Source organism: Acanthochromis polyacanthus, chromosome 5 (genome assembly GCF_021347895.1).
Source record: "Acanthochromis polyacanthus isolate Apoly-LR-REF ecotype Palm Island chromosome 5, KAUST_Apoly_ChrSc, whole genome shotgun sequence".
In the NCBI taxonomy this organism is placed as follows: domain Eukaryota; kingdom Metazoa; phylum Chordata; class Actinopteri; family Pomacentridae; genus Acanthochromis; species Acanthochromis polyacanthus.
In genome coordinates this window covers 37,740,103-38,028,460 of record NC_067117.1, presented here as the reverse complement: position 1 = coordinate 38,028,460, position 288,358 = coordinate 37,740,103, and the positions used below count along the sequence as shown (strand labels likewise).

The 288,358-nt window shown below is 40.9% G+C and overlaps 1 protein-coding gene and 2 long non-coding RNA genes across 7 annotated transcripts; 2 read left to right on the top strand and 1 right to left on the bottom strand.

The window, feature by feature from the left end:
* The first annotated feature begins 34,297 nt into the window (after positions 1–34,297).
* Positions 34,298–37,589, top strand: LOC127533965 (uncharacterized). Its single transcript, XR_007941863.1, has 3 exons — positions 34,298–35,645; positions 35,900–36,307; positions 36,481–37,589. It is a non-coding gene; the product is annotated as an uncharacterized LOC127533965 (long non-coding RNA).
* A 41,141-nt stretch (positions 37,590–78,730) lies between these two features.
* On the bottom strand, positions 78,731–264,926 carry mtss1 (MTSS I-BAR domain containing 1). 5 transcript variants are annotated; one of them, XM_051948023.1, is made up of 15 exons: positions 264,093–264,925; positions 226,228–226,289; positions 219,950–220,023; positions 181,775–181,859; positions 165,846–165,937; positions 165,687–165,761; positions 107,848–108,005; positions 107,632–107,739; positions 106,699–106,796; positions 93,971–94,049; positions 92,169–92,345; positions 89,858–89,989; positions 84,943–85,093; positions 84,650–84,676; positions 78,731–83,662 (listed from the first exon to the last, which is right to left on the bottom strand). In XM_051948023.1, exons 1-15 carry the CDS (start codon positions 264,162–264,164, stop codon positions 82,581–82,583), a joined length of 2,472 nt encoding a protein of 823 aa, XP_051803983.1. In that variant the 5' UTR covers positions 264,165–264,925; the 3' UTR covers positions 78,731–82,580. The 5 variants fall into 5 exon arrangements, with proteins under 5 accessions (XP_051803983.1, XP_051803984.1, XP_051803985.1 ...); XM_051948024.1 differs by lacking the exon at positions 84,650–84,676 and having other exon boundaries at positions 264,093–264,926; XM_051948025.1 differs by lacking the exon at positions 181,775–181,859.
* LOC127533948 (uncharacterized) lies at positions 241,756–243,147 on the top strand. The gene is made up of 2 exons (XR_007941843.1): positions 241,756–242,201; positions 242,554–243,147. It is a non-coding gene; the product is annotated as an uncharacterized LOC127533948 (long non-coding RNA).
* Positions 264,927–288,358: the final 23,432 nt, after the last annotated feature.

Here is a 288,358-nt window from a genome sequence, read left to right as displayed (position 1 = left end):
TTTAACATGTCCCTACATGTTAAAGCATGTCGGGACATGCTTTACCTCAGAGTTGATGTAAAGCATGTTGGGACATGCTTTATTCAACTCAACTCTGAGGTATTTGCTGTTCAGTAGTTGTAGCTGCTGTTCATTCATTTGTACATTTGGTCTCTCAGTGTCCAGACTGACTGACTGTCAGTTTCTTTGGAAAAGACAACCAGTGACAAGCACAGAACATTTGAAGCTAATTTACTATAGCAGCTCTTCACGTGCTTTGTCTCAAGATAAAGCTAAAAGTAGAAAGAGTAAGCATTTACAAGGATTTTTGTTTGCATCTACAATGTGAATGTATGAGCCCTAGTTGAGTGCAAAGACATCCTATGAAGTTTCTGACCACTCATATTACAGCAAAGCAATGCTTTTTATGAACACATCCCACTTTGTTTGTGTCTCATAGATTCCTGCAAAAACACAGTTGTTCAAAAGACAAAAGAGTAAAATAAGACTTCAGACTATTGGAAGAAAATGCACTGAACATGCTTTTCATGTTTCAAGAATGTACATGGAATGTTTTGAATGAGAAACATTTGAAATAATTTCATCTGACAAAACAATTGTGCAACAATTCAGTTGGCTCTCTTACTGTTTTGATCATTTTCATTCATTTCCTTTTTCCCTGAATATTTTTTTTTGACACTTTAAGTGTATGGTGGCTTAAAATAATTTTAGACCAGCTAACAAAATAAATAAATTTACTAATTTAGCAGGTATTCTGGAGCTTCCTAAGCCGTCACACAATCATCAGAAATCATACTCATTTTTAACCAGAAATTCTTGAATTTGCTACAGTATCTTTAGGTAATACAAAGACTTTGAAAGTAGGGGTTCTTCTCCCAAGCTCTATGACCTGAACCAGCCCTGAGTTCAGATCCAAGGGTTCCATTTGTCTGTGTCTGTTCAGTCCAATTCAGTTTTATTTACATGTATATAGCAGCAGTTCGCAACATATTTAATCTCATAGCACTTAACATAGTAAAGTGGAATATTTACAAATTTAGAACAGAATAACTAGCAAACTAAATTCACCTTGGATTTCCTATGAGCAAGAATCAGCTGCAGTGGGAAGGAACCCAAAAACCTCTGACAGAACCAGACTCAGGACAGGCAGCCATCTGCCTCTACTGGTTAGGGTGAGGATGAGGAGGGAGGGGGATAACAAGATATCAGATGGAGAATAGACAAACAACATATATAGTCATGAAAAAAATATTATTAGACTTCCACTGTTTTCTTTAATTTCTTGTTCATTTAATGCCTGGTGTCACTCAAGTTATATTACCTGAACAATATAATGAACAAGACAAAAAAAAAAAATGCAGCTGATTTCACAATACTTTATTTGACATGCTTAAGCTGAATTGTATTCCCAGGGTATATAACAGGACATTTCACGTCATGTGCAGCACTGCACATGTAAAGACCTAGAGTGGTTTCCTGCTGACATTCAAGCCGTAGCACAACTCAGAAGTTTTCAGCTCTCACATAATGCCTAAAACAAAAGAATTACCTGAAGCCACAAAGGCAGCCATCTTTCCACTGCTGGAAATTGGCATAAGTGAGAGACAGATAATTAAAAAAAACTGAAGATCTCCAAACAGCCATTGATTACACCAACAAAAACAAGCCAAACATGGTACTACCAGACTGCTAGCTGGTCACAGCAGGAAACGTCTTTCTACGCCACGAGATGACCGTCACTCATCCGTTCCTGTGTCAGGAATCGTCATCAGACACTCTAGGGACCTTAAAAATCAGTGGGCACTGTGGAGAGATGTGACTTGTTTGGTAAGGACAGTGGACAACCGACTTCTTGAAGCTGATCTGAAGTCACACAGGGCATGGAGAAAGCTCTTCATAAACGAAAAGCAGAGGAAAGTCCAGTTACTTTTTGCTGGGGATCACAAAGTTTGGACTGTTGATGATTGAGCTAAGGTTCTCTTCAATAAATCCAATTTACTGTTGATGCCCACTCCAATCAACTTACTGGTTAGGAGGAAGCCTGGAGAACCCTACAAAACCAGACTGCCTTGCCCCTCCAGTAAAACATGGGGGTGGATCAGTGACGATCTGGGATTGTTTCAGTTTGAGTGGAACAGGGAAAAGTGCTGCTGTGACAGCAGAACAATGTCAGAAGTTGGTGGAGAGCATGCCAAGATGCGTGGCTGCGGTCCTCAAAAACAATGGTGATGCAGTCAAGTACTGATTCCTGTGTGTATCGTGTGACTGAAACAGACAGAAATGAAAACATGGAATGCCTAAAAGCACTGTTTTTGGCTGTACAATGCCATAGCTACTGATGTAGGAACTTAAGTGATTTTGGTTATTATCAAGAAAATCATGGAAATTTAATTATGAATTCTTTCATGTTACACTGCCTGAATACAACTGTGTATTTTATAAATACATATTTTTAAAATTAAAGAAATGATATGTAATGTGTCACATCTAAGATGGGCTTGAGTGATTTCACCTACTCTGATGGTTTGTTAAGAGTGTTACATAATAAATGTGACCAACACTGAACAACAGAAATACGTAAAAATTAGCCAGTGTGCAGTAGTCAACATATGATGCTGTACTGATATTTCTTTGCTGATTTTGCTCAGTGACCTCTTACTGTCAGGAACAGATAGAGTTTATTATCTAACATAAACAGTGTCATTGAGATTGGGAATCTCTTTTACAAGAGCAATAGCACAATTTAACAGGTTATAGACATAGAACAATTTAAATAAGGTTTACATAAATTTAAATATTGCATTAGAACATAATAATATCACAAAAATCTATGTCACAGGTCTTTAAGGCCCATTAGCATATAGGGACAATGTAAATTAACTAAAACATGTAAAGTTGCTTTGAATCTATTTGGTGAGATTGGCAGTTTATTAGTTTATTTGAACAGGGACAGTGCACATTAACCCTTTACGCTTCAGTGCGTCGTAGGTGTACCGCCGGCGGTACACCTACTAATTTGCATAGGAATTTCAAGAATGTCCGACGGCTGCAAACCCGATTATACAAACACTATACGCCGATGGAAAGCTTAGATTCTCATGAATCCGCCGGTATAAACCACTTTCAGATGTGATTACCACAGCGGGTGAGAAAACACATTTGTCCGACAAAAACAAATATTCATCCATCCGTTCTCTATACACGGCTTCAATGCACACAGCGTGACTCACATTTCCGGGTTCATTATTACACACAGAAAAAAAGATTCCACAAAAAATGGCCATAATCCAACCTTTTACATCCAGAAAACACAAGCCAGTAAACTATTTTGTCCAAAACATGTCCTGAAGTCGGTATAAAATCCACGAATCGGTCGTTTTCAAGGAAATGTGCGTCCAATATTCCCTGTATTTTTCGTCATTTTTTTTATTTAAAAATAGAATATTAGCGATTTTTTGTACTGAAAACGGCTGGAATTGACTGAAGCTTAAAGGGTTAATCAACATTTCTGTAAATGTACCAGTTTTAGCTATAAAGCTAGTTTCCAACTGTAGTCCCTGGGCAGATGATTGCAACTGGCAACGATGCGACTGGATCTGGATCTACAGATTTGTCAAAGATCTCTGCATCATTGTGAGATGGTGGCATGACGTCATTGTAATTATGACAACAAGTAAACACTACATGAGCTGCCAGCTGATGATCACATGATTGTGATCCTACTACAAATCGACCGCTGTGGACTTATAGGGACTTATCTGTCGGAAATGATACAAGGAATGAGCAACCTTGGCGGAGTACTGCGCTCTCTGAGTGCTTTTCTTGTTTCCAGATGTTTTACATATTGATTCAAGGTTATTTAAAAAAATAACAAAAAATTGAAAAAATTCAGCTTTCATTGTTGTTTAATGATTTATGGCATTCTAACAGTGACATCTTAACAAAAGATATTTCTGAGTTCTCTTTCCTTTTTTATGATTGTGCTGTTTCCACAGAGGAGCAGGACTTTTAGATTGCAACAAAAAATGGGACCACAGGGAGTAAAGATGTGAAAGGTGTAAATAAAGAAATGCCCAGAAAATGCTAGGTCTTTTTTTTTACCTAGTTCAAAAGGCAGTCTGGGAAAAGATAGTGAGAGCAAAGCAAACGGTTTGCTTTTGTAGATTCTTTTTTGATCTTTAGATATGAATGAAGCAGACGAAGAATAGTTTTATAAATGAGAACATGACAATGTTTAGTCTATGGGTGGAAAAGGCAGACCTTATAACATGCAATGGTGAGTCAGAAATTTAAAATTTGTAATAAACTTCCGTTCTGTGTGCTGGACTGTATACAGTGCAAGCAATGTAATTATTGTGGGAGGGATGCAGGTATATCATATTCCTGCACAGATGTAAAAGTCGTGGCAACAAGCCAAATATTCTTCCCATTTAGTACCTCAGTGTCTATTTTATTGCCAATGACACAATTTTAAATGCCCCAGGCTCCACCCCAAGACATGCTTTGACTTGTCTTCAGCTGCTTTCCTTAATAACAGGTTTGTTTTAAACGCAGACATGTGGTATTGTCTACCTCGACCATTACTCTGATTTACAAAAAAAAACAAAAAAAAAACTTTCATGTCAAAGTATAACAAATTTTGACAAAGTAATGCCAATAATTTAAAACTTTAAAAAGTTTCATTTAAGCTTTATTTAAATCTTATGGAATCATCATTTACAAAGACGTTGAGATGTCGGTCAACAGGATATAAAGTCAGCAATCAACAGGACAACAATGAACGAAGCACAGTTAACAACAGTCACATTCCGAAGCAGTATAGTCTCTGATCATGAATTTAAACTGGTCAACAGATACAGTTACTGAACTTTAACTTATAGATTTTTGCTTTGTTGTGAATACTCAGTGTTCACTCAGTGTACTGTGAGAGTCCAAGAAACCCAGGAGAATGAACTATTTGAAATATATTTAGGTGAAGCTAGAGGTTTGCTCTGAGGCCCTCATCAGTATATGTGTGTATTTGTGAGAGTAGTTTTAGCTGCTATATGATGCCACCTTCCTCTCCTCAGCACACACATGCACATCTCATTAACTTCCATACAGTACCATTACACCCTGTGCAAAAACAGCAACAACAGCAGTCTTGGAAAGCAGAAAGAGCAAGAGGACTAATGACAATGAACAGCAGAGTGAGAGAGAGAGTGATCGAGCAAGTGAAACAACAGAGTGTGAGAGACCATGCTGTACAAACATTAGTCCCACAGATGAATGAGACTTCTACTGGTTTGTTATTTCAGCGTTTAGCCAACAGAGACAGAGGATGAATGTGTGAATGAGTGTGTGAGAAAAGCTAAGAGAGACAGTGAATGAGGTGGAGAGTGCAGTGGGAGGGACATTAAAAGAAATAAAGAAGGGCTGAATGTTTTTTTATGTACATAAATATAATTTTCTGTCTTTATAGTTGCATTAAAAGATTAGAACAAAGTAATAATCCAGCATTAAAATAGCAATAACACTAACACAATAACACAATCTTGACACAAAAATTTATTTCAAAAAAAGTATACCAAAACCACCCTGACCAAGGAACAAAAAGAACTTGTCACTTAATCTAAAAAAAATGAAAAGTTCAAGATTGTTTGAATTGTTCTTATGTGCTTTTTTAACAGTTTTCATAACTGACCATTTAGTTTTTATAGAGTACAAAGTTCTCAGCGACACATGCTGTATGTCTGGCTAGTGCAAGTGCAATATGGATCATGTAACAGTTATATTCTTTTCTTCTTGGACAACCCAAATATAAATTTAAGCATATCTGGAGCAGTTACATCACTAGAGTGGCAATCATTGAGGAAACCCATAAAGCAGATGTTCCAAATCTTCTATGCACACTACCTTTCTGTGTCTGTTTTTATTAACTTGGTGCAGGATGACACCTGTGTACACAGACACAGTATGTTTAGGGTGCAATGAACTGAATCTTTCCACTTTGTGTGACAGCATCTGGGAAAGGCTGCTAGAAAGTAAAGACTGAAAACAATGTTCAATTATCCACTTCATTCATGTAGCTCAGGTGTATTTGTGTGACTAGATTAAGCAACAGTTTGTCATTTATAGCATTGCTGTGTGCATACTGATGCATACTTAGAGAGCAGACAGTATGCGATCAAGAGGCTCTTTTCATACTACAAATGGAATGAATCTGCCTGCTACCCAGACATACTGCCCTTGTGTCAAACGGAGAGAAACACACAAAGTTCCCCTGGATGTTTCTGAAATGTTCACACCTCCCAAGTCCATCATCAACTTCTTCAATTAGAGCTGTTTCAATGATGAAAAATCTTCTTGTACACTCTCTGTTCATAACAAGCATTTCTTTTGTGCACAATTTGTTCTCCTGGCACATGCATAGTCACTTGCAATGTAGACAGTTTGTATAGTCACAAATTTTGGACTCCATATAGACATCCACAGAGAGGTCTGAGGGGACCGACATGAACTGGCAGATGATGAAATTTAAGCCACATTTACCCTGGAGGACCCTTGTGGATAAAGAAACTATGAATTTGCCTCAAGTGTTGACCAGCGGTTGAAATATCAATTTTTTACAAAAGCTTAGAAGCATGCCAGTGTGTGTGAGTGCAGAGTTTAAAAAGGAATTTAGGCAGTAAAAACACACATTGTATGAACATAAAAAAGCAGACTGGAGAACACTGGAATCCCCAATGTAAATAGATGTTTAGGGTCTGGATAGAAATGAGTGAATATGTAAGGAGAGTCTCATTTTTTAAAGTGTTTTTTATTGTAAAAATGTTTAAGAAAAGAAAAGAGAATGATACAGAAAATTAAAGGGTGAAGTACTACTTCTCACTTTATCTTTTACACTGTAATATTTTGTTTGAATGCAAAGTTTCTTCTTTGTATGGAGTATTCAAAGCTTTTCTTGTTTGCTTTCAAGATTTTTCCATCGTCTCCTCCATGGTCCTCCATAGTTGCTGTAATTAACTCTGTCTCTACAGTTACTCTGGAAAAAACAGATTGCTAAACTTCAGTACACTGTGAAATATGAAAAAAATTACCTGATAGGCTTTGTCAGCACTGTGTCAACTACTTCATTGTTCATTTATTTGAACAAGTCCTCATTGCTAGCTTTTATTTTGTTAGTACAGTTAGGGAACAAAAGTCATAGCTATGTTAGGCGCATATCTAAACAATTTCTCACTTTATTTAATTTGTATTGCATTTAATTCTGTATGTGTCTCCATTTTGTATGTTTGTACTCCTTTCTATATAGCCAATAAATAATGTAAATCTATTCATGGCTCTGCTGCCATATTGACTTATACATTGTGGCCATGTTGGTACAGGAAAATCTGTTCTCAGAGTACAGGCTCCAAAACAGGCACACACACACAGAAAGTGAAAGGTCAACAGAGAGTTAAAGATCTGCTCACACAAGCACCAGTGAACTCACAGTCGCTGCTTTAGAAGATGGACAAAGCAGAGCATCTCTCAGTGCTGTGTGTGAGTGAATGGAAAGTTTAGCCTTAATGGGACTCCCTGCTGCTGAAGATTAATCCTTTTTTTAAAATTTCCTTTCTTTATTTTCTTTTTAAAATTCACTGCTTGCAAACAAACATTACTGTTCTGGTTGTTATACTTTACCAACATAAGCAGCTGCTTCTTCACCAGATGTTGAAACTCACATAGAATGTTCCTTAAATGTTTCAGTCACTGATCCAAATGAGTTACTCATTATCCAATAAAAATAAGAAAAGTAAATAAAAATAAAAATGTGGTTATTTTACAACTAGTCTGAATATCTGACTGTTACTGTTTGACACTTCTAATTTTTAGTGATGTCTCTATCTCTATTGTTTTCCATAGCAATGCATTAAGAAATTTCATCCTTGTATTATTCCTGTATTCTTCCATACAACAATCATATACCATATGTTCATACACTGCTGTGTAGACCTGTTTTCACTGAACACCAAGACGAGTGACAAATAAAATGATAAATAAAATAAACAGAGTAGAAGAAGTCATTTGTTTGTAAACTTCCAAAATAATACAAAGAACATTAAGAGATAAATATGTGGCCTGCTCTGAAAGAAAAATGGAGAGAAGTATTCAGGAATTGATATAAATCATGCAAGTGTAGTTATTCTTTTATGGTGCTGGTCATGTTTCATGTTGTGAGAACTCATTTGAAAAAGTTGTTTCCCTCATCAATGAAGGGTTTAAACTCTTTCTTAGAGTCAAAAAGCACCTCATGTATGTAAGTAAGTAAGCAAAATTTCTTTATATAGAACCTTTCACCGATATAAAATCACAAGGTGCTTTACAACAAGAAGCTGAAGTGTGAAAACATAAAATTGAAGAAGATTCAGGTTTTTCATTAACTTTTTCTAATACAAAGCTTAAAAATACACATAAAAAGCTCTTTGTTGTGGTCTGTATCCAAAGCTCAGGACGCTAGAAAGCAAATCTCGTTCCGAATTCGCGCGAGAGCTCACGCCAAAACACCGATCGCCAGGTAATGTGGAGGTTTTCGTTCACTTCTCATCTCTCGTATGTTGTGGGACACTCATTGAGACTATCCGAGCCGGTCAGTGTGGGGAAAAAAGTACGTTAGGGCGGGCTTTGATGTGGGGGGGCAAGTTGCCCCATACTTTTTGCTAGCTGAGCTGCTAGCTGAGCTGCTAAGTTGCCTGCCTGGCTAAATACTGGAGCGATGTCGAAAATTCATTTCTCCATCACTCACATGTATGAAATGACATATGAAAACAGACCCCAGGTTGAAAAAAAACGAAGTTCCCCTTTAAGTCATTCAGACTCCATGGATTTGGTTTGAAAGCAGGGTGTTGGCCATAGCTGAGCATCATTATCTTCTGCTGTCAGGATGCAGAGGAAATGTGTTTAGTACTGTGACAAAAGCAGTGAAACTCAAAGGTAGTGTTAACAACAAAAGTGATAGAAGAAATTATGAAAAAATCTAGAGTTATTGTTGTTGATATGTTGATATGTTCTTTTCTATTTGCCTCACTTGATTTTCAGCCTATAATGTCAAGTATGGTGATATATATATAACAAAATGTTGCTTGTTCTTCATTACAAAGCTGCAAGATTATGCTTTGCTAAAGAACAAAAAAAGAAGCTTGTGTAGGAGACCTACGAAGCTTGCACTTGTTTATATAAAAGGGGCACCACCTGTTTAGAGGAATGAACTAATTAACATTACTTAAAAAATTTATTAATTTAAATTTTGATCAGTCTTATATCTTAAAGGCTTGAATTCTCGGTTAAAGGGACCCACAGTTCTCACAAGGAAACACACAAAACTGTAATTTGGTCTAAATGAAAGCATATATTTGCTATTCTATTGAATAAGCAAGGAAAATCCTATATACAGTGACCTGTGGTGTGTGTGTGTGTGTGTGTGTGTGTGTGTGTGTGTGTGTGTGTGTGTGTGTGTGTGTGTGTGTGTGCGTGTGTGCATGTGTGACTACGGGTGTGTGAGCGTTCGTGCGTGTGTATGAGAGATGTGGGTGTGTGTGGTGAGGTCCTATGTGTGTTCAAATTAGCATAGTATGGTGAGGAGGAGCCAGATCGCTACCCTGACTAGATAACGGTAATTTTGATTAAAATTAATGATTTATAAAATAATAAACGGTTGAATGAATTAATTAATCAAGCGGTTAGTACATCACCCAGATCAAATAGAGCAAACTCAGCTGGATTTACTGAAGTGAACCGTCTGGTGGCTGGGACACAGAGGGTGCCTGGATGGTCTCACAGCGATCCGGGACGGCCTTGCTTCCCAGACACTGTGTGTCACGATGGCAGCCGTGGGCGTCCTGCATAGGGCGGATCGGTTCGGTTGATAGGAGATCTGATCCAGCAGATCTCCAGTGTGCACAGCTGAATGGAGCCGAGTTTGATTGAATGCCGCTTGATTTAAAAATGATGGCTTCTCAGGCTAAGAAAAGTAAATGCTGGTTCTGATCGGTTCCCCGGATTAAAACGAATAAAAGTCGGTGTTGGAGTGAGCAAAAATGTCTAGATTAATGTTACAAAAATTAAGAGATAAATAGTTAACAAACTTTGATGATGAAGGAACCTTAAAAGATATATAAAAAAAACGCACTTTAGATAAGAAAATAATGGGAACCTCCATCATGGATTCCCAAGGGAGAGAAGAACAGGAAGAGGCCGGACAGTAGCCTAGCTGCGCTAGACAACCCATGGCAACGAATTTAATTCTCTGCCAGGGAGGGTCTAGTTACCCTCCATAAGGCTCGAGGCTGGATTCTCCTAAAACTGGCCGGACCAATCACCATGAAATGTAGAGTCAGAAGGCGGGCGTAACGAAGTGACGACAGAGGCGTGACGATTCTGACAGAAACAACCGACGCACAATAAACAGTTATCTTTCGACTCGGCTTTGGCCACAGCCCTTAAAGATTTGAAGCTAAAATTCAACTTGAAAGATAAACAAAGGACGGCATTTAAGTGTTTCATTGAGAAGAAAGACGTATTTGGACTTATGCCGACGGGATATGGCAAATCCTTAATATACCAGTTGGCTCCGCGACTCCGCTGGTTGGGAAGCTAATGGGACTTAGCCGCAATCCGCCGGTGCTCTCGGAACTACGGCAGCCTATTCGTTGCGTTGATTGGTTGTATACCTACCCAATTGCTGCAGAGGGATTTGATAGACAACCTTTTAGCCCGCCTCCCTCCCTGTCGAGCTTCCCTAGACCCTTGTGCCATCAGAAACATGGGTATAGCATGGCTAGGCTAGCCGGACAGTGCTCTGTGCGGCCTTTTAAAGGTCGGAGGTCTAGGGGCGTGGCGAGAGGTGGAGGAAGCGAAATCTGCCTAGCAACAGCACTTCCCTTTGTTCTCAAGAGAGGAAGGGCAGAGTAGTGGGAATGATCCAGAGTATATCAAAAATATGATATTAAATGAACAAAACGCAATCTGTCTATTCCTTCACCATAATCAATTTAAGTAGACATGACCACAATGTTCCTAAATGTGCAGGTTAATACATATGTTCATATATGTGAATTATTTCATTCATAACTATATGTTTATGTTTTGGACATTAAACTATATATGTCACAGTGAAAATATGATAAGTCATACATTTGGTGATGAATAACACAATTGTCATCCTTTCAACCTAAATAGGAAGAGAGAAAAGGGAGAAATCACATTAAACCTCCAAAATCAATAAATCCACTTCTGTGAAAGATAGAACTGTCAAATTTGGATATGCTACAATCAACAGATTTTCAGTAACTTTGGTAAACCTGAAAATTCAAAATACTAATTTATAATATATAATATATAATATTATAATAATATATAATATTAATTTGGCAAATGTTCTTTTTTTTTCTTAAGTTGGAGAGAGTCTGTCTCTCTCTTCCAGCCTTCAGCAGAGTAAAGCAACAAAGTTTTATGGCTTGTTATCTGATCCGGTGGAACGCCGAGATGGGACCAGAGCAAGCATTCCAGGAGAGTGGAGGAAGGGTTTGGTTAGAGCAGAAATAAGGTGTTTGTCCAACAAAACATTTAAACATAAAAGTGAAAGTCATTGTCTTTCAAAAAAAGTTCTTCCAGGTGCAGGTTCAGCAGGGAGATCCATCTTCCTGCGAATGAAAACACAAAGAAATACATATGTCCCAATCTTCCTGTAGGGAGAGAGTTGTCAGGATTCTGCCCTGTTGCTGCTTTTCTGTTCCCTTTCCACCTTTCCTCCCCTCGTTTGGATTTTACCCCTTTAGATTCTGTTGTTTTTTGCTTTGACCTAAGTCTGTTTGTTCCCTCAGTGTTTGTTGCCCTTTAGTGTGTGTTTTTGGCTTGTGTCTCTGTCTCCGTCTGGCTGTGTCTTTCCCTTCTGTCTCTCTTCCATTCGCTCATCCCCTGGCTCTTGTCTTCCCATTAGTTCATCACTCTCACCTGTTGCAATCAGCTCTATTCATCGCACCTGGTTCCCATCCCTGTTATTTAAGCTCTGCCATTCCCCTCAGTCTTCACTGGTGCATAGTCAGACCTACATGCAGTTTTGCCTTCACTCCCTACTTACCCTCCTCCGCTGGATTCTCAGTTGTTGGACTTCATCATTTTTCACCCTTTTCTGGATTTACCCCCATTGGACTTGATGCTTGTTTGGACCCAAGTTTTCTCTTGTGTTAGTAGTTTGTTCTCCTTCTATAATTACCTCTTTAGTCTTGCCGTTTGCTTCTGTCTTGTTTAGTTTTTTGTCGCCCTTTTAGTCTTGCCGTTTAGTCTCTGTCAAGTTTAGTTTTTGTCCACTCCAGTCTCATTTTCAGTTGTAAAAGGTTTCTTGATTTAGTTAATAAATTCTTTTAATTATGCCTAATGTTCTGTCTGTGATGTCTGCGCCTGGGTTCTCCACACCCCACATCCCTAACAAGAGTTCTGGCTTATGAGTTTGATCTGCTCAGGAATTTCAGAGGCCTTCACTAGGTTCCTACGCTTGATTAATATTGGGAGCACATTCTTTGGACAGATAAGGTCAAAGTAAATTTATCTGTCTCAGATCAGGTTCAACATGTTAGCTATAAACTTGGTGAAAAATACCAGAGTCCTGCCAGTGAAACACAAAGGTTCTCACCTTTGTGTATGCATGTGTGCAACAGAGGTTGGGGCGTGGACATTTCTAAATGGGACCATGGATATACCAAAATGCTATCTGACAAGATGACTCCAGTGTCTCTTAGCTTGGCAGAAGAGAAATATTTCTCTCCAAACAGTTCACCTTGGTCTCTACCGGAAAATTTTAAAATATTCTATACTACATAATGGCAAGTTGTATGGAAGCTGATTCTGAAGAATAATATTACAGAAAGATCCACAATGCAAACTGAAAAGATTAGTTTTTTTTTTAAAAGTTTGTTAGGTATGAAATTCTGAAGAGCCGAATCTGCTTTGCCATGGCAGTGATTGCTTATTTCACTCAAAACTTTTCTTCCAGGCTGAAAAAAAAAAACCTCAATATGGACATGTTAGCAGAGTGACATACGTGATAGCCATTCTAGAGTATCACTTAACAAGACTGCCTGCGGTGTTATTATTCAAAACACAAAATAGATTGTTTTAGTTGTTGAAAATGCTTTATTTCTTTACGAGATATTGGTGCAATCAGCAATGAAAACTACACGCACAGGATATTTTCAAATGATAACTGATCTGCTGTTGGGTCACTACAATCTAATATCCCAATTTGAATCATGATGCAAAGAGACATCAGTAAAACAGTTTCAATCAGCCTGTATGATATAGTTAGCCTGTAAAAAGTCGATGTGAATGTGACCTAAACTGAAGAACAAACAAACACAATGCAACTGCGTATTTTTTTCCTCAACAGACTGAAATATAGAATTGCAAACATCCTAAATCATTTTGCTGCCTCTGTTACCCTCAGCAACCTTTTTAAGACTTGGTAATGACCTATTGTGCTTTAGAGGCCAGTCACAGTTGAGATCCGAAGGCAGAGCAGCACTAATGCAGCTTATAAATTTGCATGTGCTAGACAGACTATCTAGACATCTGCATCATGGTTACACATGAAAAACACATCTGATAGTGAGGCTTCACAAAGACGGAAAAGGATACAGGAAGATTGATGACCAACTACAGATCAGTAAAAACACAGCAGTTGCAGCATTAATCAGGAGCTTTAGAATGAGATATTGTATCACTAACCAGAGGCACAGTGACTGTCCTCATAAAATGATGACATTTGTTTCCGTGATTGTTCAGACAGTGTGAAGGACATTGTACAATGTCAGCTTCTATGAAGGGTGTCCAAGAGAAACACCTTTGCCTGTTTTTTGACATAAAGCTGCAAGATTACACTTTACCAAAGAACGTGAACAGAACCCTGGTGAATACTGGGAACATATTTTTTGACCAAATCAGACCAAAGTAAGTTCATCTGGCTCAGATGGGGTCCAACAAATTTGCAAAGAACTTGGCTACTACCATAATAAATGCATAGTCCCAACAGTGAAGCATATAGGTGGGATTGTGTTAATACGAGGCTGTATGAGTGCAAAAGGTGTTCAGGAGATGACATTTATTGATGGAACCATGAACACCTGTGGATACATCAAAATACTGTTTGACAAGATGACTCCTAGTCTGCAGAAACTTGGCAGATGAGCAATATTCCAGATAATATACCATCCAAAGCACATTGCCAAAACCGCACGAGTTTCTAAAGAAGGAAAAAGTGGACCTGAACAAGTGTCCTAATTTCAATCCAATAGAAGACCTCTGAGGTGTAGTAAAGAGAAATTAAATCTGAATGTGAATCTCAGTAATGGAAGGTCATTGACTTTTGCTGCACCAGCACTGAATGTTTGTTTTTAACATAGTGAATCTAAACTGTCTAATACTCTACTCTTTAACTTTGATGGAATGCTATTATTAGAAAGTGCTACAATTTTACATCATTTAACTTTTAAATGATCTGTATTATTGTATCCTGTATTGTGTGCACTTGATTTAGTCATTTACACTTAAGTTCTTATAGATACACGCAAGATAGACATTCTAAGCATTATCAGTTGTCATCTTACAAGAAGAAAGAAGAAAGAATGTACTGTCTTTCACTCCACGTAGTCCTTTCAATTCAGCCTTCTTAAGCTGATTTAAATGTGTCTTGTCCTGTTTTCTACTTTGTAGTTATGTCCATTCTCAGCTCCTGGATCCTCTATTCCTCAGTTTTTTCTTTCCTCAACTTTGTCTTCTCTTTTTCCTTTGCTCTTTTCTTACAAGCTTCTTTTCTTCAGTCTCCTCCTTTTGATGTCTCTTTGACCTCTTTCCTGTTTCTTTGTTTCAAATTTTCCCTCTCGTTTTCAGTGGCGGCTCGTGAATTTTTCTCCTGGGGGGTCGCACTTAATTTACCAAACCAAATAGCAGAGTCGGCAACACCGGATTACAAGAATTGATGTAAATTATGTTCACAGCCATTTGATGCGCTACGAGGGTACACCTAAGCACTACTGCTGAGTCAAATAGACAATTAAATGCACGTAAATGTTACCAGCTAGTGAATTTGAATTTATCTCCCCAGTGTTTGATATGATTTGCTCCAGATAAGGTGTAATTGGTACACACAAACCCTTAAAATCTCCTTTTCTATAATTAAACAAATTAAGAATGTAAAAATATGCAAATCTATTTTTTACCTCAAAAGTAAAAAAAACAAACAAAACAATTCATTTTTCCAGCTTCAAAGAGTGCCAAGTGCTTCTTCTGTCCAGCAAAATCTTTGGAACAACATACTGATATTTACATACTCAAATAAACAAAAACAAATCCATACCAGTGAAACCAACAAACATTGGACATTTTGTTTTTAAAAAAAAAACTAACTATAAGGCTTAAAGCAGACAGTGCTTCTGTGAGCTAGCTTTTACATTAGCAACCTTACATGACAATGAGGAAAACAGCAAATCTGCATATTTAAGATCAAAGCAATAAAAATTTGTCAGTTTGCCAGAAAACAAAAAAAATACTGGAACCATTAGGCATTATACTATGTATAACTGTGCATGTGACAAATAAAACCTATCTTATCTTATCTTAGGCTTTGAGCCCAAAGTCAACTAACATTAAATATTTACAATGAAAATAAAGAAAAACAGTAATTCCTCAGATTTCAGAACATATGAAAATCAACAGGCTTTTAGTCTAAAGTGCCACTTGTGTCAACTAACATTTCTATTTACGTTATTAAATGACAAAAAAGTAAATCCTCACATTTTAGAGATTAAAGCCAGCAACTCTACATCTGTGTTATTTTTTGTATGCACGTTTTAATTAATGGCAAGCAGATGAACAAACCGCTCGCTTCTGCTGCCACCCCATGGTGTGTAAAGCGATCAGAGGGAGACAGGCTGTCTCCCTCTGATCGCTCTGGTCGCTCAGCGGTGCTGTCAGCCTGCGCCCCGTGGTCTCCTGTCTCTTGTATTGAAGAGGAATGAACTGCGCATGTCAAAGTTATAACGAGAGTCAATGGGGAAAGATGAGTGCGCCCCAGGCCAGATATGACGTTTCTAATCTGACTTTTTATTATAAATTATACATCTTAGTAACTCTCTACAGGCTCTATTATCCATTTTGCTTGTTAAAAACATAGGATATATATGTAAATGTAATTTTAAAAACGTTTTATAAAGGAAGGGCTGTGACTCTCTGCATGATGTGAGACAGAGGGGGCGGCGCCCTAGCGCCCTCTATTGACCAGCCGCCCCTGCTCGTTTTTATTTTACATCAAATTTGAATTTAACTTGAACACATGCATGATTGAGTATTGTATTGTGGTAAAAATACAAGGATCATCTTGCCAACATCCGTTGACTCAGTCAAAGTCCATTTTGCACTGAGTGAATGAATTAAAAAAAAAGAAAAAGCACTGAGAGGAAGGATCTGGTTTGTTGGCCTTCCCGTAAGTAAACACATTTTTTATCACTGAGGAAAGGAAGAAGCATGTTAGTCACTGTGATATTAAATTACGCAGCAGCTTGAACCTCTTCCAATTCAAACAGCTATGACATTGCTTTCTAGCCAATCACAACATTCCTCACCACCCATGGAATTCCCCTCAGCCAATGACGAGTGAGTGTTGAGTGACACAAAAGGTATTCCATTCATTCTTGAGTGCTGAGCATTAAATGGGTGGTTTGGTGTTTCTTTTTTTTTCATCTTCTATGGTCTTTCCGTTGTGTGTGTGTGGATCTGGAATGTGCGGTGGGATGTGACCAACTTCCTGTTTTTGGTTAAGTGCATCCATTTGGGGTTTTACAGTGTGTGTTGTGTAAGTGAGAGTGTGTAAAAAAGGGCAGAGGAACAAGAGACAGCATGATGTCAAAAGTAATTGGACACTAGAAGATTGCTGCCATGTGTGACAGTTGAACATGTGAGTCCATGTGACTAATAATCTGCTGTAGTAACAACATTCACCCATCTGGTTTGTTTCTTTACCAGAAGCAGAACTTAAAGTTCCTATTCAGCCATATGATGTTGGATGATGGACAGTGTTCTAGTCAATCCCAAAGGTGTTGGATGGAGATGATATCAAAGTGCTGTGCAAGCCAGTTGAATTTTTCCTCGAGCAAATCTGAGAAGATCTCTTGCTTTATGGTCACATATCAGGGAGATTAAAACAAGACAAGCCCTTGTCCAAAGCACCTTCACTAAAGTCCTCTTCAGACATCAGACACGTTTACATTACTGGTTTGATTAGCCTGGTAACATTACAGCAGTCTGTCATTGTGACAAAGGTCTCTTTAACATTACTGTTCTTCATGGCTCCCATGTGATGTATAATAATGCAAGAAAAAAGGCTAAATCTAAACTAACAGCAGCTTCTCAAACTGTGTAGCCTAATTTGTTTATGATTTCCCAAACACTGAAAATTCTGCCTAATTGCTCCTGGTGGGTCGTGGTTAGCACCTTGCATGGCAGCTTCCGCCATCAGTGTGTGAATGTGTGTGTGAATGGGTGAATGTGACATATCTTGTAAAGCGCTTTGGGTACCTTGCAGGTATAGTAAAGTGCTATATAAATACAGACCATTTACCAATCTAACTACTACTTTACCAACAATGAAATCAAAATATTGCAACAGTTATGATGGAACTCAAGACTGATGCTGAAGATGGCTGCTTTGTACCAAATTATTTAGCTGCAGCTATTAAACTGTGACTGTGTATGACAGCTTAGCTGTCTGATGTGAATTACATATATAGTGTGGCTTGCTGTCTGATCCCGATTAATTCTGTCTCCATGTTATACTTGATACATTTATACTTCTAAGTAGTGATTAAAGTTACTTTGGTTGTGTTACTTGCACAAATGCATGCATTTCTCTTTCTTTGGAGTTGCTTATATGGTAAACTTCAGCTTCAGTAAACTTTATATTGAACTTCGGCTGCTGTAAACATTTTGTTAAAACCGGAGTTACCTTTACTATTGGTCAATAGAGCCACTGCTATACGGGAGTCATGAATCTGACCTGTTCTGTCTTCATCGCTGTAAATTTTAGTAAGTCTGACCTAGTAAGATTGCCAGTGTGACCTTCACAAAAAAATGACTTGTGCACTCATTCAGTCATGAAGCCGAACATTCTGATGCTCAAGATTAATGGAAAGAAGTGCATGAAGCAAAGGGGCTTAAGCTGGAGGCATACGATTTTCTAAGATATATTTGAATGCTCTGACATTAAGATTGTTATTCAGTGAAACTAAGAAGCCCTAAAAGGAAAAACATCTTTTAAGAAAAAGTATACAAAAGAATGCACATTTCAATGCCCAATTTCTTGTGGCCATTTGTGTAATAAATACAAAAACACAGGCTATCTGTAAATGTAAATTGCACAGTTTTTAATGTATTTCCCATTTGCTGAATAAAGTTTTGAATTAGTGTAATAAAAAATTAAGAAAAGCAAAAAACATGAAAGGTTGATGCTACAGGTACGGACCCGTACCCGTAGCATCTGTACTAGAGGTACGGACCCGTTTAAGGTCACTGAAGAGCTGGCACCGGTTAACGACTATTTGCTGCACATTACAGGCAGTTTATATGAATGACTTTGACGGCGAACATTGTATAATTTAACCAAAAATACACCGTCTCCTCTCACACTTTAGACATTGCAGTTTTTACGCTTTTAGACGCCGTGTATAAATTGTTTGAAGTCCAGTTCCTATTACACACGTGGACAAAATTGTTGGTACCCCTCAGTTAAAGAAGGAAAAACCCACAATTCTCACTGAAATCACTTGAAACTCACAAAAGTAACAATAAATAAACATTTATTGAAAATTAAATAATCAAAAACAGCCATTACTTTTGAATTGTTGATTAACATAATTATTTAAAAAAACAAACTAATGAAACAGGCCTGGACAAAAATGATGGTACCTCTATAAAAGATTGAAAACTATTTGACCAGAGTGACATGATTAACTCAGGTGTGTCATTTAATTGACATCACAGGTGTTTCCAAACTCATAATCAGTCAGTCTGCCTATTTAAAGAGAGACAAGTAGTCACCCTGCTGTTTGGTGAAAAGGTGTGTACCACACTGAACATGGACAACAGAAAGCGAAGGAGAGAATTGTCCCAGGACATCCGAAAAAAAATGATAGACAAACATCTTAAAGGTAAAGGCTATAAGACCATCTCTAAACAGCTTGAAGTTCCTGTGACAACAGTGGCTCATATTATTCAGAAGTTCAAGACCCACGGGACAGTAGCCAACCTCCCTGGACGTGGCCGCAAGAGGAAAATTGATGACAAACTGAAGAGACGGATTGTTCGAATTGTATCCAAAGAGCCCAGAGCAACCTCCAAAGAAATTAAAGGTGAACTCCAAGGCCAAGGTACATCAGTGTCAGATCGCACCATTCGTCATTGTTTGAGCCAAAGTGGACTTCATGGGAGACGACCAAGGAGGACACCACTGCTGAAAAAAACTCATAAAAAAGCGAGACTGGAATTTGCAAAAATGCATGTTGACAAGCCGCAAAGCTTCTGGGAGAATGTCCTTTGGACAGATGAGACCAAACTGGAGCTTTTTGGTAAGGCACATCAACTCTATGTTCATAGACTCAAAAACCAAGCATACGAAGAAAAGAACACTGTCCCTACGGTGAAACATGGAGGAGGCTCAGTAATGTTTTGGGGCTGCTTTGCTGCATCTGGCACAGGGTGTCTTGAAAGTGTGCAAGGTACGATGAAATCTGAAGACTATCAAGGCATTCTGGAGAGAAATGTGCTGCCTAGTGTCAGAAAGCTCGGTCTCAGTCGCAGGTCATGGGTCTTCCAACAGGACAACGATCCAAAACACACAGCCAAAAACACCCAAGAATGGCTGAGAGAAAAGCGTTGGACTATTCTAAAGTGGCCTTCTATGAGCCCAGATCTGAATCCCATTGAACATATGTGGAAGGAGCTGAAACATGCCATTTGGAGAAGACACCCATCAAACCTGAGACAACTGGAGCTGTTTGCTCATGAGGAGTGGGCCAAAATACCTGTTGACAGCTGCAGAACGCTCATTGACAAATACAGAAATCGTTTAATTGCAGTGATTGTCTCAAAAGGTTGTGCAGCAAAATATTAAGTTATGGGTACCATCATTTTTGTCCAGCCCTATTTCATTAGTTTGTTTTTTTAAATAATTATGTTAATCAACAATTCAAAAGTGATGGCTGATTTTGATTACTTAATTTTCAATAAATTTTTATTTATTGTTACTTTTGTGAGTTTCAAGTGATTTCAGTGAGAATTGTGGGTTTTTCCTTCTTTAACTGAGGGGTACCAACAATTTTGTCCACGTGTGTAAGTAGTTTACCGCGTTCAGTGGTGGAAGCGGCTGACGAACTCCATTGCAAATGTTCCCATTTTATTTCGGACACTAATTTACAAGATAAAGTTAAGGATGTTGAATATGAATGGTGAGGAGCAGCTCTTTAATTCGGCATGAATTAAAAAAAAAACACAAACTCGATTTACTGTGATATTGTGAGATTTGTTTGTGGTGATGTAAATTAGCCATTCAACAGAGTCCGCTAACATTAAAGTGACTGACGTGCAGTGTCTGTGTTGACAGACGCAGAAAATACGTCAGGGTTTTGTTTAGGTTGTTAATATGTAATAGTCTGTCGCTACTTTTGAAGGTAAAAAAATACTTGTAGTTTGCTGGCTGTTAGTTCTGCCATTTGTTTTGTTTGCTGTTTGTGCTTTATTAGAACAGGGTCACGTGAATAAAAAGTTTTGCTATTTTTAATAGTAGTGCTGATTTCAACCCCCAAATCGCTGTCCGTGAAAAAGTCAGATAATGAAATTTATAAGACATTATACATGATAGAAAAGAGAACAGCAGATGACTGACATGACAGGCTCGGCACGCAGATTCACCTCGAATCACGGAAGCGCCTTCATCACTCGGATTACCAAGCCGGCTCATTAATATTTATGTCCGTCGGATTGCCAGCCAATCACAAAGCGCGTTCATCAGCTGGCTCATTAATATTCATGTACGTCTCATTAATATTTATGGTAAGGTAAAGTGCCGTATCTGTAGGCCACAGGCTACGGGTACGGGTCCGTATCTGTAGACACTACCAACATGAAAATCTTAGCGACTATACAACACAAACATTTTTTAAATATTTGCCTTCAAGTAATGTAAGTACCCTTTTAAACAGATTGATAATATATTTTCTCTTTCATATACCCAATAAAAACTTCCACATTAGAAAATTCCTTCGCTCAGATTCATTAGCACCAAGTTTTTCATTGTATCTATTCCATGACTTATTCTGTACAGTCAAATACAGTCAACACAGTCAGGTTCTGGTTGATTGAACAGTTTAAAATCACAGTGAAGAAAACTGTAGCTGTGATAAGGACAGATGAAAGTGTTTACAGCACAAGTTAAACAGCCAGGCCGTCTCTCTGAGCGTGTCATAGGTCAAGTTCACACTGTGCAAGTAAATTCTCTCTTTGTAATTTTGCCAAAGGCAGAGTGTGTAAGGCTATGCATGTGTGTGAATATAAACAAACAGCAGACTAAACACATAATTGTCATGTAAAGTATTTCAACACTACATCATCTGTGTCGACCTGTTAGCCATTAGCACTGTGTGTGAGACAGTGTGTGGTAATTTTATAGAGGCCATGTAGGTAAATACATCCATTCAGTGGAAATGGCCTGTTATATGGATGGTTGCACAGACACACATGCACCTATGTCTGGTTTTGCTATTCCGGTGGGGACTTACCATTGACTCCCATTCATATCTAACCCCTAACCCTAACCTTAACCCAGACTAAAACAATGTCTAACCCGAAAGAAACTTTTTTGCACTTTTACTTTTTTCAGTAACAACAACATGGCCAAGAAAACACTGTTTCCCCCAGTGGGGACCTCATTTTTGGTCCCCACCGTGACACGAGTCCCCACCGAGATAGCGTGGATTCAGGTCAAAGTCCCCACCGAGATAGCAGAAGCAAGTACACACATGCACACATGCAAGCACAAAACAGACTGCTGATCATGCTAAAATCCCTCTGGACTCAAAGGGAAAATCTTTGGATGTGTGAGGGAGAGTGTGTATCAGTGATACTGACTGACTAATGAGTGAAAAGATGCAGATTTAAACCAAGTGTGTGTGTGTGTGTGTGTGTGTGTGTGTGTGTGTGTGTGTGTGTGTGTGATGTGTCATGACACTATCAACTTGTACGTCTATCAAGCCTCCAATATAAACAACACAAAAATTCATCCAGCATATACCCAAATCCTTCAGGAACAGTGACTGGAACATTGCTGAAGAGAAATGCTTCACACTTTTAAAATAAGCTCTTTTCTGGGAAATGGAACCAGTCTCACCAACAATTCTCCAGCTTTCAATTATGCTAAAGGTCCCTTGTATCCTCTTTCTTAATGTCATGTGGAAATTATTCCTCTACCATCAGTTTGATTTGACAGGTGAAACAGCCCTGCAAGAAGTCATCAGTATAGCAATTAGGACTGTTTCAAATCCTCGCTGGGAGGAGCTAAAATGCAGAAAAACCCATAAGTGGGGGACATATTAGCAAAGAGGCAAATAAATTTATTTATGTTGTACCTTGTCATACACAGAGGTTATTCAAAGTGCTTCATAAGCAGATTTTTTAAAATAATTAAATAAAACATGTAAGGTAATAAATGAAATCAAACAAAAACAGTACAGACATGTTGGATCAAGTACACACAGATTTATAGAATAATTACAACTCACAAACAGCTAAAGGATCAGAGAAAAGTAAGAGGCATACAAAGTATACAATGAAAATGAAAATAAACTGATTAAATTAAGTGAATGAAAGTGCAGCAAGCATAATAAAAACAACAAAAAAACTGTTCTTCATCGGACATGACACTGTGAAAGATGTGAGTGAACCACAATAGTAGCCAGACTTCCATTACATCTTTACATGCATATTTTGAGGTATTTTGTCGGGAAAGGTTAATATAGAAACAACAAAATGAGAAGAAAAAAACCAATCACCAAATTTACAAAAAAACTTTTACTTATTTGCAAAGAAAATTGTGATTTTTTTGAACCACTTATTTAAAAAAAAAGTACAGATGGAAGCCCGTTAGAAAAGTAAAAATTGAAGGAAATTGTGAGATTAAAAATGTCATCATGTGTTGAAAAATAAAAGTTTGCATCAGACAGAGGACTCAGAAATGGGAGAGCAAAGGTCTCCCTTAAGTGTGTATGACAGCTACACATCTCATGCACACAAACTCACTGAAACATATACAAAGTAGCAGCGTTCAACCTTTAAACAGTTAAAGCTTTCAATGTGTGCTGTAGGCTATGCAGGAGGGGGTCAGGTTCCAGCCTGCTTCCAGCTGAGGTGTGACTTGGACTTGGACTTCACATGTCAGACAGAGTTTTCTTAGAAATGCTGCTGGTGAGATTTAACCCTCTCGCTGGTTCTGCACCAGAAGTACACACAATAAAAACAGCAACCAATAACTGAACCAGACTCAATAAGATCAATGCAAAATTACAAAACGCTATATTGCAGAAAAACTAATTTAAAAATAACTTTTTTCTGTCAAGCCACATCATCCAGTTCTATCTCGCTCTCTCTTTCTCTCTCCCTGTGGGTGTGTCTGGCTGAGAGGTGAAACTGAGTTAAGGCGTGTGAACAGGAACATGTGAGCAGAACAACATGTGTCCATCTGCCTTTGCGAACACGTCACAAGTATTTCTGTATGTGGTGTAACTTTACCAGTACAGACAACCACATACACATTACGCTGCTTCCATGTCACAATAGTTATGTTTCAAGTATTTTTCGGTGCATTTTGTAGTATCACAATAAACAACTACAAAAATCAAAACATAAAGAATTCTTGTGCTTCATTGGAGATGGAGAACATTAATTGATTAACTGATGTGCTCTTTCTGGTTTTACAGACACCAGTCAGCATGGAACATGACCAATACCAGCTGCCAAGCAAGAAAAATTTCAACTTTCTCCTTTGGAAATAATTCTTGAAGACATCTTTCTATTTTTCTCTAGTAGATGGTCAAATGCTACCGCACTGTATAGTGTGTAAGAAATAGATTTAGCATGTACCAGTACACCCACGGTCCAAAAATATGCTGAGGTTAATTCATTGTTCTAAACTGCTCGTAGGTGTAAGTGTGAGTGTGATTGTTTGTATATGTAGCCCTGCAACAGAATGGCGACCTGTCCAGGATGTCCCCTGTCTTTGCCCCAAGCCAGCTGGGATAAGCTCCAGCAACCTCTGTGACCCTAATGAGGACTGAGTGGTGTGTAGATAATGGATGGATGGATGTCCCAGTACATAGAGTGTCAAATGCACTATGCTAGAAAAACCCTTATATCTTACTGTAGCCTGTCAGATTTGCAGTATTCAGGCCAGCATGCTTCTTTGAACATTCTGACCCACAATCCTTTGCACTGGTAGAGTGCGACACAGTCAAAGCTTAAGAAACAATATTATGATGAAGTCGGATGTCCCAGTTGTATGCAGTGCGTTTTTTAATAGCCTTTTTCACAGTGTTTAATAGTTTTTTCTTTTTGATTAATGTATTGTACATATTTTCCTTGTCTTCTTAACAACAAAAAATATCTAGTAAATTACAAAAATATTGATTTACATGTAAACTGCAAACAGAAACATCCCAAAATTATAAAAATCTGTATATATGTATCTGTATATACCCTTTTAATTTGTTATTTTACAGCACATGATGGTAAAATTACACTATTCTCATGCTATGTTAATCAACCAAAAATATTATTATTTTTTGAGAATAAATGTATATTAAGGATTTTAAAGTGGTAAACATTTCTCAAATTTTCATTTCACAGAGTTTCCTTGAGTAAATTACAGATAACACCTCGTAAAAACTATATGAAAAAACAAAAGACATAAAGAAAATAACATCTACATCACAAATCTATATTTTTACAAATAGTAATATGTGTGACCTTAAAAATTGAACTATATTTGTTTGTGTTTTGCTAAAAAAAAAAAATCATCATCTCACAGATATTTGCTGTTATTTTCACTGTTGTTATAGTGTTATTTGGGCTGGTTTTGATTTCTGGCACCCTTGCTTCCAGATATATGTTGGCATTTTGGGTGCTACAATTCTACCGTAAAAGTCCAGCTTCTTCAAGTCTGTTCATTCACTTCCACCTACTTGACAACACAACACAGCTGAGTATATTTGTTCTAAAGCAGTTCAAGAAAACCAGCTTTCATTGTTTTCTTGTTAGATTTTTTTTTGACACATTTTAAAAGTTTGCTTCAAATTTGCTTGATGAAATCTCAGTAACGGCGCTTTTTGTCCTTTTATATCCAGCTTCAGTTCAGACCCTCTAAACCTCATTCTGACCTAAACTGACCGTGTGTATGTGTGCGTCAGTATTTGTAATAAAACTTATCAGTTAACATGTCCTGCTGCAGTTACACATTTGGTTTTCTGCTGTAAGGACACAGATTTACATTAAACATCTCCTGCTGTAACAATAGCATCACAACTAAACTCAAAATTTACCTCTGCCTAAGTCTTAACTTCAACCCATAGATCTGTCCCAAAATCTCATCACTTCTTTCCATAAACGATCTCACTTCCAACACTGAAATCAGACTTCATGACACAGCTTTCACACATGTAAAGCATTTCATTCCCTCACACTTTCACCTTCAGACAAAACTCAAGAAGCAGAATTTTTTTCCATAAGGCAAAGTGAACACACACATACACACAGACACACACACGGGGAAGCAGCTCCAGTTAATACTAGGAGCATGTTTATATTTGTGAATGAAAGACTGTCTCTGTGTTTTCTCTCTGTCAGAGGAATGTATACTTGGAAAAGCCCCACAAGCTGCTCAGTGGCGGGAAAACACACGCTCATACACACACACACACACACACACACACACACACACACACACACACACACACACACACACACACACACATGTTTGTTTTTCTATACCGGTGGGGACTTACCATTGACTCCCATTCATATCTAACTCCTAACCCTTACCCTAACCCTAACCTTAACCATCACCAAATCAATGCCTAACCCTAAACAAACGTTTTTGCACTTTTACATTTTTTATTGGTTGATGCTACAGGTACGGACCCGTACCTGTAGCATCTGTACTAGAGGTACGGACCCGTACCCGTAGCATCTGTACTAGAGGTACGGACCCGTTAAGGTCACTGAAGAGCTGGCGCCGGTTAACTACTATTTGCTGCACATTACAGGCAGTTTATATGAATGACTTTGACGGCGAACATTGTATAATTTAACCAAAAATACACCGTCTCCTCTCACACTTTAGACATTGCAGTTTTTACGCTTGTAGACGCCGTGTATAAATTGTTTGAAGTCCAGTTCCTATTAAGTAGTTTACCACGTTCAGTGGTGGAAGCGGCTGACGAACCTCCATTGCAAATGTTCCCATTTAATTTCGGACGCTAATTTACAAGATAAAGTTAAGGATGTCGAATATGAAACAAACACTCGTGAATAGTGAGGAGCAGCTCTTTAATTCGGCATGAATTAAAAAACCCCACAAACTCGATTTACTATGATATTGTGAGATTTGTTTGTGGTTATGTAACTTAGCCATTCAACAGAGTCCGCCAACATTAAAGTGACTGACGTGCAGTGTCTGTGTTGCCAGACGTAGAAAATACGTCAGGGTTTTGTTTAGGTTGTTAATATGTAATAGTCTGTCGCTACTTTTGAAGGTAAAAAAATACTTGTAGTTTGCTGGCTGTTAGTTCCGCCATTTGTTTTGTTTGCTGTTTGTGCTGTATTAGAACAGGGTCACATGAATAAAAATTTTTGCTATTTTTAATAGTAGTGCTGATTTCAACCCCCAAATCGCTGTCCGTGAAAAAGTCAGATAATGATATTTATAAGACATTATGCATGATAGAAAAGAGAACAGCAGATGACTGACATGACAGGCTCGGCACGCAGATTCACCTCGAATCACGGAAGCGCCTTCATCACTCGGATTACCAAGCCGGCTCATTAATATTTATGTACGTCGGATTACCAGCCAATCACAAAGCGCGTTCATCAGTCGGCTCATTAATATTCATGTACGCCTCATTAATATTTATGATAAGGGAAAGTGCCGTATCCGTAGGCCACAGGCTACGGGTACGGGTCCGTATCTGTAGACACTACCTTTTTTATTAACAACAATATGGCCAAGAAAACGGTGTTGCCACCCGTGGGGACCTCATTTTAGGTCAAGTCCCCACCTTTATAGCAAATAGTCAGGTCAAAGTCCCCACCGGTATAGCAGAAACAAGTACACACACACACACACACACACACACACACACACTGTTTTCCTATCCTTGTGGGGACATACCATTGACTCCCATTCATATCTAACCCCTAACCCTTACCCTAGCCCTAAACCTTTACCCAGACCAAAACAATGCCTAACCCTAAAGAAACGTTTTTGCACTTTTACTTTTTTCAGTAACAACAACATGGCCAAGAACACACTGTTTCCCCTCATGGGGACCCAAATGAGGTCCCCACAAATGACATTTCTTTTGGTTTTCCGATGGTTGTGAGGACATTAGGTCCCCACAACCCCTATAATTACCCGCCCCCCCCCCCCCCCCCACACACACACACACACACACACACACACTGCTTGCAGTGGCTTTGACAGGTGATGACAATAAGAAAGAATGTGAGCCATACACTAGTGGTGTCAAAGTTATGTGTGTGAAGTGAAACATCACTCAAACCATGTTCATCCTTCTCTCTAGGATCATGGCTATGCTTTGCCTGCTTCTCCTACTGCTCTTAACCCTTGGATGCATGGCCAACCAATACCTACACTCTTCCATGGGTGGGGTCAAAAATGACCCCAATTGAAATCAATGCATTTTTGCAATAAACTTGAGACATTTCTTTCATGTTGGTTAGACATTATATATTTTGCTCAACAAAAGAGTATTTCCAGTTTTGACATGTTCTTTCTTCACTTTTAATTCAAATTTTATCACATAACAATCACTGAAACGGTATCAAAACATGTTTAATCTTCCTCCGTATTTTAAAACAGACAGAGGGACACATAAATTAACATTCAGTAACAATTATCAATAACATTCATAACAATCATAACATTCGATAACATTCATTCAACATTCATGTTCAGACAAAAACATGTCTCTTGTCACTCTTCACAGCTTTCACAGGCTATTTTCTTGTGGCTGTGACCATTGCAGACAGGGCTTTTGCATTTCCAACAGAAGTTGGTGGCTTTGCGGTCTTCGCACACACACACACTAACCCATTAGGTAGCCTATTATATGATCATCGATTATTCAATGGTGTATGTGTGTGTGTGTGTTTGTGTTAGCTAACAATACTTTAGCTATCAATCCTGTTAGATAAGATACTGTGTAATAACAGTGCAACAACAGTGTATGAGTGTATGTGTATGCGTGCGTGCGTGCATGCGTGTGTGTGTGATTGTGTTAGCTAACAATACTGTTTGCTAATAATAATGTTAGCTAACAGTATTGCTAGCTAACCACAAACTAGGCAAATTTCACAGATATTCACATAAAATTCACATATTCTGTCAATGAAAAATAAGTTCATAAATGGAGATAATACTTACATGTATAATGCTGTGCAAAAATGACCTCCTCGGTGGTGGGACTGCTGACATCAGTTGTATGAGGGACAGTAAATGTTTATTTACACTCACAGTTGCCAAGAACCAATGTTAAGTTAAATATCCCATTGGAAATACTTGGGGTCATTTTTGACCCCGCCCATGGAAGAGTGGGGTACTGATACAAAAACTTAATTTTTTTTAAATTAATGAAAAAATGAATAAAAATGCAAATGGCATCATGTCACAAACATGTTTTATGAGGAATACCTGGAATATGAAAATATCAGAACTTTTAATCTTAAAGATATTAAGGAATAACAACCTCTGGGGTCAATTTTGACCCCACCTATGCATCCTAGGGTTAAGATCAGACATAGTGAAGCCCTAGCAAGAGTGGAAAGTCTGGAGCGAGAGAAGAAAAACACTATGGCCAGAGAAAAGAGGGCAAAGACCACAGTAGAGAGTCTTTTGGGGGATTTGAGGGAAAAGAATCTCATTAATGAAGAGCTCAAAGAGAGGCTTGAATTCTACTCAGGTAAAATGAAATTCGCACTTTGAAATTCATGTACATGTTATTCTTACACTCTTTATTAAACTCCTTAGTTATTATCTGAAGGGGACCTGATCATTTTTTCTCATAAAATTTCAGGTCTTCAGATAGACTTCATGGCAAAGCCATGAGTATACGAAAGAGTACAGGGAGTTTACACTCACGCTCCACCTCCATAGTCCGAAGGCATACAAGTACCTCAGAGAAACTCAACACTTTCCTCTCCCACATCCACATACATTACAAAGGTAGTCTTAATGTTGTCCAATTGAATTTTTGGCAGTTACTGATGCAAACACGTTAAATAGCTAGTTCTCAATTATTATTTTTTTACCGGTGGCTGTGCTCGGTGGATGACAAGCCTGGCCTGAATAAGATGATGCTGGAGAGAAGATGCCAAGAAAATCAGGACAAATATGGATGTGTTGCACTCATGTTGGATGCCATGGCCATCAGGAAACATATGCAATATAATCCAAACACTCAGTCAATGTCTGGATTTGTGGACATGGGTGATGGAAGCAGTCAGACTGATGTTGCTACTGAGGCTCTTGTGTTAGTGGTGGTTAGCCTACAAAGACATTGGAAGGCTCCCCATTGCATACTACCTGACTAAGTCTCTGTCTCCAGACACACAAAGGGTCCTTCTCAGTCATGCATTGGAGGAGCTGCATGCACGGGGCATTTGGGTGGTATGTGCAACTATGGATGGTCATGCCTCCAATGTCAGCATGTGCAACCAACTTGGGTGTGAGCTGAAGAGGGACCCACGAGAGTCTCTTCAAATCAGTTTCCCGCATCCGGTGACTGACGAGAAAGTATTTGTAATGATGGATGCTTGCCACATGCTCAAGTTGGAACGTAATATGTATATAAATGATGATGGTTGTAGACCTATTTGTATAAGTTATGATTCTTCTGCTACAACTTATATCTAGCTATTGTTTATTTGATCATTTGCAGTTATGGCTGGATGGGATGATCACAATATGCTGTTGCTGCACTTGTTTGAGCAGTGACTGATTCTTATTCTGCAGGCATACAGTCCAATTGCAACGACCACTGGACATATCAATTGGAGGTACATTAATCATATCAATGATGTGCAAATAAAGGATGGACTGCACGCTGCCAATAAAATTACAGACAAACATGTCTACTTTGAGAACCACAAGATGAGGGTGTCCCTGGCTGCACAGACACGGAGTCGCTCTGTGTCAGTGGCTCTCCGCACAATGAGGGATCTTGGGTACTCTCAGTTTAAAGACTGTGAGGCAATGGCAGAATTCATTGAGGTAATACTATTAATGATTATAGAACCCAGTACATGTTCTAAAAAAACAAAAAATTAAAATTTGATTTGAGTATCAGGAACAATTTGTTGAAAATTCTGAGTGACTCTAAATTCAACATGCAAATATTGTCATAAACCATGATATTGCATGTTCATCATAAATGAACAAAAGGTTGTACATAACCTTACATATACCTTCACAGATGTTTGAGTGGTAAAGCTCTGAAATTTACTGTAGTACAAAGCAGACCTATGGAAATAAGGAAGTCAAGCAAATACGAATACTTGCATATTAACTCATTGAACATCTTCTTCTTCTTTTTCTTTCGGCTTTTCCCTTCAGGGGCCGCCACAGCGAATCAATTGCCTCCATCTAACCCTGTCTTCTGCATCCTCTTCTCTCACATAAACCTCCTCTTTGGTTTTCCTCTAGGCCATCTGCCTGGCAGTGGGAAACTCCTTCCCACTGCCAGGCAGTGGGAATTACAACAGGGCTGTAATTTGAATTTTACACAACTGTATAGATTGGTAATTTACTTACAAAGGCTAAAGTTGCACAAAAATAAGAAAGTCTTGTCACTATTTATTGGCCAGTAAATTTAAAAAAAAATCTATTTTTGATACTTCTGGATCTGGTCCCGTAAAAACTGTAGACATGTCCGAACCATCTCAGTCTGGCCTCTCTGACTTTATCTCCAAAGCCTCTAACATGTGCTGTCCCTCTGATGTACTCATTCCTGATCCTATCCATCCTGGTCACTCCCAAAGAGAACCTCAGCATCTTCAGTTCTGCTACCTCCAGCTCTGCCTCCTGTCTTTTCCTCAGGGACACTGTCTCCAGACCAAACAACATGGCTGGTCTCACCACAGTTTTGTAAACCCTTCCTTTCATTTTAGCTGAAACTCTTCTATCACACATCACACCTGACACTTTTCTCCAGCCGTTCCAGCCTGCCTGTACACGCTTCTTCACCTCTTTTCCACACTTTCCATTGTTCTAGACTGTCGACCCTGAGTACTTAAAATCCTCTACCTTCTTGATCTCTTCTCCCTGTAACCTCACTCTTCCATTTGGGTCCCTCTCATTCACACACAGATAGTCCATCTTGCTGTGGCTAACCTTTATTCCTCTCCTTTCCAGGGCAAACCTCCACGCCTCTAGCTTCTCCTCCACCTGTTCCCTGCTCTCACTACAGATCACAATGGCATCTGCAAACATCATAGTCCATGGAGACTCCTGTCTAACCTCGGCTGCCATCCTGTCCATCGCCATAGCAAACAAGAAGGGGCTCAGAGGTGATCCCTGATGTAGTCCCACCTCCACCTTGAACTCCTCTGTCACACCTACAGCACACCTCACCACTGTCTTACAGTCCTCATACATGTCCTGCACCACTCTAACATACTTCTCTGCCACTCCAGACTTCCTCATACAAAACCACAGTTTCTCTCTGGGCACCCTGTCATAAGCTTTTTCCAGATCTACAAAGACACAATGCAGCTCCTTCTGACCTTCTCTGTACTTCTCTATCAACATCCTCAAAGCAAATATTGCGTCTGTTGTACTCTTTCTTGGCATGGAATCATACTGCTGCTCACAGATGTTCACCTCTGCCCTTAGTCTAGCTTCAACTACTCTTTCCCATAGCTTCATCGTGTGGCTCATCAGCTTTATTCCTCTGTAGTTGCCACAACTCTGCGCATCTCCCTTGTTCTTAAAGATGGACACCAGCACACTTCTCCTCCATTCCTCGAGCATCTTCTCACTATCTAAGATCCTGTTGAACAGCCCAGTCAAAAACTCTACTGCTACCTCTCCGAGACACCTCCATACCTCCACAGGTATATCATCAGGACCAAGTGCCTTTCCAGTCTTCATCCTCTTCAATGCCCTCCTCACTTCATCCTTACTAATCTTTGCTACTTCCTGGTCCACAACAGTCACCTCTTCTACTCTTCGTTCTCTCTCATTTTCCTCGTTCATCAACTCTTCAAAGTACTCTTTCCATCTTCCCATCACACTATTGGCACCTGTCAACACACTTCCATCCTTGTCCTTTATCACCCTAACCTGCTGCACGTCCTTCCCATCTCTGTCTCTCGGCCTTGCCAACCTAAACAGGTCAGTCTCTCCCTCCTTACTGTCCAACCGAGCATACAAGTCATCGTAAGCCCCTTGTTTGGCCTTTGCCACCTCTACTTTCACCTTACGCTGCATCTCCCTGTACTCCTGTCTACTCTCTTCAGTCCTCTCAGTGTCCCACTTCTTCTTAGCTAACCTCTTTCTCTGGATCCACTCCTGCACCTCCTCATTCCACCACCGAGTCTCCTTATCTCCTTTCCTTCCAGATGACACACCAAGTACTCTCCGACCTGTCTCTCTGATCACATTTGCTGTAGTTGTCCAGTCATCTGGAAGCACCTCCTGACCATCCAAAGCTTGTCTCAAATCTTCCCTGAAAGTCATACAACACTCTTCCTTTTTCAGCTTCCACCATTTGGTCCTCTGCTCTGCCTTTGTCCTCTTCATCTTCTTCACCACCAGGGTCATCCTACACACCACCATCCTATGCTGTCTGGCTACACTCTCACCTGCCACTACTTTGCAGTCACTGATCTCCTTCAGATTACATTGTCTACACAAGATGTAGTCTACCTGTGTGCTCCTACTTCCACTCTTGTAGGTCACCCTATGTTCCTGCCTCTTCTGGAAGAAAGTATTCACTACAGCCATTTCCATCCTTTTTGCAAAGTCAACCACCATCTGTCCTTCTGTGTTCCTCTCCTGGATACCAAACCTGCCCATGACCTCCTCATCATCTCTGTTTCCTGCACCAACATGTCCATTGAAGTCTGCAACAATGACAGCTCTCTCACTTCTAGGGATGCTCTGCATCGCTTCATCAAGGTCCAACCAGAATTTCTTCTTCTCCTCCAGCTCACATCCTACCTGTGGAGCATACCCACTAGCAACATTGAACATCACACCTTCGATTTCTAGCTTCAGACTCATCACTCGATCTGACACTCTTTTTACCTCCAAGACATTCCTAACAAACTCCTCCTTCAAGATAACTCCTACTCCATTTCTCTTCCTATCTACACCATGATAGAACAACTTGAACCCTGCTCCTAAACTTCTAGCTTTACTACCTTTCCACCTGGTCTCCTGGACACACAGTACGTTCACCTTCCTCCTCTGCATCATGTCAACCAGCTCTCTACCTTTTCCTGTCATAGTTCCAACATTCAAAGTCCCTACTCTCAGTCCTAGACTCTTGGTGTTCCTCTTCTCTCTCCTCCTACGAACACACCTTCCTCCCCTCCTTCTTCGACCAACAGTCGTCCATTTTCCACCGGCACTTTGTAGGTCGACAGTACCGATGGCGGTCGTTTTTAACCCGGGCCTCGACCGATCCGGTATGGAAGTCATACATTTGATTCGGCCAAAGTTTTTACGTCGGATGCCCTTCCTGACACAACCCTCTATTTATCCAGGCTTGGGACCGGCACAATAAGACACTGACTTGTGTCCCCTTGCAGCCGAGTACACTCAGGGGTGTACTCGGTGCCACATAGCTGTAGAAGAACAGATAAACGACTGGGGGGGTGGGGGGGTGGGGGTGGGTGGGGGGTGGGGTTGCTGACATGTTTTGAGTTCTCCGTCACATCAGAAGATATATTTATATATATGTTCAACTCATTGAACATATAGTTTAGAAATAAATACTCTGTTCTCTGTACATTTTGAATAGATGCGTGTTGATTTCAACTATCTGATACCTAATGAAATTCTGTAATGATAGTGATTTAGATGCCGATATTTCTTTATAGATGATTGACAGGCTGTTTGACATAATGAATGGATGCAATCCTTGTGCCAAAGGATTCAAAGCTCCCTTGGGTGCTTTGAATTGGATGGAGAGAAAAGCGTTTTTGTTGAGAGCCAGGGAGTACTTGCTCACTTTGGTGACAAAAGATGGAACATCCCTTCACCGATCGAAGAGGTCTATTAAAATAGTGCTTGTTATTCATGCATGAAAAGTTCATGACATGAGTTCAACGACACTTTGTTCCCTTATGCATCGAGTTTCTAAGATGCTCCGTTGTTCTGTTATGCATCGAGTTCCTAAGATGCTCCAATGTTCTGTTATGCATCGAGTTCCTAAGATGCTCCGCTCTCTACATCAGGTTCATATGATGCTACTGTTGCAATGTTTTTCTTTATTTTTTTCTCTTTTGAAATAGTTTTGTATTCAGTCCCACACAAGTGTCATAATGGTATGTATGCTAACATGATGCTCATTTATTTAAATGTTTTTCAGCGTTCAGTTTTGTTGATGTCGGAAATGTCTTGTATTCAGTGTGTTTCAGGTCCGAGATGATTCAAAATGGTATGTTTTACACAAGATCAATGTTATGCATGTGTCAGATGGATGGTATGTATGTTGATATGATGATCTCTTGTTAAAATGTTTTTCAATATGTAGTTTTGGTCCTGTTGGAATGATCCTGTTTCAGGTGTTTCAGGTCCGAGATGTTTCTAAATGGTATGTATTACATAACATCAAGTGCATGTCGATATCAAAATGGTAGGTATTGCATGTGTTCGTGTTCTCAAGTTCTTCCAGTTCTCCCAGTTCTGCAATTATATTGTTCCAAGTTAGTTAAGTGTCCTTAAAGTATACTGTATAAGTTAAAGAAGAAACTGATCACATTCCTAAAAACATGGATGCAAACTAATTATCGATCTGTAATGATCTGTTGACCATTTTCATTCTCTGTGAGTTTGCATCCCTGTGATAGGCACTCAAGAATTGGTGATTACACGTTACTGATGGATGTGATGGAAAATCACTTTACTGCTTTGAATGAACAAAATGACATGGTGCTTTCTTGGGGTGTCTTGTTTCGCCATGATCACAGTAATATATTTTTTTCTTTTGCAGGTGCTTGTCTGTCATTGGATTTGTCATCAATATTGACACATTGATGCTGATGATTCCTGAGCTGCTCCAAGTTCAGCGGTATGTGCTCACCTACAGGTTCAGCCAGGATCACATGGAGCTCCTATTTAATTCAATCAGAGCGTCATGTAGGATTGATGTTATTTTAATTACAATAAATTCTGAAAATACACTTAACCTTTTAGTCCCTGAGCCTGTTTTTGAGGCACCTACAGCCCCCGCCAGCGGGGGCTGTAGGGACTAAGGGGTTAATTAATATCTTTATGTTATGTCTTGGGAGTAATTATGTATTGTGTGCATGTTTTCCATTCAAGGCGGCTGGAATAACAATCCATCTGCAGGCCAGTTCCAGGCCATCTTCTGCCGTCTGATGGTTCGTTGTGGTGTCTCACCTAGTGAGACCGGCAATGTGGTAGCCCAAGATGACACTGTCCCTGTCGGCAGTAGAGATGTCCTCTGCTGAAACTGCTGAAGAGCACCCATCTTCATTTGCCAACATTTTGGCTGTTGTGTGTGACCACAGTTATCTTCCCACTCAGTTTAGTGATCTGGTGGAATGCTGTGGTCTACATAGCAGGATTTATAGTCCGGCAGACTCAACAAAAGCTGTCCTGTGATGTGTGCCGTTCAAGCTTGGTCAGAGATGCTGTGCCATCATCATTTGACGAGAGCTACCACCTTCTTGCTCTGAAAAACAATGTGATTCCATCACAAGGCACAGTGTAGGTTTGATTTTTATAATCTTGTTTATTTTTTTTTATCTTTGCATGTTAATGTTGCTTTGTTCTTTGTTATTTTCTCTGTACTGTAAAGTGTCTTTTAGCACTGTGTAAAGCGCAATGTAAATACAATGTATTATTATCATAATTAATATAATAATTATTATTATTTTAAGGTGCTGAGAGTTGCAGAGAGGGTGATTCGCCAGGCTTCAACAAAGCAAGCTCCAAAGGTGTCAACAGTCACACACATCGTCCGGGAGGAGATTGGAATGGAGAATATTTTTCTGCTTGTTGAACACATTGAAGATACACAGTTTGGTATCGACAACCATCATTCCAGCTTGTTATCATTGGTTGTGTCCGTGTTTCTCAAGATAAGGCTGCATCATATTGCCAAACTTACATCTCTTGACCTGCAGAAAGGGAGCACGAGAAAGAAGCTCTGCAAAACAGTCCTCTTTAAGGGGTTTTAGCTGTAAAACAATTGTACATGTGTAAATGTGGTTTGGGGCAGGGATATCATGTTCTTGTGTTAACTTGAGAATTTATATTTACATTACATTTTATACTCTCTGCTTTGTACATCTATATGATTTATATACACTGACAGTCAATAGAAACTTTGAGACCATATTTTTCAACATAATTTTTATTTTGAAGCCCGAAACTGGATCTTCTTCATATGAATAATTTGTTTAGCATATTGGTATACAGAAACAAACATCTAAAGTTTCAGGAATGATTTCAAAATAAAGAATTTCACAAAAGAAAACGGCACCTGCCAAACACAAAGTCACAACAGTCAATACTGAGTATGGCCTCCATTTGCTTCGATGCAGGCAGCAATCCGTCGGCGCATGCTTTGGACCAGGCTTCTGATTGTGGGTTGGGAACAGCCCATACGCCTGGCTACATCACTGTAGCTCAAACCGGCCTCCACCATACCCAGTGCCCGGAGACGTTGTTCATGTGATAGACACGGTATGATGCTGTTCACTGGACTAACAATGGTGGCCTTTTTTGGGCCTTTACATCGGCCTTCAAAACCCATTCTCAAATTGTGCGGATACTCAGTGAGTATTGCTTGGTGTGTATTTGGTTCACTTTTGCAAAGTGACCAACCCATGTGCAATGAATCATGAAAAAATGACAACTCATCATTATCTCAACTACCAGGGCACTAGATCATCAGTAAATCCACAATGAATAATTACAACCCCCCTACAAGTAGAATTCTGCATACATTTCTACCTCAAAGTTTCTATTGACTGTCAGTATATATATATATATATATATATATATATATATATAATCATTTTCTACTATATCTTTTTTAATATATATGTATGAGTTATATTGATAGTCTATACATGATTTATATAATAATTTTCTCTGATATATTGATTATATTAATACTCCAGATATGATTTATATATATGATGTTTTCAGATATATTGATTATATTGATACTCCATACATGATTTATATATGTAGTATGATTTTCTCTGATATCCCAGATAGCAAACTATGGGTGAATCAATGTTGAATCTATGTTGAGACCTAACGTTGAAATTATACAGAAAGTGCAAGGTTGATAAAATGTTGAGTCAACGTTTGCTTTTCAACCATAAATCACACTTTACCCAGATAGCAAAAGATGTTAAATCAATGTTGAATTAGGGTTAAGAAGGTTGAATTTTGGTTACGGTTGAAGACTGATGGTTGGATCAATGTTGATTCAACAACATTTTGTCAACATTGAAGTTTGTGTTTAAAAGATACCATTGAATCTACGTTGTATTTTGGTTTAATTAAAATGTTTGACAGGTCAATGTTTAATTAATGTTGAATCTATGTTTGCAAACATGTAATCTATGTAAGCAAACGTTGACTCAACATTTCATCAACCTTGCGCTTTCTGTATAATTTCTACGTTAAGTCTCAACATAGATTCAACATTGATTCACCCATAGTTTGCTATCTGGGATATATATCTGTGTGTGTGTGTGTGTGTGTGTGTGTGTGTGTGTGTGTGTGTGTGTGTGTGTGTGTGTGTGTGTGTGAATGATGTTGATACTCCATCTATGATTTATATATATATATATATATATATATATATTCCTTTTCTCTGATATGTAACTTCTATCTATTGTTTTACATAGAGATATGTGTTCATTAGTCAGTATTTTGTTTATATATGTAAATATGTATATATAGCGTAATCATATATTGTCTTTTCAAATTATTAAAATAATTGACTTTACTGCCATTATCTGCTTCTCTAACATATATTATAGACCCTCCAGAAAAACGCGATTATGCGATCGCATGAATTCCCGCATTAATCACCAAAATGCCGCTGATTATGCGAGGGTCAATTATTTCCCAAAAGGCCGCATATTCCCCACAAAACAGCCCATAATTCCCGCAAGAATCTCACATTTCCATGAAAAAAAAGACAAATATGCGGGTCCCGCTTGATTTCACAATTTCCGCATAAAATGAGAAAACTATAACCAATATAAATGGAGTTGTGAGTGAGATTTTATGTGACGCCTGGCCTGACGTCATCAGTTCGCGCATTCACACACACTAGAAGCACGAGCTGATGTGGAGTGCAGCACCAGTGTTGCCAACTTAGCAACTTTCCCGCGAAATCTAGCAACTTTCCAAAGCGTCCTAGCGACTTTTTTGTCAAAAGCGACAAGCCACAAATCTAGCGACTTTTTCTGTCGTTTTGGAGACTGACAGGAAAACTCGGATCACTCTGCAGTTACTGTCCTCAACAAGCAGAAGGCGCTGCTCTGAGCTTCTCCCCCTGCCAAAGCACAGGCTGTCAGTCCAGTAACCCCGCAGCAGTCCCAGTGTCTGATTAGAGGACACATCCCTCTGCGGCCAGACGGCAGGTGAATCACGCATATTTTTGCATATTTCACAACTATTCGCATACTTTGCAACTTTCCGCAATTTCCCCGCATAAAATGGCATAAAAACCCCACATATTTATTCGCAAAAATCAAGGATTTTAGCCCGCATAATCAAGGATTTTAGCTCGCATAATCAAGGATTTTTGCCCGGGTTTTTCTGGAGGGTCTAATATTAGTGTGTGTGTGTGTGTGTGTGTTTACAGTGTTTGCTAAATACCTGTCTACAGTTGAGCTTAATATCAGAATATTCTATTACTGTTAATCCCGCTATGAATATTAAAATACGCCGAACCATTTGTCCTGTATCATAGCTACATGTATGACGTTTGCAGCAAAAAAAAAAAAAAAAAAAACGCGTGAAAATCAGTTTGATATTCAGAGTTAAGATGGATTAAATGCGCCGTCAAACAGCGCTGAGTGGAGCGGGTGAATGGTCCAAGATGGCAGCCCCACGGCTCGTCAGCGCCAATAGGCAGTAGCGGTCGATGCGGCGTCTACTCTTTATATATGGATAATATATATCGTTCAGCAGGTCTCCAGCGTTGCCAGAGGAACTCTGAGCCTCCGGGGTGGATCAGGGCACTATCTGGTTTCCAGGCCGAAAACAGTCCAAACGAAGCCACGCGAGCAAGCTGGGTTAGCTAACTGTAGTGCAACGTCCGCGTCTGTTCCTTGCGACTCACTTGTCCAAAAAATCCAAACGATGCAGTTCCCTGCTTGAAGCTCTGTACTAAAGTTCCAGGTTTTACAGATTATTTTTTAAAAAAATTGTGAACTCGTGTTTTTGCACTACAGTGCAAAAACTCCTGAAAATATTCCGCTCTCACGTTCCATGCTGGCTCCTCTCCTCCTCTCTCATCTCTCCTCTCTCTCCTCATGCCTACACACACACTTCATATCCACACATGCCCTCACTGCATGCTCTTCACATGAATCAATTAATTTAAAGTGCCTTTGTGACCACATGCATTTAGCATTTCCTTTTCCAAAATAAATGAAATAAAATACATTTAACAATTTTAAACATTCTCATGAACTGTTGTAAACACATTTTTAACAAACACAAAATATGTATTTAGCCACTTTTAAATACACTTTTTAACTCTATTTATTTATTTACCTATTTTACATGAACAAATATTTATTGATATTTTTCACTGGACTACAATGACATGAGCTAAAAAGCATTGCACATACTTTAACCCTTTAGGCGCCAGAGTTTTTTCAATAAAATATTCAGTTTTGATATCATTTTTTCAAAAGGTTGGAACTTGAAAATGGTTAGAGATAAAGGTAAAGTGTAAATGAGAAAAATCATCAGTATGACCCAAAGTTTGTGATGGGAGTAAATTTACTAATCTAATTTGCATATTATGATGTCACCAGGCGGCGGACATATAGATTATATAACTTGATTGATGTTTATCAATCAAGATGGCATTGTTTGGCTCAGAATTTGTCAGATCACTGTCTCCATGATACCCAACAGGCTCATCAAAATGTCCGGACCCACTTGTGATACTCTTCCTCATCTGTCAAGCAAACCCAGCCATCATCGTCATTTACGACGGGGCCGTGAGCGCCACTGCAGCCTCCACCGTTATCAGTGCATTTTCTCCCGTGTCTGCTGCTATTTCTGCGGGGGGGTTTTGCATCCCCGCTATCCCCCTCACCATTAGCGGTGTTTTGACCACCCCTGCTACACTTACCACGTCCCCTCCTGCCACCCTTAACCCTGTGAAGCAAAGCATTGGCTCCAGTATGTGCTGCTTGTGGAATTGTAATGAAGAAGGTGAGAAACCTCATGAGATAATGTTGCTCTCAACAAGCAGGGGCTGACATCACATTCCTGAATCAAGAAGAGAGAAAATAGTTTGACAACGATGTGAAAAACAAAACAAAAACGTTTTAAATCTTAGTCAGCTGAATTTTAGATTATTTCCTACATACCCAAATATGATTTGCCACAAGTTTTATTGTGTCATTATTTTATTGTTTTTGAAAGCACTTGGTGCTTCAAATATTTGCAGAAGTTAAAACTAGTTGCTTGCACAGTCTTACAAACTTAATGTTGTAACTGGGGGACATTTTGTTACATAATTTAGACTTTAACTTACTTTTAGCTCACAATATTCTGTGCTATTATTTAAGTAGAATTTTGAGAATACAGTTTCTCTTAATAGAGTACATTTATTTACATCATTTATTAAATTTAAAGATATGAGCACCTATTTCACCACAGCTGATGATAAATATATATATATATCTAATAAAAGATTAGATGGGACAATATTTCAGGAACCAAAGAATCCATGTAGTCACTGGTGTAAAGTATTGAATTTTTTTTAAAGTAAGCACAAGTTTAAATTATTAGTTTTTAGTCAAACACAAATTGTAACTGAGTATTCCTAATTAGTGGTAATGTTACTTACACTTACACACGATACAGACACTGTGTATGACTCAGCGCTGCCCGTCGAGTCCAACATGCTGCAACATAACTGAAGGCGTTAACACTCTCTCACATAAGCACAGAGTAGAGAAATTAAATTCTTTACTTTGAAAGTAACATTATTGCAACATTGATATCCTCAATTTCAAGTAATTACAAGTAGTTTTAGTACAAGAGTACCAACTCCACCACTGACTGTGTGTTAATAAAAGCTTCAACTGTGGAACTGCACTGCTCTGGTCTGTTCTGGCATCTGCTGGTGGAGACAGGAACTGCAGCTGGCGAAACACCCTCTGGCTCCCTCTTTCTACATCTGTCTGTCTCTACATCTGTCTCCCTCTCTCCTCTCTCTTTCTCTCTCTCTCCTGTGTGTTTCTCTCTGCTTCCTGAACCTTCCACATGCCTGCAGTCTGACTGCAGCAATGTGAATCAGCTGCAGTAATTAGCTGAGCTCACTCAGTATAGTGCATACTGTAGTTATTTCTAGACAGCTCACACACTCATTCAAAATAATCAATGTGGCCCAGCAATATAATCATCAGACGATGCAAAACCATCAAAATAAAATCCATAATATACTAATTTAAGCTGAAAATCATTACATGGCAGTGTAACACATGAATCAAACCCCTAACTTGTGGACACACAAACACATACAGTTTGAATGATTTGTGCAGAGTCACTGTGATGTTAGTCACTGAGCAAGACAGTGGGTCTCCTTCAGTTTGTGGGTCAGTCTGAGTCATCGCATCAGTGTTTATATAACTATGACTAGGCGCCTCACTGGACTGACTTACCTGCTTCGCTATGATTGTGTTGAAAGTGAAGGTGACTCTGGCAGCCTGTAAACAGCCTGATCTCAACACAAACTCATCTGGATGAAACAGAGTGTGTATGTTTTTATGTGTCTGTGGTAAATGGCTGTTTGACGATTAAAACACGGTTTTAGGAATGGGGTTACTGAATGCACCATGTCAATAGAATAGAATAGAATAGAATAGAATTACTTTATTGATAATAAAATAGAATTAAATTAACTGCTCTCACAAAGATAAAAACAAACGTGCTTATAATTCAAACCCCTCAATTGCCACCTCTTGCCCTCAAGTACCAGAGGACTCTGAATAGCACAAATGACACGAAATGACACTAAAAGTCTGCGATAAATGGTGACGATCCTTCTGTTTTTGCTGTCATCGAATCTCCATGAAAGCCGAAGGAAATATTTGCCCAAAATATTTTCTTAAAAGATAACATAATGGAGTGACACAACTTCTTGTTCAAGAGTAAAGCTGTTTTGATCCCTGCCCCCCTTATCCACCTTCTTCCTGTCTCTGGCATCTCTCTCCCGCTTCTCTCTCTTGGCTCTCCCTCCTGTATCTCTGCCTCACTTATCCTTTCTCTGTCTTGTGTGTGTGTCTCTCTCCCTCCATGTCCCTCTGGCTCCCTCTTTCTACATCTGTCTGTCTCTACATTTGTCTCCCTCTCTCCTCTCTCTTTCTCTCTCTCTCCTGTGTGTTTCTCTCTGCTTCCTGAACCTTCCACCTGCCTGCAGTCTGACTGCAGCAATGTGAATCAGCTGCAGTAATTAGCTGAGCTCACTCAACTCACCTGCTCTCAATCCCACCTCATAGTATGTTCAGTCATTCATTTGACACTGGACCATAGACTGCTGAGCTACACATGGGCTCTGTTTCCTCTTTGGACTCCTTCAGATCTATGCTCCAAACTGTAATAGACTACGTTTATATGCAGTCAATAACCCTTTCATAACCAGAATATTAGCAATAACCCGGTTGCGTAAGGCCATGTAAACACCCGCAAAAACCCGAATATGCTCATATTCCGGTTTTTAAAAACCCGAATAAGACCCCTGGGTTACTCCTTTTCTAATCCGAATATCTCGTAATATAAATGTGCATCGGAATATCCCCATAGAAAGAAACATTAATTTGCGTTCTGCGCATGTTTCATCCGAAAGGAATCTTGGTCTTTTGAGTACGGCAACTACTTGTATGCCGCGTCTGGCGCGTGACCCACTGGAAATACACAAGGAGAGGTAAACAGACATGGCAAAACCCACACGCAGCAGCACAGCGCCACATTTTTGGAGCGAGGAGGAAACGGACTACTTTTTTTTTTTTTGTCTTTGGGTACAGGAAGAAGAAACGGAAATGACGTAATCGTTGTCTGTGCGTCCCGGTTTGGATGGGAATATTCCAATTGATTACGCTGATCATGTAAACAGGAGTAACTCTGTCTGTTTAGTCATGTAAACGGGTTATTCCAAATGTTTCAGAAACTGGAATATTGACCTTAGCCCGAATATTAATGGCATATAAACATAGTCAGTGTCTCTCATGGACCCTGTTCTGCCCCCGTACTCCCCCCAGTTCCTGTTCTGCTTTCCACCTGGACTCAGTTTTTGTCCTGGCTTCTCACTAGCCTTGCTTTTGTCTCCAATCTGTTGTTGCTGTCTTGTCTTTTGTCATTCTGGATTTCCCCTCTGTTTTCAGTTCCCCCAGTTCTTGTGAGTACACATTCTTAGCTGCACACGTGGACAAAATTGTTGGTACCCCTCAGTTAAAGAAGGAAAAACCCACAATTCTCACTGAAATCACTTGAAACTCACAAAAGTAACAATAAATAAAAATTTATTGAAAATTAAATAATCAAAAACAGCCATTACTTTTGAATTGTTGATTAACATAATTATTTAAAAAAAACAAACTAATGAAACAGGCCTGGACAAAAATGATGGTACCTCTATAAAAGATTGAAAACTATTTGACCAGAGTGACATGATTAACTCAGGTGTGTCATTTAATTGACATCACAGGTGTTTCCAAACTCATAATCAGTCAGTCTGCCTATTTAAAGGGAGACAAGTAGTCACCCTGCTGTTTGGTGAAAAGGTGTGTACCACACTGAACATGGACAACAGAAAGCGAAGGAGAGAATTGTCCCAGGACATCCGAGAAAAAATTATAGACAAACATCTTAAAGGTAAAGGCTATAAGACCATCTCTAAACAGCTTGAAGTTCCTGTGACAACAGTGGCTCATATTATTCAGAAGTTCAAGACCCACGGGACAGTAGCCAACCTCCCTGGACGTGGCCGCAAGAGGAAAATTGATGACAAATTGAAGAGACGGATCGTTCGAATTGTATCCAAAGAGCCCAGAGCAACCTCCAAAGAAATTAAAGGTGAACTCCAAGGCCAAGGTACATCAGTGTCAGATCGCACTATTCGTCGTTGTTTGAGCCAAAGTGGACTTCATGGGAGACGACCAAGGAGGACACCACTGCTGAAAAAAACTCATAAAAAAGCCAGACTGGAATTTGCAAAAATGCATGTTGACAAGCCACAAAGCTTCTGGGAGAATGTCCTTTGGACAGATGAGACCAAACTGGAGCTTTTTGGTAAGGCACATCAACTCTATGTTCATAGACTCAAAAACCAAGCATACGAAGAAAAGAACACTGTCCCTACGGTGAAACATGGAGGAGGCTCAGTAATGTTTTGGGGCTGCTTTGCTGCATCTGGCACAGGGTGTCTTGAAAGTGTGCAAGGTACGATGAAATCTGAAGACTATCAAGGCATTCTGGAGAGAAATGTGCTGCCTAGTGTCAGAAAGCTTGGTCTCAGTCGCAGGTCATGGGTCTTCCAACAGGACAACGATCCAAAACACACAGCCAAAAACACCCAAGAATGGCTGAGAGAAAAGCGTTGGACTATTCTAAAGTGGCCTTCTATGAGCCCAGATCTGAATCCCATTGAACATATGTGGAAGGAGCTGAAACATGCCATTTGGAGAAGACACCCATCAAACCTGAGACAACTGGAGCTGTTTGCTCATGAGGAGTGGGCCAAAATACCTGTTGACAGCTGCAGAACGCTCATTGACAAATACAGAAATCGTTTAATTGCAGTGATTGCCTCAAAAGGTTGTGCAACAAAATATTAAGTTATGGGTACCATCATTTTTGTCCAGCCCTATTTCATTAGTTTGTTTTTTTTAAATAATTATGTTAATCAACAATTCAAAAGTGATGGCTGATTTTGATTATTTGATTTTCAATAAATTTTTATTTATTGTTACTTTTGTGAGTTTCAAGTGATTTCAGTGAGAATTGTGGGTTTTTCCTTCTTTAACTGAGGGGTACCAACAATTTTGTCCACGTGTGTAGTTTTGTTATTTCAGTTTTAGTTTTGTAGACCTCCATTTTTGAGTTTGCAGTGTATGTTCATAGAGTTTTTAAGTAGTTTGATTTTAGCTTTTTCCCCTCAGTTCAGTTCCCACCTATGAATTGGTTCAGTTCTTTTGTTAAATAAAACCCTTTTCATTTATTTCCTTTCTGCTGTTTTCTATGTGGGCTGCACAGTGAAATAGTGGTTAGCACTTTTGCCTTGCAGCAAGAAGATCCCTGGTTCAAATCCCAGCCTGGGCCTAGGATCTTTCTGCATGGAGTTTGCATGTTCTCCCTGTGCATGCGTGGGTTTTCTCCGGGCACTCTGGCTTCCTCCCACAGTCCAAAAATATGCTGAGGTTAATTGATTATTCTAAATTGCCCGTAGGTGTGAATGTGAGTGTGATTGTTTGTCTGTATATGTAGCCCTGCGACAGACTGGCGACCTGTCCAGGGTGTCCCTTCCTTCGCCCGAGTCAGCTGGGATAGACTCCAGCACCCCCCGCGACCCTAGTGAGGATAAAGCGGTGTATAAAGAATGGATGGATGGATGTTTTCTATGTCTGCGCCTGGGTTCTCCAGCTCTCTCGGTAACAGAAGCTGATTCCTCCTTCTCTTTACATTTGCTAGTACTGACGCTATTTGTTAATCCGGGTTCATCAGTAAAAAGGACTTTTTTTCCCCCCACCATACACTGAAATGCTACTGAATTTATCCTTGTCTTCCTCCTGAGAAAAACCTCCTGTCCTGCGACTAGACAGCCTTCTTTTTACAAGACTTTAACTTATTCTTGTGTTCTTTATTTAGTAAATTATGTTATTGTGATGAGTCCCCCTCAAACCTTCAGTCTGGCTATGATTTGCTCAGAATAACAATCTGACTTTTGACACTTTCACTGGCTTTTGATGCCGTTTTTTTCCTGTGATCATAATGCTACTCGGTAAGCAATCACTGCATCTACTGAAAAGAAGCACATATACAGTATATTGAAAACAGGTGAACAGTGGCTGCAGGTTGGTTTACCACTTCACTATTCCCACTTCAGTGAAGTCTTTTTCAGAGGAACAACAGTGATGTGTGCAGTAAAGCTGCAGTCGTATTAATGAGATTATCCACCTGTGTGGGACTGAAGTTAGAGGAACTGCTGTCCATTGTAGTGGCATTGTAATGAACTGGAATAATTTCTTTAAATTTAATTACTGTGATCAGATAAACATCTGATGTGATGGAACTTCTTGGTGGATGCTCCATAGTCTGATATTTTAAATTCAAATGTCATGAAAACATGATCAGATAAAAGGGTTTTAGGGGAAATGATAAGATGTGTGAGTTGGTTTATTTACACTTTGTCAGGGCCTCCACTTCTGCATAGCTGGCAGTTTCCCTCCTCTCCTGATTGTGGTATGAGCTCAATCATCACCTCCAAAAAAAAGTGGTTCAGTTCCACATTTGATGGTAGATGTTGCACAGACTTCGGTCAGTGAACTCTGCTCTGCTTTGAATCTGTTCTAGTTTTACCTTTCTTTTCTCTCTCTGCCTGCTGCTCTGACCTGCTCAGCATCTGAGCCCTCCTTTTACGTTCTTTGTTAATTTTGTTCTTGGCATTTCCTGATTTTCTGGTCTGGCTATTTCCCTATTTATCTGCATAGAAAAATCAAATGTGTGTCACAATGAACTAAGTTGAGGCTTCATTGTCGTTGCCCACATGGATTTTGAAATCACCTACTAAATATTTTTTCAGTACTGAAAAGAACAAATTGCAGTGCACAAGCAAACAGACCATCTACAGCACATCTTGGTGTCAGAGGAGATCCATCAGTTTTGAGGGTCAGTAAGGTCATCTATTTTTCAGCATGTTTGTCATTATGGAAAACAACTCATTGCTATGATTGTTGAGGGGTAGAACATGATAACAGGAAACAGATCATAAGTCACTGCTGTTGGTGGATTTACACCACACAGGGGAGTTTGTGTGTTTGTCCTCTCTGGAGATAATGTGGTGTTTGCGCCCTGCATGGCTTAAATTACAGTCAGAAGACCTGCTGCCTCATCAGCCCTGAAAGTGATCTGAGGAGGAATTTCTGTTTTGTGGTTTTTGAAGGCAGATGTTGTGGATGGAGATGTCCAGCACTAGAACACAGGATTTTGAGGGGAAAACAACAGATTGTAAATGATAAACAATCAGTACTTTTATCACATCAAATAACAATGTGGAGGCGAAATCTCACCTCAACGTGTTCCTTTTCTCTGCTTCATTTGCTGTTACAAAGAATTTCAGGTCATTGTTTTAACCATCTAGATGCAACTTTAATGCTTTAGTTCAGTGTCATTGCTTATTGTCAGAGAAAATACACTAAACTGTACACAACCTATTTAACATCAGACATTACAGTTAATGTAATAATTATTTAAAAAACGTTTATCATAATTTTTTAAAAATTTCTTGTGATGTTGTGTTATTCATGTGCATGCCACATAGATTTACATTTGTCTTTTTAACTTTATTTCTATTTCTGTGTTGATGAATGTGAGCAACGGGCTATTGTACAATTTCCTTCGGGATTAATAAAGTATCTATCTATCTATCTATCTATCAACAGTGCCTTGTGAAAGTATTCGGCCCCCTTGAACTTTTCAACCTTTCGCCACATTTCAGGCTTCAAACTTAAAGATATAAAATTTTAATTTTTTGTCAAGAATCAACAACAATTGGGACACAATTGTGAAGTGGCATGAAATTTATTGGATATTTTAAACTTTTTTAACAAATAAAAACCTGAAAAGTGGGGCGTGCAATATTATTCGGCCCCCTTGCATTAATACTTTGTAGCGCCACCTTTTGCTGCAATTACAGCTGCAAGTCGCTTGGGATATATCTCTATCAGTTTTGCACATCGAGAGACTGAAATTCGTGCCCGTTCTTCCTTGCAAAACAGCTCGAGCTCAGTGAGGTTGGATGGAGAGCGTTTGTGAACAGCAGTCTTCAGCTCTGCCCACAGATTCTCCATTGGATTCAGGTCTGGACTTTGACTTGGCCATTCTAACACCTGGATATGTTTATTTGTGAACCATTCCATTGTAGATTTGGCTTTATGTTTTGGATCATTGTCCTGTTGGAAGATAAATCTCCGTCCCAGTCTCAGGTCTTTTGCAGACTCCAACAGGTTTTCTTCCAGAATGCTCCTGTATTTGGCTCCATTCATCTTCCCATCAATTTTAACCATCTTCCCTGTCCCTGCTGAAGAAAAGCAGGCCCAAACCATGAGGCTGCCACCACCATGTTTGACAGTGGGGATGGTGTGTTCAGGGTGATGAGCTGTGTTGCTTTTATGCCAAACATATCGTTTTGCATTGTGGCCAAAAAGTTGGATTTTGGTTTCATCTGACCAGAGCACCTTCTTCCACATGTTTGCTGTGTCTCCCAGGTGGCTTGTGGCAAACTTTAAACGAGACTTTTTATGGATATCTTTGAGAAATGGCTTTCTTCTTGCCACTCTTCCATAAAGGCCAGATTTGTGCAGTGTACGACTGATTGTTGTCCTATGGACAGACTCTCCCACCTCAGCTGTAGATCTCTGCAGTTCATCCAGAGTGATCATGGGCCTCTTGGCTGCATCTCTGATCAGTCTTTTCCTTGTTCGAGGTGAAAGTTTAGAGGGACGGCCGGGTCTTGGTAGATTTGCAGTGGTCTGATACTCCTTCCATTTCATAATGATTGCTTGCACAGTGCTCCTTGAGATGTTTAAAGCTTGGGAAATCTTTTTGTATCCAAATCCAGCTTTAAACTTCTCCACAACAGTATCTCGGACCTGCCTGGTGTGGTCCTTGGTCTTCATGATGCTCTCTGCACTTTAAACAGAACCCTGAGACTATCACAGAGCAGGTGCATTTATACGGAGACTTGATTACACACAGGTGGATTCTATTTATCATCATCAGTCATTTAGGACAACATTGGATCATTCAGAGATCCTCACTGAACTTCTGGAGTGAGTTTGCTGCACTGAAAGTAAAGGGGCCGAATAATATTGCACACCCCACTTTTCAGTTTTTTATTTGTTAAAAAAGTTTAAAATGTCCAATAAATTTCATTCCACTTCACGATTGTGTCCCAATTGTTGTTGATTCTTGACAAAAAATTAAAATTTTATATCTTTATGTTTGAAGCCTGAAATGTGGCAAAAGGTTGAAAAGTTCAAGGGGGCCGAATACTTTCGCAAGGCACTGTATCTATCTATCTATCTAATGATCTGTTTAACTGTCTGGACCACATAGTTTAACTCCAGATACAGGAAAATGGTATACACTCCCCTCGAAGTATTGGAACAGTGAGGCCAATTCCTTTATTTTTTTTTTCTGTAGACTGAAAACATTTCAATTTGCTTTCAAAAGATGAATGAGACAAGAGATCAACATTTCAGCTATTATTTCCATCTGGAATTTTTACAACTCAGATAACACTTATAACGGAATTTTAGGTGAGCAACAGCATTGGAACAGATTGACTTAAAATAGATCAAACTGAATTAGACTGAATATTTATTTGCAAATCCTGCATCAAGCCTGTGACCCACTGACATCCAAAACCTTTGCATTCTTCTTTTGTGATGCTTTTTCAGGCTTTCACTGCAGCCTCTTTCAGTTGCTTGTTTTTTTTTGGGGGGGGGGGTTACTTCTTTCAATCTCCTCTTTATCATTTAAAATGTATCGAGTTTAAGTCTTGAGATTGACTTGGCCAGTCTAAATCCTTCCACTTCTTGCCCCTGATGAACTCCTTTGTTGTTTTGGTAGTATGTTTGGATCATTATATTGCTGCATGATAAAGAATCTCCCAATCAGTTTGGTTGCAGCTTTCTTTAAATAACAGATTAAACATAACATTGTTTTTTCAAAAAAAAAAAAAAAAGCCAGGTTCAGGTAAGAGTGTAAGATCGAATGGTTTATCAAGAGTAATGCTGTAAGTGTATCAGTGCTGTTTGGTTATTTTCCTTGAGGTTGACAGTATAAAGAGAGAGAGAGAGAGAGAGAGAGAGAGAGAGAGAGAGAGAGAGAGAGGATGTTATTTATTCATATTCTTATTGGGATTTTTTCATATTTATGTAATTTTTCATCTAGTTGAATACAATCTATTTCTGTATGACTGTCAATCCAAAGAGGGAGAGATGAAAAAGGGGAAGGAGAGGAGAGTGCAAGTCAGGAAGAACCAGGTAAGAAAACAAATCGACAATAGTGGCACGCAAAACAGCAACTATTAAGCTGAAAAAAACATTCCATTCACAATATAATTTTACATATATGTCATGGAAGTTATGTGTTCTCTCCACATTAAACGCTTTCCAGAAGTACACTTAACAGATACATTAACAGACTTCATTCTAAACAGGACATCTTCATTACATTTTCCTAATAAGCTTTACTATTTGCTTAATTTCACTATAAGTGGGGTGCTTAATTTCACTATACAAGGAGGAGAAGAACAGGGGGAGACTCTGGGAGATGAGAGAGTGCAGACCAGGGAAAGAGATGCTGTGCATCGCATTTCAAATAAAAGTCAAAAAAACAGTCCAAGGTCCATTTTTGGCGTTTTTGGTACTCAGTATGAGGGGCTGGTTTACTCCAGAAACATACATGCTGTTTATGTGTATGTTGAGGAGCTGCTGTATCTAAATGAGTCGTCTTTTCCCAGAAATTAGGATTACAATATGTTTCTTTTAAGATTCTAGTGCATTCCTCCTTTGCTGTGACTCAGCATTTAAATAACCTTTATCAGATTGGATGGTTTAGTCACAAACTTTTTCAAATAGTGTTATGCTTTTCATTTACAAATGTGAGAATGAAATTGTGTTAAAATGTACAAAACAGTGAAATTTATCTTGCCTGTCTGGGCACCTCTGGGTGCTCAGCACCCCTAAACCTCTAATCCTAGTGTTCTGTTTATGTTGTAATTGCTAGAACAATTTGCTGTGAATTCATTTAAGTTTATTCATGGTCATTTGTCGCCATCTGCTGGCAGAAGTTAGCATAGCACTTTTGTCTATCGGCTCTTGTTGACAATTCATATGACACCATCATTCTGTGACATGGTTTGCCGTGAGCCAGGAGCATGAGGCTCAGCTCTGATAAGTCTTTTCCAGTTAAAGTAAAATGTTAAATACCTTCCAGTGTTTCAAGGTAGTTTTGAAGGCATCGTCGGTGAGTTTTAAGTTACAGATACAGCTATAAGCCGTGTTGTATTTGATTTGAGCTAAGCTAGCTAGTTCTAGCATACTTTTACGCTACATTCTGAATGTGCTGTATTTTATGTTGCAGTTTTACCCTACTTCATTGGACCATAAAGATTCGAACCAAGTCAAGTGTCTGTGTGGTTACTGAAGAGGAGTTATCTTGCTGTTTACTTTGGCAAGGCGTTAAGGGAGAACAGTACAGTAAAACGACGTCTTCTGGCCTGCTAATCTTCACACCTGGAAGAGGACAATGTTTGAGCTTCGTGCACAATAATATCACTACGACTTAATCATCTCAAGTAAGCACTACGTGATCAAGCAAAAATGCAGGCAGAAAAGACTTCTATCACAAGATCTATCACAAAAACCAGATCTTGTGTCTCCAGTTCATCCAAGAGCTCTAAAAACCTCCATACAAGCAAATTAGCTGCTGCTAATGCACGGGCTGAAGCAGAGATGGCAAGGACTGAAGCAGCATTCGCTGCACAGGAGAATGAACTGAAATTAAAACAAGCAGAATTAGATTTGGAGAAAAAACGCTTGGAAATGACTCTGGATGCAGTCCGTCTTGAAAAACGAGCTGCAGCTACAGCAGCCAAGGCAGACGTGTTGGAGGCAGCAGCACAACAGGAATTGGAACAGGACTTCAGTGAGATTGATGTTCCAACTGATGACTCAAAAACACGCACTAAAGAATATGTTGAAAGACTGCTCGAAAACGGTGCAGCAGAGCATACAGAGAGTGCTCCTGAACTCAAGCCAGATGTCCAGGCCCCTGAAGCTGTCCATACTGTTTCTTCATACCATTCTGTAAATCGTGGTAATTTTCCCCCTCAACAGAACCGTGCACCTATCCTCACACAGTCCATCCAAACCCCAAATCTGTAAAGAATGATGAACAGCATGTGCAACAACCACAGCGCATTAACCACGCGCCTTTCACCTCTCACTCGGAGAAGATGTTCAAACCTAAGGGCTACAGTGACGGTGCATATAACAAGCTAGTGCATAGTCCCGGTTTTGCTCCCAGTGCCAGTTACCCGTAGCAAAGCCCTATGTACACTCAGATTAATGAAAACAGAGCGATGTCAGACCTCGTCAGATTCATGGCCCGGCGCGAGCTCATCTCTACCGGACTCGTGCAGTTCAACGATTGTCCCGAATCCTTTAGAGCGTGGAGAGCTTCCTTTGTGAACTCCATCAGAGACCTTAACCTGTCTGCTAGTGAGGAGCTTGACCTTCTTGTGAAGTGGTTAGGCAAAGACTCAGCCGAACATGCTATACGCATAAGGACTGTCCACGTGAACTACCCAGAACAGGGACTCAGAGCTGTGTGGGATCGACTGTATGAGTGCTATGGCGCATCAGAGGTGATCGAAAGCTCTCTCTTTAAAAGACTAGAGAGCTTCCCCAAGGTCCAAAGCAGAGATGGACGCAAACTGCGAGAATTGGGAGACTTACTGATGGAAATACTGGCTGCAAAGGATGATGGAGATCTATTTGGACTAAACTACTTGGACACACCCCGAGGAATCAATCCTATTGTGCAGAAACTGCCATTTCACCTGCAGGAAAAGTGGCTCACTCAAGGCTTCAACTACAAGCAACAACATGGGGCTCCCTATCCGCCATTCAGCTTCTTTGTGGACTTTATGTATCAACAGGCAAGAATGCGTAATGATCCTGGATTCTCACTGGCACCTCCCAACAATGAACAGCCTGGTCCACGCAAACCTGCATTCAAGTTTGAGGGCCAGAGGGCGGTAGCTGTTCTCAAGACTGGAGTAACTTCTCATACACCTCCTGTGCCTTCCGAGTCTCCATCTGCTGTCAAAGAGGACCCGTCCAAACACTGTCTGCTACATAACAAGCCCCACCCCCTCTACAAGTGCCGTGGATTTAGAGACAAGCCAATAGAGGAAAGAAAGTCGCTCTTAAAGAAACACGGAGTGTGCTACAAGTGTTGCAAAGCTTTACATTTGGCAAGAAACTGTTCCGAAGAGATAACATGCGCTGAGTGTGGAAGCAATATGCACGTGGCAGCCCTGCACGCTGGTCCAGCTGTGAAACTCAACAGCTCAGTGGACCCTGCACAGGAGGATGGCGGGGAGGTTGCTATCTCAGCTTCCTGCACTGAGGTATGTGGGAAAGACCTCTCAGGGCGGTCCTGTTCAAAGATATGCCTCGTGAAAGTGTATCCAGCCACTAACTCTAATGGAGCAGTCCGTATGTACGCCATATTGGATGACCAAAGTAACCGATCTCTTGTGCGGTCTGAGTTCTTCAGCATTTTCAATGTCTCAGGTTGTTCTTCGCCCTACTACCTGAAAACATGTGCCGACACAATAGAGACAGAGGGCAGGCAAGCAAGCGGCTTTGTGGTGGAGGCCATTGATGGTACCGTTGCACTCATGCTGCCACCATTGATTGAATGCAATGAAATCCCAAACAATCGTTCAGAAACCCCCACACCTGAAGTTGCCTCCAGCCACGCCCATTTGAAACATCTTTCGAAGCACATTCCCGACCTTGATCCACAAGCTGCCATCTTGCTCTTGTTAGGTCGAGACATAATCAGAGCCCACAAAGTGCGGAAACAGCTTAACGGCCCGCACAGCGCCCCTTACGCTCAGAAGCTCGACCTGGGCTGGGTAATCGTGGGTGAAGTGTGCCTTGGGAGTACACACAAGCCTCCAGTTGTTCACTCCTATTACACCAACATACTCAAGAACGGACGCCCATCCCTTTTTCGGCCATGCTTGAACAGCTACATGGTGAAGGAGAAATACTGTGACACTGATTCACACTCCCTCTCACGCAGGCACAGTCACGCTAATATTTCAGAGAGTGATGTGTTCCAATCAACCAAGGATGATGATGCAGAAGCCCCCTCCATTGAGGATCTGCAGTTCCTGAACATCATGGACCACGGAGTCTACAAGGACAAGGAAAACAGCTGGGTCGCTCCTCTGCCCTTTCGAGTTCCCCGTCCCCAGCTGCCAGACAATTGAGCTCAAGCCCAAGAACGTCTCAATTCACTTCAACGCTCTTTCAAAAGAAAGCCGGAAATGAAAGGACAGTTTGTCGCATTCATGGATAAGATATTCCTTAATGGACATGCAGAGTTGGCTCCACCACTCAAACCTGAGGAGGAACACTGGTATCTGCCATGTTTTGGAGTTTACCATCCAAGGAAACCCTCTCAGATAAGGGTCGTTTTTGACTCCAGTGCACAACACAAAGGACTGTCACTCAATCAGGTGTTATTGACGGGACCGGACTTTAACAACAGCCTTATTGGTGTTCTCCTGCGTTTCCGGAAAGATCAAATAGCCTTCTCTGTGGACATACAGCAGATGTTCCACTGCTTCAAAGTCAAGCCTGAAGACCGCAACTTTCTCCAATTTCTTTGGTTCAGAGACAATGACCCAGACAAAGCCATTGTGGAACATCATATGAATGTCCATGTGTTCGGAAATAGCCCGTCTCCTGCCGTGGCTACCTATTGTCTCAGACGTGCGGCTCAAGAAGGTCAGAGCTAGTTTGGAGAAGACACAGAACGGTTTGTGAGCAGAGATTTTTACGTAGACGACGGGCTGAAATCTCTTCCTACAGCAGAACAAGCTATCAGCCTTCTGAAAAGAACTCAAAAAATGCTCGCTTGATAAAATCTACGACTGCACAAGCTGACTTCGAACAACAAAGAAGTCATGGAGGCCTTCCCTTGTGAGGATCGTGCTACAGAACTAAAAGATCTGGATCTGGCTTCTGATGATTTACCAGTGCAACGAAGTCTCGGCTTGCATTGGGACTTGGAGTCAGACTGTTTCACTTATCGTGTGGAGGATGAGAGAAAGCCATACACTCGACGAGGAGTCCTCTCTACAGTGAACAGCTTGTACGATCCTCTCGGATTCGTTTCTCCAGTGACAGTTGAAGGAAAAGCACTCCTTCGCGAACTCACCACTGTCTCTCCTGATTGGGATGCTCCACTGCCCACGGAAAAGGAGAAATTGTGGGAAAGTTGGAGAGATTCTCTTCGAGAACTGGAAAAATTGAAAATTCCCAGAGCCTACACTACAGTGTCCTTATCTACAGCCAAGCAAGTAGAGCTATGTGTCTTTTCAGATGCATCAGAAAGAGTAGTCGCAGCAGTGGCCTATTTAAGAACCGCAGGACCAGACGGACATTACCGCACGGGACTGGTTTCAAGCAAGGCCAGACTCGCACCTCGTCCAGGACACACCATACCTCGTTTAGAGCTATGTGGCGCAGTCATGGCAGTGAATCTGGCTGAAACTATCATCTCGGAAGTGGACACCAAGTTTGATGCAGTTACATTCTACACTGACAGCAGGATTGTACTTGGGTACATTTTTAACGAGAAAAGAAGATTCCATGTCTATGTAAGCAATCGCGTTCTACGGATCAGACGAAGTACTACACTGCAACAGTGGAGGTATGTGCACACACAGCACAATCCGGCCGATATCGCCACACGATCAGTTCAAGCAGACCACTTGAAAGACACTATGTGGTTTACTGGGCCAGAGTTCTTGTGTCAGCCTGACAGCATGCTGCCTGCTGAGCAGATATTCGACCTCCTACATCCAGAGCAGGATCCTGAAATCCGGCCACAAGTCACCACCTTGTCCACAGTGGTGCATGATCATCTCGGCTCACAATGCTTCAGCCGCTTCTCACGTTGGAGCTCACTCAAAAGGGCTATCGGTATGCTCATCCACATCGTTCAGTGTTTCAAAAGTGACAAGAGCAACGGCCAGTGTCAGAAATGGCATACTTGCCACTCAGTCACCGTGGACATTCTAAATCAAAGTGCAATGGTCATCGTAAAAACAGTCCGGTATGAAGCCTTTGAAAATGAACTTCAATGTCTCCCACTCAACACTAAGATTCCTAAGAGCAGTCCACTTTGGGCTTTGGATCCGTTTCTGGACTCGGCAAGCCTCCTGAGAGTCAGGGGACGTCTTGCAGCTGCCGACTTAGGACCTGATGAAAGGAGACCACTGATCTTACCTGGACGTCACCACGTAACTACCCTGATTGTGCATCACTTCCATGAACAGACACGGCACCAAGGGCGCCACTTCACCGAAGGCGCTGTCAGATCTGCGGGATACTGGATATTGGGCGGCAAGAGATGTATTAACAAGGTGATCTTCAAATGCATTGTCTGCCGTAAGCAGAGAGGAAAGTGTGAAGTCCAGAAAATGGCTGACCTACCGCTGGATAGACTCAGCACGGAACCACCCTTCACTAACGTTGGCATGGACGTGTTTGGGCCTTGGACTGTTGCTGCACGTCGTACAAGAGGAGGGTGCGCTGAAAGCAAGAGGTGGGCAGTTCTTTTCACCTGCTTATCTGTCAGGGCTATCCACATTGAAGTAATTGAGTCCATGAATTCTTCAAGCCTGATCAACGCGCTCCGAAGATTCCAAGCAATCCGGGGACCTGTGAAACACCTGCGCTCTGACAGAGGGACAAATTTCATTGGAGCTTCTAAAGAGCTTGGAATCCCCTCCAACGCTGATGAAAGGGCAATAGAGAGATTTCTCGTGGATCAAGGCACCACCTGGAGCTTTAATGCCCCGCATTCCTCACACACGGGAGGTGTCTGGGAGAGGATGATTGGTGTCACACGTCGTATCCTGGATTCAATGTTCATGCAGATGGGCTCTTCCAAACTTACACATGAAGTGCTCATTACCTTCTTAGCAGAGGTCACTGCTATCGTGAACAACCGTCCACTCGTGCCTGTGTCCACGGACCCATCCGACCCTTTCATCCTCACACCTGCATCACTGCTGACCCAGAAAGTAGGTCCCTGTCCACCTCCAGCTGGAGAATTCGACAACAAGGACTTGTACAAACAACAGTGGCACAGAGTTCAAAGTCTGTCTAATACATTCTGGGACAGATGGCGTAAGCAGTACCTGACTACACTACAGCCACGCAGGAAATGGTTGTCCGACCAACCAAATCTCACAGTGGGTAGTTTGGTACTTCTCAAAGACAGTCAAAGCAAAAGAAATGACTGGCCTCTTGGCATCATCACTCAAGTGTTCCCCAGCAAGATGAAAGAGTTCGCAAGGTCCAGCTGAGAGTCGCTGGAAAGGATCGAACCAAAGTGCTTCTCAGACCTGTGAACGAACTGATTTTGCTCATTCCCCATGATAAATAGGTGCTAAGCATTAGTGATGTGCATGTGTGTTGCTAAGGTTAAGTGAACATCAAAGTTTATAGATTGATTGCAATTTAGTTAGAAACAAACAATAGTGATACCCCCCTGGGTATCAGACGGGGAGTGTTCTGTTTATGTTGTAATTGCGAGAACAATTGGCTGTGAATTCATTTAAATTTATTCATGGTCATTTGTCGCCATCTACTGGCAGAAGTTAGCATAGCACTTTTGTCTATCGGCTCTTGTTGACAATTCATATGACACCATCATTCTGTGACATGGTTTGCCGTGAGCCAGGAGCATGAGGCTCAGCTCTGATAAGTCTTTTCCAGTTAAAGTAAAATGTTAAATACCTTCCAGTGTTTCAAGGTAGTTTTGAAGGCATCGTCGGTGAGTTTTAAGTTACAGATACAGCTATAAGCCGTGTTGTATTTGATTTGAGCTAAGCTAGCTAGTTCTAGCATACTTTTACGCTACATTCTGAATGTGCTGTATTTTATGTTGCAGTTTTACCCTACTTCATTGGACCATAAAGATTCGAACCAAGTCAAGCGTCTGTGTGGTTACTGAAGAGGAGTTATCTTGCTGTTTACTTTGGCAAAGCGTTAAGGGAGAACAGTACACCTAGAATTGCCTCTCGACCTCAGGTTTTCCTTAACTTGGGTGCAACAGTGCATAGAAAAATATGGATTTTTAATCTGAAATTTGCATTAATAGATTTGGGTAAATATGGGTACAATGGCTGCTGCAGTTTGTGTTTACCTCATGATTGTTGCAGCGTTAGATACAATATTGACCAATGTTAACTCAGAGTTGTAAACCACTGATCAATCTTTTGGCATCTTAAATCTGGAACATGTGAATTTGTTTGTCTTATATGATCATAAATCAAATACCTTTTGGATGGTGGACTGTTGGCTTAATAAAACAAGCAGTATTAATGTCTTGTTGGTAATTTCCCCCCTCTCAGCACTTTATAGACAGCTCTTTTGATCTCACTATGGTGTTCATTCTCACTTCAACAGTCAGGAGCACACCAAGCTAAATGTCAAAGATTTAAATAGGGCAAGCCTCCTTCAAAATCCTGACTATCAATGTCTTCGTGACAAGGAAGTGATGGGCAGGTTTGGTATCCAGGATGGGGTTGCATGAGGACAGATGGTGGTAGACTTTGCAAAAAGGATGGAAATGGCTGTAGTGAATACTTTTTTCCAGAAGAGGCAGGAACATAGAGTGACTTGTAAGAGCAGAGGTAGGCGCGCACAAGCAAATGACATCCTGTATAGATGGTGTAATCTGAAAGAAATCAGTGACTGCAAAGTAGTGGAGGGTGAAAGTGTAGCCAGACAGCATAGGATGATGGTGAGTAGGATAACTCTGGTGATGAAGAGGGCAAAGGCAGAGCAGAAGATGAAATGGTGGAAGCCGGAAAGGAAGAGTGTTGCATGGTTTTCAGGGAGGAGTTCAGATCAGCTCTGGGTGGTCAGGAGGTGCTTCCAGATGACTGAACAATTACAGCTAATGTGATCAGGGAGACAAGTAAGAGAGTACTTAGTTTGTCATCTGGAAGGAAAGTAGGTAAGGAGATGTGGTGGTGGAATGAGGAAGTGCAGGCGTGGATACAGACAAAGAGATTAGCTAAAAAGAAATGGGACACTGGGAGGACTGAGGAGAGTATAGACAGGATTACAGGGAGAGGCAGTGTAAGGTGAAAGTAGAGGTGACAAAGGCCAAACGGGGGGGGGGGGGTATCTGACCTGAGATGTGTTACTTATATTATCGATAGATTGGAATGTGTTTTTGTAAGTTCTGGATTGTTGCGGTAAAAGGGGTCACTATGCCAAGGGGGTTGATCGATTAGACTCTTTGTCTGGTCAGTGGGGCTCTGTTACCAACAGAAACCATATGTTGAGTTTTCACAAACAACCATGAACCTCTATGAGTGAGCTCAGGATATTGTTCGGGGAGGTTCATGTTGGCTAAGGATGACCCTAACCACTCTTGCACAACCTTGGCAGTGTAGGCTGGTGCACCATCTTGCTGGAAGACAGAGTCTCCCTTCTTTGTGATCTTTTTCACCCACGGCAGGACTTTTGTGGCCAAGATGTCCCTGTAGTCAGCTGCGTTGAGCCTGTAGCCAGTCTTGAGCCATACGGGTGGCATTTTCTCACCATTTGAAGCCACAACGCCGAGCATCATCACAGAGGCTGGGTGCTTGGTTGCAGACACGTATCGGACTGTGGAGACATCCTGGCCGAAGCTGACCACACAATCTTCTTTTTCTTTGCAAACTCAGTCATTTTGAGCGTCGGATTGCTTTGAAAGGCCTTTCTCACCACCGAACGCTCGACAACTCAAGGTCTGCCTGATCGTGGTCGATCTTTCAGGTCTTCACCATTCTTGAGCCTCTTCGCGACTCTGTGGACGGTCATCCGGCTGATGTTCAGCTGTTTGGCTATTTTTATTTTTTTTATTTTATTAGTGTATTTGAACAGGGACAGTGCACATTAATTAACATTTCGGTAAATGTACCAGTTTTAGCTATAAAGCTAATTTCCAACTTTAGTCCCTGGGCAGATGAAAATGCCAGCAACAACATAAAAAATAAGAGTAAATAATTCATTAAAATACAGTGATAACACCAATACCAGTCACAACATCCACACAGCACAGCATCATGCAACAGACATCACAATAACATTGATAGATACAGACATAGCAACATTGGCAGCAGGCAGGTAGCACAAAATAAGACAATTTAAAACAAATCATGTCTAGCTGTGAGTACAAACTTGATTCTCAAGCAACCATGATTTTAGCAATTTTTAAAAAATTTTTCAGTATATTGACATTGCGTATATGGCAAGGTATGGAGTTCCAAAACCTGACTACTCTCACTGAGAAGGCAGACCTGCCAAAAGCACTGCCTCTGTAGGGAACAATTAGTTTATGTGATGCGGCAGCTCTGGTTCGTCCTCTACTCAAATTTTAAAAATTGCTAAGTGGTGGCGAGGCCAAACCATGAAGGATTTTAAAAACCAGAAGAGCATCTTGAAATTTAACAAAATTTTCCCAATTCAGCAGACTATATTTATCTAGAATGCTGCAATGATGATATCGAAAAGGTTTCATATCTAAAACTTTTAGGGCCTGTTTATAGACAGAATAGATTGGCTGTAATGTTTTCTCACAGCCCTGAGATCAGCTGGTGACACAATATGACAAATGTGGCATTATCATTGCATGAAAGAAAAGTTTAGCAGCTTCTGTGTTCAAACTCTGTCTGATATATCTAAAATTTGACATGTTTAGTTTTACCACTTGGGTAACTTTCTTAGCATGATTTTTAAATAAAAAATGTGAATCTAAAATAATTCCCAAGTATTTATATTCTGTTACCACGTTGATCTTCTCTCCAGCAATAGTTATGTCTGGGTCTGGCGAGTTATTGGCTGTCTTTGTAAAAAAAACATACACTGCGGTTTTTTTATATTTAAGTGTAGACATGAATTATATAGACATTTGGAGACAAGTTCTATGGTTTTATAAAGTTTTCTAGCCACTTCGTCTTTTTCCTTCCCATGAACATAAATTACAGTATCGTCAGCGTACATTTGTATCTCACATTCAGAACATACTGCTGGTAGGTCGTTGATGTAAAGACTAAATAAGAGCGGCCCCAGTATAGAGCCCTGGGGCACACCTGCCACATTTACTAAATGACAGGACAGCTTATTGTCAACCTTAACTGCTTGTGTTCTTTTAAGTAAGTTCTTGTGTGATTTAAGTAAGATTTTACCCACAGTATAGCCTCAGGAGAAAAGTTAAACTTTGATAATTTCGAGATGAGAACATCATGACTGATGGTGTCAAATGCCTTTTTCAAGTCCAGGAAAACAGCACCAACTACACCCTCCTTGTCCATCTTTGATTTTACATTTTCAATGAAGAAACAAGTGGCAGTTTCGGTGGAATGGTTGGCTCTAAAGCCAAACTGCATGGGGTGTAGTCTGTATGGTGAGTTGTTGAGATGCGCCAGTACCTGGTCTGCTACACACCTCTCAGCAATCTTTGACACCGCAGAATGCTGGGAGAATGCTGATTGGCCTGTAGTTAGCGACATCATTGGCATTTCCAGACTTAAAGACTGGTGTAACAATGGCTGACTTCCAGTCCTTTGGAAACAGGGTTTGTCTGAAAGATGCATTTATCATTTTAGTGATTGGTCCAGACAGTGTCTCTTGGTGTGTCTTTAACAATATAGAGTCCATCCCGTATGCATCAGTTGATCGAGAGTTTTTAAGCATACCTATTATTTTGATCACCTTTGACTGTGTAACTTCACTTAAGTGAAACACTGGGTGAGATAGATTCGGTGACACAGTATGCAAAAAATCTACAGGTGGATCGTATGTTAACCGTTCAACAGACTCAACAAAATGCTTATTAAAAGCAATTGCAATTTGCAAAGGACATTCTATTAGGTAGCCATTTGTCTGTAATTGTAATTTATTATCTACAATTTTGCGATCTTTTCCTGTAAGTTTCTTCAACTCATCCCAAATCATTTTGCTGTTCCCCTTCCCTTCCTGAATTTTTGTTATGAAGAGGGGTGCTTTGGCATGTCTTAATTCTTTTATCACTTTATTTCTGAAGGTTGTATACTTTAGTCTGTCATACCTTTGTTTGGATTTTAAAGCTGCTTTTAGGGCCAAATCTCTTTCTTTCATTAATTTTAATATTTCACCATTTATCCACGGGAGAATTGTTTTTTTACGGCTTGGTTTTATTTCTTTTTGAAACTGATTTAATATAGATTTAATTTCAGAAATAAACACATGGCAATCAGCCTCCACATCAGTTCCTGACACTAATTCACACCAATTAATTTGATTCATTTTAATATTAAAATTTTGTATCTCATTTTTGGGAATTTTAAAGCATCCCTTTTTAGTTATTCTTTGACTATAGCCACTTTTTGGTAACTTTCTTGATACAAGTGTCAGGTTGTGGTCAGATAACCCAGTGACCATGTTAAAGGACTTTATAATCCTGTCAGATCTATTGCTAAGATTAGGTCAATTTGGGTCTGTGATGTAGACGATATCCTTGTTGGACCTTTTACAAGTTGTACAAAGTCGTATTTCGTTGCTATGGTCTTAAAAGATTTTCTCGCCTTCTTATCCTCATAATTGATGTTAAAATCTCCCATCAAAATGACTTCCTTATTGAGGTTGCATTGTTTAAGTGGGGCGGCATGGCTCAGTGGGTAGAGTGGCCGTCTTGTAACTGGAAGGTTGCTGGTTCGATCCTCGGCCCGTTGAGCTCATGTCAAGGTGTCCCTGAGCAAGACACCTAATTGCTCCTGATGGACTGTGGTTAGCACCTTGCATGGCAGCTCCCGCCATCAGTGTGTGAATGTGTGTGTGAATAGGTAAATGTAACATATCATCATGTAAAGCGCTATATAAATACTACCATTTTAAGTATCACAGGTAACTGTTCAAGAAAATTATCTTTGGAAGATTTTGGAGGTCGATACAATCCTAAAAGGGTGAAAGACATTTGAGGTGAGAGTTCAATGTTCAGGCCTATGTAATCCACTTCAGCATCAGAAGACCACTGAATCTGAATTTGATTACATTTTATAGTGTCATGTATGTAGATCATCACGCCTCCTCCTCATTTTTTTCCTTTTCCTGTTGGTCTGTCCTTTCTAAAATAACTATATCCAGGTACCGCCAGTGCTGCTGATGGAGAATATTTGTGGAGCCTGTGCCTGTCAACTGACAGGCACAAAAAGTCTAAGTTGGATTCTAGGAGCAGATGTTTAATCTGATCACTTTTAAGTCTAATACTGCATATGTTTAAATGGCCTCCCAGTAAACCCTTGGGTTTAGCCAAGGGATCCCAGAGGACTCGGGCATTATTAACTGTCATTAAAGTTGGCAACTTTTTGATTTTTTTTTAGTTGCAATTAGAGTAGACAGTTTTTTGAGTTTTATAATGGCAGGATTTAGTGCCGTTGTCTTTGTTTTCGGCCCAAGCACACTGCGCTCAGTTGTATCCATGGAACTACAATCGATGCTTGAAGTGCTAGTCGGATGCATTTGCTGTAACGTACCAGTGCACTCGGCATACTGTACTGTTTGTTGACAGTCAGCCACGCCAGCAGCTGCGACATGAATGGGCCGCCGCAACACCACGGATGCGCCCGGTACGGCGAGCTCCTCCCGCAGACCGGGACCGGCCACCACCCGCAACTCGATCTCCGCCGCCGGCACACCCAGCGCAGCGCGCCGCAAGGCACCGCCGCCACCGGTGAGAAATGCAGTGGGGTGTTCCGCGTTCACCTTAGCGTTGTTGATAGCTTTAGTAGCAATGGGTCCAGGACACTGGTGGACATCTCCGGCGAGTAGCAGACAAAGAATAATGATCAATTTGTCGCATTGTTGGACTTTAGATGTGATGACCGTCCGGCTTTTTACAGTTGTCCAGGACAGGTGAATGAAGTACTCCAACAGTGTGTAGCTCCCGAATCCAAAGTGCTTAGAAGGTTTCCCATAATCACCAGTACTTGCTCTCTGATCCAATGCGTAAAATGTCTTTAGCCCAGTTTGGTTAGCATATAAAAGTGGGCCTGTATCCAAAAACTTTAAAAACAAACTGAATAATAAAACTGCTGCCAGTGCGCCGTGCATGCCTGCCGCCATCTTGCCAATACTAGATGGCGGACTATGTCAGACTTGTTGTGGCCAGCATGAAGGAGAGCAGATATCTCAACTCTTTTGACTTCCATCTTGATACAACTTCACCGAAGAACAAATTTGTTTTAATGACACCTGCCTATAAGGTAGAACTTTCAGTTTGTTTAATGGAATTTTTCACTCCAACATGTAAATGTCTCTAACAGAACTTTTGCAAAGCCCGGTACCTATGAGGTATGGAAGAGTCTACAAGAGGTGACAGTAGAGTTTCTGATTAGGTTGTTCAACAAGATCTTAGAGAGTGAGAAGATGTCTGAGGAATGTAGGAGAAGAGTTATGGTGCTGCTTTGAAAGAACAAGGGAGATGTGCAGAGTTATGGCAACTACAGAGGAATAAAGTTGATGAGCCACATGATGAACCTATGGGAAATAGTAGTGGAAATTAGACTAAGGGCAGAGGTGAACATTTATGAGCAGCAATACAGTTCCATGCCAAGAAAGAGTACTACAGATGTAGTGTTTGCTTGAGGATGTCGATAGAGAAGTACAGAGAAGGTCGGAGGTATTTGCATTGTGTCTTTGTCGATCTAGAGAAAGCACATGACAGGGTGCCGAGAGAGGAACTGTGGAACTGACGAAGTCTGTATGTTAGAGTGGTGCGGTACATATATGAGGGTTGTAAGACAGTGGTGAGGTGTGCTGTAGGTGTGAAAGAGGAGTTCAAGGTGGAGGTGGGACTGTATCAAGGATCAGCTCTGAGCCTTCCTTGTTCACTATGGTGATGGACAGGCTGAGAGAGGAGGTTAGACAGGAATTTCCATGGATAGGCTGTATTGGGACCATGGAAAAAGTGCCTAGGAAGTGAATTTTGTTCCACTCACGTGGATCTACATGAACTCTGCTTTATAATATATATCTATTGCTAATTAGTACCCCAAAAAAGTTTCTACTCACCGTTTCCAGTCATTTTTTAATAATTAGCGTTTTTGTGTCGGTCTTTTTTTTACTGTGGCGTAGTGATATTTACATGGGCGGACTAAGATTTGCAGTGCATGCAGCGGTTTTTGGTCACGTGGACCAATAGGAGCCGAGTCCTGTTGCCGTGGTATCAGATAAACACACAACATGGCGTCCACTGTATCGAGCACAGATACCAGCGAAGATGACGAAAAGAAAAGAAAGAACTGATTTTGTCTATATATTTCATTAAAGGCCGGTTGCAGAAGGCTGCTGAGCTGAAGGAGGACGCTAGCGTGCTTTTGCACATTAAAGGGGAACTTCAGTTTTTTTCAACCTGGGGTCTGTTTGTTATGTGAGTGATGGAGAAATGAATTTTCGACATAGCTCCAGTATTTAGCCAGGCAGGCAGCTTAGCAGCTCAGCTAGCAGCTCGGCTAGCGAAAAGTATGGGGCAGCTGGCCCCCCCGCGTCAAAGTCCGCCCTAACGTGCTTTTGCCCCACACTGACCGGCTCAGATAGTCTCAATGAGTGTCTCACAACATACTAGAGATGAGAAGTGAACGAAAACCTCCACATTACCTGGCGATCGCTCTTTGTTGTGGTCTGTATCCAAATCTCAGGACGCTAGAACGCAAATCTCGTTCCAAAATCGCGTGAGAGCTTGACTTCCCGCAGCTCACTTTCCACTGCCCTGCCAAGAGAAACATCAGTGAACTTGTTTTTGTTGAGATACTGTCAGCTGATAGACTATTATAAAAGATACCGCCACAGTCAGGTACATCTACTGAGTACACTGAGGTAAGCTAAACTGAAAGCCAAACTGAAAGTGACAGGGAACACATGGCTAGCACAACATCTGGACAGAATACTACTGATGTCACAAGGACACTGTACAGTGCAGGCTTGATCTTAAAGAGGGTTCTCAGTGACTCTCCTGGTATGACATGCCCCTGGCCTCCCACCGCTGACAATTTAAATGTGTCTGATGCTCAATCTGTTGAGCCAGAAGAACTATATAATCTAATTGCATGGATTATAGGGGCATCAGAAGGGGCAACAGGAGTGGGTTATGTCGATATTCCCAATGATGTTAGGCTAAAAGTTCTATCTGTTTCTCAAGACATTGTTTACCTTGCATCTAAAGGTCGAAAGCAGACACCAAAGTCATTGTGCCTTGGGCTAACTGTACGCCATTTAACAGGATCATCTAATCTTTTGTCATTGCTGATCAGACTAGGACATTGTGCTTCATGGAACACAGTACTCAATCTAGACACTAGCCTAGCTGAACTACAACTGCTAGAGAATAGAGACAAAATCCCAATCACACAAAATCACAATACTGGTGTGGGACAACATTGATTTTGGGGAGGAGACACTGTCTGGTGGTGGAACCACTCACCATACAAATGGCATTATGCTCCAAAGTTCTGTCACTGAAACTGAGTCGGGATCAGACATACCGCCGCTACAGAAGGCAGTTTACATATTTAAAGCACCTCCTAGCATCCCTGTAGAACACTACCAACAGTCTAAAAGACAAGGGCCACAGAGCTTGTCTCACAAGGAAATTGTTCCATTGCAGGCAGAAACATACAGGTTGAATACTGTCTCGGCTGCCAAAACTGAACTGGCATATGTTTTATTGAAGTATGCAGATGCTGAAGCATGCACAGTGCCAAGCTGGACAGGTTTCCATACAATGCTTCAATGTAATGCGACTTTGCAAAAGTCAGCATTGTATTATCTTTCAGTCATTGAGGCTTCACCGACAGAGATGTGTTGTGAAGCATGGAGATATGAGATCCCAGAATCAGCCACGAAGGGGAGACTCTGACAGAACAACAGCTAAATAAGGGAACATTGTGATATTATAACCTGTGATTTAGGATCAGTAATATTTATCCACTATTTTGAATTTTGTTGTCACTAAGTGAACCTCTTGTGCAGTGTATGGTGCTGTGTTGTCACACATTGTAAGCAACCTCTGTGTGCATTACATCTAAAAAAAAGGTTCTCAAAGATTACTAGTCTTTGGCGCCACTCAGCCCAACTGCAGAGTAAGCAGCGACTGAGAAGCGGCAGAAGGGGGGGGGGGGTGTGAAGATGAGAGTGCAGCCGCATATTTCAGGTACTTATTCATGGGGATGGATGGAATTCTTGGGACCCGGTTGTGAGACAGTTTGTTGAGGTGGCGGTCCCCAAAAGAAGAGAGATTTGGGGTGAAGAAGGCTGTTACTGACAACTGTCAGCGAGAGGAGCAGATACCTGCATTCAAGGAGTGGATTAAAAGTGACTGCAGAAGTTGAAACCAGGTAGAGCTGGGGAGCTGTCTGAGTATCAGCGAGCTGTACCTGGGTAACCGCGATCAACTGGGAGACCTTTTTTGAAGGTTCCTACCTGAAGGATTTATTTGGACTGACCAAGAAGGATTTCGGATATCGGTACAACGCCTGTGGGTGCTGAACTCCCCGTAGCTGAATATGATGTGAGGGAGGTGCCCTAAAAGTAATACAAAGGCCTAAAATAACAGGCTGACCTGTATGCTTGCTCACTGCTGAACATGTAATTAAACTAATAATCAACCACTGTGTTATCCCGAAGTTTTCAAGAGAGTCTGGCTGCAGACCTCCCGCCTGAGGACACTAGACCTCCCGCCTGAGAACGCTATGCTGCAGGCTCCCACCTCATACAGACGTTTTACTGATATATATGTAATCACTTTAGATATTTTTAGGATTTTTATTGGGAGATTTTTTCTCATTTTTGAAAATATTTACAAAAATTTTTTTTTTGCCAAATTTTGGGACTTTTTGAAATAAAACTTTGAAGGAATTATTGGAATTTTCCTCTTGCAAAGTTTCGCAAATCTATAAGTTGCTTACAACTTCACTAAAAAGGGATTTTTCTCTGCAATCATTTCAAAGGTTTAATTTCAAGAAATGTTCAAATGCTCCTACAGATTTACCTGCTGTTTCTGGATTTTCAATAGTAGTCTATAGTGAAATATCGGTCCGAAGAATCAACCATCAAGCAGTACTTTTACATGCTTTAACTACATGATTGCTGCTAATAATTATGTGCATTTTCTTAACCCTTTGATGCACAACAGGGTCAAGAGAGAGCCATTTTGTATTGAAAGGTTACATTGGATTTTTAAGCATTTTTTTTTTTTTTTAGAAATCATACTGATTGAGGTGTTTTTACTTTACTGTATTGGTACTTTTGCTGAAGCAAAAGATCTGAATATTTTTCCACCAATGCATTTAAGTCATAATCATAAATGCTGATCATATATGTTGCTTGAAGGAAGTTGAGGATCTCCATAGTTTATTCATAGTCTTGGTGCCATGTATGTTGGTATTCATTTTTGTGCCAATCCATCTATTTGTAGATATATTTGAATGTATAACCAACAGGTTTGACTTCATCTTCTGGACACAATGAATATCTGTACCAAATTCCACAACTAAATCCAATATATTTTACCTGTTTTCACTGTTTCCATGCTTACATTAGCAATAAACAAAAGTAAAGGCGAGTATGTCAACCACAATTTCATTAGTTTGGTCACAAGACTCAAGTACTGGAGAAATAGGAATTTTTACCTGCTGGTGGTGCTAAATGAAAAGTTCATCATCTCTTTCGGTTGGTGAGTTGACATCTTAAACTCAACCGTAAGTGTCTAATGTTGAAGTTTGGAAGATGGAAACTCAGTGGGACTATCAACTAACTTCTTAGTTTATCCTCAATTCTGCAAGCTTGCCATCTTCAAATAGGTCTTTTTTCCTACATCATCAATGTGAAAACCAAAAACTTATTGATTTCCTGTCATATGTAGGGCTGCAACTAACAACTATTTTCATTGTTGCATAATTTGCTGATTGTTTTCACAATCAATCATTCATTGTTTGGACTATAATATGTCAGAAAATGGTGAAATATATCAATCAGTGTTTCCCAAAACCAAAATGTCATCCTTGAATAACTTTTGTCCACAACCAAAAGCTATTCACCTTACTCTCATAGAGAAGTAGAGAAACCGCAAAATATACCATTTTTAAATGAAAAAATACGGAAACCAGTTAATTGACCATTTATATAGTTGCAGATTCATTTAATAGTTGACAGGCAATTGATTATTTGTTGCTGTTTAGTTAGTTTTTGCCTTAAAACTCAGTAGAATTTGCTATCTGGAGACAGTTAATATCTGTACAATAAATTTTAAAAATCACGGCAGTCCATCCAGTGGTTGGAATCACGCCACCATTGTGGCTAATGACCAACACTGACCATAACCAGACAGAAAAACCTCTGTTCAATACCCACAGAGAGAAACCTGAACAAAAGTGGGTGACTCCAACCAACCAGGCAATAGTCTTAGTACTCTACTCAAATGATGTTGGACAATATGTTTTTACTGTTTATTATACTTTATTCATTCATTTAACTGAATTTTGCCTCTAGGCACTGGGTTGAAAAGTTGTTTTAAAAGCTTTTCTCCACTTATTTCAAAGTGAAATCCAGTAGAAAGTTCAACCCTCATTCTGTTTTTGGTCTGATTTGTATTTTCGTATATACAATAGTTCAAATAGTTTAAATAGTTTAAGTGTAGCATACAAGGGGTAAGTTGCAGCTGTCGTTAAAAAAATATATCAACTTTCAGCTCATTGTTTGGATTTTACTGTTTTGATTCAGTCTCACCAGCCTTATTTGCGGGACTAGCGAGAAGCTGTTTTGAGGGAAAAGTAGCAGTCAGACAAAGTTAGACATTTACCATTTACCAGCTTTAACACACTGCTTTTTTCCCCCTCAGAAAAAATGGAGTAAAAAGAAGGGTGAGTTTTGGGCTAGAATGAATTATTTGGACAGAAATTCCACTCCAAACTAATGCCAATGCTGCACAATCAGCTGGATTTTGAACAAAAAGCTTGTATCTGCTATCAAGTTGAGAACTAATGTTTCTACTGCACCCAAGTGGCAGAAAAACATGCAGGTTTTCAAAAACTAGGTGTTAAAGAAAACTTATTCAGGTCATTAAACTCCCCTAATCAAAATTCTTGTCGGATGACCAAGATACTGATGGCAAGTCGGTCCTCGAAATAAAAGTTATTAAAAATTGTGTAATTATGTAGCAAAATCTTAAAATAATGAAGATAACCGCAAACATGTAAAAATAATTGCTGATTTTAAATGCAGTAATTAGTTTTTTGGAAGGTTAACATGTAAATTCATATATTTTTTCTGTAACTGTATTTGTTATCTGTTATTTAACAACACTGAGAAAAAATGAGAAAAATCTCCAAAAAAAAAATCCTAAAAATATCTAAAGTGATTACATATATATCAGTAAAACGTCTGTTTTCTTTAAGCATAAAGCAGCAGAGATTTGGCTCCTATTGCTGGATACCTGCGGTCGATAATCTTTAGTTTTTATGCATTAGCTGATTCAACATTTAAAATTAAAATCATACAAAGTGGAGCAAAACATTGAATATCACTACATGTATATTTCAAGAATAAAATCTTACTCAAGTTTAAATTCTCATTTAAACAGCTGCTACTGCTAAATAATTGTCTTCAATGTATGTTTTAAAGGAGTTTAACGGGTCAAGATGGAGTTTTCTTGAGGTTTTTCAAACATTTACTCAACAAAACTGACAATTTACGCATAAAAACAGAAAGCAGCAGAGATTCCACTCCTATTATTGGACATTAGACGTCTACGGGAAGCGATAATCTTTAGTTTTTTTTAATTAATTCGTGTTTAAAGCAGAGAAGAATGGCACATCTGTCTTTATAAATGACAGATTATCTGTCTGTCAGCTGAAAATAAAAGATACATGTTTATAGAAAGTTAAGTCACATGTTTATGCTCTAAGACACACAAATGAAGTGTCATCTCTCAATTCTTATCTAAACAGCTGCTAATAGCAAAATGTTATTAAAATATTATTAGTTTTCTTGAGGTTTTTGTCACTTTTACTAAACAAAAAGTGAAATCTTGCGCACGACAACATAAAGCTATAGAGTTTTGGCTCCTGTAACTTCTTTCCTCCATTTCATAAAAGTCTGCAAATAATATAAAATAGAGAAAAACATTCAATGTTACTAGAATTTCCAAAAATAAAGTCTTTCTTAAGTGTAAATTGTCGTTGAAGCAGATGCTAATGCAAAAGAAATGTCTTAAATGTGTGTTTTAAAGATGGCGTTTTCTTGAAGTTCTTGCCCCTTTCACTAAATAAAACTCCTTGGTTCCTACTATTAGATATCAGATGTCGACTGCAAGTGATAATCTTGTGTATTTTTGGATTAACTGATTGAGCATTTCGAATTACAATCATATAAAATGGAGAAAAAAAACACTCAATATTACTGTAATTACACTGAATAAACTCTCTCTTACTGTTAAAGTTTCATTTGAACATCTGCTAATACTGAAGAAACGTCTTAAATGTGTGTTTTAAAGAAGTTTAATGCACCAAGATGAAGTTTTATTGAGTTTTTCCCACTTTTACTCAATGAAACTCACAATTTATGCATAAAAACATGAAGTTGCAGAGTTTTGCAGCTATAATTAGATATCAGACGTCACTTTGGACTCCGTTTCAATTAAAACCATATAAAGTGTAGAAAAACATCACATTTTCTCTTTATTTTTCATCATCTGTGATTCTATGTAACAATAATCACTATTTTCCAGCAGTTACGCTCTAAGACCAGCTAAATCCTGCTGAATGTGAGTGTGTGTTTGTGTTTTCTTGCTCAGCAGAGCTCCAGGTTCAGGGAAAAAGTCTCCGAATTGGTGGTTGAAGATGCGAGCGAGATCCTGAGCCAGCTCCAGATGCTGGACCTGGTCCTCTCCGACGGGGACGTGAGTCGAACTGAAGGAGAGAGAGAAAAAAAAAAACAATCCAGAAAGACGATGTGAAGCTTCCCCAACGGACGAACAAAGGAGTGAAGAAACAAATTGGAGCCACTCGGAGTCACAGCTGGAGGATTCGTTTCAAGTGTGACTCTGCAGGAAGAGATCGTTCCATTCCCTCTCCAATAAAGTCCGTTTCTCCCATACGTATGTTCACAGGAAATTAGACAGAGGTTTAATAATTACTCAAACAGACACATATGAAGATCTAAATGTGGATTCACCTCACATCAGCATCCACTGATGGAGGGAAGGCTGCACCTCCTCAGACCGACTCCATCACTAAAATCTGACATTTATACAAACATGTCGGCTCTAGAATGGAAAACAAGAAGTTCTGCATCACATAAATGATTTAAAACCGTATTTTCTGAGCATTTACATATGTGGTTTTGGTTTTATTTGGAGATATGTGTTACATTTCTGCCTCCACGGTGAATTTATTTTGTATTCAACAGCCATATTTATTTACAGACACACTGTCTGAATTACTGGAAATAAACACACAGATAAGTCAGATTTTGTTGTAGATTCCTAACAGTAATAGAAAACTACCTCTGGAAAAAAGCTGTGAGTAGCAGAAACTGAATTATTTCTCTTGGAATGCAGATAAAAACCTCAAAATAAACCCCAAAATGATCTGTTTAACTGAAAAAATGCACTTTTGTTTGCTTTTCTTGTCTAAAACGGGTGAATTCTTCCTCTAAGTCATTTTTAAATGGTTTTACTGCAATAAATATTTATTCAGTGACTTCAAACTAACTGAAAAACTGGATTTTAAACCCAGTAGATGTTTCAGATCTGATAAAATACAAAATAGCACTTAAATTTAATATAATTTACTCGCTTTTGAATTTACAGAATCTGGAAATATCTGCACCTACTTCCTCATGCACTTTGTATTTATCTACTGAAACTACATGTCTACATGCAAACTGCACCTTCTATGTAATTTCTGCACTATTTTACATTATTATGTTGTAATACATGAGCAGAAATGTGCAGCTAAACTGCTGTTTTTTTCTTTGTAATTCATCTGTGTATTTAAAAAAAAGGAATAGAAATAAAAGTAAATAAGAGAACCGCTTGTATCTGATACCACATAAGTTCCAGATACTCTCCGGGAATCCAGGTTGGTCTAGGTCAGAGCAGACTTCTCCCCAAAACAGATTCCAATCTCTATGCGACAAACTGACTGACCATGTTTCAATGCATGGAATCACACCGCGAGCGATGCCCCGCGTTGAGTGTAACAACAGAGTCATGATATTTAACATTGTAAACATACCCATTAACCCCCTCCAGCTCTAGCTCAAATTCACGATTCTCTGGTGTAACGAGGTCGCTTCCTACACATCTCCTTTTCTTGTAAGGGGCACGACCATCCACAACCGTCGCAGTGTCATCAGCCATACCTGGATAATCCGAGCCACCGCTGGTGCTGATGCAGGAAGACATGGTTGTAGAAGAGTCTTGTAGAATATGAGCGGTCATCGAAGTAAAAACAGAGTTCAGCTCAACGTAGCTTCGCTGTCAGAGAAGTTGAGGATGTCCTTGTGATAAAATCCCATGTATATATAAACCACCAATGCGTGCCTGCAAGGAGGGGTTTAGCAGGGATGAACCTGATTGGCTACTGTACTTTCTTCACAGGGCATGTTTCGACATGCCTGAGCTTGTGCGAGCGAACTCTAACTTTTTCTTTTGTTGAGCTCATTTAGAGCTGGGTTTATGGAGCCTAATTTAGCAAACTATATATATATATTTATGCAGCTGTAGAACAACTGATATCTAAATAATTGTGATTTCAATACAGAAATACCTTTTAACCCTGTAAAACCCACTGAATAGAATAGAATAGTCCTTTATTGTCATTGTAGCCAGTACAACGAAATTTAAAAGTGCATCATTAAAAAAGACAACACAAGTTAATAAATAGAAAAACAATAAATAAATAAATACTCAATCAGACATTCCTTAAGGCATTGAGGGTAGTTATTGCTGTGGGGTAGAAACTGTTACTGCTGCAAAAATACAGCCTCCGTACATTATTTATTTATAGAAACTTTTTGTTTTACTTCATTTTATTTTTTGCTCATTGTTCTGTATCATTTCTTTCTCACATGTGTATCTTTTTAAGTTTTCTTTATTTTTTGGTCTGAGAGGGTTAAAGAAGCAAAGACTGGCTTTTCTGATCTTAGAGGGTTAAAGAAGCAAAGACAAACTCTCAGCAGTCTTTCAGAGCCAGATGTTGGGATGTAACAGTAGCAAATGTGTTCTTAAAAACCAAAAGGTGAGATTCAAATTTAAGTTTTATGCCACAGGCGAACATGCCTTTGTGTGTGTGTGTGTGTGCAGACTGGTTACTGTGCTTTCTCCCCCATAGGCGAACATGCCTTTGTGTGTGTGTGTGTGTGTGTGTGTGTGTGTGTGTGTGTGTGTGTGTGTGTGTGTGTGTGTGTGTGTGTGTGTGTGTGTGTGAGTGTGTGGGTGTGTGACATGCAGCAGGGGGATGGGTTTTATTTTATTTATTTATTTAACATTTTATCATTATTATTATTATCATTATTATTATATTCATATTTCATATTCCATAATTCATATTCCATAATTCATAATTTATTTTATTTAGTCTTTATTTAAGGGACAATGTACAGAAACATTAAGCTCACATGAGTCAGAGATGTGCTGCACCATAGCTTATTAGCTTGTTTCCATCTACAGTCCCTATAAAGACTGTGAATACTTGTGAATGACTCTAAACTTTTGTGCATTTATTTTTTTTGTCTTATTCCATTTTTGCCATTATTCCGATTTAGGACAGCGTGGTAGCAATTCGGTTGATTTTCAGCCATTTATGGCCATGGTGTGCATTTTTTATTATATATCTTTTCATTACACAGTAGGTTGTAATATTTTTAATATATGACACATACGGTTTTAGCTAAATGTACTATATATTTCATTGTGCTGGGTGCAAATCACTTAAGTTGAAGCGTTTCCTTCAAGAAATTACCTATATTTCTCACTCTGAATTCACCTATGTGTACACTAAGGCACCAATACTTGTTTCAAATGTTTGGTAGATGTGTTTATGACATTTGATAAAGATTTTGTGTAGCCAGAATTAACACAGCACTTAAAACAAGCAAAAACAGCAGCACCAGATTTTCGTTTTTTGGGTATTCTCATAAAGATACATTTCTGGCTGGTGACAAAGTTTGGACAAATATTCTGAGTAGAACTTTTAACCCAGAGTCTAGAAGGGTATTGTCTATGAAAAAAATGCATTGAACACGTAGATACAGCATAGTGGAGCGAAATTCACTTTCTAGGCACTTTTTCCATGGTCCCAATACAGCCTAAATGCAGGTTGTGTAAGTTTCCCACCGTTTCCGTGTAAAGTCCTGCACGTCTTCGCCCTGGACATCTGTGAGATGCATATAGCATCGTTTCGATCCTTTTTTAGTAACTTTTGAAGGCGGTTTCCTTGTCTTTCTTTTCTTTTTGTCATCTTCGCTGGTATCTGTGCTAGATACAGTGGACGCCATGTTATGTGGTTTTCTGATACCACGACAACAGGACTCGGCTCCTATTGGTCCACGTGACCAAAAACCGCTGCAAGCACTGCAAATCCTAGTTCGCCCGTGTAAATATCACTATGCCACAGTAAAAAAAAAAGACTGACACAAAAACGCTAATTATTAAAAAATGACTGGAAACGGTGAGTAGAAACTTTTTTGGGTACTATTTAGCAATAGATATATCTTATAAAGCAGAGTTTATGTAGATCCACTTGAGTGGAATGAACCAACACAATCTCGTTCAGCCAATACAGCCTAGACTATGATGTTTGCAGATGGCATTGTGATCTGTAGTGATAGCAGGTGAAAGAAAGAAGAGGAAGTCGCAGGAAGGAGAGGTTAGTCGCAGCAAGACAGAATACATGCGTGAATGAGAGGGACCCAAGTGGAAGAGTGAGGTTACAGGGAGTAGAGATGAAGAAGGTGGAGGATTTTAAGTACTTAGGGTCAACAGTCCGGAGCAATGGAGAGTGTGGAAAAGATTTGAAGAAGAGTGTGCAAGCAGGTTGGAATGGGTGGAGAAAAGTGTCAGTTGTGATGTGTGATAGAAGAGTTTCAGCTAAAATGAAAGGAAAGGCTTACGAAACTGTGGTGAGACCAGCCATGTTGCATGGTTTAGAGACAGTGTCAGTGAGGAAAAGACAAGAGACAGAGCTGGAGGTAGCAGAGATTGAAATGTTGAAGTTCTCTTTGTGAGTGACCTGTGTAGATAAGATCATGAATGAATACATCAGAGGGACAGCGCCTGTTAGATATTTGGAGATAAAGCCAGATAGGACAGACTAAGATGATTTGGACTTGTAGAGAGGAGGGATGGTGACAGCCCGATCTCACGAGGATTCGTGAAACTGTCACGTAAGTTTTAGTTTCGGTTTCGTGCGCACCAACACGATTTCGTCATGTTTTTCGTGCCGCTCACCACGAAATGCGCACCAATGTATTTTAAACGGCGGACTTTTCGTGCCACCCAGAACGTATTTCAAACGAATGTGTGTATTATATTTTTAATGTAAAACCATGGCGAATCCAACGCTATATTTTGCATGACATCGTCCCTAACCATAACCCTAACCATAACCATAACCCGGTGGTACACTTACCTTTTTTTTTTTTTTTTTTTTTTTCCAATTTGCATAGGAATTTCAAGAATGTCCGGCGGCCGGCGGCCGCAAACGCGATCACACAAGCAGTATACGCCGATGGACAGCTTAGATCGTCATGAATCCGCTGGTATAAACCACTTTCAGCTGTGATTACCACAGCGGGTTTCGTTGTGAGCAACACGAAAAACATTTCGTGGTGAGCGGCACGAAAAACATGACGAAATCGTGTTGGTGCGCACGAAAAAGAAACAAAAAATTTACGTAACAGTTTCACGAATCCCCGTGAGACCGTGTTGATGGTGAACATATTGGAAGAAGAAGGCTAAGCAAAGAGAACATGAAGTTAGTTGGTGTGAGAGAAAAGGGTGGGGTTAGACGGAAGCAGATGATGCGCTGTGGTGACCCCTGAAGGGAAAAGCCCAAAGGAAACGAAGAAGAGCACAATCCTACATTGATAGAACTATACAAACCAGCTATATGATGGTGTAAGTTTGGTCAACAGGCTTCATGAAGATATGAAAGTAGTTTCATAGCTTCAAATGTGTAATTCTGGTTAAAAAATAAAATAGAAATAAGTAAATTAATAAAAACTAAAAATTTTAGGTTTCTATCTCAAAATAACAATTTCAAGATTTTGGGTTACGAAATGAGACTGCCTGATATACTGTAAAATAGTTTAAGTTAGTGAAATGTGCAGAATATGGCTATTCAACCAGTGTTTACCAAATTATTTCATCTTCTATGATGTCAAACATTTCTTTTTAAATTTTCATTACAGAAAAGAAGACATTTGTGTTTTCTCTGTTGTTGTTCTACATGCATAAGCACGCTTTGGAGACGTTCATTTGACTCCTACTTCTGTTTGTTGTTTAAAGCTGTTTGTAGGCCTCTTTCCTTTGAGTTTAATAAATACCTGCAGCATCAAAGTAAACTTTATCTCCTATTGACATTTCATAAAAACTTGGATTACATTCATTATTCATGAGTCGCATTAGTCTTACCTGCTCTGCTCTGTGTTCTGTCACAGAAAAGTTACATTTTGTGAGATGTGACACTGTAGAGCAAAGGGAGAAAAGTAAAAAAAAAAGATAGGTGTTCTATGATTTTGGCACATAAACTGTATAGATACGACACAAAAAGACACCAGAAACCATTTTTGTCATCATCAAATTTAATATCATTGATTTCACAGTGAACACAAAATGAAGAAGAACAAAACATTTCTACATTCTGCTGGTTCATATTGTCTGGTTAGTCTTTGCTCGATCTGATAATCAGACATTCAATCAGATTTTAGATCCTCAAACATCAGGAAATTCACTGCTGTGTGTGTGCTTGTCTATAAAAATATGATGACCGACAACAGCATTAGATTGGATCACATCGCTGGATCAAAACAAAAATACAATCAGGATATGTATACATACATCTGTATATGTAGATTGTGATTTCTCCCAGGAACAGAAACACCGATATATACATAAACAACTGCTGTGGCTCCAATCTGACAATCACTCAAACATTCTTAGATGAATCACAGTGCAGCTTTTCTGGAAAACAAAAGCACTTAAATCAGCTGAAGAAACATTCCAAAATACACAAATGTTTCTCTGAGAACAGATCAGGAGCAGCTAACTCAAGACTGGACTGCATTTCCCAGCATGCAGCTGTTCTCTGATGGGCAGCTTCTCAACAGGGCCGTAGCCAGAAACTTGAGCAATATTGATGTAGTGAGCTCAAAACAACACAGAAGTGCATTGAAACTTTGAGTATTTCAAAAATATATTCATGAATCTTATTGAATTATTCTTTCTGTAAAATTTATTTTCCTATATCATAGCCTCTTTTGCTGCTTCAGGTGCGTAATTTACTAGAAAATGCTAAATAAATTTTGGTTTTCCATCTAAAAGGTCTCATTTTTAGACATTTGGTAAGGAAATATATCAGAAACCATCTGAAATAACTAGATTAGACTGCAAAATGTAAATAATATTAATAAATGAAGGTAGTTTTAAAGCAAAAAATATGCTGGTTTGGGCTTTGTAACCAGTATTTACTGATGTTTTTCATCTTCTCTAATCTTTAACTCTGTTTTTGACTGCTGATGAGAACAAACAAGACATAAGAAGACAATCTTTAAGTATTTATATATATATATATATATATATATATATATATTATTGATGAAATGTTTAATGGATTCAATAACAGTCACACTGAATAATAATTTTAATAAAACTATTTAGCTGCAGCTTGTATAAACTCATCCTTGCCATTTTAACCCTGATATTACCTAAAAGTGTTAACTGGCACGAACATGACCCTTTTCCCCAGCATGCTCTGATAGCTCACTATGTGAATTAATTGGCAACTTTTAGAGGCAGCACATCTGTGTAGCAGCTGAAAACAGGCAACAGCAGAGGTGCAGATTAATGTGTTATTCATTTAATCTCATTGGGATTCATTTGTTTGATGATTTTGCCCACAGCTCATGAGTGACTCATTGAAACAGTGGCTGCAGTGAGGAAATATGCTAATTCAACATTTAATAACTGACACTTGCTGCTGTAGTATGTATAGTTTTGTTTTTTGTTTTTTGGGGGGCATTTTATCTTTTGTTACAAAGCCATTACTGAATTCTTTGTACTTCTAGTGATTGTTGTGCTCTTTCCATTGAGGTTCAGGGCTTTATATTACAATGAGTAATGCAAATGTAACAGGAGCAAATGCACACAGAAACTGCTTTGTGTTCAGAAGATTACATGCCTGGAAACAGATATTAGAAAGGAAATCTAGTATCAAGTATCAGAACATTTATGAGTATGACAGTGGCAAATTAACTGAGTAAAATATGTTATCAGCGTGAAACAGGCTCCAAAATAGAACCAGAAATTTAAGCCCAACAAAATTAAAAAATACATTTAAAGTTATGTCCTCACAGTTGTGGACTACAACTAGCTGTAAGCAGCATCTTATCCAATCCAATGACAGTAATATCATCAGTCCTGTAGCAAAAAACAGAAGCTACAGCAAAGCAGATGCCTACAATTAGAATAGATTTTATTTTCAAGTAAAAGGGATAAATATTCACTAGTTACAGCTTTTCATTTATGGTAGGAGTAAACTGAATGTTGTGTGACTTTAAAAACATTTGCTGAAAACTTTTATGATTGTGTTTTTATATACTAAAACAATGAATGAGAAAGCAACTGGCTTATGGTTTGAAAATGGAAATGACTGAATCAAATGTCCTATTTCATGTTCCTGTGCTCATAAAGGCAGTTGTAAATAATTGTCATGACTGTTCTGTGACTTTGTGATTTTGTTTGAGAGCTAAAATACATCCAATATTCATTTTTAACAAAAGTCCAAATTTTAATTTAGTTTGTATGAAATGAAATCATAACCAAGAAAAGTAAACATTGTATATATGAAAACATAAAAAGAATTTGTAAAACTGTACATTTTTATTTCAGTATTTTCCATTTTAAAAAAAATTAATGAATGACTTAACTTTGTTTTTCATTTCTTTTTTTAAATAATTTTTTCATTGTAACTTTGTTACATTTCGCAAAATACATTTCTGTGTTCTCTGTACTTCTAGTCATCATGGTTGTGCTGTTTCCATAGAGGTGCAGGACTTTATACTGGAGTGAAAAATGAGCCATAAACTGACAAATGGAAATATTTACACATTGAAATATGAGCAAAACCAAGTTGATGTAATTGGTATATTACTACTAATTACTACTGTGTATTTTGCATACACATGTTGACCATTAAGTAACAAAAGAGCCAAAAATGCATATTTGGTAACTAAAAGAAGTGTCTCTGTTATGTAGTTTGTCAAGTCAGTAAACATCTTGATCAGTTATTTTTAATAAGAAATTGTGTCCAAGTGTTATAAGCAGATGTCTGTTGGCACCAAATATCTTTAGTGGGTCCGGTTCTAGTTATTAAATAATTTACTGTTAAAAGTTTTGTTTGGTTCAGTATGCCTTCAAACATGGAGATGTGTCCCCTTGTAAATGCTAAAACTGCCTCCACATGTCAACAACTTCTGTGCAACAGTTCAGCTCATCATAGCCAGCTGTGTTTTTAGAGATAATGTAATCCATATTTCTGCTTGTGTAAAAATCAGTATTGCCTCTGAAAGTTGCCAACAAGTCGTAACTTTTAACAGCTAATTGTTTAAATGGTAAGCCAGACTTTTGCCCACAGTAACAGTTTTAATCTTTGCCAGTTGAAAGTAAAGGAATCAAAATTATGACGGTGACAATATGCCATTAAGGAAAACATCTATCCCCCTCAAAGCTCTTTTTCTTCCAATATATCTGCCATCTATAGACTCTTACGATGTTATATTCCAGAGTCTAGAGTGTCTGGTTCGACTCTTTGAGATGATCAGGACCCAACCAGCCACAAATTTAACACTGACCCACAGCCAGCAGATTACAAACTCCACACTCCATGGTTCAACCGTGGAACAACGTGGAGCAACTAGACTATTTAATAAAGCCCACCTTCCTGGGAGTTTAGGCAAAAAAAAAAACAAACAAAAAAAACACCAAAAAACAAAGAAGCAAATCAAACACGCCCAGGAGTCAAGAGGATCTGAAACACTAACAGCCTCCTAGTCTGGCTAATTAACATCATTCTGACGAGAAAATGGGAGCTAACTAAAAACGATCAGCAGTTCTATCAGTAAGACTGAGTCATACGAAAACCATATCCACAATCAAAATGCAAACATGAACCAAAAAAAAAGGCAAAAGACGGTTGTTGCAACAACAGGAGAGGACAACAAAGTTTCACAAACAGAAATCTAATTGGCCTAAAATAAAAGAAGACATATGCCGAGTTCCAGAAATCAAACAGTATGTTTGTAAGGTCCACACCCTGAAAACATGTTTGATTTTACCCTGTGCGGTTTGAGCTGACACATTCTGGTGCCTCTAAAGCGAAACAAAACAAGCAAAACAGTCTGTCTTTGTAGTCTCATTTGTGATTGGGTGGAGGGGGTAGGAAGGGGGCGGATCGGTCATTGGTCAGGGTCTTTTTGAGCTTTACCCCTCTAATGAGGGTCAGCATATCTCCTCCACCACCTCCTCCCTCTTGGGTCAGCTGCTCGGGTTTGTGGTCCAGGCTGGAGGGTGGAGGAGCCTGGGGCTGGTAGTTAGTGCTGTGGTCCAGACTGGAGGCATCTCCCTGGGCAGCAGCAGTGGTGTCAAGCTGGCCCTGGTGCTGCTGGTGGAACAGCTTTTGTTTCTGCTGCTGGTTCAGATGTTGCTGATGCTGGTTTTGCTGCTCATACTGATCTTGGTGATGTTGTGGCTGTTGGGGCTGCTGAAGCAGTAGTTGTTGTTGCTGCTGTTGAAGCTGCTGTTGTAGTTGCTGCTGATGCCATTGCTGCTGCTGAATCTGAAGCTGCTGATTGTGTTGGTGTAGCTGAGTGCGTCGCTGCTGATGGTTTAGTTGTTGGGCGATTTGTTGCTGCTGCTGTAGCTGGTACTGTCTCTGTTGCTGTTTAATGTTGCTAACCTCTGGCTGCAGGGAGGGTACAGTAGGTACAGGCACCGGAATGGGCATCTGACCTGGGACCAGCTGGTAGTACGGGGAAGAAGAGGAGGAAGGTAATGCACTGAGGCTCTGGGTGGAGGTGCAGAGTTTACTGTGACCAAATCCTCCTCCAGCCAAGGGTGCAGCGAAAACGTTCTCATCACTGGCGCCATTTCCTGTGAGGGTTTTGAGGGGAACTTGCGGGGTGCAGATGGGGATAGGAACCCCCCCACTGATTGTGCCTCTGCGATAAGCCGGCTTAGATGACGGTTTGCGCCTGATGGTTGCCGTGTGGGATGGCAGCTGGCGAATGGACCCGCTGCTCAACTCGGCCTCGGCCAATAGACTGACGGTGGAGGCGGGACGTTTATACTGAGCAAATTCCTTGTACTGGAATCTGAGGTTGGAGTTCCTTGGGATGGTTGAAGACTTGTCAAGGTCTGACTGGCTGTTGCCGTGGGAGAGGTGATGCAAGGAGATGGAGTCAACATCACCATGGAGAGAGATGGACTCATAGGTGACTGCAGAGAGAGGCAAAAAAAATGATTTGTTGGATGCTGGATCATCTCAATGACCTTTTGTGTTTTCATGTCACTTGACATAAGTGTCAGAAACACAGTCACATCAGTGACTCACTGCTTGTGTGAGTGTGAATTGACAAATAGGGGATGTGTCATTGTGGAAACTCTTATCTAACCCAAACAGGGAACATGCAAGCAAATTACTTTGAAGTCAAAATGCACAAACCCACTAAAATGTTCTGACTAATGAAGTTAAAACCAGACTCATACGTCACCTAATAGAAACTACGTAAAGCTGTACTTTCTAAAGGTCAAACACACACAGGAACATAGGGACTAAATTATACAAAGTACAGTTAATAATGGTGAACATTTACTTCATTTTCTTTAAAAAAAAAAAAAAAAGAAAATGAAGTAAATAAGTGAAAAAAATGTTTGGTTTTTTTTTGCTTTTCTTTTGTACTTCATGGAAGGAAATCACAAGGAAATCGTCAATTTGAGAGTATCTAGTAGCTTGTCCTTAAGCTGGAACTAAAAAGACAAACATAGCTGGCAGCACCTCATATCGACTATCAATTAAGTTATTGGTAATTCAGTTAATCTAATACCAGTTTGCATAGTTCTTGTGGGATTAATTCATTCTCTGTGGGTCTGTGCTTCAACAAAGTTTCACTCAGTTGTATCAAATCAAAGACCCTTGACAGAGGCCTTGCCCACATGTACATGGGAATTATGTAAGATGTGTGGTTTTTTTTTTTAAATGCATATTTGCGTTTTGTCCACATGCAAATGCTGTTTTAAGTCACTGAAAATTGAGCTTTTGGAAAGGTAGATTTCATAAATGAATGCAATTCGGGACAGCAGACAGATAAATTTAGTGAGCCAAATCATAGAAAATGAGTCAACAATTTTTAAAAGCCTCAGTAGGACATTAGAATGACAAAAATACAGACAGACAGACATGCAGGTAGGTAGTAAGAGACCTACCACAGAGGGGAGGATCTCTCTTTACAGCTGGAAGAGAAGGAATGAAGTTTAACCAAGAAAACAAATATCTACTCAAAGAAACACACCTCAGAATAGCTAGTACAGCAGAGAAGAAACTAGGGAATGTTTCAGGGAACAGGAAGTTCAACAGACTCAGTTTTATCCAAACAAAAAAAAAAGAAAAATGAATGAAGCACACCACAGGGTGTCAAGAAGTTTTGCAAAGTTAAACCTGCCTGAGTGACTTTGTGAAATATAATGCTGGTGATTTATTGCTACATCTCTGTACTTACCGTGGGTGTGGATGGTGTCCTCAGAGCAGGATGGGGTGGTGGTCTGGGTGCTGTAGCCACTCGAACAGTGCAGAGAGTCTCTGCTGCTTCTCGGGGCATCTGAATTCAACACACCCAACGTCAACGCCAGGTGATCCCGGGCCAAACAAGACTGAGATGCAGTAAAGAGGATGAGGTGAGATTAATTTATCATTTTCCAAATAATATATACAGAAGGGAGAGAAAACCAGGAGAGAAGAAGAGGAAAGAGAGAAGATGGATGTCATTGTCTTAAAAGAACATGCAACTTTAGAGAGAAAATTTGACTGAGAATCTTCACAGTTATAATCTTTATCTCCTCAGCCTCACTCCACTGCTGTCACTGACTTAGTCTTCACTTTTCCTTTCGTCAAGTCTTTTCCTGCTCTCACATGACTCCACTGGGATAGTTTAAGTTCTTTGGAAAGAGTGACTTTGCATTTCAACTGGTAAACAGTGTGACACAAGCTTGATTTAAACATCTAAGCTGAATTTGTGTTATATGTACGGTGTACCCTGATGTGCAAATGTAATTGCACGTTGTGTTTGGCAGAAAAACTGAATTCCCACCATATGAATCACTAGGGCCTCCCTAGTCAAGGTTTAAATGGCTGTTAAGCTCTCTTTGCTGGGATCTTAGGACTACATTGCAAGTGGCAGATAAGTGGTGTCATCAACAACCTCTTCTGTTTTAATGATTTAAAAAAATTGACATAAATGTAAAAATTGGAATAAACATCCCAGTCCTCTACAACTCACAACTACTAGTAATGTTACTGTGAGCCCAACAACATTATATAAACATAAGCTCCTAGCAGTCCTTCCAGACATGTCTGTAAATAACTGAAAAGATGATTGCTGATAATGTCTAAATATAATAAATAAATATAATGATACAACTTTCAGGAGCTATTTATACACTGCAGTCAATTTTCGCCTGAAATTTCTACTGAAGATGTACCCAAAGTAAATTGAATGCTGTTCTTGAACTGTTTGGAGTATATGCATGGTTCTGGTCTCATTTGAAAGCTGACAACCTGAATTTTCACCCAGTGCAGTCAGAATTACTCTAGGTGCTATTGGCACAGAGTATTTTATGTTGGAACACACCGAATTAGGATTAATTTTTTCCCCCTAAATTATTTCCCTAATAAAACACCTGAAAATAAGTGCGGCAGCACTGTGAGAGCTTGAAAACACAATAGTGCAACAGCCTGGGGTCTTACCTAGTTCAGGTCAAAATTTCATAGCAATACTACAAGAAATGAGTGTTTCAAACATGTTTTTGTACTGCTATGCCCAGGCGCTGTCCATTTGGCACACCCTCTGCACACCCTGGGCACAATGGTATATTTGTGTTTTTCACTCCGTTTTGACATTGTTTTCACTCCAAAAACTCATAAACAACTCCACTGTGGACCAGTATCACAGAGACAGAGGCACACAGAGCTGTGGACCAGAGGTGTGAAAATTCACACTCCACTCCACTCCACTCCACTCCACTCCACTCCACTCCACTCCACTCCACTCCACTCCACTCCACTCCACTCCACTCCACTCCACTCCACTCTGAAAGAGCCTATTTATAGCCTGCAGCTCAGCCTGCCATTCAGCAGCCATTGGCTACAAGACCTGTCAGTCAAAAGTTTCCTCAAACGTGATTTGCTCAGAAGTTGAACCAAGGAAATGGGTCGGTCCATATTTGTCACTCTCATCAGGGTTGGCTGTTTAGGCCTGGAAGGCCCCCCTAAGTCACTTGATTGGTTGAAATGAGATGTCAATCAAAAGGTTAGAGTTCAGCCGCCATTTTGAGCAGTAGTTTGCTAAAAAAAAAATTGCTGCATAAGCTTTCATAAAGATATGAAGAGAAATGCACGGAATATGGAATGCGCACGAAGCAGAGCTATTTGTGGATTATTTACCGATTTCAAGACATGTTTTGGACAAAATATAATACTGGCTTGTTTGTCTGGATGCCCAAGCTTGGATTATGGCCATCTTTTAGTGGAATATTTTCATCTGTGACCAGTTATGAGCCGTCAAAGGTGAGTTGTGCACATTTACGTGATTTGTTGTTTGTTGGACAAATGTGTTTATATTACCCACTGTGGTAATCACATCTGAAAGTGGTTTATACCGGCGGATTCATGAGAATCTAAGTTTTCCATGGGTGTATAATGTTTCCATCATTGCATTTGCAGCTTCGGTAAATTTTGAAAAACGCTTATGCAGATCTCAAAACATCCCGCCCACGGGACGCTGAAGCTAAGCGCTGGAGTTGGTATCATTCAAAATTTTGACGCCAATATTTTTATTTTTCCTGCAAATGAATACTGGCTCCAAGTATCGGTTATTGATCTCCTTGACTACTAATAATCATTCTCTGCCCTAAAAATAATATATTGGTCGATCTCTAGTTATTATAACTTTACCCCCACAGAAGTGGGGAAGAAGTTTGTAATGCTGTAGCCTCACTGTGCATGACACTGGATAGTGTTGCACCTTTGAAAAAGAAAGCTACGTCTCAGAGAGGACCTGCTCCTTGGTCGATTTCCTAGGTATGGACTTTAAAAGAGGCATTGTGAAAGCTAGAAAAGCAGTGGCATTCCACTAGTTTAGAGGAAGTTTACGTAGCTTGGAACAATAGTCCAGTAATTTATAAAAAGCGCTTCATAATGCCAGGACAACATATTATTCATCATTAATAGAGAAAAACAAGAACAACCCCAGGTTTCTCTTCTGCACTGCAGCCAGGCCGACAGAGTCAGAGCTCTGTTGAACCTTGTATTTCTTAAGCTCTGAGCAATAATGACTTCATGAGCTTCTTCACAGATAAAATTGATATGATCAGAGAAAAAATTAATCTCGCCCTTCAAATACAGTTGCTTTAGAATTAGCTGTAAGACCTGACGGCTATTTAGACTTCTTCGCTCCTATACATCTCTCTGAGCTAATTTCAATAGTTTCTTCATCTAAACCATCGGCATGTCTTTTAGATCCTATCCCATCTAGACTGTTCAAGGAGGCTTTACCGTTAATTAATTCTTCAATGTTAGATCAGATTAATCTCTCTCTAGTAACAGGCTACATACCACAGGCTTTTAAGGTTGCTGTAATCAAATCTTTACTTAAAAAAGCCCACTGTAGATCCAGATGTTTTAGCTAATCATAGACAAATATCAAACCTCCCATTTCTTTCTAAAATTCTGGAGAGAACAGTTGCAAATCAATTATGTGAACATTTACAAAGGAATAATTTGTTTGAAGAGTTTCAGTCAGGCTTCAGAGTGCATCATAGCACAGAAACAGCTCTGGTGAAAGCCACTAATAACCTTCTCATAGCTTCAGACTGGTCTCTACACTTATTTTGTTGGACCTTAGTGCGACATTTAACACTATCGACCATAAACTTTTATTACAGCGATTAGAACATTCTGTTGGCATTAAAGGTACAGGACTGGTATAAATCCTACTTATCCGACAGCTTCCAGTTTGTGCATGTCAACAATGACTCGTCTGAGCATACTAAGGTTAATCATGAAGTTCCTCGGGTTCTGTCTTAGGACTGATACTGTTCACATTATACATGCTTCCTTTAGGCAGTACTATTAGGAAGCACTGTATTAATTTCCATTGTCCAGTCCAGTAGTTTTACCAGTTTGCCAATTTAGGGAAACACTGTCTAGATACTACAGAGAGGAGAGATGTTGAAACACTATGCAATCCCTTTATTACTCATTTTTCACTTTAAAAGGTCAATCTCTAACAGTATCCAGCTGTAGCTGCTCTGCCTTAGGTGTGGCTGGATACAGTACATTCTCTCAAGTAAATTGTAATATTGTGGATCATTGTTGTTTGGACTGTTGGGCTAAAGCTAGCTAACACATAAACAGCCGTTGTCACCACACAGTAAATATTCATACATGGGTTTAAAGGATAAGAATAAAGTGTCAGCATAATGACATTTTTAATAAGACTGAAAATATGAGGAAATGACACATTTCTATTAATCACAGAATACATGTTTGTGGTAGTTATTAAACCTAGATAAAATATTTTTTCTTTCTTTTTTCTTCTTTTTTTAGATAAAATATTTAGTTCAATTAGTTTTAGATTTTTTTGTAATCCATGAGCTCCTTCACTTTCTCATGTGCTTTCAAAAAATATCTCAAGAACTGCAGAGCACAGAATGAGTTTAAATACCTTCTGACAGAGTTATTGGGTTTCCATAGTTTGTGTACATTTTATGTTTTTTTTTAATTATGTAGCTTTTTGATTGTAAATTAAATTATTTTGGGAACTCTTTGCTTTTTTGGGTTTATTTCTGTGTTTCCTATACCTGGATTGTTGTTATATATTATACTTTGATTTAAGCTATTTTAGTTGACAGACTGATGAGTGAAGTCACTGAAGACCAACCTGACTCTTGGGTAAAATACTATGAAAATATCCAGCTGTTTTCATATAAACTTGTGGTGCTTCTATGACGGATGTGTCAGTTTTTGTTGTTGTTTTACTTGGGTGTCCAGCAACACAGTAGCTTCGATACAACGTTCAACCAGTAAAACTATCACTGCACACACACCAACTCTGCAAGTAGTCAGTGCATAAGCTCCACAGGTTAAAATAGTAACTATTGGATGTATCCATAACTCCACAGTCTAAATCACAGCTTCAAGCACAAGCACAATATCATCATCCCAACCAGTAGCTCGTTACTGTTAGAGATAAGCCTAAGTTATGAGTGTTTCCCTGAAGTGGTGCAACACACCAACCATGGATCAAGAGGAATGCAAAAGCATTGCAAGGTAACACAAATTAAAAAAAAATCTCAATTCACAGAACACAAAGATTCTATTGTTTCTCTCGGAATAATAGCTCATCCACTTTGTATTACCTTCCCAGATGCTGACATGGCTCGAGCTCTCTCTCCATGGTGTGTGTAGGCTTTGTGTGGAGGGGCCAACAGGCCGTTCTCTGCTGTTCCACTCCCCCCAGATGCCAGCTGATTGGTGGATCCAACTGCATCCTGTCAAATATGAACCAGTCAATTAACGTGAACTGACAGTGTGAATAGCAGTACAATTAGCACAGTTCAAAGAGTATAATGTTATCATAGAACTCAGTCATTCAACACAACCATTGTAAGACTTGTTTTCTGTACAGCAACTGTGATGATAGCAGGTATACGGAGGCTGACAGGTGGAGTACACAGTGTAAATAAAAACCTCTGTTATGTGTCAGCAGCTCCCTCAAAGGGAAAAAATAACATTGGGGATATGATTTTTAGGATTACACTTGCCTGTAATCATTGTATTATGTAGGACTTCTACAATGGCTGCTGGTCAACACAAAATGTTCATCTCAATTCACTGGTTTTGTTTTCTTTCCAAGGGATTTGCTGACAGTACAAAACATGCAGATTATCACTCAAAATATCACATAAAATAATTCAAAACTCAAAATCAATGCAAGTGCCTTATTTCGTTACTAAATGAGGCACTTGCAAAGACTCTCCTGATTCGGTAAATATAATTGAAAAAAAAATTGTAATGAAGTGTGGTTTAGTGAACTCATCTTCCTAATAGAGCTTTGGAAATTGACTCTTCAACTTAATGCACACAAACCGTCTATATTGTCATTGTCACAAAACCACTGACAAGACACCACTGACATTCTAAAAAAAGGCATTACAGCAAATTTCAAAAATGGGGCACCTTGGTAACAGGGGAGATATGTCACAAGGTAGATGACTGGGACGAGGGATGGTTGAGGTGGATATACAGCAGGGAGGTGCCACATATTTTTATTATTATTGTATATCATATTATTATTGTAATACATAGGATCTGATAAGTTCCTTCAGTGACTGGAGTCACGAAAGCTGCCTGCTACTCAACATCTCAAAGACAAAGCAAATGATCATCGATTTCCGCGGATCCAAGCCCCCTTTTCAGCCAGTGAACACTTGTGGAGTGGACACTGAGGTGGTGATAAGTTAGACTGGTCTACAAACGTAGACTTCATCTGCAAAAAGTCCCAGAGCCGACTTTTTTCAGAAGACTTCGATCATTAGACATCTCCAGTAAGATGCCACAGATATTTTATCAGTCTGTGGTAGCAAGTGTCCTGTTTTATGCTGCAGTCTGCTGGGGAGGCAGTATAAAGAACAAGGATGCACGGCGTCTGAACAAACTGATTAAAAAAGCTGGCTCTGTGGTTGGAATCACATGAACACATTGGAGGATGAGGTGGAGAGACGGGCACTTCAGAGGTAATTTTGACAAACCAGGATCATCCAATTCACATCTGCCTCAGTAAACAACAAAACATCTGTGGACGGCTCCTATCCCTGCACTGCAGGACTGAAAGATTCAGAAAATCTTTCCTACCATCAGCAACCAGACTATTTAATTCAAAAGTAAACAAATGAGACCAGACAACTGAATTTCCCTTAAGAGATTAATAAAGTCATTGTATTGTATTGTGTTGTATTATTGATACTGCAGATCGAACAAGGTGTTAAATGACTGGAAACACCTCTGGTACTCTAATTGTTTGACAGATTGTATTGCATTTGAAAAAACTTTACTCACAAGAATAACACGTTCTAGTATGGATGATTGAATAATTGGTACTGTCAGTTTTCAAGCCAAACACTCTGACAATCTGTGGTTCCAGGATCCGTGTATACTTTGGTAATTGGATTTTCCGTTCTGAAGCGGGTATTGAAAAATAAAAAATGAGTGGTCATTTGATTTTCGTTTTTTATGGGATGAAATCAGCGCTGGATTAATGATATTTCAGCGCTCAATTTGGACGGTCGCCGGGTCGCCATTTGCGACATTTTTAGTTGCAAATGGCGACCCGGCGACCGTCCAAATCGAGCGCTCGATCGAGCTGAACTGCGCATCATGTTTTCTTCATAGAGGAAGCCACTTTGTATGATGTCATCAACCTCCTATCATTCCCGGCGCTCGCGGCGACCTAGCGACCATCTAAATCGAGCGCTGTATTTTAACTTTCACCCGAAACATTTACAGTGGATGAAATGGGTGACATTGAAAGTGGATTCAAATGCAAAGGGTTTCAACCCAGTGCTGGTGGAAACCAAGAAGAATATGTGAGATGGAATTGGAGACAAACGGAAAAAACACAGAACGGTACTCGGCGTTGGGGTAAACATAGTAGTTGGAGTTTTTTCTCACGGAGATAAAATCCCTGCGGCTAACATGGTGGCTCTGTGCAGGGTGATGGCTCTGGGCAGTTGCGTAACAGTGGTGACCATGGTGGCCCTGACGACTGAGGCGAGAAGGGGAGTTCCCTTCGCTGAGGGACCGCCCACTTTCATCACAGCCATTCAGCAAATAGAGGGAAGAGTAGTGCTACACAAAGGAAAGGGTTAGAGTCATGTATGTGTCCATGTGCTTCTGTTATCGTCAGGATTAAAGGCTGAAAGATGGTGTACATGTGTGGTGGCGTGAGAATGTTATATTTGAATGAAAAGAATCTTAACGATCCAAAAAATATTTAAACAGAATTTCTATTTTAGTGGAATTTAAGGACAACTTTACTATGTTGGGTTGAAATTAGACGTTGTGACTGATGGTCAGCGTATGGCCAAAAGTATGTGGACACTGAGGGTGATAGTTGAACACATGACTGAGTATTAATCTGATACTTTAACAGCTTCCAGTGTTGGAGGCTGCATCTGTGTTTCCATTCAACTATAAGAGCATTACTAAGGTTTAACACTGATGTTGGGCAAAATGGCTTAAGTTGTTGGATAGAGCTAAAGTCAAGGCAGGTCAGTTAAGTTGCACCATACAAAACCAGAAAGAATATCTTTTGGACCTGGATTTGTGCACACTGGGACTGTAATGTTTAAACACGAGAAGGTAAACTGCTGCAACTAAGTTGTAAATATGTGGTCTAAAGTATCTTTGTAGGATGGAACTTAAAGTTTCAGCTGGAGCCTGGACTGAAAGAAAACAACAGAATGTGGACAGCAGTGTCCATGCACTTTTGGTCATATGATGTAAGAAAGTTTAAAGCTAATCTCTGAGATAAAGGCAGATACAGTTTCAAGTGTTTGAAATGGTAAAAATTGATAATCTGCATCTGTGTGTGTCTGCTACTGTCTGTGTGTGTCTGCTACTATCTCTGTGTGTGTGTCTGCTACTATCTCTCTCTCTCTCTGTGTGTGTGTGTGTGTGTGTGTGTGTGTGTGTGTGTGTGTGTGTGTGTGTGTGTGTGTGTGTGTGTGTGTGTGTGTGTGCTTGTTTCTGCTATACCGGTGGGGACTTTGACCTGACTATTTGCTATAAAGGTGGGGACTTGTCTTACGGTGGGGACCTAAAATGAGGTCCCCACGGGTGGCAACACCGTTTTCTTGGCCATATAGTTGTTAATAAAAAATGTAAAAGTGCAAAAACGTTTGTTTAGGGTTAGGCATTGATTTGGTGATGGTTAAGGTTAGGGTAAGGGTTAGGAGTTAGATATGAATGGGAGTCAATGGTAAGTCCCCACCGGTATAGAAAAACAAACATGTGTGTGTGTGTGTGTGTGTGTGTGTGTGTGTGTGTGTGTGTGTGTGTGTGTGTGTGTGTGTGTGTGTGTGTGTGTGTGTGTGTACTTGTTTCTGCTATACCGGTGGGGACTTTGACCTGACTATTTGCTATAAAGGTGGGGACTTGTCTTACGGTGGGGACCTAAAATGAGGTCCCCACGGGTGGCAACACCGTTTTCTTGGCCATATAGTTGTTAATAAAAAATGTAAAAGTGCAAAAACGTTTGTTTAGGGTTAGGCATTGATTTGGTGATGGTTAAGGTTAGGGTAAGGGTTAGGAGTTAGATATGAATGGGAGTCAATGGTAAGTCCCCACCGGTATAGAAAAACAAACATGTGTGTGTGTGTGTGTGTGTGTGTGTGTGTGTGTGTGTGTGTGTGTGTGTGTGTGTGTGTGTGTGTGTGTGTGTGTGTGTGTGTGTGTGTCTGTTTGTCTGTTACCTGGATGTGTACTTCATCCACAGCGCAGGTAATGGAGTCCAGGGAGGGAACGTGTCTCACTGATCCATACTGGTAGTTGCTATGAAACCACAAACACTACAATTAAGAACCAACAACCCAAACACAGAGGCTATTAAACAGATGGGGAGGTAGAGTTTGAGTGGAATGTCAAAATCAAATATTAAAGAAAGAAATGCGACTGTAAAGCCTTGGCAAAACACTGAAGCTCTGGACCCACTGTAATCTTAAACTTATCTGATTCTGGCCATTTCACAATTACACTAAGAACACTAACAAGATGAACCAATACTTTTTTCAGAGCTTGTACATTTGAGAAATATGTTTGTTTTTTGTGAAACCGATCTAACAAAATATGAAAATTTCAGATGTTAAACTTTGACTAAATAAAATACAGTATAAACCTAATCAAGGACAATCAACACAAGATCCTGAAATAGACCAGACACTTGATGTCAGGTTTCAATTGTTGACAGTTTCCAATACTTGTTACATTAGCACATCAAGGTTGATACCAATAGAAGAGACACTGTGTGTGGCACACTGTGCAACAAAATTAAGCAGCAATGCTGTCAGTGCATTCACACAGACATTTTTAACCCTTTGATGCCTGAATTTATTTACAACTAAATAAAATACATACATTTGTTTTTTTTTATTTCCAGTTGATGCTAAATTAAGTGGAGATTGTTTATTTGTCTATTACACATAGAACATATATAAAACAATAATAACATATATATATATCATAATTCAGGTCCCACTCTGACTGGTCCTACGAGAAACCAGTGCTTGCAAAAGATTCTAAAGTACATATTGAATATGCACAAACCAGCATTGGGGGAATGCATACGGTATCTCGGCTGCAGTCTGAATGTCTGAATGAAAGTTGTGTGATGCGAATTTGCGACGATATGCTTCAAGGGGCTAAAAGTACGTTACGAATTGTGAAAATATAAAATATACCATGTAGTATAAGATGTAGTAGGAAAAATATGCACAAGTGTATCTATTAAAGCAGTGGCATAGCTTATTCTTCTAAACATAGCTCATTTGGCATATTAGGAATTACAAAACAGTAGTGTAACTGATGTTGCACTTCTGGATATTGTGCAATAATAAAGTGTGGCATAAGTAGTGTAAAAGTTACATACAAGTTGCAGTTGTATGTAAAAATATGCAAACATTTATCGTTTCAGTAAGCCAAAAAACATAAACAAAATAATAAATACAGGTGCATATGGGAGTAGTTAAGTTGCTAGTAGGCAATCAGGGCCAGGCTGTTAGAGTGGGTGTTTGGCAGAGGTTCACTTCTCTTACTTCACTTCCCATGACTGGTCATTAAGAATGTTTGCTGCTCTACTGAGGCAGAGAGAGCTGAACACGTCGTCTACAGAAGGCAGTGAGAAGCTGATGATCTTCTGAAGGACTCTCCTTTCCATTCAGCTGGTAAACCACACAATAATACAGTGAGTCAACACACTCTCGATAAGCAGTGGTAAAAGGACAATAGCAGCATCTTCTGCAGGTTGCTTTTTCTGACTGAAATGAATAATGATGTTAGAGTTATGGATGGGGACACAGTCACAGTGAGTAGAGAATGTGGCTCAGCATACGGCCCCGTGGGGAGCCCATGCAGAGTGTGATAATGGAGGAGTGGTAGTTACCTATTCTAATCGTCTGGGAGTGGTTGGTTAGAAAGTCCTTGATCCAGTGGCAGGTGGACTGTGAACATCTTAGTTCACTCAGTTTAGTGGCCAGTCTGCTGGGGATGACATTGCTGAAGGCAGAGCTAAAGTCTCTGAAAAGCATCCTCATAGAGCTCCCCTGGTGTTCGAGGAGGGTCAGTGCAGTGTAAAGATGGCGACCTCTGTACACCTGTTGGCTCTGTAAGCAAACCGGTATAGGTTGAAGGTAGGTGAGCGCTGGCTTTGATGTGCTGATGATAGTTGTTCAGCCTGCTGATGATGGTCTTTTTGGCAGTGAGATAATTGTTGAAGATTTCAGGCACGGTGGGATGATGGATGTGGACAGGAACAGACTAAAGATTTTTGTGAAGACCGCAGCGAGCTGATCTGCATGTTCCTTCAGTATCCTTCCTGTCACACTATCCAGAAAGCAGCATTCCTTGGATTTACTGCTCTGAGTGGTCCTTACCTCATGCTGCTGCACAGTGAGGCTGCTGAAGGTGTGGTGTCTGTGCTGCTGTTTTTACCTCAGTTTAGTTCCTGGGCCAGTGAGAAGTCACCATCAGCAGTAATGAGGTTGCTGTCTTGTAGTTGGTGATGTCCTGGATGTACTGCCACAACCTGCTGGAGGTCATTGTTACTGAAGTGGTCTTCAGTCTTCCTCCTGTAGGCAGCTTCAGCATTTGTGATGTCACTCTTCAGATAGGCTCTAGCAGCACTGTATAAAGCCCTGACACCAGACCTGAAGGCATGCTACGGTCCTGAAAAGAGGTTTGGTTTCTTTTATCATCCAGGGCTTCTGATTGGGGTGCACTTTGATGTGTTTGTTGACAGTGACATTATCACATAGTCAATTCTGTAATAGAGTATAGTTGATGCATACTCCTCCAACTCCAGATTCTCAAAGATGTCCCAGTTAGTTGGTTCAAAGGAATCCTGCAACTGCAATGAAGCTCCCTCAGATCATGTTTTTACAGTTCATATGGTGGGTTGAGCTTTTCTACTGAGAGGTGTGCTTACTTGGTCTAAGAATCTGGACACGTGATCTGACTGGCCTAAGTGTGGAAGTGATGTTGATCCTAGAATAAACTTTATTTAGCGTGTTTTACTGTCAAGTGGAACAAATGATGTGTTGCTCAAATTTGAGAATGATTTATCTCATATGATATAAACTGCCTCTGCATGGGTGCTTGTTTGTAAGGTTATGGTGCTGTGCAGGTAAACTAGGGCTATGCTAGCATTAGTATCTGGTGGAATATAAACAGATATGGCTATAACAACAGTAATCACACATGGAAGGTAAACGGGTTTGGATTTACCCGTCAGATACTCCAAATAATGAGAACAGTGCCTGTCTATGACTTTGGCATTAGTGCATCAGTTGTTGTGGACATACACTACCAGTCAAAATTTTTAGAATGTCCAATTTTTTCCAGTTTTTTATTGACATTCAAGTAGTTCAAGTTTAATGAAGAGCTTGAAATGGTACAAAGTTAAGCGGTGAACTGCCAGAGATTTAAAAAGAAAGGGAAGGTTACCCAAAAAGTATACAAAAAATCCTGTATCAGGGAACAAGCAATGGGTTAACAACTTAACGTTCTTCTGCAGCAATGGAGGTTGATCAAGCCTTGAAAGTTGGTGTTACCAAATCCTACAGGTGTCCCAATCTCTATTGATTACCTACAGCTAGGGATGGTATTATCCGATCCGCTGGATAGGCATCGAGTCCGATCCAGGCCAAAATGACTGGATCGGACATCGGAGATTTTTTATAGAACCCATCCAATCCGATCCACAAGCCCAATCTATCTCATATATCCTCAACTTCACTTGGGCGACATGCCATAACACAGACGAGCTGTTGACATGGTTGCCATGTGCCTGTGTTTTCGGCACGTGAGCAGAGCGTGAACAGAAGCCTGCAGAGCTGTAGTCATGTCTGCCGTGTGGAATTACTTTAGCTAATGGAGGAGAAAAGTAAAACAGCTGAGTGTAATGTTTGCAAAATGAATGTCTCAAGGCGTGGCAGCAAAATTGGACATTTTAACACAACAAACATAATAAAGCATCTGCAGAAGCATCATGGAAAGGAGTACGGAGACTTTTTACAGGTGAGTGCAAAGAAAAGCGAACCGCGGCAACCATCAGAAGAGTACAAAACTCGCTCCAGAGAGCACCAAGGCCAAAATGATAACAGAGAAAATTGTCGAGTTCATTTTGCTGGATGACCAACCAATTTGTGTGGTGGAAAATGCGGGTTTTTGAGGTTTGGTAAAACATTTGGAGCTGTGCTATCAGCTATCAAACAGGTGTTGTAGTATTTTCCCACTCCCCAGAAAAATCTGACCCCCCCTTCCCGTGAACACGCGCGACATACGTTTCACTCTGTGGCCACTTAATGGCTTTTCAGAATCAGAATCACTTTATTCATCCCCGGAGGGAAATTCAGTTGTCAGGGTTCTTATCTGTTTAATTTTGAATTGAATAGCCTGACTGCTGATGGCAAGAAAGAGTTCCTAAATCTTTCGGTCTTGCAGCGCAGGGATAGGGGCCGTCCACTGATGTTTCATTGTTCATTGAGGCAGATGTGAAGTGGATGATCCATGTTTGTCAGAATGGCCTCCATCTTGCTCAGTGCCCATCTCTCCACCTCATTCTCCAATGTGTTTAATCTGATTCCAACCACAGAGCCAGCTTTTTTAATCAGTTTGTTCAGACGCCTTGTATCCTTCTGTTTTATACTGCCTCCCCAGCAGACTGCAGCATAAAACAGGACACTTGCTACCACAGACTGATAAAACATCTGCAGCATCTTACTGCAGATGTCTAGTGATCGAAGTCTTCTGAGGCAATAAAGTCGGCTCTAGCCCTTTTTGTAGATGAAGTCTAAATTTGTAGACCAGTCCAACTTATTATCAAGGTGGACACTTAAATATTTATATGATGTCACCATCTCGATGCCCACGTCATAAGTGTTCACTGGCTGGAGAAGGGGTTTGGATCTGCAGAAATCTATGATCATTTGTCTTTGAGGCGTTGAGTAGCAGGCAGTTTCTGTGACTCCAGTCACTGAAGGCACTTATCAGATCTCTGTATTCAGCTTCATGTCCATTTCTGATACATGCCACGATAGCAGTGCCATCAGAGTATTTCAGAATGTGGCAGGACTCAGTGCTGTATTTGAAGTCAGATGTATACAGAGTGAACAGGAATGGAGCCAGGACTGTTCCTTGTGGAGCCCCAGTACTACTCATTAATGTCCCAGAAACACAGTTCCTCAGCCTGACAAACTGCGGCCTTCCTGTCAGGTAATCTGTAATCCATGAAACACAGGAAGGATCCACTCCCATCTCTGTGAGCTTGTCTTTGAGGATGGTGGGTTGGATGGAGTTGAATGCATTTGAAAAATCAAAGAACATGATTCTCACATAAACTCCAGGTTCCTCCAGATGAAGACGGTGAAGCATGAAGAGGATAGCATCATCCACTCCAATGTGTTCTTTGTATGCAAACTGCAAGGAATCGAGTTTGTCTTTGACCTCAAGCCTCAGGAGACGTAAAACCAGCCGTTCCAGAGTTTTCATGATGTGTGAGGTCAGAGCAATAGGTCTCTAGTCATTTAGTTCAACCGGACATTTGATTTTTGGTACTGGTACAATACAGGATGTTTTACATAGAGCAGGCACCCGCCCCAGCTGTTGACTCAGGTTGAAGATCCTGTGGAGAGGTTGACACAGTTGTGCAGCACAGTCTTTAAACAGTCTTGGACATACACCATGCACTTCTTTGAGTCGTTCTTTGTCACCATCTCTAAAAGCTTCTTTTATACTGGTTGAGGATTGCCTTTATGTTGCTTGTGGTCCATGGTTTGTTATTGGGAAAACAGCGAACAGTCTTTGCAGGTATGACTGTGTCTCTACAGAAGTTGATGTATTTAGTAAAACAATCAACCTGTCTGTCAATGTTCATACTGTCCTCATCTGTTTCCAGGAGCAGATTCCAGTCTGTTGATTCAAAGCAGTCCCTTAGAGCTTCACTAGCTTGAGGAGTCCATTTTCTGATTTGGACTTTAGTTACAGGCTGTCTCAGCACACAAGGTTTGTAACAGGTCTGCAGATAAACCAGGTTATGATCTGACCTGCCCAGTGGTGGTAAAGCAGTAGCTCTGTAAGCTTCTTTGACATTGGCATACAGCAGGTCTGGGGTTTTATTCTCTCTGGTAGGGCAGTTAACAAACTGTGTAAATCCAGTCAGGTGAGAGGAGAGGCTGACATGATTGAAATCTCCTGATATTATTACAAGTGCCTCAGGATGTTGAGTCTGTATCCTAGCAACAGTATCATGCAACACATCACATGGAACCAAGTCAGTTGCTTTGGGTGGAATGCATACAAGTATTGTTATGATGTGACTGAACTCCCTTGGGACATAATATGGCCGAAGTCCAAGTGCCAACAGTTCAATATCTGGACAACACAACTTCTCCTTAACCATTATGTGGAGACCATTTGCAGGCGACGTCTAACGTTACGGTGAGTGTATTGCGTCATTTCCTGTTTCAGCACTGTGTCGTGTTGTTAGCATGGCTTCTGCTTCTGCCTCTTCCTCTCCCTCTCTCTCCCTCTCCTGCTCAGTGTGCCACATGTTTAGTTATTCCTCTGCCTCCTTTAGTGATAACGATATGTGTAATAAGTGCAGCCTTTTTGTAGTTCTGGAGGCGAGGCTCTCCGAATTGGAATCGCGGCTCCGCATCATGGAAAATAACCCGCTAGCAGCTAGCCAGGCCCCCTTAGCCGGTGCGGACCGCAATAGCTTAGCTAGTGTAGCATCTGTTAGCAGTCCCTTAGCAGCGCCCGAACAGCCGGGTGGATGGGTGACAGTTCGTAGGAAAAACAGTCCTAAACTCAAGCCTGCTGTCCCGGCTCACCACAAACCGCTTCATGTTTCTAATCGTTTTTCCCCGCTCAGCGACACACCCGCTGAGAAACCAACTCTGATCATTGGTAGCTCCATAGTCAGAAACGTGAAGCTAGCAACAACAGCGACCATAGTTAAATGCCTCCCAGGGGCCAGAGCGGGCGACATAGAAGCAAATTTGAAACTGCTGGCTAAAGATAATCGTAAATATAGTAAGATTGTTATTCACGTCGGCGGTAACGACACCCGGTTACGCCAATCGGAGGTCACCAAAATTAGCGTGGCATCGGTGTGTACTTTCACCAAAACCATGTCGGACTCCGTAGTTTTCTCTGGACCCTTGCCTGATCTGACCAGCGATGACATGTTTAGCCGCATGTCGTCGTTTCGCCGCTGGTTGTCTATGTGGTGTCCATCAAACGACGTGGGCTTTATTGATAATTGGAGCTCTTTTTGGGGAAAACCTGGTCTGATTAGGAGAGACGGCATCCATCCCACTTTGGCTGGTGCAGCTCTCATTTCTAGGAATATGGCTGATTTCATTAGTACTCCTAAAGCATGACAACCCAGAGTTAAGACCAGGATGCAGAGTTGTAGTCTTACACACCTCTCTGCAGTTTCCTCACAGCTGTCACCCTCCAGTAATTCAGTTAACTTTATTGAGACTGTGTCTGTCCCCCGACCACCAAAATTCAATAAATTAAACAAATAAAAAATATACAAAAGAAATAGTAACCACAAAAATTTAATAAAAATTAATACCTCTATTTCAACAGAGCAAAGAGACAGGAAAATTAAATGTGGTCTGTTAAATATTAGATCTCTCTCGTCTAAATGTCTGCTAGTAAATGAGTTGATAACTGATCACCAGATTGATTTGTTCTGTTTGACTGAAACCTGGTTGCAGCAGGAAGAATTTGTTAGCCTAAACGAATCAACTCCCCCTAGTCATATTAACTGTCATATTCCTCGAATCACAGGCCGAGGAGGAGGAGTAGCAGCAATCTACCATTCTAGTTTAAGATTGAACCAGAGGCCTAAACCTGATTACAGCTCATTTGAAAATCTCACTCTTAGTCTCTCTCATCCAAATTTGAAAGCTCAGAAACCAGTTTTATTTGTTGTTATATATCGTCCTCCTGCTCCCTATTCTGAGTTTTTATCTCAATTCTCAGACTTTTTATCTGAATTAGTGCTCAGTTCAGACAAAGTTATTATTGTGGGTGACTTTAACATTCATGTTGACATAGACAGCGACAGCCTTACAAGAGCTTTTAATTCATTATTAGACTCAATTGGGTTTTCTCAACATGTAAATAAACCAACTCATAGTTTTAATCACACTCTTGACCTTGTCCTGACTTATGGCATAGAAATTGAAGAGTTAACAGTATTTCCCCAGAACCCTCTTCTTTCTGACCATTTTATGATAACATTTCAATTTAAAGGATTGTTTAGCAGCTGAGAACAAATATCATTACAGTAGGTGTTTGTCTGACAATTCAGTATCTAAATTTAAGGAAATAATACCATCACTGTTGACTTCAGCAACATTTACTGATAAATCAGAAGGCAAATATTATAATTTTACCCCCACAGAAGTGGATTATTATGTTAATAATGCTTCAGCCTCACTGCGTACAACTCTTGATAGTGTTGCACCTGTAAAAAAGAAAGTTATATCTCAGAGAAGACTTGCTCCTTGGTATAATTCCCAGCTGCGGACTTTAAAGCAGGCATCCCGAAAGCTGGAAAGAAAATGGTATTCCACTAATTCAGAGGAAGTGTATGTGGCTTGGAAAAATAGTCTAGTAATCTATAAAAAAGCTCTTCGTAATGCCAGGACAACTTATTATTCATCTTTAATAGAGGAGAACAAGAACAACCCTAGGTTTCTCTTTAGCACTGTAGCCAGGCTGACAAAGAGTCAGAGCTCTGTTGAACCTTGTATTCCTTTAGCTTTAACCAGTAATGACTTCATGAGCTTCTTTACACATAAAATAGTTCTGATTAGAGATAAAATTAATCTGGCCCTTCCTACAAATGTCACAGATGCTTTTGAATTGGCTGTTAGACCTGATGAATCTTTAGAATTCTTCACTCCTATATGTCTCTCTGAACTAATTTCAACAGTTTCTACATCCAAACCATCAACATGTCTTTTAGATCCTATCCCAACTAGACTCTTCAAGGAGATTTTACCTTTAATTAATTCTTCAATGTTAGATCTGATTAATCTCTCTCTAGTAACAGGCTATGTACCACAGGCTTTTAAGGTTGCTGTCATCAAACCTTTGCTTAAAAAGCCCACTTTAGATCCAGATGTGTTAGCTAACTATAGACCGATATCCAACCTACCATTTCTCTCTAAAATTCTGGAAAGAACAGTTGCAAATCAATTATGTGAACACTTACAAAGGAATAATTTGTTTGAAATGTTTCAGTCAGGCTTCAGAGTGCATCATAGCACAGAAACAGCTCTGGTGAAAGTTACTAATGAATACTTGTATCCCAATTTAAAGTACTGAAAAGCAAAAAACGATTTTGACATTACCCATGCCATTTTGAGTAAGAATATTTCAGTAACTACAAATATAACCCTGCTGATTTTTTGTATAGTGATAGAAGATAGATGGAACTATCTTGTAGAAAAATTTGGGGTCTCTGGTACCTGTCCCACACTGAGATTTTTGCCACCAAAAATAGCCAATTAAAAATCTCGTCCAACTTTGGGAGCTCTTATTTTCCAAACTGAGGTACCAAGAAAGCTCCAGTTTGCTAAGTTATCACACAAGTTTATAGCCCAAATTCTGAAAATTTCAGACCCCCACATCTCAGAAACTATTTGAGCTACAGGCCTACAATTTTACATAGAAAGTACTTTTGTGACTATCTAATGGCATACAAATTTAGGACTAATTTGAAAATGGTGCAGCAACACCCCCAAGGAATATCTGGTCATTTCACCTGGAATGACCCACATCAGTTTTTGACTTTGATTTTGGGGTTTCTTGAATTTAGCCCTCCTGGGGGTTGATAATTTTAATTTCTACCAAACGATGTGGCACTTTTCATTCCTAACACATTATCCAGTCCTTATCAATTTAAATAGTCTGTTTTTTCCCGCATTGAAATATGATATGTTTTCAAACTGGTCTTTTAACATTTTTGAGCAGTGTACAACAAGTGAGCGCTGTGTCAGTTGCCTGCTGACAATCACATGATTGCAATCTTACTACAAATTCACCGTTGCCGACTTATTGGAAATGATACAAAGAACAATTGATTAAATTGTGGGGGTGCTTCCAAGTCCCATCACTTCCCGCTACATATTTAGGTCAGGCGATTCGGTATCCGTGCATGACGTAGACATGCATAACACATGCCTATGTTTAGCGCAAGGTCAGGGAGTGAACAATCTTGGCGGAATACTGTGCTCTCTGAGTGCTTTTCTTGTTGCTATATATTTTAAGGCTTTATAAACCCTCCCCACACACCGCGCATCACAGCAGAGCAACACTATGCATAGCGATCAGACGTCTATGTGAATGAAATGGGCAAGGTGAGATGCTGAACATTGCTACATACAGGAGAAAGAACAGACTGATGCCAATAAGCAGCCAGCACTTTATGCTATGCATGGTATTTTGATTAAATACTTTTTAAATATGTTGCAATTATTATTTTTGATTTTGGGGTGTCTTGAATTTAGCCCTCCTGGGGGGTTGATAATTTTCATTCCCATCAAACAATGTGGCACTTTTCATTCCTAACACATTATCCAGTCCATATCAATGCTAATATCCAGTTTGTTTTTTCCCCGTATTGAAATATGATGCATTTTCAAAGTGTTCCTTTAATTTTTTTTGAGCAGTGTATAAAGTCATTTATTATTGTTATTTTACTGGAACAGTTAACGATACAAAAGAATAGAAATTCTTCATTTATCCCACACCTGGGAGACTGCCAGGTGTGGGATCAGCAATATACATTTTATATTGTTTTACATTTTTTAGACTACAAAATGCCTATTTTACCACAAAAATAGTTAAAATAATGTAGTGATTGCAGAACTGGTCACAATGACCATAGACTGTCTATGGCTGTGACTGAACTGTTGTGCTGCAATGCATCATGGGAGTTCGGGGTGTAGGGGGTTTACATGTTATTGTTGTGGTTTATGTAAGGGTTACAGTGCTACTAGTGTTTTTAGTGTTTGTGTTTTATTGTGTTTTGTGGTTCAGTCAGCCTAGGTAGTTTGGTTCAGTGTTATGTTGTCAGGACCATGAGTGTGAAGTGTACAGGTTGGGGAAAAGCAAAAATATCCTGTCAGGTTAAAAAAAAAAAAAAAATGCGTATAACTTTTTTATTCTTTGGAATTTTGAACTGATTTCTTGGAGAACACAAATTTAAAGCTTTCAGAACATGTTTATTCAATATGTCCTCCATCAGCTATGATGAAGGCTTCGATACAGCCTCTGAAAGAGGCACAGGCCCTCCTGATATCCTCCTTGGGGTAGGCCTCCCATTCCCTGGAGAATGCAGCCTTAAGTAAATCCATATTGGCATGAGGGGTGGCATTAGTCCTCAACTCAATGGCGCCTCATCAGAAAAAATCCAGAGGATTTAGATCAGGTGAGCTCGGGGGCGAAATGTCTTTGGGCCAGAAGTTCGCCATATTCTACTCACAGAACTTTTGGACCTTGGTTGATGTGTGAGCAGGAGCCCCATCTTGCTGCCACACATAGTTGTTGTCAGGGTAGGTGGCCTTCAGCCAGGGCAAAACGGTGTACCTCAGAACTATGTACACATCAGCCCCAATTTTCTGATCTGGCTTGAAGAAGTAGAGGGGCATCTTATTGCCATCTGAGCCCAAGACTCCCAGGACCATCTGGAGATCTCTTAGTGCCCAAACTGGATTGTCTGGCATGCTGGATGCGGCGAATGGTCCTCTCACTGATGCCAACAATCTTGGCAATGTCCTTCTGAGGGATTTGGGCATCCAGGAGATCACAAACCCTATTGCGTTTTGCTTGTTGCTTGCACACTTCACAATGCACCAAGGTCTGACAAATACTAAAAAGATTGGTTAAAGGTAAGGAACTTTGATTTTAATTATTGTTTTGATTACCCTCACCGTTTGGGCAGGACATTCAAATTTATCAATAGGACATTTTTGCTTCCCCACCCTGTAGCATGTTTGATGACTTCCTGACACATTTTTAATATTGTTGATGCCTCTGTGAAAATAAAAACAAAACCATTTGGCAGTTACATAGAGCACAATAGGCAGATATCTGTTCTCCAGAATCATTCTTCAATGCAGCTTGGCACAAAAATAAATCTAGAAAAACATTTATGCTGCAAAATTCTGTGATGTAGCGAAAAATCCGTAATACCTATATAAAATTTAACAATCCGCGATACAGTGAGACCGTGAAAAGTGAACCACGATATGGCAAGGGACCATTGTATACACAATCTTCCTCCCTTGCTTTTACCGGAGTCCTTGTTTCTATCCCAGTGAAATGATGTGCATCCTGTTATCTCCATGACAACATTGAGAATAAGTGAGTCAAGCCATGTTTCCATTTTGAGTAGAATGCAACAATCTTATACGAGCTTGTTCGCAGAGATTAGTAGTTTTAGCTCAGTTTGTCCATTTTGTTGGAGATGGATCTGGCATTTGTGAGAAACACGTTGGGTTGCAGCAGTTTGTGTGGTTGTTTCCTCAGTCTTGTTGTCTCGAAGAGGGCCCTTAGATGAGAGGTGAAAGATCACCAAGAACCCAAAAGAGAAGTTGCTTCTTACCGAAGCTCTTAGGACCAGCTTGCAATTGTTTTCCTGTTTCTATTTAAACTGTCACTTTGTAGTCACTTGTAAAACACTTTTAATTGCATTAACTTGTATAAAATATGCCATAAAAATAGAGTTTCAAGATTTAAATAGAAAGTATGTTGTAGTACATGCAGTGGAGTTGGTTAACATAGGAACACAGCAGAAAAAAATATAAGAAAGCAGCTATGCAGATTGACATTATTAGAGATGCTGTTAGCTGAAGGACAATATGTGAAAAACAGATATCAGCAGTGGTGTGTGTGTTACCTGTTGATGCTGCTCTTCCTAGACAATGTGGTACTTGGAGAAGCTGGAGGTGTCTGATAAGTGTAGGTGAAATCAGAACCTTTCAGATCCAAAATCACCTGAGAAACAAACAAGCATGCACAAAGATGACAACTTTGGTGGCTTTATGCTTCCGTGTGTTTCCTCTTTTTTCTCTCCAAACTACTTGGTGTTCCAAGGTCAGTTATCTCCTACTAAGACATTAGGCTATTTCAGACTGAAATGAAGAGCACTACTTTTGTTTCCATGTTATGCTACATTCTAGCTAACATAAAAGTCTTTGCATCAAGATAAGTCTTAAAATAAGATTCTTCTTCACTTGAATATAATGTAAATGCCACACTGGCTGAATATCTGCCTATATCAATAAGCAGTACAACTTGCCAGTCTTACTCAAAACCTCACATATAGGCTCCAGTACATGCAAGACTGCAGCTGATTTTATCTGCATCAGCTGGTTTCTTTGAGTGGAGCATTTTAAGTGTCAATATCACAGCCAATCATGTACATTTAATTATGCCAAATTGCTATCATGTTTGTGCAAGCCATTGAATAGGCTCAACAATTTCCTAAAACAACTGGGCATTCAAACAGGAGGAGAAAGTAGATTTAGTTGCACCAGACTCAGCAGCAGATTAATACACATTTGTTATTCTATTGAGTAATACATACACTATGTGAGATTGAATCAAAATGTGCATAGATTTTGGGCAAAAACAGACCTCTCCGGCACATAGTGATACGATAAGTCATGCTTTAGATAGAGACATAAGATCTTGTCTTGAGATTTTACTAACAGTAAAAGTATAAAAATTCTCCTGACTCAACATTGCTGTTATGAGGAGTACAGCTAAAATTTAACATGTGGATTGAGGGTGGCACTAGAGATAAAGATGAAGAAAAGGTGCTGGTTACCTGCTCGCTGGCTGATGGGAGTTTATTAGGTTCAGCTGTCAGGTTGGTCAGATCTTCCAGAATTGTCTGTAGGTGGGTCACTTCACCGAGCATGTTGATCTCGTGGTCCTATAAACACACAATGATGATTAGCATTGATATTCCAGTTTAGCAGGCCACAAGAGTTGTAATTGTCCTGTACTGGTGGATTTAACTCATCAAATGCTAATCACATACCAGCACAGGCTTCAGCATGCTGACAAAACTGCAGAAACGAGCTCTTTCCTCTATCAGCGCTCTGCACACGGCTCGTTTCTCAGTCTCTTCCAGGACAGTGTATCGCACATTGACGTCCTGCATTGCACAGTCTAGCTGGCCCCGAGCTGCATCCTTCCCTGTAGAAAAACACACACAGCTAATGTTAACACACAAGGAATACACATTGAGTTGGAGGAAATAAAGAAAAGTATCAGTGTAAAACAAGATCCAGGTAGCAATTTGTATTTAAGCCATTACTTCTGTGACAAAATGAACAGGTAGCAACATCTCCAACTTTCTCATATTTTAATTGCTTGAATGTTGATCATAGTTGATACAAAAGACTATTGGGTTTACATTTTTACCAGATTGTGTTTGTTGTTTCACAGATCAAAAATGTTAAAACAGTCTCTCGGCAAGTCATGTTGAACTATACTGTAAGGCTGGATTGTTTTAAGATGCGAAGTTTAGTCAAAACTACAAACAGCAAAGTAAATCTGTGACAAATATGAAACAAGAAAAGCACTCAGAGCGCAGTACTGCTCCAAGACTCTTCATTTCCTGACCTTGCGGTGAGCACAGGCGTGTGTTATGCATGTGTTCATTATATACAGATACAGACTGGCATGACCTAAATATGTAGCAGGCAGTGGGAATTGGGACTCTGAAACACCCCTACAATTTAATCAATTGTTCCTCGTATCATTTCCGATAAGTCGGCAGTGGTGGATTTGTAATAGGATTGCAATCGTGCTTGTCAGCAGGAAGCTGAGGTAGCGTTTACTTGCTGTCATGGTTACAGTGACGACAGTGATACCGTGTTGCTATCAGACACCGTCCCGCTGTGTCAATGGGAAATCTTTAACAAATCGATGGATCCAGACTATAAGCTGTATCACTGCCAAAAGCTAATGAGGTGGTCCTTGTGTCATTTCTGACCTTCCCTGAAAATTTCATCCAAATCCATTTTTGAGTAATGTTGTGGACAGACAGAAGGAATGATTCACGTACGGCAATCTTCACATAACTTGGCCACGTTCCTTGGCAGAGTAATAACACCTGTTTATTTTTCAGTATTTCCTGGGTAAAGAAACAAAAAGGGGTGCAACAATAGAGACAAAAACAATTTCTTAAACTGATTCCTGATTCATTAAGGTCCAAAAAGTATTATTTTGGCTCTGATGCAGTTGACACTTTATGGTCTCAAGCAATGTTCCACCCCATCTGACTGGCTGCACAACACAAGTAGCAGCCAATCAGCACTAAATGTTTAATAGTTTACTCTTAATTAAACATATGTAAAACTTAAAATAAGAGCATTTCCACAAGATTTATATTTGGGAACAATCAGCAGATGTGGAATAATCACTGTTACCCAGATGCTACCAGGAGGAGTCAGGACAACATGATTATGTAGTGTATGAATGTGCTGCAAATACATTTACATAGTATATACACAATGTGCAGAATTTATATTAACAATGCATGATTGTATGTAATGCTGTATACCAGGGCTACTCAATTAATTTGGAATTGGGGCCAGCTCATGAAACTCAGAAAAAATAAGGGGCCGGACAATATGAGTAATCACTGTAATAAAAATAGAAATTAAAACAACATACTGAAGAAATCAATATATTGTATTTTGTAACTGCTTAACAATGCAATTTTTTTTTAAAATTCATTCATTTCAGGCGATAATGCAAAAACAAACATTCCAATATGGTAACATATGCATAGAATGCCTGAAAAAGGGAGTAGGAGGAAGGCAAATTGTGATACCCTGATACACATAGGCATTGTTACATTTAAATTTTCAACAAAAATCTGACCAGGTGAGCAATATCCAAGCCATATTAACAGACAGTGCAGTTAACTAACAGAAAACATGCATACATAACTGTACCAACACAACTTTACAGGTTGCTATCTTTTATATCAGATTTATCTCCATCACCACCACCAACAACAAAAATAAAGTGCGTCTGACAACCTCCATGGCAGCAGCCTGTTAATGCAGCAGCGACCGACCTAAATCCTTTTCACATCCTCCCCCCAGTTAATAATAATAATATTTACAAAGCCAAAATGAGTAACACGAGCAGAGCTGCGAAAGAAAAAAAGTCCACCGACGGGAAGAACAACGCAAATAAGTTAAACTATTTCCTTCCCAAAGAAGCTAATCCTAACTTGGCTAGTCCGTACCAGGCAGAGAGCAAGGATGATAACGTGAGTGCAACAATATTATCCGAACTAAAATCATCAGACGGGAGAACAACAAAGCCAACACCTCCCTTGAACAATCAGTGGGAAATACAGGTGAACATTTGACTTGGGCAGAAGACCGGATTAATCAGGTAGAGGAAGGATCGGCATGCTATTCGCGGCTGCTAAGCTCCCTGCTGCGACAAGAGAGACAGCTTGAGGAAAGATATGAGGAGTTAGAAAACTTCACAATGAGAAACAGCATACGAATCTATGGGATTAGAGAAGATTCAGAGAAGGCTGAGTGGGTAGAGTGGCCGTCTTGTAACTGGAAGGTTGCCGGTTCGAACCTCGGCCCGTCGAGGTGTCCCTGAGCAAGACACTGAACCCCCAATTGCTCCTGGTGTGTCGTAGTTAGCGCCTTGCACGGCAGCTTCTGCCATCAGTGTGTGAATGTGTGTGTATGGGTGAATATCATGTAAAGCGCTTTGGATAAAAGCGCTATATAAATACAACCTCTTTTTTTTTTTTTAGAAGGGAGAGATGGTTAAATGGACTACGTCTTTCTTGAGGGAGCTGCTGGATTAACCGCTAGATGCTCCCATATCTCTTCAACAGAAACCTACAGGAGACGAAGCCCCGCCGCAGTCACTTATAGTGAGATTCGTCAATCACCGGGACAAACAGCAAGTTCTATCCAAGGCATGGAGCACCAAGAATCTACAATTCAACGGGAAAAAGATCTACATGGTTACTCACCAGCTCTACAGAAGAAAAGATGACCAGTGTTTGCATTGCAAATGGGTGTCAACATGTCATTAAACTTTTTGAAGGTAGTCACCTTTAACAACTAACATTTCAAAAACAACAAAACATACATAATACTACCATTGGAATGACTACTAATACTTGTATCCCAATTTAAAGTACTGAAAAGCAAAAAAGTGTAATGCCCTTTTTGTGTCACAAGGTCTGGTTTAGAGCCATACCTGTAGATATCATGACATGCTGACACCCATTTGCAATGCATACATGTAATTATAACATACACATACAAATTACATGTACTAACTTGAATTCAGGGAGCTCTGTAGTAGTTGGACCAGATCATCTGGTCCAGGAGCTGTGGATGCAGAGGTGCAATAACCGATAGAGTTGGCGACTTTTCCTCAGACATGACCAGTGTGGCTGCTTTCAGTGGCTGTAGAGTTTTCACCACATCTTCAGCAACTGTAACGTCAGACTCCGTCAGGGTACAGAGATCTTTTTCGTTCCTGCGTACTTCAGGTGACAGCAGAGCAGCTGAGACGGCTGGTTGCTGCTCCAGAAAACGGTCCAGCATTTCCAACGAGCTGTTCCAGCGAGTGACCACGTCGATCACCAGCTTATGTAGAGGCAGGCCCAGTAAGTTTTGCTGCTCTTTAAGCTTGTGGCTTTCTGTAGTGCTACGATGAAAAAAAGATGTGATGCACTGAACTCTACCGAGCAGGCGCGCCACAGCTGGGACTTTGAGCACTGCTTGTGAAGCTAAATTAAGTATGTGTGCAAAACAGCCAACGTGCAACAGGTCCATCATTTCCACCACACGGACAATATTCACAGCATTGTCCGTTACGATGGCTGGTTCTTTGTTTGTCAGCTCTCATTCTCTAATTGCTTCACACAAAATGTCACGTAAATTACTCGCTGTGTGGCTGGTTTCAACTGCTCTAGTCTGTAAGATGTGCCACATTAGAGTCCACTCATTGTCGATGTAGTGAGCAGTAATGGTTAAGTATGATTCTGTTGCTCTGGATGCTGATTTAAGGGTCGTTGCAATGTCATTTTTCACATCTGCGTACCAGTTTGGAATTGTAACTTCACTGAACTGTTTGCGTGGGGGTATGACATAGCGTGTCTTCATAAGGCAGCGGAAACCGTCGTTTTCGACTGCGCAGTATGGTGGAATGCTCTTGCAGATGTATGTAGCGACAGCCTTTGTTATTTTCTGGGCTCACGGAGAGTTTGCTGGTAACTTAACTTCAAATGCCTTGTCGAGCTGCATTTGTTTCGGGGCCGTTTGAGTTTCTGCGTTGTGCTGTGTTAAATGGTTTCTTAGATTCGTTGTGTTTCCGCAATACTTCACCTCCACGCTGCAAATCTTGCATACGGCTTTGCTCTTTTCCAGTTCATTGCTGTCTTTGTGGGTTTTAAATCCAAAATATTTCCAGACATCTGCCTTCAAGTTTTTTTTTGGTGCCTTCAGTGCCTCCGCCATGATGTTTTATACCACTACGGACTACTCGCGCGAAATCTCATGTCATGCAAGAAGTCACATGACACTATGGGGGAAAAAGACGTATTAAATAGATCGATGATCGGTTTTATGAATTGATATCGGGCTATTAAAAGGAGAATCGATTCAAAATTGATTAATTGATTTTTTTAAACCCAGCTCTACTTTGAACACCAGGACCTGGACACATTCACAGGGACAGTACTGGACTACATTAAGTTCTGTATGGGAACTGTGTCTGTGGACTAAGTCATCCGGGTTTTTCCAAACCAGAAACCCCATATGACCAGCCGGGTCTGCTCACTCCTCAAGGTCCACGATGCTGCTTTCAGGTCAGGTGACAGAGCTCTCTACAGTGCGGCTCGAGCTGACCTGAAAAAAGAAATAAAGGAGGTCAAAGCAGACTATAAGAGAAGGATAGAGTCCCACTTCACCAGCAACAGACCACAGGAGGTGTGGCAGGGTCTGCAGAGCATCACAAACTTCAGAGGCTGTGATGCAACACCAGGATCCTGAGTGAGTCACTGTCAGAGGAGCTCAACTGCTTCTTTGCTCGGTTTGACTCATCACAGTGACACTCATCTCCCCCAGCCCTGTCCCCATCCCCACCAGACTCCAGCACCCCCCCACTCACTGTGGAGGAGCACGATGTGAGGCGTGTGCTCTTGGCAGTGAACCCAAGGAAGGCTGCTGGTCCAGACGGAGTCTCTGGAAAGGTGCTCAGAGCATGTGCACACCAGCTGTCTCACATCTTCTGCAGGATTTTCAACCTCTCTCTGGCCCAAGCAGTCATCCCCACCTGCCTGAAATCCACTACAATCATCCCCGTACCAAAAAAGTCACCCACAACCAGCCTCAGTGACTACCGCCCTGTTGCCCTCACACCTGTTATAATGAAGTGCTTCAAGAGACTGGTTCTCAGGCACATCAAAGACTGTCTCCCACCCACACTCGACTCCCACCAGTTCACATACCGAGCGAACAGATCCACAGAGGACGCCATCGCCATAGCTCTGCACACTGTGCTGACCCACCTGGAACAACCGCAGAGCTATGCCAGGATTCCCTTTGTGGATTACAGCTCGGCTTTCAACACACTCATTCTGAACATCCTGATTAACAAACTGGAAACCCTGCAACCACGCAACTGGATTATGAACTTCTTAACCAACATACCCCAGTCTGTGAAACTTGGCCCCCACCTTTCCTCCACCCGCACACTGAGCACTGGTACACCACAGGGCTGTGTGCTGAGCCCCCTCCTGTACTGTTTTTTTTTTTTTCTACACCTATGACTGCAGACCGACCCACAGAAACAACATCACTGTCAAATTCGCTGACGACACAACAGCGGTCAGTCTGACCTCAGAGGGAGACGAGACAGCCTACAGAGAGGAGGTCCAGAAACTCGCAGTCTGATGTTCAGCAAACAACCTGACACTGAACACTGCAAAAACAAAGAAGATCATCCTGGACTTCAGGAGGAACAGAACAGAAATATCCCAAGTTATCCTTGTTTTAACTTGCTGTCCTTCATATACAGAATCAAAAGTAGGAAAAAGTGAGGGAGGACAAAAAATTAAATATGTGATAACTTGTGTATTTTCCTTCTTCATCAATTTGGCACTTTCCCCAACATTTGTAATGAGTAGTATAGTGTCACTTTTGATAAGGAGTTATGAAAAAACGTACAAGATTCTTCCAGCAGAATTCCCTCCAGCTCATAAAACTTGTGTTTTCCACTGTTGTTGGCAAATTGCATTCCAGTCATCCTGAGAGATAACCTCATTACTCTTACTAAACTATTTTTCTTTAATATACAGAGAGTCTTGAGATTTTCTCTGAGAGAAATGGTTGTAAATCTTGAAAATTATTTTAGTGTTGTCCTCAGAGTTATATGCAGATATGAATATTTTCATTATTAAATCACTATCAAAAGCACACCATTTCAGTAATTTGGCTATTTTTTGTATTTGGCACATATTCTTAATTTGCCTCCAAATTTTAAGAGATAGGCCAATGAATGGATTAGCTTTATCCAAGAAGTGTTTAGTTAGTGTCTCATCTGAAATGACTGCCTGAAGAGGCATCCTCGACATTGCCATTTCAAGGTTTTTCCATCTGGCAGTATATCCAGGATTACACCAACATATAAGAGGTCGAAGTTGGGCTGCAAAGTAGTATTCTAACAAGCATGGAAGCCCCATTCCCCCCATACTCCTTTTTCAACTGTAGAGTTTTGTATTTTATCCTGTTTTTTTTTTTTTACCATTCCATATGTACCTAGATATAAGTTTGTCCCATTCTGCAAACTGCTGAGTTGTCACCTCCACAGGCAGTGTTTGAAAGAGGTACAGTAGCCTTGGTAGGATATTCATTTTCACAGACTCAACTCCATCCATCCATCCATCCATCCATCCATCCTCTATACACCGCTTTATCCTCACTAGGGTCGCGGGGGGTGCTGGAGCCTATCCCAGCTGACTCAGGCGAAGGCAGGGGACACCCTGGACAGGTCACCAGTCTGTCGCAGGGCTCAGACTCAACTCTTGAATTTAAATTTAGGAATGGAATAGTTTGCCATCTTGTTATATCTGTCTTTATTTTGGAGTTCAGGGGTCCAAAATAAATTTTAGACAGTGTTGTTAGATCCTTTGGTAAATACACACCTAAATATTTGATTGAATCTGTATTCCATTTCAATTTGTATCTTTGAGTTTTAATCACTAGTGGGCTCGTAACTGAAGGCAAGTATCTGTGTTTTGGAAATGTTAAGCTTGTAGCCAGACATCTGGCCGTATTCCTCCATACAGTCAAATAGTTTAGGCAGAGATTGTGTTGGTTGTTCTAGGAAGATCAAAAGGTCATCGGCAAATAATGCCAACTTTTAGCCCTCTCCAAAGGTTAAAATCCCTTTAATATTTTGATTGTATCGAATCCATTGACTTAGGGGCTCAAAAAAAATAGCAAATAAGAGAGGGGAAACGGCACATCCCTGCCTGCATCCTCGCTGAAGGGAAAAGGAATCTGTGAGATCTCCATTCACTTTGATTCTGGCTGTTGGGCTACTATTAGTATTTGTTTGGGAAATATGCAAATTAGGCGATGCCGTCATTTAGCGACTTCTAGCGACTTCTGGGACAGCCAATAGCTACTTTCCTTAATGAGGACTTGGCAACACTGAGTCTGACTGGCCGGGGTGGGGGAGGGGTGGCGTTCTGTAGCCGTGCTTGATGTTAAAGTAAACATGATCTAGAATGTTTTCCCCTCTGGTAGGACATTTAACATGCTGGTGGAATTTTGGGAGTACAGTCTTTAAATTGGCTTTATTAAAGTCTCCAGCTATAATATGAACGCCATCTGGGTGGACCCACTGCTGTTCATTTACGGCATTCAGCAGGGGAGAGAGCGCTGTGCTAGTATTAGCATCCGGTGGAATGTAAACAGCAGTGATCACTACTGTTAGCTCTCTCGGGAGAAAATAAGGCAGGCATCTAACAGACATGTACTCAATGCCAGGGGAGCAGTGTCTCTCTATAATCATGCTGTTGTTGCTCCAATCATCATGCACGTAAATACAGAGTCCCCCACCTCTGGTTTTGCCGGAGTCCTGGGTCCGATCCCAGTGGTGCAGAGAGCGGCCGGCTAGCTGTACGCTAGCATCGGGGATCTTCGGGTGAAGCCAAATCTCCGTGACTACGAGAACACAGTAGGGATGGGTCGATACCACTTTTTTGAATTTGATACGATATTGATACTTTTTGGTCAAAAAGTTTGTTATTGATATCGATTTCGATATTTTTCTAATATTTCAGAGATATGCTGTACTGTTAAAAAATAATTTATGCAAATAAAACTTTAATGCACTGTTTTCAAATAAATTTTGCAGTCGTACACGTCACAACTGAACAGATTTTGTTTTCAAGTTTTTGTTTTTGTTTTGTTTTCATAACAAAAAGTGCAACCAAAGCAAATAAATTATGATAAGTGCAAAAAAATGCAAGAAAAATGTAAACAGAAAATGGGACCGTTGCATAATAACACTAAAAACTAGTGGTGTGTGATATCACAAGATTTAGTATCGATCCGATACCAAGTAAATACAGGGCCAGTATCACCGATATCGATAACGATACTCAAGACTAACTTTCCAGGCGTAGATTTTTAAGATATTTTCTTGCCACCCCCTGTTTTTGTCTTTGATAATAGAGTATGATACACATTGTAAGTTCATGGCACCCATTTGGTCTCACCTGGTTGCTTATTGAGGGATATTTACCAATGTTCCCTGAACGCCTGACAGCGCACACTATGGTAGCCTACATGCTACTCAGTGGCTGAGTGATCAGACAAGTGTGAGAGCAAAATTTACTTATTTAAAAGAGTAACATAAAGTGTCCTCATTTCAGATTAGTCCAACATGAAAGCGATTGATTTTGTCCATATGTTGTTTTCTGTGAGCGGAAAAAACAGCACACGTAAGTGCGCTACGTCTTTTAAGAGGGGAGCACATTTTTAAATTTTAAAGGCCGCGGTCAGTTGTTCTCTTATATTGGTTAGAAGCTAAAAAGGCATGATTTTGATGAATGATTATTTAATTTTTTACAGCATTAGTCTTTGTAATTGTCTCTGGTTCAGTATCTTCCTGCCTGCAGTCTGATCTGTCACGGCCGCTGCAGGTGATCTGCATGAATGAGATGAGTTGCAGGACGTGGCCGCGCTAAGTGTCGACGCATTTCCCCGTGTTCTACTGCTGCCTCTCTGGGCTTTTTTCAATTTTGAAGTCCGGAGAAACACCAGAATGTCCTCTTTAATTCAGAAAAATGCATCAATGCGTTTCCTTTGCTAAGTCATCTAATGTCATTGTGAACGAGCAAATCATTATATTCAGCAGACATGTCAGTCAACAGTTTGCGGAAAAGGCGGTGCTGTAAACTGGAGGTACAACAGATGAAGTTTATAATTGTCATGACAGAGTCCATGGTCTCTTTTAACTCACCACTGAGCTTAGCACACAAGAGGCCTTGGTGGATGAGGCAATGTAGAGTTCTCATCTGCGGAGCCACGGCTGCCATCCTCGCTGCCAGCCCCCAATCCCTGCCTGCCATCAAGGGTGCACCATCTGTCACCAGCATGTTGATGCGCGTCAAATCCAAGTTGTTCTCCTCAACGAACAAAATAATTTTGGTGAAAAGAATCTCACCAGTAGTGTGCCCCTCCATGGGAATTAGTCCAAGCAGATCCTCGTGAAAAAGTTCCCCATCAAAAACTCGCACAGAGAGGCTCAGCTGTGCAACATCACTGTTATCTATCAACTCATCCATGACAAAAGACATCACCTCGGCCTTCCTCAGCTTGTCCAAAAGCGTCTTGAAGACGTCCAATGCAAAGGACTCCACTCTCTTCATATTTGACATGTTGGATATTGAAATTTGCTTGATGGAATTAATAATGCTTTTTTGGGTTTTCTCATCTGCTACCACCACCTTAATGGATGCTAGCATACACTCCTTGACTGTCTCGGAGTCTGTAAGCGGCTTTTTATTTTTACCTAATATCCATGCGACTTGTAAATATGCCGCTGTTGCTCTTTCTTGATCTGTACAGGCGCGAAACAAAATGCAAAATCTTTTCTCATCTTTTAACAAGATGTAAAGCCTCATAATTTGTGTCTCTGAGCAGCAGAGCCCGGTGGGAAAGTAGCATCAAAGTTAGCATGCGTTGTGGTGAAATGCTGTCTCAAATTGTATCCTTTACACACAGCGACACACTCATTGCAGATTAAACATACCGGCTTCTTTCCCACAGCAATAAATGCGTATTTTTCTGTCCATTCATTGTTGAAATGCCAGTTCTCTGAGTCAACTTTTCTTTTTTTTAAGGTAGAGAGAGACATCTTGTCTTCTTAGCACGACTTCAAAGAAACGAGTCAGAAGGTCAGAGTGCAGCAACAGAGCACAGATGGGCAATTTTAATTGGTCATGTGCTGTCCCTCAAAATATAGATCCAGCCAAAACATGTAGTTGTTTTACCTGTTGTGGCACCATGGCTTAAAGGGGGTGCATACCACAAGAGAATGTACAATTAGCTGGTCACACCCTGTATGAGATTACTCTTATGTAATAATATTTACACTACATTCCGCCAATTGAATAGCCCTGCTGTATACAAAGTTGTGCATTTAAACTGTGAAAATATAATCTGTAATACAAAAAAGTGAAGGTTTCCGTGTGAAATATCTATTTTGTATTTGTAATTCCTTCATAATCTCATGCCAGTAAAGCATCTGAGAAACTGTAGAGAGGAAAAAAGATTCTTACTCTGTGATTTACTACATTGTTTTCTAGACTCCACCAGCAGCATGTGAATCAGACCAGTCTCAGTCCTGAAAACAGTCCATGACAAACCATAAAACAAAATTTACCACTTCGAAAACCTACACTCTGTCTTGGACAGAAACAGTCATTACAAAGCCTACCAGGGGACATTAGAATTGACTGAATTGGAGTGAACTGAATGAACTTCATTGTCTTTCTACAATAAAGTACAACAAAACTCTGTTAGGCTCATCTCTGGTAATTAAAGCCAACAATCAGTAACCAAAAAAATATACAGAAACAGAATATATAAAAATGGTGACAGAATAAATGAAATTTCCAATGCAGACTGATTCGTAGATGATATTGTGGGTCTTTCATCACCTGTCAACACAACCATCTACAATTAGGCAGATATTTACACTGTGTCCCTGCATTGCAAGATTCTCTTCTTACACCAGCAGGATGACTCTAAAGAGAAGGTCCTCCATCATTACCACCACTGAGATGTGACTGAGCAGGTCCCTTAATCTGCAGCTGCTTCGTTGAATAAAAACCAACTATATTTAGACCGGGGCTGTATCCTTGTAAGAATTTTGCTGGTCAAATCAGATTGGGCTGTCTACTTGAAAAGTCTGCCATTTGAATTCGTCAGAATAATGAGCTGGGTAGCACACATGTATCTGAAAGCCTAATTTTTTTCTTCTTAAATTTCATTCAGGATTAATAAAGTATCTATCTATCTATCTCATTTCTTATTTCACTTTAACCAAATTAATAAAAATTAACAAATGTTGCAAGAACAGGGCCTTCAATTCTTTCTCTAAGGACAGTGAACATGCTATTTAATATTTGGATAGCCTGAAACCTCAGCCTGTCGTAATCACCCCAGGCGGCATGGACTTCACAGTGACTGTGGCTACATGTTGAAAGCGTTACTTTCTATAACACCCTGGAGTTTTTCACTCCAGTACTGTCAGCACTGTAGCTAACGTCACACAGGTTACCCACAAGGCAACATTCCTTAAAGGTAAACACTTGATTGATGAGAGCCTAACTTCAGCTCAGGTTTCGCTTCTCTTATCAGAGTGTAGCACATGCCATCACATGGAGAAACAAATCAAAGAGTTTGAATCAAATCGGGGATCTCCAACTGATGCTTTCAAGCATCAGCTGAAGATCACCGACTTGCTCTACATTAGTACTGAATTCTGAAAGATTGTGGTACATTGTGAAAAGTATTTTGTAATGTTCAATTTTTTAAATGTTGCTTTCACTATATAGTGACCTCAAACCTACAGCTGGTTACATCTCCTCCGAGTCAAAGCAACTCCCACAAACTCAAAACTATCACACATTACACTGACAGGCTGTACGACAGTCAAAGCCTCATAAATAACACCAATTCCTACTTAAAAATCTCACTGGCACAGAAGGCCTTAGGTTTCCACGTTACACTTCTGTAAGCTGCAAACTGGACTGTGATTTGCTCCCAGTTCGCTGTGACTTGACTATATCCTGGGTGTACCTACACGTTACACATATACAAGGTGAACACAGGGAAACTTTTTCCAACTTCAGCAGAAGGATGTGAAAATAGCCTTTCTGGTGTCAAACACACATACGTCCTTTTGAAGCACAAACATCCAAGTGAAGTAGCAAAAAGCAAGCACATTTCTGCCTGAGGGCATACTTTAAGTTTCAAATCACTTTGAAACTATTTTGACATAAAATGCACCATCAGCATAAATAAAATTACATTCAGAATATTTTTAGGTTCTTGAATACTCCACGGTGAGTAAAAAATATGACAGGAGGAAAAAATGGTGTAAATGTCAGAATTGTGTTTTAAAACCATGTGGGGAGACACTGACAGAACTGAGTTTTCACTGTGAGCAAGAGAAGACAGATGGAGCTCTAACCTGAGACCACCCAGCTGGGGAAATACATTAATATAAAAATAAGTCTAAAGATGAAAAAGGGATCAGAGATCTTCGTCTGCACAAAGGAGTTTAAATACAACTTGCGAATCTGCAGCCTCTGCAATCATTGCAGTTTCAGTGTGTCGTGTACCTTTATTCTTTGTTACATTATACTTTCACTTTTTTTCTGACCCACTGAATGCTTTTTCTTTATTTCTATGACTATTTACATTGTAAATTCTCACCAAAGGCATTGAAACTATGACTGAACACATGGAATTATGTAGGAAACAAAGAAGTGTGAAACAAGTCAAAACATGTTTTATATTTCAGTTTCTTCAAAATAGTGACCCTTTGCTTTAATTATTGCTTTGCAAACTCTTGGCATTCTCTCCATGAGGTGACTACCTGAAATAGTTTTCCTACAGTCTTGCCGACAGTTCCCAGAGATTCTAAGCACTTGTTGGCCCCTTTGTCTTCATTCTGCCGTCCATCTTGTCCCAAACTATCTCGATTGGGTTTATGGAGTCGATTGTGCAGGCTCCGTCATGTGATGCAGCACTCATTCCCTTTCCTTCTTGGTCAAATCACCCTTACACAGTCTGGAGGTGTGTTTGGGGTCACTGTCCTGTTGAAAAATAAATGATGGTCCAACTAAATGCAAACCATATGGGATGGCATGTGGCTGCTGGATGCTGTGGTAGCCATGCTGGTTCAGTGTGCCTTCAATTTAGAATAAATCCCGAACAGTGTCACCAGCAAAGCACCCCTACACCATAACACCTCATCCTCCATGCTTCACGTTGGGAACACTGCAGGTAGAGACCATCCATTCACCCTTTCTGTGTCGCACAAAGACACAGCAGGTGGAACCAAAGATCTGAAATCTGGACTCATCAGACCAAAGTACAGATTTCCACTGGTCTAATGTCCCTTCCGGGTGTTTCTTGACCCAAAAAAAGCTCTTCTGCTTGTTGCTGTTCCTTAGTAGTGGTTTCTTAGCGGCTATTGACCATAAAGGCCTGATTCATGCAGTCTCCTCTGAACAAGTCGATGTAGAGATGTGTCTGCAACTAGAACTCTGTGTGGCATTTATCTGGGTTCTAATCTGAGGTGCTGTAAACTTGCGATTTCTGAGGCTGGTGACTAAGATGAACTTATCCTCAGCAGCAGAGGTGACTCTTGGTCTTCCTTTCCTGGGGCGGTCCTCATGTGAGCCAATTTTGTCATAGCATGAGATGGTTTTTGCGACTGCACTTGGGGATACATTTAAAGTTTTCGCAACTGACTGACTGACCTTCAGCTCTGAAAGTAATGACGGACCGCTGTTCTCTTTACTTAGCTGATTTGTTCTTGCCATAATATGGATTCTAACGGTTGTCAAATACGGCTGTACCAACCTGATTACAACACAAGTGATGGTCCTAATCCCATTAAGAAAGCAAGAAATTCCACAAATTAACCTTGACAAGGCACACTTTGTAGAAAATATAGATTTTTGATGTGGAAATTATATACACATTTTGTTGTCATTATTTGTCTGTACTTTCTTCTGTAATCTAACTAGATATCATCTCTAATATATTAAATGGAGGTGTTATCAAATTTGTGACACTTTCCAAATATCTAAGCATTATAGTTGATACAAACCTGTCTTTCAAAAACTAAGTCAGTAGAGTAATCAGCAGGGGGAACCAGAGCGTCAACTACAGGTGATTTGGTAATTGAGTTCAGATAGACAGCATTGGGTTAATCTGCTTTCTCAGTTAAAACTGTGAACAAAAATAAAAAATGTATTTCCATCCCCACAAACATTAGGATTCAGGAAGCTTTACAGTATTTATAATCAGCCTCAAGGTTTGGATAAAGTCAGCACAAAATAGTCACAACCAATGATTACCTTTTATTTATTGCATTTACTGGTGTTAATAATTAGCAAATTTGCCGCTACTAACTTTGGTGCAATTATTTCTAATTGTGCACTGTCCCCGTAAAAACAAACAAAAACAAAACCGGGAAAATCAGCAAAATATCAAAATATCAGTGAAAAACCAAACAGTTTTTCAAACCTCAATATACGTGGTATTTCTTTCAAATGAAAGCAAATATATGTGTAAAAAATATTTTGTTTGCTGATTTAAATACAGTGTAGGCAACATCCACATTAAAGAGGCCTGGAAATTCCTGGGATGATCTCACCTCAGATAAAGACGAGCTCTCTCCCCTCAGAGAAGCTTAAACAGACAGAGTGCTCCAAAGAGGATTTTTTATGACCCAGAAACATCTCCCAGAGACCTCATAAATTCGTTTATGATGACCTCTGACCCTGGTTAAGAGACTCCCTTTGCAGAGTAACATGTATTTTTGTAAGAAAAATTGGGACATGTAAATTTCCTTGTGTTTCTACTTTTGCAGAAGGACACACAGGTCTCCTGCAAAGAGAGCTGGAGGGGATACAAACGTTAACACCTTTCAAATTACCATTTAACCCTTTAAGCTTCAGTCAATTCCAGCCGTTTTCAGTACAAAAAAATCGCTAATATTCTATTTTTAAATTAAAAAAATTACGAAAAATACGGGGAATATTGGACGGGCATCGCGAGGTGCATTTCCTTGAAAATGACCGATTCGGGGATTTTATACCGACTTCAGGACATGTTTTGGACAAAATAGTTTACTGGCTTGTGTCATCTGGATGTAAAAGGTTGGATTATGGCCGTTCTTTGTGGAATCTTTTTTTTTGTGTGTAATAATGAACCCGGAAATGTGAGTCGCGCTGTGTGCGTTGAAGCCGTGTATAGAGAACGGATGGATGAATATTCGTTTTTGTCGGACAAATGTGTTTTTCTCACCCGCTGTAGTAATCACATCTGAAAGTGGTTTATACCGGCGGATTCATGAGAATCTAAGCTTTCCATCGGCGTATAGTGTTTGTATAATCGTGTTTGCAGCCGTCGGACATTCTTGAAATTCCTATGCAAATTAGCAGGTGTACCGCCGGCGGTACACTGAAGCTTAAGGGGTTAAAGGACTATTTTTGTTAACTCCGGAATGCTTTGATGAACTGAAATCCTCTTCCGTCTCCCAGATAAGGGTCATAAATATTTTAATGACCTCCTCATCACCTCTGCAGAGGCTGGCAGAGACTCTCCTGGTTCAACTCACAGAACTTCTTAAAACTCATATTTCGGAAATATATCTTGTGATTTTGGGATTGCCAATGTCATAATAAGAATTTGGGGTGGCTGTGGCTCAGGTGGTAGAGCGGGTCGTCCAATGATCGAAGGGTTGGCGGTTCGATTCCCGCTCTCGCCTAGTCATGTGCTGTTGTGTCCTTGGGCAAGACATTTAACCCACCTTGCCTCCAGTGTTCTCGCACTGGTGTGTGAATGTTGGTGGTGGTCGGAGGGGCCATAGGCGCGGATTGGCAGCCACGCTTCCGTCAGTCTGCCCCAGGGTAGCTGTGGCTACAAATGTAGCTTACCACCACCAGAGTGAGAATGTGTGAGCAAATGAATAATGAGGGATTCATTGTAAAGCGCTTTGGGTGTCTTGAAAAGCGCTATATAAATGTAACCATTATTAAGAATTTGTTACGCATTTTGAATCAACTCTCGTTTTTCTAGCTTCAATATTTGGAAAGATACATGAGTTGTGGTTAACTCACTTTTTCTTCCACAGCTCAACATTGCCCCCTCTTATTATCATGAATTTCTGTGTTTTAATCATTAATTCTGTTTTATCCAGGTTGCAAAGACAATGAAAACTGTTTGATTCACCATCTCATGTACAGTGCCTTGTGAAAGTATTCGGCCCCCTTGAACTTTTCAACCTTTCGCCATATTTCAGGCTTCAAACATAAAGATATAAAATTTTAATTTTTTGTCAAGAATCAACAACAAGTGGGACACAATCATGAAGTGGAATGAAATTTATTGGATATTTTAAACTTTTTAACAAATAAAAACCTGAAAAGTGGGGCGTGCAATATTATTCGGCCCCCTTGCATTAATACTTTGTAGCGCCACCTTTTGCTGCAATTACAGCTGCAAGTCGCTTGGGGTATGTCTCTATCAGTTTTGCACATCGAGAGACTGAAATTCTTGCCCATTCTTCCTTGCAAAACAGCTCAAGCTCAGTGAGGTTGGATGGAGAGCGTTTGTGAACAGCAGTCTTCAGCTCTGCCCACAGATTCTCCATTGGATTCAGGTCTGGACTTTGACTTGGCCATTCTAACACCTGGATAAGTTTATTTGTGGACCATTCCATTGTAGATTTGGCTTTATGTTTTGGATCATTGTCCTGTTGGAAGATAAATCTCCGTCCCAGTCTCAGGTCTTTTGCAGATTCCAACAGGTTTTCTTCCAGAATGGTCCTGTATTTGGCTCCATTCATCTTCCCATCAATTTTAACCATCTTTCCTGTCCCTGCTGAAGAAAAGCAGGCCCAAACCATGAGGCTGCCACCACCATGTTTGACAGTGGGGATGGTGTGTTCAGGGTGATGAGCTGTGTTGCTTTTACGCCGAACATATCGTTTTGCATTGTGGCCAAAAAGTTCAATTTTGGTTTCATCTGACCAGAGCACCTTCTTCCACATGTTTGGTGTGTCTCCCAGGTGGCTTGTGGCAAACTTTAAACGAGACTTTTTATGGATATCTTTGAGAAATGGCTTTCTTCTTGCCACTCTTCCATAAAGGCCAGATTTGTGCAGTGTACGACTGATTGTTGTCCTATGGACAGACTCTCCCACCTCAGCTGTAGATCTCTGCTGTTCATCCAGAGTGATCATGGGCCTCTTGGCTGCATCTCTGATCAGTCTTCTCCTTGTTCAAGGTGAAAGTTTAGAGGGACGGCCGGGTCTCGGTAGATTTGCAGTGGTCTGATACTCCTTCCATTTCAATATGATGGCTTGCACAGTGCTCCTTGAGATGTTTAAAGCTTGGGAAATCTTTTTGTATCCAAATCCGGCTTTAAACTTCTCCACAACAGTATCTCGGACCTGCCTGGTGTGTTCCTTGGTCTTCATGATGCTCTCTGCACTTTAAACAGAACCCTGAGGCTATCACAGAGCAGGTGCATTTATACGGAGACTTGATTACACACAGGTGGATTCTATTTATCATCATCAGTCATTTAGGACAACATTGGATCATTCAGAGATCCTCACTGAACTTCTGGAGTGAGTTTGCTGCACTGAAAGTAAAGGGGCCGAATAATATTGCACGCCCCACTTTTCAGTTTTTTATTTGTTAAAAAAGTTTAAAATATCCAATAAATTTCATTCCACTTCACGATTGTGTTCCAATTGTTGTTGATTCTTGACAAAAAATTTAAAATTTTATATCTTTATGTTTGAAGCCTGAAATGTGGCGAAAGGTTGAAAAGTTCAAGGGGGCCGAATACTTTCACAAGGCACTGTATGTTATCATATTTGCACTGTGACACATATAATAGTAGATCAAGCACACAAACATATAATTAGGAACTAATAACTCATATATTTTTAGATTAGCTTGTATACTCAGTAGTATGATATCTTTGACTGTTTAAAATATGTTTTAAGGATCATGGGAAAGTAAACAGACCGTTTTTTTGGCGCGTTTTAATATTTTTAATCCACTATTTGATCAGATCTCAGCTCTCCTCTCCCGGAGACACAGGGGACGGTCTCCAGATCCATAGAAAGTTGCGCCGAAACTTCCAGCTCTCCGCCCCTCTGGTCAGCAAAGGTTTAAATACCCTCAGGTCCCTTTGTTCTCTCTCTTCCCTTCTAACTCGCTACCACAGACTACGTCCGAGCGATTCCTTTTTTGGGGGCCTCTTCTACTCTTTTCCTTCCCTTTGAAACTCTACCTCTGTTAACGAGCAGGGCTCTGTTAACCGCGACTTTTTAATCATTTTCCTTTTTCAAGAATAGATATTTTTAGCTCACTACATCAACAAACAGTGCTCAGCTTTGTTTTACCGGCGATTTTTGATCAAGAACCAATACGATCCCGTTTCACGGTTCCAGCAGTTTGCAGCGGCTTCGTCACATGTCTGCTCTTTTCCTCGGCTGAACCGTAGACAGATAGAACGAGAGCCTGCAGTTTTATCAAGCTATTTTTGGTCAAGTCAACCCCGAGGAAAAAGAAGAGGCTCTCCTCTACCGTCAGCTGAGACCAGCCGAATTGGGTCGAACCAGACCCTGAGGCACCCGAAGTTTGAAGTGAGCAGGATGCAGCAACGTTGCCATAACAACCACAGCTCCCGTCTCCCTCCGGGAATCAGTTAAGCTCCGTGCAACCGCGTCCCAGCTCCTGAGCTTGTGGGTGACCCATCTCCAACACAGTAAGACCAGCTGACACTTTGTGTCACTTTGATCTGAACTTTCGGGTTGACGTCATTAATAACTCCTCAATAGCTTGATATTTCATTTTTAATAACTCCGTTTAGTCACTTACCATCCGGTCATATTCCAAATTATTAATCATCTTGTCATATCTTCAGCGGTCTGATTACTCAGTCCATAATCCTGATTAGAAATGCAAATTTAAATAACCTACACACACACACACACACACACACACACACACACACACACACACACACACACCTACACCTATTATCTCACACACAAACACCCACACATCACCTTTATTCAGTTATGCGTGTACACACTATATTTGTCACCGTATCAATCACTGTATTGTCATTAGTCAATAACTGTCTTGCATTTAGACCAAAATTAGTCTCTTTTGCGTTTATATGTGTCTGATCTGGGTCACTTTTTCGAAGAATTCTCGGCTTCAGATATTAGACTGATCAATGGACCAAAATTTTAACTTAATAAATTTTTAATTAATGTTAATTAATTTCTCTAACAAGGTGGTGCTCCATTAATAAACGAGTGCATAATTACCCTTAACAAGGAGATATTCCTACAACAGTATCAAAAAAGCGTAAATTTTACAGTGAATCACTGCAAAAGAACAAATTATCATTTCTAAAAATACAGATTTTTGATGTGAAATGTTTACAGTTTTGGCTTGTTTTTTGGGGTTGGTTGGTTGTTTGTTTTTACAATTTTTTACATTATTTTTGTAGCTATAAATGAATAAATTTATTCTTCTGTGATAACCATGTAATGAATACTTTTACTTTTAAGACTTGTTACATTTTATTTTGCACTTCTCATCTCATGAACTGATGGGCTCGTGGGCTTGTCTGTTCACCACATTTCTGTTCCACTGTTAACAAATTTTGAGATACTCTTCTAGTGAACATGGCACAAACAAAACCTCTGTCTGACTTCAACAGAGAAAAAAAGGCAGAGAAAACAGAGACACAGACAGCAAACATTGTGAAAAACATTGAGTAGCAGTTTCCACAGCCAAACACACACACTACAGACTTTGTGCTATTAAGCTCAATCTAAACGCAGCCTGTTCACTCAGGTATGTGTGGGGGAAGACACATGATAATTTCCACATTGCTAGAAGAAGCTCAGTGTCGGTGTGCTGTTAGTCTGATGTTGGGCCTCTGTGGAAAAACACACACAGACTGCGTGTTTTCAGATTCCTTCCACAAGACTCTGGCTCACCACTCACAAAAACACAAAGACCTGAACTCAGAAGCTCCATGCCACACAAAGTCAACTCATTCCCTCTGTTAAATTTGAAACACAGTTCTCATGGAGCTAATTCTCACCAGCTGGGATGTGAGCTAGAAGAGAAGGAGAAATTCTGGAGGGAGTTTGATGAAGTAATGCAGAGTATCCACAGAAGTGAGAGAATGGTGATTCGTGCAGACTTTAATGGTAATGTTGGTGCAGACAACAGAGGTGACAAGGAAGTGATGGGCAGGTTTGTAATCCAGGATAGGATCGCAGAAGGACAGATGGTGGTAGACTTTGCAAAAAGGATGGAAATGGCTGTAATGAATACTTTCTTCCAGAAGAAGAAGCTGGAAGATAGGGTGACTTATATGAGTGGAGGCAGGAGCACACAAGTAGACTACATCTTGTATAGACAGTGTAATCTGAAGGAGATCAGTGAGTACAAAGTAGTGATAGGTGAGAGTGTAGCCAGACAGCAAAGGATGGTGGTATGTAGGATGACTCTGGTAAGGGAGCTGAAAAAGGAAGAGTGTCGTGTGGATTTCAGGGAGGAGTTCAGACATGCTCTGAGTGGTCAAGAGGTGCTTCCAGATGATTGGACAACTACAGCTTATGTAATCAGGGAGACAAATAAGAGAGTACTTGGTTTGTCATCTGGAAGAGAAGTAGATATGGAGACTTAGTGGTGGAATGAGCTCAAGTTCACTTTTTTTGTGTCCCATGGGAGAAATTTGTTTTGGATCAAGGCAAAAAGCAAGCTGCACTGCAACACATAAGACAGAACACATACTACTAAAACACAAAATACATAACACATAGTCTTAGACATATAAGTAAATAAGCTACAATAATTTTAAAAAAAATACAATTTACTGAATGAGGAAGGACAGGTGTGCATACAGAAGAAGAGGTTAGCTAAGAAGAAGTGGGACTGAAGAGAGTAGACAGGAGTACAGGGAGATGCATCGTAAGGTGAAAACAGAGGTGGCAAAGGCCAAACAAAGAGTGTACAATGACTTTATTGCTAGGTTGGACAGTGAGGAGAGAGAGACTGATTTATACAAGTTGGTGAGATAAGAGATGGGAAGGACATGCAGCAGCTTAAGGTGATTAAGGATAGTGATGGAAATGTATTGACAGGTGCCAAAAATGTGGTGGGAAGAGTACTTTGCAGAGTTGATGAATGAGGAAAAAAAATGAGAGAATGACGAGTAGAAGAGGTGCCCAGGAAGCAGCAAAAATTAGCAAGGGTGAAGTGGGGAGGGCATCAAAAAGGATGAAGAGTGGAAAGGCAGTTGGTCCTGATAATATGCTTGCGGAAGTACGGAAGAGTCTACGAGAGGTGACAGTAGAGTTTCTGACTAGGCTGTTCAACGAGATTTTGAAGTGAGAAGATGCCTGAGGAATGGAGGTGAAGTGTGCTGGTGCTGCTTTGAAAGAACAAGGGAGATGTGCAGAGTTATGGCAACTACAGAGGAATAAAGTTGATGAGCCAGACAATGAAGTTATGGGAAAGAGTAGTGGAAGTTAGACTAAGGGCAGACATGAGCATTTGCGAGCAGCAATATAGTTTCATGCCAAGAAAGAGTACTACAGATGCAATTTGCTTGAGGATGTTGATCGAGAAGTACAGAGAAGGTCAGAGGGAGCTGCATTGTGTCTTTGTCAATCTAGAAAAAGCATATGACAGGGTGCCAAGAAAAGAGATTTGGTATTTCATGAGGAAGTCTGTATGTTAGAATGGTGTAGTACATGTATGAGGGCTGTAAGACGATGGTGAAGTGTGCTGTAGGTGTGACAGAGGAGTTCAAGGTGGAAGTGGGACTGTATCAAGGATCAGCTCTGACCCTTTCTTGTTCGCTATGGTGATGGACAGGCTGAGAGAGGAAGTTCGACAGGAATCTCCATGGACTATGATGTTTGCAGATGACATTGTGATCTGTAGTGATAGCAGGGAGCAGGTGGAGGAAAATCTAGAGAGGTGGAGGTTTGCCCTGGAAAGGAGAGGAATGAAGGTTAGTCGCAGCAAGACAGAATACATGTGTGAATGAGAGGGACCCAAGTGGAAGGGTGAGGTTACAGGGAGCAGAGATGAAGAAGGTGGAGGATTTTAAGTACTTAAGTTCAACAGTCCAGAGCGATGAACAGTGTGGAAAAGATTTGAAGAAGAGTGTGCAAGCAGGTTGGAATGGGTGGAGAAAAGTGTCAGACGTGATGTGTAATAAAAGAATATCTGCAAGAATCAAAGGAAAGGTGTACAAAATGGTGGTGAGGCCAGCGATGTTACATGGTTTAGAGACAGTGACACTGAGGAAAAGACAGGAGACAGAGCTGGAAGTAGCAGAGATTAAAATGTTGAGGTTGTCTTTGGGAACGACCAGGATGGATAAGATCAAGAATGAGTATGTTCGAGGGACAGTTGATGTTCGATGTTTTGGAGAGAAAGTCAGAGAGGACAGACTGAGATGGTCTGGATATGTCCAAAGGAGGGATGGTGAATCTATCAGAAGAAAAATGCAGAGCTTTGAACTGCCAGGCAGGAGGGCAGCGAAAAAGGACATGAAGTTAGTTGGAGCGAGAGAAGAGGATCCAGAGCATAACGTTAGATGGAAACATGTTTAGCTGTGAAAAACTCTTCAGACTTGGTCACTCTAGCTCTTGACTACAATTTCCAGTGATCACCTCACAGTCAAAAGGTGTGGTCACACTAGTTCTACATGAACTACAGTGGCCATATTCTATAACAAGAAGTAACGTTGTCAATCAGTGTCAGATGTGTCTCACTGATGTGTTATTATTTTTGGACAACAATGGAGCTCTATGAGACAGACGAATTAGCTAAATCAGGTTTTGGATATTATGACAATACTTCTTTGGGACCAGTTGTTTTGGTCTTTCAAAGGAATTTGCTGACTAACGGCCAGCCTTATTCTGAATACCTGATCTTGAACACAATTAGATTTTTACAATAGGTTCATTTTAGTCACAAATAAAGGTATTGTTGGTAAAAGTACTAATGGAGGTGATATTGACTTGTATTTCAGGTAGCACAGTTTGTCTCTGATAATCTAAATGCTGTTCAACATTTGGACAGGCATGTTATAATTTTAATTAGATTTTTACAATATGTTCATTATAGTCACAAATAAAGCTATTGTTGCAAAAATTACTAATGGAGGTGATACTGACTTGTATTTGAGGTAGCACTTTTTGTCTCTGATGATCTAAATGCTGCTTAACATTTGGACAGGCAAGTTATATTTTAAAATTTTATTACATCATTCATCAGAACTAGACACTGTACAGTGCCTATCATAAGTATTCATCCTCCTTTGATGTTTTACCCTTTTATTGCTTTCATAAATCAATCATGGTCAATAAAATTTAGCTTTAACAAAAAAAAAAATACTGGCAAAAACTCTTTAATGTCAAAGTGAAAATAGATTTCTATAAAGTAATGTTAATGAAAGAAAATTATATAAATAAAAATAATTGTTTGCATAATTATTCACCCCCTTTTTAATTTGATGGTCTAATTCAATAGAGGTCCATCAAATTGTTGCCAATAGTCTCACAATTAGTGAAATGAAGATCACCTGAGTGGTGTGGGTGTGTTTCAAGTGATTGAGTTGTAAAACACCTGTGTCTGAAGGGTCCAGAGAGTGGTTGATCAGTATTCCTGGCTACCATTACACCATGAAGACAGAAGAACACTCTAAGCAACTCAGGGAAAGGGTTATTGAGAAGTACAATTCAGGGGATGGTTACAAAAAAATTTCCAAGGCACTGAACATCCCCTGGAGTTCAGTGAAATCAATTATCAAGAAATGGAAGGAATATGGCACTTGTGTGAATCTGCCTAGATCAGGCCGCCCTCGTAAACTGAGTGACCGTGCAAGTAGGAGACTAGTGAGAGAAGCCACCAAGACCCCTACAACTACTCTGAAGGAGTTACAAGCTTCAGCTGCTGAGATGGGAGAGACTGTGCATCTAGCAACTGCTGCCCGGGTTCTTCACCGGTCAAAGCTTTATGGGAGAGTGGCAATGAGAAAGCCACTGTTGAAGAAAAGTCATATTAGATCTTGACTAGAGTTTGCCAAAAAGCATGTGGAAGACTCCATGGTCAAGTGGAAGAAGATTCTTTGGTCTGATGAGACCAAAATTGAGCTTTTTGGCCATCAGACAAGACGTCATGTTTGGCGGAAACCAAACACCATCACCAAAAACACTTAAAATTAAGACATTTTATCAAAACTACTTTATTACCTATATGTGTCTTTTAAAAACTAACCAAAAGTGAACCACTTGCATGAAACAGATTTTGTCAAAAACTAAAAAATTCTGTATTCATCGGTGCAACCAGGGTGCCATGAGTGACTCAACTGTGACCAGTAGGTATCTGGCAAAAATTCAGTGATTTTTGGACTAAACTGTAGGCTGTGTTTACACAGAGCAGGCATGTGGCAAACAAGGTTCAAGTAGCAAAGCCCATATAGTATATAGCATCACCCTTGTAAAGTTTGTAAAATTAATAATCAAAGGAATTCAGCATTTGCTTTTTCAGTTCTATCTATATACAGCACAAAAGATATGTTTGAGTTCTACAAATTATCAAACCTTTCTGAAAATCTTTTATGAATGATGACTAACTTAAAATTAATTTTAATGAAACTTAAAACACCATAAATGCGGCACAGTATATGTGTTTCTTAACCCCAGATTTAAAGTTTATCCTTTCCTTCATCTGAGACGGTACATAGTAAACCTGTATATTCACAAATTTCTATTGAAATATGACATTAATTAGCCTCACATTTTTCCTGGAACAAGATTTTGATCCAGGTCAAAAACAATTCAAACAACACCTATTAAAATCTTCTTAAATTGCCATTCAAATCCAGAGTTTGAATGCACTTTATTAGCTTTATTATTAATTCTCTCTTCAATTACAGATGATGACAAACAGTTTGTACATGATGCTGCATCAATAATAATAATAATAATAATAATGATAATAACGGATTAGATTTATGTAGCGCTTTTCTAGGCACTCAAAGCTCTTCACAATGGATCCATTATTTATTCAATCACACATTCTCACTCTGGTCAATCAATTTCAAGCTGCTGCTATCAACCTCTTAGTCATCTGACAGTCAAGACCAGCTATGTCAAACGCTGCTGATGTCATTAATGTGAGAGTGGTGGTCAGGTAGTTTTTCTCAAGTGATACATGTTTCTGTGACACTTTCTGAGGCAGGTCTAGACATGAAGTAGTTGTATTCACAAACTACATGAAAATTTGGTGAGAGTGAGAGTGGGTGTGCGTGTGCGCGCGTGTGTGTGTGTGTGTGTGTGTGTGTGTGTGTGTGTGTGTGTGCTTGTGCAGTTGTGTGCCTATATGGAGGGAGGGCGGGATGGTTCTTTTTGTTTTTAAATGTTGTACATCACCTTGCATTACATTCTTTGTATGAAAAGTGCTCTATAAATAAAGTTTGATTGATTGATTGATTGATTGATTGATTGATTGATTGATTGAAAATTTAAAGGAGAACAATTTACAAATTTCACCTCCCGAAACCTCCCTGCTCCTCACGGCTTCTCCACCCGTTTCTTCCTTCAATGTCTCTGCTTTCTATCCCCTTCTCCCTTCCAATACTTATGCTCCTCCTCTCAATACTACCCTTTAAACAAAGCAACCCAGGGCTTAAAGTGAAAAATAAGCCTGAACATTTTTGCTTTTGGGTGGGGGTCGGGGCACAATCTAGCTAACTAATAATAAATGAAGATATGTGCCCTCACAAACTCAGACGACAGATTATAGTAATATAATAAAGGTTAGTAGGTGGTGGTAGGTGCTCCATCTGACTACAACATGGTGCAAATATATTGTTTAACAACCAATCAGTAAAAGACATGGAAAAGGACATTGATTCACATTTAACAATATGCGCAACATCTGTACTATTTATTCTGAAATACAACTATGTAAACAATTACAGAGCAAAAAAAAAACTAAATAAAAATAAGAGCAAACTATAGTTCAGTTCAAATAATAACAAAAAAACATTAAAGTGCTCTAAGAACTGGTAACTTAAATAATCAGAAATAAATAAGAAAATTGAAAATAAACAAATACAGTTTACTACAGAAAACTACAGTTCAATTCAAAAACATTCACACTGCTACAAGAACTGGTAACATTAATCTTTTTTTCCCTCCCCTATCTATTTCTTCTTTCTTTTTGACATCTTTAACTTGTTCCATAGTGTTGAGGCAGTGTTTCTCAATTTTTTTCTGTCAGGCCTCACTTCAGAGGACAAAAAACTTCCGTGTCCTGCCGCCAATAACAACTGTGTGTGTGTGTGTGTGTGTGTGTGTGTGTGTGTGTGTGTGTGTGTGTGTGTGTGTGTGTGAGTGTGAGTGTGAGTGTGAGTGTGAGTGTGAGTGAGAGAGAGAGAGAGAGAGAGAGAGAGAGAGAGAGAGAGTGTCCAAAATGTGAATATACAATGGCGGTGTTATTTTTGTCTTGTTTTTCACAGTAAAGATCAGGAGAGTGAAACTCATCTTAATCGAGGTTCCACATTCAGCCCAATTTGATCTCCAGTGGGCTGCACCAGTGAAATCACAGCATAACAACCTATAATTAACCACAACTTTTTCCCCCTTTGTTTAAGTTAAAAAATTGCATTCTAAAAATTATCACATTTAATGAATTATCTTTTTACAAAATATCGTTAACACCCTGAAATTTCTTAGGAGAAGCAAGTTCAATTTCAATAGTATTATGCCTCAGTTAATCATTTACACAATACAACTGCCAGAGCAGAGTTTATCGACAAAGTCAAGTCAAGTCACATTTATTTATATAGCACATTTCATACGACAAGCGCAGACTCAATGTGCTTAAGAACAAATAATTAAATAACAATAAAGGGTAGCAATAAAACAAACAGTTTTACAAGGTATTAAGATATAATATTAAAAGAAAAATAAAAACAATAATAATAACATTAATTCCATAATAAAATGCTATCACCCAGCCAATCATTTTGAACCTAGTCAAAGGCTTGTGCAAAAAGATACGTTTTTAGTCTGCTTTTAAAAGAAGACACTGTTGTAGCAGACCTTAGTTCTTGAGGTAGAGAATTCCAGAGAGTGGGACCGTAGTGACTGAAAGCACCATGAGCAGATTTTGAATTAATTCTTGGTATGATAAGAAGACTTTTACTGGATGATCTAAGGGATCTGTCCGGTATGTATTCAGTGAGCATGTCAACAACGTAGGAAGGAGCTAAACCATTCATAGATTTATAAACAATAAGAAGTATTTTAAAATCGATTCTCTGTTTCACTGGAAGCCAGTGAAGAGAGGATAGAACAGGAGTGATGGGTTCATACCTCTTAGTTTTGGTTAAAATTCAGGCCGCAGCATTCTGAATAAGCTGAAGTTTATGTAGTACTTGCTTTGTCAGTCCAGCAAAAAGTGCATTGCAATAATCTAATCTACTGGAGATAAAAGCATGAACCAGTCTTTCAGAGTCTCCTTGCGACAGAAAGCATTTTACTTTAGATATATTTCTGAGATGATAAAAGGCAGTCTTGGAGATATTAGCTACACACGTGGACAAAATTGTTGGTACCCCTCAGTTAAAGAAGGAAAAACCCACAATTCTCACTGAAATCACTTGAAACTCACAAAAGTAACAATAAATAAAAATTTATTGAAAATTAAATAATCAAAAACAGCCATTACTTTTGAATTGTTGATTAACATAATTATTTAAAAAAACAAACTAATGAAACAGGCCTGGACAAAAATGATGGTACCTCTATAAAAGATTGAAAACTATTTGGCCAGAGTGACATGATTAACTCAGGTGTGTCATTTAATTGACATCACAGGTGTTTCCAAACTCATAATCAGTCAGTCTGCCTATTTAAAGGGAGACAAGTAGTCACCCTGCTGTTTGGTGAAAAGGTGTGTACCACACTGAACATGGACAACAGAAAGCGAAGGAGAGAATTGTCCCAGGACATCCAAAAAAAAATTATAGACAAACATCTTAAAGGTAAAGGCTATAAGACCATCTCTAAACAGCTTGAAGTTCCTGTGACAACAGTGGCTCATATTATTCAGAAGTTCAAGACCCACGGGACAGTAGCCAACCTCCCTGGACGTGGCCGCAAGAGGAAAATTGATGACAAATTGAAGAGACGGATCGTTCGAATTGTATCCAAAGAGCCCAGAGCAACCTCCAAAGAAATTAAAGGTGAACTCCAAGGCCAAGGTACATCAGTGTCAGATCGCACCATTCGTCGTTGTTTGAGCCAAAGTGGACTTCATGGGAGACGACCAAGGAGGACACCACTGCTGAAAAAAACTCATAAAAAAGCCAGACTGGAATTTGCAAAAATGCATGTTGACAAGCCACAAAGCTTCTGGGAGAATGTCCTTTGGACAGATGAGACCAAACTGGAGCTTTTTGGTAAGGCACATCAACTCTATGTTCATAGACTCAAAAACCAAGCATACGAAGAAAAGAACACTGTCCCTACGGTGAAACATGGAGGAGGCTCAGTAATGTTTTGGGGCTGCTTTGCTGCATCTGGCACAGGGTGTCTTGAAAGTGTGCAAGGTACGATGAAATCTGAAGACTATCAAGGCATTCTGGAGAGAAATGTGCTGCCTAGTATCAGAAAGCTTGGTCTCAGTCGCAGGTCATGGGTCTTCCAACAGGACAACGATCCAAAACACACAGCCAAAAACACCCAAGAATGGCTGAGAGAAAAGCGTTGGACTATTCTAAAGTGGCCTTCTATGAGCCCAGATCTGAATCCCATTGAACATATGTGGAAGGAGCTGAAACATGCCATTTGGAGAAGACACCCATCAAACCTGAGACAACTGGAGCTGTTTGCTCATGAGGAGTGGGCCAAAATACCTGTTGACAGCTGCAGAACGCTCATTGACAAATACAGAAATCGTTTAATTGCAGTGATTGCCTCAAAAGGTTGTGCAACAAAATATTAAGTTATGGGTACCATCATTTTTGTCCAGCCCTATTTCATTAGTTTGTTTTTTTAAATAATTATGTTAATCAACAATTCAAAAGTGATGGCTGATTTTGATTATTTAATTGTCAATAAATTTTTATTTATTGTTACTTTTGTGAGTTTCAAGTGATTTCAGTGAGAATTGTGGGTTTTTCCTTCTTTAACCCTTTAAGCTTCAGTGTACCGCCGGCGGTACACCTACTAATTTGCATAGGAATTTCAGGAATGTCCGACGGCTGCAAACGCGATTATACAAACACTATACACCGATGGAAAGCTTAGATTCTCATGAATCCGCCGGTATAAACCACTTTCAGATGCGATTACCACAGCGGGTGACAAAAACACATTTGTCCGACAAAAACAAATATTCATCCATCCGTTCTCTATACACGGCTTCAAAGCACACAGCGCGACTCACATTTCCGGGTTTATTATTACACACAAAAAAAGATTCCACAAAAAACGGCCATAATCCAACCTTTTACATCAGATGACACAAGCCAGTAAACTATTTTTTCCAAAACATGTCCTGAAGTCGGTATAAAATCCCCGAATCGGTCGTTTTCAAGGAAATGCACCTCCCGATGCGCGTCCAATATTCCCCGTATTTTTCGTAATTTTTTTAATTTAAAAATAGAATATTAGCGATTTTTTGTACTGAAAACGGCTGGAATTGACTGAAGCTTAAAGGGTTAACTGAGGGGTACCAACAATTTTGTCCACGTGTGTATATGTTTCTGAAAGTTAAGATCAGCATCTAAAATAACACCCAAGTTCTTGACAAGCTCACATGGTTTTACTGACAGAGGAGTTAACAAAGGGAGAATATGTTGCCTCAGAGCACTCGGACCAACTAAAAGAATCTCTGTTTTGTCTTCATTCAGCTGTAAAAAGTTAGTTGCCATCCAATACTTAATATCTGTAATGCACTGAAGGAGGTCATTGACTGGACCCAAATTATTAGCAGTAACAGATACGTATAATTGCGTGTCGTCAGCATAAGAATGATATTGAATATTATGGTGCTGGATAATGGACCCAAGTGGTAACATATACAAATTGAAAAGCAGAGGACCAAGAATTGAGCCTTGTGGGACTCCGTATTGAATGCTGACATGATCAGATTCATAGCTGCCGACCAAAACAGAGAAAGATCTACCACTTAGATATGATGAAAGCCAGTTAACCCTTTAAGCTTCAGTCAATTCCAGCCGTTTTCAGTACAAAAAAATCGCTAATATTCTATTTTTAAATAAAAAAAATTACGAAAAATACGGGGAATATTGGACGCGCATCGGGAGGTGCATTTCCTTGAAAACGACCGATTCGGGGATTTTATACCGACTTCAGGACATGTTTTGGACAAAATAGTTTACTGGCTTGTGTCATCTGATGTAAAAGGTTGGATTATGGCCGTTTTTTGTGGAATCTTTTTTTTGTGTGTAATAATAAACCCGGAAATGTGAGTCGCGCTGTGTGCTTTGAAGCCGTGTATAGAGAACGGATGGATGAATATTTGTTTTTGTCGGACAAATGTGTTTTTCTCACCCGCTGTGGTAATCGCATCTGAAAGTGGTTTATACCGGCGGATTCATGAGAATCTAAGCTTCCCATCGGTGTATAGTGTTTGTATAATCGCGTTTGCACCCGTCGGACATTCTTGAAATTCCTATGCAAATTAGTAGGTGTACCGCCGGCGGTACACTGAAGCTTAAAGGGGTTAAGGACTGTGCCTCTGAGGCCCAAACACTGTTCAAGGCGCTGGAGTAAAATTACATGATCCACAGTATCAAAAGCTGCACTAAGGTCAAGAAGTAACAGAATAGAAACTTTATGGTTGTCTGTATTAATTTTCAGATCATTGATAACTCTGACTAGGGCAGTTTCTGTACTATGATTATTTCTAAAACCAGACTGGTCAACATCAAACAGGCTATTATACGACAGATACCCAAGTAATTGTTGGTAAACAACCTTCTCAAGAATTTTCCCCAGGAATGGAAGGTTTGAAATTGGTCTGTAGTTCTCAACAGCAAATGGATCAAGGTTATTCTTTTTCAACAGAGGTGTTATAATAGCATGTTTGAGACATGAGGGGAAGATTCCAGACTCTAAGGAGGTATTTACAATTTTGAGTACATCATCGACAATACAGTTAAAAACATCTTTAACCCTTTAAGCTTCAGTGTACCGCCGGCGGTACACCTACTAATTTGCATAGGAATTTCAAGAATGTCCGACGGGTGCAAACGCGATTATACAAACACTATACACCGATGGAAAGCTTAGATTCTCATGAATCCGCCGGTATAAACCACTTTCAGATGCGATTACCACAGCGGGTGACAAAAACACATTTGTCCGACAAAAACAAATATTCATCCATCCGTTCTCTATACACGGCTTCAAAGCACACAGCGCGACTCACATTTCCGGGTTTATTATTACACACAAAAAAAGATTCCACAAAAAACGGCCATAATCCAACCTTTTACATCAGATGACACATGCCAGTAAACTATTTTGTCCAAAACATGTCCTGAAGTCGGTATAAAATCCCCGAATCGGTCGTTTTCAAGGAAATGCACCTCCCGATGCGCGTCCAATATTCCCCGTATTTTTCGTAATTTTTTTTATTTAAAAATAGAATATTAGCGATTTTTTTGTACTGAAAACGGCTGGAATTGACTGAAGCTTAAAGGGTTAAACAACCTAGTGGGCATGAGATCAAGAGAGCAAGTTGCAGAGCTTAGCTGTTGCACAACTTCCTGTAGTTCATTGCACTGAATAGGAGTGAAGTTGGAAAGAGTGCTGGCACCATGGTACTGAGCGGAGGGAGAGTGGTCAGGTCCACCAACAGAGGAAACTCCAATATTGTTCCTAATATTCAAGATTTTAGATTTGAAATGCAATGCAAATTCATTACATTTATCAGTACAGTGGAACTCAGTGGGTATTGATCTCGGAGGATTAATGAGTTTATCAATTGTGCTAAAAAGAAACTTAGAATTATTAGAGTTGTCAGTAATGATTTGAGAAAAATAATGCTGTCTAGATAGTTTTATTTCTTTATTATAAGTACTGAGCGTATCCTTATAGATCTTACAGTCAACCTGCAATTTGGTCTTGCACCACTTGCGCTCAGATTTGCGGCAGTCTCTTTTTAGAGCCCTCACTCTTTCCACATTCCTCCACGGTGCTTTGGTCTTGCCAGAAAATAATTTAGTTTTTATAGGTGCAATGTCATCCATAATTTCTGTTACTAATTGACTAAATTTATTGATCAAGTTGTCACATGAAGACAAGGAAGACAGAGTAAAATCCAGGTTAAAATCAGTATATGGCCCAGATAACCTAGCACAGTTGGTATATTTAGCAATAAAACTATCAGATGTGTCAGCAACAATGGTGCGTCTTTTGACTAGTTTTACACCAGGTATAATTTTGGTTTTCCAGACAACATTAAAAAAGATACAAAAGTGATCTGTGATCCCAATATCAAGGGCACACTCCAGGGCTATATCAAGACCTTTAGAAATAACCAGGTCAAGAGTGTGCCCCCGGTTATGAGTAGCCCCAGTGGTATGTTGTATGAGTTCAAATGAAGATAACAGCTCAATAAAATGGTTGGCAAAGCGATCAGTGTTACAATCAATATGAATGTTAAAATCCCCAAGAATAAGAATGAAGTCATATTCAACAGTAATTTGAGATAAAAGTTCACTAAATTCGGTTAGAAAGCCTTTTTTGAGCCTTGGAGGACGATAAACAATGAGAGGAAGACATGGGTAATCAGATCGAATTGCCAAGGCTAAATACTCAAAGGTAGAGTATGAACCCAATGGAATGCTTTTACATGATAACATATCTGAATAAATAGCAGCAACACCACCACCCTTCCCATTAGTCCTGGTACAACGTGAAAATGAAAAGTTTGGTGGTGATGCTTCAATCAGTTCCTTGCTACCAGTCTCATCAAGCCAAGTTTCAGTAAGGAGAATACAATCAAGTCTATGAGAGCTAACGATGTCACTGACAATGAAAGTTTTGTTACTAAGAGATCTAACATTGAGGAGTGCCATCTTTAAGGAACTCGCAGAATGAACAGAATAATCAGATGGTGCAAAGTCAGACCTATGATGGCAGGAGTTTTTTAAGGACTGAGTCTGAGAATCAGGAAATGCAATGGCAGGACTCACACCATTAGGACTGGACTCAATAGGAGACACAGAGGTCTGGATCGAGTCTTGCCATGTTGCATATCAGGATAAATTAAAAGCGATAAATCAAATAAAATTAGTAGTTAGTTGTTTTGTTCCTTTTCTATTAGGGTGTAGACCATCTGGTCTGTATAGGCTGCGATTAGTCCAGAAATAGTCAAAGTTTGAAATGAAATCAAATCCTACAGCAGAGCAAAAGTTGTTTAACCATTGGTGGAGGCTGTACAGTCGGCTGAAACGTTCAGAGTTATTGAAGAGAGTTGGAATGGGGCCAGAGATAAGACACCGCCTCCCCAAACTCTCAATTGTGTAACACAGCGATTCAAGGTCTGCATATAATTTGGACGAGTTTCTATCCATGACGTCATTAGCTCCCACGTGAGTTAAAACCATTTTAATAGTGGGATGCCGATCAATGAGCACCGGAATCAGTTCAGTTAAATCAACAACTTCACCACCGGAGAGACAGTATGTGATAGCACCAGGTAGTGTTAAATATCCGATTATAGAGTCACCTACTATCAAGATTTCTGGATTGCTGCTCACCCCACCGTTGTTGTAGACTGACAAGTTCGGTGGGAGCTGGAGCACGTTGCTAGCCAGGTTAGCAGGGTCAGCGTTCCCCGTGCACGGCGGGCCGTGATCGGTCAGAGAGTGGAGACATGCGGGGGTAGCTGTTGCTCTGGGTGATGCAGCAGGCGTTATATCGCTGCTCACCAGTGATAAGGTGCACCCACGGAGACGCTTGCCCGATGGAGAAGATGCTCTGAAGCTGGAGTTGCTGCAGGGAGATCTGCGCCGTTTGGAGACAGTGTTGGATGTAACTTTCCGGTTATGTTCAGTACAGCCTTCAGACACTAGCGGTGAGCGGGACGCTGGTAGAGTGTCCAGTGGAGAGAAGAAATTAGACAGCTCCAAACCAGTGGTGTCATCATGGGAATCAAAGAGCGGAAGGGAGCATCTCTTCTTGCCCTTAACCACCGAGGTCCAGGTGGAACAGCCCGGAGTTGGGTCGTCTGAAATGGGATATTCAGCCGTGGATGTTCGGCTGATAAACCCGGGACACTCAAGCAGGGCTAGCCGGGAGCCGAGTTCAGTCTGCCGCTGAAGAAGAGCTGAGATGAGTTGCTCAATGGAGGCTAACTCACCCCTGAGCTCGGAGATGAGCTCGGAGGTAACCATACCTGGATTTTGGTGTGTTTAAGAGGAGTACATCGCCAGAGGCGGCTGAGCTAGCTTAGCAGGTAAGTGTTTGCTTTCCCAGTAGGTCTGCAGGTCTGTTCGTACACAACTCTTACTACCGTGAGCTGTAAGAGTGTGCTGGTATGTTCCAGGCAGCACTAGTGTGGTGCCGAGTTACACTCACACCGTGCAAAGGAACAAAGGAACGCAATATTTAGTCACAGGTATCTGGAACTGAACAATATATAAATATTTTGCTTATTATCAAAACAGCCTGTCATGGTCTAGAAATTATTTAAAATTTACAGTTTTACAAATGTACAATTTATAGTTAATGTCTTCTCTATAGTTTTTTTTTTACACTCTGTAAAGTCATCCCGGGGTAGACAGACCCAGGTGGTGATGTGATCAAGTACACCGGTGTTCCAATTGCACATTAACGATGCGTCCTCCCGTTCTCGGGAGTCCGTATGTCAGAGCCCAAATGAACATGAACGTCCAGCACAGTTTGTGCACTGCAAAAAGCATGCCGATGTTAAAACAGTAGTTCAGCTAATTAGTTCCGCATAGACGGACCTTTTCCTCCCAGTCGCTCACGCCCCCCTTGTCATGCCCATAAACTGTAAATAAATATTTTTATATCTTTATATATAGTCTATGGTCATGTCTATTCATAGCTGACAGCAGCTCTAAGGTCGTGACCTGACAGCACTTTTTGCGCTAGTTGCGTGCATGAATTTTTTTGAGCACATAGTACAGAAGCAAGCACCGAGTTCCTTCATTTATTTGAACCAGCACCCAAAGGGCTTGCCATCTCTGTTTAACTCTTCCAACCACGGGAAGCACCATTTATTTTCACTCCGCCAAGGAATGCGGCACAGTTATGGGCCTGATCAGCGTACGTTTTTCCTTCCGTCTATTTGTCTGTGCGCTGCATTACTCAAAAGTGTCGACTAATGAATTTGGATGAAATTTTTATGAAGGTCAGAAATTACACAAGAACCATCTGATTAGATTTTGGCAGTGATGCGGCTTTTTGAGTCTGGATCCATGAATTTGTTAAGGATTTCTGTATCATTGCGAGATCGCACCACAACGTCACTGTAACCATGACAACAATGGACTCACATGCAGCTGGATCTCAACTTCTTTCTAAGACCCACCCCCACTGTACTTCCCATTGGCTGGTGTTATTACTTTGGTTGAGAGCAAAAGCTGCGTTCCCCTTATTCCATTGGTAGACGAACTAATATCTTTTTTTTCTCGAGCCAAACGTCGGCACCACACGCTGGAATTCCGTCACAGTGCCGGAATACTTTAAGCCATGGTAACCACAGTAGAGTCATGGGGAGAATGACTTCAACCCATCCCTCTTATCGTCGTCCTCTTCTCTGTACAGCCACAGTGAGATGTCTATTATCAATCTTGTCATCCCTCTATACATTTTATTTCTTCTTCATCCATGTTTATACTCAAGCCATCGTTCTGCACAGGCCTAAAATTAAGATATTACTACAACCAGCATCTCTAACATCTAACCCAACTGAACCTGACTGGTGCTGTTAAATTCCAAATGAGAACCCAATGCAGCACATCCTTCAAATACTTCCTTGACAGTCAAAGAGGTGTGAATAGAGCAACTGAAACAAGTTTCACAAAAATTAAAAAACTGCACAAATTCGCCACAAATTGCCATGCCAACACAGAAAGAATGCAACAGTTTTCTTGCTTTTTCATATGCCAGAGTTGTTGTGAAGCACGAAGATATGAGATCCCAGAATCAGCCATAAAGGGGAGACTCTGACAGAACAACAGCTAAATAAGGGAACATTGTGAAATTATAACCTGTGATTTAGGATCAAATTATGCCATAACCTAATGAATGTGTTTGAACTAGCCAAGTGTCTATTTCTTACATTCTTTAATGTTGAAACAGTGTAAAAATCAGAAGAATGTCTGACTGTAAAAAGTGATAGTTTGATTATTTTTGAAAGGTTGTCTTGAGAATCTTTGTTTTAAGAAGTAACCAAGTCAGAAGAGCAGCTCACTGTGAAAAGTGATGTTTTTGGTTACCATAGGAAACTGATGTTTGATAGATTTAACATAAAAGAGGAACTTATGCTTTGTGAAATGGGAATGCTTTAAAGAGTTTTGATTACTATGAAACTAAGATGTTTTAGAAAGAGTTTTGATAACTGTAAAATCAGAGGGTTTTAACTTTGTAATGAGGTGAGAAGTTACGAGTTAAGTGAACTAGGGTCAAATGTTCACTGTAAAGATTAAACTCAAAATAGATTGGGGATTTTTATAAATCTGGAAGATGGGTGATTGGCTGTCTGGACAGTCCAAAATATTTAATTCCAGTTCCTTAAAAGTGGAGGTGATCATGTGGTTGGCGCATGGTACACGTGTGCGAGTTGGGAGGGGGGAAGATGGAGTCATATGCATAAGGTTCAGTAAACTATAAATTACATCTGATGGAGACGCAAGTTAGGAGTCGTTGGGTGGTAGTCGCTCGATGCAAACCAGGGTAGCAAAGGGGATTTTATCACGCAACTCAGGACGGGGGATTCAACATGATCTGCAAAGGAATAACTGTTCTATTGGAATTATGGACGAAAGTACTTCTTTTTCTGCAAAAGAATACCTGTTCTATTGGAATTATGGACGAAAGTACTGCTTTTTCTGCAGTGTTTGAGGATTACAGAACTGTGATCTGGATATAACACTGACTGATGGAACATTACTGAACTTTATTATTTCCAAAGGAGTAAAACCAGAATGGATTACAAAGTTTTTACTGACCCAAACAACCAAATTCGATACATGCAGATCTAAATCTGGTCCGGACCCCTGTCCACTTTCCCCTGGGCCCCGGCAGGTCACAAAGCCTTGTCGGGTTTCAGGTGAGCAGCCCACTACGGCCATAGTCGACTGCTCTCTCCCTCCAAATTATGTAATATGGGTGATTATTACTTCTCTTTTATGAAAGCATAGTTCCACTTATGAGTCGTGTTAAGCCATTGAAAGAATAGTGATGTTTGATTAATTGTCTGATGATTAAGAGCTATTGCTACGCCCTTGCTAAATTTTATAATAAACATTTTTCCTGCAATTAAAGTCAACAGATTGGAAATTCACTTTATCCCTATCACAGTCACGAATTATGAATATTTTCCCTGGTGGTAGAAAGTCAGGTTATTGTGTGCATTACAGCTATAAAAGGTTCTGACAGGTTACCTAGTCATGGGGGCCAGGTTGGCCCTGTATAAACATATCCGAGAGGTTGTCTAAATGTCCATAACCTCTGAATGAAACCTAGCAACTTACCAAGTGCAAGATCCATGAGAGGAAAAGTTGCCATTAACAGGCATGACTGGTGATTAAGTTTAACTATACCGAAGTGGCTACGCAGTTAAATTAATTATCAGAGGAAGCAGGGACAGGCGTCTGGATGTAGGCAGTGAGAAAGCTAGGCGAATTTTCCTTGTTTACCAGCTTAACAGGTCTGCAGCATCCCTCTGAGGTAGATGTCAGGGGGCGGTAGAACCAGACCCGTGAGATGGAGAGCTGGTCCGGTGATTCCCTGCCAGCTGAATAAGTTAATTAGGGGGTCACTGGCCCTGAGGAACAATAGAGTATAATAGCATTTTCTGTAATTTACTAGATTGCTTTAAGTGGAACTTGACATAACAGCAATGTTTTCTAGAGTTTGTAGACAATATGAATTTTAACTTTAAACTTCCAGTCTACAGTGTTTATTATAGTTATGTGCATTAAGTCAAATCAAGTTTGCTGAAGTTCCAACCAAACATCATACAACCTTTACTGCTATTGTAATCACTACTAAGTAAGGTAGAGTTTGCCTGGTATATATGCTGTCAGACTAAATTCCCATTGTCAATTTAAACTATCTGAATTTATTCAACATTCACTGAACGTTTCCTACGAGTCAGCTCCAAACTGACTGACACCAAGTCGACGCTGTGGCTGCATTTTATTCAAATGGATGACAAAAAGTTGAGTGTAAACTTTATGAACAGCAGTCTGTCTCACAGTTCAACAACAAACATGGCAGATCATCAGCTAAATGTGCTTGAAATTCCTCATGCTGGAATTGTCATTTGATTTAGTTCTATTTTCAGAAATCATACAAATATAAAACACACTGGTCTGCTCTGAAGAGGTTCTTATTGTAGTAATGTGCTGCTAACTTGTCATGTTTACTTTTAGTTCATTGAGGCTAAAAATTCATTAAAACAAACTTTATTACGCAACATGTATTTTTTTCCCAACAAACAGAATGCACTGAAGTAATCTGAGAAGAGAGAGCTATAGAGAAACTATAAGAAAAAAAATAAGCTTGTGAGAATTTTAGGATTCAATGAGCAGAAAAAGCAGACGTGCAGACAGAAGAAAACTCTTAAAATTAGAGACCTCTACATAGTTTAATGTAGGTGTAACTATGATACAGCAATATAAGTGCCTAGGACTATGTGTGTGTTGAAGAGCAGTGCTCGTTGCAAAATGGTGTAATGCGGCGTACTATAAAGGCTTCAAACTGAAAGCAAAACAAATCTTGATCGACGGGACAAGAAAAAGTTTCAGGCTGAAAAAAATTTGACTTTTTGTTAAGACTAGTTTTCTTTAACCAGCAAAAGGTGCAGCAGTTAGTCCCTCAGTCTGTCCTGCATAATTATATGATGTCCTCCCACATAGAGTACTGTACACTAGAAATAATCATACTGTGAAGCTGTGATTGTTGAGTGTACAGACATAGTTTTGGTGTGTGTGTGTGTGTGCGTGCATGCTCTGTCATTACGTGGTGACAACATGTGAAGCTGTGGTTCTGTCTCCATCTTTGAATTTTTTACTTACTTGTTTACTCGCAGTATCATTTCTCTAAACAGACAGTTTACGGGTCTTTCATTCAGATAATTCTTTTGTATCACACCTTAATAGTGTTTGTAATTTTGTTTATGTATGATCCAAGTTCATGACTAAGATATAATTTATTTAATGAGAATTTTGACCTACTGTGCTCGCCATAAGTGTGTGTGGAGACAGTTTTCTTGTACAAAGAGGAATAATTACTATGGAAGCAAATCAGACTCATCAGATTCTGAATTTTAAAACTTGCTGAATTCCTTACTTTGAATTTTTTTGACATCAAAATTATGTATGCAAATTTTTTATACCTGAATTTAGCTCATCAAAATTCTAAAAACCAGTTAAAAAATCAATGCCTTCAAAATTCGCCGTCAAAAAATTGAGTGTTCAAAATTCGCCGTCACAAAATTCAGTATTCAAAATTTACCATCAAAAAATTTGCTGTTCACATCCAGGGGACTTTGACATAAATAATCGATCCTGGCCAAAATCGAACTAACGCCCAGCCAATCAAGTGATGCTCCTCTGGTCATGTGACATGGACAGTTGACCTCACAAGACCGGGGGTAACCAAGGCCACCAGCGTGAACGAGAGCGCTTCGGTGAGTGTATTAATCCTTTATGTGTCCTTTATGTGGTTTGTTTTTGTGAAAGTCAGTTACCTGTAATGCATGACATGTTTCCAAAGAACAAGATTTATAATATACACGAGGAGCTTTTAACAACGTGCTGCTCGCCACGCTAGTACACCACTAGCTGCGCTAGCCGTGTTAGTACAGCACTAGCACAGCGTTAGTACAGTGCTAGCCACGCTAGCCATGTTAGCACAACGCTAACCAAAGCAGCGTAAAGAAACTGGTAACCTAGCAAACTTAATTCGTCCACATAACACTTTGTTTATTATGTGTGTTCTCTGCTCAAGTTAATGTTTTGGTTTGTTTCATTTTAAGGTTTTAAACTGTGTAGTCAAAGTAATTCCAGCTGTGAATGAATAGCTTGAAATGAACTGCCCTACACTGCTGTTCGTAGCTGACCATTCTTTCACAGCGTGCCATATCAAGAGTTAGTGTGCAATGATAGTGATAAATGCAGCCCATTTTTGTCAACTGTTTCCTGTTTAGTATGTGTACCCTCCTTTAATCTGTTCTAAAAGAAGTGTCTAATGGGGCAGTCAAGTCTTTCAATGAGGTTGACTATTTTTTCCCACTGCTTGTTTGCATTTTATAACTTTGTTTTTCTCTGTTCTAGGAACTATTGTTAAATCATCTTTTTGTGAGACTTCGTTCTCGTTTGGAGCATATTGGACTGGATCTGGACTTCTTAGAGCTCACTTGCACAGAATAACTTGTGTTTTTAAATGCTTTGTCCAACCAAGTAAAAGTTTGCCCAGCTATTTTAAATGCACTGACACAGTTACACTGTCTTATCAGGTCAGGAAAAGAAAACAAATCAGTACATCAGAACTGTACACTCAGAGAGGACCAGCTGGGCAACAAAGAATGGTCACATCTCCAGACCACCTTTGCAACTTACTGGAACTTAATGTCTTTCCCATGTGTTGTCAATGGTATCTGTGAAATATTAGCTTAGTATGTCAAATACTTTCTTAGAATTTTTTAAGCGGACTCCAGACCCAGTTTCAGTAGTTTTTTTCTGACATTGAAATTTGAATCTATTCAAATATCAATATCTCAAAGACAATTCAAGATAAAAGCCTGAAATTTTTACTTATTTGTCTTGCTAGCATGTAATAGCAATTTCAGCCAACCCCTTTAGTTTGCTGCTTTACTATTAGTGATGACTGAGTTGGATTTGTGTCTTGACGTGTCAAAATAAAGATGCAGATAAAGATGAGTAGAAATGGATCCAGTTCTTCCCAATGACCATTTATTGCTTGAATGAATGTACAGATGAGTTGAAAAATAAAATGACAAAGCTTTAAACTAAAGAGTCTATTAAGAAGGCCTTGTTCCTTCTTGCAGCCGCATGCTCAAAAAACTTTTTCCTTTCTCAGTGCCACCCAGATGCTGTGGCAGCTGGTCTTGAAGCCTTCACCTTAGGCTCCACCTGAAGTTTCCTCAAGGGCACACACACTCTCTCCCATTCACATAAACATACAAATTAAAAAGAATGTCAAGACAAATTGCTATTTGGCTCCTACTTAGCTATTAAATAGAGCAGTGGAAAAAGGTTTTTGGACACCTCATACATTTGTGAAATATTGTGTGATGTGAAAATGATGAGAAAATTATTTTTCAAATAACTTACAACAGATTGTTTTAAGTTTAGGTGAAAACAAAGGCAGCAAAAGCACCAATCAGTCAAAAGAAAAAGCATAGAATATCTCTAAACGGGCTTATTTTTTACAACCCCAGCAGATACAGTCCGCTTTAATTCATTTCGTTCTTGTAAGTGATTGACAGGTGTCATGTCCCGCCCCCGTGATTTACTGATCATTTGGGCTAACTTCAGTCAGCCCACAGGCCTTTGACGCAGCGAGAAAAGGTTAAGCTATGGTTGGCGTTAGCATGAACGAGGTGGATTATTTGCCTTCATGTCCATTTTCCTCAATGTCTTTGGAGGAAAAGCTGGAAGTTAAGAGACTGGGATCCCATCAGCCGTCGATGTGAGCTTCTTTTCAAATAAGGTAGGCCCATGTGGACCTGTTAAAGGACCGTGACACCTTGTTTTTGCTGAGGTCATCTGTTGTACTGAAGGCGTGTTTGCACTACATGTCGCCAAACAGTTGTAATAAGACAGTTGCAGCAGGCTATCTGTGGGCAGTCGTTGCAGTTGGAACACGTTTTGTAGTGGTGTCTGTGTGTGTGTCTGTGTGTGTGAGTGAGAGAGTGAGTGAGAGAGAGTGTTGATGTAGAGCACTAAAAAAGTATAGTGTACCTGTAATTGATGTAACTGTGTGTATCATAGGTGATGTTGCTTTTGCAGCTGTGTTAACAATTTAATCGGTATTATGCATTTGTTAGCCTACCCAACAAATTTCAGGACCAGCCTCCACTGATAATGTTGGTTGTTGTTTTCTAATCTTTCATATTTATATTTCAATATTATAACTTGTCAGGTGAGTTGGGAGAACAGGTAGAGAAGGGAATCCAACAGTGCACTTGACAGTCAAGTAAAACTAACTAGAGAACTACATATAACAAGTGCAAATAGAGGACAGGATGTCAGTCTTAAAAGACAGGTAGTCCTTGTAATGTCCTGGGATGTGTAAGATCTCATAGCAGGTGGAGGCTGTGGGGTATCCGCCATTCACTACTTCTGTGGAGAGAGTTCTCGGTAGAGTCTCCCCAGTTGACAAAAATGGGCTGCATTTATCACTATCATTGCACACTAACTCTTGATATAGCACGCTGTGAAAGAATGGTCAGCTACGAACAGAGCAGTGTAGGGCATTTCATTTCAGGCTATTCATTCACAGATGGAATTACTTTGACTACACAGTTTAAAACCTTCTAAGATCAAGTTTAATTTAAAATGAAACAAACCAAAACATTAACTTGAGCAGAAAACACACATAATAAACAAAGTGTTATGTAGGCTAATTAAGTTTGCTAGGTTTCCAGTTTCTTTGCACTGCTCTGTGATTTAACTGCACTTTTGGGCGCATAAATCACAGTTCTGTCCATTTGTGCATTTACAAAATTGTCACTCAACTACCCAGCTGCAGAACGTGCTGTCAGTGAGACCTTATTACTGTACTCGTGCGGCTAGCGCTGTACTAACGCGGCTAGCGCTGTACTAACGTGGCTAGTGCTGTACTAACGCGGCTAGCACAGCTGACGCTGTACTAGCGCGGTGAGCAGAATGTCGTTAAAAGCTCCTCGCGTATATTATAAATCTTGTTCTTTGGATACATGTCATGCATTACAGGTTACGGACTTTCACAAAAACAAACCACATAGAGGACACACAAAGGATTAACACACTCACCGAAGTGCCGTCGTTCACACTGTAGCCATGGTTACCCTGGTTTTGTGAGGTCAACTGTCCGTGTCACATGACCACAGGAGTGTGACTTGATTGGCTGGGCATTTGTTCAATTTTGGCCAGGATAGATTACTTATGTCTAAGTCCCCCGAATGTGAACAGCAAATTTTTTGACGGTGAATTTTGAACACTGAATTTTTTGACGCCAAATTCTGAACACTCAATTTTTTGATGGCAAATTTTGTACACATTGAATTTTTTTGATGCCAACTTGAAGACACTGAATTTTTAACTGGTTTTTAGAATTTTGATGAGCTACATTCAGGCATAAAAAATTCACATACATAATTTGATGTCAAAAAAATTCAAAGTAAGAAATTCAGCAGGTTTTAAAACTCAGAATCTGATGAGTCTGATTTGCTTCCATAGATTACTGACATTTTAACCCTTTAAGCTTCAGTCAATTCCAGCCGTTTTCAGTACAAAAATATCGCTAATATTCTATTTTTAAATAAAAAAAATGACGAAAAATACAGGAAATATTGGACGCACATCGCGAGGTGCATTTCCTTGAAAACGACCGATTCGTGGATTTTATACCGACTTCAGGACATGTTTTGGACAAAATAGTTTACTGGCTTGTGTTGTCTGGATGTAAAAGGTTGGATTATGGCCGTTTTTTGTGGAATCTTTATTTCTGTGTGTAATAATGAACCCGGAAATGTGAGTCGCGCTGTGTGCATTGAAGCCGTGTATAGAGAACGGATGGATGAATATTTGTTTTTGTCGGACAAATGTGTTTTTGTCACCCGCTGTGGTAATCGCATCTGAAAGTGGTTTATACCGGCGGATTCATGAGAATCTAAGCTTTCCATCGGCGTATAGTGTTTGTATAATCACGTTTGCAGTCGTCGGACATTCTTGAAATTCCTATGCAAATTAGTAAGTGTACCACCGGCGGTACACCTACTACGCACTGAAGCGTAAAGGGTTAATTATTCTCACTTTCAGTTTGACCTTTCAATAAATGATTAGATGATGATATGATTTCCAGAGATCAAATAAGAATGAAACACAATTAGGGATAGAGCATTTTAGCTACAGTTATCATAGCAGCATTGCAGTGATCCGCTCCCATGGCTTCTCCTGCCACTGTTATGCTGACGACACTCAGCTTTTCCTCTCTTTTCCACCTGACGACACAACAGTTTCAGCTCGGATATCAGCATGTCTGGCTGATATCTCCACATGGATGAAGGAACGGCACCTTCAGCTGAATCTGTCTAAGACTGAACTCATGGTCTTTCCAGCTTGTCCATCTGTTCAGCCTCAGATCAGTGTCCAACTTCACTCGAGCCTACTTGTGCCCACAAACTCAGCCAGAAACCTGGGTGTCGATGACCAGCTGACTTTTAAGGTTCACGTGGCCTCAGTTTCTCGATCTTGTCGTTATGCCCTTTACAACATCAGGAAGATCAGCTCTTTCCTGACCCAACAGGCCACACAACTTCTGGTTCAGGCTCTTGTGATGTCACGCATTGACTACTGCAACTCTCTTCTTGCAGGTCTCCCTGCATGTACAGTCAAACCTCTACAGATGATCCAGAATGCAGCAGCACATCTGGTCTTCAACCAGCCCAAAAGAGCTCATGTCACTCCCCTGTTCATCTCCCTTCACTGGCTTCCAGTTGCAGCCAGAATCAAATTCAAAACTCTCCTCCTGGCTTGCAAAACCTTTACAAGAACGGCCCCAGCCTACCTGGATTCCCTGATCCAGGTCAACTCCCCTTCACGCCCACTTCGCTCTGCATGTGAGAGACGCCTGGTGCTTCCAGCCCAGCACGGCTCGATATCTCTAGCCAGACTCTTCTCCACTGTTGTTCCCAAATGGTGGAACAAACTACCAAACTCTGTGCATTCTGCTGAGTCCCTTTCTACTTTTAAGAGACAATTGAAGACTCAAATATTCAGAGAACACCTAGGCACTTAATCTGACTCCACCTTAAGAGTAGAATAGGTCAGGTGGTCCAAAACCCTCGATATCTCTAGCCAGACTCTTCTCCTCTGTTGTTTCCAAATGGTGGAACAAATTACCAAACTCTGTGCATTCTGCTGAGTCCCTTTCTACTTTTAAAAGACAATTGAAGACTCAATTGTTCAGAGAACACCTCAGCACTTAATCTGACTCCACCTTAGGGGTAGAATAAGTCAGGTGGTCCAAAACCCAGCATTTATTTAGCAATTTTTCTGCAACTTGATGACAACACCTTTGACCAATCGCACTTGAAGCACTTTTTGTACTTACTACAGGTTTTTCCTCTGAATTCTTGCTTGTGTTGTACGTCGCTTTGGACAAAAGCGTCTGCTAAATTAAACTGTAGAATTGTAGCAGCATAAACTGAGGGTAGAAACATTAGATGGGTCAATGCATATATGAAGTACAGTGTTATCATTGCCAGTGTAGCTAAAACTATAATGGTATGACGAAAGTTACAATAATCCCAAATTTCTTGACTTGATGGCCTAAAATCATGCTGGTGATTTAGTTTGACCACAGGAGTTATGATTGAGAAAGACAAGACAATTAAAGGAAAGGTGCAGAAAGAGACAGAAAGAGGAAAGAGAAAAGACACGCAGCAGAAAACATGTTCAGAGATGTCAAACCCACATCAGACATCATTTTGTTTACTCTGGGTGGGTCTCCAATGAGACCTGTGATGTGTGCACAGGCTATTTTTGTGACGATGCATTTGCGTATTGGATTCCTGAGCGAGAGGACAGGGAGGATATTTATATAAAGGTCTCGAGGTTTCATTTCAGTGTGTGCATGTTTGTGTGTGGTGTGTGTGTTGTGTGTGCTTTGGCGTTCACGTTGTATTTCTCTCATATTAGGCCATAGGGCAGTCTTTCCTGGCAAGCTTTTGGTCTCTTTGGTTATGGGATATCAAGGCCAGGTGCAACCATGACAACTGTGGGTGTGTAACTTTGATAGTGGGGACGGTGCAGCCCAGGTGTCTGCCTGGCAGTATGTTTGTGTATCTATGGCAATGATTAAACTGACTAGAATGGAGTCAGTAACAGGTCTCATTTCAATTCTAGAATTCAAATCATCACACACTGAGCACTGACCCCTAAATCTTGTGCACTGCAGACAATTTTATTCCGTCTTTTACAAAATAAAAAAATGACATACTTTGACAAAATAACTGCCTGGCAGTCTTCTTTAAATAGTCCAAATAATACAGAATAATCAGGGACAACACAGTCAAGGCAGGTATATCAAAAGTCTAAATGAAAGCCAAAAAATACTACTTATGATCATCAAGTCTTAGTTCTAGGACTGAAACTCCTAAGTACAAACAAATGAGCCTTGGTCAAGACCAAATATTTCCCGGTCAAGTCATCATCTATGCTTATGTCATAAAAATTTGTTGGCCTCCACTGCCAAAAGCAATTTTCACTCTTGAATGTGATTGGCAGCTGGGACATTAATTCTAAGCTTATTTGTTATCAGGAATATTGTTCTGCCCTCACTGTTCGACATTGGCACAGCTAGGCAGACAGATAACTCTTTGACACAATGACACGTGTATTGTCTTCTTTAATGAGACTTATCCTTCACAAGCCAACAGAGTAAAACTGTAAGAAAAACAAAATCACATTTTTCAGGCTCTGGGCCATAATATTTTAAGCATGAAATAACAATCGTGTGTTTTACCTCTTCACAAGCAAATATAAAGATGACATTAAACATATGCCTAAACAAAACATAATGCTTGCAATATCACAATAACCCCTGATATAAATGAAAATACTCACAGGCAATGCCTTCCTCAGTACAACAAAGAAGGATGGATGCAGATTGAACTGTGATAATTCTGACCTCTGTCATTGACAACCACAACCGAACACGTAAGCCACTCCCCTCTCTTACCTGACTGAGTCATTCCTATTGGGTGTAACAGTGAACAAAGAATGAATGTAAAAAAAAAATAACAGCACCCCCTGCTGGCAGGATCCATGTCTGCCAGCACACTCCCCGTCTGACATTGAAAAGATGTCATAATCACTCGTCCTTTGGGTTGACTTTATTAGTGTGTGACAGGAGGAGTACAATGTCTGTTACAGGTCTCAAGAAATTCTTGCATGTCCCTCCAGAAGAAACCTTGACTTCTACTTTCCTCACCTTTCCGTCGCGACTGGGGAAGGTTTTGACCACCACACCCATCGGCCAGTGGTTACGTTTAACCTGGGTGTCCTTCAGTAACACAAGGTCCCCTTCTTCCAGATTAAGGCTCTCTGACTGCCATTTTCTGCGGCCTTGTAGGGTTGCGAGGTATTGGGTCTTCCACCAATGCCAGAAGACATTTGAGAGACTCTGTACCTGCCTCCACTGGCATTTGTACATGTCGCTTTCATCAAAATCGCCAGGCGGAATGGATGGAACTCCAACCTTCTGGGTAAGAAGCGTAGCTGGCGTCAGAATAAGAGGAAAGCTCGGTTCAGTTGATACTGGGATGAGGGGTTGTGAGTTCACAATGGCTGTAACCTCTGCCAAGAAGGTGGTTAACACTTCATGGGTCGGTTGCCTAGGTGTAATGCCCATGAGCATCGAATCAAGTATCAATCTGGTTATGCCAATCATTCGCTCCCAGCTGCCTCCCATGTGTGAAGCATGAGGTGGGTTAAACACCCATGTGCATCCACTGTCGCTTAGGAACGTCTGTATGGTCGGATTGTTGCAGTGTTTTGCATCAATGCCAAGGTCTTTGCATGAACCTAAGAAATTGGTCCCGCAGTCAGATCTCAACTGCTTCACTGGGCCACAGATGGAAAGGAACCGCCGCAGTGCATTAATGAAACTTGAGGATTCCATTGACTCGATTACCTCGATGTGAATAGCTCTGGTACTCATACAGCTGAAAATGACTGCCCACCATTTACTGTTGGCGCAGCCTCCTTGTGTTCAGCGAGAAGCGATTGTCCAAGGTCCAAACATATCCACTCCAACATAAGAGACCGGGGGGCTGGTGTTCAGGTGGTCTGATGGTAGTTCAGCCATCTGTTGTGTCTCTGTTCTCCATCGGAGTTTCCGACAGGTCACACACATGTGAATGATGGAGCTGATGCACTGCTTTCCACTGATGATCCATAGACCTGCTGACCTCACTGCACCCTCTGTGAAGTGGCGACCTTGATGTTGGACTTGCTCGTGGTAGTGTCGTACGAGTAGGGTTGTTAGATGGTGATGACGAGGAATAATGAATGGGTTCCTTTCATCACTTTCAACATCAGCTTGTGACAAACGGCCCCCAACTCTGAGGCAACCTGTATCATCCAGGTATGGACACAACTTACTGAGCTGGCACTGTTTAGGGATCTCTTTCCCTGCCTGAATGGATGCAAAGACTTCAGGGAAGGCTTTGTATTGAAGGCAACGTATGATGACACTCTTGGCTCTGATGAGGTCTTCTGGAGAGACACATCTGCATATGTGCCAGCCTCGACAGTCATTCTTTTTGTTTGCTTGCTTGAAGGAGGTAGCTATATGGATCAGTCTCACTATCGTCCTTACAAGGGATCTCCAGGAGGAGAATGACTCAAAGCGTCTTGGATTCAAAGGAGTCTCTACAACCTGAGTGGCTGAAGTTACCACGGAAGGACGGACTTCAGGGTCAGACTCCGGGTCAACAAGATCAAAGGATGCTTTGTTTTCAGTCTCCTTTGTTTCTGGTCTCGACAGGAAGTTTGGCCCTTTAAGCCACGTGCTGGACAATAAGGTGTTTGCAGGGCTCAACCTTGAAGCTTGGTCAGCAGGATTTACATCTGTGGGAACATAAGACCACTGTTCCGGTAGGGATGACTTCCTGATCCTCTGCACACGGTTACTGACAGACATAGAACCTCTGGGATTCGTTGCGTATGTAAAAGAGGATGATTTTACTGTCAGTGAAGAATTTTATAGAATGACACTGGACATCCAGCTCCTCTGCAAGCATGTCTGCAATTTCCACAGCCAGAACGGCTGCGCAGAGTTCAAGCCGAGGTATGGTCATGGTTGCAGTGCAAACTTGGCCTTGCCAAACACGAATCCAATTTCGCTCTCGCCTTCCGCATCCAGAACTTTAATGCTATTGCCTGTGTTGATGCATCACAAAAAATGCAAAGTTTCCTGTTTGTGGAACTACTGAGGGAGATGGAAGTGAATGTCCTTGGAATTGTGACATGCTCAAGTGCTTTTAGGGAGTTTCTCCACTCACGCCATTCATCAAGCTTTTTCTCTGGAAGTGGGTCGTCCCACTCACAAGCCTCTGTAGTAAGCTCTCTTAACAAGGCCCTGCCTCCGATGATGACTGGAGCTGCGAAACCAAGTGGGTCATACAGACTGTTAACAGTCGACAGTACTCCTCTGCGAGTGTAAGGCTTCTGGGTGGCAGACACCCGAAAAGTGAACTCGTCTGTGGCAATGTCCCAGTGTATTCCCAGACTTCGTTGCATAGGTGGAAAGTCTGCTCCAAGGTCAAGGTCCTTTAGGCCCTTTGCCAGATCCTCCTTAGGAAAAGCCTTCATTACATTGACACTATTAGAAGCAAACTTGTGTAACACCAAATTGGATGCAGCCAGCGTTTCCTTGGCTTTCTTGACAACGGCAACAGCCTCATCATCGGATGGGAATGACATAAGACCATCGTCCACGCAGAAATGTCGTTCCACAAGGTGTCTTACCTTATGGTCATCATGTTCTTGATCTTGGGATGCCTTCCTGAGTCCATAGACTGCGACAGCAGGTGATGGGCTGTTCCCAAAAACATGTACTCTCATGTGGTACTCCACAATAGGTTCCTTCATGTCGTTGTTTCGATGCCAGAGGAAGCGCAAGAAGTTCCTGTGGTCCTCCCGTACCACGAAATAGTGGAACATCTGCTTGATATCAGCTGTCACTGTCACTTGCTCCTCACGGAACCTCATGAGTACGCCGAGCAAGCTATTGTTAAGGTTAGGGCCGGTTAGAAGGACATCATTTAGAGACACACCGTGATGTTGAGCACTAGAGTCAAAGACCATTCTTATCTGGTCTGGCTTGCGAGGGTGATAAACCCCAAAGAAAGGAAGGTACCAGCATTCCTCTTGTTCTTGTAGTGGTGGTGCTGGTTATGCATGTTCATTGTCAAATATGGCTTGCATAAAGTCAATGAAGTGTTGCCTCATTTCAGGTCATTTCTTCAGTGTTCGACAAACCGAGGAAAGGCTGACTTGCCATTTGTTGTTGGGGAGACGTGGTCTAGGAGAGCGGAAAGGCAGTGGAGCCACCCAGCTGTTTGTGCTATCCTGGTAGACTTCTTTCTCCATTATCTGGAGAAAGTCACGTTCTTCTATGGAGAGGGCGGGTCTCTCATCTGCACTCGTGCATTCCAAAATTGTTTCTCCCATGGACTCGGCCTTTACTATCCTGTTTCTTTGTCGGGGTATGAAAGAGTTGGTTTTGTGAGGAGCTCTGCAGCTGAAGCATTCCTTTACCTGGATGATGTTTTGACATGGGAGGAAGTAGCTTGGTCTACCATCATTCAAGATGTTTGTCTTGAGAACACTTGTATGCTTGGGTTTATGAGCCCCGGCGAGACAAATGTCACCAACAATTACCCACCCCAGAGCCAGCCTCTGTGCATAGGGAGCATTTGGAGGCCCGTTCTGCTGATCAAACACCTTGTGGGTCTGAATTACATCTTTCCAGTCTTTCCTTGCAAGGAAAGACTGGATCGCCTATCAGCTGATTCCACAATGAAATTACTCGCTCTTCTGCCTGTCACCTCAGTTACCCCTGCACGGGTTTTTAGAGTGTATGGGGAAGAGTCTTTTGCAATGCCAAAGATATCGAAAAAGGAAGACCTGGCCAGAGACCTGTTGCTTTGATCATCCAGAATTGCATAAGCTCTAAGTCTCTTGTCACGGTGATCCTTTGGGTAGACATAGATGAGACAGATCTTGGCACATGAGTGTCCACCAATCCTGTTTCCACACACCTGCGTGCATTTGGAGGCGACTCCTGCTCCCCGCCGTCATCGGTAACAGGCTTCGTGGCAGGGTGTATAGCCCATGGTGCAGGACCAGCATGGAGAGCAGCGATGTGTGAATCACTACCACATTCTGCACACTGGATTTCCACCTTACAGTTCTTCACTTGATGGTTTGAAGAAGCACAGCATCGAAAACATATCTGATTCTGCTTCAGATAACATTTACGTTCTTCCAGAGACTTCTCCCGGAATGCTCTGCATTTCTTGAGTGCATGAGGTTTTTGTGGATAGGACACTCTTTGTTAGGGTCCTCTGCTCTCTTCTCTATCCCTTTCCTATATTGAGGATTGAACACTTCCTGTTTGTTAACTGAGACAGACATTTTTCCTCTGTCATGTTTCCCGAAATACTTGTCAACTGTGGCACTTGTGACAGGTGGTAAAGCTGAAGACCTGAAACTTGGGTCATTTCTCATCCTGGCTTCATTTTTAATAAAGTTTGCAAAGACAGAAAATGGAGGAAATGACAGCTGATGTTCTTGTTTGAACTTTGTTCCATGCATCATTCATTTTTCCTGCAGGCTAAATGGGAGCTTGTCCACTATGGGATGGATTCCACGTGCTGTGTCGAGGTAAAGTAGTCCTGGTATATGGCCTTCACTCTTGGCAGAGTCTACTTCTAAAAGAAGGTCCCCAAGGTCACGCAGTAGATGAGGGTCCTTGTATGTAATTTTGGGAAAATGTTCCAACCTATCAAACAAAGCTTTTTCTAAGGCTTCAGGAGAGCCATACCACTCTTCTAATCTCTCCCATGCTTTAGCCAGTCCAAAGGAAGGGTTGCTAATGTGCACTGCTCTGAGACCTTTCACATGTTGGGAGGATGTAAAAAAATAATAATAATAACAGCACCCCCTGCTGGCAGCATCCATGTCTGCCAGCACAAATATAAAGACTTTCTTTCCTCTTTAGATCCATGTGGTAGATACCAAATCATTCCAAGTCGACTCTGAGCTCTTATTTATGTCCATGTATTGTTGATCATCATCATCAAGGTAAAACGGCAAACTGTTTACCTCTCTGGCATCGAAGTCATCTGAACTAAAGGTTGAAGTTTTCTGCTCACATTGTTTCTTGCAACATTCTGCAATATTTTACAAGAAAAAATCAAATATTTGAGAAATAACAATAATATTGACTAATATTTTACCTCCTTTCTGACACTATTATACTCCATTTCACCCCTCTTGCTTCTCATTCTTAGCCTCATGGTTACAAACTACTACTGTAGTGTATAATCTAATTCAAAATGTGTAATTGCTATTGAAAATAATCTTGCAATTCATCGTCGGTATTTATGTTATTGTAACCCTGAACTTGACAAATCCTTCCCACCAGCTCAGATGTTATAGAATATGTATCAGGACAAGAAAAGTAAACAAAATATTTACAACTTAATGGATAAAAAAATAATGAAAATTAGGTTTATATTATCAATCCTGACAGAACAAGGTTCGGTTCTCCTCTCTTTATCCGTTTCTCTCTGCAATCCTTTTAATTCTGTACCCTCACCCCAACCTGTTAAGGCTGGTTGTGCTGGAGTTTCTGATTGTTAAAATGGAGTGGTTATTCTTCCCAAATGCTTGGTTAAATCAAATTTTTTTGGATTAGCTTGTTTTTTATTTATAATAAAATACTGAATAGAGCAGTCCTTCCAGGACTTCGCAGGTGTTTTTTGAGATTGTTGTGGCCGAAAATGCCTGAATTCACGGCAGCTTTTCTAAAAACTAACGATGTAAGCTGCAATGTTTAAAGCTTATTTGTTGTGATGAAATTGCGGCAGACAGTGACAGTCAGGGGCGCCGAAAAGGGGGGAAAAAGGGGAAGGATTCTAGTGGCCCATCATTAACAGGGGCCCAGAAAGGCCCCTGATAAAATTATAATACTGAAAAAATGAATATGGCACTATCTTGTTAATTTATAATCACAAATAAATATTATTTACAATGCGCTGGTAACACTAAGTTTATTTGTTTTGGAAACATTTCTCAAGGGCCCCCCCTCTCTTTTTATGTAAAATGGTTCAGTCCTACTGAATCAACTGCTGCGCGCCAGCGGTGCTTCAGTCAGACTGAGTAGGGTGACGACAGTATGCCTCAGAAGTCAGGTAGTCAGAAACGAAAAGAAAAAAAGATAAGGCAGGAGAGAGAGGCCAAGGGCCGGCAATATGTTACCCAGTTTTTCAAAAAAACAAGGTGGGTTTGGTTCATGTGGTGGAAAGTTCTGGAACATTAGCCTGTTGTTTCTACTCTATCTTAACTTTGTGATTTTTAAGCTAGCTCACTTTACTCTCCATATTAGCTCATATTTTTGAAGAAAACTCTGGAATTTTATATTTCACTGTTCACATTTAGCAAGCTGCCCATATTTAATCACCCCCCCCCCTCCCCCTTGTCAAAATGATGCATGTTTGAACAGACACGTCAAGTGCAGCAGCAGCAGCAGCTGCTGTTTATGAGGCCTGTGAGCCCCCTACCCCTGAACAAGCCCCAGTACCCACAACTGAGGAAGGAGGTGAGCAACTGCAGCCGCCAGAAGAAAAGGCGAAGATTCCATGATGAGACCTCTGAAGAGGAGAGGTCTCAGGAGAGTGCAGAAACTGTGTTTCGGAACACTGTGTTTTTTACTGCTATGGACAGTATCATAAGTGACTTGGGAACTAGGTTCCAAACCACAGCAAATATTGTAAACAAATTTTCTGCTGTTCTGAAAGTTGGGCAGATTAGTGAGGACAAAATCTCTTCTCTGTGGCAACAATTGATCACAAAGTATTCTGGTGATCTTACACCTGATTTTGAAAATGAAGTAAGACACCTTAACAGTGTATACGCTTCCAATTTCCTCCCGAACTTGTCCCCTCTTGAACTCCTGAATGCTATTTGTAAGCTGCAGCTCAAAGCATCTTTGGAGAAGTGTGTATTGCTTTGTGTATATTTTGCACACTGCCAGTTAGTGTTGCAGGTGGTGAGAGAGCTTTCAGCAAGCTAAAAATGATAAAAAACTACTTTAGGTCCAAAATGTCACAGGAAAGGCTCTGCAGTCTTGCCATGCTGTCCATCGAAAGTCAGTTGGCTAGAAAGCTAGACTTCAAAGACCTGATCAATGATTTCGCTACTGAGAAGGCTCGGCATTGGGCTCTTGGTTAGAAAGGTTGAGCAAGGGCCAGTTGTAAATATGTATTGTAATTATGTGTGCAAGAGGAAGCTTGGCTGAGCAAGGTTGTATCTGGCCTGTTATGTTTTTTCTTTATGAATGGACCTCCTTTGTTTACTTAGTTTAACATCTCCAGCTGATCTTATTATTGTGCTTGTATGATTCTATAGATGGTGATGAGAAATCATAAAAGGCAGTTGGCTTTTTGTATTTTATTTATTTATTTATTTTTTATCTGTTTCTTCACAGATCATAATTGCAATTTATTTAATGGAAGAGGTTATTTTATGTTCAAGTTTTGTATTATTCAGGTATGTAATTTAATTTGGGGAAATTTTATGCTGAAGAATGAGAATCAATCTTGCAGTAAATAAATGAAACATTGTATTCAAAGTATTCAAAGTGTTCAATGCTTCCCCTACCAAGTAACTGTCACATTGTCCTTTTCACAAATATGGGAAATAATATTCAAAAATATAATTAAAATGCACAGTTTTATGTAAACAGCACAAAAATATTTTCGCCAGCCTTATGTCCGGCGCTACAGGGGCCCAGTAAAATTTCTTTTCATGGGGTCAAAACTCCCTGGTGGCTCCCCTGGTGACAGTTGCTAAAAAGCTGAATTTTTCCAGGTTGTAGAACATGTTTCAACACTGTAACTGACAATACTTATTCCAAAATTAATTATTTAACGTTCCAACCCATTTACACAAAAGCTGGTACACCACAATGGAAAATTAGCAGCAGCCAGATACTGGTTTAACATGACTTGGTTTCTAGATTTAAGGCACAAAATGGTAATTTACTATTTAATGAATCATATTTGGACATATCTGTCCGTGGCTTTAAAAGTTAATTTCACTTCCTGGGACACACGTATTCACACACACTTGCTCATGGCTTGTCAAGTCATTTAACAAGAATAACACTCAGAGAGCACAGTACTCCACCAAGACTGTTCATTACCTGGCCTTGCGCTGAACAAAGACATGTATGATGCATGTGTACATACCAAATCGCGAAACGTAAATATGTAGCGGGTGGTGGGAATTGATGGAATTCAGAAACACCCCCACAATTTAATCAGTTGTTCCTTGTATCATCTCCGATACGTCCTCAGCGGTGGATTTGTAGTAGGATCACAAATGTGATCGTGAGCAGGCCGCTGAGGTAGTGTTAACTTGTTGCCATGGTTACTGTGCCGCTGTCCGACACCGTGCCGCTCTCTCAATTGGAAATCCTTTACAAATCCGTGGATCCAAATTTTAAGCCGCATCACTGCCGAAGTCTAATCACCTGGTCCTTGTGTCATTTCTGACCTTCCCTTAAAATTTCATCCAAATTCCTGAGTCTGTTTCTGAGTAATGTTGCTAACAGAGGAATGATTCATATATGCCGAGCGACACACAACTCTACCATGTTCTTTGGTGGAATAATTATTCTAATTTACCTTCATTCTTTCAGTGTTCCAACACATCTGGATGCAATGGTTTCTATCACGGTGATTTGTTTGGTCTGTTGTCTGCTCATTTCAGCCGTTCTCCCAATATGTTTAGAGGTAAAAAAAAAAAAAGTGTTTATCAATCAATATTTTTTTTTCTTTTTTTGTATTCCACCACAATATTGCACAGCGTGTAAAACATTTTAGCTCCGCTTTGGTGAAGAACATCAGGTAATTAGTTGTTTTTCACGGTTTTCAGCAGTAATTTTTGTAGGTAAATGACAGCGGCTAGAGTGGGACATGTCTGCATCTTCAAACCAGAAACAAGGAAGTGAATTCGGTGACGTAAGTGTATTACATTTGCGCTGGGGACTGAGATGATTAGTGGAACTCACGGGAGTCAGGCCAAAATTGCGAGAAAGTTGTGGTGATTGGACAAAATTGCAAGGCTGTACTGAATTCGAGATTGGTTGATTTCGCGTGAATTCGCGTGATTGCTACATCACAAATTCCTAGAGGGACTTGTATAGACCTTGCTATGTGAAGCGCTCTGGTATGCACTGAATAAACAAGAAAAAGTAAGAAAAGCACTCAGAGAGCGCAGTACTCCACCAAGGCTGCTAAATCTTTGTATAATTTGTGACGGATGGAATCTTTAATAAAAAATAACTTGCGCTGAGTCCAGGCATGTTATGCATGTATACAATATGTATGGATACTGAATCGTGAGACCTAAGTATGTAGCAGGCAGTGAGAATTGATGGGACTCAGAAACACCCCCACAATTTAATCAATTGTTTCTTGCATCATTTCCAACGGATAAGTCCTCGTTGATTTGTAGTAGGATCGCAATCATGTGATAGTCAGCAGGAATCTGGTAGCGTTCACTTGTTATAGTTACAGTGATGCCGTGCCACTATCTCAATGGGAAATCTTTAAGAAATCCGTGGATCCAGACTATAAGCTGCATCACTGCCAAAATCTAATGAGGTGGTCCTTGTGTCATTTGTGACCTTCAGTGAAAATTTCCTCCAAACCAGTTAGTCCCTTTTTGAGTAATGTTACGAACAGACGGAAGGGTTCACGCTAATCATCACATAACTCCACCACATTCCTTGGCAGAGTAATTAATGTTTGCGAAAATCACCTAGGTTTTTCTGGGTTGAAGTAAATCTATATACACATATATATAACATCTATGGTAGCAGAGAAACATGTTGTAGAGGGATTATTTTTTCCTTCGAGGTGCCGGACAACTTACAGGAGGCAGGGCATAAAATAATGCAGCAGAGATCTGAAAACACTCATCTCAACATAATGAAGACAAGATCGAACAGACTCCATGTGTTTACTGTGGAGGACTACTTCACTCTGTGAAGGATGGTTTTCATTTTCAACAGGTTGCTGCTTCATCAGAAGCAAACAAGCTCTGGTATCTGTATCATTTCTACAAAAGTGCTTGTTTGATAATGTAACTGTACTGATAATTTCGTGTTCAAGTTAAACCTGTTGGATGAGCTGAAGACAATTTGTCTTACCTTTCTTCACCTTCTTCTGCAGTTTGATGGTGTCTGATGATTTCTTCTTGATGTCTGCTCTAGCCCTCTTGTATTCTGAACAAAAAGATAAAGCCAAGAGTGAGGCAGAGCTTGTCTGTGCAGGTGAAAGTGTGCACATATGTTAGCCTGCTGGCATACCTTTGGCATGGTCTTTGTCCAGCTGACTGGCCACTTTTTTCCACTCCTCCATTTTCAACTCCAGTGGAGTAATGAGACTTTCTGAGAGAGCCCTAAAAGAAATTTTAAAAAAAATCTCCGACAGGTTAGATCAGAATAATATCTTTTATTTTACTATCCATTCATGAAGTGCTGCGGTGAACACAGCTTACATACAGGATTAGTTATTTTCTCATTAGTTTTAGTATCTTCTAGAGACTGAGCTGAAATCTCTACTTGTGTTAATGACCAATACCAAAAATATTGTATCTACAATGCTACTGTCACTGCTTTAATGATTGAATTGAGTGAACAGGCAAATGATTGATGATGATGATTGTTGTCAGAGTTTGTGCTATACTAGACTGCAATATCTTTAGAGATGCTTCTATATCTTTATACTCTCCGATTACATAAACAATAAGGGGAGTATGACCTCAGTGATCAAACACCTAAGTAGATTTTATTTTCTGCATTAGACTTTGCCGACAGTAATGACAGACTACCTGCTGTGATGTTGCACTAGTGAAAGTAATAAGGGGTGAAATCAGGATGACATACAACTCTAGCACTCTGTTCCATATGTGCGCGCACACACAAACACACAACCGTTCAAATGTATTAGAACGTCTCAATTTTTCCATTCTTTAATTGAAATTCAAGAAGTTCAAGTCAAATGAAGTAGATAGTAATTTATCCCATTCTATAAACTGCTTTGGTGGAATTTCTATTTGCAAGGATTGAATAAATATAATAACCTTGGCAAGATGTTCATTTTCACTGTATTTATCTTACTACTTAAATTCATTGGGTATGTGGACAATTTTTCTATGTCCTTTCTTGTATTTTGATTGATACAGTTGTAATTGGCTTTATACAGATTTGAGATTGTGACAGGTGAACCTGTCTGTGGGTTTACTCAGCACAATAACTACGGCAGTTCGGCCAATGTAAACAGAAGTCTTTTATTCGACACACCGTCCAGCGTAAATAAAACAGTCTCTCTTCCTTGCCCGTCACTACACCGGACTTCGTCCAGTAACCACTCCCCACGTCAGCCCGGCTCTCCACCAGATCTCGTCCTGTCCACTGTCCTCCGCTCGTGCGTCCCCTTTGTCCTCTCTGTCCGTGTGTCTTTTGTCCTCTCTGTCCCAGCCTGCTACTGCTGAGAGAATCAGGTGAGTCTAATTGGTGCCAGCTGCGCTAATTAACCTGACGCTGCTTCCACACCTCTCCCCTCTGCAGCTGAGCTCTCCCACGCCAATCGCCACAGAGATATTCTTGGTTATATATACTCCTAAGTATTTTATTTGTTTCAAGTCCCATTTGACATCATATTTATGCTTGATTTCTACTGAGGGGATGTGATGAAATGAGAGAATCTGAGTTTCTGAAAGATTGAGTTTATATCCTGCATAGTAATTGAATTTTTCTATAATTTCCATCATTTGCACGAAGGAAGCTTCTACATCTGTTAAATATATTACGTCATCTGCAAAAAGGCCAATTTTGTGTTCCCTACTTCCAACAGTTATACCCTTTAATTTCATATCCTGACGGATCGCTTGTGCCAATGGTTCTATATAAATGGCAAACAATGTTGGGCTAAGACAACATGCCTGTCTTGTTCCTCTCCCTAATGCAAATCTTTCAGATAACGAACCATTCATTCATTCTAATGTCATCTTGTGTTTGTCGGCCTGATATAAATCCAGTTTGATCTTCATCAATTAAATCTGGCATGAACTTTTCGAATCGTTTACAGATAATTGAAGTGTATATTTTATAGTCCACATTTAGAATTGATATGGGTCTATAGTTATTACAATTTTCCTTATCTTTGTTTTCTTTAGGGATTAGTGTTATAATTGCTTTTTTCCATGATGGGGGTGTCTTTCCTTCTTTCATAATATAGTTCAAGGTCCAATACAGGAGTGGACTCAGCTCATTTTGAAATATTTTATACCACTCTATAGGAAAGCCATCACTACCTAGGGCCTTGTTTGCTTTCAACCTGCCTATTGCCTTCCCTATCTCTTCTAGTGATATTTCTGCTGTAACCATCTTATTTTGTTTCTCTCCAATACTAGATAGATCGAGTGTTTAAAAATTCTCCCATTAATTTACTGTCCACCGTTGATGTTTGTGTCTCTTTATAGTACTCCTTGAAGATATGTTCTATTTCTTTTGGTTCAGTCGTCAATTTTTTTGTAATAGGGTCTTATATTTTTTAAATTGTATTGTCAGCCTGCTGTTTTCGTAATCTCCAAGCTAGTAGTCTAGTGGATTTAGGGCCCAATTCATATTACGTCTGTTTTGTGAATCTTGCTTTTTTTCCTCTGCTTCTTGACCCAATATCTCATCCATATGTCTCTTCAAATCCTGTATTTGTTCATAGATCTTCTGTTCCTTATTATTTTTATAAATCTGTTGGGATTCTTTCCAATCAACTTGTTATATGTTTCCATTTTGATTTTCTTAAAAATGTGCCATCCTTGCAATTAAACTGCCTCTTATTACAGCCTTCAAGGAGTCCCATAATATAGATGGATCTACCTCTCCATTATCATTTTCTTCTAGAAATCTCTTAATTTGGGATTTAATGTCATTAACAGTTGTTTTATCATTCAGTAACCCCACGTTTAACTGCCACACTGTATCCTTTCTACTATCGATTTGGGTAGTTAAATATACTGCATTGTGATCTGATACATCTGCCACTCCAATTTTAGAATCTGTTACCCTAAAGTAATCTTCTTTCTGCGTCAAGAAGTAGTCTATCCTAGAGTGGACAGAATGCGGCACTGAGTAATGTGTATAATCTCTTTCGAGAGGGTGCAAGTTTCTCCAAATGTCTACCAATCCTAATTCTTCACAAAAAGTACTGAGTAGTTTTGTTAAATGGCTTTTAGTCTTCTTTTTACTTGTCCAGATTGTGATTTAGTACCACATTCAGATCCCCTCCACATATACATATTCCCTCACTTTCTATATATTATGATATCAAATAGGGACTTGAAAAAATGTTTACTACTATCAGAAGGGGCATAAATATTTACTAGTGTCATTGGATTATTTTCCACTTTCCCCTTTATTATGATATATCTCCCCTCTTTGTCTTGAATTTCTTTCAGATTTTCATATTTAACAGAGTTTGTTATCAAGATTGCTACTCCTCTTTTGCGATCGCCCTTGTATGAACTATAGTATGTATGTTTGTAACTAAATCCCTTTAATTTCTCATGTTTTTGTTTTGTTAGATGTGTTTCTTGTAAAAATGTAATATGCATCTTTTCTTTTTTCAATTTTGTAATTATTTTGGTCCTTTTAATTGGATTACCTAGACCATTCATATTCAAAGACATCAGCCTAAGTCCTTGACTTTGAGTCATTAAGTTTGATTAAAGTATTTTCACTGTATCCCCTCAGTTTACAAGCAGAACTGCCACACTTTCCCTGAAACCATACTGTACATATAACAACCAATAACCACTCTAGGAACATGAGCAAAACAACTTCACCTGAAGAACTGTTGGACTTCCAAAGGCAGGTGTTCACCTCCCACAGCACAGTTGTGGGTTGAGGGGACTGTACCGTAAAATTGGGCCCCTCTGTGGTAAGGTCTGGACAATGACACTTACAGATCAACATCTTAAGAGAACTTACGTATGTAGCTGCCGATCATGCATCACAAATAGGACCATCAAATATGAGCAATTTTGAGGAGTGCAATTAGTCTTAGGCTAGATTGTTCATTTTTAGAGTCTTGTCTTTTCATCTTAATGCACACCTAGCATGTCCTTTATCTCCTTTGAAATTCCTGTAGTCCTAGTTTGACTCCGCGGTGTCCTCAGAGTGTCGGCCCCGCTGCCAAGGCAACGCTGTCTGGAGCCGTTCTTTCATCCCGGTCCGGGCTGCGCCTCTCCCCGGTATCTCTACCTGTAGTCCTCTTCTGTTCAGTTCCTCTACTGCCTCCTGTGCACTGTCGTACCCTCTACCCCTTCTTTTAGGCCAAAGATCCGGATATTGTTCCGCCGGTTTCTCGCCTCTTGGTCTGTCAGTCTGTCCTGTAGTATCCTCTGTTTCAGTGCCTGAAGTAGGGCGTCTTTTACCTCCATGTTCCAGCTTTCCAAGGAGGCCACTCTGTTCGGCTCCATCCAGTCTGGTTGTTTGTTTTGCTAGCTCGTTTGCCGTTGCCATGAGCTTTTGGTTAACATTTTTCATAAAGTCCTCGTGTTCTTCCTTCATTTCTTTTTTATTTCTTCTTTGAATGTAGTTAACTCCATTTCTAGCTCACTTTTAAAGTCTTGAATTTCCCTGACAATGTCTTTCAGACCTGCTTATATCATATCTGTAGCTTCAGCTTCCACATGCTCCTGCTCACCCGCGTCTGTTTCAGACATGTCTCCTCTGTGTTTCTTCGTCAGTTCGAGTTGTTCTGCCAGGTTTTCAGTAGCTTTTGTCCTTCTTGTTCTCCCTCCCCTTTGCATCTCTAATTCAAATCCATTAATTGAATTTTAGCTTTGAATTTGGGGAATGTTATCGAGTGTTGATTGGGAGCTAATCATTTATGCTGCCATATTGGGCTGGCTCATTCCCAGAAGTCCACAGTAAAGGGCTTTGAGCAGGAATCACACCCAGGCCACTGCGTCAGGGACCAGCCCCAGTACATAGGTCGCCCGCTTAACCCATTGAGCTATCCTGGTGCCCTTAAAGCAATACAACTTTTTAAAGAAGTGTATCAGAAACATCACAATAGGCTGATTCCATCTGAATTCACAGATGGGGGTTGCAGCACCATTTTCAATTTGGCTTTGGAAGATAGTTGTGGGAGATCATGATAAAAAAAAAAAAAAAAAACTTTATGTGCAAAATTACAGGCATCTATTCCCAGTAATTTTTGAGTATGGCATTTTCAAATTTTAATAATTTAGGCCAAAATGCCCTCAACCCAATCCTCGCCTGGAATTTTTAGGTTTTAAAATGCTTATATCTCTGCTTCTGGGTATCACAAAGACCAAGTTCCCTACATGTTGGTGATGTCCTAGAAACAACACATAAACTCAGGAGAAGTCTCTACAGAGCAGGGGGGCTTGCCCAAAATGTATAAATTATTTGTAAAAATCACTCAAGAGTAGGGTTAAGGGTGTTAAAAATACTAGAAATCTTACGGATTACTGTCTTAGCACCATTTAGTATTGCTCTAGACCAGACTGACTTGTAACCTATACAGGGGGAGCCCTCTAAGCACATTGTTTAGAGAGATATGGACTGCTGAACATTGCTCCCCATGAAAAGTGCCTGATTTTCAAGGACCCTGAAGTCAATGTAGCACAGGTGGTAACGATCTGCAAATTTGCCCAGAAACTCATCTATCCTCTTATTATAGCCATGCAAAGTCCCAACTTCTAGCCATCACTGAATCATGCTCAATTTTACCCTCAAACTATGCCATTTTTGGTAGTCATGAATCTGAACATTACCTGTTATGCATATATAGTGTGCATATTTACGCTGGTGTGTACAACTGGAGTTGGAAAAATAACTTCCACATTTTTTAGATAACTTGCAAGGGCTGAATTGTGCCCACTGAACTTCTGAATTTAAGAGAATAAACATATCTACTTTCATTCAAGAAATTACAGAACAAATCATTTCACTTCGGAAATTTTCTGGACATACCTTATCTTGAAGAACAAAACTCTTTCAAGCCCTATGTCACTACATAGGCAAGTATAATTATTATATTTAAAATAGCTGCAATCAACTTTTTATAGAACACAGGATGAATTAAAGATATTATCATAAGGATAATATTACTACAAAGCTATATCATGTACATAAAAGGATGTATGTATACAAATGATACACTGAACTGAAGATCACTTTCAAGTAACTTATGTGTGGCTGGCAGTGTAGTCTGCAAATGCTTTGCTGATATTGGATTAAGATTCACCAGTAGCCAGTAATGGCCTAGTTTGGGGGTAAAATTGAGCATGATCCAGTGATGGCTAGAAGTTGGGACTTTGCATGGCTATAGTAAGAGGATAGATGAGTTTCTGGGCAAATCTGCAGATCTCTACCACCTGTGCTACATCAACTTCAGGGTCTTTGAAAATCAGGCACTTTTCATGGGGGGCAATGTTCAGCAGTCCATATCTCTCTAAATAAAGTGCCTAGAGGGCTCCCCTGTATAAGTTATAAGCCAGTCTGGCCTAGAGCAATACTAAATGGTGCTAAGACATTAATCTGTAAGATTTCTAGTATTTTTAACACCCTTAACCCTACTCGTGAGTGGTTTTTACAAATAATTTATACATTTTGGGCAAGCCCCTCTGCTCTGTAGAGACTTCTCCTGAGTGTGTGTGTTGTTTTGAGGACATCACCAACATGTAGGGAGCTTGGTCTGTGTGATACCCAGAAGCAGAGATATAAGCATTTTAAAACCTAAAAATTCTAGGTGAGGATTGGGGTGAGGGCATTTTGGCCTAAATTATTAAATTTTAAAAATGCCATAACTAAAAAATTATTGGGAGTATAAGCCTGTAATTTTGCACACAAAGCTTTTTTATCATGATCTTCCACCACCAGCACCCACAGTAAAATTGAAGATGGTGCTGCAACCACCTTCCTGAATATTTGGTGTTTTGGGATGGAATAAGCCAATACATAAAGGTATAATATGCATGAAATCTGTCTCAAAATAATACACTATATTTCCAAAAGTATTCGCTCACCTCCCTTGACTCGCATATGAACATAAGTGGCATCCCATTCCTAATCCATAGAGTTCAATATGATGTCGGTCCACCCTTCGCAGCTATAACAGCTTCAACTCTTTTGGGAATGCTGTCCATAAGGTTTAGGAGTGTGTTTATGGGAATTTTTGACACTTCTTCCAGAAGCGCAATTGTGAGGTCACACACTGATGTTGGACGAGAAGGCCTGGCTCTCAGTCTCCGCTCTAATTCATCCCAAAGGTGTTCTATCGGGTTGAGGTCAGGACTCTGTGCAGGCCAGTCAAGGTCATCCCCTCCAAACTCGGTCATCCATGTCTTTAAGGACCTTGCTTTATGCACTGGTGCACAGTCATGTTGGAAGAGGAAGGGGTCAGCTCCAAACTGTTCCCAAAAAGTTGGGAGCATGGAATTGTCCAAAATGTCTTGGTATGCTGAAGCATTCAGACTTCCTTTCACTGAATCTAAGGGGCCAAGCCCAGCTCCTGAAAAACAACCCCACACCATATTCCCCCTCCACCAAACTTTACACTTGGCACAATGCAGTCCGACAAGTATCGTTCTCCTGGCAACCGCCAAACCCAGACTCGTCCATCAAATTGCCAGATGGAGAATCGCGATTGGTCACTCCAGAGAAGGCGTCTCCACTGCTCTAGAGTCCAGTGGCGGCGTCTCTTACACCACTGCATCCAACGCTTTGCATTGCACTTGGCGTTGTATGGCTTGGATGCAGCTGCTCGGTCATGGAAACCCATTCCATGAATGTAAATTGTCGAAAGATGATGTTGCAGACCACCCCCCACCCCCCTGTCTGCGCTGTCTGCGCACTGTTCTTGAGCTACTCTGAAGGCCACATGAAGTTTGAAGGTCTGTATCGATTGACTCTGCAGAAAGTTGGCCACCTCTTGGCACTATGTGCCTCAGCATCTGCTGACCCCGCTCCGTCAGTTTACGTGTCCTACCACTTGGTGGCTGAGTTACTGTCGTTCTCACACACTTCCACTTCCTTATAATACAGCTGACAGTTGACTGTGGACTATTTAGGAGCGAGGAAATGTCTCGACTGGACTTGTTGCACAGGTGGCATCCTATCACAGTTCCACATCGGAATTCAATGAGCTCCTGAGAGCGACCCATTCTTTCACAAATGTTTGTAAAAGCAGTCTGCATGCCTAGGTGCTTGATTTTATACACCTGTGGCCATGGAAGTGATTGAAACACCTGATTTTGATTATTTGGATGGGTGAGCGAATACTTGTGGCAATATAGTGTAGGTTTTAACATATTTGGGCGTGTCCTCGGTAGAAGATGACCTAATGATAACCTAATGCGCATGTCCTCTGGACAGTGAGGTCTAGGGGTGAAATATGATAACCTGATGTCATGATCTGATGAATAGATTTGGAAAAGAATAATCAGTCCCTCCAGGAATTCGCGATGTTGCGATCGCGCGAAATCAACCAATCTCCGCGAATTTTGCGCGGCCTTGCAATTTTGTCCAATCACCGCAACTTTCCCGCAATTTTGGCCCGCATCCCGCAAGTTCCACCAATCAGAGCAGTCCCCAGCACAAACCTAATGCACGTACGTCACCGAATTAATTTCCTTGTTTATGGTTTGAAGATGCAGACATGTGCGATACTAATGTCTCTCATTTACCAACAAAAATTACTGCTGAAGACCGTGATAAACAAATAATTCACTGATGTTCTTCACCAGAGCGGAGCTAAACTGTTTTACACCCGTGCAATACTGTGGTGGAATACAAAAAAAGAAAAAAAAATCATCGATTGATACACTTAAAAAAAACACGAAACGGCTGAAATGATCAGACAACAGACGACATAAATCACCATGATGGAAACTGTTGCATCCACATCCGTTAGAGCACTGAAATAATGAAGGTAAATTAGATTATTTATTCCCCCTAAGAACACGGCGGATTTATGTGACGATCAGCGTGTGTGACTCCTTCCTCTGTTACCCAAATCCCTCAAAAACAGACTCGGGGATTTAAATTAAGTTTTCAGGGTCGGTCAGAAATGACACAAGGACCAAGTGATTAGACTTCGGTAGTGATACGACTTAAAGTTTGGATCCATGGATTTAAGGATTTCCCATTGAGGTAGCGGCACAGCGTCTCATAGCGGCACAGTAACCATGGCAACAGGTGAACACTACCTCAGCAGCCCGCTGACGATCACATAATTGTGATCCTACAACAAATCTACCACTGTGGACGTATCGGAAATGATACACGGAACAACTGATTAAATTGTGGGGGTGTCTCTGAGTCCCATCAATTCCCGTCGGCGGCTACATATTTAGGCCACGCGATTCGGTATGTACACATGCAGAACACACACCTGTCTTGGTGGAGGACTGCGCTCTCTCAGTGCTGTTCTTGTTAGTTGACGTGACAAGCCATGAGCGTGTTTGTGTGAACACGTGTGTGCCAGGATGTGAAATTAACTTTTTAAGCCACTGACAGATATGTCCGAATATGATTCATTCAATAGTAAATTAGCATTTTGTGCCGCAAATCTACCAACCACGTCATGTTAAACCAGTATCTGGCTGCTGCTAATTTCCCACCGTGGTGTGCCAGCTTTTGTGGAAATGGGTTAGAACGCAAAATAATTAATTTCGGAATAAATATTGTCAATTACAGGGTTGAAACATATTCTACAAGCTGGAAAAAAATGCAGCTTTTTAGCAGTCGTCACTGTCTCCCGCAATTTCATCACAATAAATAAGCTTAGAACATCGCAACTTTTATCGCAATTTTTTAGAAAAGCTGCCGCGAATTCAGGCATTTTCAGCCGCAACAATCACGAAAAACGCCCGTGAAATCTTGGAAGGACTGAATAATGGTCTCAAAACTGTCACTCCTATCATACACCCTATATAGGCGTTGAAAAATTACAAACTCTCACAGCATAAACGACGTTGCACAGCTCACTATCTCTAATTTTCCTTGGGGGGTGTTAATCACTGCTAAAAACTACTTCTGGATTTATATTTAAATCTCGTTATACATTGTATTGTATAATGACAAAGAATATTCTATTCTATATTGACAATAAATCCTGCTGTGTCTAAATGCTGACTTCTCTTGGTGATTTTTTTTAAGATCTTTAATGTTTGAACACGGTCAAACGTGTGACTTGGTTTACACTTCATTAAGTCAACAGCTTGCGTGATAGGCAGCTCACAGGACAACAGCTTCAAGCACAGCTTAATAGTGATTGTAGTAAGCAAGTCTCAGTTTCAACTGTGAAGAGAAGACTTTAAGTTGCAGGTTTGACAGGTTGAGTTGCACTGCTAAGACATCAGAAAAAGAAAAAGATGGGTCATGGGCCATGAAACACTGCCAAATAACTACTGAAGACTGGAAGAAGGTACTATAGATTAATAAATCAAAGTTTGAAATCTGTGGTTCATCACACAGGATTTTTGTACATGGTTGAGTAGGTGAAAGGATAGTTCCTCAGTGTGTGATATCAACTGTCAAACATGGAGGAGGAAGCATGATGATCTGGGCCTGTTTTGCTGGATCCAGGGACGGTGACTTGTACAGAGTGAGAGGTATCCTGGAGCAAAACTAATACCACAGCATTCTGCAGCAGCATGCAGAGCCTCTGGGATGCGCCAGTTAGTCATGGGTTCATCCCACCGCAAGATAATGACCCAAACCATAAGTCCAACATATTCCACAACTACACTGGGAAAAAAGAACAAGATGGTAGGCTTGAAAACATGGAGTGGACAGCACAGTCTCCAGACTTAAACCCCATGGAGCTGGATTGGGATGAACTGAACAGAATAGTGACAGCAAAGCAACCTATAAGTGCTATACATTTATGGGAACTTCTGCAACAGATTTGGAAGAATTTCCTGAAGAATGTTTGATTTCCATTGTAGAAAGAACGCCACGGGGCGCTAGTGCGCGAGCGTGGGATGTAGACGTGTTTAGCTTGTGCTCTCCACCACAACCTCTACAAATTTGCCTCACACCACGATAAACCCACTCAGGAGTTGATTTTTTTGCTCATTAACCGTCTCACTCGACCCACGTTGCAAATCCGAAGATGTCAAAAAAGGTAAACGCCTCAAGCAAAAGCAAAACCATCGACGGATACATCGGCAGTGCTAATGCTAGCGGGCTTAATGCTAATGATGGCCGTCTCAGCGAAATCTCGACTAGAGCTACAGCTAGCGCTGGCATTCCAGAGGATAAAACCCAAACCTACAAGATATGCAAAGAAATTTGTAAGGAGATGTCCCAGTGAATTTTGGAGAAGCTGGATGAGCGCTTTGATGCCTTTGATACCAAGTTTCAGTCTATACTCTCAGCACAAACGGACCTGCAGAATCGAATGGTGAGTCAAGAACAGGCTACCAGCACACTTGACGAGCGCATGGAAGCCCTTGAAGCCAAGTATGAGGATTTAGCCAAGTACGCCAGCCAGCTCCAAACCAAACTGCTAGACTTGGAGGGTCATTCCCGCAGACACAATATCAGGATTATTGGCATAAAAGAAGAGTCTGAGGGAGGAAGACCAACTGACTGTTTCCAGACTTATTCCTGAATTACTGGGCAAGCAGCATTTCCCACAACCAGTGAAAGTTGATCGGGCACATCGTTCTCCGCAACCTAAACCAGCACCGGGCAGCAGGCCTCGCGTCATCATGGCCCGTATCCACCACTTTCAAGTGAAGGAGCTGATTATACGCCTGAGCTGGTCCCAGCCGATGGAGTACAAAGGAAACAAAATTCAGATTTTCCCGGACTATACCAACGAAGTAATGAACCAGCGCCGTGCCTTCCGTGACGTGATGCAAGCCCTGAGAGATGAGGGAATAAAACATTACCTGCGATACCCCGCCCGACTCTTTGTGCATTGGAGTAATGATGGCGCCGTGGAGACTTTCAAAGATCCAGAAGCAGCAAAAGTGGCTTTGTCACAGAAGAAACGTGGCGCTTCAGCAAATGAGTGAGGTGAAATCTGAGCAATGTTGATAATAACTCCTATAGCCTAATCAAGGTGAGGTTGTTACTTATTTTCGGGTTTAGAGCGTCACACTTTGGACTGAACCTGAAACTGTGCATTATCGCTTCAATTTAATAACTATCCAATCATTAATTATAGACATTGATGGTACTTAATTTCCTTGAGGGCTTTTGTTCATTTTATTTCAATGGTGTTATTAATCATATTTTGAGGTCAATATTATGTTGTGGTGGAGGGCGCCATGACTCGTGTCAGACCTACTATTTGTCCGGCAGCTCCGGTTTTGATAAAAAGGGAACGTCATGCGTCAGGTTCAGGAGACGCAGTGTTGGGGGGAGTTTGTGTTTGTTCTTGCTCTGTGGCTCAGATGCAATGTTTCATTTCATCAGATTATGTAAAAATACACCATTCCACTTGTTCATATGGACCACATCACTGAAATCCAGTCCATGTTTTCCCTGCAACCTAGGCTGCTGGTACCACCAGCATGTGTTCATAGGGAACGAGCACACAGACCGGACGAGAGAAGCATTAGGAGAACGTGAACAAGAATGGATATGCGAAATGTTTTCAGGAGAGTAAGTATTCATCACTGCTGATAGTAACAATAAGTTAGCTCCAGCCCCCCAGCTAACAGCAGAAAGTCCCATGTAATTAATGAACCAAGTGCTCCCTGTTTGACAAATAAAAACCTGGCTTGTTCACTCTGTAGGAGAGAGCCCCCTGTAAAGGAGGCAGCGTGAGACGCTGCTGTATCTGTGCACGTCTTACTTTTGTTGTTCTGCGGTCAAAAGTTACTTTTCAGCTCTAAAAGAACGCTGCTACTTAGCTAGCTAGTTAGTCTGAAATGCACTGTGATGGCTCTGGTTGTTCATAGAGTGAGGTGTGCACTCTTTTTTTTTTTTAACCATATACTATCTTTGGGGTGACTTCCTTCTGGAGCATCAGCTCCAGCATCAGATCACACAGTGAAACAGGAGCTGAGCTCATTCACGTATGATTATGTGAATAATGATGATGATAATAATAATAATAATAATAATAATAATAATAATAATCATTCCACCCCTATTGACCTGTAGGAGTCAGGGCAGAGGAGCAGAGAGAGTGAGAGGGGAGAAACCTCTACTGGAAAGGTGAGTCTAAAGGATTTTACAGGAGAGAGTCATTTGTGATGCAGACAGTCTTGGATTTTTATGGAACTTAATATGAATATGAAATATGAAACATTTCAGTCCAGGTGCACCATATAAGACTTATTTAACTTGAGCTTTTATTTATTAGAATAATGATTGGAACGTGGAGATAGCCAAGAGAGAGATATATAAGCCAAATATATGACATAAATAAATAAATAAAGCATTTTGCTAGTTTTGGGCCTAATATGACTCTGTTTTCACTGGTTGGACTAAAGAAGACTAAGACCAGGAGCACTGTGGCTCTAGAGGGAACACTCTCCTCTATTATGACTATTAAAATGGCTGGTTTGGAGCCATGCAATAAATGGGAACCCACCCCAGAGATCATCAAGGCTTCAAAAAAAGCCACCAGGGAGTACAACATGGCTCACAAAAATTCATTTTCCCTGTTCTTTTCCTGTTCCTGTTTACAATTGTGCCATTTATTCTGAGTTGACAGTCTTTATTATTTATTTTTGGGCCTCGTTAATAAGTTATTCATTCATTTAGTCCTGGGTTTAGTCCATGATACCCTGCTCCTGTGATATCCAGTCAGACCTGGTTTAGTCCTGATTTTAGTTCATGTCACCCTGCTCCTGTGAAGTCAGACCTGGTTTAGTCTTGATTTTAGTCCATGTCACCCTGCTCCTGTGAGACAGAGTTTAGTGTGTGATTGTAATTCTGTTCAGTGAATAGATAACTTAAGTTATAAAGATGGTTTGCTTTTGCTTAAGCACTTTTTATTGTTTAGTTGCTGATGTGGTCAAATTGAAGCTGTTGTGCATTAGAATCCTCCAAGACAAATGTTACAAGTGGTTGCTGGAGTTATTTCAGTTATGCACATATTTATGGAAAATGCTGAAATGTGTTGTGCACATCCAGCCACAGAACTTTCATCCATATTTTACATGAAGAACTATTTTCAATACTGCCTGCCGTTGCAGTTTTTTTTTTTGAGCTCAATGTTGTTGTTTTTTATTATCCCTCTATAATAAGATTTTAACAAAATGCTCATAAAATATACCAGAATGCAGGAAATAGGATGAGTAATTTTCAAAATTTTCTGGGGGAGGACCCCCAGACCCCCCCCCAGCTTTTTTCAAAGACTTGGATTCTATTATCCTTTCCTATATTTGGAATGGTAGGAACGCCAGAATTTCAAAAGTGCACTTACAGAAGCCGAAAGCAGAGGGAGGATTAGGCCTACCAATATTCAAACATTATTACTGGGCAGCGAACGCAAGGGCATTAATGTTTTGGCAGCATGGGATTCAAGACAATCAGGTAGCCCCACTGTGGCTTAAGATGGAGGCCAACTCCATAAAGAATTCCTCTTTACCAGCTATGTTATTTTCCAAATTTGAAAAACCAGAGTCCTGCAAGAATTTGTGCTTTATATTAAGACAGTCTGTCAAAATTTTAAACACGATAAGGAGATTTCTGGCACTACCAAATACGTCGGTACAAACACCTTTATGCTTTAACCAATGCTTCACACCCCCTTGGCATGACAAGTCTTATCATGAGTGGAGACAGAAGGGCTTAGTGTCAATTATTGACCTATACATTGATGGTAAATTTGCATCATTCAATCAACTGAAAGAAAAATACGACTTATCTTACTCACATTTCTTTCGGTATTTACAGGTCATTACATTCAGTCAAAAATTCCAAGATTCCAAAATCTTCCAATTGAACATGAAATTTATACAATCTTTAGTAGCCCTCCCAACTCAAAGCATCTCATTTCAAAAATTGTAAAATTATTTGATAATTGTATTATTGCCCACACTGTGAAAACTAGGGATGCTTGGAGAGAAGAGCTGGGTTTGGACTTGCCTGAGTCCATGTGGACCAAATGTTTATCCCAGATTTATTCTTGCTCTGTAAACAGTAGACATCAATTAATTCAATTTAAGGTTGTCCACCGCTTGCATTATTCCAAAGCCAGATTGCACAAAATCTATCCTTCAGTTTCCCCAGTGTGTGACAGGTGTAATGTGTCAGAAGGTACTTTGTCTCATGCTTTTTGGTCCTGCCCCTCACTAATAGGCTTCTGGTCAAAAATATTTGACTGGTACTCCAAAGCATATAAAACTCCACTCCAGCCAGACCCTGGACTGGTCATCTTTGGCTGCTCACAATCAACGAAGACTATTCCTGCTACAATGCAAAAATCACTGGAACTTGGACTGATTGTTGCGAAAAAATTAATATTGAAAGAATGGAAGTCTCCCCTTCCTCCCTCTTTCCAAATATGGGTCACGGACATGTTATTTCTACTACAAATGGAAAGACTCCGCAGTGGCTCAAGAAACACTTTTACTCACTTGTGGAATCCATTTCTGGCACATTTTAAAAAGGTCAAGATACAATGACTTTAAACTGAGTCCCTGTTCCTACATTTTATTTTTACTCATTCACTTCTTTATTGATTTATCCTGCCTCCTCTCTGTGCTCTGCACTTATCTGTACTGGACTGGTGATATGTTATGCATCTGAGCCTTGTTCTGTTTGGTCTTGTTTAAAATAATGAAAAATGAAAATAAAATATTAAAAAAAAAGAAGAAAGAACGCCACGAGTGTGTTTAGCTGTTATATCTGCCAAAGTTGACTACTTTGATGAGTCGAAAGTTTAGAATACATTTTGTTCTCTTGGTTTATTTGTTCTCTGCTTTCACTTCAGAGTACGATAAGACATTAACATGCATAATTTCCAATAAAAACTGGAAAAAAAATGTGGTGTTCAAAAACTTCTGACCAGTAGTATATATACACACCACACACATCTAGCTGTTTTGTCTATGGCCTAATGTCAGCTGAATGTAATTCACAGTGTATTTTCCCTTACTGTCAGATAAAGGATGTTAACACACCTTCACCTATCTCCCTGCCCTCGAAAAGATGCCATACAATACCGTCTTTTGTGTGTAAGTATGTGTCTAAGTCTGCGTGTGTGTGCGCATGTGTGTGTACTTTACGTTGTGAACAGTTTGAGTTTGGACTCGATGCTGCGGTGTCTCATACACATCCTGGTTAGCGCTGAGCCGATCTCCTTGGTGGCACCTAAAAATAGTCAGAAAATGTATTTTAATTTGAAACGAGACTGAAATGAAAGAAAACAAATGGCATTCCAGAATAAAGGTCAGTTTAGACCATTAAAACACCAAAATAGAATGAAAGCTAGTTACATATTAGACTTCAACATGTGTACTCCTTTTGTGAGATTTCAGCTGTTCATCTAAGGCAAACTAAGCATTTAAATGGACTATGGCAAAATGTATGTGGTACAAATTTCATCCAATAGAAATTAAGCGAAAGGATATCACATAAGATTAGTGTGTCTCTGCTACTTTTGCTGCCACTGTGCATTTTAAAAACAACAGTTTTTACACAGTATTGAAACAAACTAAACTTAAAGACAACTTGTTATTGAATTAACATAGTTCTTGCTTGGTGCTGTGGTCTGCACAACCAGACAACAACAACAGGAGGAGGTGAACTGAAGCTCTGCAATAAGACTGTAACAGTTCAGTGGTGTGTTTGTGTGTGTGTGTGTGTGTGTGTGTGTGTATACATATATATATATATATATATATATATATATATATATATATATATATATATATATACATATATATATATATAATTTCACCAGTCAGTGGTCAATGTATATATATTTTACATATATTGTTTATATCGATAAAAGTAGTAAAATTATGCAATTTATCAGAAACAGAAAGAAGTGTCAGATTTCTAACTTTCCAAAAGTCCTTGAACTACACAGCTGTGACATGCAGTTCCATCAGGAAAATGATCCCAAATCTAAACTTAAAACTGTTCATCAAAAAAAAAAAAAAATTTCTACATGTCTCATATAGAATTCTTTTTTAAAGACATCGTTAGCACTGACCAGCTTTTAGAAAATGTAAAAAAGTAAAAATCTACATAAAGCCATTAGTGACTCAGCTGCGACCACTGGTCATTTGACAACATTTCAGTGAATATCCAGCAGAACTGCAGGCTGTGTCTACACAGAAAAGATCGGAGACAATTGTGGAAACAGGTTTAAATATAAATAGTAAAATATCTACAGTATGTAGTCACCACTTCAATTTTTCTAGTACTGTAACATTTGGAAAAATGCAGTACATGCTGATTCCAGGTTTTTTCATCCATCTATCATCTACAAACTGCTTAATCCTCTGTATGTTCATTTCGAGGCTGGAGTCTATCCCAGGTGACTTACGGTGAATGCAGGGACCCTGGACAGGTCACCAGACTATTACAGGGCTACATATACAGACAGACAACCAAGCACCCTCACATTCACACTTGTGGACAATTTAGAATCACCAATTAACCTCAGCATGTTTGTGGACTGTAGGAGGAAGCCGAAGAAAACCCACGCAGGGAGAACATGCAAACTCTACACAGACAGGTCCCAGGCTCATGCCAGGATTCCCTCTTTCTAACACACATACATGCGCATGCACACACGCACACACACACACTTTGCATACGATGTGCGAATTAATTATTTAGGTGTGGTGAGGTGTGTTTGCTTTATTTACCTTTCCCTCCCTGTTGCACCTCCAGCTCTGAGCTCAGAGAACATCTGAGTCTTTTAAGCTGCAATATTACAGTTATCTTAATGCAGCTAAAGCAGATGTTTCAAAAGACTGTCATGTAATGTTTCGAAAGATTGCATCTTAAATCCTTTCTGGTTTAAAAGCCAATCTGTGTTTTTGCTTTGAGATAATACAAAATATTATTTCATTGCCTAATTTAATCTGCATTGCAATGATCTGTGACATTCAAAATGCCAAGATAACTTTGTAAAAGATCACTAATTAACATTTGTATATAAACAATAGAATGAAACACTACAAAAAACATGAAAGATGTAATGGTTGCAGCAAACAGAAAATAATCACCGTCTCTGTAATTGCCCTCATTTTAACAAAATTTTGTAATTTAGGACTGATTGAAATTTAGGTCAGTGGTGTTCAGGTTTACTGGTACATGTGCTGTCCAACCAAGTCCTCATTGGTCAGACAATCACCTCAGTTAGTTTCATAGGAGAAAATACTGGCATCAACAGCCAGTATTCAAATGAATAGTCAAAAAGTGTTAAATTGTTACACACAACTCAACAACCAACATGGTAAGAAGAAAAACCGCATGCTAACTGGTCTGTGTTATAATCCTCAATAGCACTAGTGCTGGGATCACCAGCTGATATAGTTCTGCTGTATTGTATAATATGAATATGAGTAGGAGCAAGCGCTGATGCCAGTGCAGTTATCCCTTTAGAATAAAAGAAATAGCTTAAAATGATGGGGCAGTTGTGGCACAACAGTTAAGTCTCTGGACTACTGATCAGAATGCCAGTGGTTCAAACCTCGATGCAGCCACTGTCGGGCCCTTGAGCAAGGTCCTTAACCCTTCCTGCTCCAGGGGTACTGTAGTATGGCTGACCCTTTGCTCTGACCCCGATTAGGATAAGCGAAAAGCAACATTTCACAGTGCTGTAATGTATTTGTGACAAATAAAGGCAAATTATTATTATTATGAATAAATATGTTGCTAATACTAGCTTTATCTGTTCATTGACAGTTCATTTACGTTCACCAGGCTAGCAGGTAGAGTACACTCAGCTCAGTGTGGCCCATTTAGTTCATCTAGAGGAAACTTTTTCTGTGACAATGAATTGACTGATTCAGAAGTATGTACAATTTCAGTCAAACACGATTTTCTTTGTTTCTTTGCTCGGCACAAACCAATAGACAAACAGACAAACTTGATGATTAGCTGGTGGAGAAAGTAAATTATCGAGCAGCTATATGCTAAATATATTTCTTAGGAGTTGGGGGAGATCAAACCAGAGCTTAAAGAAAGACTGAGAACTGCACTAACAATAATCAAGTAGAAACACAACTTCAACTTAATCGATATGAGTTGATATGTTGAGAATGATGCCTGCTTGCTATACGTCAAAGTTGAAGCAGGCATGTCTGAAAACTGTGATTATTGTTTACAGCAGCAGTATAGGTAATCATTTTCACTTTTAGCTTTCATTGTCTCTTGCATTTAACTCAAATTTGAATGGTCCCTGTAGGGCTGGGCGACATGGCTGAAAAATAAAATCTTTGATTTTTTCACAAAAAATCCCGATTCATAATTTATTTGTTTTTTTTAACCCCCTACCTAAAATGAATTTGCAGATGACAAAGAAATTGCTCAAAACAAGTGATGCCACATAACCCGAACCAATTCCAAACAAGAAAAGCACTCAGAGAGCGCAGTACTCTGCCAAGGATGCTCAGTTGACGTATCATTGACGTACAAACTCGAATTAATCGATAAAATCGATTTATCGCCCAGCCCTAGGTCCCTGTATGGTATCCCTAAAATATTATGTTCATCATCTCTAAAAATTGCAATTATGATACAAAAAAGAAATAAAGTTGCAAAAACCAAAACTATCCATTCACTGTACACTGATACTGTTCTGTTGTATCTTCATTTAAATGTCATGTGTTCACATTTGGTTATTTCCACAAATTCTTCATTTCACTTTGATTGAATGCATATGTGCATTAACTTCATTGAAGACGGTGTTCTACCGTGCATCTCAGATGTTTCAACATTTTTCTTATTACAGCAACGCTGCCTTATTGTGTGAAGATTTGCAGTGTTGGGCAGTAACGTCACTACAAATAGAGTCGTTAGTAGTTTAACTACATTTTTCTGTAACGACGTGATTGCGTCGTTGTTTACAAAATCAAAAAGCATTTCAACAGCTTAGCTGATCTTTTGGTCATGTAGCGCGGTAACGAATGCAAAAAGCTACACTAAAAATGAGGAATGTTGAACTGCTTGAAGCGGAGCTTTCTGCTCTGCTGCAGTCTCATCTCACACTTTTAAGGATCAGACAGTGACATCTTCTCCAAACGCCGACATGTCTGTGTCGACCAATAGAAGCGGAGGAACTGTTGATGTCGTCATTCAACAATCCCTTCCTGCGACTCACTGGATCCACACACAGACACTCGCTTCAGTTCACTGAAAGATGGCAGAGAAGGAGGGAGAAGACGAGGAGCTACCGAAGGAGTCAGAGTCACCGTGGCCCTACCTAAATAGTTATATGAGTTTTTGTGAAAAAACGGAGAAGTTGTTTTCAGATGCCTACTGTGCCAGCCCAAGGCGAAGTTTCTGTCAACTTCAAAGACGTCAAATACAAAAATGAGAACCCATATACAGGTGACTACCGAATATGCACAACCAGCAGCAATTACCTAACCACCACATGTCAACCCCAGTATAAGATGCACACACAAACGAGCTACTTTTCAACATCTAAAATTCGCGTGGCAGTAAATTAATTAAATTAAACGTAAGGTTGTAGTGGCAGTGTGTGAATATGTATAAATTGGGGGATTAAATAATTAAACTGATACATATAGGAGGGAAGAGGTATGGGAGAAAACGAGGTAACAGTAAAACCAAAATCTGTCTTCTTCAGTATTACTGTTAACACTAATGAGCAAATGGCTGAAAAAAATAACAGAAAGGGTAACAAAAGTGATGGCATAAATGATTAAATATCTTAATCTTACACTCAAGACAAAAATTGAGTTAAGTAGTAGTGGACACAACACTTTGGGAAAGCATTGAATGATTTTACATAGATATTAGACTTAAGAAATAAAACTTGATTTAATACCCAACGTGAATACCCAAATTATGTATAATATTGTCTTACTATAATATTGCTTACTTTATATGGAAATTATATCAAATGTAAGTGGTGTGTTAATATAAGCTACTGCAACTTAATTATCAGATACATTATGTCTGCAATACAAACTAAAAAGAAAATCAAAACAATGATTTCTAATGTAAAAAGGTTGATTCATTTTAAATATAGCTCCACATATTCCTCAGTGTATCAACTTACTAAGTTTGGAGCACTGAGAACAAAAATGATGGTTTAATAATAAACAAGTCAGCATTTTCTTGTCTCCATTTGACTGACTTCATTAGTCCCTGAAATTTTTTGGTAAGAAAAAAAAGTAACTTGAATGCATTAAGCTACGTTGGCCATATTGCTTTAGCTTAGCTTGCAACATTTCTGTGGGTCATAGCTTCAGTGTAGTAAAGCTTGATTTAACGCGGAGTAGCTGGTAGCTTAGCTCATTATAGTTTCCAAGTAGCTTGCCCAACACTGAAGATTTGACAGCACATGAATTACTACGTGCGTGCGTGCATGCCTGCGTGCGTCACAGTCAGGTATTGAACATGGTAGGCGTTTCTTCGCATTTCTGCTCAGACTTGTCTGATAGTGTGGAGTGGGGATGACTTCAGAGAAAAATGTAGCCTGACAAGATCAGACAGACTCAGTGTGGGAGTGAGATGGTTTTCAATTCTCGTATTTTCTTTAGTTCTGCTTTTAATGTGCTGATGATTAACGGCTCTGAGGAAGTTTAATAAATGATCAGTTTGAGTTTATCATGACAGCATGACATTCGATCAAGATTTGTTTGCGTAAATACACTAAAGGACAAAAATATTAGGTAAGTGAACATCCCAGCCACATGTGATCAGTAAATATCTCTCAAACTCATTGTCAAGAAACTGCTGCAATGGTTTCCTTCTAACAAAACAATTGAAAACTTTCTTCTGCAATGAATTTTGCTACTTTACTTGGAATGTTACTTCCAGATCTGTATGTTTGTGGTATGGTGTAAAACCATTAGCAGGAATGTGTATGGTGTCACTTGACACAAACAAAACACTCAAAACGTTGCTCCATAGCTCCACTACTGGTCAAAAACTACACAAGGAAAAAGGCTGTTGTTGCTACCAGCAAACCAATATAACACTGTTTACTCACAGGTGCTACAATACTGCTTGATGTGAAAGTGTGATGCAGTGCATCATGGAAGTCACTGTGCAAGATATACAAATGAAAACTTATGAGCTTGAACACATAATACCGGGGCACAAAATGACCCCATCAAGACTGGAGCACAACTAGTGCTGTCTTTCTTTCACACTAATCACCAGTCTGAATTTAAATTTCTGTTTCGCCCTGTGATTTTTTTGCTCCTGTCACATTTTTACTCTCTGTGGGCATTTTCTCTGCAATATAAAGTCCTATGTCATTATGGAAATAGCACAACTATAGCTATATTTAGAAAGCTATATTTATTCAGAAATGTCTTTTGTGCAGTATGACAGTTTTAATGCATTCATTATAAAATTTTTAAAAAAAGTTGAATTTATTTGATTTCACCAAATTTGCATAAACCTGTAATCAATAACAATCAACAAGTCCCTACAGCTGTTGCCAATGCTGGAAAAAATGGTAACACTAGACATACAGACATTTTACCGTCAGACTAGGGGTTTTTCACACTACTTCGGACATTAACTCTACAAAGATATTTCACCCTACTGAATGTATCCTCCAATAACTTGCTGACAATATCAGGGCCCCCTCCTCTGTCCCCATCTGATCGCTCCTTCTCCCTCTCTCTCCTCCTCTCGCTCTCCCTTCCCTGTGCTGCACAGCAGAGCTTTCCTCCCCAGCTGCTGCTAATCTCCTATCTCCCTCCAAAAGAGTCCTGGGCAGCTGAGAGGCATCACCACTAATTACACCTCTGTCATAAAAGACCGATCTCTCCATCCATCCCCTGCCAGATCGTAAACTCTGCTCAAGCAGTTAGTCGCCTTCTCGCCTTGATATTCTTGTCTAGTAAAAAGATTAATACTAACCTATATTCTCCTGTTACTAGTTCGACGCTCCTGCTGCCCAGTTCTCTCCTGCCCTGCCACCTCCCTGGTCCACCTGGAACCTTCTCCACCGTTGTGTCCCCCTGTTGTGCTCACTGGCCCCCTGGAACGCCTGGCAAACCCACCCGCCGAAGGAACGAAGCCTCCTGTCCGCTCTCCGCCACCTCCCCGCTCCGCTTCACCTGTCTGCTCTGCCACTGGTCCCTGGTCTCGGCTGCTCCCTCCCCAGTCTCCCCGCACCTCCTCCATTCACGCTCCAGACCTCCAGATTCCCCACCTCACCCCCCCCGACACCCGGCCTCAGCTCCCCGTTCATTAAAACCATTGCCCTGCATCTGTCCTGCCTCTCTGTGTGTTCTCTGCCCGGGTTCCCACCAGTCAGTCCTAACAGTACGATCTGGCCAAAAACATGAACCCGAAGAGCACACAGCAAGGGGCCTAGCATCCCCCCCCCAAGATTCTCCAGGCTGTAGCCAGCTAGGGAACGCTGCTAGGTCAGCACAGTTAAGCTTTAAAAGATCTCATCGCTTCAAACCAGGAAATCTGCACCCAATTAAACGCTCTCACCGACCAAATGAACTCAGTTTCCTTTGCTCTTGCCCAGATCACCGCCACACCCCCTCTCGCTACTCCTCCGCCACCTGCACCCGCCCCGATAATCGTGAACCCCTCACCACCTATAGCCCACGAGCCCTACGTCCCCACTCCAGAGCGTTATGGGGGAGACAAAGGCGCCTGTTGGGGTTTCCTGATTCAGACGTCTCTGGTCTTCGACCTCCAACCCCTCACATACAACACGGACAAGTCCCGCATCGCCTTCATCTTAAGCCTCCTCACGGGAGCGGCGCGGGACTGGGGATTGGCGGTCTGGGCAGCCCAGAACCCAATATGCAATTCCTATGTGGCCTTTGTCTAAGAAATGAAGAGGGTTTTTGACCATCCGGTCCGCGGGAACGAAGCAGGAAAATGACTCAGCTCACTGCGACAAGGAGGTCGCAGCGCTGCGGAATATGCGGTGGAATTCCGGACGCTTGCAGCAGAGAGCAGATGGAACGACGCCACCCTTCGAGAGGCGTTCCAGCGGGGCCTCAATGAGAGGCTCAAGGACGAGCCCTCCAATCTCGACGCCCTGATTGACATCACAATCTGCCTTGACAATCGGCTCTGGGAACGTTGCCGGGAGAAGGGGTTTCAGGTCCTCCAGCCCTCCCAGCCACGTTCCCCAACACCATCACGTCCCTGGCCACGAAGCACCAGCCCCGGATCCCGCATCGGGGTCCGTCTGTCTCCTCCTCCTCGTCCCACAACCTCTGTGGTTTCCCTGACCCTATCTGAGGAGGAACCAATGCAGCTGAGCCGGGCCCACCTCTCCGAAGAGGAAAAGGCCCAAAGGCAGAGGAGAAATGCCTGCCTCCACTGCGGAGAGGTGGGCCACAACGCGGCCGACTGCCCGGTGAAACAGTCAAAAGCCGGGGCTCACCAGTGACCAGAGGAGTGCTGGTGAGCCAAACCTCCATATCCTCCTCCAAGCTACATCTGCGGGTGGCCACCACCTTGTCCTGGGAGGACCAGCAGCTGTCTCTCTCGGCCTTGGTAGATTCAGGAGCCAAGGGGAATTTCATCGATGAGGCTCTGGTCCGCCAACTCCGCATCCCCGCGGAGCCGCTTCCCCACCCGCTCTCTGCTTGTGCCCTGAATGGTCAGCTGTTGGTAATCATAAGGAATTACTTACGTTCTGCATTCTCCCAAATCTCCACACCCCCCTAGTTCTTGGCTATCCCTGGCTTAGTACCGTCGGCATGTCCGCCACATTCTGGTGCGCCTCCTACAGAACTGCCTGCTTGTAAAAGCGTAAAAATGTGAGTTCCATGTGCCGACGGTGTCCTACCTGGGCTACATCATCAATGCCGGGGAGGTCAGGATGGACCCGACCAAGGTCACGGCGGTGGAGAATTGGCCGGAGCCCGGGGATCGCAGGCAGCTCCAGCGGTTCGCCAATTTTTACCGCCGATTCATCAAAGACTACAGCCGGATCACCATGCCCCTGATGGCTCTAACCTCCACATCCAAGCAGTTCCGTTGGACTCCGGAGTCACAGACCGCGTTCCAGGAACTAAAAGCCCGCTTCACCACCGCCCCCATCCTCGTCCAGCCAGACCCCTGCCTACAGTTCATCGTGGAGGTGGATGCCTCGGACACCGGAGTTGGGGCGGTGCTTTCTCAGCGGGCCGACAGAGATGGGAAGCTCCATCCCTGTGCCTTCTTCTCCAAGAAGCTTTCGGCTGCAGAGCGGAATTAGCTCCCCGCTCATTAAAAATGTTGCCCTGCATCAGTCCTGCCTCTCTGTGTGTTCTCTGCCCAGGTTCCCACCAGTCAGTCCTAACAGACAACTTGTTACTCCAACTTACTGTTGTCATCTCCTATCTGCTTTGCTAAAACACAGCATGTATAGTTCAGCTGAATATTCACTAAATATTTGTGACGTGACTGTTGGTCACTGCTCATGGCTTCTCACTTGCTCTGGGGGAGCACAGAAATTTGGGTTTTAAAATATCTTAAGTACACATTTTGAGCCATTTTTTAAAATAAGATATGAAGAATATAGTGATTTTGATGAAATATCACAATTTTAGACTTTCTGTTTTTATACTTGCTGTCTGACAAAAAACCCTGCAATGTTGGCATTTTAACAAAAAAGAGATAAGACAGTACAGTTTCAAACCATCTGGCAGGTTTTATGGTTCAGACGGTTTAGTTTTACTTAATTTATATATACATAATAGATGTCCTTCCTTTGTTATTCTCTCTCTTATTGGCTTTGTTTTTTGCTTATTCTTGTATGCTAATCAGTTTCTTTACCTTTGTAATATTATATATAATGTGCTGAAGATACAAAATGTGAATACAGTCAGCAAAATCTGTCATAAACTTCCTTGGGTGGAAAAAAATTAAGAGAAAAATAAGAGCAACCCATGTTGCTGATAATTTCCCACCATTTTCCAAAGACCCAATGTCAGAGAGACACAGAGGGAACTGTTCACCCTCCTCTTAATCACAGATTTTCCAGCTTCACTCTTCTCCATACTGCTCATAATGTAGCCCTTTCATAAAAGCCCGCAAGTGTGTACATATGAATTAATTCCCTGCTGTTTTTCTTTCTGCCAGGTTGTTTCACAGTACTCATTTTCAGTGTGAATCTACTTCTCAAACTCTGGTGTCACCCACAGTGATAACATTAGGAGACAAGCTGCCATCAAGTATCACAATTTTACAAATTTCCAAACTGCACTGAAACTCTGTGAATTAGATGCTACAAAATGCTAAATTGAATTTGTCATTTTCTGCCTGCATTAGCGCTACGCTAGTCACCATGACTACAACTCTAGCAACAGCTCCAAACTTGTCACAATCATTCCCTTTCTTTATATTGACTTAGTTATTGATAAACTGACTAGTCAGTCAGTCAGTCAGGGAGGGAGGCAGGATGAGGCAAACTGTATCCTCACCTCTGCAATACTTCAGCAAACAAACACATGCACATAGCTGACCTCAAGAAACCTGCTGGAATTATCCAGGACTTGGTGGGACATCTTGTGATCTCTGTGTATATGAGTGTGTATGCTTTGAAAGTCCCATGATGCCAAAGACGTCAGCACTTCCTTGGTTGCTGCAGAAACCAGTCATGAGGAATCACCAGAGAAGAGGCAAGAGGCACCTGCTTAGAAAATCAGCTGCCAAATTTTAACCCAGATACTGTCACGTTTTAAGATCTGTAGGCAAATGCAGACATTAGCAGGGAAGTCAATGACTCATTTTTGAGAGTCTGACTTCCCTGCTAATGTTTGCATCTTTACAAATAACATTTCTGTCTGAAAAGTGCAAAAAAAAAAAGAAAACAGGACTCAGAGGGTATCAGATGGAAGAATGAAAGCAACAATGAGAGCTATTGAAGCTACGCAGCAGTGCACAGACTTCATCTCTGATTACTCAGATATGACAGATAATAATAATAATAATAATAATAAGAAGAAGAAGAATAATAAGAATAAGAATCATAATCTTTATTTATATAGCACTTTTCATACATCATTTGTAGCACAAAGTGCTTTACAAACAGACAAATAATTAAAATAAAATGAAAGAAATTAAGACCCAAATCCCCCCCCCCCCCCAGCCCAGAACCCACCCACCCCGCAATCCACACACTCTAAGTTAAAAACAACATAAGTAAAAGACAAAAATAAGTCAGGGACATTGTTATACCCAGTACATACTGAGGAAACAAACCCGTTAAGCTTCCGTCAATTTTCGCCTGAAATTTCTACTGAAGATGTACGGAAAGTAAATTGAATGCTGTTCTTGAACTGTTTGGAGTACAGGCGTGGTTGGGGTCTCCTTTGAAAGCTGATAACCTGAATGTTCACCCAGTGGAGTCAGAATTACTCTAGGTGCTACTGGCACGGAGTATTTTATGTTGGAACACACTGAATTAGGATGAATTTTATTTTCGCCTAAATTTTTTTTCCTAATAAAACACCTGAAAATAAGTGTGGCAGCACTGTGACAGCTTGAAAACACAAAAAAGCAACAGCCTGGGGTCTTACATACACTCTAAAAAGTAATTCTGTGGACCTTTTGTCATAACTTAAATAAATATATTGTTGTGACATAAAAAAATCAAGTTCTGTAATCCAGTTAGACTTTTTAATTGTAAATGTTTTTTTTTTTTAGCTTGGATGACATAGAAATAATGCCTTTTGATTCAATACACTACCATCACCTTGTCAGAGCTTAAAAATTTCAGTTCATCATGAAACAGTTGGATTTTAAGTTCTGCTAATGTAAAAAACAATTTGATGATGTGTAAACGGCCCACAGTCTCTCTTTCCCGCATGCGCGAGCGGCCATGTTTAAGGCCAGAGTGAGCACATGGTGAGCAGCCGAAGCACAGCCGAAGCTCAGTGAAGCATTTTGGTGAACGGTAAGTAATTTTATGCTTAATTGTGCTTATTTGCATTCGCTCAGGATTCTGTTGATGATAGCCTACTGTAACTGAATATCGAAATCTGGAAGTCCTTACTTTTAAATGCGTGCAGTGTTGGTAGGGAAGTCCGTGTGCCGAGGTAAAGTTAACTAGGTGATGCCTGTACTGGCTTCAATGCGGGAGTAATGGGTTAATTTCGGCATGTGACTAACAAACCGGCGCACAAATAGGTTGTGTTTTGGTGAGTTGTATTTATTATTTCGTCTTATCTGAATCACAGTCTAATTCTGGGTTACCGGCCGTCCCTTAAAATACCGAATTGTCCCGTATTTGAAACAAAAATACGCGGTCAATATTAAATCCATAAGGAGGTGATAGCCTGTGAGAAGCTCACCTGCTTGGGATTCAGTGGTAATATGTTTTTTCCTGTGGATTAAATTAAATGTATCAATGGATAATATCGATACAATTTTATGAAATGGACAGCTACACTTATATTTACAAATGTATTGATAACACGATGTAAACCGCTCATCAGGCTGTCGTCTGACCAGGACGACAGGCACACATATTACGCGCCTACGGAGAAAGAGCACATTATGACGACCCTCTGGGCTCCCAAAATATGAGTAAAGTTAAACAGGGCTATGATAAAACCGACAGAGAGGGACGGGGGAGCTAAAGGAGTTCATTATGATTCATAAACGAACCAGCAGACACCGCGGTGCGCTCCGTAACAGCACAGCTGTGCATCCTAACGCACACACACCTTCAGGTCTGTGTGGACAGGTCTGACTCTGTCCATGACTACACAGATAAGTGTTTCCCTTAAGTTTTATGGAAGAAAAGAATCAAACACTAGTCATTTAATACACTCAGGTAATCAGCCTTCCCTGTGGGTCCCGGACAGCTGAAGGACATTGACCTGATTACACTCCACTGCAATAAGAACCGGCTCATCCTTCCACTCCCCGCCAGATTGTTGAACAACACTTTACAGTCAGTTCGCTCTCTAGCCTCCTGTAAAGTCTGTTGAGTTTTTGGCATTTTCTTACGTTGTTTTTCTCCTGCCCTCGTCTAGACCCAGCTGTCCGGGATCCCCGCCGTCCTCCTTCCCCTCCGGCTCTCCCCAGACCATTCGGCACTGGACCCCCCGTTCCTGCCTGGACCCCCCGACCTGCTTCCCTCCTGACCTCTGGAACCCGCAGCAGCCAACCGGCTGCCCCCTGCCTCCCAGAAGCCCTCCCGAAACATTACCGGTGAGACACCCTCCTCTGCCCGGCCAAACCCAACACCTCGGCACCCCAGATCGTCAGAGTACGACGTCCCGCCTCCTCCGAACCCCTCGTCATCCACCGAACACCGAGCCCCTCCAACGTCTGGCCACCAGGGATCTCCCCACCTCCGTCTGCGACACTCTGGTCCTCCCCGGACCTCAGACGACCACCGATCCCCGGCTCCAGACCCATCCAGCCCCAAACACCACTCCACCAGTCGCTTCCCCGCTCCTGCATCCTGGCTCCTCTCACCCTCCGCCATAATCCACATCCCCAACAATAAAGCACATTCTCATTCCATCCAGCCTTGGTAGTGTGGCTCTCTGCCCGGGTCCAACCCGTTAAAGCCGTGACATAGATAAGTAAATAAATTCAATTAAACATGTCATATAAAAAAACAGAATAAAATATAGATAAAATAAAATACAACAATAATAAAGATAATAATAATAATAGTGATAATTATAAATTGGGAGTTGTAAAAAGAATAAAAAACTAAAAGGTAATTCAAGTAAAAGCCAGACTAAAAAGGTAGGTTTTAAGTTTGTTTTTAAAAACATTAACATTTGGTGCAGCTCTCAGGTCTTCAGGAAGGCTCTTCCATAAACGTGGGCCGTAGTAATCAAAAGATGCCTCACCATAAGTTTTGGTGTTGACCTTGGGAACTGTCAACAGAGAACTTCCTGAAGACCTGAGAGTTCTAACTGGTTCATACGGTAAAAGCAAATCTGATAAATATGATGGACTAAGACCATTAAGAGCTTTAAAAACCAATAAAAGAATCTTAAAATCTATCCTAAAAGAAACGGGTAGCCAATGCAGAGACCTTAAAATCGGTGTACTATGGGCTCTCTTTCTGGTCCCCGTTAGCATCCGTGCAGCTGAATTCTGTAGGAGCTGAAGATGGGAGATTTTCTTTTGCGGGAGACCAGAAAGAAGAGCATTGCAGTAATCTATTCTACAGGTGATAAAAGCATGGATTAATGTCTCTGCATTGGCTTGAGAGAGAAACGGTCGCACTCAGGCAATGTTCTTCAAATGATAAAAAGCTTTTTTGGTAATGTCCTGGATATGTAGCTCAAAACTGAGCTCTGAATCGAATAAAACACCTAAATTTTTAGCCTGCCCACACGGATTAAAAGACAATGCTTGTAGTTTGCTGACCAGTTTCTCTCTCTTGACCCCTGAACCAATGACTAAAACCTGAGTTTTGTCCTGGTTGAGCTGTAAAAAGTTGTCTGCCATCCATGATTTAATATCTAAAATACAGTTTAAAAGGGCATCGAGTGGCCGTGTGTCATCAGGAGACACGGCAACATAAAGTTAAGTGTCGTCAGCATAGCTGTGGAAATTGATGCCGTGTCTCCTGATGACATTACCTAATGGGAGCATATAAAGATTAAAAAGAGTAGGGCCTAAAATTGTGGGGAACACCACATCCAATGTCATAACATAGTGATGAATGATCCCCAACGTTCACATAAAACTTTCTACCACTAAGATAAGATTAAAACTAGCTAAAAACAGTGCCTGAGATGCCAATAAAATCATGGAGTCTACTTAAAAGAACAACGGTATCAAATGCAGCACTCAGGTCCAATAAAACTAAAACAGAAGGTAAATTGTTATCCATATTGCGCCTGAGGTCATTAACAATTTTGACCAGAGCAGTCTCTGTACTGTGATTTTTCCTAAAACCAGATTGATAAATTTCATAAATATTTCTTAAACTAATAAAATCATTTAACTGGTTTAAAACAATCTTCTCTAAAAGTGTACTTAAAAATGGCAAATTGGATACAGGTCTAAAATTATCAGCTACAGCTGTATCCAAATTGCTTTTCTTTAGGAGAGGTTTTATTATAGAGGTTTTAAAAGCAGAGGGGAACACGCCTGTCTGAAGAGAATAATTTAAAATAGCAAGAAAATCCTGTTTAAAAAAGTCATAAAAGTTCTTAAAAAGGGATGCTGGAATGGGATCTAAAAGGCAGGTAGTTAGCTTGAGTTGTTTAAAAAAAAATTTCAAGCATCACAGCATCAACCAGGACAAACATTTCCAGTGTTTCCCCATTTAAAACCAAAGATTCTGAAGAGTTAAAACTCAAAGACTGAGAAAGTAAAAGGTTTGATCTGATGAAATCTATTTTACTGCTGAAGTGGAATGCAAAGTCATCACATGACAAGTCTGATTCCTTAGTTTGATTAAAAACAGGGTTGATTAATTTGTCTATTGTTTTGAAAAGTACCTTAGGATTGTTTTTGTTGTTGTGAATTAATGTGGAAAAATGTTCTTTTCTTGCCTGTTTGATTGCTGTGTTATAAATCTTCAGATGATGTTGGAAAATATTGTAATTTATTTGAATTTTGTTTTTCTGCCACTTCCGTTCTGCTTTTCGACAATTTCTTTTGAGGTTAATGATGTAACTGTTTGTCCAGGGAGGCTTTGGTTTTGTTGATATTCTTTTGATTTTTTATTGGTGCAACAGTGTCTAGAGCTGACCTTGATCTACTGTTAAAATGATCAACAATAAAATCACAGGAGGAAGGTAAAATGTGTGGGAGTATCAGTTAAAATGTCAATAAAATTTGCAGCCACTTCAGCAGTAAGATAGCGCTTCCTGATTGTACGCACTGGGAATTCTTGTTGCTTAAAATCATTGATATTAAAAAACACACAAAAATGATCAGACAAGCCCACGTCCATAGCAGAGGTCACAGATGTAGAAAGGCCATGGGTAATTATTAAATCTAAAATTTTTCCTCTGTTATGGGTGGGCTGTGTCACATGTTGGATAAACTTCATACTGTGAAGAAGGTTTAAAAATTCTGAGCTAAAAGAGTGACTGATTATCAACATGCAAATTAAAATAACCTAAAATAAGAACTCTGTCATACTTAGAATAGATAAAAGAGAGCAATTCAGAAAATTCAATAATAAAAGAGGCATAGCGTTTAGGTGGTCTGTAGATAGTTAAGCATAGGATGGGAGGACTGCTAAAAACAAATGAATGATGTTCAAAAGAGGAATACTTATCAAATAAAATCTCTTTAAAACCATTATATAGGGCTGAGTACCGAACTTCGGTTCTTTAATGGCACCGACCGAAATGTTTCGGTAGTAATGAGTATCAAAATAAGCCTCGTCTTTCGATTCCATGTTCCGGTACTTATCACGTGATTATGATCAAGCAAACCTGTGATTGGCTGTAACATTACATGTGATTGCGGCAAGCCGGAAAAAAAAACATGCTGTGGCGCGCCTCCCCCATTCACAGACAGGTTTCACGTTAGGTACATTGACTTTACTGCAGTTGTGTAGCGTGTTGTCGAAGTGGGAAAAGATGCCTCTGAGGTCTAAAACGTGGCTTACTTTTGTAAAATGGACGCCAATAGTGCACGGTGCAGTATATGCCAAAGCGGGTGGTAAACTCCATCTAAGGCTAAATACCGGGCCGAGACCCATAGTCGACAAGTACCTTAAGGGAAAGTTGAAAAGAACTTTGAAGAGAGAGTTCAAGAGGGCGTGAAACTGTTAAGAGGTAAACGGGTGGGGGTCAGCGCAGTCTGCGGGCCAGGGGCGGCCGCTCAGTGCGGGAGGATCCCCTCGCGGGAGCTCTCCCTGGGGGATGCCGTATGTCAGGTTGGCGGACAGCAAACGGCATCCAGCGCTGTTCAGGTGAAGCCCGTCAGCCCCAAAGAGATTTCTCCACTGCCAGAAAGCATCAAAATTGTTTATGAAGCCCATATTATAGGAGCCACAGACAGAGGACAGCCAGGTGTTCAGACTAAGCAGCCTGCTGAAGCGACCCACGCCTCGGTCACAGGTGGGGGTGGGGCCAGAAATAAAAACACGCAGGTGGAACTGATTGACAACACTGAACAGGTGGAGGAAGTCTTGTTTTAAGAGTTCAGATTGTTGTTTGGGAATATCATTAGTACCTGTGTGGATGATGATCCTGGTGACCTCCAGAAAAGATTTAAGGATGTGAGGGATTTTCTCTGTTTTGTCCATGACAGTGGCACCTGGGAACGAGCGTGTGACCGCCCCCCTCATGCGCACGTTCCTTATGATGGAGTCTCCGATGATGAGGGTTGTTGGTGGAGCCGTTTGATGGAGAGGAGGCGGGCATGCAGCCGTCACGCTGGAGAGGACCTTTGTTTACAACAGATCCTGAATGACCGTTCCTCTGCAGATGAACGCACATGTGATTTAATTGTCCAATAACTAAATCTGCTGTAAGCTCACACACAACACAGAGTCAGAAAGAGGAGTAGGCATCAGCTAATAATAAGCAACAAGACAGAGTGATGTCTCACAGTTTCTTTTACGAGTACTCTGATCGATCATATGTCAATATATATAAAGCAATCGGTTACTCATTGCACTCACTTCACAGGTGGCCAAGACTCTGATTAAATAGACACATCGTTTGTAAGTGATAAATAACACTTTACAGGTCCTTCTCAAAAAAATAGCATATTGTGATAAAGTTCAGTATTTTCTGTAATGTACTGATAAACATTAGACTTTCATATATGTTAGATTCATTACACACAACTGAAGTAGTTCAAGCCTTTTATTGTTTTAATATTTATGATACTGGCCAAAAAGTAAAGAAAAACCAAAAATCCCTATCTCAAAAAATTATCATATTATGAAAAGGTACTCTAAACGAGCTATTAACCTAATCATCTGAATCAACGAGTTAACTCTAAACACCTGCAAAAGATTCCTGAGGCCTTTAAAAACTCCCAGCCTGGTTCATTACTCAAAACCGCAATCATGGGTAAGACTGCCGACCTGACTGCTGTCCAGAAGGCCATCATTGACACCCTCAAGCAAGAGGGTAAGACACAGAAAGAAATTTCTGAGCGAATAGGCTGTTCCCAGAGTGCTGTATCAAGGCACCTCAGTGGGAAGTCTGTGGGAAGGAAAAAGTGTGGCAGAAAACGCTGCAGAACTACAAGAGGTGACCGGACCCTGAGGAAGATTGTGGAGAAGGGCCGATTCCAGACCTTGGGGGACCTGCGGAAGCAGTGGACTGAGTCTGGAGTAGAAACATCCAGAGCCACCGTGCACAGGCGTGTGCAGGAAATGGGCTACAGGTGCCGCATTCCCCAGGTCAAGCCACTTTTGAACCAGAAACAGCGGCAGAAGCGCCTGACCTGGGCTACAGAGAAGCAGCACTGGACTGTTGCTCAGTGGTCCAAAGTACTTTCTTCGGATGAAAGCAAATTTTGTATGTCATTCGGAAATCAAGGTGCCAGAGTCTGGAGGAAGACTGGGGAGAAGGAAATGCCAAAATGCCTGAAGTCCAGTGTCCAGTACCCACAATCAGTGATGGTCTGGGGTGCCATGTCAGCTGCTGGTGGTGGTCCACTGTGTTTTACCAAGGGCAGGGTCAATGCAGCTGGCTATCAGGAGATTTTGGAGCACTTCATGCTTGCATCTGCTGAAAAGCTTTATGGAGATGAAGATTTCATTTTTCAGCATGACCTGGCACCTGCTCACAGTGCCAAAACCACTGGTAAATGGTTTACTGACCATGGTATTGCTGTGCTCAATTGGCCTGCCAACTCTCCTGACCTGAACCCCATAGAGAATCTGTGGGATATTGTGAAGAGGAAGTTGAGAGTCACCAGACCCACCACTGTGGATGAGCTTAAGGCCGCTAACGAAGCATCCTGGGCCTCCATAACACCTCAGCAGTGCCACAGGCTGATTGCCTCCATGCCACACCGCATTGAAGCAGTCATTTCTGCAAAAGGATTCCCAACCAAGTATTGAGTGCATAAGTGAACATAATTATTTGAAGGTTGACTTTTTTTGTATTAAAAACACTTTTCTTTTATTGGTCGGATGGAATATGGTAATTTTTTGAGATAGGGATTTTTGGTTTTTCTTTACTTTTTGGCCAATATCATCAATATTAAAACAATAAAAGGCTTGAGCTACTTCAGTTGTGTGTAATGAATGTAACATATATGAAAGTCTAATGTGTATCAGTACATTACAGAAAATACTGAACTTTATCACAATATGCTAATTTTTTGAGAAGGACCTGTAGTGTGTTATCTGGTTGTTGTTTACATATCTATTAATATGTAATGCTACAGAGAAAATGTGATTTGATCTGAAGCTAAGTTTTCAAGTGCTTTTAAATTTGGCATTTAGCAAACTAATTTGTGCTTAATGTGCATTAATGCAATACTCAGTGTTATTACTGTCCCTTGTTGTGTAAGCCACTAACATTTTTCCATAATAACTTCACGTGTACAGTATATTTGCACAAATTAGGCAGCTAGTTAAATTATGTTTCTGCTGTTTCTTAGACACTATAGATACTTTGCCCTTTATTCCAATCACTTTACAATTTACTCTTTTACATGCATACACATTCACACTGCACTGCTACCAATTCTCAACCTGTTTCAAACAATAAGATATGATAAAGCCGGCAACATTATGTACTACATTTATTGCAAATAAAACAACCGCACTGTCACCGGGAACAGAGGTTTTGTTATTGTAGCACCAACTTTCAAGATGGAAATGTTAAGAAAGTTACAAAAAAGTATTCCAGTGTCATAAAAGGTATTAAAAGCGTGGCAGCACCAAGCAGCATAAAACTGAAGCAGTAGGAAGTCAGAAACAATAAAATTTAGTACTGTTTATAATATCACCAAAGAAGACACACACTCTACTGACTATAAGTCCTAAGATCTTGCTTAAGATTTTCATTACAGACAAGAACAGGACCTTCATCTATAATTTTATTTCTGTTCACAATCATTGACAGGGCTCCAGACTGCGACTAAATGGTCCCATTTTGCGACCAAAATTTGAGGGGGTGCGAGTAAATTTTTCATCTACTCGCGCATGTGCGACCAGTAAATTTGCAGTTTAATTACTATTGAATATTTTTTGTTGACGACAAACTTCTGCTCCACACTTCAGCTCCGTAGACAGTAATGTGCAAATGAGCTGATTTAACCAACATTAACTCCAAAAGAAGAAGAAAGGAGACGAACACCAACGAAGAAGAAGGTGGGCCAATGTGTGTGAGAGCAGGAGGCGAATGACAGTGAAGCTCTTGATGTTTCACAAAGCCTTTATTTACACACGTGGACAAAATTGTTGGTACCCCTCAGTTAAAGAAGGAAAAACCCACAATTCTCACTGAAATCACTTGAAACTCACAAAAGTAACAATAAATAAAAATTTATTGAAAATTAAATAATCAAAAACAGCCATTACTTTTGAATTGTTGATTAACATAATTATTTAAAAAAACAAACTAACAAAACAGGCCTGGACAAAAATGATGGTACCTCTATAAAAGATTGAAAACTATTTGACCAGAGTGACATGATTAACTCAAGTGTGTCATTTAATTGACATCACAGGTGTTTCCAAACTCATAATCAGTCAGTCTGCCTATTTAAAGGGAGACAAGTAGTCACCCTGCTGTTTGGTGAAAAGGTGTGTACCACACTGAACATGGACAACAGAAAGCGAAGGAGAGAATTGTCCCAGGACATCCAAAAAAAAATTATAGACAAACATCTTAAAGGTAAAGGCTATAAGACCATCTCTAAACAGCTTGAAGTTCCTGTGACAACAGTGGCTCATATTATTCAGAAGTTCAAGACCCACGGGACAGTAGCCAACCTCCCTGGACGTGGCCGCAAGAGGAAAATTGATGACAAATTGAAGAGACGGATCGTTCGAATTGTATCCAAAGAGCCCAGAGCAACCTCCAAAGAAATTAAAGGTGAACTCCAAGGCCAAGGTACATCAGTGTCAGATCGCACCATTCGTCGTTGTTTGAGCCAAAGTGGACTTCATGGGAGACGACCAAGGAGGACACCACTGCTGAAAAAAACTCATAAAAAAGCCAGACTGGAATTTGCAAAAATGCATGTTGACAAGCCACAAAGCTTCTGGGAGAATGTCCTTTGGACAGATGAGACCAAACTGGAGCTTTTTGGTAAGGCACATCAACTCTATGTTCATAGACTCAAAAACCAAGCATACGAAGAAAAGAACACTGTCCCTACGGTGAAACATGGAGGAGGCTCAGTAATGTTTTGGGGCTGCTTTGCTGCATCTGGCACAGGGTGTCTTGAAAGTGTGCAAGGTACGATGAAATCTGAAGACTATCAAGGCATTCTGGAGAGAAATGTGCTGCCTAGTGTCAGAAAGCTTGGTCTCAGTCGCAGGTCATGGGTCTTCCAACAGGACAACGATCCAAAACACACAGCCAAAAACACCCAAGAATGGCTGAGAGAAAAGCGTTGGACTATTCTAAAGTGGCCTTCTATGAGCCCAGATCTGAATCCCATTGAACATATGTGGAAGGAGCTGAAACATGCCATTTGGAGAAGACACCCATCAAACCTGAGACAACTGGAGCTGTTTGCTCATGAGGAGTGGGCCAAAATACCTGTTGACAGCTGCAGAACGCTCATTGACAAATACAGAAATCGTTTAATTGCAGTGATTGCCTCAAAAGGTTGTGCAACAAAATATTAAGTTATGGGTACCATCATTTTTGTCCAGCCCTATTTCATTAGTTTGTTTTTTTAAATAATTATGTTAATCAACAATTCAAAAGTGATGGCTGATTTTGATTATTTAATTTTCAATAAATTTTTATTTATTGTTACTTTTGTGAGTTTCAAGTGATTTCAGTGAGAATTGTGGGTTTTTCCTTCTTTAACTGAGGGGTACCAACAATTTTGTCCACGTGTGTACATTCAGCCTTATTACCTCCGCCAAGGAGGTTATGCGATCGGGTCCGTTTATTTATTCGTCTGTCTGTGTGCGTGTCTGTGGACAGGATTTCTCGGAAACTACTTGTCGGATCTTCATGAAATTTTCACCAGAGGTGGATCTTGGCCCAGGGAAAGACTCCATTCAAATTTTGTGTTGATCCGGTTAAGGATCTGGATTCTGGATCCGGATTTAGATTTTCCAACTTCGTATCATCTTCCCTTGGCGGAGGTCAGAAATCTCGGATTGCTCTTGTTTTTAAACACTAATTCACCTTTCTGTCCTTCAGTCCTTTCTTGTCCTCAGTCCAGCTGCTTCTAAGTTCAAACACATCCTTTGCTAGACAGCAACAGCGTGAAACAGTTTTCTTTCAACTTTACGCAGATTTTCGGACTTTTCTGCAGCGTCTTCTTCATGTCAAGAAACCTCATCTTAGAGAAGCACTTCCTGTGTCGCTGGAATGGTTACAAAATAAAAGCCCGTAGCATTAAAAATGCACCTTCAAAATAAAAGCCTGGAGGAAACGGTTATTTTAACACTAGCAAAACAAAGGTTTGCCAAAATGGATGAACTGATCAATAGACCTTTATAAGAGTAATTTAAATGTGATTCGGTATAAATATGTAACGTGCACACACATAACACATGCCTGTACTCAGCACAAGGTCTTTTTTATTACAGATTTCATCCGTTGGAAATTATATGTCAGCTCAGCAGCCTTGACGGAGTACTGTGCTCTCTGAGTGCTTTTCTTGTTATGTTTTGTCAAGTGCTGCACAATAAATTGTGAATTGAAAACATAGTTTCTGTATTTATTGTGCAAGTATTTATATAGTGAAAATGAGAGGAAATGTGAATATTTACTTTGCAAGTCAATTTTGGTGTGTGCCCCTAAATTTTCTGCTTGCGCTCCTAAAATTTTGAGTTAGGGGCCACTGTGCTCCAAGGAAAAAAAGTTAGTCTGGAGCCCTGATTCACATAATATGTTAAGAATCTGCCAATGTGTATGGGAAATGACAGAAAGGCACTCAAAATGTATTACTCAATGCTAAACGACACATCTAAATGATAAAGTTAGGCACACCACTAGAAGCAATGTAATGAAAGTGCCTCTGGAACTCTGTGGATTCATTTCACGTGACTTGTAGCTCTGGCTGCATTCAAGCACCGGTGTTACCTGTGTTGACGAAGCACAAGAGTGCTGTCACCGTCTATAAGGCATGCACACTGAAAAACTACCATTAAAGTCAACTGACACAAGTATGTTTTCACACATTCCCACACAGAGACACATTAGTTGTGCTCACCACTGATATGCCTTGAAGCAAAGCACAGAGCTGCCAGCTAACCCACGTTTCAATCTGTCTATCCCGGTAAACAATCTTCTAATGCACTGTGTCTTCCAGTTCCCATATCAGAGAAGGCTAAGAATGTGCAGATTACTGTGGAAACCAACCACAGAGCCCACATACAAACCCACCCGACCGGTTGTGACAGAAACACCCACAGAGTCACCTACAGCTGATATGTTGGAGCCATTTCAATTGGTAACCAGCAAGTGGTGCTGTGACTAGTTATCTGTGTATTTAAATGCCACAATAATTGCCACAGGTGTGGCGCAAAGAAGAGGTGAATTGTTTTTGACCGTGGCTTGGCATGGCGGACTGTTGGAGAGACTTTGCTCTTTGTTAATACTGATGAACTCCTGGAGGTAAATAAATGAATGAATTTGTTCATAATTTGGACATTTTTTTTTTTAAATAGACTCTACTGGTGTTATTTTTGTTATTTTTGGACTACGAGGGAGTACAAGAGCACGTCAGAGCAGCCAGAAAGCCACGCGTTCTTAACAGAACCAAGTTTGCGTCATCATGATATATGGGGTAGAACATGAGAAAACAATTAATTTTTTTGATCTAATGTCCATACTTGTCAATGCTGAAAATTTGTGTGGACCTGCAACAGCCTGCACACCCCCTGTCAAAAGTTTTAGGACAAGTTCTAATTTATTTGAATGAGAAAACTTTTGACAGGGGGTGTGCAGGCTGTTGCAGGTCCATAACTTAAGAACACTGACTAAAATCAGTGAGATGTCTATGCAGGTAGCTGAAAATGGTACTAGGGATTCAATTAGCATGCACTTTAATAGATTTAGCTGCAAACTATATTGTAACAATTCAACTACTTGGTCAACTTGCTTAGAAAAGAGTGGTAAAAGAAAGCCAATATGATTTCTCAGAACCAAAGCTGTCATCTGCAGACTTGCCGTTTTGTTCAAACAACACTCCAAAAACTGAAATATATATTATATTTTCAAAGACATGAATCAATTCAACAAAGAAATGCTCACATTTTATTTACTGAAATCCAAGAAAAAAATGATATTTTTCATGAAAAAAGATTTTTTCTGGTTTCTGTCAGCCATTTGATAAATTGAGTAATTGTCTCAGCTCTATTTGAATTCAAGTCACAGCTAATGCATACACCAACAGCTGTGCAATTTGTGACCTCTGACCTTGGAAATTCTTTATTGAAAGTCGCTTGCGAGAAGGACAATTTCGAAATTTTCTCTACAGATTTCATCCTGAAGGCTTTCCATCAATTAACTGTCATCAGACAAACTGATTAGGCAGCAGTTCCACTTAGAACTACATGGCACGCAGGAAAAAGCTCAGGGTTCTGAGATTGTATTTACATTAACAATGATGCTTTTGTCCAGGGCAGCTTTCATTTCCTCTCACTTAAACATCACATACACACATTCACAGCAATGTCTGAATCAGTATCTTGATTAAAGATCTTCATCGTACTTTCGACACGTTTCAGGTTCCTAACTCATCTTGTTTACCTCTCTTGAATTCTTCTGCTGGGTAGGGGTTACATTGCTTTACTTGAAGACATACTCAGGGTCAATTACACATTGACTATGGTAGGATATGGGACCTCTCTGTATCTCAAAGTGAAAACACACACTTTTTTGACACATGACTTGCTGAGACTACATAGGTTAAGCAATAGAGTTTATACAGTATTATACAGATGCAGGATGAGACCATGTGACTACATGTATAACAATGAGAAAAATAAACACACAGACTCTGGGTGTACACAGTGAAATCCTTCTCCTCCATGCTGTATGTCTTATGATGTTACTAAATACCTTATGACACCTTGAGGCTAAACTGTGCAGCCCTTGTGCTTCAGGTGATGTCATGTGTTAATGTGATCTGAAGCTGCTTGTTTCACTTTTTCCCCTGCATTTGAAGAACTCCGATGCTGTTCACGAATCTGTTTTATGTTTCTTTACCAGTAAATCTGTACAGTCAGTCAATGCAGTTCTACCAGAAGTTGACAGATAATCTGACCATGTTTATATACTGCATTTCGTGTACCTCTGTGTTTATAGACAAACACTAAAATATGACAGCTCCATGATTCACCTTCCACACACCCACAAGTTACTGGTTTTCCTTTTAAATACCATCTGACTTCGGCATTACATAATCATACAAGCAGCTGACTGTGCGTTAACAAAGCCCCAACACACAGGCACTGTAGCTCTGAACACAATGGTAATGCCTACCCAACATACGTTTATATAGTATGGAGACGTTGAGAAGTTTATCTGCTTGTGCCCGAGTGTCTCTCAAATAAGAATAGTCTATTTATTAATTTGATCATATATAATACATCATTGTATGCTTGTTGAACACACTTCTGCCCACAGACATAGCCTCTGACTTCAAATGAAAGGAAATGTTAATGCATCTCTGTGGCAATCTATGCACAAAGTCATGTCCAAAAAGATATTAGTAGACCATCTTGTCAACACAGAGTCTGGATTTAAAGATGATCTTGAATGCTGACTACAAGCAGCATACTAAATGAAAAAAATATGACAATGCAAGGCAGTAGAAGATGTGGAAAGAGTCTATACAACAACTGGAGTGAATTACAGTACCAAAGTGTGTTCTAAGTTTTTACTATCCAGCCACAATTAAGATCAACTCTTTATACAGTCATGTCTCTCAGAGTTCACATCCAAAGTATAAGTATTTATCCAAACGATAAACTTTTGCAGAAAAAAGTGCATTAGTGCACATTTTAATCACCCACTTTTATTTTCTCTGTGGAAACTGTGTGGAAAACATTGCCAGTGTGAGCACTGTGTTAGCATTAGTAACAAAGACACACCCAAGTGAAACTGTTATCATTGCCCTTAATTGTGTCAACAAACCCTGATGGTGACAAAAGTTTGCTTGTATCACACTCATATCACATTTTAGGGTACGATGTAATCATGTTATTTATAATATTTGCTAACATGCCACTGCTACTGGTATGCCATCTAAACCTGGTGTACAGCCCTTGTTTGTATTTTGGACAGCCTGCCGTAGATCATTCAGAGTAATAGGAGAATCTAAAGTTTTGATGTCCTTGAATGACAATGTTGGAAGCTTTAATCCACTAAATAAACTCTCATCGTTATCGAGATGATCCACCTTATTTGTATATAGTTCTTTAAAACAATTTTTAAAAGTGTCATTTATATTTCCTTGGTTGAAGACAATTCCACGTCTGTTGCATCTGATCTTTTGGTTTCCTCCTAGGGTAAGTGCCAGAAGACAACTTGATTTGCTTTCATCTGCATAGTACTTATGTTTAGTTATTCGAATAATATATTCAGCCCTGTTTCTCAATAAGTAATTTACTCCTGCTTGGTTTGCTTTAAGCTTGTTTTCTTTTAGGACTGTGTAATTGCTTATAATTTTGTTCTCCAGTGCGCTACATTGCTCTTCAAAGGTAGAGATCTTTTGGAGCAGAGTTATATGTAAGTGTGAGCTGAACTGTATAGCATTATTTCATAGGAAACCTTTGATGGAAAGCCCAAACCACTGTCATATCTGAGACATTATTTTTGCTTATAGCTATGATTTCAGTCAATTTTGTTCTCACTGGCATTAAAATTTCCTTTTTTTAAGAGAGTGTAGTTAAACCAGTTAAACTCTGGTAATATTAGCAAGCTATAAGGTGTGTCTCTTATAACAGTGCAATGCCGATCTCGGCTTGGGACTTCCAGTTATGGCGAGGTGCTAGGCAGTCATGACTTTTTGAGTTCTGCTGCTAGCTTGTAATAAATTCTGCACAACAATCCAGAACTTGACTTCAATTAAAGCAACGCAAGTATCAGAACACTTGGACGTAAAAATGCCACCAAAGGGTAACAAAAAAGACAACAGAAGCCACGACATGAAGACAAACACTCAGAGGGAGAAGAAACGAGCAACGCCGTGTCACTGGTGGAGGAGGACGTCGAGGAAAAAGATGTTGGCGGAACATCTGACCCAAGCGACAAAACTAACAGACATCATGAAAGCCATCATTTCATTGAAAAGTGGTCTTTACAAGAAAATCGACGTTGTGCAACTAACAATTACTGATGTGAAGAAGCAGGTGCAGGAATGCACAGGGCGCATTGCACATGCTGAGCAACGAATTTTGGATGCAGACAATAACGTTAATAAGCTACTAACCAAAGTTAGCACACTAGAAAACACTCTGAAAACTCTCACCGATAGAGTTGATGATTTGGAATGTGGAAGCAAACGCAACAATGTGAGATTGGTGGGCCTACCGGAGAAAGCAGAGAGCCATGATGCCACAGCATTTCTGGAGAGGTGGCCGCCAGGAGCCCTTGGGCTGGAGCCACGGGAGGCTCTGGTAATCGAACGGGCGCACAAAATCGTCCCTCTTCCTTCTAACTCAAGCACGGGATGTCCAAGAACTCTCATAATAAAATTCTTGAACTTCAGAGATAAGGAGCGAGTGCTGAAGGCAGCTCAAATTAGAGGGAAAATCCTTTACGACAACGAGCAAGTCTGCTTTCACCCGGATCTTTCTGCTGAAGTGCACAAAATGCAGCGCAGCTATGATGAGGTGCGAAAGAAACTACGCAATAAGGGGATCAATAAACACAGAATGATCTTCCCAGCGCAGCTTCTGGTGACACATGATGGCAGGTCTCACCTTTTCCAAACTCCGGCTGAAGCAGACAGTTTTCTACAGTCCCTGAGGGACTAGAATGGACCTGAGGATGGGATCTTTGTTTATTTCATTTTTTTATGGCTGATATCTTGTTTATTCATATTGTGAAGGACTGGATTTAACCCTTAAAAAGCCGGGACCGAGTATATTCGGCACCCGCTTACTTGTACACACAGCTGAAACCGAACATTCTCGGCTCAACGTGTGTGACTTGTTTATGATTGCTAATCAACATAAAATATGCACACACCCGTATGTTTAAGTTGACCAATGGTAAGATATAAACATTGGCCCCAAATTTGCTTATTTCGAACGATAAAGCCGTATAACCCGTTATAACGAAGCTGCAATTACGAAGCTTTTATCGAGGCCACGTAACGTAATAACACACCCGTGCCAGCCGAAATTCACAATGGCGAACGTCTACGACAATGCGACCTCGCAAGACTTGATCAATATTTTTATGGATTAGGTGGTTTTTAGTATATGTTTTAGTATATGTACTTCTCCAGAAATATGGCTGTACATGCAAATATATATAAAATAACATGGCCTTGTAAGGGTTAAGATGGACTGTAAGAAAAGACTAGAAAAGTCCAGCAACAGCTGAGTATTTAGTTCAGAATCAGAATCAGAATATTTATTGTCATTGTCACAAGGACAACGAAATTACGCTCGGAGCATCCATACAACATACTTGAGAAATTCCCCCATCCTCACTGATAAACAAGTATGTGACTGTTTAAGAACAGTGACTGTTAGAGAAAGGTAGGTGATGTCATGCACTGACCAACTTTTCATAAGCGGTTATTAAAGAAGGGGCGTGAAGGAGGTGTTTCCATGGCAACATGGCACACCTCAGGGGGTGGGGGAGGGGGCTCCCCCCCTTTTTTTCGTTTTTTCTCTTACTATGCTTCCTTTGGGGATGTTCTCTCCAATGCACTATCAATATAAACCAAATAACTCTTGACGACTGTCAAGAGTTATTTTTTCCTTGAAACTATCTAGTTTCAAGGAAAAAATTCACCTCATGGAACTGTAGAGGTTTGAATAAAACTGCAAAGATAAAGCAAGTGATGAGTAGGATACATTTTGTACAATCACAAGTAGTTTTCTAACAAGAAACTCATTTGCTAAATGGAGATATTTCTAAGATAAAAAGAAGGTGGCAGGGTCAGGTGTTTTCTGCACCTTACACTACTCATGCTAGAGGAGTCATGATATTGATCCAGTCAATCCCATTCCATATCCATGATGTTACAAGGGACCCTGCTGGCAGATATATTATGGTCCAAGGGACTTTATTACCTGAAAATATAAATTTGATAAATGTTTACAGTCCAAATGAAGACAACCCCAAATTGTTTAACAATCTATTTCTGACAATTTCAAATCTCTTTGGACATTATGTAATAGCGGGTGATTTCAACTGCACGCAAGAGCCATTAAGAGACAGATCAACAGACTTGGATAACACTCATACCAGATCGATGAGGACAATACACCATTTTATGAAAGAGTTAAATTTATTGGATATATGGAGATATGGAAAACCAGATGCAGTGGAATACTCCTGCTATTCTGGCATTTATAAAACCCATTCACAAATAGATTTTTTCCTGGTTTCAGCATTACTTGTCTCTAAAATTAAAGAGTACCAATATAGCAGCATAGTTCTATCAGATCACGCAGCAATATCCTTGATCTATGAGGATGTTAAGCGCTTCCAACACACTGTGGTCTGCAGTACAGGGGCCCCACAGGGGACTGTCCTAGCCCCCTCTCTTTTCACCCTCTGCACTGCAGACTTCTCCCATCACACCACAAACTGCCATCTTCAGAAGTTCTCTGATGACTCTGTCATCATCGGCCTCATCACGGACAGAGATGAGGAGGAGTACAAAGAACTTAACCGGGACTGGTGCCTGCTGAACTGCCTCCAGATCAATGCGGTGAAAACCAAGGAACTGGTGGTGGGACTTTAGCAGGAACAGACACACTTCTCCTACACCAGTGAACATCCAGGGAACGGACATTGAGATTGTGGACTCCTACAGGTACCTGGGTGTTCACTTAAACAAGAAACTGGACTGGACTACTAACACCAGCCACTTTACAAGAAAGATCAGAGCAGGCTCCACCTGCTCAGAAAACTAAGGTCCTTCGGGGTGCAGGGAGCACTTCTGAGGACCTTTTATGATTCTGTGGTGGCATCAGCATCATGGCTGCAGAGAGGAAGAGACTAAACAAACTGGTAAAGAAAGCCAGTTTTGTCCTGGGCTGCCCCCTTGATCCTGTGGAGGTGGTGGGAGACAGGAGGATGATGATGAAGCTGTTGTCTATCATGGAGGACACCTCCCACCCCCTGCAGGAAACAGTGAGATCACTGGGCAGCTCCTTCAGTGACAGACTGCTTCGCCCGCGGTGTCTAAAAGAGAGATATCGCAGGTCCTTCCTTCTTGCTGAAATCAGACTTTACAATCAAGCCTGCTCCCAGTTGTTTCAGTTCACCCACTTACAAGCTGTGCAATAAAAAAAATGTAAATAATGATGCTGTGCAATTTCAGAGAAATTTTGCTGTAAATACTGCTTTCTTTTCTTCTTCTGAAGAAAATATTTTTATTTATATATATGCACTGTGTGCATTGTGTGCTGCACTCTTTTTTATTCAAATGTTCTATTGGCTGCTGTACACTGTAAATTTCCCTGCTGTGGGATTAATAAAGGTTTAATCTATCTATCTATCTAAAGCTGGGAAAACCAAATACTAAATACGAAAACATGCGCCCAATTAGTGTCCTAAATTCAGATACAAAAATATTGTGCAAAGTTCTTGCAAGAAGATTAGAAGGCCAGCTTCCTCAGCTGGTCGGAAGGGATCAAAATGGATTTATTCAAGGTAGACAAGGGTTTCATAATGTCAGACGAGTATTGAATATCTTACATAGTCAAAGAGCGATGAAAGACACAGCCTTGCTTTCACTTGATGCGGAGAAGGCCTTCGACTGAGTCGCATGGCCTTATCTGTTGGAAGTGCTTACCCGCTTTGGCTTTGGAGATAGATTTTGTAAATGGGTCAGGTTGTTTTGTACAGGACTGACTGCAGAATTTTTAACCAATAATGTGATCTCTAAGCCCTTCAATATCTCTAGAAGTTGCCCACAAGGAACCAATAGAACCACTTGCCATAGCAATTAGGACGTGAACAGATATTTATGGAATTTTGGAAGGTCAGGTGGAACATAAGATAGCACTTTTTGCTGAAGACGTAATTTTGTTCCTAAAACAATTGAATAATTCCATTCCAGCACTTATAGATCTTATTGAAACCTTTCAAAAAAATTCTGGAAACAAAATGAACTACTCAAAATCTTCTATAATATCACCTAATGAATCAGATAGTATAAATGGCAATGTTCATGTCTCTCCTTTTGACTGTACAGATAATTTTACATATTTGGGTGTAAAAATTTACCCTGAGGTGAACAAAATTTCTCAAATAAACTATGACTCACTGCAGGAAACTACAGTCTCGACTCCAGAACACTGGACATCATTACCAATAGCTATGATTGGCAGGATAACTATCCTGAATGTCCTTTCCAGAAATATCAACCAAATATAACATCCCCAAAACACAATTCTTTAAATACTTTCAAATCAGGAATTTAATATCGTTATCTCAAAATTATTCATTGGACATACCTATTACTTTCCCAATAGAGAAAGCAATTATTGGTCATTGTTATGATAAAGGTTTAATTTAATCCCTGTATGACTTGGTCATATCCAGGTTTGATGAATCTTTAAAACATAAGCTGAGACTGTGGATGGAAGATATAGGTGATGAAATATCACTACAAGACTGGAAAGGGGCATGTGTGACAGCTCAGAAACAAACAATTAATAGCAACCTGAAACTTATTCAGTATAAATGGCTGATACGTACATACATAACCCCAATGAAATTGTACAAGTTTAACAATAATATCCCTGATACATGTATTAAGTGCAATGAAGCAAGAGAAACAATGTACCACTGCATATAGTAATGTGTTAAAGTAAAATCCTTTTGGCAAGATATTATTAATATGATTGATAAAAGATTAGCAAAGAAGTTACCACTGGACCCCAAGCTTTTTCTTCTGGGTATATATCTAACTATCCCACACTTAGAGAGTAAAGAGTCTAGATTCGTAGATATGTATATTACAAGCTAAATGTATTATTTCCCTTAATTGTAAAAATGTTGATGGACCAAGAATTGGAAGGTGGATTAAAGAGATGGCATCAAACATGACAATGGAAAAAATAACATACATTATTACATGGAAACAACATGTTTTGATGAAATCTGGAGACCTTTAACAAGTTTTTTTTTTAAGACGTGACGATAATGTTGGTAACTTGCTTCAGAAGGAGGAAAATCTCCATGTATTGTAATACAATGTCCTGAGAAACGCCCTTAAAATTCGTCAGTGTTTCAACTGTTTTGAGTATTTGTCTATATAGTTAAAATGTGCATATATATATATATATATATATATATATATATATATATATATATATATATATATATGTATATATATATATATATATGTATATATATATATATGTGTGTGTATTTATGTACATGCAGTCATGCACATACTGTATACCATATCCAGGGTCCTATTATCATAATTTTTTAAAAATCTTTTATGCTTTTTATTTATTTATTTATTTTAAATTAATTAATTCACTCAGTTTTGTTTTTTTTTGCTTTATTTTTTACTTTATTCTTACTTTTACTGTTTAAACATATTTTTCTTGTACTTATTTGGTGAGGGGAAGAGGAGATGGGAGGGACAAGTGGGAGGAAAAGTTTGCCTTGTTGCATGGAATACTGTCTTGCTGTTCGATTCGCTGTAACTCGCAAACAAAAAATAATAAACATATGTATAAAAAACACTGCAATGTCTACCTTCTTTCTACGTAGAAAGCATGTGTGTGTGTGTGTGTGTATATATACACACACACACACACACACACACACACACACACACACCCTGTCAAAAGTTTTACGACACTTTCTCATTCAAATAAAGTAGAAGCTGTCCTACAACTTTTAACAGGGGGTGTATATCATCATATGGATGTGATCAGGGCAGGACTCTGATCATACATATAAAGTTTCAGACAGATTGGAGCATGTTCAGGGCATTTGCACAGCATTTGAAATTTCATGGCGAGGGATCAAAATTGCAGAGGCCGCCACGGACACGCCCTTTGACTTTGGAAAAAGATTTTAATAACTTTGGATCATTAAGGCCTCCTGTATATACTGGCCAAATTTGAGGTGAATTGGAGTTTCTCCCTAGGAGGAGTTCGCTCTAGAAAAAAATGAAAAATGGGCAAAATCTGACATTCAACGCAAAATAGCTCACTTCCTGTAGGGTTTGGAATGTGGCTGTAACTGACTTTTTTTTTCAGCCTGATGTGCTGCATATATGTACCAAATTTGGTAGATACACCCCCTGTCAAAAGTTGTAGGACAGGTTCTACTTTATTTGAATGAGAAAGTGTCCTAAAACTTTTGACAGGGGGCGTGGCTTGTTGCGCAGGTGCTTGAAAATCACGGTCCGTGGTTTCAAGGTGTTGTTAGAAAAGATCCTGTGTGCTCTGTCTATCTTCACCGGTATGTTGAGTGAGGTCCTGAGAGCCAGTCCGGTAACATTTTCTGCAGGCAGCCTCTCGTCACTTTCAGTACCCGTCGGTAAGGTCACCAGCAACATGTCATTCATCCTTGATCTGTCCTTCAGCTCGTTAACTTCCTTCTGTAGCTTGGTCACCTCCACCAGGCAGTAGCTGCTATCTCTCTTGTTCTGGTGCAAATCAGCCTGAATGTCATCAATTTTGTTGAATACAATACTAAACTATTTAGTGTAATTGTCAGGTTGTTCTTTCAAGGACCAGTGAATATTGCCATTCTCTGCCATCCAGTTGCTTCTTTTTCCAAGTTGTATCTTTTTTTAGAAGTCATGTCTTCAGTTAAGCCTTAGCTATTCATTAAAGTTGAATTTAGACAGTATATAAATCGGGTAGCTTCAAAAAAGGAGGGTATTCTGTCAGCACTCAATGTTGTGCAGCCATCGTGCCATCCGGCAATTTCCTGAATCCCATTCATTGTCTATGTGAAACGCACCACATTGCATGCGGGTCAGGTTGTGGTGCCCTTTGAGCTGCGTTCCGGTGCATCTCCCTTGAGTGGGCCGCAGTTTGTTTGCATAAAGTGGACTCAACTTCTACTTTATGCAAATTCCATGCAGTGTGTGGCAGTCCAACGCATCGTGAAACTTTCATCAAACGTCTAAACTAGCCGTTGGTGAACTAAAACAAGGACAGATTCAGGTACTGCACAGGTTATTTCTCACCTCAAATGCTTTCAGAAATACTTTTCGCTGAACTGTTTTTGTAATAAAAGAGAAAGTTTGCGAGTGAGCCACCATGTTGGTCTGGCTTGAAACCCAGGATCAGAGAGCTCCTGAGGCAATGTGTTTGTCCAATCAGGGGCAGAAAGGATAGTTCAAGATGGTTGGCAGGAGCTAAAGACCGGCGACTGGCCTCAAGTACACACCCGCCAAGTGGGTGTTTTTCAGATGCGCTGCATTTACATTCGCGAAAAACGCATCTAGTGGACATGTAGCACAAGACCTGGATGTTGTGACAAGGGGCATTATCTTGTTGAAACATTCGGTTTTGACCTCCACAGCACAGTGCACATACAGAAGGGAGGATATGGGTGTCGAGAATGGCCCAATACTTAGCACAATTTAATGTGTCATCACAGAAAGTGAGATGACCAACAGCAGCAGCACTCATGCATCCTCAAATTATGATACTGCCTCCACCATGCTTGACAGTAGGTACTCTACCTGCTGGAGATAATGCTTTGCATAGCCTTGTGTGTACCCTCACATTAGCAGAAGGAAGATAAAACTGGAAGCTGGACTCATCTGACCACAGAATCTTCTTCCAATTTCTGGCTGTCCAGGTCTTGTGTGTTTGAGACAAATGTTGCCTAGCAAACCTCTGTTTGCTAACCCTAACCCTCTGTCTCTCATTGATCAGGAGCTTCTTGACAACCTTTTAGGACCTTAAGCCATGATCTAAAAGTCAGCTACATAAGTGCAGGTGGAACACAGAACACCAGTTTGGTTTGACCACTGCTGCTGAAGCTCCTGTGATGTCATTCGGCAGTTTCCCTACACATGCAGATCAGGATCCAGTCATTTCTTGCTGAAAAACCCTTGGACACCAAGATCTTGGTTTTTCTTCCAAGCTGTTGGTTTGTCTGTATTTCTGCAGAGTGTATCCAACGGCTGTAGGACTGCATCTGCACTTCCTGCTATCTGGTGGCAGCTGTACCCTTCCTGGCTGAGAATCTGTTTCTTCAGGCATGTTTAATGCATTAGGTTCCTTGTTTTACTCAATTTTGTCTTTGAAGAATTTTCGCATATGCTGGCTTGATAAAAACATGAAGCACAGCAACAAAAAATATGTCTTTTAATAAAAAGCACGACCTTCATTCGTGGATCACTGGTACCAAAATCACCCAGTACCCAAAATTTATGTATTTTATAGATCCAATCAATTTTAGGTATTAAATGGCTTTTTCAGGATTTATTTGGCATTTTGGCTGTGACTGTACTAAAAGAAATTGTACTTGAAAACGTAAGAGTGATTCCTAATGCAATATTTCCCAAATGCATGGGGTGTCCGAAAACTTTTTTCCACCACTGTGCATTGGTCTGCCGTCGCAAATCGCAGCAGTTCACAGAAATTACAGCTTCTATTACATAACTGAAATTCTTCAAGAATACGTATTAATAACATAAACGTGGTGATACTCCTGTTTTTTAATAGCAGAGTATTGCTCATTTTCCTGGTACCAGGTAAGCAACACTGCTTAAGAAACTGATTCTGCCATAACCAACTCTGTATACAAAAGTAAATTGCGGATGGAAATCAGCCTTGTGCTAAATCTGGTGTATTTACTGCAAACTTGTAGAAACTATTACGAGATTGAATGTTCATTAACCTTTTAAGCGCCAAAGTCGCAATATTGCGACAAGCAACATTGCTGAACATAGCAAGCCACAGCTTCAAATATTAAATTATTTTACACCAGAGATGGCGGGCATCTGGAACTTCAATCTGAGCATCATTTGTGGGCGTATTTTCATTCGAAGTGTTGGAGTTTATACAGTTTGAAAACCGCCCCCCGGTCGAGGAGACGAGAATCGTAGTCGGAGCATAACAGAGCGCAAGACGGCACATTTTCGAGAGAGAGAACTCACCGTGCTATGAGGTCTGTTCACCATTGACAAAGTACTTTGTAAAGTAATGGCTGACTCAGATTCTGAAGAGGAATATTCACCCTCTGATGAAGATGTTCAGTTGTCCAGTGAGACACAAAGTGACGCTGCATCTGTGCGTAACGGCAGCGAGTCAGTGCACCATGACAGTCCACAAGCAGCACATACTGGTGCCGATACTTTTTTTTTTAATTTTATTTTTTTTTTTGTGTCCTGTCCAGCAACAGAGCAGGCAGAATGAGGATCTGGCTGCTGCATTGTGCCATACAAGTTTGCTTTTCCAAGGGGAGTTCGTAAGTATAAGATTCCCCTTGATACTGTACAGTAATTTATTTAGATTGAATACTTGTTGATTAGTTAAATATACATAAATTTGCCGGACCTGACAGGGGAAAGGCAGGAAGAAAGAAACGAGAAAAGGAGAAAAAAACAACAAGAAGAGAGGATAGTGAAGAGAAAAGGAAAAGTGCAAGAATACAATTATCTTTCAATTGAAACCGACACAACAGATAACAAGCTAGTACACCTTAACAAAGACACACCGGAATGCATCCTACGGGTTTTGTTACGAAACACAGCTAGTAATTATTCAAATCATCTATGTGAAACACACAAACTGAGGAAACATGTCTTTTGATATTTTGGCACCAGGACAAACTAAACCACTCCCAAGACAACATGGTTACTATGTTCACATGCAGAGTACGGTGCAATTGTGACTGTGATCATGCAACTATGACCTCTGACCTCCGTGAAGGCCAGAAGCGGGCCCGAGAGCCCACAAGACCCAGGCGAGCCGGCAGCAATCCCAGAGCAGAGATCCGAGCCACCAAACCACGAGGACGACCACGGACCGGCCCGGAAGGGGGCAGAGGGAGAACCCGGCCAGGACCTCCAGCGCCCAGCAGGGCCGGGCCCCAGGCGACCAAGATCGGCGGCCGCCAACCCCGCCAGGGGCCGGAGGCCCAGGGCGGACCCAGCACAGGACCCCGAGCCCCAGGCGCCAAGGAGGCAACCCCCGCCCCCCCAGGCAGAGGGTCAACATCGCCAGGGGAACCAGCCACCCCAGACGGCCACCCGGCATGGGTCGGCGCCCCCGCCGCAGCCCAAGATCCAGGGCACCCCACCCCCCACGTGGTGGGTGTAGCAGGGGTGGTCAAAACATCGCTAATGGTAGCAGGGATGCAATAAAATGCGGAAATAGCAGCAGACACAGGAGAAAATCCACTGATAATAGCAGTGGAGGCAGCAGTGGCATTCATGGCACCGTGGTAAATGATGATGATGATGGCTGGGTTTGCTTGACAGATGAGGAAGATTATCGCAAGTGGATCAGACATTTTGATAAGCCTATTGGGTATCATGGAGACAGGGATCTGACAAATTCTGAGCGAAACAATGCCATTTTGATCGATAAACATCAATAAAGTTATGTAATCCATATGTCCGCCGCCTGATGACATCATAATATGCAAATTAGATTAGTGAATTTTCTCCCATCACAAACTTTGGGTCATGCTAATGATTTTTGTCATTTACAGTTTGCCTTTATCTCTCATAATTTTCAGTTACAACCTTTATTGAAAAAAACTCTGGCACCTAAAGGGTTAATGTGCACCGTCCGTCCAAATACATAAATAAAAAAAATTCCAGTATTTCCCACAATATGACAATGCTGTTTCAACACTGAAGGACTAAGCCTGCTCTGCATTATGAAGAGTGTATGTGTGAATGTGTGTAAACTAATCTGGGGTTAAACAAGGTAGGTGTACATGAGGTCTCACTGTGTCACCTCAGACAGAAAGACAGGTGACCAGAAGACCCTATACATGATGTATCAGTGCCGATGATAATGACAGATGATCACACAACAGCTGTGCATCTGCACCGCATTGTGTGTTTCACTGTGTGCTTACCTCTGGTTCCAGTTGCTATGTCTGCGACCTTCTGAAAAGCATCCAGGAAAGCTCCAGTCACCACAATTGTTGTCCTGAACCAAAAACAAACAACACACACATATTGATCATCATTTTTTTATCTTTTATTCTGTCCTTGTTTTAGTTGGTGAACTAAAACAAGGACAGATTCAGCTACTGAACAGCTTATTTCTCACCTCAAACACTTTCAGAAATACCTTTCGCTGAAGTGTTTTTGAAATAAAAGACAAAATTTGCGGCCAAGCCACTTTGTTCATCCAACACGTCTGCCGTCAGGAGCTGGCAGCTCAGTCACATGACCACATAGTGACTCGCTGATGCTCAAGCGCTGTCACGTGACAATGTTGTGGCCACTAGTGACCACCCATCATGTGTGCGATTTTCAGATGCAGCGCGTTTACATGCAGGAAAAACGCATCTAGTTGACACGCACCTTACCTATATGTTTTCTGTAAGTATTCAGGCACCATGTCGGAATTCCGGCGTGCTGCGCGTTTGGCTCGAAATGAAAAACAAACCAAAAAAAAAGACAGGACTACATTCCTAATCGAGTTCCTCAGCCCATGGATGAATAATAATAACAATAATAACACATTTTATTGATAGGCGCCTGTCAGAACACTCAAGGTCACCGCACAGAGGAAACAGACAAAACACATTCAAATATACAGTTTAAAACATAAGAATTTTTTTTTTTAAATTAAAAGAAGAAAATGTAGCAATTTTAAAACAACAGAAGAAGGAGGAATGGAGGTCAAAGTCAGTATGCTTTTTTGAACAGGTGGGTTTTGAGATTGAATTTGAAAATGTCCAGTGTGTTGATGTTTCTGATGTCGGGTGGGAGGGAGTTCCAGAGGTGGGAGGCAGAGCAACTGAAGGCTCTGGAGCCCATAGCGGTCATGTGGGCAGGAGGGATGGTGAGGCTGAGAGAAGAAGATGATCTGAGTCTGGCTGCACCCAGTGTTTATATGGAGTTCAGTGAGGTGCAGAGGGGCGAGGTTATGGAGGGCCTTGAAGGTTAGGAGAATGGTTTTGTAGATGGTGCGGTGAGTGATTGGAAGCCATTGAAGCTGTTGGAGAACTGGGGTGATGTGGTGGAGAGAGGGCGTCCTGGTGACGAACCGGGCTGCTGCATTTTGGACTATTTGGAGTTTATAGACTCTGCAAACTCCATGCAGAAAGATCCCAGGCCCACCCCGGGATTTGAACCAGGGATCTTCTTGCTGCAAGGCAAAAGTGCTAACCACTACTTCACTGTGCAGCCTGCATGGAGTTTGCATGTTCTCCCTGTGCATGCGTGGGTTTTCTCCGGGCACTCCAGCTTCCTCCCACAGTCCAAAAATATGCTGAGGTTAATTGGTTACTCTAAATTGCCCGTAGGTGTGAATGTGAGTGTGATTGTTCGTCTGTATATGTAGCCCTGCGACAGACTGGCGACCTGTCCAGGGTGTCCCCTGCCTTCGCTCGAGTCAGCTGAGATAGGCTCCCGCGACCCTAGTGAGGATAAAGCGGTGTATAGAGAATGGAATGGATGGAGTTTATAGAGGGACTTGAGGGGGAGACCAGAGAGAAGCGAGGGACTTGAGGGGAAGACCAGAGAGAAGCGAGTTGCAATAGTCTTGGCGGGAGGTCACAAGAGCGTGGACCAGGATGGCGGTGCTGATAGGGGTGAGGGAGGGACGGAGGCGATTAATGTTACAGAGATGAAAGTGTGCAGACCGAGTGATGTTATTGATGCGAGTTTGAAATGACAGAGTGCCGTTTAGGACGACACCCAGACTTTTGACCTGCAGGGAGGGGGTAAAACAGGAGCTGTCTATGGTGATGGTGAAACTGCTGGTTTTAGTGAGAACTGATTTGGCGCAAATGAGAAGAACCTCAGTTTTGTCGCTGTTCAATTTGAGGAAGTTGGAAGAGAACCAGGATTTGATTTCCTGGAGGCAGACACAGAGGGAGATGGGAGGGAGGGTGGAAGTGGGGTTGGTGGAGTGGTAGAGGATTGAGGGGAAAGCAGCTTTTGTCCTTAACCAAACTAATGTCACGAGCCAATGGGAAGTGAAGAGCGGGCGGTTTTTAGAAAGATGTTGAGATCCAGCTGCATTTGAGTCCATACCGCCATGCAGAGAGCGCAGTATTTCGCCAAAGATGCTTAGTCGATGTATAATTTCTGACTATATATGTACAATACACCTGTACTATACTATATACGTACAATGTCACTATGCTATAGCCGCATCCGGCTTTTTCATCCCTCTGTTGCAGCTCCCAGTAACTTTGGAAAATAAATAATCAGCAGGCTTTTTAATTAAATTATCTTTTCTTTTAGATTGTTAATTCTATAAATTTAATTCTAAATTTGAAGATTATGGTGATCTTGTAACATCAAAATAAAACGTCTTAATTTTTGTCTGTCAAAATACGCATCCCAACCGTCAATCTCCGACACTCGCCGGCCTGCGGGTATTCATTTGGAGTCCTGTTGATCTTCGGATCCCAGTGTTTGCTCTACATTCGTTCAGCAGCGGTGGACCACCATTCCTAAATCCTAGCCGTCGCTCCTTCAAATTTCTTTCTTTTTTTTGTTGTGGCAAATACACCACCGCCGCACGTCTCCGCCTTCACAGCAGAGTCCTGCACTGTGTCGGGTACTCGTGAGTACTAAGGGAAACTACGGATAACGGTCTTGGTCAGTATCTACTCTTTGATATGTGAGGTTAATGCGACGCTACTCGTGAGAGCACGGCTCAATGTCACGTCCAGCATCCAGGCAGCAGGTCAGAGAGTCAGAGGAGTGTCATCTTGGAAAATAGGGCAGCGACTTACCAGAGAAAAGTTATTAGCTTAAGATAAATAGATAAACAGATTTTACAAGTTAAATAGACATTCGCAAAATATTGATTTCCAGCTAACATTACGTAACATATGAGGTCCAGGAGCAAAAATGACATTAACCAAGTAAGATAAATATTAGTGGTTGGACACAATTAAAAAATGAATCTATCTAATCAGAGGCTTTGTAATTAATTAATCACAACTGATTAACAATGGCATAGAGGTACAAAGCGATATATGCAGTGTTGTCTTCATTTTAAATGCCAAAAGGATTTTGCGGCTGCCGGTGTTTACTTTTCTGTGGGAAACCGGTCGAAATGGCTCTTTGAGTGTTAAAGGTTGCCGACCCCTGCTATAGCCTATATGTGTCCAGGACGGTTATTTCTGTGGCACAGCATGCTCACTTCCACTTTTCATGCCGTAATGCGCATGCTTAGTGCGGAATCCGATTGCTCTTATCAATCACCAGAATAATCGATAGAACACTTGATTATTTAAAAAAATAATCAATAGTTGCAGCCCTGATAAATATGAAAGTTTACCTTTTAAAATGAAATTATGGCAAAAATTTACTTTTTCCTGATGTTCCAATTTTTTAGATGCACCACTATAGACTTGGTGAGGTGAGGGTGAGTGGGGCTGGTAGTCAAACTGTGTCATACAGGCCTCCAATTAGCCAGCTTGCAACCACACACGACAAAAGCATAAACTTCCAGAAATGCAGTGACAACTGTCATTTTTCCTTGTTCTAGATGTTTTGCTTATGCTGCTACATGAAAGGGCCAGCTGCCCGCAAAGACCAGTGTTAGGAATGCAACTACACACCCTATGAGACACATATCATCTTCATAAAAGGACCTTTTGTCTATGTGCATCCATTACCTGTCCTATCTATGCCTCTATAGCTGTATGCACATGGAGGCACACATGCCCACACACAGACACACAATCATTCCCTCTGAAAACCTAAGACGATCAGATGACGGCTGTCAATACTTTGTGTATCTGCCTGACCTCAGTGGAAATTCTTTTTCATAATAACAAAATAATAGGATAGCATTACTTTTAACCCGTCAGTTCAGTAGGAAAGGATGATTTGACCTTGCCGACATGTTTTGATGGCATCTGCCGTCTTCTTCAGGGTGTCATCCGACGTGTGATGACAAGTCCTTTTTCATCACGCATCAAAATTCCAGATGCTGCCACTCCCCTTGACTTTTGCAAAACATTTTAATAACTTTTCATCACTAAGGCCTGCTGTATGTACCAGCAAAATTTGAGGTGAATTGGAGTTACCCCTAGGAGGAGATTGGGCTTGAAAATATTAAAAAATGGCCAAAATCTGACAGTCAACGCAAAATAGTGGACTTCCTGTTAGGTGTAGAATATTGCCACCACTGACTTTTTTTGTTCAGTCTGAAATGTTGCATATGCCTACCACATTTTGTAGCTGTAGGTGAGATGTACTGCCTGTAGGAAGGCGTAGGGGCGCTATGGAGTCATTTTCCCACATACATGTACAATTCCCCTAATCTACATTTTTCGCAGTTCTGATGTGTGTGCAAATTTTCATGGGACTTTGAGCATGATGGCCCCTCAAAAAAGCACTTGTTCCAGGAGAAAAATAATGATAAACATTTGCATTCCAATAGGGTCTTTGCACCATTTGGTGCTCGGACCCCAATTCTAATAATAATAATAGTAACAAGAAAAGTGCTCAGAGAGTGTAGTACTATGCCAAGGCTGCATCGTCGCATAACCTTACCACATTCCTTGGCAGACTAATAAGCATGGCTGTAGTTTAAGCAGGATTAATGGTATGTCAAAATTTTACGATGCAAACTCAGAAAGCCTCTACGATACAAGACAGCGTGCTTATTTACGTTTTTCGAAAACTGATGATCTGACAATCACACCCACTTCACACTGTGACTGGCCAGTTGTATGGAAGTGACAGAAGCTGGGCACTGTATACTTATCATTCCAGCTCTCTTATTTTTTCCATTTGTTACTCAACTACTTGAGGCACTTTTCATTTGAACATCCCAAAGCAACACTCAGAACTTAAAGTAAAAAAAAAAAAATCCAAAGCCTGAACATTTTTGTTTTTGGGTGGGGGTCGGGGTACAATCTAGCTAAGAAATTAAGATATCTGCTTACGCAAACTCAGACTGCAGATCATAGTAATACCAAAAAAGGTCAATAGGTCATCACGGTGCAAATATATTGTTTAGCAACCAGTCACTAAAAGACATGGGAAAAGGACGTTGATTCACCTTTTAACAATTTACACTATTTATTCTGAAATACAACTATGTAAACAGTAGGGCTGAACCTGAATATCCGAATATTCAGTCGCTGGTGGTACCCGCATATTTTTTTTGAGATCCGAATATTCCTACTACGTCCACACTGCCTGGAGGCACAAAGGTCTATTATCACACCTGAACTTGTTTTATGGCAATTGTCCAGGCTGTTTTCTCCTGACTAGAACCTTGCTTGGGTCACTTTGGATAAAAAGGATAAGAAATATAAGCAAAATGAATCATGGATTGACACGCAGCGACAGTTAAAACCAACCAACATTGGTGTCTGTGATGCGATTTCCAAAAGCCTCCATCTTTGCACCAGAGCAATGTGAACTCTTGGCGTAAACATAGCAAAATGTTATGCGTTTTAAAATAAAAACACATTGGAGTAGATGTAGCTGTAGTCTTTATCTTTTAACAAAACTAATTACTCACTCCTCCATAAACTTCAATTGGTTCAAAACGCAACAACATGTCTCATCTCCAACTCTTCAAAGCACTCGCACATTACTCCGGTCCTTCATGCGCTCCACTGGCTTTCGGTGCGCTTTAGAGTCCAGTACAAGGTCCTACTGTTCATGTTTATGGCCATAAACGGGTGTGCCCCTGCCTACATCTCAGAGCTGTTGGCAATTTACCAACCTGCCAGGACTCTACGCTCATCTAGCCACACTTTCTTGGTCGTCCCCAGGGCAAGATATAAAAAGTATGGAGACCGTTCTTTTGCTGTTCTTGGCCCTAAGCTTTGGAACTCTCATCCATCGCATTTACAGACTATTTCAGAATTAAATGTTTTTAAATGTCGTCTGAAAACGCACTTGCTCCATCTAGCGTTTGACGCTTAGCTTCCTTTCTGACTGTGTGTTTCTTAAATTCTTTTTTACTTATTTATTTTATTTTATTGTGTTAAGCGCCTTGTGCACCTTTTGGCTGTTGGAAAGCGCTATATAAATAAAATTTGATTGATTGATTGATAACCCTAAAATGAGATGCTTCAAGATCAGGTTTATTGCTTTGGCTAAACAATTACCTCTGTGAAAATACAGCATTTATATTATTCTCAATTAAAATGTTGATTACTCACACAGTTCAAATATGTGTGCAGGTGTGTCTTACCTGAGCTGTGATTGTAGCTTTGCTCCTTTGGTTACAAAGTCCTCCCATGTAGGATAACTGGCCTGCAGATGACACAGAAAACAACAAATAGCATTAAGCCTTTGTTAAGTGCACACTGTAAAAAAAACTATTAATAAAAAGACTTTTTGGAGGATAATTAAAATTAACAATAATGGACAAAATAGAAAGACAAATAACGCAACACCAAGAAGAAAGTAGCTCTGCACATGCTGACTATGTTCGGCTAAACATACAGCCGCGAGGCAGCTTTCTCAACTATGAACATAATCAAAACTAAATATCGTTCCAGACTCACCAATGAACCCCCAAATGCGTTTGAGAATGGCTCTGACACCATTCAGGCCACAATTAAAAACACCGGCAGGGCAAGCTACAGCTCAGTTCTCCCATTAAACAGCAGGAGATATAAGGGGAGTGATAAAAGACAGGAAAAAAAATGCAAAAATGTTCAATTGTTTTGAGATTTAGGTAGTGTTAAATATGTAAATAAGTTGATTGAGGTTGGTCAGCCATTATTTTTTTCAAGTTCTGCACGTTATTTTAAGATGTACAGTTATAACAAAAGTTATATATTAATAAATGTTACCGTATTGAATTTATTTGATTTGACAGTCAGTTATTGATTACATGCAGACAAATAAAACTACTAGGTTACGTCAACATATATCACACTAATTCAGTTAGACATTATGATATTCTAGACTTTTATTTTAATACATTTTCTCTGACTGGACCTCTTTGAATTTTAGTTGAATACCCCAGCTCTACTGGATTGCAATTTTTTTTTCAATTTGTCAACAAGTTTGTAAAGGTCTCTAAAAGTTTTCTTTTTTTAATTTTTTGAAAATCCGACCTTTCTGCTAGTTTTTGTCCTTGCATTCAAAAATTAGTGCTTGATTCAGTCAACCGATAATGTTGTGGGCCGGTCTGGGCCAAAAATGCCAGGAGTGATTTCTTGTCCCAGTCCACCCCTGTGTGTGTGTTTAAGAAAGGAAGGGTTTGTGATGTGATGTCTAGTGGTTGTGTGACAACAAGAAAAAATGTTGTCAGGTTAGTTACTGTAGGCTGGAAATGATGTGTGTGGGTTTGCGATGTTGACACTAGATTGGTAAATCTCAGGAGGTTGGCTACTTGAATAGTAGATCTTGGGTCAAAAAAGGTTGAGGACCCCTGATTTCAATGAAAATCTGGAGGGCAACAAAAAGAGCATAAGGGAATGAAATGCACAAATATCACGACAAAAGATGCATGCAGATGAACAAATTATGGAACAGGGATGAAGCAGGCAGGTTGAATTAAAACAGAAACATACAAATGAATATCAAAAGGAGTTAAGGGTCTTGACAGAGAGCAATATAATTTATATTCAGGTTAATGAATGCTTGGTCTCCGAATTAGAACACTGACTTCATTCTTTACTAAAAGAAGTAGTTTTCTGTTGACTAATCTGTTAATTGACTAATGGATGTGTGACTTTTGTGTCCCTTAAAAAAAGAAAGATTCCTTTAATAGTTCTTATGACTTTCTCTGAGCAGTGTGACTGACCTGTTATTTTTGGCTTTGCTAGCTTCACATGAGGGCAAAGACTGACCATCAACACAGAGAAACAAACAGAAAGAAGTGCAAACTAATGTTACTATCACATGGCTGCAAATGATTTTCTTTCAAACTGAAGCTTCTTCTCTGAACTCATCTAAACGCTTAGTTTTTATGCAACCTTTCCATCATTTGACACCAAGTTTTAGGTCAAATGACCTATCCAGTAATCAGATAATCCTTGAAACTTTAAATTCCCTCATATGCTGATGGACACACTATAAATTTTATAAAAACTAAAGACGGCTTACCTTTAGGGAGTAGGGTATAAGCAGCTTCTATGTCAGCATTTCGTAACAGCAGCTGATTATGTAATCTAAGTCTGGTTCGTGCTGCAGACTCTGACCTTGGGTTACATCTGTGACCAACAGTTGCTGGTGTCCTGCTCTGGATATTGAATTAAAAATGCAGGAAACCCAGTTGGAACAGAGACCTGAATTCCACTTTATCTTTATTTTCCTGAACTCAGTCATCTTGTCTGTCCTCTGTCTATGCTGGTCCACCAGAGACAGGATAATACAGATTTAGTCCTAACACTACACCATAACCCTTTTAGCTCCACACGGCTGAAGCTGTTAGCGAGCTCACGCTTCACAGCCAGTCAGATATGCACAAGACATGGGACTGACAGGTTTACTAGCTGCATGGGTGCAGCACTGTTTGATTAAGTACTGCAGGTGATTAGATGAATGCCTCTGGTGAACAGCTAATGGCAAACCTGCGGTAAATAGAAGACGCAGCAAATGAACAGAAAAGGGGTGCACGGATCTCTGTCGAGGAGAAATAGGTTGTAGCTGAAACAAAAATTAATATAATTAATAAAATCTCACAATTCAAATTTAAGCTCAAGAACATTTATGGTAAGCTGAACTCAGAACTCATTTTACATCTTTTGTAAGAAAGGTAGAGATTTCAGATCTAAAATGATGAGCGTTCATAGAATTTATGGCAATGAGCAACTGCTGGTAAATGCCATCCAGAAAGTCATTTCTAGATATGACACAAGTGTGTTTTAAAGTAGGGCTGCAACAGCGAATCGATAAAATCGATAATCGATTATTAAAAGCGCTGGCAACAAATTTCATTATCGATTCATTGTGTCGCGCAACTCATGCGTCACTCGTCGTGGAGCCTTCTACTTCACCTGCAGAGCGAGTTGAACAGAGCAAGATGGAGGCAGAGTGCAAGTGGTATGTTCAAAGGAAAAGTAAATTCAACGGTTCAACTCATTGGCTGCCAGCTGTTTTCAGAGCAAAGAGCCCCCTACTGCCAGAGTTTTTAAGAATTTTGACAGATTTTTCAAGATCTACAGAATATCAAGTTTTAAGACTACATAAACATTGAAACCATCGAAAGAAAGTGTAGATTCTCTTCTTTCATCAGGAAAAAAAGTTTGTTTCTAGCATTTTCGGTTCTAAAGTTATCGGCAGCAGAACATAGGGTCGTTTCAGCAAAGACACCTGTTTTTGACCAAAAAACAGAGATAACGAGCTTTTTGTACAGAGAGGCACATCAGTCACTTTGATGCCAATATTTTTTGGTTTAGTGACATCCCACACAACTGAACAGTTGTTTACTTATATGAAACAACAAAAACAACTCGGAAAAAGCATTTTGAGGTCAACTTTTTAACTTTTTTGTTAGCTAAATCATTTATTTACTAACAAACAACACAAGTCAACATTTTGGTTCAGAACAATACATCTTACAAAATATAGACAATCTATTTTTAGGTGTGTGTGTGCATGTCTGTGTGTATGTATGCTCGCTCTAAACTCATCTGACTCGGCTTCGTCAGATGAGCTCAAGAGAGCGGTGGTGGCGAAACCGAAACCGAAAACTAGCGCGGCTTTGAACGCCAGCGGCTGTTGGCAACGGCACTTTTTGCTGTTGCCCCACCATGGTCACTGTCTTTGTCGTTCTTTTGGCCCACCGCAACACTCTCACGTTCCCAAACTCCAGGATTTTCACCGACAAGCTCCGACAGACTATCCTGCAGCCCCCCCAGTCAAAAAACGTGATTGACGTCTATAGACGTCATTGGCAGCGAACGTTGGATTTTAATTGACGTCTATAGACGTCAATGGCAGCGAATGAGTGAAAATGTTCCTCAATAATCAAAGTGTGGCCGTGGTGGCCTGTAGAAGTTAGATCCTTCACCATAAAACAGGAAATGCTGTCTAACTCTCATGAACTTGCTCCAATCTGCCTGAAACTTTACATATATTATAAGAGACCTGCCCTGATGACATGTATATAGGTCACTATCTGCTAATGGGTAAAATTAGATTTAGTATTTCAAAAAGTCATTTCTTAAGACTATTTTTCAGAAAATGTGCCTTAAAAATAGCTTAGACAAAATAATAAAGTTATAAGAGATAATAGAAACAATTCCATGTATCAGTTCTAATGATTTCTCGAGAAAAATAAGGTTTTATTTTCATAATCGACAAATACGATGGTGCTGAGTGTAACAATTCCGATGAGCCACATTTGGAGTTCACCTGCTGCTTTACAATTTATATTTGCCACGAAACAAACTTTACTCTAAATAAAAAACATAGATATTGACCTACTAAAAACAAGTCTAACTAGATTCAAGAGCATATTTATTTAATTAAAAAACTAAAAGAAATTACAGCCCTTACGCACGTTATTCCATCCGTCAAAAAATCAAGTCAGCTGTCAGTCCGGATATCTCAACAAAACACAGTACAATGAAACATTCTCTGCAATCAATCAACCCACTGAAACATTTCCAACTGAAAAATAAATCATTTGTGGCTAACAGCCCGTCTGTGATCAAAATATATCGATCATATGATAACTAGATCGCTGTCTGTCAAAAAATAACGTACATAAGACGTGGTGGTATATGGGTTCACACATTTCCTGGAAAACCCACACTACCAGATGTTTTGACTACGTCACTGCTTTCCGGGAAGAAGGAGAAAATGGCTGCCTGAGTGGTGTAGTCCGTCAAACTACATAATGTACGGAATACATAACGCAAATAAGAAATGTCCGTCAAAATGTAACAAACGACTTCCTGTTTCCATCAGAGTTCAACACAAAATGCACAATCGTTCACCCTATCGGCGAAGTTATTCCATCATATCTACGCTAATTCTCATTGACATGCTGTGTGGACTATTTCATTCGGTCCCTCAATCATTTCGACTAAATTCTATCGAGTTGAGATCAATTATGTACTCATCATTCGGCGAATATTTCCTCTCTTTCTCCACTTCCCTTCCCTCCCCAAACCGTTTCAAGTCCTGAGAGTCTGCACCGGTGTTCTGGTCCGCTGCGCTCCGCCGGGGCGTACCAAGCTGCAGCCGACCAGTCGTCCCGCACTGTCTCTCCTCCTCCGTCTCTCCTCCGACATAGATTATGTCGGCAGTTCATAAGCCAACTATATTTCCATCTTCTGATGAACTTTTTGTCAAATTTAATCTTGGTTGGTGAAAACTTCATCATATCACTCTTACATGCATATAACTTCACCAAATAGAGGGAAAAACTCATAAAAAACTTTGATTTTTTTCTGTCAAAAAGTAACATACATAAGCGCAATTTTGGAAACTTGATAGGTCATTTGTCAAAAATGTGCCTAGTTTACTATCTTTTCATATGTTTCTGTTGTTAAGGCAATCATCAAAGTGTAATAAAATGTCCTTTGATTAATCAATAAAAGAATTTGAATTTCTAGATAATTTGTTACACATCCTTAGCAGATTTTTGACTCATACACCAAAATGCATTCACAGTCAGAGCGTCACCTTGTGGTATAAAGAAGTTGACATTTTTTACACTTTCATGTACTATAGTCAGCCCGTTGAGCAGATTCCTCTCAAATGTTGTGACATAAGCCTGAACACATTGATGATGATTCACAGCGAAAAAGGTGACCTTTCATCAAAAGCCACGTCTGTGGCGGCGCAGCAAATTCTGATGTTATGCCATAAAAATGTAACTATTTATATCTCAGCTGTGCAAGATCCCATCTGCCCCCAAACCTAACATCCTGGACACCAGGTCCACTCTGAAGACATCCACACTCATAAATTTTGACAAAGTCATAGCGCCACCTGTTGCTAACAGTAAGTTTAAGGCATTATACTTTCAAGTGCTATGTCCCCAAATTTTGTGATATAATGCTTGGAAATGGTCAGCCGAGTCTTCACTGCTTGACAATGCCACACTGTGAAGGCTTTGATATTTCATGCAATGTTGTTGCCATAGCAAGCAAATATCACCGTGAAAGACAAAGCATTTTTGACAGGTTATGAATGCTCAACAGCTCGCCAAAATTATCACACACATCACAGTTAACCCAAGGAAGGACACCATATACATTTCAGCACTACTGTAGCGGTTCAATTCAAATATGCTGTTGCACCCTACAAAGGTCTGATGTTGAAACATAAACCTTGGTATTAAATTAAATATTTCAACCTTACACAACAGTTAAGGCAGAGAATACAATAGTTCAAAATCATCACAAATCATATATTTTTAAAAAGTCCAGTCCGGGTTTTCTGAAACCTCTTTCTACTGCAGTCCGACCCATTCAACATAAATAATCCACTCTGGGTTTTCCAACCAATCCAACAGAAAAACCAAACAAGGAAGTGGGTTACGGCTGTTCTTTCAAGTCCAACAAAAAGAAAAAGAAAACAAGTACTCCAAAGGAAATCACTGCCGTTCAGTTCAGGAATGGAGGATGAGCCATAAACAAGGGAAACTCCAAAGGAAAGCGCTGCCGTTCGGTTTGAGAATGGAGGATGAATCAAAACGAGAAAAAAAAAGGAAAGTAAACCAAACTCACAGGTCCGTGCCGTCTTACGGGTGCGGCGGAGCTGATCGTGCTACAACTGGAGTCCTTCAGGCAAGGTCCGACTTGCGCCGACGGTCGGTAGCGGGTAATCACAGACAACTTGTTCGGGATTGCGTGGGGAGACCAACACCATACACCATCTGCCACTGACTCTCTGCCATACTGTCTTGGAGGCTGGCTGATATGGGGAAGTCAAAGGGCCGGCTCTCTCGGCGCGCGAAAAAAAAAACAACCATTTTACTGGCCGGAATGCAGATGGGCGTGGAGGTCAGGTGAATGCACACTATCTGAATATATTCCATAGAATTCCTTTTACTTTGGCTATCGCCACACTACATGTGCTATAGCGCCCCCTGCAGTATTTTTAACAAACAACCCTGGCAGCACGTTTCACCTACGTCCACAAAATGTGGGAGGCATACAGAGCACATCAGGACAAGATCATGATCAAAGGTTATCAATAGGTTCCTTGAAAGCCAAAAGGTGGGGCCTTGGCGGCCTCCACAATTTTGATAGTTCGCCATGAAACATCAACTGCTGTGTAACTACCCTCTGTATGCTCCAATCTGCTTCAAATTTGACATGCTTAATCACAGCCCTGCCCTCATCACACCCATATGCCAAAATATATTCACAGCATGTGCTATAGCACCCCCCTGCAGCCTTTTCAAAAATAGCCCACTCAGCAAGTTTCACCTACGACTATGAAATTTAACATGCATATGTAGCACATCACTGCGAACAAAAAAGTCTCCTGGACTCATCCCCTAAACCCAACAGGAAGTCCTCTATTTTGAACTAAATATCAGATTTCTCGTGTTTTTGGTCATTTTGAGCAATTAATTTCTCAAAGGCACCAACTCCAAAACACCTGAAATTGGGACAATATATACAACATGCCCTCAGTTTGAATATTTGTGAAGATCGTACACAAAAGTCAAGGGTGTGGCCGTGGTGGCTGACTGAACGTTGATGCTTCACCATGAAGCAGAAAGTCTTTTGTAAATCCCCTGTACATGATGCAATTTGCCTAAAGCTTGTCATGTATGATCAGATTGCGATCCGGATGAATTCTATAGATCAATATACAGTCACACTGATAGCGCTACATGCTGGATGGACAGGAAGTGCTGCATAATTAGCCAGTACATGTTCCAATCTGCCTGAAATTCAACATATGTGCTCAGAATCCAGCCCTCGTCACATTCATAGGCCTAAATACACTCTCAGTCACGGCATCGCCTGATGGACATGCTTGGGGTCGCTGACCAGCAAGGATGCGAGGACCCGTTCAATGTTGCTTGCAGCTTTAATTCTTCATTGCTCTTCCTGTCAATACATAATACAAAAAAAACATGTTAGGCCATCTCTCGTCACAAAAACCTTTACATGCAACTCAGAAATTCTATAGTTGGACTTCTGTAATGGGTTTAGTAGTTTGTTAGAGCAGCTAGTCACAGCAGGTTTCAGTAAAAAAAAAATCATTCAAATTGGAAAAAATTATGCAGTTATTAGAGACATCTTTGAATGGGATATTAATCCACACTTGGTGCCCTATGAGTTTTTTCAGCATCAAGTTGTTGCATGTGTAAGAAGAAAAATTAGACACAATGAAGTTAATCTGTAAAAAACAGATGTACAAATATTTATGGTTGTTTGTGGAGGAACTACTTAATTTTAAATATCGTGGAAAAAGTTCAGTATTTTCCATCAGTTATTCAGGAAAAAAATAATTTTACAAATTTCAGACCCATTAAAAAGAAACAATTTCCATGAGGCATTAGCCATAATCATGAAAATAAATATCAAGCTCAACTTCACAACATGTGAACACAAGGTTTTATTCTAACAAAGTAAGCTAAATATTGACTATGTTACCCAAAACAGATATTTTAAAAACACACTAGACATCTCGTCCCCTGTCCTGACAATTAACTCTCAGAAAGTCACCACATTGGCTGCACAGTGGAATAGTGGTTAGCAATTTCTCATTGCAGCTAGAATATCCCTGGTTCGCGTCCTCAGGAAGTTTCTGCATGGAGGTTGCATGTTCTCCCTGTGGATGCGCGGGTTTCTCCGGGTATTCCAGCTTCCTCCCACAGTCCAAAAATATGCTGAGGTTAACTGATTATTCTAAATTGCCAATAGGTGTGAATGTGAGTGTTGTTTGTTTGTATACGTAGCCCTGCGACAGACTGGCGACCTGTCTAGGGTGTCCCATGTCTTCACCCCAAGTCAGCTGGGATAGGCTCCAGCCCCCTCCCGACCCTAATGAGGATTGAGCGGTGTATAGATAATGGATGGATAGAAGTCATCACATTGTTGTGAACATGAGAAGGGGAGAGGTTGAGACTGTTCAAACAGCAGGTTGATGGTTTGTTTAATGTCATGTTTGAGGAATGCTGGTTGACTCAAAAAGAGAAAAAGAAAAAAAAAGGAGAGCGAGAGGGGAAAGTAGACAGCTAAAGTGTGTCAATACCAGGTTAATAGTTTGTTCTCGGTGTTCCACAGTTGACTGTCTGATCTTTTAAATATTTCTTTTTATTATTATACAACACAACCACTGAAGAGTGTAGTCTTTCCATCCATCTATTTTCAGGTCAGGTCAGGTTGTGGAGGCAGCAGACGGAGTAGATCATTCCAGACGTCCCTACCTCTGGCAACACTTTTCAGTTCTTTCTGGGGGATCCCAAGGCGTTCCTAGACGAGATACATAATCACTCCAGTGAGTTCTAGGTGTACCCTGTGGTCTCCTCCCAGGTACTTGGAAAACCTCCAAAGGAAGTCTCTCCAGACACTTCCAAATCAGTTCTCAAGACCTCAACTGGTTCCTTGGAAGCAACTTCCCCTCAACCTGGAGGGAGTAATGCACTGGTTTCTGGCAGAAAACCATGGTCTTGGACCTAAAGGTGTTAACTCACATCCCAGCCGCTTCACATTTGCCAGTGCATGCTGAAAGTCACAGTCTCATGAAGCCAGTAGAACAGTACCACATTATCTGTAAAAAGAAGAGACGCAATCCTGAGGTCCCCAAACCAGACACCCTCTTCACCCCGGCTGCGCCTTGAGATTCTGTCCATGAACACCACAAACAGAATAGGAGACAAGTCCATTTAGCTTTTATTCCTAGTTCTTGCATAACTCGCAGTGTTTTTTTTTTTTTTTAACACCAACAGCCAGCAATTCACTCCCTATTGTTGTTCACTCAATTTCACTGTGGTAGAGGGGTGAAAGTCCCTGTTTTTCCATGCATCTGCATGTAATCTCTGAAATACTATATGCGGCTCAAAGGTTTGGTATATTTAAGAGGAAGGGTGTCACCTCTTCAGCTGACAGACATCTCCAGACTACAATCTTGCAGTTTGACTGAAGTCACACAGCTTGCGGTGAGAGTGACAGGTTAAGAAATAATTTATTTGGAGAGTTCAGTCACTGTACTGTCATTTTTGTAAGACATTTGAACTAGGGATCCAGTTTGCGCCACAATTTGTGAAAGCATTGTTGTCTATCGTCAGATAGGTTAGCAGTAGGTCGACAGACACAAAGCTCCACCAGCAAATTCCTCAGTTTCTCATAGCATATCAACTGAACAGCCAGACTTTCTGATGTTGCATCATAAAACAAATAGATGAGGACTCTGAAAATACAGCCGACAAGTGAATCACATTTTCTTGCATATACGTCACTTTTTAAAATATCTCCCTCCATGTATTCAAAAGGCAAGCAGAGAACAATAAACACGCTCCACTTAAAACATCCCCCGCCTTATATATAGTGCCTCTAAGTGCAAGAAATAATAATATATACTGGACGATACACCTACAAAATGATACATCTTCACTGCAATAAAAACAATCAGGCCAAGGTCATACACCAAGAAAGGCAGATCTACATTATGCACAGGTGGCGTTGGTGCAATATGCATGAAATCCTTCAGGTAGTTTCTGAGATATGCTACAGAAACAGAATCAAAAAATATTTGAAGTGCCTCACAATGACCTTGAAAATAAGGTCAAGGTCATGCACCCGAAAAAGCACATCTACATTACTAACAGGCTTAGTGTGTGCAATATGAAGGAAAACCTTCAACTGGTTTCTCAGATATGCTCCGGAAACAAAAAAATATTTGAAGTGCCTCACAATGACCTTGAAAATCAGGTCAAGGTCATACACCCAAAAAGGCACATCTACATTATGCACAGGTGGTGTGGGTGCAATATGCATGAAATACTTCAGGTAGTTTCTGACATATGCTCCAGAAACAGAATCAAAAAATATTTGAAGTGCCTCACAATGACCTTGAAAATCAGGTCACGGTCATGCACCCCAAAAGGCACATCTATACTATACAGAGATGGCCTGGGTGCAATATGACTGAAATCCCTCAACTAGTTTCTGAGATATGATCCGGAAACCAAAAAATATTTGAAGTGCCTCACTATGACCTTGAAAATCAGGTCAAGGTCATGCACCCCAAAAGGCACATCTATACTATATAGAGATGGCCTGGGTGCAATATGAATGAAATCCGTGCCTACGGCCGGCGGGGGATAAAAAATGTTTTTAGGCTTTAATAGGTATTACAACTGCCAATAAAATATCAGTCTGAGTTATTATTTTTATTTTATTTTTTTAAACAATTTAATAAAATATCCATCATGAGCTACAAGCTATTTGTCACCTGTGAGTCTACTGAGAGTGAGTATTTTAGTCTCCAAACCCCATCAGTTTAATTCAGAATTTAGCTGCAAGTCAGATGGTTGAGTGCCTTGTTGATGGAAAATGAGCTACTGCTGCAAAGGGTAATAGTTCTATCCCACTACAGTAGATGGGAAATTCATTATGCTTAATAAGAATATTCTTGAAGTATTTCTCTACAGGAAGTGAGGTGCTTCATCTTAAGTTGTTACAGAGTACAAGTAGAAACAAGTTTTATATTAATAATTACCGAATAAACCGTTAAAATTTTTCATACAATTGTCAATCTGGTTGAAAGCAGTCCGTTTTCTGGAACTTACTAAATGATTTGCAGTGTGATATTTTTGTCCACATCTGGTGCACTGACAAACAAGTAAAAATATTTGGTCATCAATGTTGTGCTTACCACAAGCACCATAACAGCAAGTGATTGGTTGTTTATGAAAATTCTCCTGTTTGTTTCTGGGAAATCAACACTAGCTGTGTGATCGCCAGTCTCTGCTGTTTCTGATACTGATAATAGAAATGTAATGTGATTTTTCTTAACCATAATTTCTACTAGTCTTAGCACACCATGCATTGTTGATTCAGAAAATAAGCTATACTGATGTTCTTTAAGGACAGGCAATCAGGCATTTTTGGAGAGAGGCCATAGTAGCATTTATTTCTTTATTGTATCAATTTCAGAAATTAGCCTACATATTCTTAGTATTGTACTGACTCTAGAGAATGTTTTCTCAATATGGTGTATACAGTTGTAAATCTGTTTATTTTTCTCAATTAATTCATTAGCAGTATATGGTCTATGAAAAGTCAGAGAATGGTGAAAAATATTGATCAGCATTTCCTGAAACCCCACCCCATTGACTAGAAACGTAAAAATATGTGCAGTGACCACATAGTGTCCAAAAGCCATGTGAGAAACAAGGAAAAGTTCAATAATAATGCTAGCAAGGCCACGTCCCTACAGACGTGCATTACTGCTTCTACATTCAAGTCATCGGACTCAAGAAAAGAGTTTGTTGAAGATTTTGTGGCTATGTGTGCTGAGGCTGACATCCCCTTGAAAAAGATGACAAAATTGCGTCTGTTTCTACTGAAGCACTGCAAACAGGGAGGAGCCCTACCTGAAAATGTTAGCAGTCTTCGCCAAATTCACCTGCCCCGAGTGTTTGAGCAACATATCTCCGTTGTTCTAAAAAAGATTCGTGGGGAGAAAGTACTCCGTTGTTGTGGATGAGACCACTGATGCAAGAGACTCCAGCGTCCTAAACATCGTCATTGTTAAGTTAATGTATATTATTGTATTTTTTAAATTTGCATGTTAAAAATAAAATGATCAAATCAAAATCAATTCAGTACAGCCACACAATATATGTTCTAAGTGTTACCATTATTAATTTAATCTACATCAGTCAAATGACACAGACATGTAGAACTATGTGTGCGAGCTAATGTTTTTTTCTTTTATTACAAGAGTTGAAAACCAATACTTTCTTGTGGACGTTGTCTTCATCTATCCATGAAGACAAACGTCTTCATGGATAGACAAAGACAACAAGAAAGCGAAGATGGGTGGCCTTCGTCATCAACAACTGTTTGCAGGCCAAAGTTCCTCCTGAAGCAGTGTGTACCAGGTGGAATAGCTGGTTTGAGGCTGTCAAGTATCTGTACAGACAGTTTTTCTTGGCAGAGGAGTCAACAGGCATGGCAGTCAGGAACATCTTCAGTCAGTTGGAAACAGAGGAGAAGGTGCAGACCATGACTCTGAAGCTAACATTCATCTCAGAAGCCTGCTCCAAACTGATGAGATCCCTGACCATCCTGAAAGGAACCCACAGACTCACAGCAGTATCTGCATGCAATGTCATGGAGGACCTTGGCTCCTGCCTAGTGAATGGAACCGCAAAAACATGTGGTGATGGGCCCAAGACAGACGAGCTACTGAAAAAATGGGGGTTAGGGAGAAGGACGACGTGCTGGACAATCTCCATGATGCCTTTCATTTGGCTTTCACAAAGTTCTCGAAGCACTGGGACACACATCCAGCCAGACATGTGTGCAGGCTGGCCAAAGTCTTTGATCTCAGACATGCTTCAGCAACAGAGAAGCAGATCGAAGCCTACTCAACAATGAAGTCCATGGCTAACCCATCAGCAGAGCTCAGAGAGCAGTGGATGGCCTATCAGCAATGTGTTTCCAGGGACCCCCTGCCAACTGATATGGAGCTTGTAAACTACTGGAGAGGCCTGAGTGCAAGATTCCCAAGAGTTGCAGAGATGGCTGTGCCTTTCATCTACTTACCAGTCAGCTAAGTTGGTTGTGAGTGGTGCTTCAGCAAATACAATCTTCTCACAGACAAGAGACAGACACTCACTGAACTCAACACAAAGAGGCTGGCAATCATGCATTTCAATGGTGATGTCTCTGATAGGTGGGAAACTTGAAGAGAGTAGCTCACAAGAACAAACTAGTCCTACAGCTTAAATAGCTTGTTTAAGTTACTTTAAAGAAGTTTCAAATGTTTGGTAGTTTTCTAACAAGTCAACAAATGTTTTTTTTTTAACTTCCTGCTTGTTTTTGATGCACTTTAATTTTGCCATATTGAGGAAATATATTGTCTGTCACCTCAATAAATGTAAATTAATTTCTATTTAATTTGTGTACATTTTAGTCATTTACATTAAGAACACACTGTTTTTGGTTGTAAAATAAGAGTAAAATACAATTACCAAAAATTAAAATGGAAAAAATGGAATTCCCAAAAATTAGAATAGAAAAAACAGAATTTGGGAAAAAATAAAATGGAATTTGGGAAAAAATAAAACAGATTTTATAGGGCCCTACATTTGCAAGCAAACAAAATCTATGCCAAAAGGAGATATCTTCTCTCACAGAAAAGTTTGCTTCTTACCTGCCTGCAATGTTGTGTTTGAAGTTCAGGCTTTTCTTCCATTCCATATTTACGTCACAAACAAATATAAAGCCTGTATAGCCTCTAGTTTGGCCCTCAAACAAAGAATGAGCAGCTGCCTCAGAGACTGCCATTAATTTCTCCGTAAGGTCCCTTCTACTAGATCTATGCCTCTATGCCAGTACTCACATGATACATAACCAGTGCTACCTCGCTTTCATTTGGTCTATCGGCGCAGCATGGCCTTTTCAAGTGGGCCCTTAAACACATACGAGCTAAAACGAAGCATTTCAGACAGAATGAGAAGAATAAAATTATTTTTAAATTTTGTTTTATTAAAGCACATCATATTTAGGAGACCCCAAAATTAAATTATAAACCTGGAAAGGTGCAGAAGATGGGCTCTTTAACATATACCACTATTACCAATACAATATTAGTATTGCCATTAGCATAAACTTTCTAGTTCAAGGTGTCAAGAGAATAATTACAACATACACCACACTGTAAACCTAGTAAACATAAAACTAGTACCACTATTTTAGTACTTGGTTGCATCTGAGGCTAGCTTACTAATGAAAATTTGGAAACTGACAAAAATTTAATGAAGAACATCTGGATGCACCACAGTTTTGGTTTCTACGATTGCCTCATTTGAAGAGGAGGTGTGTTCGGACTTCAAAGCAGTCTCTGAGGCATCTCTTTATCTTCATTTTATTTCTTTTACTCTATTCCTTCACCCTTTCTAACATCCCTCTGTCTGTCCTATATTTCCTTCTCTTATTTTCCTCATAATTCCTTCTTCTTTATCAGAGAACACTCAAAAGTAACACACTATATTGTCAAAAGTATTCGCTCACCCATCCAAATAATCAGAATCAGGTGTTACAAATACTTCCATGGCCACAGTTGTATAAAATCAACCACCGAGGCATTCAGACTGCTTTTACAAACATTTGTGAAAGAATGGGTAGCTCTCAGGAGCTCAGTGAATTCCAGCATGGAACTGTGATAGGATGCCACCTGTGCAACAAATCCAGTCGTGACATTTCCTTGCTCCTAAATATTCCACAGTCAACTGTCAGCTGTACTATGAGAAAGTGGAAGTGTGGGAACGACAGCAACTCAGCCACCAAGTGGTAGGCCACGTAAACTGACGGAGCGGGGTCAGCGGATGCTGAGGCACGTAGTGCCAAGAGGGGGCCAACTTTCTGCAGAGTCAATCGATACAGACCTTCAAACTTCATGTGGCCTTCAGATTAGTTCAAGAACAGTGCGTAGACAGCTTCATGAAATGGGTTTCCATGGCCAAGCAGCTGCATCCAAGCCATACATCACCAAGTGCAATGCAAAGCGTTGGGTGCAGTGGTGTAAGACACGCCGCCACTAGACTCTAGAGCAGTGGAGACACCTTCTCTGGAGTGACCAATCGCGCTTCTCCATCTGGCAATTAGGGATGTAACGATTACCGGTTAAAATGAGAAACCGTGGTAAAATGTCTGACGGTTAGTACTACCGTTTCAAATTTTAATTACCGTTAAACCGTGTTTGATTGCCACAATCCGGAAAATCTCAGGAATAGGCCTACTACTGTTGTGAGAAGTGCAGCAGCAGGCAGCCGATCGGATACATGCGCCCCGCGCGCATGCGCACTGCACAGTAAACAACTCGTAAATATGGCGGAGGACACTGGCAGTGGAGAGATTTTTTCCACCGTCCAAACGTACCAAGTCCGAAGTCTGGGCGTACTTCGGATTTTATAAAGACGCGCAAGGGAGACTGGTGGAAGAAAGCAGCCCGATCTGCCGAAAATGCCACAAGAAAATATCGGCAAAGGGTGGAAACACGTCCAACATGCTGGCTCATCTATGGGACCACCACCCGCAACTGTGCAGCGAGTTAAAGGTAAGTTAAATTGAAATGAATGCATGTGGGGCTTAGGGAACCGTGAAAACTGTGCGTGTTCGTCTCATTCCTGCTCCGGCACAATACTAGCTCCGTGGCTAAAGCTAAATGCACTGTTGTTGCCGACAGAAAGTCCAACATAGAATCAGAATGTTCAGAAGACAGAGTTACATGGTGTGTGTGTGTGTGTGTGTGTGTGTGTGTGTGTGTGTGTGTGTGTGTGTGTGTGTGTGTGTGTGGGTGGGTGGTTGGGGAGGGGGGTGCATGTGTGTGTGCGTGCGCGTGTGTGATGATGAATAATAATAATTATTTAATAATAACCATTATAAATTTGCTTTCCTCTTATTTACAGAGAGGGCGTGTAGTGGACAGAACCAGGACAAATCCTCCAACAGCTTCTACTTCTTTGGTCACAGTGGCACAAACAATAACCCAGGCATTTGAAAGGAAGGCTGCTTATGCACCAACATCGAAACATGCCAAAGACCTCACAGCAGCTATCTCATATTTTATTGCAAAAGACATGATGCCATCTCAAACCGTTGAGAGGCCTGGATTTTTGAAGCTGATGAAGGTTGCTGTGCCTCACTATAAAGTTCCTTCACAAAATGATTTTTACTTTGTTTTATATAGTAGTGTTATTGTATTATATTATATTTGTAGGACTAGATCTTTCCGAGCACTGAATGTGAAGATTCTTATAATTTGCACAATATAAAGAATGTAATTTTGTTAAAATTTTATTTATTTGTTAATGTTTATGAGGCAGTGGCACCTTACTTTTTTTGTTGTACTTTGTTATTCCTAATGTTGCTTTCAAGCAAACGGACTACCTCCTGGCTCTTTTAAGGTCCCCTCTTTAATTTTTTAAGCTTATTAATATGTTATTTAAGGTTTAAGTTCATATTTTGATTGGTTTTTCTAAAATAAAAATGTTGTTCATTGATTTAAGTGTGCCTATGAGTACTTTTTAAACATTTTGAACATATTTCACAATACCGTGATAATATCGATAACCATGATAATTTTGATCACAATTATCATGATGTCAAATTTTCATATCGTTACATGCCTACTGGCAATCTGATGGACCAGTCTGGGTTTGGCGGTTGCCAGGAGAACCATACTTGTCGGATAGCCAAGTGTAAAGTTTGGTGGAGCGGGGATTATGGTGTGGGGTTGTTTTTCAGGAGCTGGGCTTGGCTCCTTAGTTCCAGTGAAAGGAACTCAATGCTTCAGCATACCAAGACATTTTGGTCAATTCCATGTTCCCAAATTTGTGGGAACAGTTTGGAGCTGGCCCCTTCCTCTTCCAACATGACTGTGCACCAGTGCACAAAGCAAAGTCCATAAAGACATGGATGACAGAGTCTGGTGTGGATGAACTTGACTGGCCTGCACAGAGTCCTGACCTCAATCCAATAGAACACTTTTGGGATGAATTCAAGCAGAGACTGAGAGCCAGGCCTTCTCGTCCAACATCAGTGTGTGACCTCACAAATGTGCTTCTGGAAGAAGTGTCAAAAATTCCCATAAAACACTCCTAAAGAGTTGAAGCTGTTATAGCTGCAAAGGGTTCTCACCAGGATTTTTTTCAGCGTAACGGCAGGTCCTCCCGCACGTGCATGCGCACATGCGCAATAGACAGGAACGGGTCAATCAACAGGAAAGTACGGCTGAGGTGGGGAGACATAAATTAACCTAGATAGGCACCCAGTTGATAAAAACAAACGCACATGGTGTTATCTGTCAAAATAACAGTGTAGCGGCCCTAATCAGTGTTAACCCTTCCGTTTCAGCCCCTGACCATGGTCAGGAAGCCCGGGGTTAACCCCCTTCACTTCCTCAGCAGCCGTAGAGGTAAAGACACAGGAGCCCAGCCGTATTGAAGAACACTGCAGCCTTTATTGTCTATCAACAGTGGCTGAACCGCACAGTACCGCCAACCCAGCAACTACACACCTTCTCTCCTCCTCTACCGAACCGACTGCCGTCTCTCTTGCTCGCACTGCATTCAGGGTCGCTCGGACATCTCACTCTCCCCCTCTCTCACACACACACACTGCTCTCTCTCCCTCTCTCATGATTGAGCCACACACTCTCATAACAACAGCGTGATATTTGAAATGTGCTGGCGAGAACCCTGATCTGTCAAAATAACAGTGTAGCGGCCCTAATCACAGCGTAATCTTTTAAACTGACAGCGTAAACAGGCCGTTATGACAGCGTAATGGGCCGTTACGCTGAAATGCACTGGCGAGAACCCTGCCGACGTCATATTGAACCCTATGGATTAGGAATGGGATGTCACTTATGTTCATATGTGAGTCATGGGAGGTGAGCGAATACTTTTGGCAATATAATGTACAGTGGGTACGGAAAGTATTCAGACCCCTTGAAATTTTTCACTCTCTGTGTCATTGCAGCCATTTGCCAAAATCAAAAAAGTTCATTTTATTTCTCATTAATGTGCACTCGGCACCCCATCTTGACAGAAAAAAACAGAAATATAGAAATTTTTGCAAATTTATTAAAAAAGAAAAACTGAAATATCACATGGTCATAAGTATTCAGACCCTTTGCAGCGACATTCATTGTTAACTCACATGCTGTCCATTTCTTCTGATCCTCCTCAAGATGGTTCTGCTTCTTTATTGGAGTCCAGCTGTGTTTAATTAAACTGATTGGACTTGATTAGGAAAGGCACACACCTGTGTATATAAGACCTTACAGCTCACAGTGCATGTCAGAGCAAATGAGAATCATGAGGTCGAAGGAACTGCCCAAGGAGCTCAGAGACAGAATTGTGGCAAGGCACAGATCTGGCCAAGGTTACAAAAGAATTTCTGCAGCACTCAAGGTTCCTCAGAGCACAGTGGCCTCCATAATCCTCAAATGGAAGAAATTTGGGAAGACCACAACTCTTCCTAGACCTGGCCATCCAGACATACTGAGCAATTGTGGGGGAAGAGCCTTGGTGAGAGAGGTAAAGAAGAACCCAAAGATCATTGTGACTGAGCTCCAGAGATGCAGTTGGGAGATAGGAGAAAGTTCCACAAAGTCAATTATCACTGCAGCCCTCCACCAGTCGGGCCTTTATGGCAGAGTGGCCCGACGGAAACCTCTCCTCAGTGCAAGACACATGAAAGCCCGCATAGAATTTGCCAAAAAAAAAAACGTGAAGGACTCCCAGACGATGAGAAATAAGATTCTCTGGTCTGATGAGACCAAGATTGAACTTTTTGGTGTTAATTCTAAGCGGTATGTGTGGAGAAAACCAGGCACTGCTCATCACCTGCCCAATACAGTCCCTACAGTGAAACATGGTATTGGGAGCATCAGGTGGTAGGGGTGTTTTTCAGCTGCAGGGACAGGACGACTGGTTGCAATTGAAGGAAGGATGAATGCGGCCAAGTACAGAGATATCCTGGAGGAAAACCTCTTTCAGAGTGCTCAGGACCTCAGACTGGGCCGAAGGTTCACCTTTCAACAGGACAATGACCCTAAGCACACAGCTAAAATAACAAAGGAGTGGATTCAGAACAACTCTCTGACCGTTCTTGACTGGCCCAGCCAGAGCCCTGACTTAAACCCAATTGAGCATCTCTGGAGAGACCTCAAAATGGCTGTCCACCAACTTTCACCATCCAACCTGATAGAACTGGAGAGGATCTGCAAGGAAGAATGGCAGAGGATCCCCAAATCCAGGTGTGAAAAACTTGCGTCGTTGCGTCATTCCCAAGAAGACTCATGGCTGTACTGGCTGAAAAGGGTGCTTCTACTCAATACTGAGCACAGGGTCTGAATACTTATGACCATGTGATATTTCAGTTTTTCTTTTTTAATAAATTTGCAAAAATTTCTACATTCCTGTTTTTTTCTGTCAAGATGGGGTGCTGAGTGTACATTAATGAGAAATAAAATGAACTTTTTTGATTTTGGCAAATGGCTGCAATGACACAGAGTGAAAAATTTCAAGGGGTCTGAATACTTTCCGTACCCACTGTATATACACATGTGGGTGTGGCAGTATGTGTCTCTATGTGTGTATTTGGCCAGGTGTGCAGCACCATAGGTATGTGCGTCCATGTCAACATTCATCTAAGGCCATGTACTTTCCTGTCAGCCACTCCCATTCACCCACACACACACCTAACTCTCAGGAAATATATTTAGTATATCAGTGATGTGAGTAAGCACTGATGACATCCCATTATGGCCTCCAGTTACAGGGTGAATTTTAATGTCTGTGTGTGTTTCTCTGTGATGTATTTTTACACAGTTAGCACCAACTCATGAGTGGTAAGAGCCTGTAATTTGCTTTTCACCCACACACACAGGTAACTACATAAGACAGGGTTAATTATAAAATACAGTAATGCGATCTTAACTGCTGTTTACTATGACGTGTGTCTATGAAGCTTGTTGCTGAGAGCTAATTGGTATTCTACACACAGACAGTCTCAGTTTACCTCAAGCGCACAACGCCGGATGACCGTCCACAGAGTCGCGGAGACGCTCAAGAATGATGAAGACCTGAAAGATCTTCACCATGTGGACGGTCATCCGGCTGATGTTCAGCTGTTTGGCTATGTCAGACTTGTGGCCAGCATGAAGGAGAGCAGACATCTCAACTCTTTTGACTTCCATCTTGATACAACTTTACCGGAGAATAAATTTGTATTAATGACACCTGCGGTAGAACTTTCAGTTTGCATAATGGAATTTTTCACTTCGAGAAGTAAACGTCTCTAAAGATCATGAAACCGAGTGTAACAGAATAACAGAACTTTTGCAAAGCCCGGTAAGCCACATCACAGCCAAAAATGTAATTACTTGGTCCTTGTGTCATTTCTGACCTTTCATCCAAATCCAGTAGTCCCTTTTCAAGTAATGTAGCACAAGGACAAACAGATTCACAGACAAATGTATGCCAATCGTCACAACTCTGGCGCGTTCCTCGGCGGAGTAATAATAAAATAAATATTGTAGCATTGGATCGGGATGATTTTGTTCATTTGCATTTGCTGTATTTTGTTTATTATTTTTGGTATTTATTTATATTGTGCCTTGGATCTTATTTTGTTAATTCTTTGGTCAGATATTTCATTGTTTTGTGTTTGCTTTTATTGCCCTGCTCGGTGCTCCAGATGTTGGTTTTTCATTCTTATTGTTTTTGGTACAGCTGATTCAATTGTGGTACCGTAGGAGAGTCCGTAAGAGCGCAGTATCGCCTCATCCTACCAGAAGTGACACTTACCCTAGCCAAACGCAAAACTAGTGAAAAATGGTCATAAAACATTTGGAAGGAAAAAAATGTCAGTGGCCTTCACCTGTCAACTCATTCATGTTATGGGGGTTGTCCTATTGTTACCCCTCTAGTGCACCTGTTAATTTTATGAACACCAAAGCAGCTGAAACTGACTAAAACCCCCTCAGTTACACACGTGGACAAAATTGTTGGTACCCCTCAGTTAAAGAAGGAAAAACCCACAATTCTCACTGAAATCACTTGAAACTCACAAAAGTAACAATAAATAAAAATTTATTGAAAATTAAATAATCAAAATCAGCCATCACTTTTGAATTGTTAACATAATTATTTAAAAAAAACAAACTAATGAAATAGGGCTGGACAAAAATGATGGTACCCATAACTTAATATTTTGTTGCACAACCTTTTGATGCAATCACTGCAATTAAACGATTTCTGTATTTGTCAATGAGCGTTCTGCAGCTGTCAACAGGTATTTTGGCCCACTCCTCATGAGCAAACAGCTCCAGTTGTCTCAGGTTTGATGGGTGTCTTCTCCAAATGGCATGTTTCAGCTCCTTCCACAATGGGATTCAGATCTGGGCTCATAGAAGGCCACTTTAGAATAGTCCAACGCTTTTCTCTCAGCCATTCTTGGGTGTTTTTGGCTGTGTGTTTTGGATCGTTGTCCTGTTGGAAGACCCATGACCTGCGACTGAGACCAAGCTTTCTGACACTAGGCAGCACATTTCTCTCCAGAATGCCTTGATAGTCTTCAGATTTCATCGTACCTTGCACACTTTCAAGACACCCTGTGCCAGATGCAGCAAAGCAGCCCCAAAACATTACTGAGCCTCCTCCATGTTTCACCGTAGGGACAGTGTTCTTTTCTTCGTATGCTTGGTTTTTGAGTCTATGAACATAGAGTTGATGTGCCTTACCAAAAAGCTCCAGTTTGGTCTCATCTGTCCAAAGGACATTCTCCCAGAAGCTTTGTGGCTTGTCAACATGCATTTTTGCAAATTCCAGTCTCGCTTTTTTATGAGTTTTTTTTCAGCAGTGGTGTCCTCCTTGGTCGTCTCCCATGAAGTCCACTTTGGCTCAAACAACGACGAATTGTGCGATCTGACACTGATGTACCTTGGCCTTGGAGTTCACCTTTAATTTCTTTGGAGGTTGCTCTGGGCTCTTTGGATACAATTCGAACGATCCGTCTCTTCAATTTGTCATCAATTTTCCTCTTGCTGCCACGTCCAGGGAGGTTGGCTACTGTCCCGTGGGTCTTGAACTTCTGAATAATATGAGCCACTGTTGTCACAGGAACTTCAAGCTGTTTAGAGATGGTCTTATAGCCTTTACCTTTAAGATGTTTGTCTATAATTTTTTCTCGGATGTCCTGGGACAATTCTCTCCTTCGCTTTCTGTTGTCCATGTTCAGTGTGGTACACACCTTTTCACCAAACAGCAGGGTGACTACTTGTCTCCCTTTAAATAGGCAGACTGACTGATTATGAGTTTGGAAACACCTGTGATGTCAATTAAATGACACACCTGAGTTAATCATGTCACTCTGGTCAAATAGTTTTCAATCTTTTATAGAGGTACCATCATTTTTGTCCAGCCCTATTTCATTAGTTTGTTTTTTTAAATAATTATGTTAATCAACAATTCAAAAGTAATGGCTGTTTTTGATTATTTAATTTTCAATAAATTTTTATTTATTGTTACTTTTGTGAGTTTCAAGTGATTTCAGTGAGAATTGTGGGTTTTTCCTTCTTTAAGGCATTACATTTACACATCCCATTGCCCAAAACTTTGTCATATCATTCTGAAAACTGGTCAGCTCAATCGTCATACCATGACAATGCCTCAGTGTGAAGATTTTGACATTTGATAAAATGCTGTTGCTGTGGCAACGCGTTGTTGTTGTGACAAACAAAGTAGTTTTTGACAGGCTTAAAATGCTCAACAGCTCACCAAAATTACCACACACATCACTGTCGACCCAAGGAAGAACATGGTATGCATCTCGGCACTGTGCATGCTATAGCGCCCCCTACAGTATGTTTAATAAACAGCCCCGGCAGCACGTTTCACATACATCCACCAAATTTGAAAGGCATATAGATCACACCAGGACACACAAAAAAGCCTCTTGGAGCCATCCCCTAAACCCCACAGGAAGTCCGCCATTTTGAATTAAGTGAAAAAATTTTCTCTATTTTTTTAATTTTTGAGAGCGAACTCCTCCTTGCGGTTAAGATCAAGAGAGCTGAAATTTTACCAGGATATACAACACGATGTTATGATCAAAGGTTATTAAAAGATTCTTCCAGAGTAAAAGGGTGTGGACATGGCGACCTCCAGAATTATGATGGTTCGCCTTGAAATATCAAGTGCTACCGAACTATCCTCTGCATGCTCCAATCTGCCTCAGACCTCACATGATTAAACACAGTCCTGTCTTGATCACATTTATTGGCCAAAATACATTCACAGCATGTTCCATAGCGCCCCCTACAGCATTTTTAAGAATAGCCTCCACAGAGACTTTCACCTATGACTATGAAATTTGGCATGCATATGTAGCACCTCATTGCAAAAAAAAAAGTCTCTTGGAGTCATTCTGTAAACCCAACAGGAAGTCGGCCATTTTGAATTTAATGTCAGATTTTTGGTGTTTTTGGTCATTTTCAACAATTCATTTCTCACAGGCAATAACTCCAAAACACCCGAATGTGAGAAAATATATAAGACACGCGTTCAGGTTGCATATTTGCGAAAATTGTTCACAAAACTCAAAGGGCGTGGCCATGGCGACCAACGGAACTTTAATGTTATGCCATGAAGCAGGACATCTGGTGTAAATCCCCTGTACAAGCTGCAATCTACCTCAAACTTTACATGTTTGATCAGAGTCTAGTCCTGATGAGTTTCATCGACCAATATGCAGTAACAGAGATAGCGCCACCTGGTGGATGGACAGAAAGTGCTGCATAAATAGCCTGTACATGCTCCAATCTGCCTGAAATTTGACCTGAGTGCTAAGAATCCAGCCCTCGTTACATCCATGGGCCTAAATACGCTCTCAGTCGCAGCATTGCCTCGTGGACATGCTTGGGGTGGCCAACCAGCAAGGATGCGAGGACCCGTTCAACGCTGCTTGCAGCTTTAATTAGGGTCCGAGCACCGAGGTGCCGAGGACAGGCGGTGCAAGGGCACCGGCTGTCCAAGGCACCAACGGTGCCGTAGGACCCTATTGAAACCCTACGGTTTATTATTAGGGTCCGAGCACCAACGGTGCCGAAGGACCCTATTGGAACCTTAGGGTTTTTTATTATTATTATTATTATTATTATTATTCTGCCAAAACAACTGCATTTTTCAGGGCCTGAACATGCTCGAAAAGTCATGAAAATTTGCACACACATCAGAACTGGCGAAAAATTTCATATTTTTTAGGGCATGTGGAGGTGTGTGGCAAAATGGCTCCATAGCGCCCCCTACAAAATTTTAAAAAGTGGTATTAGGCCAACTCGGAGGGAATTTGGCCGAGAGCTAAAAAATTTGGGAGGCATATGCAGCACATCAGGAAACACAAAAAAGTCAATCACAGCCATGCTCTACACCCAACAGGAAGTGCGCCATCATGCGTTAACTGTACAAAATCTATGATGAACTCCTCCTCTGGGAAAAGTCTGAGTGATCTGAAATTTTGCCAGTACATACAGCAGACCTTCCTGAGAAAAAGTTATCAAAATCTTCCTCCATAGTTAAAGGGTGTGGTCGTGGCGGCCTGTCGAAATTTGATCCTTCGCCATGAAACAGGAAATGCTGTCTAACTCTCCTGAACATGCTCCGATCTGAATGAAACTTTACATGTATGATCACAGACCTGCCTCGATGACATCCATACAGCAAGATTCATTCACAGTCACAGCGCCACCTTGTGGTATCAAGAATTTGACATTTTTTAGACTTTCATGTACTATTCTTAGCCTGTTGCTCAGATTCACCTCAGATGTTGTGACATAAGCCTGAACACATTGATGATGAAGCACAGAAAAAATGGTGACGTGTGATGAAAAGGCGTGTCTGTGGCGGGACGGCAAAGTTTGATGTTTCGCCATGAAAATTGAAGTGTTCATATCTCAGCTGCAAAGGATCCTATCTGCCCCAAACTTCATGTGCTGGACACCAGAACCAGTTTGAGGACATCCACACTGAAAAATTTAGAAAAAGTCATAGCGCCACCTCTTGGTAACAAGCAGTTTAGAAATTACATTTGCACACATCATTGCTCCAAACTTTGTCATATCATTCTGAAAATTGGTCAGCTGATTCTTCACCCCCAGACAATACCACAGTGTGAAGATTTTGATATTTGATGAAATGCTGTTGCCGTGGCAACGCGTTGTTTTTGTGACAAAGTACTTTTTGACAGGCTTAGAATGCTCAACAGCTCACCAAAATTTACACACACATCACTGTCGTCTCCAGGAATAGGAATGTATACATCTCTGCAGGGCATGTGCTATAGCGCCCCCTACAGTATGTTTAATAAACAGCCCCGGCAGCACGTTTCACCTTCATCCTCAAAATTTGGGAGACATATAGAGCACATCAGAACGCACAAAAAAGCCTCTTGGAGCCATCCCCTAAACTCAACAGGAAGTCCGCCATTTTGAATTAAGTGGACAAATTTTCTCTATTTTTTGAATTTTTGAGAGCGAACTCCTCCTAGGGTTTAACTGCTAGAGACCTGAAATTTTGCCAGGATATACAACACAATGTTATGATCAAAAGTTATTAAAAGATTCTTCCAGAGTCAAAGGGTGTGGACATGGCGACCTCCAGAATTTTGATGGTTTGCGATGAAACATCAAGTGCTATCTAACTATCCTCTGCATGCTCCAGTCTACCTCAGACCTCACATGATTGAACACAGTCCTGTCCTGATCACATTTATAGGCCAAAATACATCCACAGTATGTGTCATAGCGCCCCCTACAAAATTTTTAAAAATAGCCTCCACACAGACTTTCACCTATGACTATGAAATTTGGCATGCATATGTAACACGTCAGTGCAAACAAAAAAGTCTCTTGGAGTCATTCTCTAAACCCAACAGGAAGTCCGCTATTTTGAATTAAATGTCAGATTTTTGGTGTTTTTGATCATTTTCAACAATTCATTTCTCACAGGCAATAGCTCCAAAACATCTGAAATTGGGACAATATATACTACACGCCTTCAGGTTGAGTATTTGTGAAAATTGTTCACAAAACTCAAAGGGCATGGCCATGGCGGCCAACTGAACTTTAATGTTACGCCATGAAGCAGGACGTCTTATGTAAATCCCCTGTACATGCTCCAATCTGCCTCAAACTTAACATGTTTGATCAGAGTCCAGTCCTGATGAGTTTCATAGACCAATATACAGTAACACAGATAGCGCCACCTGGTGGATGGACAGAAAGTGCTGCATAAATAGCCTGTACATAATCCAATCTGCCTGAAATTTGACCTGTGTGCTCAGAATCCAGCCTTTGTGACATCCGTGGGCCTAAATATACTCTCAGTCGTAGCATTGCCTGGTGGACATGCTTGGGGTCGCCGACCAGCAAGGATGCGAGGACCCGTTCAACGCTGCTCGCAGCTTTAATTATTATTATTATTAGGGTCCGAGCACCAACGGTGCCGAAGGACCCTATTGGAACCTTAGGGTTTTTTATTATTAGGGTCCGAGCACCGAGGTGCCGAGGACAGGCGGTGCAAGGGCACCGGCTGTCCAAGGCACCAACGGTGCCGTAGGACCCTATTGGAACCCTACGGTTTATTATTATTATTATTATTATTTGTCTCTCAGAACAATTGCATTTTTGAGGGCCTAAACATGCTCAAAAACTCATGAAAATTTGTACACACATCAGGACTGGTGAAAAATTTCATATTTTAAAGGAATTGTAGAGGTGTGTGGCAAAATGGCTCCATAGCGCCCCCTACACTTTCCCACGCCCATCATGTTTCACCTACAGCTACCAAATTTGGTACACATATGCAGCACATCAGACTGAACAAAAAAGTCAGTGACAGCCATATTCCAAACCCAACAGGAAGTGAGCTATTTTAAGTTGAATGTGAGATTTTGCCCATTTTTCATTTTTTTCCAGAGCGAACTCCTCCCAGGGGGAAACTCCAATTCGCCTCAAATTCAACCAGTACATACAGGAGGCCTTAATGAGCAAAAGTTATCAAAATCTTTTTCAAAAGTCAAAGGGCGTGTCCGTGGCGGTCTGTGGAATTTTGATCCTTCGCCATGAAATTTAAAGTTGTGTGTAAATGCCCTGAACATGCTCCAATCTGCCTGAAACTTTATATGTATGATCAGATTCCTGCCCTGATCACATCCATATGATGAAATCCATTCACAGTCAGAGCGCCACCTGCTGGCAACAGAAAATGTCATTTTTTACACTTTGATGTATTATTCTTTGTCTCTTGCTCAGATTCACCTCAAATGTGGTGAAATAAACCTTAACATGTTGATGATTATTCACAGTGAAAATGGTGACGTGTCATAAAAAGGTGTGTCTGTGGCGGCGCGGCGAATTTAGATGTCTCGCCATGACGACTAAAATGTTTATATCTCAGCAAATCCTAATCGTATCTGCCCCAAACTTCATGTGCTGGACACCATTCCCAGTGTGAGGTCATCCACGGTGAAAATTTTGGAAAAAATCATAGCGCCACCTATTGGTAACAAGAAGTTTAGAAATTACATTTGCACACACCATTGCTCCAAACTTTTTCATATCATTCTGAAAATTGGTCAGCTGATTCTTCACCCCCAGACAATACCACAGTGTGACGATTTTGATATTTGATGAAATGCTGTTGCCGTGGCAACGCGTTGTTTTTGTGACAAACAAAGTACTTTTTGACAGGCTTAGAATGTTCAACAGCTCACCAAAATTTACACACACATCACAGTCGTCTCAAGGAATAACACTGTATGCATCTCTGCAGGGCATGTGCTATAGCGCCCCCTGCAGTATGTTTAATAAACAGCCCCGGCAGCATGTTTCACCTACATCCACAAAATTTGGGAGGCCTATAGAGCACACCAGGACACACAAAAAAGCCTCTTGGAGCCATCCCCTAAACTCAACAGGAAGTCCGCCATTTTGAATTAAGTGGATAAAATTTCTGTATTTTTTTTCATTTTTGAGAGCGAACTCCTCCTCGGGGTTAAGGTCTAGAGAGCTGAAATTTTGCCAGGATATACAACACGATGTTATGATCAAAAGTTATCAAAGGATTCTTGCAGAGTCAAACGGTGTGGACATGGCGACCTCCTCAATGTTGATGGTTTGCCATGAAACATCAAGTGCTACCTAACTATCCTCTGCATGCTCCAATCTACCTCAGACCTCACATGATTAAACACAGTCCTGTCCTGATCACATTTATTGGCCAAAATACATTCACAGCATGTTCCGTAGCGCCCCCTACAGCATTTTTAAGAATAGCCTCCACAGAGACTTTCACCTATGACTATGAAATTTGGCATGCATATGTAGCACTTCATTGCAAACAAAAAAGTCTCTTGGAGTCATTCTCTAAACTCAATAGGAAGTCCGCTATTTTGAATTAAATGTCAGATTTTTGGTGTTTTTGATCATTTTCAACAATTGATTTCTCACAGGCAATAGCTCCAAAACACCTGAAATTGGGACAATATATACTACACGCCTTCAGGTTGAGTATTTGTGAAAATTGTTCACAAAACTCAAAGGGCGTGGCCATGGCGGCCAACTGAACTACAATGTTACGCCATGAAGCAGGACATCTTATGTAAATCCCCTGTAAATGCTGCAATTGCCTGAAACTTTACATGTTTGATCAGAGACCGGTCCTTGTGAGTTTCATAGACCAATATACAGTCACAGAGATAGCGCCACCTGGTGGATGGACAGAAAGTGCAGCATAAATAGCCTGTACATGCTCCAATCTGCCTGAAATTTGACCTGTGTGCTCAGAATCCAGCCTTTGTGACATCCGTGGGCCTAAATATACTCTCAGTCGTAGCATTGCCTGGTGGACATGCTTGGGGTCGCCGACCACCAAGGATGCGAGGACCCGTTCAACGCTGCTCGCAGCTTTAATTATTATTATTATTATTATTATTTGTCTCTCAGAACAACTGCATTTTTGAGGGCCTAAACATGCTCAAAAACTCATGAAAATTTGTACACACACCAGAACTGGTGAAAAATTTTATATTCTAAAGGAATTGTGGTAGTGTATGACAAAATGGCTCCATAGCGCCCCCTACAAAATTTTAAAAAGTGGTATTAGGCCAACTCGGAGGGAATTTGGCCGAGAGCTAAAAAATTTGGGAGGCATATGCAGCACATCAGGAAACACAAAAAAGTCAATCACAGTCATGCTCTACACCCAACAGGAAGTGCGCCATCATGCGTTAACTGTACAAAATCTATGATGAACTCCTCCTAGGGGAAAAGTCTGAGCGATCTGAAATTTTGCCAGTACATACAGCAGACCTTCCTGAGAAAAAGTTATCAAAATCTTCCTCCATAGTTAAAGGGTGTGGTCGTGGCGGCCTGTCGAAATTTGATCCTTCGCTATGAAACAGGAAATGCTGTCTAACTCTCCTGAACATGCTCCGATCTGAATGAAACTTTACATGTATGATCACAGACCTGCCTCGATGACATCCATACAGCAAGATTCATTCACAGTCACAGCGCCACCTTGTGGTATCAAGAATTTGACATTTTTTAGACTTTCATGTACTATTCTTAGCCTGTTGCTCAGATTCACCTCAGATGTTGTGACATAAGCCTGAACACATTGATGATGAAGCACAGAAAAAATGGTGACGTGTGATGAAAAGGCGTGTCTGTGGCGGGACGGCAAAGTTTGATGTTTCGCCATGAAAATTGAAGTGTTCATATCTCAGCTGCAAAGGATCCTATCTGCCCCAAACTTCATGTGCTGGACACCAGAACCAGTTTGAGGACATCCACACTGAAAAATTTAGAAAAAGTCATAGCGCCACCTCTTGGTAACAAGCAGTTTAGAAATTACATTTGCACACATCATTGCTCCAAACTTTGTCATATCATTCTGAAAATTGGTCAGCTAATTCTTCACCCCCAGACAATACCACAGTGTGAAGATTTTGATATTTGATGAAATGCTGTTGCCGTGGCAACGCGTTGTTTTTGTGACAAACAAAGTACTTTTTGACAGGCTTAGAATGTTCAACAGCTCACCAAAATTTACACACACATCACAGTCGTCTCAAGGAATAACACTGTATGCATCTCTGCAGGGCATGTGTTATAGCGCCCCCTGCAGTATGTTTAATAAACAGCCCCGGCAGCATGTTTCACCTGCATCCACAAAATTTGGGAGGCCTATAGAGCACACCAGGACACACAAAAAGCCTCTTGGAGCCATCCCCTAAACTCAACAGGAAGTCCGCCATTTTGAATTAAGTGGATAAAATTTCTGCATTTTTTTCATTTTTGAGAGCGAACTCCTCCTCGGGGTTAAGGTCTAGAGAGCTGAAATTTTGCCAGGATATACAACACGATGTTATGATCAAAAGTTATCAAAGGATTCTTGCAGAGTCAAAGGGTGTGGACATGGCGACCTCCAGAATTTTGATGGTTCGCCATGAAACATCAAGTGCTACCTAACTATCCTCTGCATGCGCCAATCTACCTCAGACCTCACATGATTAAACACAGTCCTGTCCTGATCACATTTATAGGCCAAAATACATTCACAGCATCTACCATAGCGCCCCCTAAAAGAATTTAAAAAATAGCCTCCACACAGACTTTCACCTATGACTATGAAATTTGGCATGCATATGTAGCACATCAGTGCAAGCAAAAAAGTCTCTTGGAGTCATTCTCTAAACACAACAGAAAGTCAGCCATTTTGAATTAAATGTCAGATTTTTGGTGTTTTTGGTCATTTTCAACAATTCATTTGTCACTGGCAATAACTCCAAATCACCTGAATTTGGGAAAATATATAAGAAACGCCTTCAGGTTGCATATTTGCGAAAATTGTTCACAAAACTCAAAGGGCATGGCCATGGCGGCCAACTGAACTTTAATGTTACGCCATGAAGCAGGACGTCTTGTGTAAATCCCCTGTACATGCTGTAATCTACCTCAAACTTTACATGTTTGATCAGAGTCCAGTCCTGATGACTTTCATAGACCACTATACAGTCACAGACATAGTGCCACCTGGTGGATGGACACAAAGTGCTGCAAAAATAGTCTGTACATGCTCCAATCTGTCTGAAATTTGACCTGAGTGCTCAGAATCCAGTCCTCGTTACATCCATGAGACTAAATACACTTTGTCGCAGCATTGCCTGGTGGACATGCTTGGGGTCGCCGACCAGCAAGGATGCGAGGACCCGTTCAATGCTGCTCGCAGCTTTAATTATTATTATTATTCTGCCAAAACAACTGCATTTTTGAGGGCCTGAACATGCTCGAAAAGTCATGAAAATTTGCACACACATCAGAACTGGCGAAAAATTTCATATTTTTTAGGGCATGTGGAGGTGTGTGCAAAAATGGCTCCATAGCGCCCCCTACAAAATTTTATAAAGTGGTATTAGGCCAACTCAGAGGGAGTTTGGTCGAGAGCAACAAAATTTGGGAGGTATATGCAGCACATCAGGAAACACAAAAAAGTCAATCACAGCCATGCTCTACACCCAACAGGAAGTGCGCCATCATGCGTTAACTGTACAAAATCTATGATGAACTCCTCCTCGGGGAAAAGTCTGAGCGATCTGAAATTTTGCCAGTACATACAGCAGACCTTCCTGAGAAAAAGTTATCAAAATCTTTCTCCATAGTTAAAGGGTGTGGTCGTGGCGGCCTGTCGAAATTTGATCCTTCGCCATGAAACAGGAAATGCTGTCTAACTCTCCTGAACATGCTCCGATCTGAATGAAACTTTACATGTATGATCACAGACCTGCCTCGATGACATCCATACAGCAAGATTCATTCACAGTCACAGCGCCACCTTGTGGTATCAAGAATTTGACATTTTTTAGACTTTCATGTACTATTCTTAGCCTGTTGCTCAGATTCACCTCAGATGTTGTGACATAAGCCTGAACACATTGATGATGAAGCACAGAAAAAATGGTGACGTGTGATGAAAAGGCGTGTCTGTGGCGGGACGGCAAAGTTTGATGTTTCGCCATGAAAATTGAAGTGTTCATATCTCAGCTGCAAAGGATCCTATCTGCCCCAAACTTCATGTGCTGGACACCAGAACCAGTTTGAGGACATCCACACTGAAAAATTTAGAAAAAGTCATAGCGCCACCTCTTGGTAACAAGTAGTTTAGAAATTACATTTGCACACATCATTGCTCCAAACTTTGTCATATCATTCTGAAAATTGGTCAGCTAATTCTTCACCCCCAGACAATACCACAGTGTGAAGATTTTGTTATTTGATGAAATGCTGTTGCCGTGGCAACGCGTTGTTTTTGTGACAAACAAAGTACTTTTTGACAGGCTTAGAATGTTCAACAGCTCACCAAAATGTACACACACATCACAGTCGTCTCAAGGAATAACACTGTATGCATCTCTGCAGGGCATGTGCTATAGCGCCCCCTGCAGTATGTTTAATAAACAGCCCCTGCAGCATGTTTCACCTACATCCACAAAATTTGGGAGGCCTATAGAGCACACCAGGACACACAAAAAAGCCTCTTGGAGTCATCCCCTAAACTCAACAGGAAGTCCGCCATTTTGAATTAAGTGGATAAAATTTCTGTATTTTTTTCATTTTTGAGAGCGAACTCCTCCTCGGGGTTAAGGTCGAGAGAGCTGAAATTTTGCCAGGATATTCAACACGATGTTATGATCAAAAGTTATTAAAAGATTCTTGCAGAGTCAAAGGGTGTGGCCATGGCGATATCCAGAATTTTGATGGTTCGCCATGAAACATCAAGTGCTCCCTGACTATCCTCTGCATTGTCCAATCTACCTCAGACCTCACATGATTAAACACAGTCCTGTCCTGATCACATTTATAGGCCAAAATACATTCACAGCATGTGTCATAGTGCCCCCGACAGCATTTAAATAAATATCCTCCACAGAGACTTTCACCTATGACAATGAAATTTGGCATGCATATGTAACACGTCACTACAAACAAAAGTCTCTTGGAGTCATTCTGTAAACCCAACAGGAAGTCGGCCATTTTGAATTAAATGTCAGATTTTTGGTGTTTTTGGTCATTTTCAACAATTCATTTCTCACAGGTAATAACTCCAAAACACCTGAAATTGGGACAATATATTAAACACGCCTTCAGGTTGCATATTTGTGAAAATTGTTCACAAAACTCACAAGGCGTGGCCATGGCAGCCAACTGAACTTTAATGTTACGCCATGAAGCAGGATGTCTTGTGTAAATCCCCTGTACAAGCGGCAATCTGCCTCAAACTTTACATGTTTGATCAGAGTCCGGTCCTGATGAGTTTCATAGACCAATATACAGTCACAGAGATAGTGCCACCTGGTGGATGGACAGAAAGTGCTGCATAAATAGCCTGTACATGCTCCAATCTGCCAGAAATTTGACCTGTGTGCTCAGAATCCAGCCCTTGTCACATTCATGGGCCTAAATACGCTCTCAGTCACAGCACTGTCTGGTGGAAATGCTTGGGCTCACCGACCAGCAAGGATGTGAGGACTAGGCTTGTCACGAGAACCAATACTTCGGTACCAAGTCGGTACTAAGATTCAGAAAATGTGACGGTACTGACTTTTCTAGACTACCCAAAGTACCGCAGGTACCGAGGAGCCAGATCTGGCCGCTTCTTTAGCGTTGTTTTTTTTTTTGGCTGTAAATGAGCGATTATCTGGCAACCCTCACACAGTGCTGATCATATGACTAACTACGCTGCAAAGAGATCAACTCCATGCAGTATGGTGGAGGCACACGCACCTGGCTCGACAGCAGCAGCTGCCCCTCAATTAGTTGAAAAAAAAACAAACGCCAGAAGTCGCGTCTGGAAGTATTTTGAATTCGAGGCCGACAAGGACGGATTGGTTATTGATCCTGAAAAACCCGTCTGCAAAAAATGCCGTCACCGCAGCACAGCGAAGGGGAGCAACACGTCCACCTAGGCGAAATATGTAGCCCTATAAGGTACAGTCAATTCCAGCCATTTTCAGTACAAAAAAAAAAAAAATCGCTAATATTTTATTTGTAAATAAAAATATGACGAGAAATACAGGGAATATTGGACGCACATCGCGAGGTGCATTTCCTCGAAAACGACCTATTCGTGGAATATATACCGACTTCAAGACATGTTTTGGACAAAATATTTTACTGGCTTGTTTCGTCTGGATGTCCAAGGTTGGATTATGGCCGTTTTTTGTGGAATATTTTCATCTGTGTGTAATAATGAACCCGCAAATGTGAGTCGCGCTGTGTACGTTAAAGCCGTGTATAGAGAACAGATGGATGGATATTCGTTGTTTGTCGGACAAATGTGTTTATATTACCCGCTGTGGTAATCACATCTGAAAGTGGTTTATACTGGCGGATTCATGAGAATCTAAGCTTTCCATCGGTGTATAATGCTTCTATCATCGAGTTGGTAGTGTCGTTCTATTTCGAAAAATACTTATGCAGATATCAAAACGGCCCACGTTGTACCAGAGTTGTACACAGTTGTACACAGAATTCAAGGTGAGTGCATTTGAATTCACGTGTTATCATTGTTGCTCATATCTAATTACGATACAATGATTAGATGAGCCCAGCCCATAGTAAATGAGCTGCATGGCAAAATAACAAGCGTGTCCAGCCTTGTTTGTCCCGCATAATAGTTTTGTGACGTTTAGGGCTGAAAAGATTCCTCGGATAATCCGAATAATTCGATTACAAAATATCCTCGGGGCAAATTGTGTGCCTCGAAGCCTCGTTTAATATATAAATATATCTAAAATATATATCTGGACTACTATACAGCTCACGGTGTTTGACATGGACGGTCATTTCTGTGGCACAACGCGCCTGCTACCTCCGCTACTGTGGTATCGAGTGGTATCGAGTATCGTAGAATTTAAGTGGTATTGGTATCGACTACTAAATTTCTGGTATCGTGACAAGCCTAAAGAGGACCCGTTCAACGCTGCTTGCAGCTTTAATTTTCCACTTATTCCTTGTTTGACACGTCTGTTTCAATCGAGGATGTCATAATACTTGATTATTTAAGTCTAAACTGCGATGTACGTCTCACTAATAAATTAAAAAGTCACTGTATATTTGTGTGTGCGTGTCTTTTGTGTTTGTGTTTCTTGAGACAATTGTTCATCTGATCTACTTCACTAGTCAGTTGTATTGCTGGAGACTGAAGTTCTCAAGAAACAAAAAAATGACAGACCAAGGCTTGTCGACAGAGCTGAAAAGTGCTTCACAAAGTATTTTTACCTTCAGTCAATATCGATAATTTTAATACCGTATTTTTTTTAGAAAGACCTTTTTTTTCCATTTTGGCAGACCTATTTATCGAGGTACACAAGTAATCATTTTGATGTTCACATTATATTGAAAAGCACCTACAGATTAATACATTTTAAAAAATAATAAAAACAAGGATCTCACCTTCACACACATTTAATAAAGAAAGCAGTAAAACCTAGAGGTACACAGAGTGTGACCAGGGCAATGTTTTTATCAGGTTGAGACCTTTCACCAGCCTCTCGTTCACCCCAACTTTCAGTTTGGCAACAGTTGGAGCTGGCTGCCAGGACAGTGTTGCTTAGGTGGAGGTCGTGGGGGCACAAAGGGTTGGGGTGTTTTAAGAGTATGACGCCTGTCTCACAATGCCTCAAGAGACCTGCAAAATAGCCTCTGATAGATCAATGAAAAGCAAATTGACCCCACTATCAAGGAATGTGAAGAGGCTGCTTATGAGCCAGGGAGGAAACCTTCTTGGAACATGTTTATCCAACCTAAATTTTTTGGAAATTCTCGCACTTTCATGGTGGTTTGCATCTGACGCATTTCAGCAAAACTATCAAATATTCAATCACTGCTACCTAATGGTACATAGACCCAAGATAGATGATGACCACACAAAGCCGACTCGTTGGGTTAAATTTCCACTCAGTACAAACTGTGGAGCAGACAACTACGATCTTGGAGCAGTGAAACACATACAGAAAGACAGACAGACAGCAAAGGGCAGCCTGCTTGACAAATTTCAAAGAGCACATAGCTCCCCCATCCAGCTCTCTCACCTTCTAAGATGGCCCACTTCCAGTTACAGTTCATTCATTAGAAACTCAACATCCCCAGCACTGACGTCCACATATTCAACATCAACACATAAGGTTTACACAGATATCAAGCTCACTCTTTTGTTTTCTTTAGTTTAACCTTGACCTAGATAACAATCATTTCCACTATGGGTTAACCTGTTGATTTTTTTTTCTCAATTGATTAGTGTTTTTGGTCTATGTACCGGCAGAAAATGGTGAAAAACATTGATTAATGTTTCCAAAAGCCAAAGATGATGTCCTGAAAAGACCTGATTTTTTTCCACAACCCAAAAATAATCAACTTACAGTCATAAAGGAAGAACATCTGAAAATATCTGCATTACAGAAGGTTGTGAATCAGAAAATGCAAGCTTTTTTATCCAAACTGACAGATAATCAAAATAGTTGGTGATTAAATGAATACTTGAAACTTAACAATTGGTTCATAAGTATGTCAAACTTAAGCTATCATTCACATTTTTCCAAATTTCACCTAGTTTGTTTTTGTTTGCCTAGTTTTCACCTTGTGTGGCACTTGATGGTTCAGTCTGTCCGTGAAGTATAAGGTTGACATCCATAATGTAAAGAAGAAGTGCAACTAACAATCATTTCCACTGTGGACTAGTCTGCTGATTATTTTCTCCATCGATATGGAGATTTGGTCTACTCAGGTCAGATTTCTGTAATAGTGCAGTAAAGAAACCAGGGGAAGAAAATACATTTAAGAAGCTACAATTAGAAATTTTAGACTCTCAAAAAATCTCCAAATTGATTGATTATAAAAGCAATTGATTTAATTAATACTGACTTTAATGATTAGTTGATTTATAAGTATCTCAGGTTTATGCTGACATTTTCTTCATTTTCAATTTCATCTAGTCTTTTGCATTTTCTTTTTTTTTAGCACCTCATGACTATGAGGTTATGGTATACCATAACGGATGAAAGATATGCAAGCATGGATATTAGATTGAAGGAAGTCTAAGAGTGAAGAGAAGCAATACAGGAAACCTCCATTAAGAATGAATGGAGGTGCCAATTCAGGCTTCCACTTCTGACACAAATCTTAGTGCTACTAAGAATGCAAACTAAAAGATTTTTACAAGAGAAACCAACAAATAACCTGAAATACAATGATAAGAAGTCTGACACAAATTGTTTTAAAATGTTTAAATATTAACTACAAAGTCAATACAAGTAACGAGGGAATTGCACTGATCTGATCTGTAGGGAGTACAGAAGATCGTCTAATTAGATTTTTTACCTTCATGTCGTTCATGATGAGCTGGAAGAGTCCTCCCAAGGCGCTACATTCCTTCTCTATACCCGCATCCATTTTTCCACAGGCTCGGGAAAAAAACTCCCAACTTCCCAAAAACTTTTTTACGTCCAGAAAAACAGACTTGCAGCCAAGTTTTGAAAAACTCAAACAGGAGAATCAATAGAGGCTTTTTCCTTAATAGAAGGGGTGAGTTAAAACACCCGGGGGTCAAAGTCTGCTTTAAAAAAAAAAGGGAAAGGAAAAAAAAACAGCCAAAACCAGCCAAAGTGGGGAAGAGAACGAACGCACACACACACGGGTAAAGTCCAGGTCAGTCAACCGATGCCACGAAGTCCAGCCTTCAGTCAACCGATGCTCCCAGCCGGCCAACTTGATACACGTCCGAAATAACGCCACATCATGACTGAATCACAGGGCAGGCTGTTTTGAAAATGTCTGACCGTTTTTTCAAGTTTCGCCCCAGCTGCTTTCAGTCCAAGGAAAGGGAAGGCAGAGCCAACCGCAGCTAGCTAACTTGGCTGGCTAGGTTAACTCCGCTAGCAACCTGTGACTGTATGACGACAACACACACACTGTCCCTGAAAAGTCGGTTCGGCGAAATCAACCAAAACGGCTTCTCTGCGATGTCCAGCTTGGGTTTAAACACACCCGATCGCTGTTTGAACAAGTGTCTCCGATCAATTTCACGCTGTTTTTCTGCGACTTGGGACGAGAAGAAGCAGCTGATTTACTCTTGTTACTCCAGCGGGAGTCCGAACCTGAAGTAAATGAGAACGTCGGCAAACAGCGCATCAAACCCGCGTCAAGAGCGCGTCAAGGCAGGCGACGCGGCAAATACCGCGTCCTGTCCGGAAGTGCAAATAAAAGCACTAAATCCAACCATAGAAAGTTGTTTCAGGGTTTGATAGATTTTTTTGTGAATTCTGAATCAACGTAGTGAGTTCTGAATGATGAACTCTTGATGAGACTTATCTTTGAAGGAGAAACATATATACTAATTTATGTAAAATATATCATACAAATAAAACATAATATAGAAAACCGTATAGACTATAAATACTATCAGAACTACTCGACACACATACATATAAATTGCATTTGGTATTGCAGCTTTTCTGCAGTATCGCAGGATTATGTGGTTTATAGATATTTTATTTATTTATTACTGTGATGGGCAGCATTGAAGAATGCCAAAGAAAAGCCGCCTGTCCACTAGATACAATTTTCCCGTACGTCAACTTGCCGCAACTAAAAATCCTAGCCTGTCTCCACAAAATTACGTTCTCAGACAACTGAAATGCATTTTCAGTTATGTTGCAACAGTAAGGCAATCGGTCCTCTGTTACATTGACCTGTAAGGTATTAGAAATGTGTTTGTATTCAACATATTCCTGCCCTTTATTTTCTGACCTTCATCGACCAATACTCGATAGATACACCCCCTGTAAAAAGTTTTAGAACACTTTCTCATTCAAATAAATTAGAACCTGTCCTAGAATAGATAGACAGACAGACACCTCACTTTATATGTGGATGAGGGGTGTTTTGGAGCTGTTTGCCTCATGATCTATTCCAGCAAATGTGCTTTTGTAGTTTTTCTGCATTGCTCATTTTAATGAATGAATTAAGAGTTTTTGTCTAATTTCTTCTTGAGCTATTTGAACAGCCAACTGCCGCTGCTGGGAATAAGTATTAATTCATTTTTTAAAAGATTTTAATTTTTTAAATGGATGTTGCAGTCACGTGTTTGTGGATACAGCAGTCCTGTAATGTCTTCTATCAAGCTCCACAATAAAGGACAGGAAAATAAATCCTCTCTTCGCAATTTCATCGGGACAAAGTCCTCAATGCGTTTTAATAATTCTCACGTGCTGTTTTATTCTGACAGCGATATGAATCTGTTTCCTTCCCTGGGATGGTTCTGCTAGCGTTTTTTACTTGACTAAATATACTGATTAATAAGTTGGACATGAAACTTTGGTCATTTCTCAATTCTAAGAATGCAAGTCTGTACTTGCGTTCATGCCAAGTCCGGTCTTGCGAGGCTAAAGTCCATTTGGAACACCATCGTACTTGATGACATCACCACCTCGGTTCATCCATAGGCAGTCTCTGGGTTCATCTGCTCTGGTTATTTTTACCATGAAAAGCAAAGAAACTGAACAGATATAACAACCTTGCATATTCACATTTTAATATTGAAACAGTTACTGTGTATATATATATATATATATATATATATACATACATACAGTGCCTTGTCAAAGTATTCGGCCCCCTTGAACTTTTCAACCTTTCGCCACATTTCAGGCTTCAAACATAAAGATATAAAATTCTAATTTTTTGTCAAGAATCAACAACAAGTGGGACACAATCGTGAAGTGGAACGAAATTTATTGGATATTTTAAACATTAACAAATAAAAACCTGAAAAGTGGGGCGTGCAATATTATTCGGCCCCCTTGCATTAATACTTTGTAGCGCCACCTTTTGCTGCAATTACAGCTGCAAGTCGCTTGGGGTATGTCTCTATCAGTTTTGCACACCGAGAGACTGAAATTCTTGCCCATTCTTCCTTGCAAAACAGCTCGAGCTCAGTGAGGTTGGATGGAGAGCGTTTGTGAACAGCAGTCTTCAGCTCTGCCCACAGATTCTCCATTGGATTCAGGTCTGGACTTTGACTTGGCCATTCTAACACCTGGATACGTTTATTTGTAAACCATTCCATTGTAGATTTGGCTTTATGTTTTGGATCATTGTCCTGTTGGAAGATAAATCTCCGTCCCAGTCTCAGGTCTTTTGCAGACTCCAACAGGTTTTCTTCCAGAATGGTCCTGTATTTGGCTCCATTCATCTTCCCATCAATTTTAACCATCTTCCCTGTCCCTGCTGAAGAAAAGCAGGCCCAAACCGTGAGGCTGCCACCACCATGTTTGACAGTGGGGATGGTGTGTTCAGGGTGATGAGCTGTGTTGCTTTTACACCAAACATATCATTTTGCATTGTGGCCAAAAAGTTCAATTTTGGTTTCATCTGACCAGAGCACCTTCTTCCACATGTTTGGTGTGTCTCCCAGGTGGCTTGTGGCAAACTTTAAACGAGACTTTTTATGGATATCTTTGAGAAATGGCTTTCTTCTTGCCACTCTTCCATAAAGGCCAGATTTGTGCAGTGTACGACTGATTGTTGTCCTATGGACAGACTCTCCCACCTCAGCTGTAGATCTCTGCAGTTCATCCAGAGTGATCATGGGCCTCTTGGCTGCATCTCTGATCAGTCTTTTCCTTGTTCGAGGTGAAAGTTTAGAGGGACGGCCGGGTCTTGGTAGATTTGCAGTGGTCTGATACTCCTTCCATTTCAATATGATTGCTTGCACAGTGCTCCTTGAGATGTTAAACAGAACCCTGAGACTATCACAGAGCAGGTGCATTTATACGGAGACTTGATTACACACAGGTGGATTCTATTTATCATCATCAGTCATTTAGGACAGCATTGGATCATTCAGAGATCCTCAGTGAACTTCTGGAGTGAGTTTGCTGCACTGAAAGTAAAGGGGCCGAATAATATTGCACACCCCACTTTTCAGTTTTTTATTTGTTAAAAAAGTATAAAATATCCAATAAATTTCGTTCCACTTCACGATTGTGTCCCAATTGTTGTTGATTCTTGACAAAAAATTAGAATTTTATATCTTTATGTTTGAAGCCTGAAATGTGGCGAAAGGTTGAAAAGTTCAAGTGGGCCGAATACTTTCACAAGGCACTGTATATATTCAGATTTGTAAGAACTTTATATATCTTTTTTTTAGTATTTTAGAACCTCTGTTTTATTGACAGCTGCAGTTTGTGATGAACTGAACAGTCTCATTCTCAGTTCTATCAGTGGATCCACAGCAAAAACTTTTCAGAAATTGACTGCTGAAAAAATATTAAACCTTCACGAGGACACTTCATGAACAGGGATGGATTGTTTACAGTTTTATTCTCTTTTTTGCCTTTTTATTTTGATAGTAACAGTTAAGACTGACAGGAAACGGGCGGAAGAGTAGGGGGAAGACATGGAGCAAAGGGTGGCGGGCAGGAATCGATCCCGGGCCACTGTGTCAGAGACCAGCCCCTGTACATGGGTCACCCTCATCTGCTTAACCCGATGAGCTATACGGGCGCCCCAACAGTTTTATTCTTAACATTAATAAAATACATTCGTCTACAATCCACATACATACCTGCTGTTTGTCCTCCATCATCCACAGGTTTATAGTCTGACAGATAAACAAACATCACTACACTTTAATGTGATCACCAGGACTTCTGGATGCTGAACATCATCAGTGATTAATGAGAGAATATTTCATGTCAACTACTGTACTCAGAACCTCAATAAAGGTGAGCTCCCACAGGTGAGCTCTTCTTCTGCCTGTCAGGTCATAAAACAGAAACCTTTTCAAATATCAGCAGCATCTGATCAAACAGGTCTGATTAGAGCAACATTTACTTCTGGCTTCAACAATTCAATTCATTTTGTGAACACAGTTGAATAATATTTAATTGCAAAATGCTTAAATACAATTCAGCATTTTCTATCCTTCAGTTTCTATGAACAGCATCCTGCTGGTCCAGATGCTGAAGATGGAGCTGCTGATGTTCTGTCTGTGGAGTCTCCCAGCAGTCAGTGAGGATCTGGGTTTCTTGAGATGTCCCTGGAATATAATATTGCTTAAATGTTATTTTTAATGCACAGTAACAGTCATAAGAATAGAACAAAGTTGTACTACAGGTAATGAAGATAAAAATGATTCAGAAGCACATAGTCAGCGATCGAGCAAAACATTAAAAATATGATGTTATGAATATTAACTTCAGCTTCTTTCAAGCCCATTTTTCTCTGAACAATTAAAAAAAAATACACTATGAGGCCAAAGTGTGACCATTAGAAAAACGTAATAGTACTTATATCCCCGTTTAACCGATATAGAACCGTCAGAGCCAGCGGCACATTTCTAAAAGTCTTGCCAACATCAGGCTGCTCTCAGCGGCTACAGTGAGGCTGACTGGCCGCTCATAGCCATTTTGACTGGAGCCTCACATCTCCAAAACCGTTACAGTAAATTTTTAAACAGGTTTTATCTGGATAAACTGACCACATACTTGACGTTTACACTTTAAACTACTTTTTCACCTGAAATAATCTGAAAGCTATATTTTGTATCATAACAGTAGTATTCCCCAAAAAAATCTTCTCTTACCTGTGAAAGTTTCCTCCTCGGCCTTTGACCACTGGTCAGGGTGAAATGCATTATGAGTTATTTGGCTGCCCGAAGTTCATACAATTTTGGTCCCATAGACATGAAGAGTAGATACGCCAGCAGCCGGCTAATAGACGTGCCTATGTGGCGGCCATCTTGGAAGAGTCAGAGTTCCCATTCAAAGCAATGCATGTACATTGAAAATAAATCATAATTTGCTCTTTTCTCAACCGATTTTCGTGTGGCCTACTTTATTGTCAGCGTCAAAACATGTGCCATTGATAGAGAATATTTGATCTGAAAAAAACAAAACACTGCAAAAGGCTTCTTACAAATGTAGCCTGCAATTTTAGTTGCAGGCTACATTTAGGTCCAGAGGCCAGGGAATCTTTTCAGTTCAGCCATTACATATATACTCACACGCAAAAGAAACGCAAGTTTCTTTTACCGATGAAAAATTAAATTTGGTTTCCCAAAACAAAAATGCATTTGGTACTTTGTGGTGCATGGTGTGTTCTTAACATTTTCTGTTGCATTTTGTAAGGTTGGTGTGAAAACGGAAAACGGAAAACGAATCGTCGCAATACACCAATGCATTGATGATGTGGACATGATTCACACTTTGCACGTGCAATTGAATACGCACGATTTATCGACACCTTCAGTGGGTATAAATTTCATTCAAGATCATAGGCATTTCACTTGCTGTTTAACTATGCCACGCTTAAACCAAATTGAGAGGAACCAAGCCATCAGACGTCTGCAAGCTGGAGAGTCTGTCCGAGACATTGCCCGTCACTTTAATGTCAACATCACCACCATTTACCGTCTCCAGCGTCGATACAACACCACACAGAGCACCGATGACCTTCCCCGAAGCGGACAGACTCTTCACCTTAAATACCATAGATTGGCTCATTAGAAAATAAAAAGCTGTTTGCTAAACTTACTTTGCCTTCTGTCCATCCAATAATCTTTGAAAAAGGAAAGCTCCCTGTATTTGATCTCTCGGTGCACTCATCACATTGTTCTCCTAAATAGATCAAAATTAGAACAGTTGAGAGGTAGTGTTGTGAGTGCAATGTCAACACTCATGATTTGTTCACGTTGAACATTGTTTTGATGCCATTTAACAGAGGGGACTAGAGCAACACTGTAACAGGCTTGATTTTCTTTTTATACACAGCCTTATAGTAGTACATGATCAAACCCTCACTGAATTATTCAGACACCTTAACAGCAATGTAATGTGGTATGGAAACTCAATGGAATCTAACTGTGCAATACATCCAAATGTAAAGAAATGACACTGCACCAATATCTCCGCATTGAAATAATACAAACATTGCTCTACAAGATAACTTTCACTGACTCAGCAAATAATAAGACATAATTGGATTGACATTAAAACATGTACTACATACCTGTAGTTTGACGTTTTCTTTTGCCACCTCTGTTTCAGCACTTGCTTCCTTGAACTATGTTCACATGTCCCACCATGTGACTTGCAGGCTCTTTTCCGGCAGCTACACCTGAAGCTTTTTTAGAGAAAGTATCAAAAATATATATTATTAATAGTGCTGTCAATAGATTAAAAAATTTGAGAGAATTAATTATATCTGTAATTAATTAATTCATCTCTTTTTTTTAATCTCACCTCAAAAATTGCTGAGAAAAGCCCTCAAATTAAAGCATTTCCATTTAAATTCATTACATTATTGTGGCATATTAATAAATAACAAAAAGTAGCTTTATATAGTCATTTATTGTTTTTAACAGACTTGAACAGGTGTAGTTCTCCTAACCATTTACATTCCACTGTATTAGAGACTAGTCCAAAGTGCTGTCTGAAATCTTTTGGTTTGACCACTAGAGGGAATTGCTGTGTTCTTTTGCCAATCTCCAAATAATTCTAAAATAAAAATAAAACATCAGGTCCATAAAAAAATGATGTTAGTAAACACATCCAGAAACAGGACATTTTTCTGAGCAATTCAAGTATTTAACACAGAACTTGTTGCTTTTCCTCTATTTCAGATAATATAAAATAAATAAAGCAGACCAATCAATCACAGCTCATCAAAAATAACAGTGTTCATCATCACAAAATAAAGTGCTGAAAAAACAAGCTATCACTTCTCGTAGGCTACAGAGGACATAGCAGCTATGCTGAACTCATGCCTTTCCTCCTCAGCCAGTCGCTCAGACAGACCAGTTTGGTCACATTTTCTGGGAGCAAGGCTGCCCTTTTCTGTTGCACTATGTGGCCTGCGAGGCTAAACAGTCTCTCACAAGGTACGGAGGTTGCCGGGGAGGCAAAGTACTTGCGTGCTAGGGCTGACAGCCGTTCATAGGCTCCCAGGGCCAGATTGGGAGTCAAATTCGGCCCGGGACTTTTTGGACCAGACCAGCCCACCTGTGCATCCTCATCCTCGCTTGTTGGCTCAGCCTCTTCATCAACCGGTGGCCCCTGCCCTGTGCCTGTGATGGACCGGCAGCGGCTACAGCAAACATTTCTGTTATTGTTTTACTCTGTCCGGCCGATGCTTTGAGAGCTTTTCTTCTCTTTTCTCTGAGCTTTTCAGCCCCTCCTTTACGTTCTTTGACGTTCTTCTCCATCTCCAACTGCCTGGCTGGGCTTTACTGCACACACCGCGATATCAAGTCTAAACTCTACTCAGCCCAGAGCTGTCACCTGACGGCGGGGCTGAGCGTGTGTGTGGTGTGACGCATGTGGGCCTGTGTGCCTGCGTGCCTGTACAGGGCTGATGAATGGTTGGACGCTCATCCCATTCGGCCGCATATGGATAAATAAACAAACTTATTATTATTTTTTGTGATAGTTGCAGTGAAGAGTGACAGGAAATGGGGAGAAGAGTAGGGGGAAGACATGCAGCAAAGGGCCGCAGGCAGGAATCAAACCTGGGCCACTGCGTCAGAGACCAGCCCCTGTACATGGGTCGCCTGCTTAACCCGATGAGCTATACGGGCGCTGGGCACCCACTAAACAAAATTATTTAATAAATAGCAGCGCACCGGCCCAGATGTGGACTGGCCCAGATGTGGACCGGCCCTTCAGTCAAACGACCGAATGAAATAATGTTCAATTCGCCCCTGTAGGCTCCTGAGTGAGCATACCACCACTGAAGGGGACAGTCATCAATACTGATGCTGGGTTCTGCTCTGTAGCGCCGCAGCTCTCCAGACTCCATTCCATCTTCTTCTTCAGAATCAGACCCCAGTAGGAGAGCCCTCCTCCTCTTCTTTTGAGCTGGTTCATCATCCTCTGTGTAGGGCTGGAGAAGAGCTCCTCTTCTGGGCTCTGCTGCTTGGAGCATGTTCTCCAGACTGGTCCACACCTGAATGAATAAATGAATACATGGATGGGTGGATGTCATTAATACTAAATGCAGTGGGCCATTTTATTTTATTTTGTTAAGCACTTTGTGTTGCATTTCTTATGTGTGATAAGTGCTATATAAAGTTTGATTTAATTTGATAAATTGGACTCAACAGTCCAGTTTATCCTTATAGTCTTTACCTGTTCCCTCTGTTCTCCTGGAATACATTTCAAATCCTTAAAATGTCGATCCAGTGCTGTGGCCACCTTGAACCATGTTTCGTTGGCATCAGCTCGCCGGGCTGCTAGGTCACTCTGGAAGGCATTCTTGAACTTAACCACGTAGGCAGGATCATCATCAGTGATGTCCATGACACGGTCCAGATGGCGAAAAGCAGGCAGCACTACAGAGCAAGAGACGTAGGCCTCACCACCCAGCAGCTCAGTCACATACCTGCAGAGGTGGATGGGTTTGCAAAGTCAACTTAGCTGGATATTTAAACAAAAGTGTAACTGATTTTCAATATAATTGTCCTTAAAAGAAGCTACCTAATGATCATTATTTTTAGATTACGCATGTGACAGTGGTTTATTTCATTGAAGTGGACAGGTGTTTATTTTGGCTTACCTGCATGGTTCAAGCAGGACCTCCAGCCTCTGCAGTTTCCCCCACTCAGCTTTGGTTGGCAGGACCAATCTGTGGTTGTTCTGTTGGTCCAACGTAGCCTGGACAGCTTCTCGGTTGCGTAGGAGGCCTGAAACCATGGCGAGAGTTGAATTCCACCTGGTCGGTACATCCTGTATAAGTTGCTCGCTCTCTTTTCCACGGGCTACTTGTTGCTGGTTAAGTTCTGTGGTACTTGCAGGGCTCTGTTTAAAATGTCCAACAATCTTGTGGCACTTGGCTAGTACACTAGCAAACCCACTACCATCGAGGCAGACCGTGATGGTCCTCTGGAGAATGTGAGCATTGCAGGTGATGTGCTCGTATAGAAGGGCTCTCATAGCAGCCAGCATGTTTGCTGCGCTGTCTGTACCGATAGTGGATATTTTGTTTTCAATTCCCCAGTCATTTGCCACTTTGAGAAACTGTTCGGTGCATTTATCATCTTATCGTACATCTTGCTGATTTTGTTCGTCACTGTAGTCCTGCACGGTGGCTTGTATGATGCGTCATTGCACACAGTTTGCAACACCTGAGTTAACCCCTCATCTTCCACTATGTTTATCGGCCTGCAGTTCATCGCTATCCACTTGGCAAGAACATTCGTCAGCCTGTCTGTCGCAGACTTACTCATACGTGGGGTGCTCTCCTGGAGTCTAGTTTGTCTTTTTTCCTTCCAAAAATATGCCTTTTACAGTTATGTTATAGCAATTACAACACTACTAAACAGACAGTAAGTCTATTAAACACAACCATAACGACAGCTCAATACAGTCCAGTACTTTTCTCTTCTGTAATTTCTTCACTACCCTCACCAATTTTTCCAATGTTTTCCTTTTCCTATTATTTATATAACGTGGAATTAAAAAAAATATATATTATTTTGTCAGCAAATCATTTAGATGTCAGCTGGTCATAGCTAATAGTATATGCAAACACCAATGTTCATTTTATAACTGAAAATTGTAAGTCAAGTTGCAACTGACAAAATGAAACAGTTCTCTAATATAGCCAAGCAAATCAATAATATACCAATCATTTTTTATTATATTTTGGCCTTTGAAGTCTGATGATGCATTTGTGAGAAGAACCGACCGTTTGTAAACTTACTTGAAGTAGCACCATCATTTATTTTCAACTGTACACTGCTGGACCTGGGCGGGGGTTGATGAAACATGTGTGTTATTTTATAACACTTTGCCCCTTCCTCCTCGAGCAACCTTTTATCCTTCTCCATCTCCCTCTCATGTCCACCTTTTCTCTTCGTCTTTTCTCGTTTTTTGCCGCCAGCTTTCTCAGGGTGCTCCATAATCTTCGCTCCTTCCACTCTCTCGCCTCACTCTCATATCACCGCTCTGCAGTGCATGCTTCCCCGCTGTCGCTATGAAGGGGCGGGCCATAAAGCAACTAACCAATCATGGCACGTTTCTTCTAAAAAAATGTCACTTTGACCAATCCCTATCCTTCTGATTTAGAGCTCAGAGCACTTGCTTTGTGTGAGTGACAGGAGGGTGGGCATAAAGGGCGTAACTTTGGGTCTTCCATTGGGGGGGTTAAACTCTGTGCCTGTTTACTGGTATTTACTGAATCGTTTACTTTTGTAAAAGGAGTCGTGGTAATTTGGCATGCCTGTATTAGAAATACATTGGTGATTTACTTGAAGTTGTTGCAGCTGTGTACTTATGTATTTATGCAACAATGACCAATTAATTCCTATTGTGTTTAAGTACTAGCTAACAAGACCGTAGCAGCTTCCACTTAATTGATTTTGGGTTTATGTCAACTATCTATGAAAAGAAAAATCAAGAACTTTAAAGATTAATCAATTGCATTACTGTACTGACACAACTAAAGTACAAACAGAAAATGTCTTATGCACAATTCATGGCAACACTCAATACATCACACAATACAGGGTGGCACACTGGAGTGCAGCTTGCACCTCTATTCTGGTGTGGAGCATGTATAGAGAAAGCTAACACAGTACAAGGGCTAAGGTATGTTACCTGGTCATTTGTGCCTCCTCTGCTGCCTTTCCCTGTGCTCTCTCTCCCTCTCTTTGGTCACCTGATGATCCTCCATCACCTGGACTTCCTGTGTCACCTCCTCCTCCTCTCTCTTGCTCAACTGTTGCACCTCCTCTGTCACCTCCTCTCTCTCTCTCCTCATCTGCGACTGTGCTTCTCCCCCTCAGGTCACCTGCCTCTCTTTCATGGCCTGTTTGGCAATCATATTCTTGAACCTGGTATAAAAAAATGCTTTGTTAATGTTAAAATGGTATCAGCCCGTTTAAAAATTAACAGTAATGTCAAAGAACAATTTGAGGAAATAAATACATTCAGGTATTTCCCAAATTTTGTCAAGATTCACGAGATGAAGTACTTCTCTTCCCCTCCTCTGTCACTGTCACCGGCTGCGCGCTCTGCAGCCACCCTGCTGCAGCAGAGCGTCTGTTGTCACCATGGTTACCGCTTCAGGCCAACGCCGACATTCCTGTTCCTTCAGGATTTAGAAATCCCTGGAAAAATGTATGGTATTGCGTTGTTTGATCAGTAAAATAGCTTCACTACTGAAAAGATATTTTATGTGGAAAACAGCGACGTTACGACCTGCCCGGTTCCCCCGAGAAATGTAGTTTAACTACGCCGCCATCCATCACTGTGTATTGGAGCAAAGTCAGCAAACAGCCCTTTAAGTTACAATTCAGTGAAAACTGACATTGGTCCTACACAGTACATCCCCGACACTCTCTGGCTGTACCTCACAGGACAAGCTCAAACCAACTCCAGTCACAAATCATCAGCTAACTTAACAAGACAGGTAGGCTATTTTACCTCTTTTTGGTCAAGATATTTCCTTTTTTTTAAGTTGTTGGTGTCGACCAACAATGAAGAATTGTTGTTTGTCCTTTTCGCGCTCTTTTCATTTCTTGACGGCTCTTCTGTCTCCATCCATGTCAAATATACAGGGTCAGGGAAAAATGAACGTTACGTAGAGGAGGCGCCGCGGGTTGGGTGATACCAAGTATTCGGTGGGGGTGTGGGGGGTTACATTAAGATGATTAAACTTGCTACTGTTTTGTTGGCAAATGATAATAATGAAAATCAACAAGATAATTAATGCTTTTAATACATTGGAAAAATGTGATTACATTATGGGGGTTACATTAGCTGAACGTGATTTTTGCGGGGGTCATGACCCCCGTATCCCCGGTGCAAATTACGCCCTTGGTGGGCATGTACTCTGTAAGGCTTGTAGTGCTGCTGTCTCTGGCCTGTCTGCCAAAAAGCCGATCAACTTTTTTTCAGGCGAATAAGGAGGCAGGCCACTGGGAAAAGTCCCGCCTCTCCCGATTGCCAGTCCGGGCCTGCTCCATTCTCACATCTTTCTGCTCCTCACCTGACCCTCCCACCTTCAATAGGAGCCTATCAGTTTATGCTAAACAAGCCCAAACAAAGTGACAGCCAATCAATATCCACTTCAGGGGGTGACTGACTTTTGCTTTCCACCCCAAACAACTCAAGCACAAGTAGGCCGACACATAAAAACGGATTTTATAAAAAGGCAACTGCCATACAGTAACAGTAAAGCTAGAGATTAAAAATTAGATTGACGAGATTAAAAAAACATAACGCGCCAAATAAGCTTGTAATAACCGATGCATGGTTGTCAAGGACTGTTATCAAAACATTCCTCCAACTGATGTTGTAACAGAAGATGCAAGTGGTGAGCCATCACTGTGTGAAGAAGGTATATAATCATTTTTATGGAGTGTTTTCACAATACTGCTTTTCTGTCCCATCATAATGTATTATATGCCAGTACCTTCCTGGTAGAAACAACAATTATCAATTTATCTTTTACATAGTTCGTCTTCTGCCGTTTGCTTTGCCAAGAAGAATTTGCAGCTGCCATCCAGAAATGTTGTCAGTCGGTGCTGGACAAAAAATAATTTTCATTAACATACATGGTAATGTATGTTAACTAGTGTGCAAACATGTCCTTGGCTAATTTTGATGATTTTAACTAACGTTTGTCTCAACAGTTCGTTATGACCTTCGTCTTCCTCTGCTGAGCTGTGAAAACTGTCACTGCCAGTGGATACCACAGATGTCCACAACTGGATACTGGCCTGGCACAATGGATTTGCATATGGTGTTTGCAGTTGTTGCAATTGATGTTTTTAGGACATATGAAGACCTCAAAATCAGCTGTCCTGGTCTGAGTAGACATACTTTCATCCGAATGCTGGAAAATTGCTCAGTTCGTGCTGGCGCCTGAAACCTGCTGTTCATGATTTTTTTTATTTTGCAATAAAGCACACTGTTCAAAATCCTGTTTTTATTTTCTTTGTTATTGATTTTGTTTTGAAAGAAAGTATTGCTGCTGATAAAGGATAAAGTTTAACATTTACCAAATAATTCCTTCAGAATGATGAAGGTTTCTGTGCCAGAAGACTGTTTATGTGATGTTTTGGAGTATATATTCAATGTATTGACAAGGAGAATTCACTACACATCTTCAGAAACATCTGCAAACTGCATCTAAAATGTATTACAAAAAGTGTTTTGAAAAGGTTGAATAAATCTGGCACAGTGAACCTTTCTGCCCTGGTTTCCAAGAAGGAACATATAATTTCAATGCAGACACACTTGGTGTCGCTGTTCTGTCTGGTCGCTGCAGCACAGCTTTAATATTTAGCCAAGCTCTGATTGGTTACAGAATGATGAAAGCGGAGTGAAGCGCGCACTTTCGGTCCTAAATGAAAGCGCTCCGGTAAGCAACATACAAAGTAAATCAGAAATCCAAACCGCTGCCGTGTAGCTGGAATGAAGTCTCCACGAGGCTATTCCAAAAGGCCGATCTGGCCCAGTATGAAAGTATGAATGACATGACAGCTAGGGGAAAACTATGAGGGATACTGAATCAACACTCATTCCAGTTTTCTCGTTTCATGTCAAACTTATTATTCAGTATGTTTAGTCAAGAAAAACTCCAGGGAAGGAAACAGATCCATGTCACTGTCAGAATAAAACACCGCGCAGCAGAATTATTATTAAAACACACTGAGGACTTTGTCCCGATGAAATTGCGAAGGGAGGATTTATTTTCCCGTGGTACTTGACAGAAGACATGACACCACCGCGCTGTATCCACAAACATGTGACTGCAACATCCATTGTCACAGTTCCGCTCCTCTGTCCTGTCTGTCTGTCTGTCTGGTTGTCTCCCGTCTGCTCCTCTGCTCTGTCTGTCTGGTTGTCTCCCATCCGCTCCTCTGCCCTGTCTCTGTCTGGTTGTCTCCCATCCGCTCCTCTGCCCTGTCTTTCCCCTGCAGCTCGGTGCCTGAGTGGAGTCTAGCTTCTCAAGCTGACTCCACTCAGGCAATCAACTATCTCCATGTCTCCCGGACAGCTGACGATCATTCACTAACGACTCACCTCTGCAATAAGTACCGGCTCAGCCTTCCACTCCCTGCCAGAGTGTTAACCAAGAACCACGCAGTTCGGTTTGCTCTCCAGCCTTTTTGCATTATCTGTTTGAGTTTCTACCCTGTTCTTCCTCACGTTTGTTTTCTCCTGCCTCCACGCAGCCAGCTGTCTGGGAACCCCACTCCTGCCTGGTCCCCCTCTCCTGCCTGGAACCCCCTCTCCTTCCTGGAACCCCCACTCCTTCCTGGAACCCCCACTCCTTCCTGGAACCCCCACTCCTTCCTGGAACCCCCACTCCTGCCTGGAACCCCCACTCCTGCCTGGAACCCCCACTCCTGCCTGGAACCCCCCGCTCATGCACTCTGGTTTCCCCATCCTGGCCATTATTCATCCCCAACAATAAACCACTTGCATTCAGCCAGCCCTGGTAGTGTGGCTTTCTGCTTGGGTCCACCCGCTCGCCGTGACAGAACACTCTGGCCAACAAACGGACCCGGAGAGCCCACTACCGGGGTTTGGACCAACCCTCTCCCCTCCACAGCCCTCGCCGTCCTCATAAACTGGAATCCCTCTGCTCTGCTCTTCGTCTGGTCACCTGTCAGCCCCCTGTGAGTAATTCTCCTTCTGTTAAATCTAGTCTAGCCCAGTACACCCCACTGTTAATTTTGTTGGAGCCACCCTGTTTAGTTCTCAGTCACCATGCCTCGCAAGACCACTCAGCCCCCACCTGATTCTATCACCTCCCGAGAGTTGTGTGACCTTTTGTTGAACCGGACCCTGGGTTTGGACCCCCCCAGCTATCAATCGGCACCAGTTCCCCTGCCGACTGTGGAGCCAATCGTCGAGCGACGAGGACGCCACGCCAGGAGGCGCCGAGGATCCCAGGATCCTGGTCCACCTAAGCCCCATTTTGACCCTCCACCTTCGGTTCGCACGGGGTCCATTCTCCTGTCCCCTGTTCCCCAGACCCTGAATCAGACCTCCATTCCCCTCAACCGGACCCGGATTCAGTCTTCTGCTCCCCAGAACCGGACCCCGACCCAGACCCCAATTCCACCAACTGAGGACCCTGACACCCTGCCCTGGACCCAGGGCTCCTCCCTTGTAGTTCTCTTCTCCTGTTTGGAGAACAGCATATACTTTTATGCATTACGCGATCTACATGACGAGTGGAGGAAAGATCCCAGGCAGGAGACTGTGGTCCAGGGCCTTCGACTGGCGGTTCAGCGACCTGGTCTGATAAATTATCTACCCGACTACATTCAGCAGTTCCTGGACAGCCCCGTCACACTTCCCCATGGCAGCCACTCGCCTCCAGTTCCCGCGCTGGTCGACGCACCGCCTCCAGTTCCCGCGCTGGTCGACGCACCGCCTCCAGTTCCCGCGCTGGTCGACGCACCGCCTCCAGTTCCCGCGCTGGTCGACGCACCGCCTCCAGTTCCCGCGCTGGTCGACGCACCGCCTCCAGTTCCCGCGCTGGTCGACGCACCGCCTCCTGTTCCCGCGCTGGTCGACGCACCGCCTCCTGTTCCCGCGCTGGTCGACGCACCGCCTCCTGTTCCCGCGCTGGTCGACGCACCGCCTCCTGTTCCCGCGCTGGTCGACGCACCGCCTCCTGTTCCCGCGCTGGTCGACGCACCGCCTCCTGTTCCCGCGCTGGTCGACGCACCGCCTCCTGTTCCCGCGCTGGTCGACGCACCGCCTCCTGTTCCCGCGCTGGTCGACGCACCGCCTCCGGCCCCCGGGACTTCGGCTGCCTTCGAAAGGCTTAAGGCCTCCCCTCCAGACCCGCCCCTGGACCCTGCTCCGCCCCCGGAGGGGTCACCGGACCCTGCTCCGCCCCCGGTTGTCTGGCCGGGCCGTCTGCCGGAGCGGCCCCTCTGTCCTGTCCGGCCCACCGGGCCGGAGCGGCCCCTCTGTCCTGTCCGGCCCACCGGGCCGGAGCGGCCCCTCTGCCCTGTCCAGCCTACGGTCCATCCTCCGGAGCGGACCCTCCGCCCTGTCCAGCCCTGCTCTCAGTTCAGTCCGGTCCAGTCCCCGCCGGAGGCGGTGGTCGACGCACCGCCTCCGGCCCCCGGGACTTCGGCTGCCTTCGAAAGGCTTAAGGCCTCCCCTCCAGACCCGCCCCTGGACCCTGCTCCGCCCCCGGAGGGGTCACCGGACCCTGCTCCGCCCCCGGTTGTCTGTCCGGGCCGTCCGCCGGAGCGGCCCCTCCGTCCTGTCCGGGCCGTCCGCCGGAGCGGCCCCTCCGTCCTGTCCGGGCCGTCCGCCGGAGCGGCCCCTCCGTCCTGTCCGGGCCGTCCGCCGGAGCGGCCCCTCCGTCCTGTCCGGGCCGTCCGCCGGAGCGGCCCCTCCGCCCTGTCCGGCCCCGCTCTCGGTCCGGTCCGGTCCGGTCCTCAGCTTTGCTCTGCTCGGTCCGGTCCGGTCCGGTCCTCAGCTTTGCTCTGCTCGGTCCGGTCCGGTCCGGTCCTCAGCTTTGCTCTGCTCGGTCCGGTCCGGTCCGGTCCTCAGCTTTGCTCAGCTCGGTCCGGTCCGGTCCGGTCCTCAGCTTCGCTCAGCTCGGTCCGGTCCAGTCCTCAGCTTCGCTCAGCTCAGTCCAGTCCAGTCCTAGTTCAGTCCCTCTCCCATTTCTCTCCCTCCCGTCCTTCCTGTTCCTCCCGTCCCTCCTGTCGTTTCGGTCCTTCCCTCCTGTCTGTTCCCCTTGTTTTCTGTCCTTCCTGTCCTTTTGGTCCCTTCTGTTCCGTCTGGTCCCTATGTCTGTATGCGTGTCTCTGTCTGCTCCTTGGTTGCCCCGGTAGGTTTGGTTGGGTCCATGGGGCGCCGGGAGGCGCCCGTTGAGGGGGGGTACTGTCACAGTTCCGCTCCTCTGCCCTGTCTCTGTCTGGTTGTCTCCCATCCGCTCCTCTGCCCTGTCTTTCCCCTGTAGCTCGGTGCCTGAGTGGAGTCTTGCTTCTCAAGCTGACTCCACTCAGGCAATCAACTATCTCCATGGCTCCGGGACAGCTGACGATCATTCACTAATGACTCACCTCTGCAATAAGTACCGGCTCAGCCTTCCACTCCCTGCCAGAGTGTTAACCAAGAACCACGCAGTTCGGTTTGCTCTCCAGCCTTTTTGCATTATCTGTTTGAGTTTCTACCCTGTTTTTCCTCACGTTTGTTTTCTCCTGCCTCCATGCAGCCAGCTGCCTGGAACCCCCACTCCTGCCTGGAACCCCCCGCTCATGCACTCTGGTTTCCCCATCCTGGCCATTATTCATCCCCAACAATAAACCACTTGCATTCAGCCAGCCCTGGTAGTGTGGCTTTCTGCTTGGGTCCACCCGCTCGCCGTGACATCCATTTAAAAACATAAAATCTTTTAAAAGATGAATTAATACTTTTTCCTGGCAACAGCGGATGGCTGTTATAGTAGGTCAGACAGAAAATAGACACAAATTCTTAATTAATCCATTAATTAAAATGAGCAATGCAGAAAAACAACAAAAGCATAATTTCTAGGTGTGTGTGTGTGTGTGTCCCCTAAGTTATACCATTACACTTTTTGAAGGTAGTCACCTTTTAACAACTAACATTTCAAAAAGAACAAAACATACATAATACTACCATTGGAATGACTACTAATACTTGTATCCCAATTTAAAGCACTGAAAAGCAAAAAACGATTTTGACATTACCCATGCCATTTTGAGTAAGAATATCTCAGTAAATACAAATATAACCCCACTGCTTTTTTGTACACTGATAGAAGACAGATGGAACTGTCTTGTAGAAAAAATTGGGGTCTCTGGTACCTGTCCCACACTGAGATTTTTGCCACCAAAAATGGCCAATTAAAAATCTCGTCCAACTTTGGGAGCTCATATTTTCCAAACTGAGGTACCTAGAAAGCTCAGGTTGCTAAGTTATCACACAAGCTTGTGTAGAATGGAACCCAGGGGTGTTAGAACACTTCTTTGCAGTATTTCTAGTACTTTTAAGGTCCCAAACCCTACTCGTGAGTAGGTATCTCTTCATTTTTAGCAAGCCCCCACGGCCTGCAGAGTGTAGGGAAACACCTGGGGATGTTCGTGGGGCACTAGCTACATGCAGAGGCCTCGTTTACCAACTCACAGCTCTCTGGTATGTCTAGAGCAGGGGTCGGGAACCTTTAACACTCAAAGAGCCATTTCGACCCGTTTCACACAGAAAAGAAAACACCGGGAGCCGCAAAATCCTTTTGGCATTTAAAATGAAGACAACACTGCATTTATCGCTTTTTTTTTTTTTACCTCTATGCCCTTGTTAATCAGTCGTGATTAATTAATTACAAAGCCTCTAAATAGATTCATTTTTTAATTGTGTCCTTCCACTAATATTTATCTTACTTGGTTAATGTCATTTTTGCTCCTGGACCTCATATGTTACGTAATGTTAGCTGGAACTCAATATTTTGCGAATGTCTATTTAACTTGTAAAATCTATTTATCTATTTATCTTAAGCTAATAACTTTTCTCCAGTAAGTCGCTGCCCTATTTTTCCAAGACGACACTCCTCTGACTCTCTGACCTGCTGTCTGGATGTGACATCGAGCCGTGTTCTTGCGAGTAACGTGTATTACCCTATCATGAGTACTTTTGACTCAAAGACAAGACGTGTCTTTCTTGGAGTGTAGCTTTAATATACAGGCTTGCCATTCTTGAGTACAAAACGATGTGAAACTACAGGCATTTCTTTTCCAGGAGTAAAACAAAAAAAAGGAATGAAACGTGTGGGAATCGGAAGCTCCGTGTTGTCTCTCTGCATCAGCTTTGCGCTCTCATGTCACAGGCACAGCACATCCGGTGGAGTGACACGTCAAAGTAAGAGCGGTAATTTCACAATAAAATTCTCTATATTAAAATGCATTGAAACGCGCCTGAAAGGCAGAACAATGTATTTTCCAAAGTTACAGGGAGCCACAACAGAGGGCTGAAAGAGCCGCATGCGGCTCCGGAGTCGCGGGTTGCCGACCCCTGGTCTAGAGGCTAAGAAATAACCACTTAAAGATGCAAAAAAAACGCTGGAAAGGCTTTTTATAGCCCAAATTCTGAAAATTTCAGACCCCCACAACTCAGAAACTATTTGAGCTACAGGCCTACAATTTTGCATAAAAAGTACTTCTGTGACTATCTAATGGCACACAAATTTAGGACTAATTTGAAAATGGTACAGCAACACCCCCAAGGAATATCTGGTCATTTCACCTGGAATGACCCACCTGCCTGTCTGTGTGCCTGCTGCATGGGTTCTAAATGCCCAGTTTCATGACAATGATGCCATTTTGCCCCCTCCAAAATTTGTAAATTTGAAACATCTTCAAGAACAAGATTACTAAAACATTACAGGTTGAGCCATGGTCATGGTGTGCAATCTCTGCCATGTCTTTACCAAGATTGTTTTTGTTCTTTCAAAAAATTTGGTAGCCTTAAATCACAGCTATCAAGAAATCACTCTAAAGACACTCAGGAAAGTGTCAGATCTTCCGGAAGTCTCTCTTTCACGTGCCATTGTTGCACTGCAAATGCAATCTCTACAGAGAGTTTTTTGAACACCTTGGTCGACATTTGAAAAAACATGAGACTGTTACCTGCGTTTTTAAGAAGTGCAATTTCAGCACTAATATTTATGGAACATTTACCTCCCACAGAACCCGAAAGCATACTCCTCACTCACTGCAAGACTTTAAAGAAGACCTACTAAAGAGGTATGGAAGTTATTCAAATATGGATGATTACAGTGATGTGAATATTTAGGATGATGAACAAGGTATTACTGATGATGCTCAAGATGAAAATGATGTGAGACATCTACCAAACCTAATTGAAAACATTTAGCTATTAATTTAGTTTAGAAAACGTAATCAAAAAAAATAATCAAAATCACACAAAGGTAAATGTGTCACTCTCCCTATCTACACTTCCCACTGCAGAACCCCCTCCTCCTCCTACTTTTCTGTCTCTCCCTCTCTATATGTTTCCCTTTACCCCTCTCCCCCTCTCACACACTCACCCCCCTCACTTTCACTCACACCCTATGTACCCCCCATGTTTATTGTGCTTGTATGTTTTATAACGTGTTAGTTGATAGTTTTTTCAGGCAGTGTTGTGCTATTATATAATGCATATATAGATCCTGACTTGCTATGTACATCGCTCTCCAACACCCACAGCTCACAGACAGCAACAAACAGCTCACAAGGACACACACAGACGATATTCTATATTGCTACTTATTCAATGACTGAACTTCCCTCTTTATGTTCAAGTTAAATATTGTAGCCTGGAATGTTCATGGGATACGCTCACAAACAAAAAGAGTTAAAATTATGGATTATGTCTCCAAATTAAAAGCAGATATTTTGCTCCTGCAAGAAATGCATTTACTACAATCAGAAGAAAAATCTTTATTAGATTCGAATTATAATATCATCTTTTCATCTTGTTATAACAGCAGACAAAGAGGGCTTTCCATTCTAATCCATAAGAGAGTACCATTCTCTTTAAATAGCACAGTAATGGACTTAGAGGGCAGATATATTATTATCCAGGCATCAATCTTTAATAAATTATATTCAATTGCAAATCTGTACCCCCGAATAATGATGATCCAGCCTTCTTTCACGTGGTTTTCTCCCACTCAGGAGACTTATCTGCTAACTCATCAACCATTATCGGTGGCGACTTCAACATAGTATTAAACCCGTCACTAGATCGATCTAATAGTCCAATACACACAAAGCAACCACAATCAGCTAAAATCATACAGGATTATATGAAAGATTTTGGACTAGAAGATGTCTGGAGACTCAAAAACCCAACAAAGAGGGACTACACTTTTTTCTCTCAGGTGCACCAAACATTTTCAAGAATTGACTTTTTCCTCTCAAATAACTCTGTTGCACACAAAGCTACTACTAAAATTCACCCAATCATTATCAGCGACCATGCACCAATATCTCTCAGCCTGCAAACAGATTCCATCCCTAAACCTCCTCAGACTTGGTGCCTAAACATCTCTCTACTCGAAGACCAGGAATTTGATTGAATAATAAGAAGTGAGTGGACAGACTTTCTAAAAAAAACAATGACTCTTATGATGTATCTCCATCTTTACTTTGGGAAACTGGAAAAGCCGTAATCAGAGGCAAAATAATATCGTACTCCTCGTATTAAAAAAAAAAGGATCAACAACTACAGGAAGAAATTGAGGAAAAAATTAAAGAACTTACAGAGAACTACGCAATAAATCCAAGTGATCAATTATGGTCTGAACTACAAAATGTTAAACTAAACTCGATAATATCTTATCAAAGAAAACAGAGTTCTTATTAAAACAGCTGAGATATAATGATTTTGAACACAACAATAAATCAGGAAAATTTCTTGTGAACCAACTCCAGCGCAATAAAGAAAAATCCTTCATAACAGCAATTCAGGATCCCTCAGGAAAATACACTCAGTCACCCCAGGAAATTAATCAGACTTTCTATAATTATTACCGAAGTTTATACTCATCAACAGTTAACCCAAACGAAGAAGATATTCATAACTTTCTTGACAATCTAAACTTGCCCGAATTAACATCAGGTTACAGAGACACACTCGATGCTCCATTGTCTATCAAAGAATTACAGTGTGCATTAGACAGTATGCCAGCAGGCAAGGCACCTGGTCCTGGTGGCTTCCCTGCTGAATTTCTTAAACATTTCTGGTCAATGTTAGCACCCCTTTTCTTCAGGACAGTGACAGAGATAAAAAATAATGGTTATATAAGTTTGCATATGAACACAGCTGCAATTAAATTATTATTGAAACCAGACAAAGATCCTACACTTCCCTCCAGCTATCGACCTCTATCACTAATCAACACTGACATCAAAATTATCTCAAAAGCACTCGCCTCCAGGTTGGAGAAAATTATCCCATCAATAATACACTCTGATCAAACAGGTTTCATAAATGGCTGACACTCCACCAACAATATCAGAAGACTTCTTTAATCTAATCTCTTTGACGCAACACCACAACAAAGAAGCTATCGTTATGTCACTGGATGGAGATAAAGGCTTTGACAACGTTAACTGGTCTTTTCTCTTCACTGTGCTCCACAAATTTGGCTTCAGAGAATCGTTTATCCAGTGGATATGGGCTCTGTACAACTCACCCAAGGCTACAGTCACCACTAATGGGATCACTTCACAAAGTTTCAGTTTGCAAAGGGGAACGAGACAAGGATGCCCACTCTCTCCTTTATTGTTTGTGATCTTTATCGAACCATTAGCAACAGCTGTACGTCAGAACACTGATATCAAAGGTATCTGCGCTTTGGAGTCTGAACACAAAATTAACCTATACGCAGATGACATTTTACTTTACCTACAAGAACCTAAAACCTCAGTGAAGGAAGTATTTAACCTCATTACAACCTTCTCATGTCTTTCAGACTACTCCATCAACTGGTCAAAATCAATCATACTACCTTTAACAGAAAACTCGTGGAATCCCACAGTCCAAAACTCGCATTATTCTATTCCTACTGGCAACATCAGATATCTGGGCATAAATATTTCCTCCAAACTCTCAGAGCTAGTTCACCTGAACTACACCCCACTTTTGGACAAAGTCTGTGAAGATCTAAGGCGATGGAATAACCTCCCCATCTCCCTTTTGGGACGAATAGCTACAGTCAAAATGAAAATATTACCTAAAATCAACTACCTCTTTTCCATGATTCCGTTTAAACCCACATCAAGACTTCCGGTGGAGCAATGTAGGGGAAGGTCACGCGGCGGATCAGCTCCTGTATTTTCTTTATCTAATATGCAATAGTTAGACGCTTGCCCCTTTTCACTCTGGTAATTACTCAAGGAAAGTTGGTTCGCTCTTCTTTAGCTGATTCGGCTGCTAGGTGATGCCGAGGAAAAAGCAGCAGCTAGCAGAGGAAGCCTCTTCTCCGACTCAGATAGCAACAATGGCTAATGCAGACCCGCTAACCCTCGCTAGCCTCGTACAAGAACTCGAGAAACACAGGGCAAGCTTGTCTGCGGAACTGGAAAAGAATCTCTCTATGTCGCTAGAGACCTCTCTCATGCCCATAAGATCGTCGCTTGATTCCATCGGCGCCCTACTGAATTCTCAGAGCCAGAAGATAACGATAATCGAGAACACGCATACATGCAACCATAGTGACGAGCTAGCTGTGCTAGCGACAAGAGTTGGGCAGCTGGAGAAAAGTAACGCGGTGCTGATAACCAAAACTGAGGACCTCGAAAATCGCTGCAGACGCCTAAACCTGAGAATCATTGGCTTGCCGGAGGGACTGGAGGGAGGTTCGCCTGTGGAATTCATCTCGCGGCTACTCCAGACAGTTATCGGCAGCGACATCTTCTCAGAGCCACCAGAGCTGGACAGAGCGCACCGTACACTCGCTCCTAAGCCCGCAGCGGGACAACGTCCCCGTGCCATTTTGGCCAGATTCCTTCGGTATCAAGATAAGGAACGTGTCCTCCGTTGGGCAAGATCGCAGCGAGATGATATCAAGTT

Bases quoted from the DNA above. Each gene is read 5' to 3' on its own strand.
- mtss1 (XM_051948023.1), bottom strand. From the start codon at position 264,164: ATGGATGCGGGTATAGAGAAGGAATGTAGCGCCTTGGGAGGACTCTTC. The intron at 181,860-219,949 runs GTAAGCACACAG...GACTATTTTTAG, and splicing joins CATAGCAACTGGAACCAGAG to GTGCCACCAAGGAGATCGGC. The intron at 85,094-89,857 runs GTAATACAAAGT...ACTGCATCTCAG, and splicing joins CCATGTCAGCATCTGGGAAG to TCTTGTTTGGCCCGGGATCA.